The 221717-nt window shown below is 45.8% G+C and overlaps 3 protein-coding genes and 3 long non-coding RNA genes across 11 annotated transcripts; 4 read left to right on the plus strand and 2 right to left on the minus strand.

Annotated features, from left to right (window-relative positions):
- The first annotated feature begins 6924 nt into the window (after positions 1 to 6924).
- On the plus strand, positions 6925 to 12515 carry LOC116283998 (uncharacterized). Its single transcript, XR_004193753.2, has 3 exons — positions 6925 to 7140; positions 11504 to 11698; positions 12164 to 12515. It is a non-coding gene; the product is annotated as an uncharacterized lncRNA (long non-coding RNA).
- Positions 12516 to 28039: 15524 nt separating this feature from the next.
- On the plus strand, positions 28040 to 54491 carry LGI2 (leucine rich repeat LGI family member 2). The gene is made up of 8 exons (XM_006207011.3): positions 28040 to 28347; positions 30272 to 30343; positions 31936 to 32007; positions 34006 to 34077; positions 39107 to 39178; positions 39886 to 40055; positions 46227 to 46391; positions 53284 to 54491. The coding sequence occupies exons 1-8, from the start codon at positions 28142 to 28144 to the stop codon at positions 54099 to 54101; spliced, it is 1647 nt and encodes a 548-aa protein (XP_006207073.2). The 5' UTR covers positions 28040 to 28141; the 3' UTR covers positions 54102 to 54491.
- Positions 54492 to 114270: 59779 nt separating this feature from the next.
- CCDC149 (coiled-coil domain containing 149) lies at positions 114271 to 210761 on the plus strand. 5 transcript variants are annotated; one of them, XM_072945639.1, is made up of 12 exons: positions 114271 to 114536; positions 147198 to 147359; positions 149183 to 149221; positions 162826 to 162933; positions 178015 to 178131; positions 178944 to 179116; positions 179822 to 179894; positions 181325 to 181409; positions 183565 to 183709; positions 192647 to 192723; positions 198706 to 198822; positions 205596 to 206227. In XM_072945639.1, exons 1-12 carry the CDS (start codon positions 114498 to 114500, stop codon positions 206027 to 206029), a joined length of 1569 nt encoding a protein of 522 aa, XP_072801740.1. In that variant the 5' UTR covers positions 114271 to 114497; the 3' UTR covers positions 206030 to 206227. The 5 variants fall into 5 exon arrangements, with proteins under 5 accessions (XP_072801740.1, XP_072801733.1, XP_072801741.1 ...); XM_072945632.1 differs by having other exon boundaries at positions 114273 to 114545; XM_072945640.1 differs by lacking the exon at positions 114271 to 114536 and adding an exon at positions 122998 to 123084.
- LOC140687799 (uncharacterized) lies at positions 121919 to 124122 on the minus strand. The gene is made up of 3 exons (XR_012062363.1): positions 124015 to 124122; positions 123407 to 123488; positions 121919 to 122247 (listed from the first exon to the last, which is right to left on the minus strand). It is a non-coding gene; the product is annotated as an uncharacterized lncRNA (long non-coding RNA).
- On the plus strand, positions 133111 to 136847 carry LOC140700542 (uncharacterized). Its single transcript, XR_012078955.1, has 2 exons — positions 133111 to 133181; positions 136644 to 136847. It is a non-coding gene; the product is annotated as an uncharacterized lncRNA (long non-coding RNA).
- A 3580-nt stretch (positions 210762 to 214341) lies between the features above and the next one.
- Positions 214342 to 219641, minus strand: SOD3 (superoxide dismutase 3). 2 transcript variants are annotated; one of them, XM_072945667.1, is made up of 3 exons: positions 219512 to 219641; positions 217880 to 218021; positions 214342 to 215894 (listed from the first exon to the last, which is right to left on the minus strand). In XM_072945667.1, the coding sequence occupies exon 3, from the start codon at positions 215876 to 215878 to the stop codon at positions 215147 to 215149; it is 732 nt and encodes a 243-aa protein (XP_072801768.1). In that variant the 5' UTR covers positions 215879 to 215894; positions 217880 to 218021; positions 219512 to 219641; the 3' UTR covers positions 214342 to 215146. The 2 variants fall into 2 exon arrangements, with proteins under 2 accessions (XP_072801768.1, XP_072801774.1); XM_072945673.1 differs by lacking the exon at positions 217880 to 218021 and having other exon boundaries at positions 219512 to 219631.
- Between the last annotated feature and the right edge of the window lie 2076 nt (positions 219642 to 221717).

Below are 221717 nucleotides of genomic sequence, written 5' to 3' on the forward strand. Positions count from 1 at the left end.
TGTAGGGCTGCGAGCTGTGTCTGGTAATAAGGCCCTGGGTTTATAAGGTTAATTCTTCCATCAGCCGAAGAGGCTACCTTCTCAGGCATGTCGGAGAGAGGAGAATTTATTCCCCCAGGCACTGCTGTCACTGGGCATGCTGGTAAATAACCGCATTGCCAGTGTGCTGTGAAGGGGACACGCCTCCGTTCAGAGCGGTGCAGAGGAGAACGCAAGGCTTGGGAAACAGGGCGGAGGAAAGACCACCCAGCTTATGTGTTTGGATATTTCTCATCTGGGGACACTGTCACAGTCACTTGGGGAGACAAGATAAGCAGCCCTGGTTAAACCTGGGAAACAGAGCTGGTCACACATTTTGGAGTCAGTTTCCAAACTGCACTGTCATTCTTACTGAGGCATTTAAACAAGCGCAGCCTGGTGACAGAGGGGTTTAAAATGCCAAGAGGGTGAGCACTGAGTAAAATCTGCCGATTAAGCTCCATGACCCCTATTACCCACTGGTTTCTCAGAATTAGGTCCTAAGCCCAGATGAAGTTTGGATCCTACGCTATAGGCTCATAGTCTGTGGTGACAATGAACATTCGGGGCTCAAGCCTCTCCCAGGGAAAGCTGGGGAAATATCTTTTCTTAGCTTGTGTTCCATTGTCCCTCCCTAAATGCCATCTTTGGGGACCTCATCCTGCAGCTTCATCTTGTGGGCTCCCCACACATTTTTAGGGTAAATACTAAACTATTGCAACGGAACCAAAAAGAACAGAGCCTCAGACAAGACTGACATTTATTTCTCTCTCATAGAATACTTTAGTTGCAGGAAGATGGTGCAGGTTGGGTGAACAACTCTGTTCCGTTGAGACCAGGTCCTCAGGATCCAGATTGCTTCTCTCCTGAAGTCAACCATCCTTTTGATTAGGAACCAACAAATGTTTTCTGGGCTGGACAATAAATGTTTCCAGTTTTGTGAGCCAAGTGGCCCTTGTGACGACTGGACTCTGCCATTGTAGCACTTAAGCAGCTAGAGACCATACAAAACAAATGGACGCGGTTGCATGCCAATAAAACTTTATTTACAAAAGCAGATGACTGGTAGGATTTAGCTTGTGGGCTGTAATTTTGCTCACCTCTGCTCTGGAGCAGTGCTGTCCAATGGAAGTGTACAGTGAGCCACATATGTAATTTTAAATTTTCTCATACACCATTTAAAAAATTCCAATGAAATAGATGAGAATGAATTTTAACATTACATCATTTTTAATATATATCTAAAATGTTATCATTTCCGCATGTCATCAAAATAAATATTAATGAGGTATTTTACAGTCTTTTTGGTACTGAGTCTTTGGAATCCAGTGCTACATCCTTACAGCACATCTCAATTTCAAGGGCTTAGTAGCACACATGGCCAGTGCAGTTGTATGAGTGCTGTCCTAGAGGGTTGCTCTTGTCTGCCTGGTTACAGTGGCTCATTGGTACCATGTTTGCATTCCAGCCCTTAAGTAGAGAGGGAATGGGGGCACCTGCCCAATTGTGCTAGTGTCAGGACTCCAGAGTTGCATATATCACTTTCCTTAACTTAACATTGGTAAGATTACAGTCACATGGACATGTTCAGCTGCAAAGGAGAGTGGGAAATGCAGTCTCTAGCTGGATGGCCATGTGCCCAGCTAATACTTGTCAGGGGCAGCTTTACTACTAACAGGAGAAAGGGAAGAAAAGGTATTGGTAGGCAGCAATTTTTGCCATACCATTGAACATTTATTTAATTGTTCAACAATCTTCTCTCTGATTCTGAAATCACAGCCTGGCCCAGGGTGGAAGTCAGTCTGTTGAGATGGGTGAGATAGGGGTCCCTGATTCAGACCTTATCTTCCTCTCCTTGAAGCCACCCATTCCTATGCCATTCTTCTGTCCCTCTCCATCACCTGCTCCAACTGCCATCTGTCTTAGTTTCTTAGCGCTGCTGTAACAAATGACCACAAACCTGGTGGCTTAAACAACAGAAATATATTCTCTCACCAAAATCCAGGTGCCAGCAAGGCCATGTGCCCTTCCAGAGTCCTAGGCGAGCATCCTTCCTGGCTTCTTCTTACCTCTGTCCCAGCTCCTGGCCTTCCTTGGCTTGCAGACCCATCACTCCAAATTCTGCCTCCATCTTCACATTATCTTCTTTGTGTTTCTCTGTTTCTTTTCCTTGTTTTACAAAGACACAAATCATGGATTGTGGGGCCCAAATCCAATCCAGGATGGTTTCATTTAACTATTTATACCTGCAAAGATCCTCTTTCCAAATAAGCTCACATTCCGAGGTTTCATGTGGATGTGAATTCAGGGGACACTATTCAATCCGTTACATTACCTTACCAGGACTCTAAATCATGGCTAGAAGTTTTCCAGCTACCTTCTCCCCATGGTCCTGAATTTCTGCTGCTCAAAGGCCTTTGCATGTAGGAAACCCTTTGCCAGAGAAGAGCTCAGGGAGTTTCTTGAGGACCTCTTATATGGCAGGAGGGCTCAGAAAAGACTGGAGATGGCGGTGCAGAGCAGAAGGCCCCTCCACACTGAGGGTGGCAGTAGGGAGTGGGGGACAGAGAGCATAGAAGTAAAAATGATGCTTCTCACACCTGCACCAGGGACAAATAAGTAACCCACAACACCCCATAGAGGGAAGAAATGTAAAACACTTTGCATTCGTTGATAAAATAACAGCAAAAGAAAACAACAAAACAACGAGATCACTCTATCTAGTTCTAGTACCCAAAATAAATGAGTCCTTGAGTATTTCCTGACAGTTGCTGATTACCTCGCAAAATGCCTTTATCCCTGACTCGTGTGACACTTATGCCTGCAGATGTGGAGATGCTAATTACGCCTGAAAACGGCTGTTATTCCACCATGAACAGATGACTGAAAACTTGGTAACCTTGGTAGTTTCGCAGGGTTTTTTTGTTTGGTTGGTTTAAATATCAATTGTGTTTTTATTTTCTGGCTTCCTTGCAATACTTAGCAAATTGACTTCTTGCTTCTGTCTCTGAGTCCTCCTCGCATGGGTTTTTGTAGTTGTCAAGGGGTAAGGATGATGACAGACTGGGATGAGATCTTCTCTTCCTCTCTGCAGGTCTTGTTGATTTTGTCTCCTATCTCTTCATTCTGTCCCCTTCTTCCCACCACCACTCCACCCTCCTGCTCCAAGTGTTGCTGGGACTATTGTGACAGTTCTAATTGGCCAGCCCACAGCTTCTGGCCTCTCTACAGCCCATCTTCTACACAAAGGCTAGAGTGACCTTTTTGAAATCCAAACCTGATGATGTCACCTTCTTGCTGCTAAGCTGCTCTGTCTCGCTGTTGCTCTTAGAATCATAGCAAATATGCATATGGTGCCAAACGTGTGCCATGCACTATTCTAGAAAGTTTTACACACACCCTGTTCATTAATTTAATCCTCCCATTAATAGTCTCATATTTCACATGAGCAAACAGAGGGATTAAGTAACACAGCTAATAAGGGGTTGAGTGGGGACTTGAACCCAAGAAAACAGTCTCCAGAATCCAAACTCTTACCTGCTGTTCTGGACAATGGCTTAGTGACCTTGGAAACCCTCCAGGATGCCCCTGCCATCTTGCTAGCTTCCTCACTCTCTGCCCTTCAGTGACACTGGCCTGCTTCCACTTCCTTGTACTCATCCTGCTCTCACTCACCACAGGGCCTTTGCACACACTCTGCTTTGCTGAACATGCTCTTCTTTCCTCTCAGAGAGACAGTAACTCTTCCCAGAACTTGGTTCAGGAATGCCATCCAAGATCTCCTCTAGTAGATCCAATCCCCCTAGACGGGCTTTCAGGGCACTGTGAACCTCTCCCACAGAGCACATGCCAACTTCTAGCTTTTTGTTGGTTTGAGTGATTACTTGATAATATCCCTGCCTCCCTTCCCCAACCCATGGGTGAGCTACATGAGGACAGAGTTCTGCTCCCTCCTATTCTTCCAGGACACAGCCTGGGGTCTGGCTCACAATATTTGCAGAATAAAGAGAGGGATGGTGGGGGGCAGTGGATGAATCAATGATGCCTGATATCAGGTTTAAAAAAAAATTCTCATTATGCAGATTACTGAAAAGCTAACCAGAGACAGAGAGGACTCAACATGTGGTTTTATTGTATAGTCGTGGTGCTAGTTCTAGTTCTCAGTGTTACCCGCTGCTCTTGGTCCTGATGCACAGATCAGGGAGTGAGCAGGCTGTCGTGGAGAGAGCCTGGATCTTTGGACCAGAAAGACTTTGATCCAAAGCCCTTCCTCCGGGCTGATGTTCTGTCATATTTCAGAGGCTCTTTTTTCCCCTTCAAATTTTAATGTTTTTGAAAGCACAATTGATCTTACAACAGAGCTGTACATTTAATGAAGTGGGTTTTTTTGTGGTTCCCTGTAAAGCAGTTATGAAATCAATGGTGAGTCCCATGGTCAATGGCATTTTGGAATTGAGATAATTCCATTTGTGGCCTTGGGTAAAGTCTTTGCTTTTCTGAGTCCTCATTTCCTTATCTATAAAATGGCAGGGTTGTCGTAAATATTGGAGATGGATATCATGGCCTCAGAACAGCGGCTCATAGCTTTAATTCATCAACAGGAAGTCTACTAGAAGTTTCATAGAATATGTGTTGGATTAGTGTTTGGCTACAATGACCCCTATCCTTGCATGCTCAGTCTCATATTTGGCTACTCACAAATTTAAAAGGGAAATAAGAGAGAACATTTTAAGGGCTCTTTCTTCTTTACATTATAATTAATGCTGTACAAAAGCTCTTTCTAGTCCCCTGCTAGTATTTTACTGGTCAGGTTTCCCAGGCACCAGCCACGGGGAGAAAAGCACTGCTGAACCGGTCACTAGGGTGCGCTCTTAAAGCTTGGTTTTCCCCTCTCCTCCGCTTTCTAAAGACTCTACAAATATTCTCCATCGGACCTTGCTTCTTCCTTACATTAAAAATTATATGAAATTTGACTCATCTACGAAGCATATCTTTTTTTTAAACTCAGGGCAATTACTTGTTCCATTTCTACATCTAATGCTCTTTCTAGTTTATTCTTGGTGAGCATTAGTCAGTGCAGCTCATATTTTGGCAAAGGATTCTATTTGCTCCAAGCCAGTAACTGGAGTATAATCTCAGTAAAGTCATCTAAAATCTTCATTTACATCACTGTTTGTCATTCAGCAACTTGAGCCTGGACACAAGCAATGACATAAATTAAGCTTTCAGATGATTGTGTGGAAAATGATGTCTTTATGAAGGACCTCCCTTTACCCTTAAAAATAGTCAGAGGACCGATAAATAGCTGTCTTAACCATATTTAACTTGGCAGATGAATGTGTGCTAAGAATAAACGAGAAAACAGACATTTGGACTAAAAAACAGAAAAAGCAACTGCTGAGTGAAGGCAGAGAAGAATGTGAAAAGTCTTAGTCTACTTGTCAAGTCCAGAGACCCAAATCTCTCTTCTGCTGATTGGGGAACTCAGCCGCAGTGAAAGGCGGAGGTCAAAGCAGACCTCTTCCATTGACCAACTTTTGCAGAAGCCTGCAAATCATTTTCCCTCTCTATTTATGCTGCTAGGATAAGGTTTTGCATTATTTATTATTAACACATTGCTTATCTTTCAGGAGTTGAATTAATTTTTGGAAACAGCAAAGAACACTGAGAGCTGAGTGGGGTGAATAAAGCTGATGACCAAGTAGGGTAATGAATGTGTTTGTATGATTTTCCTAATTGAATATAAAGCAATGAAACTAGTTGTAGTGAGTTGAATGATGTCCCCATCCCACCCCCCCAAAGAGGTATGTGTATGTCCTAATCTGAGGAAACTGAATGTGACCTTATTTAGAAGGGTCTTCGAAGAGGTAAGTAAGTTTCTCAACGTAAGAGCATCCATAAATATCCTGGTAGGCTGTGAATCCAATGACAAATATCTCACAAGAGGGAGATCTGAGGCAGCAAAGAGGAGCCCATGTGAACACAGAGGCAAAGATTACAGTGATGCAGCCATGAGCCGAGGAACGCCAGGAGCCCGTAGAAGCTGAGGCAAACAAAGGATTCGCTCCTTTTCTAAAAAATTTAATTAATTAATTTATTTTTATTGAAGTACAATCAATTACAATGTGTCAATTTCTGGTGTACAGCACAATGTCCCAGTCACGCATATACATACATATATTCGTTTTCATATTTAGGATTTGCTCTTAATTCTTTCAGATGGCGCACTGCCTTGCTGACACCTTGATTTCAGATTTCTGGCCTACAGAACTAAGACAATATATTTATTTTCTTTGAAGCCACCATGTTTGTGGGAATTTGTTACGGCAGCCCCCCAAAATTAATACTCTGGTCCTATGCGGGGGCTTGAAAACTTGGTTTTAAGACAACTGCCAAAGAGAAAGGAATTTCAGAACTCATTTGAGCAGCGACGGTATCATTGAAAGAAGTGTCTCTTTTCCCCCAAAGTCTGCTTAAAAGAATTCCTCCGCATCTGTATCAATAGGGGACCAACTAGGGAATCAGAAATCACTTGCGGTTTTTATAGAGAGGGAAAGTAAGGCAGGAATTTGTTACACCACTGGGGGAGAAGCCAAGAAGGCCAAAGGAAGCAGAGAGGGAATCCCGAGATTAGCAGCTGCAGGAAGCTATGCTCGCCGCTGGGGGCAGGTCAGGCTCCCCGGGGTGACGCGGGAACCGTGCCGGGCTCTGCGGGGAGGGGCTGCGGCTGCGGGAGACGCGGCTGGGGAGGTCGAGAGGGAGGGAGGAAATAGCCCCGCCTCCCCCTTGCTCCACCCTCCCAACCCTTTCAGTCCCCCTCATTGGCTGAACTCAGTCAGCCGCTCCCTGACGTAGTGGGAGCCGGGAAACTGCCTCTAGACCGCAGAGCAGGGGAAAGACGAGGAACGGATTGAGGACAAAGCTGCCCAGGACCCGGAGCCTGTCATGGAGATGCGCTTCAAGAAAAATGTTCTAGCGGATGGGACGGCATTCTACTTATTTCCTAGAAGATCTGGAATCATCCCTCTCTCTTCTTTTCCTCTCTGTGGCAGCTGGGATAATGGTTCCCCAAAGACGTCCACATTTGGCGACACATCCTAATCCCTGGAACCTGTCAAAAAGGTACCTCATTTGACACAAGGGACTTTCTCGACGTGATTAAATTAAGGGTTTTGAGATGAGGGGGTTTTTCTGGATCATCCGGATGGGCCCAGTAATCACAAGGGGCCTTATAAGAGGGAGATGGGAGAGTCAGAGACTAACACAGGAGATGCGATGTTGGAAGCAGAGGTTGGAGTGATGTGCTTTGAAGATGGAGGCAGAGGCCACCAGCCAAGGAATGTAGGCAGCCTCTAGAGGCTGAAAAAGGCAAGGGACTCCCCTCTGGATCCTCCAGAAAGGAACAGAGCCCTGCCAGCACTTCCTTCAGCCTAGTGAAACAGCTTCTGAACTCCAGAACTGTCAGGTATTAAATTTATGTCCTTTTAAGCCACAAAATTATGATCATTTCTTACAGAAGCAAAAAAAAATTAATTTTTTAACTTCCTTTTTCAAACGGTAAGATGAAACCATCCAATGTATTCTCTCTTCAGCTGACACAGCAGGTCGAACTGACCCACTGTATTTTTTCACTCATTTCTCAAAATACCTCTCACCGTAAAAGCTCAGTGCAAAGTCAAAAGGCCAAGAAAATAATTGCAGTGATTTCATGCAGTCCAAAGGAGTACAAGTCATAGTTTTTTGTAGTAAATGATGTTACAATTATTTTGTGTCAAAGTTGGCTTTCCATCTATAGGGTGGAATTTAATCCAATACCTGTACTCAACAGGTAATCATGCTGCATTCTGACAAATGCCCTTTAGAATACTTAGAAGCAATCTCTTTGCTTTGGGAGTTGGTTAGCATCACTTGGTGATCTTTATTAGAGAAATAAAATATCGAATGCTATGACTTTAGTGTCTTCATTAAATTAAGCAGGCTTGATTCAGATCAGTTAAGTGGGAAAGGAGATTCTCTAAAATGGGAGCTCATGCATTTGCAAGAGTTTTTACAACCTAATTAACGGCAGAGCTTTCTTTCTGCATTCTAGGGACGGGTAGGGGAAGAGAAAGAAAAAGGAAAAGATAAGGAGGAAGATTCTTTTCAGACCGAGTGATACACTAATAATAACAGTGGCAATAGCAATACTGATATAATTTAACCATACAGAATCCAGGAGGGAGTGATCAGCTCTCTCAACCTAATGAAAGCAGTACAATCAGCCACATTTCACAGCTGAAGCAGTTGAGTCTCGGTGGATCAAGGTCGTCCAGGTGGTTAGGCATCCAAACTGGAACTCCTGAGTCAAAGTTTTTAAGTGCTGTATTCAGGTTTTTAATTCCCCACTCCTACCCCCCAGCTTAGCTTTCTGTTATTTGGGAAGGGGAGAAGGCCTCAACTCAACAGTAATTTATACATGACATGCATTTGTTAAATATTTATCACATTCGTGTTCGAATAAATGAATGAAAATTGTCCACCCAGCCACTACACACCTCCAGGCAAGTTACGTGCTAAGTCTGTGCCTGAGCAATGTATTTTAAAAAAGGCAAGCCTGCCTCTGGTTTGGAACAGAATGAATGGCTTGACTTTGTGCGTTCATTCATTCATTCTTTCCCCCATTGAACAGATAGCACTGAAGGCTTCCCAGGAGCCAGGCTGTGTGCTGGTCGGTAGGAGATACAGGAAAGAAGACAGTTCCTTCTCTTAGGGATGTTCAGTGACCTCTCTATTGGGCCAAGAACCCCCGCCGACTCTGATAACATGGACAACACCACTGACTCACGAAGCCTAGACCAGAAAGGGTCCTGGGAGGGCATCTTCATGTGGGAGAGGAATCAGCTGACCAGCTGGACTGTAGCCGAGGGTCAGATAGGCCTGGGTTCAAACCCTGGGTCTGTCACGTACCAGCTGTCACTTACCAGCTCGTTAGCTGCACTTGCTCACTTGCGGATACTAGTGCAGTCGTCCCTTGATATCTTCAGGGGAATTGGTTCCAGGGCTTCATGGGGATACCGAAATGCCATGATGCTCAAGTCCCTTGTAGAAAATGGCACAGTATTTGTACATAACTGATACACATCCTCCCGTATCCTTCAAATCATCTCTTTCTTACTTATAATACCTAATACAATGTAAATGCTAAACAGTTGCCAACACACAGCCAATCCAAGTTTTACTTTTTGGAACTTTTGGGAATTCAAGAAATACACATGGCTGAACCTGTGGATGCAGAACCCACAGGTACAGAGGGCCAACCGCACATACCCCGGAGGCAGGAGGTGAAGCATGTGAGATGCTTAGCTCAGGAGAGGAGGCACTCAATACCTGTTTAAACTCTTATGGCACTGTCTCCACCATGCTTTGGGTCTGACCTCACTCCCTGCTGCCATTAATAAATGTTTAATGTTCATGTGTCATATCCACTGATCTATATTCTAAGTGCCTTCGAAATTGGTTAAACAACAGGTGAATATAAAATGCTGAGACTGAGTACTTTGGTAACTATTTAAAATAGAGATTCCAGACCACAAACCTAGTACTGTGACTTGTCCAAGTCCCCATCACGTCCTATAGGGACCCTTCTACAGCCTGCTCCCCTTCTCACTTGCAATGTGTACTCTCTGCTTTACGGGCCAAATCTGGTCGCTCTCCTGCCTTCCAGGGACTTCCCATGGCACTGAAAATGAACCCATCTTCCTACCGTGGGCTGGGAGGCCCCTGTTGACTTGTCTGCTGTCAAGCCAGCCCACTCCCACTTTGATCTCTCTGTGCTGGCAACCTGACCTCCTTTCTGTTCCTTGAACATACTAAGCCCTTTTCTGTGCCAAGCCCTTTGCCTTCTGATCTCTCTGCTTAGAATGACCTTCCCAACCATTCCTCAAATGACCCCGCCTTATTAAACGCCTCTCCTAAAAGGCAGCACTCCCTTCTTGACTCTCCAGCCCTTGCCTGGTTGTATTTCCTTCCTGCTGCTCATCCCCACGCATTTACTTACATATCATCTGTCTCCCACACCAGAGCAGGGAAGCTCCAAGAACGTGCACTGCCTCATTCACTGCCGAATCCGCCCCCCCCCCCCGGCCTAGGATGCAGCCTGGCATTTAGCAGATGTTCAGTAAATATCTGTTGGAATGAATGAATAGACCCCTGTCAAGAGTGTTTTTTCCAATTTGGGAGAACAAACTTCTGTAATTCACAAATTATGGTATTTTGTAATTAACAAATTGTCGCTACCTAAATGTTGTGCGTGCTTGGGTTGTGGCTGCTGAACAACAACAACAAAAGTAAGAGATACTTCCTGTCCCCCCCCCCCCACAGCCCTGTGGACTGCACTGGACAGAGTAGCAAGAAGATATGTGTTTATACATAATATTCTCAATATACCAGAGACGAGAGCGTGTCCTTAAGGCCTGTGATTGCCTGTGAAAAGTCCGGGCGGTTAGACCAAACCAGTGCTGAGGAGATTACACTGCAAGCCAGAGAGGACAGATTCTATAACTTTAAAAAGAGGTGTGGTTTGTGTCACATTCAACAAGCAAAAGGACGTAGCTCAGCGATCTTCCAGTCTGCTCCCATGTTTCCTGGACCCTTGAAGAACGTGACTTGGGAAACAAGTGATCTGTTCATCAGGTTCTCAGCACTGATGGTTTGCTTTGGAAATAGATGCCACTGAAACTTTGATTCAATGGCTGATACAGAAAGATGATATAAGATGCTACAGATCACAGATTCTCAGTGTGAAAGTTGGTTCTTGGGTGATAAAATTTGTTTTTTTAATGTATAAAGCACAGATATAAATACACATTAAATGATGGGGGCATGATTAGGGGGAAAACTAAGTGTTAAGTATAATTCACCTGACAGCCCCTGTGGGGTTGGGACTATTGTTTGACCACTTTAGAGGTGAAGACACTGATTCTCTGATAGAGAGAATGGTGAGCTCAGGTTCACCCAGCCATAAATGGGAGAGCAGCTACAGCAAGCCCCAAAGTGCCATGTTGTTCTGAGAAAAAAACAGTTCTCCTAAAAACCCTGGAAGGTGCTTAGGTTGACTCAGTGTGCTGGAATACTCAGTTAACAGAGCAGTAAACAAAACTGGGAGCTGGGTGTCCTTCCAACTTCCCGTCATGAAGCTTTCTGACGTCTCCAGGGCTCCAGAGCCCTCCATCGGGGACTGGGTTGTAAACACATCTGAGACTTGTTAGTGTTCACAGGTCTTTCAATGAGAACACAAGGTGGTGAGGCCTGGAGAAGTTAGAATGACAAAACGAAGCACTAAGGGAAGAGAGAAAGGAAAGCAAGGAAGAAATTCAAAAAGAAACACCAATAGGCTTCACAGATTTCTGAGCTTCTGAAGGACAGTGAAGCCCAGCTCTGCCCCACTGTGTGCTGTGTGACCCGGGCAAGTTACTTAACCTCTCTGAGCCTCGCTTTCCCCATCCAGGAGAAGGGTGTGAGGACTAGTGAGATCTTCTGTGAGAACAACCTCCCAGTCTCTGCTTGAGAGGAGGCTATGTCTCCTGGCCTGGTCTGCCATCCTCCAGGATGAACAGTTTCCTTTCCTCAGAGTCCCTCCACTTCACTCCGATGCTCCCAAATGATTCACCGAGCTGGAGGACGAACCCCACTGAACCCCACTGTAAGTTTTCTAATGGATCCATCTCCTGTGGGCTTCACAAAGGGCCACTGGCAACTGCAAAACTGCTAGTCGGGTAAAGAGCAAATCCAGGGAGAAAGCTAAAATCATGTAAAACCTTAAATTGTCTTTACTACTCTCCAATACTTTCAGGGCCCCTGTGTACATGCACTTGACACAATAATTTCTAATTATTCCTCCCAACTCATGAAAGCACATTTAAAAAAAATTTGGGGGGTAGTTAATTAGATTTATTTATTTATTTATTTAATTTTTTTTTTAATGGAGGGAGTGGGGATTGAACCCAGGACCTCATGCATGCTACGCATGTGCTCTAGCACTGAGCTATATTTTCATTTAAAAAATGAAAACACATTTTTTAAAGAGTCTTTACTTAGCCTCCCCTTTTTAGTTCTCACCTCCGCTTATGTACATGAATGCAATTAATTTCCAATTTCTGATGCACAGGAAATAAGAAACTCCCTGTTACACTTTGTGCTTTGGCGTTGTCATTCTGCACCTTGATTCACCGTTCTCTTGCCTTTCCTACTTCGTCTGGCTCTCATGTGTCCTGCGCTTAGGAGGTGATGTGGACTGTGAGAAATGTCACCTGCATTTGGAGTCAGAAAGGAATGGAGGTGAACCTAGTGTTGCCACTTCCTGGCTGGACGAACTTGGGAACGTTACTTAAGTTCTTTCAACCTCAGACTCCTGTGGAATGGAAACGGTAATTCCTGACGTGAGAATTTAATGAGATCTTGTTTGCTATGATAGTCTGCATTCTTAGTAGCAAGTGACAGAAAACTCAGCTCAAATTGGCAAAAAAAAAAAAAAAAAAAGGATTGGCTCATGGAACAAAAAAACCCAAGGGTGTGTAATGTCACAGACAGGACTGATAATGGCAGCAAGGGACGCCCCCCACACACAGCAGGACAGAAAGGAGGGGCCGTGACCCATCTGGATTATTAGAACCTTCACTGCTCATTACAGATTCCTTCAGGATCAAAGACCCACTGGTTGCCTACCCTCTGCAAATATCAAAGGAAAATGAGTCTTTTGGTATTCATTCCAGCTATTAGAAAACTTTAAAATGTGTTTTGAAAAATCTGGATATGTGAATCTGCTTTTTCAACTGGAAATTTTATGAACTCTAAGTACAGATGAAGTATTTTGAGTGAAAATTCAGTTTTATCCGTATAAACTATGCCACTGTATGCTATATTCATCACTAAATGTCAAAGTCTCAATATGAGGAAAAGTAGAAATATCTCAATAAATTTTATGTCGATTACATGATGAAATGGTATTTTAAATATTTTGATGTTATAGGTTGAATTGTGTCCCCCAAGAGGGCCATGTTGAAGTCCTAGTCCTCATTACCTCAGAATGCGACTTTGTATGGAAATAGAGTCATTGCAGATGTCATTAGTTAAGATGAGGTCATACTGAAGCAGGGGGTGTCCCTAATCCATGATGACTGGAGTCCTTATCAAAAGAATACCACACAAAGATAAAGAGACGCGTAAAGCAGGAAGACAGTGTGAAGACTCAAGGGAGATGTCATCTATAAGCCAAGGAATGCCAGAGATTTCCAGCAAACCGCCAGGAGCTAGGAGACAGGCACGGAACAGACATTTCCCTCATGTTACCCAGAAGGAACCTACCTGGCTGACACCTTGATTTCAGACATCCAGCCTCCAGAAGTATGAGAAAATGCCCCCCAGTTTGTGCTGCTTTGTTATGGCAGCCCTAGGAAACTGGTACACTCGGGTTGAGTAAAATACATTATTAGTGTTAATTTCACCTTGTTTGCTTTTTTACTTTTAAAAAATGTGGTTCTTAGAAAGTTAAACATTATACAGGTAGCTTGCATAGCCTTTCTATTGGACAGCACTTCTCTAGAAGAAAAGCACAGGTGTTATGAGCATATAAGACAGGGAGTCCTGACCTACTGAGGGAGTTCAGGAATATCTTCCCTGAAGAAGCCATGTTTGGACTGAGAGCTAGCGGATCATTAGGGCTTAATGAAATGAGAGAGTGGGCAAGTGGGAGGTGGAAGGGCAGACAGCTCCAGGCAGAGGGAATGGGTTTTGCAAACACTCAGGCAAAAAAAAAAAAAAAAAAAAAAGCTCAGCTCTTTCGTGAAACCTCCCCAGTTACAATATGTCAAAAGTCACCCAAAGGAAACATTCCCTTGGCACACGATCATTCAATGCCTATGGGGTAAGCTGCTCTCTGCAATCCCACGCCTGGCCGCTGAAGGGAGCTGCAGAACAAAACCGTGGACAGGGAATAAAGAAGACGAATCCAAAGAAAGTTAGCAGTTTATGGGGGAACGGTGCGTATAAATGAAAGCACAGCATAAATACTTCGTCTAATAAACACGGATGTAAACAATTCAGGCACACTTGGAAGATGAGATGAGCCTGTTACCTGATTTAATGGTTTCAAGTTACTAAAACATTCGCTAGTCACCATCAAATGAAACGGCGCCGTTGTACCCTTTGACACCCCTTTCGTGGCAGGCAGTGGGGCCAGGTTTTACTGGGTTATCAGAGATGGCAATCCCAACACCTCCATGAGGATTATGTTGAGTAGAAGCCAAGCAAGACCCACGAGATTCCAACCTCTGTGCTCAGAAGAGGCACCTGCCTCCATTCAGACACAGGATATGAACCAACACCCTGAGCTGAGATCGTGGATGAGCTGAGAACTTGACTCAAGGAAATGGTAGAATGAAAGGAAAGGGGGAGAGAAGCAGGTTCGCATATTGATTTCCAAGCTCAGCCCTGCTGCTTTTAAATATACCTGATTTCTTAACTTGTCGGGAAGTTTGCTCTATACTTTTGAAAAATAGGAATGTTGATGAACTCTCGAAGAACGTCTTTGAGATGATCTAATTTGCCATGTGATCTAATTTGCCATGTGATCTAATTCTCCTCTACCTCCATGCTCCACTGAAAGTTCCCACAGCATAATGTTATCATTCATTCATTCATCCAAGTAACAATTTATGAAGCCCAGAATTGTTAGGCAGTTAAGGTCACATAGCCAGTTACTGACAGAGTCGTCATTTGGGGCTGAAGCATCACTCTATGATGAAAATAAAACTTGAGAAGCCAACCTTCACACTCTGTGTCAGGAATCTCCTCCTCCCAGACCAGACATCCAAGTGACTCCAGGGGTTTAGAGCATATTTGGTGCCTGACTTCTCCTGGTATAGCTGTTCCTATTCACTGGTACCCATTCCGGGTGCTCCAAATCCCAGTACTGTTCAGGACACTTCCTCAGTCACACTACAGGGCTGCTGGAACGGACATTGGTCCTTCCTTCCTTCTTTTATTTATTCACCAACAAATATTTCAGAGTATATGATGTACCAGGGGCTGCACTGGGCAATGGGACTGGCACGGAAAACGAAACAAGATGCTCTCTGCCCTAGGGCTCCCCCAGAAACGTCCTGCCTCAATGCCATCCATGCATCCACCCATTCTCCAGTATATATCCAGAGACTATTCACTGCCAAGAGCTCTTCTAGGCCTCCCAGAGGTAGCAGAGAACAGGACAGGCAAGGTCTCTGCCTTCACGGAGGCCACATTCTGATGAGAAAAACAATATTAAACAAATAAACTAGCCGATGAAGATATACTACGCCAAGCAATGGGAACTGCTTACAAAGAAAAAGCTGTGTGAACTGATGGAGGGTGATGGAGGGTCCATTTTCGATGAGGTGGGGGCAGGGAAGAGCTTGCTGAAGACAAGACATCTGAAAAAATATCTGAATGAAGGGACGGGTGAGCCTCTGCTGAGTGAACAGAAGTAATGGGTCACTGGTCTCCCCAAGGGCAGAACTGACAGTGTCGGTAGCATCTGAGTGGGGGAGGGGCTTACCAGCGCAGCGGGGGGCCTTCCCTTGGTCTGCCCCTCTGGGCTCATGAATTTGTGTCTGAAGGTGCCCAGTGTCCTCTTTGGCTGGAGACAGTGCGGCCAGGGGACTGTGGGGAGCCCGCTGGGATGGTCAAAGTCAGAGGGACGGAAAGGAGACTCAGCACGAAGTCGCAGCCCTCCTGCCTCCTGGGATGCTTTCATCCGTTTCAGAGGGGAAGCGTCACTCCCCGGAGCTGCTTGATCAGAACCTAATTATCCCTGGAGCCATGAGTTTGAGCAGTGGGGGTTTTGTCACCTGGCGCTGGGAAATGGGTCAGCGGCCAGGACAGAATGTGCCGCCCTCCCCAAGTGGGCAGCCTTGCCAAGCACGCACGTCAGGGACAGAGGCATTTACCCAGCTGAGCACACCTATGCTCGGCACTTTTTTAAAAAAAGGAGTCAAAGACACTTAACCTCCTAGACAGGAGAAGGGCGATCTGGCCCTACCACTTACCCTCCCAGAGGCCTGGCCCCTCAGCACACCCATGGGTGACTCTAAGTCCATGACCTTCTCAGTCTCCATGCCTGACAGCACCGGAAACTGCCCCCTGGAACCCCCACCTTTTCATACGGGACACGCAGCTCTTCCTGGTGTACCTACCTTCCTGCCCAGCCTCCCCAAGCATCAGCCCTTGAGATGCTCTAGGGGTCACGGGGTCTGGGGCTCTCATATGGGGACAAGAAATCCAGGGGTGCTCAGCTGATTTCTTCAACCCCCAACAATCGGTGTGGGGCAGAGCCAAGCCCCTCGTCCTGTCTGTTCAACGTTGCTCCCGCCTCCCTCTGTTCTGCCCTTTGCTTCCCCTTCACTGGATTTGGTCTCCACTGCAGCTTCTTCAGTGGTGGCTGAAGTTCCCTCCCTACCCTGTTTTCTCTCAGCCACGGCCCCCCTGCTCCGTGGAGAACCTGACAGATTTGACTTGAATCCCCAGCCCATGAAAGGCCAGAGCCCCACCCATGATTTCTGCAAACTCCTGGCGTTTGGCTTTTCCGGGTGCCACCTCCTTGGGCCTCTGCTCTAAGCACACAGGCTCTGTCGGACTCAGTGTGGGCCTGACATGAAAGGCTTTCTCTCTCTCTCTCTGTCTCACACACACACACCCCACTTATCCTGAGCATGTGTGCTTTTGGTATTTCTCCTAAAGACTGGGGAGTCACAATGAGGGGCTCAAAGCTAGCAGAGACTTCCTCATCTCTCTGTGTCTGTCCCTCCTTCTCTCTCCCTGTTTTTCTAGCCCACTCTCACATCCAGCAAAACATACCCTGCTCCTCTTCTCACAAGGTACTTAGACATATTTTGGAGTCTCCTACTGGCACATTTTCCAAGCAGACCCCCTGCTCCCCTTGGTGAATAAACAGGTTTTCACCTCCTAACACAGCAATGACCTCTCCCAGTGTCTCTCCCAAACCCTCTTCCAACTCCAGTCTCTTGTCTGCATTTCAGGTGCAAATCTCTACCTGGCTCCTGGGCACATCCACCCAGATGTTCCACAGACAACGCAGGGCTGGACCCACTGTTCTTCCCAAAACCCAGCATCCTTCTCGTCCTTATTCTGCTAGGAACCCTCCCTGACCAGTGGTGTCATCAGTCTCAAATCCACCCACGTTAGGGGACAGCGTGGGGTTGGGAACGGACTTGCTGGTCAGACGACTCAACTTGGACTCTTGCATCAGCTACTGCCTTTGCAGCCTAGGGCAAATTACTTAACCTCTCTGAGCTTCAGACTCTTCTGTATATTGGGGATATAAACACATTGGCTGAGATATTTCCAGTTTTATGTAAGATAAACTTATACAAAGGGCCTAACCCAAACAGGCATTAGAGATGTGTTAGCTACTATTCTTGCTGTCCTTCGTAACTGGGGGCTTTTCTCCTCTTCCCTCCATGCAGTCTCCCTCTCCTTGTATCTGTCTGTTCAGATTCCACCCATCCACCATGGCCCAGCTCCAGTGAGAGCAGGCCTGGCACGCCGTACAAGCCAGAAGAAATCACTCCGTCTTCTGTGCATTCATGGTCCTCTGTGTTATTAACTCCTGTTAAACAGTGAATTTATAAGATGAAATTGCTGCTAATAGTCTCCTGGGTCCAGAAAGACCTGAAGATCTTCTGTGATGCCTTCTACTAATTTCTTCTCAGTTTTTGTCAACTAACCAAGCTCCAAATGGCTTTCTTTTCAATAGCAATTATAGGATTTCTTGCATTTCCTTCAGTTATTTATCTGCTGCTTAAGTGCCAGCTCTTTGGGGGCAGGGCTTAAGCTTCAGAAATCTGAAGCCTCACTCAGGATGCCACCTTCAGGGATCGCAATAGATAAATTTTTAAAGTGCTCAATAGATGCTTATTGGATCAACCCATGAGCTACGAATGAATGGAATTCAATAAGTAGCAGTTATCAGCTCCTGTCAAACAGTAAATTTCTCAGAAGAAATCACTGCTAATATTCTCTTGGGTTCAGGAAGGCCTGGAGACCTTCTCTAACAGCTTTTACCAAGTTTCTCTCAGGCCATGTCAACTGGCAAAGCCCAGATGTCTTTTGCACCTTTACAGCAGACCTGGAGAATCACGGCTCAGATGTCTCGCCGTGAAAGGTGGCTCCCCAGCGGCCAGGTGTGCGCTTAGCTGACGGTCTCCAGCTGCCAGCTCCTTCCAGGTCCTCTCCAAATTGCACCCAAGGTCACTCTTCTCCCAGGGAAACCCGGCCTGGGTCTGAGCAAGGCAGTGGTATAAGGGCTGGCCACTTCTGAAGGGTGTTGGGCCCCAGGCAGCAGGGCTGGCCGACCTTGGTAGGGTCTGCATTGCAACCTGATGGCTCTCCTGCCCTGAACTGCTTCTCCCTGTTTTCTATTACAGGTGTTCCTCCCTAAAAAAGCTTTGTTTCTTTTGGGGCGGGGGAGAGGTGGTTAGGAGGGAGGTAATTAAGTTTATTTTTTTAAGTTTGCTTTTTTTCTACTTGAGGTACTGAGGATTGAACCCAGGACTTCATGCATGCTAAGCATGCACCCTACCACTGACTTATGCCCTCTCCCCGCTCCCTAAGAAGGCCTTTTGCAATTTCAACTCCAACTCAGCCTCTGTTTCCCCCACATCCCAAATAGCTCAACACTGTGGACCAGTGTCCCAACAGAGCCTAGAAAGAGCCAGAAGAAAGACTGACCTCATTTTCCAGGAGTGACACACATTTATGGCAGGTGGGGAAATCCAGAACATTGAGTTGATCAGACAGCACCAATTTTGGCCAGACTCTGGCCACGAGAAGCCTTTTCCAAGGGTCTGTCCATATACCACAAAGGACACCGATGGTCCTTCAGCTTCCATGGGGAAATCCTACTATAATTACATTGTCCAAAATATTGTAGTGAAATAGATTAGAGAGAATGCTGTTCTCATGGAAAATTTTCTGATTTCCCAAATGAGTCTAAAAACAAGACGTTATTGATGAATTCTATTATTCCTCTCAGAGGATAAAAGACAAAAATAAACCACGCTGTCTGCACTGTACACCCTAGAGAACTGCCTCAGCTTGTCGTGGGATGGAGATGGGTGTGGAGTGTGGCTGGGGGCCGTTTTTCCCAGCCAGCTCTTTTTTGGTCTGGAGGCTCCAGGATTATTCGTGATCTGCAAGGGTGACTATGCCTTCTTCTCTTTCTGCCCTTGTCACCCTTCAGCAACTCTCTCCTAGCTCCTGGGGATTCTTGCCTCAAGCCAGGCCTCGCGTGCAGCAAGGGGAACTTTGTAGACAGCCTTCATTCTGCCACTCACTCTTCCACACTCAGCTAGTGCCTCCTGAGATACTTGGACACGTTCATCTTGAAGGTCACGTAAGCCTGAAAATTGTCTCGATCATCCCCTGATGACTTGAGGAATGGTCATACCTAACATTGCTTTTGGACAATAGTCCAACACAGAGATATGACACTTAGGTGGTTTCCAAATCTTGGCTATTATGAATAATGCTGCAGTGAACATGGGATGGCATGTGTCTCTTCAAGGTCCTCATTTCTTCCTTCCTTCCTTCCTTCCTTCCTTCCTTCCTTCCTTCCTTCCTTCCTTCCCTCCCCCCCCCCTTTCTTTCTTTTTTGGCTATATACCCAATAATGGGATCATATGGTAGTTCTATTTTAAGTTTTTGAAGAACCTCCATATCATTTTCCATAACGGCTGCACCAATTTATATTCCCATCAACAGTGCAGGAGGGGGTAAAAACCAATATACTTTCAAATAACTTGGAGCAAGATAAAGGAAGGAATGTCAGGGCTTCTGCTTTCTAGAATCTTGTGAAAAGCATTGACATTTTTTTCCCCCACCTTCCAACACCCTCCAGCAGGATTATGATGGAATAAGACAGCTCGGCCCACTGCACTCTTGGACACTCTGACATTGGCTGCCTGACCTTGGTCAGGACATGTAACCTGTCCATGCCTCAGTTTCTTCCTCTGAAAATGCCTTCTGTTCCAAGGTTACTGTGAGGCTGCAATTGAGATAATGGGGGTTAAGCGGCTTTGTAAGCTGCAAAACTGCTGTATGGCTGTCAGATCCTATCACCACACCCTTAAGAGGTACTCGACTTTTCCTGCTGCGGAAGGTAAGTATCCCTACACAGGGATGTCTGAGATAGAAACACTTCTGGAACTTTTTTTCAACAAAGGATAAACCTTTATCTGACATGAGCTAAGACGGCCTGCCGAGGACAAACTCAGGATTTATAACTGCCCTCTTCCTGAAATGACTGCTCCTGTGGGTTAGCGTTTGGGCCAGTGGACACACCTCCTTGCCTTCCTTAAATGATGGCTCAATCACTCTCCTACTGAATTAGCAGTCTTCAGGAGCCACATAAATTCCAAGATCCAATGTCATCCTAATGATTGAGAACGAAGAGTCATGAGGTTTGTTTAAGGAATGAAAATTTATCTCAGTGCAGTGGCAGGTCTGGTCTTGCTGTGGTCTTACCCCAACGTAAGGAGAGTGTGTGTGTGTGCGCGCGTGTGTGTGTGTGTGGGGGCGCTCCTGTGCGCTGAACCCACCACCATCTCGCCCTCTGGCCAGGCTCCTGAGATGCCGCTCAGTTGCCTGGCGGCTGCTAACCCAAGCACACAGGATGTCCTCCTGAATTTACTGCATGCGCAGGGCCAGCCGAGGGCAGGGAATCCACAGCTGGATCACATCCGCCTTGTCCACCACGGTATTCCCAGAGTCTAGCACAGTCTATGGCCTAGAAGAGTTGCTCAATAAATATTTGTTGGTTAATTAAGCTAATCTTCCTGGCTTTCGGATAACGCAGAGATTTTGTCTCTTGGGCTGCGGATAGAAATTGACGGGAAAGAATGAAGACACTTTTAAGTACCAGCAGGCTGTTTTGACAAAGAGAAGTCTTATTTCCTTGGGTACATTCTAAGCTCCCCAAAGAGAATATATTTGTATCTTAATCTTTATCTATCCATACCTCTATCATTATTCAATCCATATCTACATCTATTTCTACAGTGATTTGTGGCTCTCAGTGAACAGCTAAAGACCAACCAGCTAACTGTGTAATTAACTAGCTTGTACTGCTTGTAAAGAATCTTTGTATTCTTCAATGGATTCCATCCTTCAAGCAACCCAGAGTGATGGGCACTGTCCTCTCCCCATCTGCAGAAGAGATTAAGGCCCTTTGAAGATGAGACCTGCTCGGGTTTCTCTGGTAATAAATGGTCAATCTGGGATTCCTATCAGCCCTCTGACAACACCATTCTATGAAGCTCCCACTGCCCCTGTGTTCCTTGATATCCATCTCTAAAGAGCTCAGAAAGGGAGGCATGAGGGAAGACTCTGAAGATAAGTTCCAAATCCTTGTCTTCAGAGCAACTCTTCCTATAAGACAAGGGTGGGTTGAAGAGGGGAGACCCATAGCCAGGTCTGTAGGTAGCAGTAGCAGTCTTAGTCTGTCTTCTGGTTTCAGGGGGTCTGTCTGAAATTCTTCCCTTGGTGTCACGTTTACTCCTGAGAACTATGTTCAAACACAAACAACCCTGGGAAGGGCTAGCCAGTGAATTGACAGCCACTGGGATTAATATAAATGTATTTCAGATACTTCCTTCATAACATATTTTGATGTGGGTTGGGGTGGGTTGAACAGAAGGCATAAGATCACAGAATAACTCAGATGTCATAGAATGAAAAAAATTAAAAGCCCCAAAAGTCTTTAATTTAGTCTTGTTTAAAAGTAAGTTGAGACCAGAGGCCACAGGCTTCAATAGCAAGGAACCTGCGATTGGCAGAGGTCTTATGACCTTTGAAAATGCAAAGGACTGAATAGCCATGGTTTATGGATTAGAGAAGAGCTTAGAGGACATTTAAAGATCCAATAGTATAAATTTAAGTTAAACCTGTACTCATTTGGTAACTTGCTTTCCTAAAGTAGAATTTCTAAGTCTGTTTGTTAAGAAGAGTGAAGAGATTTCCCATAAAATTATTATATTGATTTATAAATTTGAGACTGTGAAAGTCAAGTGCCCTTGTCTTAGAAGACTGACTTCACTCATAGACCCACTGTCTGGGACTCACAGATGTACTTCTAACCAACTCAACCCAACCAAAAGAGCAGGCACATTCTCCGAGAACTAGGAATATATCTAAAGTCATTCTGATATCAGTATAAATAAAATGATGTATTAGTCAGGGTTCCCCAGAAAAACAGAGCCAATGAGATACACATATGAGAAGATTTATTATAAGGATTGGCTGGAGCAGTGATGGAGACTGAGGAGTCCCATGATCTGCTGTCTGTGAACTGGAGACCCAGGAAAACTGATAGCGTACTTCGGTCCAAAGGCCTGAGAACTGGGATGGGGGTGGGTGGCTAGGGCACCAGGGCAATGGTGTTAAGTCCTGGTTTGCATCCAAAAACTTGAGAAACAGAAGGACCAGTGTCTGACAGCAGGAGAAGACAGATGCCTCAGCTCAAGCAGAGATGGCAAATTCACCCTTGATCTACATTTTTGTTTTGTCAGGCCCTCAACAGATTGGATAATGCCCACCCACCTGCACTGGTGAGGCTGGTGAGGGTAATCTTTCCCTGGTCTACCAATTCAAAACCTAACCTTTTCCTGAAACACTCTCACAGACACACCCAGAAATCACGTTTTGCCAGCTTTCTGGGCATCCCGTAGCCCAGTCAGGTTGACACAGAAAATTACCCATCACAGGTGACTCTTAAAGTGTAAATTAACATCCCTCTAATTAACATTTTTTTAAGTGCAAAATTTCAGAATAATTAGTAGAAAATAGATGATAAAGATTAACATACAGTAGTGAAATAAGAAACAAAGATCAAACAGAAAAAAATCAACAAAGGCATAACTTGGTTTCTTGAGAAAATTAATAAAAATAGATAAAATTCTGGCAGTATTAATCAAGAGAAGAAGAAAAATGACCCAAAAAAGTATAGAATTTCAAAATTTCCCTGACAAAGGGGAGGGAAAAGACATCACAAAATTGGGGAAAGAGGGAAACTGGCACTGAGAGGCAAAGTTGGGGACACTAACTGAGTTTTAGCTGCTTCTCAGTTTCATCTTGAAGTTGCTGGGTATGACCTCTGATGTCTGAATGGATTAGTTAGGATTCCTTTGGATACAATAAACCAAAACTCATATTCTGGCTAGTTAGGCAAACAAGGAAATTTATTGTCTCACAAAACTGAAGAGTTTAATGGGTGACTTGATCTGAGGTCCAGACAATGCCATCAAGATCCTCTCTTGCGGGGGAGGAGTTAAACTTCTCAGGGCCCTAGATGGGTTCTCAGGCTCACATCACTACAACTCCTTGGCCAGTGGAAAAGTGAGACTGCTTCCCCAGATTTAAAGCATAAGTCCTGTCAAGCAGTTCTGTTAGCCCTGATTGTTCCACTTAGATGATATATTCATCATGAAACCAGTCACTGTGGCTGGGAGAATGGGATGTTCTGAAATGCTCTAGTCTAGATGCCACATGCACTAGGAAATGGAAGGGGCCCCATATAGATTTAACACTAAGAACAAATCATTCCCTCCAAAGCATAATTATGTCTCAATGTCATCAGAAGGGGTGGCTGATGCTGAGTAACAAATATCCCACAGCTGTCCATTACACTGATGGTGGGGAGGAGGTGGCAAAGATCACCAGATACCATGGCCAGCGTCTTGAGGGCCTTTCAGCTGATTTAGGAAACCACATGAAATATCCACAGGCAGTTCTTCAAGAACACAATCAAATTCAAGAGGCCAATCTGGGGCAGATTCAGAATGAATTCCAGACTTGTGACACCCACTGAGTTTATGCAGAAAGGAAATGATGAGAAGCTATAATGGCATCTACATTTGACCAGCAGCCAACCACAAGAGTGGCATATTAGGGTGATGTGGTGAAAGAGGATAAGAAAACTCAATTAGGAAAAAAAAAAAAAGACTGTTTTGGTTTCACTCCCCACCCTGCAGAGAATCCAATTTGTAGCCATTCAAACCAAGTGCCTTTGAGGTTTGGGTGAATAATTTTTCTCTGGTTGTTACAGTAAGCATCAGAGCCAGAGTCAGATGTTAGTCAAGGCTTTCCAAAGCTTATAGTTCTGGCGAGAACACTGCTGGCAAGATGGGGGTAGGGGCAGTGTCATGGTGGAGGTTAGCTGGAAAACAGGGGAGGGGGTTGGAAGCATGATGAGGTCCTTGAGAGTCTTACAAGATTTACAGTTTGCTTTAGAACTTGAAGATTATGTTTGGTTTAAAAATAGAACACCAAACTGCAGTATTCTTAGATCCACACTCTTCTCTAAGATTTCTGTTTTTCCTGTTTTCTGATTGCACCTGATAGCTATTTTCTCTTTAATGTCTGTATGTACAAAATTCATTCGTTCATTCCCTCATTCATTCAATCAACCAACATTATATTGAAGGCTTACTCAGGGAGAATCAAGGTTTCATGTAGGGTCTGAAGTTTTCCCATCCAACGTCCCACAGTTCCTCCTTCCCATCCCCACTGGTCATCTAGCTGCCAACCTGGCATCAGCACATGGGTGGCTCATGGACATTTCAGAGTCAACATCTCCAATATCAAACCCTTGATATCTCTCTCCCAGCCAAACCCTCTCCTCTTCTAGGCTTTTTCATCTCAAGACACGGCGCCTCCATCTACCCACTGGCTCCGGCTAAAACCTGGGAGGAAGCATTCTTGACATTTCCTCCACTTGATGCCGACATCCGTTCAACTTAGCACCTAGTAGGCTCTCAATCAATATTGACTGAATCACAGGTGATTGAATGAGAGATGAATGACTGAGCAATGCTTTGAGTTGCCTCCACACGCCACTCCAGCCTGTGCCATTTCATCCCCATAGGAATGTGTGCTCCTGACACGGGGATGCAGCTTGAGTAAGTGGACAGCTGAGCAAGGATTTTTACATTTCGAAAAACTCTTGCTATTTCCTGGAAACAGATTGTGTCTCTCCAATTGTCTATGAAGTTTTTTTTTAAACTACTGAAGATCTTGGAATCAAACCAAAGTCATCTGCATTTCCATTTTTATATCTTTATTTATAAACTGCACCTTATAATTTACAAGCATTCACTTAGTGTCTCTAACAGAGCCGAAACAAATACCAACCCTGCCAGCTATGCTACCCAAGTCTTCTCTCTGCACCCTTCCTATCAGGAACTTTCTAGTTTTTCAGGTTGGAGGGAATGGGCTGGAGTTAGACCTAGCTAGGGGAGGGTAAGGATAGGAATAATGACTATATGTCTCCTTTATTTAGGGGAGAAAGAAGAAGGTCTCATTGTGCCCATTTTCTAGATGAGAAAATAGAGGCTGGAGATGAGCGTGACATGACCAAGAAGGTTTGCTTATGAGTGGTGAAGCCAGGCCTCGAATCTGCATCTCTGGAATTCCTCACACCAAGGGTCTTTCTAGGTTACTGGATGGGGATCTCTCCACCTCAGCACCAGTGGTATTTTGGGCTGGATCATGCTTTGTTGTGCATTACAGGATGTTTAACAGAATCCCTGACCTCTACCCATTACATGCCAGTAGCACCCACCCCACTGTGATAAGCCAAACTACATTGCTAAGTGTCACCCCTGATTGAGAACCATCGTGCTAGACTGCCCTTGTCCCTGAATAAAAGGTAGGAACAAAGGTTAGGAAGATTCTTCTCCTTTCACAGCCTCTCATCCCCAACCCCCTCCCTGTTTCCCCCTATCCCAGGGTTTACCTGAGAACTGCCCCGCCCACAATATCACACAAACCTCTGAACCTAGTACCTAGTACCTATTACCTAGTACCTCCTGGGTGGCATTGGGGACTTTACAGACTTAACAATATTCAATCCCAAAGGTGCACACAACTATCTCCCATTTTACAGGGGAGGAAGCTGAGGCATTGAGAGGTCATAACTTGCCCACAGTTACAGTTAGTAAGTGGCTGGCTGGGCTGCAAACCCACACCTGTCTAGCTCTGAGGACAGAGGGTTTACCTTCCTCCTTGCTCCACTTCCACACAGCTGAGAACCAGAAGGCACTGAATCAGAGGAGCCTCACCCTCTCCTCTCTATAAAGCAGTAGCCAGTCTCTCTGAAGGCAGACATCTCTCAGGCATGCAGGACACATACTCATGATTGTGGGTCCACGTGCCTGTCGCCCTCTCCAGACCGTGGTCTTCGCCCTCATCCCCAGCATGGGGCCTTGCTGAGTAAGGCATTTGGGGAATGCGTGTTAGCACAGCAGTGAGGGCTAAGCATGGAATCCTGCTCCTCTTGAGTAGGATTCTCCTGGCTGTGTCCTGTGTGACCTTGGGTAAGAGAAAAACATCTCTGAGCCCAATTTGCCCATGTACAAAATTGGAAGACCTATTTCTCAGGGCAGATGGGAATTAAGTGGTGATAAATGTAGACTGTTTCCCAATGATGCTAAGTGCTGGCTGAATGGTGACCTGTAATGAAAGACAACTCCCTCCATGAAGTTACTTGCAACAAACTGACTTTCAATTCCTGAGCCCCTTTTGGTCTGCCTGTGACCCCCATGTAGCCATGTGGAGTTACTTCTTCAGTGCTATCTGCCCAGCTAGATTTCAAGCTCCCTGAGGATACAGCCTGTCCCTTTGTCCACCTCCCACAGTGGCTAGCCAGGTGTGCCCAAAATAATTGCCGAAGAAGCCGCAGTATTGGTAATTCCTATAGTAAAAACCTTTTGCTGTGGGTACTGCTTTTCTGGGTCTATCTTAATATGGAAATGGTCTTCCTTGGTTAGTAGCCTGATGATGGTGTCTTTGAGTCCCCAGTCTGAGCGGTCCTGGCTTTTAGCCATTTTGATTCTGTTCTGGCCGTTTTCTTTGATTTCTCCAGTTCACATTACCTTGTGGTAAGATTCAAGCTCAGTGTCTCAAATGTGGGGAGAGAAGAGGGGCTCAGTAGCGCCTGGTTACCAATCCCTACCCCAAGCTCCAGTCCCCATCTCTGCCCAGCCATCTACTCCTTGACCGCCAGCCAGTCACTGATTCTTTCTGTGCCTCCGGAGGACCTGCCTCGAAGGGCTAGAAGATTAAACATACAGAGCCTAGAATATATCACACCCTCAATCTCTATTAACAATTGTCCCCAGTCCTTTTGTCCTTTAATTGGTGTGGGTGGGGTGCAAGTGAACTGCTGGGTGACAGAGAAATTTCATAGGCTTTTTAGCTCTGTAGCAAGCAGCAGGCAGGCCCCAGAGCAGGAGGGGTGCGCACTGCTGTAGCAGCTTTTCCTGCCTACCTGCCTTCAGGAGGGAAAGGTGGCTGGCTTCAGGAAGCCCAGGGTGCGCGGGGAACAGGAGCCCGACCCCACAGCCTCACCGCAAAAGACAGGCAAAGCCATCCCTCAACGGCATTCACTTCTTTTTAAAAATTGATAAAAGCTACTCAAAATTCTGTACTCTCCAAAGACCCAGGACAAAGTCTCCCTTCCTGGTATCAAGCCAGTTCCCCCAAATTATTTCGAGCCGGTGGAGAGACTGCAGGCATCCGATCGCGTACCGCTTGGCCAGGTCCCTAGGGAGTCCCCGTCCCGGCCAGCCCCTCCCGCAAGGTCACCCAACTTTTTCCTGTGTCCGCAGCTCCCGGAGAGGGTCCCGGAGGGTCCGAGGGGGCGGCGGCCGGGCGGGTCCCGAGGCCCCGGGGGCCGGCGGGGCGCGGCGGGGGCGGCGCGAGGCCCCCTCCCCCGCGGGGCGCGCATTATTCATTGGTCAGAGCGGGCTGCGGGCGCGGGTGCTGATGTCAGGCGGGCGCGGGTGCGGCGGGCGCAGCGGCGGCGGCCGCCCAGCAGCCCGGGCGCGGGTGGGGGGGCGCCGAGTGGGGGCGGCGGCCAGCATGCTGCTCGGCTGCGGCTCGGCCTCCCACACCCGCGGCGCCCCAGTCCTCGCCAGCAGCGGCGGCGGCGGCGGAGCAGCGAGCGGCGCCCGCGTCTGCAGCGGCGCAGGGTCCGAGCGCGCGGCGCGGCGGCGGCGGCGGCGGGGGTCGCGGCCGGGGCGGGGACCGGGGACCCGGCATGGCGCTGCGGAGGGGCGGCGGCGGCGGTGCTCCGGGGCGGCTGCTGCTGCTGCTGCTGCTGGGCGCCGCGTGCCTGATCCCGCCGAGCGCGCAGGTGAGGCGGCTGGCGCGCTGCCCCGCCACTTGCAGCTGTACCAAGGAGTCCATCATCTGCGTGGGCTCTTCCTGGGTGCCCAGGATCGTGCCGGGCGACATCAGCTCCTTGTGAGTGAGTGGGACCCCGGCAGCTCCCGCCGCGTCCTGCCCCACCCTGCGCTCGCCGCCGTCTGGGAGTTGCCTCTGGAGCTGGGACGGCGCGACCCTGACCCCCACTTCCCGGCCCCGTTTCTTTGCGTTTGGGTTGGGGAGCGCTTTGGGACGTGGGTGGAGTCTCGGGCCCTGGGGAGGATGAGGGGAACCCGAGACCCGGAGTCTGGGAATCCAGAACAGTCCCTGTGGCACTGTTTCTCAAAGTCTGGCCCACGGGCCACCTACATCCGATCCACCTGGAGGAGCTTGTGCCAATGCAGGTTCCGGGGCCCGTGCTGAATGATGCAGGGTCTCTGGACTGGAGCCTTGGAGCCCGCATGTGGCATCCCCAGATGATTCTGGGGTGCATTAAAGTTTGACAGGATGTGTACGGAGGGGGAGGTGGTTGTGTAGGGGCATATATGTGCAGCTGAGCATGACTGGAGTGATTGCAGACAGGGGAGGAATAAGGCCTCACTGTCCCACCTGAGGTCTGGGGCTGTGGTTTACACCACGGCCTCCTCTAGACGTGTCCACACTGCAGGTTGGGGAGAACCTGGGAAAAGGCATGTAGCCTCTGGAAGTGGAGATGCCGCCCCATGTGGCCTGGAAGAGGGAAGCAGGAGGACTTGGCTGAGCGTTGGGGCATGTGGGGCATCCAGCCCAAGTGGCCAAGTGCTGGAAATCAGCCTGACTTCTTGCCCTGAGTTCATATGGGCTTCTCACCCCACTCCCCACGACATGTTATGTTGGCTGTTTACTCAGCGCTGGAGGAATGCACAGGAAAGGGCTTCACATTATTTATGCACCTGCTAAGGGATGCTTTCAACCTGGCCTCACACAGCCACTCAAGCCACATGACCAGCTCTCATAATGGCTGTGGAAGGGGCTAGTGCGCTATATCATTACTGCGGGGAAATGCTTCCTGCTGAAACAATCCCTTGTTCCAGGCCAAGGTGCTGGGGTGATGCCACTCCATCATAGAGGCAGGGAATCCCCGGGGAGGAGGGGGAGTTGCTCACACTCAGGGCACTTTCTCTTGCGCTGTCTTCCACCCCAGGCAGGGCTCTGGGGCCTGGACCCAGGAGTGAAGGGGATCCTGTTTGCATTTACAGGAATTCAGGGGAGTCTGGCTGGGCAAGAACAGAGGGACTGTTTGATTCCAAATATTGCTATGTCGGGTGACATGGAGGATTCCAGAAATGAGAATCCCCCTGGTTAAATCCTTTAGACCAGCAGCTGTTTAACTGATCTGCATATTAACTGAAATAAAGTACTGAGGTCCTACTGTGGCCAGAGAGGATCAGGGACCTGGTGGCTAAAACAATCAAGCTCCTTGTTCTGATTGACCATTAAACCTGGCAGCTGGCATTGCCTCCTACCACACATTCAAGTTTAGGTGTCTCTGAGTTTTCTCCCCAAGGCTTTCATGGTGCATTTAATCAGAAGTGCTCTGAGTGACTTTCAGAGATGTGCTCCCAAGGGAAATGCTTAATCCTACCCTGGAGTTTCGTCGGCCAACATTAATGCTGTGTCTACACAAACAGAATCATGGGCAGAGGTGAAATAATTATCCATCTTCAGCTAGGGCCTCCCATAGTTAAAGGAAAGGAAGGGAGGGGATTGATTTAAACTGGCTGAGATCTCATCTATGGAGAGAGCTAGACTGATGGTAAAGGTTTCTGTTATTTAGACCAGTTTTCATACTGATCCAGTTCACTGAATAATTGCTGGACTCATCTCATTCTTACCCCCTGAGAAGCCCCTGGCAGACTGTTTGAAACCTCATTCCCGAGTGGAGGAGTTTGAAGTACAGGTGAAGGGTAGGGCCACTTGCCCATCCTGCCCGGCACTTCCAGAAAGCGACCTAGTCCTCATTTTGTTCCTCTCTTGCCTCTAGGAGCCTGGTAAATGGCACGTTCTCGGAAATCAAAGACCGGATGTTTTCCCACCTGCCTTCCCTGCAGCTGCTGTGAGTATGAGAAGTTCTCTCTGGAAATGGGGTTCCTGGAGGTACGGTTTTGGGAAGAGCCATCTCTGCCTCTTTGGTATCAGTCCTTCCTAAGATAGCCAAGCTCCATGAGGGAACTGTGGCTGGCTTTTCCTGTTAACTTGCCCCATCCTGTCCCCACCGAGCCTGAGTTCCAAGGCTCTTTGCTGAGTATCCTTTCCTCCTTTCAGCACGTTTCCCTCACGGAGTTTATTGTAGATGCCACCGCCCATATCCAGCAACTGGAGACTTGACATGGTTACATCAAATCATGACCTGAATTTCACCCAAATGAGCCATTTCCCAAACACTTCACTTTAAAAGAGAACCTGTATTTTAAACTCTTAATGTTATCATGGAAATAGGAGTATTTCTACGTGACTGAGTATGTAAACTGTTGGGCAGCATACTATGCATTTATGTGCAAAATTTTATTTAATCATATCTTCCCTACGAGTAGGGTATTTTTCTTATAGATGAGAAAACAGGCTCAGGGAAGTTAAGTAACTTGCTCAAAGTCACAGCCAGAACTCTAACCCAGGGCTCAAAGCCCACACTTTGAGAGTAGCATCCCAGCTACTCTCGCCAAGTGTCCGTGTCATGCCTTGTAGCCTAGGTCAGTTACTGTTTCTTGATAAAAGACAAAGTCCAAAATGTAGTTTTCAAAAGCAAACCAGTGACAGGCAAAGTCACGAGTACTTAGCTCATTCTCTTTATTTGTATCAGTTTCTTAAATTTGAATGAGATCAAAATGAAAACAAGCCACGTACTTGGAACATACAGAGAGACATGGAGACGTGGGCCATGTTTGACCACTATTCATCCTACACCAACTTAATGTTGATATTTTTGTCCTTGAAATGTTACTCATAATGTTATCCTTAGCATTTTAAAATCTGTAATTTCTTAGAAATTATGGTTCTATTAAAATATATTTTTCATATGCTAGGAATGAAATTTTAGGTATTTTACCAAATACCATACCTGGTGACTATATAGGTTGTATAAACTTTTACCAAATGGACTTAAATGATCTCTTTAAAAAACTATGTGGTGATAAAGAGTCTTCTCAAGGTTCTTTTTATTATTTCCCATGGGGGTGTGTAATGGAAAGGGGTTTTGTTTTCTTTGTTTTGGGGTTTTTTTAATTTGTCTCAGCTTTGTGACTTTGATCAAGTCACTTAACTTCTCTGAACTCAAATTTCTCTAAAACTAGACTTGGATTAGATCTTTTAGATCCCTCATCTCACGATTGCTTGTGCATCATAGAGCACTCACTGGCTGTCGAGTTTTGCTGAGCATCAGGATGTTTTGAAATAACAGCTGTGAGGTCATATTTGCTAAGACCCACAGGGAAGAAAGAATGGAGTAATGCAGGTGAACAGAAAATCTGGCCAAAGGGAACCGACTTGCCATTGTCCATCAGTGTCCGTGAGTCAGGTTGTGCACTGGATGGGACAGTTTAAGGCTGAGAAGAACCCAAGTTGGCAACAGAAGAAGACAAAAGAAACAGTAGCTTCACTATGTGACTCAAATTTTATACTTCTATACTGAATTCTGTCCTTTATTTTCAGATTGCTGAATTCTAACTCATTCACAGTCATCCGGGATGATGCTTTTGCTGGACTTTTCCACCTCGAATACCTGTAAGTTTGGTGCTTTGTCTATTTGCTGAGCATCTGGTATGTCAATGGAATGGCTATATCGCTCTGCAAGTTGGAACAGCATCTCTTAGAGAGCTCAAGGGTGGAGAAAATGCAGAAAACCCCATTCTCTTTTCAGTGCTGACCTTTCATGGTTTACTTGTGTATAAACATGCTGGGACAGGAGGAGGTTGGAGACAAAGGGAGGAAAGGAAACAAAGAAGGAAAGATAGTCATTCATTCTCTGCTGACATTTAATTTGTAATGACGTAAGCACAATTGGAAATTGCGTTGGATATTTTTACCTCTCAAAACTAGGCATGGATTTGCTGATCAACCAGAAATAAGGCTGAAGGATTCTGAGGGTTATTTATTTTTAAGAAAGTCTCCTTATTTGGGGACACAACTTTGTGGTTTTAATTCGGCTGTCCTATATCTCATTTGCAGTATCTCCTATGAGCTGCTGCTGAAGGTCTAATTTTTTTTCTCCTTTAAAAATAAAGGTTATTTTTCCCTTCTCAGATGTGCAGCTTCCCCCCCCACCCCACCCCCGCCCAGCAATTAGCTCTGTCCTGGCTCTGATTTCTGCCTCTTCCCACTTTCTTATAGTCTTCCCCCACCGCGAGGTTCTTCCATCCTTGTCTTTTGTAACTTTGTAATAATATTAATCCTGCTATCAGATGGGATTCCCTTACTTAGCATTCAGAGGGATTTTTAAAGCCTACCTCCGCTTTCTTATCTGAGGTTAACAGGTAGATGTTTGAATTCTAAACACGCCCTGGGTCTAAGAAAGCTCTCTGCTGACTTTATGTCCTCAGGAAAGATGTATCTGAAGGAATTCTTTCTCCAGAGGACACATAATACTTGTACTGTCATAACACTGGGTAGTATAGGCACCCTGGGTAGGGTGCTAGGGCTGAAGGGCTGAGTCTAACTAGGTTCCACCAAAGCGCGTAAACAGCCGACGGAGGTGGTGAACGCAGAGCTGCCCATTCCCTCTTTCGAGCAGTTCACCTTCCTGTCAAAGTTATTGAGGAGAAAGTTCACTTATCAGTTTATACTGAAGTCTGTTGCTGAATAGACCCCCAATTAAAAAAATAAAACAGGGAGCAGATAATTCTCAGTGTTAAGAATCAAGGACTGTTTAACCAGCCTATAACATTCTGTTACAAAGCATCTCCATTCGACTGTCTCATCCGAGACCCTCTTACATTTGGTGAAATGTGATGCCGTAAACTAAAATTCAGTTCTCTGAGGCCCTACAGAAGAGTCATAGTGCACTCACTTCACATATTTCCCATGTCACATATTTAAAGCACGGCCAGAGTTATTATTGCCAGGTCCTGTGTGCAAGCCCTAAGACACAGAGGAAGAAGTCTGGCCCATGCTCAACTCCTTATACTTTCTATTTCTTAGTGGCCCGGACATCTTGAGAGCATCTCTGTCTGGTCATCCATTTGTTCACAGATGACACTGTGTAGAACATGATGAACTCCAGCTTGCCAGGAACCAACAGAATTAATGGAATTCTCCCTGGGCAGAGACTTTAATATGGAGATGTAAAACTGTGGGCTCCCCTCGAGGGACTGTGATATGAACAGAAGTATTAATAGCCAGGCAGTGGGAAACGTAAGAAGCTTGGAGCGGGGAAGATGTCTGGAAGCCTTCCAGTCTTGCGGAATTTGAGAATTTCTCGCCGTGGCGTAGTGCTTTCTTACTTTTATTTTTCCCTCAAGATGTTTTTACCCGTGCTGCCAACTCTGACTCTGAAGACTTCCATGCTGCTTCTGGAAGGGGTGTGGAGTGTACACTGTGCACGTGCATCCTCGCACACACCCCACTTCCACTTGGAATCAGGTGTAGCGGGACCTAGCCTTCAGAGATGAACTTCTGAAATTCATGCATGCTTTTAGATTTTATTCTGAAAGCACCTCGGTATCAGTTTTTTCAGAGATATTAAGCAGAGAAAATTCAGTTTCATCGTGTTTCTGTTTTCCCTAGGTTCATTGAAGGGAACAAAATAGAAACCATTTCCAGAAATGCCTTTCGTGGCCTTCGTGACCTGACTCACCTGTAAGTCCTATGAAAAGTGTTGTAAGTCCTTTAATGTGTAGAGCAGGGGTCACTTCCTGGTGCCTCTCTCATTCTTGACTGTTTTGTCCATTTGTAACATTCTCTGAGGGAAACTCATTTACAGGTTGCCTAGAAGATTTCTATATTGTTGATCAGACACCAGCCCATAGTGATTACTCACACACTTGGCTGTATTATCTTTTCCATCCTCCCAAATCACCATATGGCCCTCATGACTGCACATGAAGTAAGCTGAGAGGGGCCTCTGTCCAGTGATGGACGAGGTGAGAAAGAAACAAACATGGATCACACACCTACTGTATGCCCGGCCCCGAGCTGAGTGCTTAGTGAGTCTTCTTTATCTTTCATGCTAATCTGTGAGTCCCCATTTTACAGATATGGGAAGTGAGGCTTCATGACTTATTGAAGAATGTTGAATCAGGATCAAAATTAGGATGAAGTAGAATAGAGACATTTTTGTGGTTCCTCTAATTTGAATGCAAATAGCTTTTTCTTTTATGTTGGATTAATCTTCGGCTTAAGCTAAGCTCTCTGGGTTCTTTAATAGCTTTCTGGAGAAAAAAATTAAACAAATGGATTTGAATTGACATGTCGAATGAAGTAAGCACACACACACACTTAGAAAATTTAGAAAACTGGAAAAAGTAGTGCCTGTGTTTATGAAAATGTGAACATAGTCATTGTCTCGGTAGGAGCAATTTATTAGCCAGGAACCAAGTTCCATTTGCGTGACGGATATTTTGTGTTTGAGTAGGAAAACGTATCTCATCTCCATAGTCAGCTTGTCTGTGGTAAAAGGAAAATTGGGGAAATTGGAGAGCTTTGGATGGGAGTGTTGGGCGGGGTGGAGGGGTAGAACCTCCAGTGTGTGTAACCTTGACTTATACAGCATCTAAAGAGATAATCATTCACACCAGTCCCTGAGAGAGGCAAAGGTGTCTGTCCACAGGCTCAGCGAGCACTTGATTCTGGAATCCTACCAATGGGAAGTCCTGCCTGAGTTACAGCTTGTAGAGTAAGGAGATGAGGGAGCGGAAGTGGGGGTGCAAACCTCTGTATCAGCACGGGGGTCCTGGAGAGCGGCTCACTCTTGTCGGCACTATTCCTCCAGGTTTTCTTTCTCTCCAGTAAAAGCCTTGACTGCTTTTTTCAGATTCAACCTAGATGCCAAATCCCCATCTTCTCGTAAAGGGCTTTGAGTCGCACAGACTTCGGTTCAAATCTCAAAGCCGCTATTGGTTAATATTATTTAGCCTTTTTTGAGCCTCCCTTTTCTCATCCTTAAAAATGGAGATGGTTATACTGACCTCATAAAATTGCTGCACGTGGTGGGTTAATGCTTGTTTGCAACGCATCCAGCCCGCTATCCAGGGTAGATGATCAAGGTCTGGTTGGCATTGTTGTCATTGCAGTTGTTCACAACAGCAGCGTCACTCCCTCCCTCCCTCCTGCAGACGTCTCAGTTTTCTCTAAGGGCTGCCGCATAGCCTTGGCAGTTCGGGTGGCTAGACAGGGTGTGCTAGCAAGACAGCTGCGGGTGTCTGGAGAGGAACAACTGTGGCCAGACAAATCCGGCTCCCAGAAGTCAGGAATGAGGGGCTTTGTTTTTGAGCAAAGACTCTGGGCAGATTATGAACCTAAAGCAAAGCTCCTGTGACTGGCTGAGTTTACCCAGATATCTGCTTTCATTTGACCGCTCGGCTGTGGGTCCCTGGTCTGAGAACAGGTGTGAACATGCAGGTGTTGTGCATGTCTGTTTGCATATCTTTGTACACGTGGGCCCTCGGGTGCATGGACTTCTCTACATGTGTGTGCGTAACGCTTTGTGTGTGCGTGTTTGTGTATTTGCACATACAACCACATGCTGTGTATTACCCATATGTGTGCTTAAGTGTAAGAGGTACCTCCTTGTCTGTGTGACACTCAGGGGGCACAGAGGGAACAAAGGAGTCCTCTGCTTGGGCCCAGAGCACATCTGACACGTTAGAGGCGATCTAGGTCCGTCCAGCTTGCATTTCCATCCCATAGTCAAGCCTACGGGGCCCTCTCTCTCCAGCTCTCCAGCCTCATTTCCCTGCATGTCCTCACAACACTGGGCTCGCAGTGGGCCCCGAGCTCACCCACTTCATCCTGTTTCCGGTCCTTTCCGGTCCTTTCCCTTGCCCGGGATACGGTCTCCCCATGATCTCCTGGAATCTGCCTTTTCCTTCATAGTCCAGATTAAGTTCTATCTTCTCCCTGGAGACACTCCTGGTCTCCCCTCCGTCCATCTAGCAGCCTTCCCAGTTGACTCCACACAACCTTTGCTGTAGGCCCTGGCCATATTGGCTGGGGTTTCACGGATGTTAGCTTTATCTCCCCAGCTGTGTTGAAAGCCCCTGAGGGCAGGGCCCATGCGGATCTTCCATTAGGTCTGCTCTTACCCCATCATCTCGCTCAGGGCTAAGCCGGCTCGACATTCTTTCTGATTCATTGGCTGTCTGATGGGGTTCATAAGCTGGATTTCCCACATATACTCTTCTTCAGGACAAGTCTTGAGGCTTTTAAAGTTGACTCCTCTAGGCCGGAGATGTACGGAGTAATGAAAGCATTTAATACACTGTTTAAAGAGTGAATTGATCCTCCCACCCCACCCCATCCCCCCTTTTGTAAATTGCTAAGCAAAGAGAACACATCACCTCTCAAAGTTCATGCCATTGCTCAAAGGAGTCGCTGTCTGGAATTTGCTTGTTTAAGTATCTGATTTTTGTCTCTTTATGAACTTTTCCAACACCTACAGACTCGCATTCATATGTAAAGAAACATAGATCAGGTTTCAGAGCTCTGAAGGAGCAGTGCCAATCTGTAACTAAAATCTAGGGCATTTGTTTTCCAGCAGTCTCGTAAAACCCAAGGGACAGGTTGCTGTTAAGCAGTTTTAGAAATGAAGTAAGTGCCGTGAATTTGTAGACAAAAATGAAGTGGAAAGTGAGATGTTATACATTGAGTGTGAGGGCGGTGGATAGTCCATCTAAATAATTCAGCTTTCTGAAATCCAAATGGAACACTTGGAACAGTTGCTACATATTCTGCTTTTTTTGGCCTTGACCATTCCGTGTATGCTTATCATTTCAATAGAATAGATTAAAATTCACTAAAAAATTTAGCTAAACTGTTAACCTTTAATTAGCTAAAAATTATACTTTACTTTCCAGAACGAGTAACCATCAACCAGAAAAAAAAAATCAAAACAAACATCTCCTTTTTAAATTTCAAAAAGCTACTTCTAGAGAATGTTCAATCTGATTACAATCTGTAATCTATAATCTGCAGTCTGTAGTTATGATTTCAATCTATAGTCTGTTCAGCCTGTTTTCCAACATCTTTAAAAACTGACCAATTTGGGAAAGAAAGATAAAAACAATACATAAAATTATACTTTAATCCATTTGTGGTTACCTGGATGAGAAGGGATTTAATTCAGAAACTATAGTTCCTCCTCATATTCTGTTGGTATCATGCAGCAAGAATGTTTGGATTAAAAATGGGCACAAAGCTTTCTCCCCTAGCTGACTCTACAGAGGAACTCCCCTTCATTCCTGCTTCTGGGATGGGTCATTATAATGCTACAAAAGACTAATTCTATATATATTTTTAAAGAGGTTGGTGCTGAATTGTCTACATGTTGATTATCATTTATAGGTTTTGTTGTTTGTACTCAAATGTGTAAAAAACAAAAGTCAGCATCAGGTTTTTGGCCGACTCACCTCAGGGCATGGCACGCAGGGGAAATCAGATTTGATGTACGGGGTTTCAATGCCTACCCTCTTTCTGCATCAACAGCCTAGCACGGTGGACATGCATCTTCAGCAGGATGATGACAGGGCACTGCATGATCCTGAATCATCAGAGAAAGACTTGATGATGTTCATTCAAGTCTGCTTCCTGGAGATGGGGAGTAGATTAGGATATTTTAGACAAATCTTTAACACCAAGAGCAAAAATGCAAAATGGTTTCTGGTCAACCTTCATTAATGAGAAAATGAAATTGGTCACAATCAATCATTCCCTAAACATGGTTGTTCACTGAGATTATATATTATCATTAGGGTTAGAGCTGAGATTCTTTATGAAAGAGTATTCACTGAGTCCTTTTTTATACTCCTAAGTAATAAAATTCACTTAGATGGACCATTAGAGAACTTCTTCGGACAAGACTATACATCTGCCTTTTATCATCCTCATTTTAGTGCTTAAATCATTCATTCAGAAAGACTGACTAAGTACCCACTACGTGCCAAGCACTGCTCTAGACGCAAGGGATACAGATATGGACAAAAATCTCTGTCCTCATGTTGCTTACAAATAGGGAGAATACACAGCCAGTAAACAAATAGGTCGTGAGTGTATACTGTATGCTAAGTGACAGTGGTACAATGAAGAGCAACAGAGTAAGGAAGGGAGTTGTGTAGAGGTGAGGGAAGGTGGTGAAAGTTGAGGGCAGATCTAAAGGAGGTGATGGATGAACCACGGGGATATCTAGAATGCAAGAGCATTCAGGCAGATGAACACCAAGTTCAGAGACCTTGAGCTGGGAGTGTGCCTAGCCTGTCAGTGGAACAGCAGAGGAACCCATGGGGCACTCTTAGCAGTCAGAGATTCCGTCCCACAGTGGGGATGGAGGTAACTAAACAATGGAGGTCTTGGGTGCCATCAAAGGGATTTTGACTTTCATTCCGAGAAAGGTGAGATGCCATCTGAGGTTTAATAAATGTATATCAAGCACTTAATAAATGCTTATTTTAAAAAACAGAACAAAAACATACATTGTGCACTCCAGCATCTATCATGTTATTTTTGTATAACTCAATTCGTTTGTCTCAGCATCGATGACCAAAACCAGAAATTGAAATTCCTTGTGCTGAAGAAGTTTAGAGTTCTGTTTTAAATCACTTAATTTATTTAAGGGACTTCAGAGTGATAGGGCATGAAGATAATAACCACATTAAAATGTGACTTCTTGTTTTAGTTCTTTGGCCAATAACCACATAAAAGCACTCCCGAGGGATGTCTTCAGTGATTTAGACTCTCTGATTGAACTGTAAGTAATGAAAACTAAGTTTATGTGTCCTTGTCTTCACATCCCTTCTCCTCCTGTACTGCATTTTTCTTTAACATTGCAGCTAGAAACCTATGACAACATAGAAAATACTGGGAAACAGCATATAGTTTGTCCTGTGTTCGATTTTGCCATTTTGGAATATACTTATTAGCATCAGGCCAACGGTAATTTGGCACGCTTGAGGGGGAGGTCTCCTTTCTCCCAGAGACCAATAGTGTGTCCAGCTGTTTTACCTTTCAGCGTTTGTCATTTCTTCCTGGGCAAAGTTTAACAAGATCTTAACGTTTCAGTTGTGTTCTTCGTCAAAGCTCTCTTCCTGTAATGTCCTGTCTTTACTTGTGAGAACCTATGCTGGGGTGGGGGGTGCCACCTTCTGCCGCCCCTCCCCCATTTCCAGCACGGCATGTTGACAATTTCAAGAGGATCTGGAGAAATGCTGCTGTGTCAACACCAAGCACTCTCTGTGTGCTATACGGTTAAAATCGTGGTCACTGAAAAGCGTTAGATAAAGTCAGTGATAAGTGCAAGACGTCAAATGTGTTAAATACAATTTTTAAAAAATTCCATTTGGAGGCATTATTAAATATGTCAGGATGTTAAGAATTCTGGAGTTTCATGTTACTGTCAAAATGTTTCTGACATGTCTTTTTTTCTGTGTATGTGTTTGTTTTGTTTTGTTTTCTTAGAGATTTAAGGGGCAATAAGTTCGAATGTGACTGCAAAGCCAAGTGGTTGTATCTGTGGTTGAAGATGACAAATTCCACTGTGTCTGATGTCCTGTGTATCGGTCCACCGGAATATCAGGAAAAGAAGCTGAATGACGTGACCAGCTTTGACTATGAATGCACAACTACAGGTATTCAGAACCTCTAGCATTGAAGTCTGATATTTAGAATAATCCCAGGGGCTTGGGGTATAGCTCAGTGGTAGAGCTTGAGGTAGAGCATGCTTGAGGTCCTGGGTTCAATCCCCAATACCTCCATAAAAAAAAAAAAAAACCTTTGTTTTTTTTTAGATTGTCAACGACATGAGGGTAAAAGTTGTGTATAAAAATTATTTTAGGGGAAATTTAATTGATGTGGCGAGGAAAATTTCTCAATGGTTTGGGAAGATTTTTGTTAACAGCACTGGCTTTAACTTTGATTCTTTTTGATTCGTTACAAAATTCAAATTTCTCTGAAGATTTTTTTTTTAAAGACCAAAAGTATAAACTAGTGAGTTTGGCATGAGAACATTTTCATGTCATCCTGGGCTTCATGGAAAGACAGTGAGGAGAAACCTAAATCATTGTTCTCTTGAATGAATAATATGAAAGTTATTGAACATTTAACTGATAACTTGTTGAACATTTAACTAATAATTTAAAATCTATAAATTGCTTTTGTAGTTCCATGTAACATGAGAAAGCTAGGTAAGTCACAACAAATGACAAAGTAGAAATACAAGTTAACAACTAGTTATCAAAAGGGAAAACTTACATGGGGGAAAAAAATGTAAAGAAAGTTTGATTTTGTTTTCCACAGCCTGCCTCAGGCTTCAGTTTATACATTTTTCAGGTTATAAGATAAAATTATAATGCTAACTGCCTCTGATGTCAGATCTTGTAGAGAGCAGGTGAGTGTCTCCATGTGAAAGGCTTAGGTGGAGTTCCTGCAGCTTCTCAGGCCAGATTTTAAAGGAGAGTGGATCAATCCACAGTATGAAACCTGCTTACCAGACAGAAAAATAAACATTCAGGCTGAGAGCTGATATCTACAAAGCCTCAGGGCACGTCAGTGGAAGCCACAGGAATGAGAACTCAGAAAATAGTTACAGAAACTCAAAAGACAAAAAAACTCCAAGAACAAAATATCACATTTAGGCTAGTTCCACTGCTACCCCCAGAACAAATAAACATCCACAAAGTAAAGATTATTTCTAGGGATCTCTGGTAAATGAGGGTAAAATGGTAAAAAGTTCTGCTCTTTTCTGGGAGGAAACCTGCGGTCTTACGGACATGCCCTTGTCTTTCATCCCTGGACAGGGACTTACTCAGCTGTGTAATTGGCAGGTGCCCTTTAACCAGCTGAGGCCACTGAGGGGTTATGTATTGTACTGTAGAGCAGTGCAATAAATCAGAGGTCATGGTCAATGACGTTTGCGCCAAAAGATGGCATTCAAAGCCGCGCTGTATGAAATGCGAAACCACAGCTCGCTGGGGCTCCTCTCTGCCTCTTCTCGTTTTTCTGGAGAGTTCCCCAAAGCCCAGACTGAAGTGAGCAGCTTTTCCTTTGTTCTATTCAGACCTGGCCTTAGTGTGTGAAAACTTTGCCAATCTCAGAGAAAAATGGCTTGGGCTCTAAGGGCCCTTGGGAGGTAGGAACCTGTCCTAAGCCCAGAACCTCTGAGGCAGCGTGAGCCCCTCAGCACATTCCCCTCTGGGCATTCTCTTCTACGTAACTTACCTTTGCTAACAAGCTTCCTGCTAAAATTTACAAAGTCAGCACCTCTCCCTGGTAACAGGGAGATGATGATTCTGGCTTTGCTATTGTTTTATCCCTGTAAGACAAATGAGCTCTTGCTCACAGTTTCTTCCATCATGAAAAAATGGTGCCACCAAGTTGTGACCCACCCCCAAATATTGTCCCTGCCTTGTAAGAACTAGGTCAATAAATTGTGAGTTTGGGGTGTTCCTGCCTTCTGCTCAAATCAAACTTCATCCTCTGGTGCTTTATTTAAGGCCGGGAGGGAAATGTGTGAGGATGGATGGAAGTTGGAAAGCCAAGTCTGAGAGTCATTGTACCATGACCGAGTCCTCACGCGAGATTTGGGAAGGAGCACATTTTCTTAGCTCAGGGTTTTAGGAAAAGAGTACATTCTTCAGGTAGAATGTACTACCTTCTCACCTTGTTCTTCCCAGGGCGAAGGAGGTACTATTACCATCCTGCTCCTCAGTGCAGGGGTGTAATTAACACCACAAAGCCACCCCTGGACGGTTTCAGCACTCCAGATTAATCACAGCCCTTCCATAACCCACTGCTTCAAGTCTATTTTTAACCACCTCAGAAATCCCTGTTACCCACTCATGATTCCCCATGTTAGGTGGATAATTCACTAAATTCCTCAGAGGGAGTGAATTTTGCATCCTAATTGTCCCGTTAGCTTCCCTGTTTCAGGGCTGATGAAAATGCAAAGAGAAATAATGCATTAATGTGCAGTTTCTCTCCCAATAGGATCAGCATCATGTATAATTTATTTTCTGCAAGTGCTATAAATAGCTATGTAAAAATCTGTTGATTCCAGCGGGAGCAAGGCCTAAATTGTAAGAGTCCCACTGACATCATGAACTTAATCCAATGTGAATGGAGGTGGCAGGGCTTTTCTGTGGAGAAGGCCATTAATACTTTAACACTAGTAAATTGATGTCATATCAATATGTGCATTGTCTGAGATCTTTCCACAGTGAATGTGCTTTGGCCGTTTGTGAAAGATAACTTACAACGGGGCTGGGGGAAGATGTTTAATTTCCTTGAGTCCCTGCCCCAACTCACACAAACACACATTCATCAATCATATTGTTTCTTCTTTCCCTTCTTTTCTTCCTCCCTACTCTTCCTCCTCCCTTTTTTGGGGGCGAGAGGGGGTAGGCAAGGGAGGTGAAGGGTCTCCTATTAAGAATTAGGTTTATCATTTAAATGATTTAACAGTCTGTGCTGTGCCAGATAGTCAGTATATAGAGAATATTATGAAGCCAACGTTTGGGGGAAATAAATGAAAATAGCACCATTAAAGGCAAGATCTGTAAAATGCTCTCTGTCTGGGCAGCTCTCTTTCATTCTGGGATTTTTAAATACAAAACAGAAACTTTTTGGCCTGCACTTTAAACGACCTACGTTTTTAAGCTAAGGAATGTTTGTGTTCGTGAGAATTCAAAGTGCAGCCGGAGACTAGTGAGAACCAGCAGATGGGGTCGCAGACATCCCAGGAGTGTTTGGAACCTTGGGAGACTTGGATGAGACAAGGCCGCTGGAGATGTGGGAGGGGTTTATAGCCTTCTTGGCTATAACTGGAAGAACACAGCTGTATTCTCTGGTCCTCGCCCGTTGCAGAAAAGGAAGGAGACAGTGCCTGCTCGCATTTCCCTTTTTCCATTTCCCTACACGTGAACATGGAAACCTCTCGTCCCCCGAGTGCATTCTGAGTTCCACACTAGGGCTGCCAGTGCCTGCAGGAGTGAACTAAGCGGGGGGGGGGGGGTGTTCAACTTTCAGTCTTTGATTCAGCCACGGAGGATTCGGGGGGGGGAGGGTACTTGATGGAGGAGGGGGAGCGGGGAGCCATTCTGACTCTCCCCTAAGTCTTCAGGCAGGCAGCCTCATACTGTCATTGTTAGGGAGTAGGTCAGGCTCCAGAGGGATGAGCCTAGATGAGGCTGTGCAGCAACACTTAACCCGCACTCTTACTTAGTCTCGGCAGCAACCTTCTGAGATAGACGTTACCCGTATCCGTTTACTCCTGGGGACCCCGAGGCTCAAGTGTCTTGCCTGCGGTCCTGGAGCTGCAGGTGCCGGGAGGGTAGCAGCCAGTCTTTCTCACCCGCCCCCGCTCTTCAGGCGGCACCGCCCCCGCAGTGGGGGGAGGGGACCTCCTCCACTCTTGCCGCCTGTCCCTGCTGTCCTTGGCCACGTCTTGCTGTCGGGTGCAGAGGCAGCCTCCTCTTTGCTTCTCCCTCTTCTCCCTGCACCTGCCAGCCTCATTCATTCAGCCCCCGTCCTCCCCCCACCCACCCCCACTCTTTAGAGTGGGCCGAGGGCGCGGCCAGCCCTGCCCCTGCCGCGCACGTCAAGCCAGCAAGGATTTACGAAGCAGCTCCTGTCCACTCAGCCTGAGAGGGCACCTCCGAAAGGAGCACGTACTGAGCATGCGCCTTGTGCTGGGCACCGCTCCACATGAGTATGAGTCATGATCTATGACAAGGAAACTGAGGCAGAGAGAGAGTTTGGGTAAACTTTCCAAGGTCACTCAGCAGAAAGGCAGAGTCAAAGCTTCAGCATTTTCTCTCAGATGCCATTAAAATGGACACTCCCTCAAGAGACGGCCCGGTGATGGCGAGGACAGCGGAGGGGACTGTCCTTTCTTGGATCTTAATAACATGCTTATCAAGTGCCTGCTGTGTGCTGAACCCTGAGGTTGGCACGTCCACCAACATGACCCAGTCTGTCCCCGCCGTCGAGCTTGGGTGGTAGGTATCGTTGCCCCAAGTTGTGGACAAGTGAACGGAGGCCCTGTCAGAGCAAGTGCACAGCACCCAGGGTCACCAGCACAGGAAGTGGTCACAGGTGGTCTGACTCCAGGCGCAGCGTTCTTTCCAGTGCCTCACCCGCCCTCCCTCCTCAGCCCTGCCCCCTCTCCTGCCCCCTGACCGTCACCTGCTCTTCCCACGCCGGCGCCTTGCCTCCCACCTCAGCACCTGCTCAGTTGCTCTGCCCCCTTTCTTGCCTCTAGTCCTTTTGCACTGGCCCTCCTTACTCACTACCTGGTGGCCTCACTACCCTTTAATGCCTTTCTCATTTAACATCTTTTATGAGTCTTCTGAGTCCGTTATTTCTTGAGTGGTTGCTGTGGGCTTGTGTCATGGGGTGTCTGAGAAGTGTAGGACCCAGGCCCTTCCTTAGGAAGCCCTGGGTTCAGGAGACATACCATACTGGCTGTGTGGCTATGGCCGGGCATGCACCCTCTCTGAGATCCAGCTTCTGGCTCTGTAAAATGACTCTGGGCTCTAAGACATCGCCCCCATTTCTCCAGATCTGACTCTGATGCGGCTGTGTTGGAGATTCAATCATTGTGAATAATCAGATGTAAACAACAGAGCCTGGTTATGAGTCCAGTGAGTTAGGAGGAGTGCCGTGATTGGACCAGCCAGGGAAGTTCTGCAGAGGAGATGGGGCTCGAGAGGGCACGGATAAGGATTGGGTGGCGAAGAGGTGGGCAAAGCCAGGATTTTCTCATAGGAACAACTTTCCTAAGCTAGATATCAGCCATCATTTTACCCTGGGTGCCTTTAGCCTGCCAAGAAGCTGTGCATACTGAAAGATCTCTGGCCAAAGAAATAACTTACCTTAAACTTTTTTAGTGTTATGTTTCTTTTTGTTTTTTTAAACTTCTTTCTTTATTGGTTCTCCAGCTATCCCACACACTAACTAGTCTTGCGTCCAAGGGCATGCTAACCCTGTTCCTTGGTAAAATTGTATGTTCCTTCCGAAGACATCATACAGTGAGTCACTGTAGCTCAGGGGAGCAATACGGATGGCAAGTATCTACTTACCACTAAATGTAAGAGCAGGATGCATGCTCAAATAGGACGGCTTCTAGGTTGCCTGAAAATCTAATAGATCTCTTGTAACTGCTTGTTTAGCTGCAGAACTCTGGCCCGATCCCAGGCACAGCCAGTACTTAGTGCTGCTATGAGTCCAGGAACCAGTAAACATATTTAGGTTAACTGTCCTGCACTGTGGGCTTTATAAACCTCTGAGACCTTATCAGAGAGTTTGATGTGGTTTGCAAAAGTGCCGCGTGCCCTTTGGGGAGTTTATTTTTAGTTTTCTTTACTCCTGGGGCTATTCTGAGACAGCTAAAAATACAGCGTTTCTCCAAGGAATTTGACCATCGCAGCCCTGTTTCACAGAGTAATTTTCATGCTAGTTTCAGGAATGTCACTCTGCAGCATCTTTCTGTCCTGTCTTTTTGAAAGCCAGGTCTCACCAAATTTGTTTAAAACTTTGAGATCCTCTAGCCAAACTTGTGAACTATTTATCTCAAAGAAGCTATATTGGCAGCTGTGCATTCAGTCTGCAAATGCCATGCAAGCCAAACCCTCTGGAATCTCCCAGAGTGAGACGTACTGTGATGTGTGTTGCTTCTCTCCTGTCCTCCCCCCGCTCCAGTCCTCTTTGGAACTGATGAGAGGGGAGGTAGAAGGGGAATGATGGGCCGTAATTCCCACAAGAGATCTCACCGAGATTTGTTTTTTTCAAACACCCATTCCCAGATTTTGTTGTTCATCAGACTTTGCCCTACCAGTCGGTTTCGGTGGATACGTTCAACTCCAAGAATGATGTGTACGTGGCCATCGCTCAGCCCAGCATGGAGAACTGCATGGTGCTGGAGTGGGACCACATCGAGATGAATTTCCGGAGCTATGACAATATTACAGGTGTGTTGTGGCTTTGATTGGTTGTACTGACTTCACATCAGCGTGGCCTAAAGCCTGGGAGTGAAGAACGTTCTCCGTCATACTGGGAGGGAGCTTGGCTCTCTGGCTTGGTCCGATTTGGGAACACATTCCAACCCACCCTCATCTCTTCAACTTTTTCTGGACATGGTCAGTTATTGGTGAGAACGGAAGCCTCGGGTGGTGATTCTGTTTGTCGTAGGTGATCCTTTTGTAAAGAGGGTGATGGATGGCCTGTGGTGGGAAGTGTTTTCCCACTGAGTGTTAAGAAGTCTCCCCAAGAATCCCTGGATCTTGAGTAGTTATGGTAGTCTAAGACTGCACCAGCTTTTCAGCAGCTAAATGATTCCTTTGACTTTTGCTAAGCTGTTAACTAATGTGCTAATATGCATATGGGCTCATGTACACACATGCACACACACATGGATACACATGCACACACACACATTCTGTAGCTGTTTCTACTGCCCCCTTGCCAGGTCCTGTGATCGCTGCTTCCTCTTAATAAGTACACACAAAATAACACTTCTTTCAGTGCTATCAGGGGATCCCACTGTCTTATCTCTTCTAAAAAGGGACTGTCTACTTGCTTCTTAAATAAGTGGATAAAGTCAGAATAATCTTTCAAAGACTCCCCATTTATTGAAATGCCATCTGATTATAATACTGACTTTGCAGACAGCGTCACGTGGCCTGTTACCCCATGAGGGTTTCCTTCAGTAATTGCTGGACCTGTTCGAGCAGCATCTTGCTGCCGCAGCAAGAAGTGTATCTGGGTAGAATTCCCAAATCTGGAGGCTCCTAGGAACCTCTCAAGCACAAAGCAGAGCTGTGAATGGGCCTGGCCTTGCAGCATGGAGAGGTCTCTGAGATGTACGTGAGAGAGGGACTCTCTGTCCACGTGTATTTTTGCTGCGCTCTTTTCTCTGACTTTGAAGATGGATGAGGGCGGGGTGAGCCGACCCCTGAGCTGCCTTTCCTCCCCTCCATGGGAGGAGGCAAGGCACTGGTTAGTCTCACGGAACTCACAACAGCTGTTCGAGGTGTTACTCCAGGCTCCCTGCCTATAGGTAGAGGACAGATGCCCTCTGTTCAAGCGAGAGGTGGTGTCTAGACTATAAAGAGCTCAGGTTGTGAAAACCTGTGAAAGTGGATTCTACTCCTAACTTCGCCATCTGCTAGGAAAGTAGCTGCGGCCTTTGAGACTCGGTTTTTCTGTCTGTAAAATAGGTAGGAGATGTACCTCCCATGGATGTTGCGAGGACTATAGGAGGGCCAGGCACAGAGCAGGCAGTTCTTAATGTTGCTTCCTTCTCATCTTTACAAATGAAGAGACGGAGGCTCGAACGTGTTGAATCACTCCACTGTGATTCCAAGGTGGAGCTCATGGTCCGTCACGGCTGCATCCCACCCCCTCCCTCTCCTAGGTTGACCTTGGTAGGAGAGAACAGTACTGCCCTCCGCCTGCCCTTGCCACACACTGCAGCTGGTCACAACCCCAGATTCATCAAGTCATTCATTCATTCATTCATTCACTGAGATTCATGAGCACTCACCCTGAGCCAGACACAGTCTAGGCCCTGAGGTCAGCAGTGAACAAGCCTGATAAAAACCTCCATTTTCAAGGAGTTTATATTATGATGGGAGAGAGAGAAAGACAATCAAAAGACAGATAATTGTAATACACAGAGTACATTAGAAAGTAGCGTGTTTAGAAGGGAAAGGAAGATGGGGAAGGAAGATTGGAAGTGCTGGGCAGGGGAGGATTGAAATATTAGGCAGAGTGTCTGGTGAAGGCTGCATCAAGAAGGTGTTGTTTGAATAAAACCTGTGGGACATGAGGGCTTGATGCACATGGAGAGCGGGCGGGAAGAGCGTTCCAGACAGAGGGAAGAGTGAGTACAGAGGTCCAGAGGCAGGAGGGTATTGTTCCTGTTTGATGAATATCCAGGTGGGTGGTTGGCTTGGACAGAATGATCCAGGGGGAGCTGCAGGAGACAAAGTCAGAGAGGCAAGAGGGCTGATCATGGGGGCCTGGCGGGTCTCACCAAGGGCTTGGGCTCTTACCTGAGTCACAGAGGGTTTGGGAGAGAGGTCAGCCAGGCTGCCCAAAAGATGCAGGTTGTGTCTGGCTGCTGGGTTGGGAGTGGGCTGTGTGTGAGGAGAGGACAAATGTGCAATCAGAACAAGTAGCTGAATGGCTATTGCAAGAATTCAGGCGAGGGCTGGCGGCCTGGACCTGGCGGAGGCTGCAGAGGTGGTGGGGAGGAAGTGGTCAGTGAGGCCAGACTGGGAGTGGCTGGAGCCAAAGCCAGGCTGGACCTTGTTGGTTTCCATGGATTCCTCAGCCTCTCAGTCCTGAAGTCCAAATCTTCTGAGAAGTGGGCAGCTGGACATGAAATCTACTGGGCTCCCCTTCACAGCCAAGCCCCAGAAATGAGCTACAGAAGTGTGGTAGTTAAGCTTATGAATGCCAGCGTCACACTGGTTTTTCATAAAACTGGCTCTAGATGTTTCTAGCTGGTGACCTTGGACAGGTTTTTTTGTTTTGTTTTTTTAATGGCGGTACTGGGGATTGAACCCAGGACCTCGTGCATGCTAGGCACATGCTCTGCCACTGAGCTATACCCCTTCCCCACAACCTTGAACAAGTTTCAATTTTCATGAGCCCCTGTCATTGGTAAAATGGGAATTTCATGAATATTGGGCCCATGGGAATTTAACCGAGCAGAGTGTGTAACACTTACCATGGTGCCTGGCATATAGTAAACACTCAGCAAGTGTTGGGGTATCAGTTTGGGATAAAAACATATATTTGATTATCATTCCTTGCTACCACCATTAAGGAAATCCCTCAACTTCAGATCCTTTACTCTTCTTAATTCATGAAAACACACAGCACCCTGTCTCAGGGTCCCAGCACACCTTGCCAAATATATATTGTCAAGTTCCTGTCACTTACTGATTTTTTTTTATCACATCTTACAATTCAACCAGCTCACTTTCTTTTATTTCTCCCTTCACCTGAGTCTCCAGGCTCAAATGCGGTCTCCTCCAGGAAGCATTCCTTGATGACCTGATTGGAATGAAATATCTGTCTGCTGCCTTAATACATGAATTTCTGTTAAATACAAATCACGTTTGCTGCCACAAAAGTTTCCACTTAGGGAAAGGCAAGTCACATTTATGTACTCAGTAATTTACAAGCCACTTCTTATGTCAACCTCACAACAACCTCATAACATGTGTACTATTGTCTCTATTTTATGTTGAAAGAAATAGGAGCATCTCCTCTTCCCCCATAGACCATAACCCTTTGACGTCAATGAAAACTTCTGCACAACCTTCATAGGCATAGGAATGCCAGGAGCAGCAGGGACTGGCCTGTGGGAGGCAGGGGAAGAAGTTGGGAGAATGGCTGGAAGGAGTGGGACCAGCTGGAATTCAGCCTGGTGTGAAGGAATGCCCCACAGCTCAGGTGCTGGGCAGATGACAGATGGATAAGCAAGGGCCCAGCCTTGAACCAGACCAAGATAGATGTGGACCGCTCCCCACTCACAGGGCCATGCTTGCCTCGTTTATCATCTTGTCTGATCACAGGGCGATCCCAGAGTCAGCAAGGGCTGGGCAGGATTTGCTCCATCCTTGCCCAGCATGTCGGGGGCTCCAAGGAATGAGAGAGGCACCTGTTTCCTCTTTGGTGGCCCTGCTGAGGATCGTACAAAAGGGTCATCCATTTTCTAGTGGGAGAGGGGCACCCAGGGTCGTAATCACCCCAAAGATTTGCTCCTCACATCTTCTCCTTTTTTCTCTCTCTGTCTCCTCTCAGCTTTCCTAATTTTGGTTAATTATGTTTGCCTTTTGATTTCTGCTCACTAAGTATGTTACAGCATCTCTCTTTCTAGATTAAAGCACACTCAGACACAGACACACACACAAGAAGATTCTTACTGCTACTGCCAACTCTGTTGATTAAAGGTGTTTACCTGGACAGAGGTGTTCCAGAACATCTCCAGGAAAGAAATTCCTTCTGTCTCACACGTTCCCTCGGCTGAGATAAGCAGAGCTGGAGGACACTTTTGAGTAGCAGGGACCTCCACAGCCAGGGACTCGGGAAGGGGATGAGGATCATGCACCTCAGTGAGTGTTGGCAGGTGGAAGTCAGTGCAGTTTCTGGAGAGCAGTTAGATAGTTTAAACCCAGAAGAAGCCTTAAAAATGTGTACAACATCTGCCCTGCAATCTCTATGTTTAAGAACACTGCCAGATGGTTTTCAAAAAAAGATTTCTCTACAGGGAAGCATATTACTTACAATAATGAAAAACTGGAAATAACTGCAATGTCCAACAGTAGGGGATTAGTTAAATAAAATATGGTGCATCCATGCAATGGAACCACGTAGTGTTAAAAAGTCAAGTTGTAGAAGATACAGTAGTATGGGGAAATGTTCACAACACAGTGGTCAAGGGAAAAGAGTGGGTTATAAAAATCCCATGTATACTATAAGCCCAAATCTATTTTTAAAATGCATTTAAGTATGTGCAGAAATTGGCAATTTAAAAAATCAGAACATTATGTTACTTTAGCATTTGAAGTTCAAGTGGTTTTTATTTTCTTCTCTGTACTTTTTTGTACATTTGTGGTGGAGTGTAGACTGGAGCTAGATTACCTGGACTTGGATCCCAGGTTTCATCACACTGTAGCTGTGTGACCCTGTATAAGTTACTTAACTTCTCTGTGCCTCAGCTTTACCCTTTATAAAATGGGGATCATGATGATGTTAATAATAGTACCAGCCCCATAAGGTTGTTGTAAGGATTCAGTGACTAAATGCATGTAAGATGCTTAATATAGGGACTTTATAAGTGTTACTTATTATTATTTTAAAATTTTGCTTTGATTAACATTGAAAACTTTTATACGCAGAAGAAAAATCGCAATAATTAGTTTTAAACAAAGGAGAGGAAACAGGTTCTTGCAAGAAAGCCAAAGTAGTGAAAAAGAAAAGTAAATCCCACCCTAAAAACCACCCACCTTCCGTCTGTTCCACACCCTCCACCGCCCACGCCCAGTTCACACCAAGGACAGAAACTGGGTAATTACCCTTGTAATTTACAGACCAAATTCACTTTGGTCCAAATTGCCTAGAAAATTAGGTGAAAGAAAGAACTTTTAATCGAATAACCTACATGGAGGGTCAATGCGCTGAGAGGTGGGTGGCCCTATTGCTTGCTGGCTGGAATAGGGGGGGTTAGCGGAGGGTCTGGAGGTCTGGGTGCAGACGGAGAGGATGGTGAGAGGTGGCCCAAACAGGAGAGTCATACCTGGAAACGTTTCCCCTTTCCCTGCAAAGTTCTGGTTTTGTGCTGCCGGAGCTAGATCATTCAGGTCATTGCTCATCTACAGGTACTCCCACAGCGACTGCTATGGGCCATCGCTAAAGGGCTGGGGCTTTTGATTATCAAGACAGTTGCTTCAATTATCCAATGATGATAGCTACTAATTATTGACCACTTCCTGTGTGTGCAAGCTCTGTACTAAAAGCACTGACCGTGGAATTTCTCCCTTAGTCTGTACAGTGGCTCTGTAAGGCCAGTGCTGGCAGCATCTTCAGTCTCATTTAATAGTGCAGGAGCCTGAGCACAGAGAGCCAAGATCACCAGCACAGGGTCAGAAAACTTGTAAGTCCATGGGGTCTAGAGTCACAGGGTTTAACACTCATCTATTCGGCCTCCACTCAGCTTTTGGCTCCAGAAATCAGAAAAGATCTTATGTCATCGAGGGCCCTCATTACATTTTTTTTGTTCCTGCCTCTGAGCCCCAACTCCTAGCTTCTTACCCCACAAGAGAAGAAACCCATTTAAGTGCCTCATTCTGCCCTCTGGACTTGGGAATAGCGTGCAGACATTCACTTGATGTGTTGGTGAATTTACTGAATTCTGAGTCTCCCTCTAAAGACACCAGAGGCCCATGTGACCAACACTTACCTATTTCGATGGAGGTACATTTAAAACTTTTTTTAAATTTTTTAATTTAATTTAATTTGTAAGTTATTTTTTAATATTTTTATTGAAGTATGGTCAGTTTAAACTGTTGTGTCAATGTCTGTTGTACAGCACAATGCTTCAGTCACACAGGAACAGACATACATTTGCTTTCATATTCTTTTTCACCATAAGTTACCAAAAGATATTGAATATAGTTCCCTGTGCTATTAAAACTGTTTTTTAAATTGTGGGGAAACATACATAACATAAATTTACCATCTTAAGTACATTTAAGTGTACAGCTCAGTACATGTACATTGCCCTACAACCAATCTCTAGAATTCTTCATCTTGAAAAGCCAAAATTCTGTACCCATTAAACTCTAACCCCCATTCTCCCCTCCTCTCCAGCCCTGGCAACCACCCCTCTACTGTCTATCTCTATGAATCTGACTCCTCCAGGTACCTCTTATAAGTGGCATCATACACTATTTGTCTTTTGTGACTGGCTTATTTCACTTAGCATAATGTCTTCAACATTCACCCAGGATGCAGCATGTGTCAGAATGTCCTTCCTTTTTAAGGCTGAACAGTATTCCACTGTGTGTATTTACCCCATTGTGTATCCATTCATTCGTCAACGGACTCAGGTTGTTTCTACCTTTTGGCTTTTGTGAATAATGCTGCTATCAATGCAGTGTACAAATACCCCCTCAAGAGCCTACTCTCAGTGGTTTGGGTATAGACCAGAAGCGGAATTGCTGGATGGTGCAGTCATCCCGTGGTTCACTTTCTGGAGGACCGGCACACTGTTCTTCCAGTTTCACGCTGGGCGAGCGTTTTTCACGGTGGCAGCCCTAACCCCCTCTCCTTTCTTTTGGAGCACAGGTCAGTCCATCGTGGGCTGTAAGGCCATCCTCATCGACGACCAGGTCTTCGTGGTGGTGGCCCAGCTCTTTGGTGGCTCTCACATTTACAGATACGATGAGAGCTGGACCAAGTTTGTCAAATTCCAAGACATAGAAGTCTCCCGCATCTCCAAGCCCAACGACATCGAGCTGTTTCAGATCGAGGACGAGACGTTCTTTGTCATAGCCGACAGCTCCAAAGCCGGCCTGTCCACTGTTTATAAGTGGAACAGCAAAGGCTTCTACTCGTACCAGTCGCTGCACGAGTGGTTCCGGGACACGGATGCAGAGTTTGTGGACATAGATGGAAAGTCACACCTGATCCTATCCAGCCGCTCCCAGGTCCCCATCATCCTCCAGTGGAATAAGAGCTCTAAGAAGTTTGTCCCCCACAGTGACATCCCCAACATGGAGGACGTGTTGGCCGTGAAGAGCTTTAGGATGCAGAACACCCTCTACCTTTCCCTCACCCGCTTCATCGGGGACTCCAGGGTCATGAGGTGGAACAGTAAACAGTTTGTGGAGATCCAGGCTCTTCCGTCCCGGGGGGCCATGACCCTGCAGCCCTTTTCCTTTAAAGATAATCACTACCTGGCCCTGGGGAGTGACTATACATTCTCCCAGATCTACCAGTGGGATAAAGAGAAACAGCTCTTCAAAAAATTTAAGGAGATTTATGTGCAGGCGCCTCGTTCCTTCACAGCCGTCTCCACTGATAGGAGAGATTTCTTTTTCGCATCCAGTTTCAAAGGGAAGACAAAGATTTTTGAACACATAGTGGTTGACTTAAGTTTGTGAAGGTGTGATCGGTGAATTTAAAAGACACGTAGCTTTACCTTTTAAAAGAGAGGACAGAGATGGGGTGGGGAGGGGTAGGGGGAGAAAAAGAAGCCAGGTTCACAGTGCTGACGTTAAAAATGCACTGGGGAAGTAGTTAGAGGTTTTCAAACTTTAGAACTCATATTTTAATCAGGGATTGCATTTATTGACTAACTGCATGACACATCCATTCTGCCACGTAAAAAGTCATCTTAAAGCCTGTAATTGCTAAGAGCACAGCATTAACTCTTACCATCTAGGGAAGTAACGTGCTTTTATTTTTTTTTCTTTTAATGAAGAAGAAGAAAATTGGATAAGATAGGATAGCTCTTATGATGAAATGATAGTAATAAAAAAAGACCAAACATACTATGGGCCCTTCTCATTCCGTTTTAGTAGTCTTTTTAATAAGAACTCTTAAAGCCAAAGTCAGCTGAAAAGATTTGCTGCTGATTACTTTAAAAATCTGCTAATACTCAGCAATGCTATTTTGAGCCATCCCAGATTCCCGAATCCCCCCTAAGAGCCCAGCCTCAGCTATTTCACCGGCTCATATGGATGTCCATCCCGGGTGTGTTAACAAAATAACTTCTGACATTGCTTCCTTCGCTACAAAGAAAAGGTTCTGCTGACACATGTCTAGGCCCGGGGCTGGGCTGTGGGCCAGGAGTGAGACAGAGTCATCCTCTCCTCTTGTGGTTGAAAGCTGACCCCCACGGTGGCCGGAGCAACAGTGCTTGTTTGATGCTCTGTGCGACTCATCGGCTTCACTGGACCTGTCCTTTGAGTCTGTGGGTAACCAGCAGACAGGCCAAAGACAGAGCGGTGCTTTTTATTCTGTCCTTTAGAGCAACAGAACAGGTATTTCCATCTGATGAGCATTCAGTAGAGTTTTTGAAGTAGGATTTTGTGGAGTCAAAGAGGACTTTACACAAGTCCTGATGTTCTTTGAAACCTAGAGACAGCTCGTTGATTGATGCATGTCTTTGCCCTCTGGGAAACTTAATATTTCAAGTAATTGAATATCAGCCTGCCCACCTAGCCACCTGCCCACCTGCCTACCTCCCTCCTTGTGTCACAGTCCTGCTTTGTTGACTGGCTGACATTGCTGCTGCCAGTGCAGTCCTTCCAAAGGTGCTGCAGCCCCGAATTGCAGAACCCAGGGTCCTCATGACGGCAGTGCACCTCCTCCTCCCGGCACGCTAGCAGAGGAAACCCACACCCTCTCAAGGGGTCATGTGCGCAGGGCGCTCGTCCTGTACAGGCTGGGGCAGGGGGTGTGGGCAGGAGGCTCCAGCTCTTCTGGAGGGACCAGATTTGGAGCCGGACAGGCGGAGTCCCCCGGACCACATCTGCACTCGGGAGACCAGATGGCCTCTCTGGTGTGGCCCACTGGGAAGCTCACAGGGTCTGGTTTTGTGGAAGGTTCCAGGTGGATGTTCTGCCTGGTTAGCTGGTTCGCTTCAGAGACTATGAAATGAGTGACTCTCAATCAGAGTAATCCAGCGCTTCTCCTGGCCGTGAAAGTGGCACAGTCATCTTGTATTGTATTGCTGTTTTTTAATGATTGCTTGCCAAGTCGTGAGTAGGTAGATGTTTTGTCACAAATATGAATGTGTTTGTTGTTTCCAGACTTTAAGCAATGCAGATTGAGGCAATAAATAGCACTTAGAGAACCACGCGCCAATGTCACAACAGCACTCTTGGGTACATTCTGGGACTGCAGGCACAGGGCTTCCAGCCTTGGGCCCCAGGGATGGTAATGAACTAACTCACCCACACGTGGTAGCGCTGCCGTTTGAAACTTTCCTACTAAGCGTGGAGCAAACAGGAAAAAGGAGGTTTGTTTTCATTTTTTAAGCACAAATCACTCTTTTCTCCATGTTCTTTTGCCTTCCTGGTTTATTTGAATTGACTGCAAATGCCCCGCATCGGAGGCTAAAAGTGGGACAGCTCTGCTGGTCCTCCAGCTGTCAGGACCAGCAAGCTCTTCTTTCTGGTGCCTGGAACCCCTCAGATAAGGCTGGGTTGACAACAGGCACTTGGCCAGGAGTGTAGGGGACATTTAGACGGTCCTACGTCAAAATGATGTTCTGGATTCCAGCCGCTGGTGGAGGAGGCAATGGGTGCATCTTTTCACAGTGCTGCCTCCATGGAGCAGGGACCACCTTCCCAGCCTCAGCTCTGAGGGTGGGGTTAGGGGCCACCAGCTGCACTCACCACACAGGTAACCATTGCCCAGGATCTGGAAAACTTGGAGCACAGGGTGCTGGTCTGGGGCTGGGGGCTTGTGCTGAGTCCAGGTGAGACTCTGGGTGGGGGTGAAAGAAAGATCTAAAGCAATTGGGAAGGGGAAGAGAACATAGCTCGGTGGTAGACTGCATGCTTAGCATGCATGAGGTCCTGGGTTCCATCCCCAGTATCTCTGTTAAAAATAAATAAATAAATGCCACCACTACCACCCCCCAAAAAACTTAACTAAAATAAAGCAATTGGGGATGGGGAGGGTGTTGGGGATGAGAGTGAGAGGGTGGGTAATCCACTCAGCTGCAATCAGGCTTTCTCTTTGAAAAGAATCATAGACAAGACTCTACAGAGTCCCCGTGCTGAGGGAGGAGATATTTGTTCTGGCCGAGTTACCCAAGCAGCGTAGATGTTCTTGGCACGAGGCTGTGGGAGCTTTGCTTCATTAATCTTACTGCTCCAGCCCGAGAATCCCAAGAAACAGTTTCTGCCAGAAGCTTTCTTCCAGTAATAATGGAAGACCAAAAAAACTCAAACAAGAACAACAACAAAAACGCAAAGCAGGGAGACACGTGGGACCGTCCCCCGTGGACCTCGCCCTGGGGGAGGCTGCTCTCGCTTCTCGATTCCTTCCCATCACCCGTCGGTTGATCATCTTCTCCTGCTGTTTCTTCTTTGTAATCTCGGTGTCTAAGCTCCCAGACGAGTCCCTCCATATGGGACTTGTCCCCAAACTCCATGGGGCCAGGAACAGGTCTCTTAGGAAGACTCTAAAAACAAGTCTTAGGTGTGAATAGCACTGTGTTCTTGGGCACTGGATAAATAAGACTGCCTGCCATTTGGCAAAACTTCACATTTTTCCAATGCACGTTGGTGTTCATCTCATTTGTTCATAAATAGTTCTTCAAAACCCTAAAGTCAGTCGTCCACTCGAGATTGTCCAGGGATGAGTGGCAAAACTAGAGCCTCCCCTCCGAACAGCAGGCTTTGCATTTTCTTTCTGTGACCCTGCCGTTCCCTCCGAGTAAAGACTTTCTATCATGGTTTTGAATATAGCAGCACCATGAGATAAAATTAAAAATGCAGCAAAATAGGCAGAAGGAAAATCGTGCTGAACAGACCCCGTTCAATCAACCAGTCCATTTAACCATGAAACACCACAGAACTGCTATTTACATGCAAGACCCTCTTAAAAGTCTGCCAGAAGTTACAGATAATTTTCTGCTTTAAGGAGGGTGTTTAGCTAGCACGGTGGTTTCTCCCCCAACATGTTAGCTACAGGAGGGATGTTAAAGTTGAGACACATCTGGTTCTTGTCAAAATGTCCACAAGATAAACAAGAAGAGCTCTGGGAGGGAAAAGCTGAAACCCCTAATGCACAAGTGATGATGAATTGCTCCTGGGCTGGAGTCAGCCTTTGGGGAACATGCTGGAAATGGCAGTGTTGCATTTTTCTTCCCTATGGAGTGAGAGGCTGGGTATTTTTAGGAAAGAAATCAGTGTGGGATGCTGGAGGTTTGGCTGCTGGAACACTCACGATGGAAATTTCTCTGACCTGGGGTATAATGAAAAAGAGATGAAGGTCTGCAGGAGGGGAGTCTATCTGCATGTCCTCTGAAGAAAATCTCTTTAGCCAGCTTCCCGATTCTTCTGCAGAGGTATGAGCCCCTCGCTCACAGTTTTGAAATTTCTTTAATTAGGCAGTGGTCAAAGATTCTGTTGTATAATCTGGATGTTGACACAGTGAGCATGGTGGCCCAGACTTTGGGGACAATGTAAAGGAAATGGGCAGAAAGGCAAGGCAGATGGCTGTGGAGAGAACTCTTTGGGGAGAGTAGAATCAATTGGAAGAAAAGAAAAAGTAATAATGATTTCCTTTGCCTCAGCCAGGCAAGTAGATGATGGAAGCCCCACGCAGATTTAACAGCATCCCAATTATTAGTGGAGAGAACCAATTGTGATGCTGATTAAAATAAGAATTACATTGCAAAGCTACTGAGATCTAAACTGGGCCACTCCTATCCTTGTGTTATTCCATCGCTTGCATCAAAAATTCAGGGTTGTTTTTTTCTTCCTGGTAGGAAACTCTCCATTCCCTGTCAATCCCTTTGACTATCAGGAATGTATGACCTGTGATAAAATCAGCCAATATACCATTTGGTACTATTTCTATGTATTTTAAATGCACAACTTAAGGAAAAGAAGAATACTTTCTATGTATATGAAAGCAAATTTTACAATCTTCAATGCAAGCTACAATGGATGAAATTTAAGGCTGTGTACATATTTAGCTCTTTTTGTTAAATAGACTTAACAAATGATATGTCTCTTAATTCAATGTATTCTGTAAACCTATGAATAAAAAGTAGCCCGTGCCTAACATGGCTTTGATCTCTGGTCTGCCTGAATATGGGTATGTCCACGTGAGTCATAGAGTGAAAGGGCCGCCCACGATGGGCTACTGAGGAAGGGCAGAGTGCCCATGTGTCTTGGTGGCTCCCTTTCCCATTTAAATGGAAGGTGGGCTCAGCGGGGACCTCTTGCTGCTTCTACTTGCAAGCTAAACAATCACTGAAGAACTTTTACAGGCACACCTTGGCCTGATCTGCGGGCTCATAATCTTGACTAATTGACAAAGCACTCTAGGGATCTCTGAGTGTTTGATTCCACTGGTAAGAAGATGAGACAACAAGATCCTATTGGCTGGGTTGAACCATGATCGACTTGAGAGCCAGACTTTTGATTTGTTCTCTGCGTGTCTGAGAGCTAACCTGGTACCTAGTAGGTGTGCAGTAAAAGTTCTCCACATGTCTCTATGTGTTTAATCTAAGACCCATTTGGTTTAGTTGAACAAATGAAGGATCAAAAGCTCAAATCACATATGACTGTGTACCTACTGTGTGTCAGGAGGTACTTTGATATGCTTTGGGTTTGTTTTTTTTTTTTTTTTTTTGGCCACATGGGTTTTTTTTTTTTTAAAAGTTCTAGAACACAGTTCTTGCCCTCATGGGACTTACAGTCTAGCTGAGAGGAAAAGTCATAACCACATGAAGCTATGGTTACAGCACAAGGTCTAGGGAATATTCTGCATGACAAAGTGATGTGTGACTAATTGTGCAATGAATGAGACACATAGGGGTGACAACCAAATATTTAACTATTGGTGTGTGTGGCCTGAATTAGTTTAACAAATGACCACACATATAGTGACTTAAAGCAAAACACATTCATTGGCTTATAGTTCCCGTGGGTCAGGAGTCCTGGCATGGGTCCCAGGGTCCTCTACTCAGGGTGTCACAAGGCTGTAATCAATGTGTTGGCCAGGCCACGTTCTCATTTGGTGACTTAAATGGGAAAGATCTGACCTCAAGTTCATTTAGGTTGTTGGTAGATTTCATTTCCTTGTGATTATGGGACTGAGGGCTGTTTTCTTTCTGGCTGTGATTGGGGGCACTTTCAGCCCCTTGGGGCCGCCCACAGCTCCATGCTGCTGGCCTTCTCCACGGTCTCCTCACAGCACAAACTGTTGGTTTCTTCATGGGCATTAGGAGTCATAGGCCTGGCATCCTATCACTTTTGTTCTATTCTGTTGTTTGGAGCAGGTCCCAAGTCCTGCCCTCCCTCGTCAGGAGGGGATTATAAAGAACACGACTCCTGGGGAGGGATCACCCTGGAGTGTGTCCACAACAAGCACCACCCAACAGAATGGAATGGATGCGCCATTGATCAGAATGGACAGTGGTCATAAACAGCCTGGGCCCAGGGCATCTGGTGGCATATGAGCTGTGAAGACAGATAATAAATTCATAGGAGAAAAGGTCACTTTGGGCCAGGACAACTCTTTTGACCAGGATCAAGGGGAGAGGGGCCTGGTTCCTTTTCATTATAGTCTGGCATTTGTGGAGAAGTGAGGAAAGAACCAAATTTCTCCAAACCTGCAAGTCAGAAGCTCATTCACCCCAATCTCTCAGTGCGTTTCATCTCGAAACTCAAACTCTCTGTGCAGATTTCCTGGTCCCGGCTATGCGCCCGTTAGCCAGGCAGGAACACTTATTCTTTCTGTTTCTCAGAGAGCTGATTGAGGGAGGCTAACTGTCGAAGAAGAATTGGAGGCATGAGTCATGTGTCACTTTCATTGATCACCTGTTCTTGCAACTAGTTTCCCTGCCTCCCAGACAGGATAACCCTTTACTAACCAGCACCTAATGGGCACAAATGACTTTTCCCAACACATTGGTAGCAGAGCTGAGACTAAAGGCTTTGGATGAACCCCACCTCTTGGCCTCTGCTCCAGGCTGCCTCTTCATAAACCTGAACTTCTCCTGCCTTCAGCCAGACAGCAAACCAAGACAACACAGGGAGAGGGGCCCACAGTATGGAGGCGCTGCCCCAGAATCCCCGGCACCTTCTGAAATTGTATGTGATCCCTGGAGAACATTTTCCTGCGTACATCTCCAGGTTCTGCTCCAGGAAGTCTACTAGAAACCAAGAGAAAAGGCACAGTTACACTCCATCATCTTGCAGGAAACAATCGTTAGGGCAGAGAGAAACCTGCTCAGCCCTCCAAGTGCCCCCTCACCCCAACCATCATCCCCAGAAATGACCCAGGGCCCTGATCAGCATGTCCAGCAGCAGGGCTGCAAGATTCTGGGTTGGGTCGGCAGCCCGGTTAGCTCTGTCATCTCTCTGTTTGCTCTCCAGGGCAGTAGGGGCTAGAAAGCATAAGAAAGTAAGATTGAGGCCTCAGGAAAAAAGAGCAATCTTGGCACTTGTCCTGGCCCCAGGCTCAACTCTGCTCACCCCTGCAGTGATTCACTTCTCATCTCTTGCCTCTGCTTCTCCTGACCCATCTGAGAATTCTGGACACATCGCAACTCCGAGGTATTTTTATTTCAAGTTTATGTTGTTCCTCTGTCCTTTTGGATTACAGCATTTTAGTTCATAAATAATGTGAAAATTCAAATGGACTTTTTCACTTGATTCTTTTCAACTAATATTGAGTATCCATGACTTGAACAGTGCTGTGCTAGGGACTGAGGATACAGAAGTCTTTAGAGAGAGGCAAATGCACTTAAGAAACTTTAAAAATAGTGTTTCCTTGCCATTTTACATTTATGGTGGAAATTCTCAGGGAATGTGAATGTAACCCGAGCAAATAATGAGACCCACGTGATCCAGTTTCACCGCAGTGTAGCATTTAATAAAACAGCCCCGAACCAAAGAGCTCATAGAAGCGATTCTGATCTCTCCTTGTGTCCCTGCGAGAAGAGGGAAGTCTGTTCATAACCTTCCACACACCACTTCTTAAATCCAGCCTCCCCCAAGCCTCCCGCTCTCCAACATCTCCCATCAGCAGCAGCCCCAGTCCTGTTTCAAGACCCTTTGTTTCAAAAGCCTCCCCTACATCACCACGTCATCCACTCCCTGGCCCCCTTTCCCGTTTCTTCACCTCAGTTTTCCTGGGATGGCAGTAGGGGGAAAAAAGCTCTACTGCTCAAATGGTAATGTATTTTATTCTTGCTGTAGTAAGTTCAGAACATTTTCAGATTCTTGTGCATTTGCTTTTCTTTTTCTGCACCGTGTTATTTGCGGTGGTTTTAAAATAAGTGCACAAGTTCTTTGACTCCCACCCCCACCCACCCCGGGGGTGGAGCCCCATCTCCCTCTCTGTGAGTGCAGGTTGTAGTTAGTGACTGGCTTCTAAGGAACAGAATGTGGCAGGAGTTCAGTGTGTAACTTCTGAGAATAGGTCTTGAAAGGTATGTGGCTTCCTTCTTGCTGGCTCTCGGATTGCTGCCGCTGAGAAGCGGGTCACCGTGCTGTGAGGACACTCAAGCAGCCTGCAAGAGGCCCCCACGGGAGGAACTGAGGCCTCCTGCCGACACCAGCACCGGGTGAGGGAAACACCCTGCAGGAGGATCTGTCACCCCCAGGCAAGCCTTCAGATAACCGCAGACCTGGCCAACATCTTGACTCCAGCCTCTAGAGAAATCCTGTGTCACTAAGCCACTCTTGGATTTCTGACCCCTGAAACTGAGATAATAAGCGTTTATCATTTTAAGCTGCTGAGTAGTGGAGTTTTTGTTACACAGTAATGAATAAATAATATTCTATTTTGATTGGCTTATAGGAATGAGATTGTTGCCAGATGAATCCAGTTAAAGTTTAGGAGCCAATATATACACATGCCACATCACACACAGACACACACACACACACACACACACATATACGTTACACAAACCACACCACACATGCAGCACACTGTCCCCCCCCACACATCGTGTCACATCAGACACACACACAAACACATGCCACGCATACTACCCTCCCCACCCCCAACAGCACATACACACGTACATTGTTAAAGGGACAGTGCCATTTCCACAAATATCTTGTGCTTAGGTTGGTATATGCCTCCTAAGTAAACAGCTAAATTAAAATTAAAAGGAAATAATGTTCAATTTAGCTAAAAAAATCAGGGGAGTTTACCTGAAGCATTTAAACAGACTCCTGACTGGGGATTGAATTTGGAAGAGGAATGCAATTGCCTTAACCTCCTTAACCACTTCCAAGAATTCTCAGTGACAGAGAGGCTTGTGGGTTGTGGCTGAGCTAGAGAAAGACAGTGGTGCTCTGAAGACCATCCAGGATACCTCAGGGACATCTTTGTCAGCTCTTGGGCTTTGAGGTAACTCTGTCACTAACTGCTATGGACTGAATGTTTGTTTCCCCCTAAAGTTTGTATGATGAAGCCTAACCCCCAATGTGGTGGTAATTGGAGGTGGGGCCTTTAAGAGATGATTAGGTCATGAGGGTGGAGCCCTCATGAAAGGCATTAGTGCCCTTAAAAAAAAAGGAGGAGACACAGGATGGCTCCTTCTGTCACTTGAAGATGTAAAATAGGAGGCAGCCATCTGCAAGCCAGGAAGCCGGTCCTCACCAGACACGGAATCTGCCAGCACCTTGATCATAGGCTTCCAGCCTCCAGAACCGTGAGAAGTAAGTGTGATTTAACCTCCCAGTCTCTGGTGTACTGCTGTAGCAGCCTGAACAGACTAAGGCACAAACCCCCGTTCTCTGCCTTAAAACTGTACCCATTGACAAATAGGAAAATGCCAGAATAGCACCTCCATTACTGGTGCCTTGAGACTGTGACTTATTTTCTGCAGGCAGGTGTGTTCCCTAACACTGATAGCTGAAGCAGACTGGCGTACCTAGTCACAGACCTACACTGTGGAGGAGCAAGAGGCACGCTTGCTCTGGGCAGGTGGAGCAGGAGGGAGGGGGTGAGAGTGGGTTTAGCCATCCAATTCCTCGTCCTAAGTCACCAATCACACTAAGGCATCCCCTGTCACCCGGGGTGGAGAGAGTGAAGCCAGCAGGTTGGTGCCTTGAGTTTTGATGCTCCCGGGCTCCCTCCATGAGGAGAGAAACCTCAGGGGATGGAAAGGAGCCTCTTCTCCAGTAACATCAACAGCTCAGGACAAGGCAATGCTTCGTGGTCCTTGAGCTGATCTGGGGAGCTTGGGCTTCCTGTTCCCTGACTGTTTGCAAGTCATCCACAGAGACCAGGGGAATATATTTTTAACCACTTGAAAAAGATCTTTTAGTGTAAAATACACTGGAAGAAAAGGGAAATTTGCCAGCATTAGGGGAGGAGCCTTTCTGCAGGTGATGGGAGAGGATACAGCTCAGTAATCTGCTGTTCTCCCCACAATCTCTTTCTAATTTTTTATTCTCTATTTTATCATCTTTCCCCACTGCATAGCACCCAATATAGTGAAATACAATGTCATTCCGGGGTCCTGAAAGAAGCAGGTCAACTTTAAATGTCTTTCAGTAATATAGAAAGTCAGGAGAATTTTCTGGCATTTCATATTTTCAGCAAAGTGGAGTATCTGCTCTACTTACTAAAAATGACACTCTCCCCACCGTTTCCATCTGCATTCACGTCCTGCACGCACTGCTGAGGTCGCTTTTTCGCCTTATGTTTACTGCCAATCCATTTGCATTTTCTGTCACAATAAATAACCTCCAATGAGTAGGTTCCAGCCCTGGCTCTTTCTAAGCATGGAATCACAGGCAATGATTTATAGTCATTATGGCCCAGAGGAAGGGATAAGTGGACATTTGTAGAGGCAAAATAAGTGAATTCAAACAAAAGCTCAATGGCTGTTAGGAAGTTAAAGACGCGAAACTTCCATAACCATTAAAGTTGTGGGTGGAGAAGGAGCCATGGCGGGAGGAGGCTCTCACTGGTGTCTGCGTGGGTCACCACTGTTTTCCCAGCACCCAGTACGTTGCCTCGTCAAGAAGGAGTCTCCGTGCATATTTGCTGAAAGAATGCTGACTGAATAAGTGGTTGACGGCTGCTGAATGCTGGATACTAGGCAGAGCGCATTACACGCCTTACTTCACTGCTTCTCACGTCACCACAGTTCTATGAAGCAGGCACTCTCATATCCCCACTTCACAGACCAGAAAATGGAGGCACAAAGAGTTTGAGGGCTTCCCTGGGTCACACTGCTAAAGAGTGGCAAAGGTAGGTAACTCGCTCCAGTTTGTGCAGCAATTAAGACCTAGGAAAGGATAGGGTTCACCTCCAGGATAGGGTTAAAAACACACAATGCCCAGTTAAATTTGAATTTCAGATAACAATAGATTTTTCTAGTGTAAGGATATCCCAAATATTACATGGGATACACTTATGCTAAAAAATTAGTCCTTGTTTTTCTGAAATTCAAATTGAATGGATATAACAAAATTTTAGCAAATTTTGTTTGCTAAATCTGGCAGCCCTAATCCAGAATCCACACTTTTAACCCCTGCACTGCACTGTCTTCAAGACGCTCCAAGTGCAGCTGGAGAGAAGCACCCCCACTCTCACTTTAGTTTGTATGTCTGGATAGTTTACATCATGTATACAGTTTTGCATCTCATCCTCATAGCCAGTGGGCTGGGTCAATACTATGAAGAAGCTGAGACCCAAACAGCTCATGTCATTTGCCCCAAATCACACAGAAAATGCTCATTACACCTAACCCTTAAGGCACTTGCTCAGTGCCAGGTGCTATTCAGAAAACTTTATGGCTATTTTCTCTCTTAAATTGTGTAAAACCAGTCCAGTCATTATTCCCATTTCATAGATGGAGCAACAGAGGCACAGAAAGGTTAAAGAACTTGTCTGAAGTCACACAGCCAGCAGGTGGAAAAGCGTGGCTTTAAACCCAGGAAAATATGACATCAAAGAATGCTCTCTCCACTGTGCTACTTTCCTGCTTTAATTCACAAATATGAAAGAGCTGTGGCTTTGTAGGTCCCAACTGCTGATCGACAGTGTTTGGCTCCAAAGTCCATGTTTCTTCTGTAACTCCATTCTAAGTAAAGCCTGCATGTGTAGGTTTGGAGTCGGGGCACACAAAGGGTGCTGTGTGGGTGATGTGACAGTTTGGAGAAGTCATCCTGGTCCCCAGTCCTCCCCGCAGCAAGGACTCCCCAGGATCAGCTTTTCCTGCTGTTCACTGTGGGATCTCTTGCATCTCACTTACCCATCAAAGCCGCAGACGTGGGCCCCTGTCCTGTGCTGCCTGCTAGTCAGCCTTCTGGTCTGCATCCACAGACATGGTTCACGTGGGCTGAAATCCTTAGGGGGCCTCTTAATCCAACAGCCTTGTGTTTTAGATGGGAAGTGCAGTCCAGAGAAATAGAATAGATAGCTCGATAGATAGACTTATTATAAGAAATTGGCTCAGTTGATTATGAAGGCTGGAAACGCCCAAGAACTGAAGCCCTAAGAACCAGGAGAGTTGTTGGTGTAAATTCCGGTCCAAGTCTGAAGGCTGGAGAAGACCCAAGACCATCAGGCGGAGAGAGTGAATTCTCTCTGGCTCAGTCCCTCTCCCTAGCCAGGCCTTCAGTGGGCAGGACGGGCCCCCACCCCCAAAGACCTGCTTTACTCAGTCTAGTTCATCACGTGTTAATCTCACTCGGCAACACCTCCAGATAATATCTAACCATCCATCTGGGCACCCTCTGGCCCAGGCGCATTGATACAACATAAAGTTAACCATTACAGCTTGTCCTGCCCAAAGGTTGTAGACCCAGTGCTTTCCTGCTGTGCTTTGTCTTTGGGGTAGAAGATTATGAGCATGGCAGCCCTGTGGAATTTGCAGCTTAAACCAGGTAATTAGGATGACAAAGTCCACGGCCTTGTGATTTACTGAAGCACAACCAGGAGGCCAGGGAGGCTGTGGAACCTCGGGCTGGGGGTCGCTGGTGGTGCCGGTGCCTCCATCTCTCCCTGATGCTCTTGTTCTCAGCCTCACATAGTAGGAGCTTGAAAGCAAAAGCTGGCATCTGCATGGACGGTTGCACACAGGCTTGGCTTGTTGGCAGACTCTGTGTTATTTCTTACACAATGTACATTTTTGCAGTTTGTTGGGGAAGTTCATTCATCCATTCAGCAAGTGTTTGTTAAGGACCTGCTGTGGGTCGGACTCGGTGTTAAGCACTGGGTGATTCACAGTCTAACAAAATACAGTGCCCGCTAGTGTGGAGCTCTTTGCTGTAATGATGCTCAGAAATAAAGTGGTTCCTAGAGGCCTGTGGTCATATCCCAAATGTGACAGGACTACACATGTGCTTTGTAATCTTTTGGGGAGTCAACTTTGGATAAGCTGTATGAAGTTATGAATCTTCTCAGCAGGAAAAAATAAAAGCACATTCCCATTTCAAAATCTGCCCGGTGTCTGACCACATCTGCCCTGCTTCACGCCACTGCTGTCCCTTGCCTTGATGATTGCAACAGCCACCTCCCTGGTCCCCGCTGCTGCTTCACTGACTCCCCCTAGTCTGTTCTCCACATAGTGGCTGGAGGGATCCTGTTAAAATGTAAGTCAGATCAGGTGGCTCCAAGAAAAGTCAGGGCTTGCTATCATTCAGAGAGCAAAAGCCACGTCCCCACAATGGCCTGCAAGACCCTAAACCCTTCTCTCCACCCTGTCTCCCACTGTCTCTCTCTCTCTCACACACAACCTCCCTGACCTCCTCTTCTACCTTATGCTGCTTGCTCTCTTGGCTCCAGCCACTCCTAGAATATTCCTTAGGGATGAGGATCAAAGGCTGGAGAGAACCAGGATCCTGAATGGTCCCATCAGCCTCCAGACTGTTAACAGGGGAAATGGGTTCTGTCTTACCCAAGACTCTGTGTCTTGGGGTCTCTTTGCTATCGGGGAGCCTATGTTCTTACCCAGGGGCCAGCAAGCTAAGACTTTTGGGCCAAATCTGGCTCTCTGTCTGATTTTACGAATTAAGTTTTATTAGAGCTCAGCCACACTCACCATTTACATGTCACCCGTGGCTGCTCTGCTGCTTCAGTCCCAGAGTTGAATAGTTGCAACAGAGAATCCACGACCTGAAAAGCCTAAAACAGTTACTCTCTGGCCTTTTATAGAAAATGTTTGCTGGCCTCTGGTCTGAACAATATACACTGTGATCATCACTTTACGTGTGAAGAAACTGAAGCTCTGGTGGGTTAAGGAAGTTGTGCAAAGTCAAATAGCTAATGAGTAGCTCAGCTGGAGATCAGACCTGGAACTGTCTGGCTCTCAAGTTCAGACCAAATAGCACCTTTGATAGGCCAGGCTAAGAATTGAAGTTAAGTTGTAAGTTGACTTGCATGCCACTCAAATAAGCAAAAAGATAAGCTAATGTATTTTCCCTCTAATTGACCTAATATTTTTTTTAATGGATCCCATCCCACTGGGTAAGGAGTAGACTAAATGTAGGCCAATCTGGTAAACTCAGTCTAATCCAGCAGTTTAACTAGTCTCATATTTAAAGTGACCTTGGGCAAATTCCCTCATCTACAGAATGGGATCCTAATAAAAGATCCGTGGCCTCTTTGTCTTCCTGGCAGGCCGCTCTGCCAGCCCGCTCAGCTTCTGCAGCTCTGCTCACGAGGGTGTGTAAATGTTGAGATCCCACAGGTTTAGAAGCTGCCCCTGCAGGGTTTCTGTCCCTCCCCTCACGCCGTGTTGGGAGAAGGGGAGAAGTCGCTGGAGGGGAGTAGGGGGGATGGAGGGGCTTCTCTCAGGCCTGCAGCTTCCACGGGGACACGTGGGGAAGTGAGTCACTGGCTTTGCTGCGTTCTTGGCCCTGACCTTGATCTCTGCCACACACCTCCCTCATCCAGGACCTTGGCTGGTCCTTCTGCTTCCCTTGTCTCCCTCCTCTCCCTCCCACAGCCTCCTGAGGTAGAAGAAATGCACTTCCCATTTTCTCGGCCTCATACCATGGCTTCCTTCTCCTTTGTCTCCCTGTACAACTCTGTTCTAGTCAGCCAAGCTCCACTATATAATAAAACTAGAGGAATTTAGAAAATCCTTTTCTTTTGACAGTGCCTGGCTGTGAAGACAATCAGCTTGCTAAAGAGGTCAAGGAAGAAGGCAGCTCAGAGACTCAAGCTGATGAATGGCCTCTTTCTCCCAGATAGCTCCTGTTCTCCCCTTCCCCGGGGCAACTGAGAGTTGTTATTGTCCCCGCCGGAGAAGCACTCCGGCAGGCCCACTAGGTGGAGATGTTGTCGAAGGGAAACGAGCCCGGATGTCCGTTTGGCCTGTGCGTCCTCCAGGGTCCTTCCTAGCGGGGGGCACCTGGGATGGGGGTTTTGTTATGCCCTCAGGTACAGTGCAAGCCCAGACTGGGGGCTTCCCACAGCCGCTCTGCCCTCCTGAGAACCTACATCAGGGACCGCTTTACAAGGTTTTGAGACACACACTCCCTGTCTGCTCACCACACTCATGCTTCCCCAGACTTGACCCATGGAACCAGCCACCAGGACCAGCAAAGGTGGGATGAAGGAAAATCTATGAAAATAAATCAATGTTTCTATCCACTAAGGCACCATGAGAAAACGTCTAATTGAAGAGTCGTAAAATGTGGGCCGAGTATTTGGAAAAGCGTGTCTTATAATCTATGTGGGTATTATGTATGTTGCAGGGAGGGGGTCCTCAAAGGAACAGACAGATGTCCTCCAGAGGGGCTCAAACAGTCCTCCACAGAAGCCTGGGTGAAGACCAGTTGGAGAAAACTGCAGTGTAAATTAAAACGACATAGATGCAGAAAGCAAGCTACAGTTTCAATGATGAGCCACAAATTAAAATTCAATTATACAGGAGACATAGGCTGTATTTTCCAGATTTGGCCCCAGGAATAACTTCCATTCCAGTGTTTGAATCTGGGTGGGCTTCTGGCTCACTTGTACCTAATGAAATGCAGCAGAAGTGGTGCTGGGACTTCCAAGGCTGGATCATAAAAGATGGGTTAAGTTTCTGTGTTACATAATAAATTGCCACAAATGTAGTGGCTTATCACAACATTCATTATTGTCTCACACTCTCTGTGGATCAAAAGTCCAGACACAGCTTAGCTAGATTCTCTGCTCAGGGTCTTGCAAGAATGGAATCAAGGCATTGGCTGGGCTGTGTTCTTGTCTGGAAGCTCAGTTAGGGAAGGAGCTACTTCCAAGCTCCTTCGGGATTTTGGCAGAATTTATTTCCTTGTGACTGTGCAATTCATGGCAGGTGACTTCATTAAGGCAAGTGTATTAGTTTGCTAAGGTTGTCATAACAAAGCACCACTGATCAGTGGATTAAACAACACAAATTATTTCTTCATAGTTCTGGAGGCTGGAAGTCCAAGATCGAGGTGTTGGCCAGTTTGTTTTCTTCTGAGGTTTGGGTCCTCTCTTTGGCTAGGGGATGGCTGCCTTCTTGCTATGTTATCACATGGTCCTTTCTCCGTATATGTGCATTCTGGGTGTCTCTTTGTGTGTCCTAATTTCCTCTTCCCATAAGGTCATTGATTGGATTGAATTAGGGACCATTCTCATGATCTCGTTTTAACTTAATCCCTTATTTATAGGCCCTATCTTCAAATAGTCACATTCTGAGATATGGGGAGTGGGGTAGGGGTGGGGGTGGGGGTTTAGGGCTTCAACATATGAATTTAGAGAGAACTCAGTTCAGCCCATATCAGCAAGAAATGGGCAGAGAGAGTCTCTGCTTTGGGGAGTCTCTTACTTTCAGATGGTCTAGACCTTCTTTTAGAGGGTTCGTGTGATTAAGTCAGGAGCATTCAGGAGCATCTCCTTTTCTATTAACTCAAAGTCAACTGATTAGGGGCCTTAATTGCATTCAAAGAATCCTTACATTTTTGCATATAATGTAACCTAATCATTGGGTTGACAGTCCGTTGCATTGGCCACATTCTATAGGTTAGAATCAGGTCACAGTTCCCACTACCTAAAGGAGAGAGTATTACACAGAGTACAGACAATAGGGCACAACAATCACGGGGGCCCCCCTAGGGGAAGTCTACCCTAAAAGTTGTTACAATGTCTATCTGGTTTGCTGGGACCCCCAGTGCCATCATATGAGGGGTCTGATTGCACTGAGGCCTCCATGCTGTGAGGAAGCTCAAACTGTCTCAGACAGAGAGACCCTCTGGAGAAACTCTGAGCCTCCGAAGACAGACAGATGTCCACATGGCTCTCAGCTGCTCCAGCCCCCATCTGACTGCACTGCAGGAGAGACTCCAAGCCCAGATCACCTGGCTGTGCACTTCCCAAATTCCTAGACAACAGAAAACATGCAAGATGATGAAATAATTATTGTTTTAAGCCACTACATTTTGGGCCCTTTCTTTATGCAGCATTAGTAACTGGAGCAGCAGGCATTCCAAATGCGAGCCGTTTCCAGGAGACCTGGTCCTCGCAGATGACTCTGGGATGAGTGTCGTGAGGAGTTTATTTATTGGCAACCCTCCCTTGCCTCCTAACCCCCACATTCTCTAACCCTACAGCTGCTTTATGTTTCTCCGTTGCTCTTACTATCAGGCACGCTCCGTGTTTAGTTGCTTACTTGCTGCCTATTTCCCACCCCCATCCCCATCTCCCCCCAAAATGTAAATTTCACAATGGCAGAATCTGTCTCTTCTGTCAGTGCCTGGCAGATCTGGATCCTCAGTACTGACTTTACTATTTCAACTCTCAGTGGCTGATCTAACAGTGGGAGGAAGGCCAGGCAAGAAAACAAGTGTTCAGAAAAGGTCGGGAGATCAGAAGACTGTATAGAAATAGAGCAGAAGTGGTCCTTAACGAGCACACAGTTCAACGCCACATTTCACCCTTGAGGAAACGGATGCCCTGAGGACTCGAATGACACAGGAGGTTAATGGCAGAGCTGACTCCCAGAACCAGGCCCCCGACCCTCCTTCTCAGTTTTTCCCACCAGGTCACGTTCATGGTGAATCCATGTGAAGGGGCCAGATCCACCCTGCTGCCTTGGTCTTCTAGTAGAGTTTTGCCTGAACACATACAAATTGAAAGCCATTTTATTTTATTTTTGATTACTTCCTTTTATTTCTCCATTAAAATACAGTTAGAGCATCATATATATATACTTTTTAAAATATGTGTGGAGGTAAGTTATTATGAAAAGATTTCATTTCAGGAGAGTCACGGGGATTGTCTTAGCCTGGGTCCCCAGAGAGCAGAGCCTGAGACAGAAGCTTTGTTGCGGGGACATTGTGACCCTGGCAGCAGGAGGAGAAGACAAGTTGCCTGATTCTATGGAGGCTGCTACTGGGTCCCACTAGGAACATCTAAGTGGCCGTGTGAACTGTATTTCAGAGCTGCCTGCCGAGGGGATGGAAGGGAAGCATTTATCCATCAGCTGCCATCCCCCATTGGCTAAGGGTAGCCTTGTAGGCATTCCCTGTTGCCCGCTTCTGGGTTGGGCAGCCTCTGGGGGTGCCCCAGATGACGGCATCGGAATGTATGTCCTCCCAAGGCTGATCCCACACAATGCGTCCTGTTGCCCCTGGGCAAAGCTGGTCAGGGTCTGCTTGGAACTGGTCACTATAGAAGCAGCTGGAACAAGAGGGTAGATCCAGAGAGCTTTAAGGAGCATTCAGGAGGGGTCTGGTCCCCGAACCTCAGTTCTTTCTTGCACAGATGGGTGCCAGCCATCCAGAAGAGGAAGGCAGCTCAGAGCGTCTGCTATGAGCCAGTGGTGTTTCTGGCTAATCACATGGCTTAGATTTCTCATCGTGGAGTTCTCTAGGAAATTCCATCTGCAGCATCAAAGTCATAGAAGTTCAATGTGCCCTTACATTTGGAAAGAACTGAAACAAAATCCTACCTGTGGGAATTTTTGGTTGCCTAAGGTTTCCCACTTCCTTGATGCTGCAGTGGCTGTCAGATTTGTCTCCACATGGGCCCTGACTCTATGGAGGTGAGCCGGGGAGTGGCTTAGCCTGCCAGGGAAGATGCTGCAAGACAATTAACCTGCACCGACACGGAATAGTTTTCATTTGCTGAGAACATGCTATTTCCAGGCACTCAGCTAAGCACATAAGAGCTGTTTTCTCATTTAATTCTCACAGCAAACCTTTGAGGTTAATACTATTCCCATTTTATAAAGTAGCAGGACTAACTACATCATTTGCAAAGTCCAGTGCAAAATAAAAATACTGAGCCCTTTGTTCAAAATTGGGAATTTCAAGATGGCAACAGCCAAGTATGGAACAAAGTGGGGGCCCTTCCAAGCAGAGGGGGTCCTGTGTGACCACAGGTTGTGCGCTCAAGAGACTGGTTCTGTAGAAGAGGAAACCAAAGCTCAGAGAGGTTAAGTGACCTGCCTAAGGTCACACAGCAGGGTAAGTGATTGTTAAAATGATTTGAATCCACATTGTCAAACTCTATATATATTTTCTTAGGCTGAAGGCAGAGGGCTGAGCTAGAAGGCACACTTCATTTGGATCAGAAGACTGAAGTTTGACAACTCCTCACTTGTCATGTTTCCCTACACAGGCTTGGTTTTTGCCTTAGTTTCCTCATCATTAACTTCAACTCAAAAAGCCCAGCATCGTGGTGGCCTCTGGCAATGAGATGGGTGGAGATGCTAAGTTGTCTTGCATTTTGTCCATGTCACAGAGGTCCAAAGGAAGCATCTGATCTCAGAGCAGCCACTCCTGCTGAGGAGTCCAGGGCTCATGTGTCTTTTCTTGGAGAACTGGAGTTTAATACGAGACTCTGGAGAAGCAGCACCATCACCAAGTCACAGCTACTGGAGCACAATACATAGACCCACCCTCTTCAGTTTCTCTGAATTGAAGTCTCCCTTACATCAGTCTGACTGCAAGAGCCTCATGCTGGGAGGGGCCTGAGCATTTGTGTGTTGAATTCTGCCTTGGGGAAGCCCATCTCTTAACTTCAGAATTTCCTCAAACATAACAAGGATGCTCCAACATTAGGAACAGACTGAAAATGTGATAACTATCTACTGTATTGACTCCAAAATGTGATAATGATAATCAGTTAGGCTCATGTTCAGCTCATGTAGCAGAAACCCAGCTGCACGGGCCTGTCCAAAAGAAGTGTCTGGTTTGCTCACATCACAAAAAGTCCAGGGGTGGGCAGTGCTGGGCTGGTGATGCTGCTCAAGGAACCATTCTCTTTCTTAGAGTGTGTCTGTCAACCTCATGGGTCCAAGAAAGCTGCTCTACCTCCAGACATTGTGTCTGCATTCCAGGCAGGAAAAGAGGGGGAAGAGCATTGGAGAGTAGGCACATATCAGCTAAGTCCTCTTTTTCTCTGGCTAATAATAGCTTTCCCAGATGTCCCATCTGGTAGAGTCCCATTTGTACCTTTTACACAAGAACTGGGTTACATGGGAAGCTAAGGAAAAGAGCATTTTAACACAAGGCCATTCTAAGCACAATCAGGATATTGTTGGTACAGAGGAAATAGAACACAGATACCAGCTGGGCTGGCATAGCAGTGTCTGCCCCAGCAGCTCTGACACCAGGATGGCTCAAAATCCCACCACAACATCCCAATCCAAACCAGCAGAGCCCAAAACAAATATAACACAAACCACAAATACGTTACTTCAACATTTTCTAGCAGCCACATTAAAAAAAAAAAACAGCTGAAATGAATTTAAATATTTTATTTCACCCAATATATCCAAGATATTATCATTTCATAATATAATCAATATTTTAAAAATTCATGAGATCTTCAGGAATTTTTCCCAGGCCAAGTCTTCAAAATCCAGTGTGTATGATTTTGCACTCACAGCACATCTCAATTTGAATGAGCTTCATTTCAGGCACCGCATAGTCACATGTGGCTGGGAGCTTCCGACCTGGGCAGTACATGCCTACGCTTCAGCAAACAGGTTCTCAACTGGATATTTTAAGAAGTGCAGGAGGTTGGACTGTCATAGGACTGAAGACGCACTAGCCATATATGGTGGGCAGGGAGACTGAGGGTCCTGCAAGAATCTTGACAATCACACAATGTCCAGGACGGTCCCAAAGAGGAGGAAGAACTGTCCTGCCCAAGTACCAAGAATTCTCCTCCTAAGAACCCCTGCTGTAAAGCATGGAAAGTGCTCGGAGCATTGCCTGACTCATAGTAAGCACTCAATGCAAGTTTGTCATCATCATTATTATTATTAGGCAATCAAGTCCAGACTTCATCTCCTGGCATATAAAACCCTCTATAATCTGATCCCAATTACCAAGAAACTACACACACATACACACGTGCACACACAATACCCACAATAATCTATGTGGGTAGTTGTCATATCTACTGTGCCGATTATATGTGTGTATCTACCTTAATCTCTATCTGTGTATGTCTACATCTAGCTATCTCCAGGCTCTGCACATTTCTTTCCATTGTTCCTCAAATCTGCCTTGGGAATAGGAGAGTAAGTATTATTATCCCATTGTACAGATGAGAAAGCTAAGGCCAGAGAAATTAAGCTGCTTGCTTCAGTTCACACAGCTGATGAGGGCAGAGTCACAACTCTAACCCTCGTCGTGAGCGATTATCCATAAGTCTGGAAGCCAGACCTCAAGACCAAGGCTCCAGGCATCACAGCTGAAGCCAGTCCATCTTTCACTTCCAACGATCTTCCCAGCCCTTCCCTGGGCGACACACCGGAAGAACTCTCCACCCCGGTCTCAGGCTCCCCACACAGTTTCTCTCCTGTCCTAGAAACCAGCTTGGAGCAGGCGACTAAGGGAAGCTTCCCAGCGCAATTGCAGCCCCAACAATGACAACTGATGAGGCACAATAGCAGGATCTGGCCTGTAATCAGCCTCCAGCGATACTCAGCTATTTAGGCGTCCATTCTGCTCGCTCCAGAGACAGCGTGGGGAGAGGCACGTGCCCCCCAACTGCAGCTCCGTGCACGTCGTTGCGCACACCATTGCAGAGAAAGGACCCCTTTGTGACGGCTCTGCAAATTACAGCCCCAGCAATCTGGAGTCTCAGCTAGAGCTGATTCTCCTCTTCCCTAAAAGAAAAATCTGTCTTAAGCTTAATTATAGTCTATCATTGCCCGCAATCTTACAATGATCCAAAGTCCCTAGCAAAATGATAATAATAATAAAGAGAGAGGGAAAGAGAGAGAAACAATTCAAATATGAGTTGAAAAGATCCAGACAAGTGTGGGGAAGGGAGGTGATGGTGGCATTCTTCATAAACAATTGTGAAGTGGGGATCAGAGCTTTAGAACGGTAAATAGTTATTCTGGCACAGTTGTCGGTTTCCCAGGCCAAGGGCTCAGTGTTAACTTTACCCTTTCTGAATCTTTAATCTCGTTGCTCCAAAATTCACCCTGTAAAATGTAAGGGCACTTCCCAAGATAAACTGATGTCCAAAATCAAATGACCTAGATTTAACAGGACAATGCTTCTCCAATCCCAGGAGGATGAGCTGAATGGACTGACAGTATCCAGCGATTATTCTTGGCATGTTAGCAAGAAGATGCTGAGTTTTATCGGAAGACACCTTAATCAAGTTTTCTTTGTCAGTTTCCATGGACTGGACTGCAATTTCCTTTCAGGCACAGAGGATCTTTGGGTGCTCCCCCTTGTGGCCTTATCAGGAATGGAACTGTATCTTTTCTCAACGGCCCACTCACCCTTAAAGGCAAAACCGAGAGGAGGAACTGACTGACCCAAGCTGGTGGGTCCAGGATTGGATACTAGAGATAGGATATTAGTAGATACTGGATACAGGTTTTTGGGGAGCCTCAGGTATTATGCTAAATCTTCCTGGAGCCCAGATGTCCTCCCACATCTGTGAATCTTTGTGAAATGATGTGAATTTCAAGAGAAATTTCTTTCTTTTCCTAACTTCTTCCTTAGTTATTTTTCATAAATTATTTGTGGAAATAAATATTTTATACTGTATATAAATAACTCCTTAGTTATTTTCCATTTATTGTTCTGTAAGAATTCCTGAAGCACCAAAGAAACCTTTTAAGCCTTTGTGCTTAAAAGCAAAATTCTTGATGTGAATTCAGTTTTCTGGAACAAGCAGCAATGCACTGGACGTGGGATTCAGTTTGGAATATGAGCTGACTGTGTTGAGAGAGAGTTCATGAGTTCCCCAGTGTGATCTTCATCACTGGAATGGCTGCTGGGTCACAAGAGAATGTGGACACCACCTCAGGCAGCTCCTCATTCACTTACAATTGTACTCTGATCTCAGGAAGGAAATGATGGCATAACTTACCCATCAGCCCTGGTTTTGAAATCATAGGGAGTCTTCTCTGTTGCAGGAACAAAGTTAGGAAAGAAATGAATGAAGAATCAATATGTTGCAAATAACATAAAACTTAACTCAAAGCAGCTTAAACAGTATGTGGAATTTACTGGTGTAGGTAAATGAGAAGCCTAGATGTCAGCTTCAGGTAAGGCTTGATCCAGCAAATCAGAACCATCATCAAGGATTTTACTTGTCTTCATTTCTCTTCCTTGTCTTCTAAAGTGTAACAAGCACTGTACTCTGCCCATTTCCCCTTAGCCTTTCTGCCTGAGGCATTTACTATTCCCCTCAGAGTGTACTCAACAAACTAGAAATATCAGAGTTAATATTGCACAATTGACCCTCAAAATCAAGGTAAAAGTTAGTGAGTAAGTATCCCAGCTTATCCCTAGTTGGACCACTGTGAGATGTGATCCGCACCATTTCTCAGTGTCCCCCACAGAAATGAGCCCCATTGCCTATGGTGGTCTTATCAATCCACCCTTTACTGGCTTTCATCTTTCCCCTGTCTCACATCCCTACTCTCTCGCAGTAATTTTTTGGGATTTCCTCCCCTCAAACTCACTTGCACCCAAATCCTTGCCTTGGGATCTCTTTTTGGAGGGTAACCCAGACTAAGAACAGAGCACACAGCTTCCAGAAGAGGGGCATGGACACCGGACAGCAGACCCCAGATGTCAGCCTTTCAAGAAACCCTGAAGACACGCCCAAGTCAGAGAAGGCAGAGGTGCTCCCTTCTGGATGAGGAGTGTTTCGGGGAAGGAAACCAGGGTGAAGGAGTAGATCAGAATCTGCAGCAAGACTGCCAGTGTTTCCACTGTGATCAGCATGTGAGGATGCTGAATCCATTTCATTCTGTGGAGGGTGATGAGTGAGCAATGGCTGAAGACAAGACGAGACGAGAAAAGGAAAGACAGTTTATTTTATTCACAGGGAAATTAGAGACAACAATCAAAGGAGACTGCTTACAATGCCAACCTACCCCCACCCCATCACCTGATTTGAGGTTTGTCTGATTTTCCTGACTACTCCAGACGTCTCTGACCTCCCCACACTAACACACCATTGCTCACAATTTAGACCAGTGTTGTCTAATAGAAAGAAAATTCAAGCCCCAGCTCCTAAGCTGGGTCCAGCTGTCTGTCAGGGACCCTGTCAGACCTGCCCCCGCTGCCGAGCCCCTGTCCAGCCCCACTCTGACTGCTCTGTCCCCACCCCTGGCCCTGGGAGCCAGGGCCTTCCAGCGAGCTGCCCTTGCCAGGCAACTGCACTTCCCATGGGGAGTGAACTCCCAAGTCTGAAGGGCTTTCTCCTCTCACCCCTACTTTCATTCATTCATTTATTCAGTCATTCATTCAGCAGCCCTGGATGAAGCTTGATTATACGCCAGCACCATTCTCAGCACCAGGCATAAGATTCAAACAAAATAGACAAATGTTTCGTGTTTAGGAGAGAGAGAGAGACAGACGAGAAACACACACAAGGGAACAAGATGATCTCCGAGGTTGATCAGTTTGGTGAGGTAGAGGGAGGGAGTGTCCCCCTTGGGTAGGGAGGACCAGGGAGGACCAGGGAGGCCTCTCCGAGGAGGCAGCCACCGAGTTGAGCCCTGAATGAGAGAAGGAGCCAGCCTCACCCAAAGCCAGGGCTGGAATAGTCCAGACTGAGGAAATGGTGGAGGCAGAAAAAACTCTGTGTGTTTGAGGAACAGTGAGGAGGGCGGTGCTGCCCGAATGCCCGGACGACAGTGTCTGCAGGGTGAGGCCAGTTCATGAGGGCTCTCGTGATGGCATGAGGAGTTTGAGCTTTTTCTAAAAGGCAAGGAAAACTACTAGAAGGTTCTATGCTGGGGACTGGTGTGATCAGGGTCACATCCATGGGCCCTGCACACTGAGGTTCGTGTTGTCTGTTTGAGGCCCCAGTCCTGACCTCACCTAGGCCTCAGTGAGGCCAACACAAATGGAGATCCCAAAGCCTCAGAGAAGCTTCCTGCCAACTCCAAGTGGATCAGCTGAAATGGAGACCCTCAGAATCAGGGAGGCTCAGAGCCCCACAGAGTGGCCCCAGCTGAGGTTGGACAGTGACAATGGGAAGATGTGACTCAGTCCTACGCTGGTTCAACAGACGTTTACTGAGCACCTACTGTGTGCAGGCATTGGTGCGGGGTGTAGAGGGGACCAGGACGTGCTCGCCCCACCCGCCCTCACCACACGTATACTTAAGGAGCTCAGAATCTAGTGACGAGGAAAGAGGAAAGTCCAGTTGCTGGAGCACTTCCTAAGAGCTGAGGCATTATACCATTAAATCCTCAGGATAAGATAGCTGGGAAGACACGAAATTCCAGTTATTTCTGGGTGCCACAGAGGAGCTGCGAGTCAAGGTCAAGTCTGCCTGCCTCCACAGTGGTCACCATGCCTTCTAGACCAGCGCACTTGCCACTGGAAAAGACCACAGCTCCTGGAACTGCTGACAGACAAAGCAGTGAGGGGTCCTGTGGTGGAACTCAAGGGATTATCAGGCCTCTGGGTTCTAGGGCGAGGCGGGGTTAAACCCTCTTGGAAGTAGGGGGCACGGAGCTGATGGCATCCAGGTTTCACCCAGGCCTGAGCATCTCAAGCCACAGATGGCTGCTTGGGAGGGGAAAGGAGCGGGCACCTGCGGGTCACCTTGGGGAACAGGCTGTCAAAAGCAGTTGTGCCTGAGGCTGACCTAGTTTGACAATGAGCCGCACGCAGACACTTTCCTTTACAGGATTTGTTCCAGGCATTTGTTTATTTGCAAACCCCTCTATTTGCCACTAAAAATACTCCTTCAAAGCAGATGCGCAACTGACCGTGACCCTCCGCCCAACAGCCCAATGCGCAAGCACTGAAGCCTCACACTCAGGCCTCCGTGCTCAGGGACCACGGAGGAGCAGGGCACAGCCTTCCCGCCTGAAGACATGCAGAACTGGTCACTCCATATCCCCCAAACGAATCCCTCCCTGAGATAGGTGCCGATTAAGAGGGGCCTCTCAGTCGACTGTGGGCAGTGTTGTATGGAATTCCTCAGTTGCAACAGAGAAAACTCAACTCAGGCTAAGTTAATCTCATGCACAAACACACACACACACACACACACACACACACACACAGAGAGAGATATGAGGTCTCAATAAACAAAAATGTCAGGGGCAGTTTCAGGCACAGCTGGATCCAGGGGCTCAGTGGATCACCAGCCTCTGGTCTTCTTCTGGCCTTCTTTCAAGTTCCATTTTCCTGTGGGTTGGCTTCACTCTCAAGCAGATTTTCTCCTCACCATGTTAAGATGGCTGCCAGTTGCCTCAGGCTCACCTACTCTGATCCAAGTTGAACCAAAAGAGAGCTTCTTTTCCTTGCTAATTTTAATGGGTCTATTGAGGCATAATTAATATACAGTAAACTGCTTGTTTTTAAAGTGTACAGTCTGATAAATTTGGACATGTGTAGGCACCTCAGAAACCATCACCGCAATCAAGATCATGAATATATCTGTGACCCAAAAGTCTCCTTGACTTTTGGAATCTCCGTTCTTACTCCTTTTCCCCCATCCTCAGGTAACTCCTCATCTGCTTTCTTTCTATTAGTCACTTTAGATTAGTTTGCATATTCTAGAGTTTGAGGTAAATGGAATCACACAGAGTGTACTGCTTGTGAGGGGAGGTCCTGGATTACTCTGAGTTTAATTGGTTCTTGGTTTTTAGTTTATTAAGGTGGAGGCTGAGATCATTGATCTGAGACCTTTCTTCTTGTCTAACATAAATTTCTCCCTAAGGGCTGCTTTAGTGAAGCCCCACAAATTCCAACAGGTTGTGTTTTCAGTTTCCTTTCGTTCAAAATACTTCCTAATTTAACTGTTACTTTCTTCTTTGATCCACGTTATTTGGACATGTGCAGTTTCATTTAAAACATCTGGGAATTTTCCAGAAATACTTCGGTTACGGATTTCAAGTTTATTGCCACTGTCGTCAGAGAATGTACTTGAATCTTCAGCCTTGACTTAAATCTTTCCACAGATTTTTTTTGGTGGTTGTTCCAGGTATCACAATGTACTAGACGTCTGAGCAAGGACAGACTTCGGCTGATATCTACAGGCTGAGTCATGGGTTCACTTGGCTGTTTTATGTCTCTTCTGCAGTGGACGCTCTTTGGTGAACTTGAATGTACTATTCAAAGTTACTGCACTTTCTGTCCACCATCATGGGTCCACCTACATGCCTCTTCCAGACCTTTCTGTCCCCTGTCTCACAGTCTTGCTCCTTCCTCTTCTCAACCACAGAAGTCAAGAATCAGCCAACACTCTCTGTAAAGGGCCAGAGAGTAAACATTTCAGCCCTTGCAATATGACAAGGACTCAACTCTCCCATCATAGTGAGAATGCAACCACAAACAACACGGAAATGAATAGGTGTGGCTGTGTTCCAATAAAACTTTATTTACATAAACAGACAGGGAGAGGAATTCGGCTGCGGTAGCCAAGTCACTCACCATTGCCCACAGTACATGTATTCCCTTGACTCAATCTCTTATTGCTCCGTACAAAGGGGTTGCCCAGATGAGGTGCCCCAAGAGAAGATGTCTCTCACCGCTGTCTTCCAGGGCCACTGAGGAGTGGGGCAGTTCTGTGGTGATGGTCCACTTTAGGCCCACAGCTGTATGTCAAGTCAGTGAATCAGTGGACTGAGCTGAGGCTAGTTCCTCCTCCTTCAGAGAGTTGTAGGGACTCCCTCATGGGATCTGAGGTGTGAGAAACACTGACAGGTGACATGAGAATCTGGGCTACTTGTTTGGGAAGCTTCCTTGTAAATACCTTCTGCCTGCTTGCGTCTGAACCCAGAGGTACCATTTCTTGTTACAATGTATTGCCACCTGGTCTACCTTGTATTGCTTAGTTGGTTTGACAGCTCCTGGCTTAGGGCAGTGCCTGCTGCACGGTCACCTGATGTCCCGTGGTCAGATATCCAGTTTCTATCAGAGCCCAGCTATGTGCCGGGAGCTGTGTTGTGAGTGATGTATAGTTCTCTTCTGTAGACTTCATGGCCTTGTTCCAGACCTTCTGCATTGGGACCAGAACTTCCAAGCCTCGTCTTTCTCTTGCACAGATACTTCTAGTACTGTGGGGTTTCTTGGTTATGTACCACAAACAAGGATGCTCACATGACAGCCTAGTTCTACTACAGAGCCTTTTCATGTGCTCAGAGCTAGAAACTTTCCAGGCCACCTGATGAATCAGATCGTATCAGTTTTCTCAGGTGAAACGGGTGCTGCCTCCAGGACTCAGAGGCCCATCAGGTCTGCGCTTCCTGCTCAGTGATAGGAGGGCCAAGGTAGACTTGACTTTGGATGGAGTATCCCAGCCTGCCTCAGACCACTGAACATCTGTAAAGTTCAGCAATGTGGCAAGCCTCTGATTCTGCAGGGTTTACCTCCTGTTCCCCGCAGTGTCCTACTCAGGAATCCACAGTGCTTCTCACTCACTGGGTCCAATTCATATGGTATCACTGGTATGATGGACCAATGCATGGTTCTCCAGGATGTCCACATAGCCTAGGTCCCTTCAAACGACATTAGGATGGAAATCAGGGTAGCTCTGGGGCAAACCTTGTGTATAGACCCAGAGCAAAACTGTGACTCTGTGCTATTGTCCACCTCACGCAAAAGCAAACTGCTTCTGGCCAACCTCCTTGATGAGTGTGGGAAAAAACCACATTCACCATATTTATAGCCACATACCAGGTTCCCAAAATTGTGTTAATTTGCTCTAGTAAATATACCATCTATGGCACATTAGCTGAAATCAGGGCTATTACTCGACTGAGTTTGTGGTAGTCCTTTTCCCTTCACCACACTCTATGATTTTCACAGGGGCCAGACTGGTAAATTAAACGGGAACGTGATGGGGACTGGCACCTCTGCATCCTTTGAAGATGGTACTAATCTTTCCATACTCCTCCCTCAGGACCAGATAGATAGAGAGATGGATAGATTTGTATTTGTAAAAATCCATACAAAATGCGTATTTCTTTTACTATCATGTCTTGGCAGGGGTAGCGGAATCTGAAATTTTAGGAGCTTCCACTTGGTGTTTGCTTTACAGACAAGAAACTAATGTGAGATCTCTGTCAGTTGCTAAGTATGTCTATTCACATTTGGAAACCAGAGAAATTCCCAGCGGGTAGTTTCACGGACCCAGTGGCTCACTGGGAAACAGACTTGCCCCAGGACTTCATTTATCACCTGACCCCATATATCTACACCAACAGTGCTGCTTTGTGCCTCTGGGTTTTGATGTCAAGTTAGACACTGTAACTAAAAGCCTTTGAAATCTCTGGGATCCCCCTTCCCCAGGTTACCTGAATTAATGGACGTAGACCCTTGAGGAGGGACTGACGCCTGCTCAGCTGCTGCAGGATTTGACTTCACTTTCAGTCAGTAGGTTCTGGGTCTGAGAAGTGGCTTGGATCCGGAATCTGGCAAAGGATCATGACTTTCTAGAGAGGTGGCTGACCTCAGTCTTCTCCCTCACTCGATTTTCCATATGATACAGTACCCCTGTTGGCTGCCCCTCCAACACCACGTTCTGTGAGCTGGAAGGAGATGGTGAGGGTCTGGAGCAGCTGGGGGAATGTGTGAGCGTGGGGTGTGTGCTGGGGAGAACTCAGGTAACGGATCACTAGAGTGATGTTCATGAGCAGCCTGAGGTTGCCTAGATCTGGTTCAGTCCTCCCAGGATGGCAATGCAGCAAATTTACAATTTCAGCTGGATGATGGAGCCAGAAGGCTGTCAGCAGCCTCCAAACAAACAGGACAGCTTTAGAAGTCACTTTGAAAGTCTTTACATATGTTAATAGAGGGTCACCAAGAGGGTGCCTTGGGATCGTCAGGCTGGGGACAAGTTCAGAAAAATCCTTGTTATGGGGTCAGCTCGGGTTAACTAGGTTTTCCGTCATCTCACAAGAACCACTTTGGCTTCTACCTCAGCACAGGGAGAAATGACTCAGCACAGATCTAATTAATTGGGCAGAAGACACAGGAAAACCTTGAGGTTTGTATTTTTGCCTCTTAATATTCTAACGACTGTTCCCAATTTTTTTGGAACCACCTCCAGGGTCTAATACATACATTGAGTTTCCTGCCACCTTCTTGAGTGAAGATTAAAGCAAAGGTTGTTTTCCTCTATTTTGAGTGGGGGCAGGTGCCATTTAACCAACGTCCCTAGAACAGTATCTCTATTCAAAAAGCCTCCTTCAAATGCAGCTTAGGAAAGACACTCTCCCCCTTTTCTTTCCACCAGGGGACGCTGGTCTTACTGCCTCTCATGCCTAGAAGGAGTTCTCTTGGCCTGCACGGAGCCTTCGAGGGCTGACGACAGCCTGGAACAGCTCCTTAGGGATCTAGGCAGTGGAGAGGAGGTTGGAGCCCGGGATGCCAGTCAGCCTCAGCGCCGACGGAGCCCCCACCAGACGCGACAGAGGTGGTCTTCACTCCTTTCCCAGTCGGCCCCTACTTGCCTGTCCTCTCCAGACCAAATAGACAGTGGGTGACAACGGAAGGGGAGCAGGTTCTGTCACGGGGGGATGAATACTTGACTGGGGGGTCAGCTGGAGCTCACGGAGCTGTAGAAGTATCAGCTTTGTCTCCAGGAACATCGTGACCATCTCCTAACAGAAATCCTCAGCTCCAACCCTCTTCTCAAAAGTTATTTACCAGAAGACAAATACTCTATGATTCCACTTACATAGTCAGGGTCATAGAAATAAAGTAGAATGGTGGTTCCCGGAGGCTTGAGGGTAGAAGAGATGAGGAATTATTGTTTAATGGGTACAGAGTTTCAGCTTAAAAGATGAAAAAATTCTGGGGAGGTGGAGGAGGGGTTAATAAGCAAATAAGAGGATTTGGGAGTTAGTGAACATGCTCTGTATGATAGCATATTAATTGACACATCATCATTTATTTGTCCAAACCCATAGAATGTACACCACCAAGAGTGAACAGTGATGGAAACTATGGATCCTGGGGGATCATGACGTGTCAGTATAGGTTCATCAACTGTAAAAAATGTACTACTTTGGTGAGGGATTTTGACAACGAGGGAGGCCAAATATGTGTGAGGCTGGGGATATATGGAAATGCCTATATCTTCCCCTGAATTTTATTGCCAACCTAAAGCTACTCTAGAAAATTGTCTTAATATGAAAACGAATATATGTATGTATATATGACTGGGATATTGTGCTGTACGCCAGAGACAGACACACTGTAATTGACTGTACTTCAATAAAAATATGTAAGTAAGTAAGTAAATAAATAAATAAATAACCTAGAAAATTGTCTTAATTTTTAAAAATCCCTCATCAAAAAGTTCTGTAGATCTGTTTCACAGCAATGTGGATACATTTAACACACTACCGTTCACTTAAAAATGCTTCTGATGGTAAATTTTATGTTATGCATTTTTACCACAATAAAGAAATATTTTAAAAAGTCATGTAAACTTCAGCTATTTCTGGGGAGAGGGTATAGCTCAGTAGGACAGTGCATGTCTAGCGTGCTTGAGGCCATGGGTTCAATCCCCAGCACCTCCACCAAAAAATCTTAAGCTGTTTCCGAACTCAGGTGACCCCAAACAGTTAATTACAGATATGCATAGTGATATGTACGAATAAAGCTAATGTTCAAGGTGTGTCCATTGGTACACATTACACATGGATGTGCACATTTTGTCCCATATCAGGAGAGTGAGTTGTGAGCGCCCCAAAGCTAAATGAAAGGTAATTGTTTGGGACACCGGGAATCTGTGCTCCTGTGTTCGGAGCATTGAGAGCCAGGCAGTCCAGCTGAGGTCAGGGACTGAAGCAGAGGAAGGTGGGACCCACTAGAAGAGGATCGCAAAGGGAGAAAGGAAGAGACTTGACTTTCTCGGGAACTCTTCGTCCTCTAGGATCCAAGGAGCCACGTTTATTTCCAGGGCTGACCCTCGGCAGAGCTTTGGAGAATACATCTGCAGTGTGGGCTTTTGTGAAGACTTAGATTATTAAGATGCAAATTAATGATCATAATTCTTGGCCCTTAAATGGCACCTCTTCCTGAGAGGCCTCAAAGAGCTTTACTATTTACTGTTCCCCACAAAATGTTGCTTTCTCTAATAACACTGTGAGGTATAAACAACCACAAAGCAATAGCAAAAGGAAACATTTTAAATACAGTCACCATCTCAGGTGCACTTGGGATGGGAAATGTATTTGGTCGTATAAATTGTTATCAGCTAGATTTTCCCTTCTTTTTTCCCTTTTTAAGCCACCGTAAAAACCCAGAGTAAGTTACTGTGAAAAGCTATAATAATGCTAATTTTGTTCCCATTTCCTGGCTTTTTCCATCAAACTTGAGGCTTTTTAATATGACTTGAAAAATGTTTTTTTCCATTAATAATACCCTTTCTTTGGGGCTCTGCTCTTTTGAAATTGTATTATTACTTCCCTCTGTGACTGACTGCGGCATATTTGCTGTTTAACGTCAACTCCTAATGCATGAAAGCACATTCCCAAGGGCCACGCTGTCCACCCTGAAGTTTAAAAGCTTCCCCAAATGAGCGGGGACGCAGCATTCTGCATGGAAACATTCAGGGCAGCTTGCCCCGAGACCTCCTTGGGCACAGGCAGATCTGGAGCACAGGGCACATGTAAATGAGGAGGCGGGCATCTCATCTGCCACTTGCTGCCTGGTAACCGCCCTAGTAACCGCTCAGGCACAAGCGGTACCCACACATGGGGAAATCATCCACTGCGAGCAGCAACTTCCTGCCTATCCCCACCCATGGCCCCTGTCCCCCTCCCCAGCATGGAAACAGCTGCTTTTTCTCCAGAAGGGGTCTCTGAGGGAACACGCATGCTGCTGAGTTCTGTGGTCTTGAGGGAATCTGAGTCCCTGAGAAACGTGGGGAGCATCTAACCCCAAAGTGAGAATTGTGTCAACTCCTTATGGCAACTGTGGCTTGGTCCTGCTCATCGCAGGCCCTGCAAGACTGTTACATGTGCCTCGGGCCCATCCCCAAATTGAGAAACAAGTTTGTTACCTTAATAAACACATCTAGCTTGGTGGTAAAAAAAAAAAAACAACTATTTATTGAATAAATGAATGATTAAGCAGATGGAAAATAAAGGCACGATTTGCATTAAGCCCCACCACAATCCTCAGAGGGAAACACTATCAGTATGCCCATTTCATAGATGAGAACAGTAAAGATCTGGGAGGGTAAGCTCTTGCCGAAATCATGGAGCTGGCTCACCACAGAGCCAAGATTCCAATTTTCGTCTTATTCTGGGAATCTCCACTTTCCTTTCCAAACTTGTGTTCATACTCATTGGCCAAATTCCCACCTCCAAGTCCACTTGACTTGGGGACCATCTTAAAGTATTTTTACGACTTGGCCATTGGTAAGTGAGAACAGTCAGGTGGCACTGAGTAATAATAATTAACGTTTGTATAGCACTAACAGTGTGGGCACTGTTCTAAGTGCTTTGCATATATTAATTACTTCTTCACAACCCTCCTCTGAGGTAGGGGTAGAATCCACCTTTCTGGGTGCAGAGACTGAAGAGAATAAATGGCTTGTTAGCAAGAGGCAGACTGGTTTGGGAGCCCCGCAGCTGGGCTTCGTGGGCACAGACTTTGCACAGTCAGCTCTGATGGAGGTAAGAGCTCCTGCAGATTCCTCTGTGTGGCTGAGGAAGGTGAGGGCCATTCCTGCCTCTTCCCAGCAGGATGAATGCTCTCCCTCCTCACTTCTGCAGATGAGGAGCAATCTCAGCACAGGAACTGCCCTGACGTGCACACGGGGCTGTCAGCCATGTGCCCCCAGCCAGAGCCTGGTTCTCTGGTCCTCAGCACAGCCCCGGGACTCCGCAGCCCCTCGTTCTATTCACAGTCACCTCTGCCACCCCCTCTAGGGACCTGTAGGTTTCTAAAGCAACCATCCACCTCAGTCAAGAACCCTGGGGAGTCCATACCCAAATTCCTGACAGCATCTTGGGGAAAAATCTTCATCCGTCTCATCCTTCTGCCTCTGCCCTCTTCTCTCAGAGGGAGTTGGGTCCTAACCACACGATTTGCTGTTCTTGCTTAGAGGTGGCGCCTCCCTTCGGCCTCAGGGGACTTTCTCAGCTCCAGTGCAGGCAAGGATGAGAATCTGAATCTTTAGTATTTGGTTTGTGTGTTTTCAGAATGTGTGTGAGCCCCGCGAGACCAGGCATTGCGCCCTGTTTATCTCTTAACTTCAGAACCTAGCACAGAATCTGCCTCACTGTGTTCCATTGATGACAGCTGAATAAATGAATAAAGGAATATAGGAGCTCAGTCTATTTTTGATTACTTTGAATAAGGGTGCCCCCAACCCCAGCCTCTCTCCAAGTGATGACTTGGAAAGAAACATCTCGGAAGTTTCTTCCTGCAGGAGACAGAGTCCCGTTAGGCACATGAGGTGGGGTACACCATGTGCAGGGCCACAGTGCCCTACCCAGCTACAGTCAGAGTAGCTCCTCTCTCATCTGCTGTGCCAAAGAAGGGTCTCCGTGCATCAGTCCTGGCAGGAAAGAGACATCACATTTCTATGGGGGGCAACTGAGGAGAACTTACTGAAGAAGTTATTTACAAAGGTTTGGGAAGGGTTAAAGGAGACCCATAAGGGATGGTGAACAACAGCAGTAGCTCCCCATGTCGGAAGGCATAAGGATGAGGGATGGTTCTGGAACCCAGAGGGAGAGGTGTAGCTGAAGAAGGGGGAGGAACACAGGCAGGAATACAGCCATTGCCAACCAGTGGTGTGGAGGGGAGAGTGCTGGGGGGATAAACACCTTGATCTCTCTCTTCTCCCATCCTTCAATATCCTGCTCATTCCTCCTACTGGGTGGACCTGAGTGGAAGCAAGGGGATCTGATGATGTGGTCCTCAGCACCCCAGAGCTCAGGGCAGGGTGAAGAAGGCTGGTGTCTTAGTTCCTACGAGCTGCTGTAACAAAAAGCCCCATTGACTGAGGGGCTTAAAAAGCAAACATTTATTTCTCACAGTTCTAGAGGCTGGGAAGCCTAAGATCGAAGTGCTGGCAGATTTGGTGTGTGGTGAGAGCCCGCTTCCTGGCTTGCAGGTGGCTACCTCTCCTTCTGTCCTCAGATGGTAGAGAACAGAAACAGAAATCCCCTGTCTCCTCTTTTTATAAGGGCACTAAACACATCATGAGGATTCCTAAAGACCTAACCACCTCCCAAAGGCCCGACCTCCAAATACCATCACAATAAGGATTAGGTCTCAACATATGAACTTTGAAGGACCACAAACGTTCAGTCTGTAGCAGCTGGAGTCTGGTTCTGGAGAGCAAGTCAAACAGCACATAAGATAAATTCATTGGTTAAAAAAAAAAAAAAACTCCTACTACTAAAAAGATGAAACAAAGCCAAGCCTTGAAAACCATTATGCTGATCCATTTCCCTTGTTTCACAAGTGAGGAAATTGTGGTAGAAGATCGAGACCCACATCACAAACCTAGAACCCTAGCCACCTGATTGCTAACTCCTAACTTGTCCTCAAGGATATCCTTCTAGCTTTTTCTTAGGGACGTACTTCAGTGTCACATGCTTCTCTAAGCATTGGTGTTTGCAGTCACTTGCTGATTTCTCGTGATAGGTCTCTTAAATCACCCGCTGTAACCCACAGCCTGGCCACTCCGATGCCTCTGAATTTACAGTTCCAGTTAAAGTCACATCCATGAAGGGGGAGGGAATGGACCGCTCTCCCACCCCTTCCAGCCCCCAAATTGATTTGGCACTCGAAGTCACTGTTATATTTTATACTGAGTCTTCTGAATCAGTTCATTGAATTTTAGCTGTAGCTATATAAAATCCTCTCCAGTGAAATTATTTGGCCATATTGCAGATGGTCCTGCCATGATCTATCAATGCCACTAACTATCAGCAATAAAGAAAAAAAAGATCAGCTTTCTTCTCTTTCCATTGTAATGAATTTTCTAAACTCAGATTGAACCTTGGAAGGTACTTTACTGGCTTTTTAATTTTTTAAATGTAGCATTTTGTATTTTTATATGAAACACGCAAGACAGGTGGTGGCAAATTTTGAAGATTTCCTTCAAGGAAAGGTTGCCAAGGAGATTCAGGAAAGCTTGGCTTAGATATCTTGGGAGGAACGGATGGGCATGGGGAAGGCTCACTGCAGTCCAGGGTGACTTGAACACCTGTGATTTAGTGCAAGGTAGGAGGGAGGTACTTGATAAGCAAAGAGCAGGCACAGAAACCCAGCTAAGATTGTTTTAATGTATTAGTGTGTTGATAAAGGAGAAAAGTTGGCATAATGTATCCAATGGTTCCAAAACTATATGTTATTGTCCTGAATAGGAACCTAAATTCCAGGTCAGAGAAGAAGCTATTGAAGACGACTTTAGAATGTATTTCAGAGCAGCTTAGGTGGAGGAAGCAGATAGCATCATGAAGAGGAGATGATTCACAGTTCAGGGAGGAAAAGCTGTGAGTACATACGAATACATAGACACCCCAAATAATTGTGTATCAAAATTAAGTCTTAAACTCTAAGAGTGTATCTGGAGTTAACATAGATGAAAGTTTTAAGACAAATCTTAAGGCTGATAACGAAGCTGGAGTTAATATTAACTTACCCAAAAACGTGACAGAGAGGAAACTCCCACTCTTTACTAGGATAAAGTGGCCACATGCTCTTTGCAGACAGCCGTCTAATATATATGTTCCATCCTCAGGGGAAAGCCCTTAAGTTAACTGAGATTTTACCCTCTCACTATCTATATAATGGAATATACAAATGGCATTTTGACCAATGGAAAATCCAGTAAAAAGACTTTTAAAAAACTTTAGAAATGTTGCATTACTTTTGTAATTACAGGGGAAAATCCAAACTCTTTTAACTGAACAAATGTTATGTTCTAGAAAATAAATGTATGGTTACCAGGGAGGAAAGGGAGTGGAGAGGGATAAATTGGGAGTTTGGGATTTGCAGATACTAACTACTACATATAAAATAGATAAACAACAAGGTGCTACTGTATAGCACAGGGAACTATATTCAATATCTTGTAATAGCCTTTAATGAAAAAGAATGTGAAAAGGAATATACATACATATATACATATATATTTGTATAACTGAATCACTATGCTGTACACAAGAAATTAATGCAACACTGTAAATCAACTATACTTCAATAAGAAAAGTTATGTTTGAATGATAGGGAATTTGATGTAAAAAATTAAGTCCTTATTCCTCCTCAACCCAGCTAAGTGTAGAGCACTTCAAGGACACATATGGAAACAACAGATACTCTGTATTAGTTTACATTATTTGGATGCAAGCAACAGAAACTGACTTGATAATTTAACTGAAAAGAGTTTACTAGAAGAATATGGGGACCCACAGAATCTCCAGGAGGCTGGAGAACTGGCTTAAAATGGGCAGGATTCATCTGGAGAGCTACACAACCAAATCACAGCACCATCTCGTACAGGTGTCTGGTCCCTGCACTGGGAAGAGTAAGTGTTGTATGTTTGTTCCTGTATCTCTTGTTTACAATCCAAAGTCCAAGAAAAGAGTGTGGCCAAGCATAGTCCATGTGCCCAGCTCTGACTGTATGAGGTCAGGGACAAAAAGGACTCAGCTTCAGAGTAAAAACTCCTGGAATGACCATTTCAGTGGGCAATTCCCCCAAAAGCAATACAAGATGATTTGGGGCAACCCCACCTGTCCACTACAGAATCCAAAAGAAAACAAAAAGAGTTAGAATGTCCCTTTTCTCAAAAAGATTTTATCACCCAAATGCTTCTACATTTTCCTGTGGAAAGGTACTTGACTTTCTTTCCTTTTTCCCTAGAACAGTAATTCTCAAGTTGTGGTCCCCAGACGAACAGCGTCAGCACCACTTGGTGTGTCCGTTTCCTAGGGCTGCTGTAACAAATTACCACAAACTGAGGGGGCTTAAAAAACAGAAATTTATTCTCTCATGGCTCTGCAAGCTGGAGTCTGAAGTCAAGTTCTTGCCAGAACCAGGCCCCTGCTGAAGGCTCTACAGAAGAATCCTTCCTCTTCTCTTCCTGGTTTCTGATGGTTGCCAGCAGTCAGTGTTCCTTGGGATGTAGATGTATCACTCTAATCTCCACCTCCATCATCACAGGGCTTCCTCCCTATGTGTCTCTGTGTCCCTTCTCTTCTTATATGGACACCAGTCATTTTTAGGACCCACCCTAATCCAGTATAACTAATTACATCATAACTAATTACATTTGCAAAGATCCTACTTCCAAATAAGGTCAGTTCTGAGGTTCTGGGTGGCTGTGAATTGGTGGTGGTAGGACAGACTATTTGACTCTGAACACCTAGGAAATGCAAATTACCCGAAACGCAAATTCCTAGGCTTCGCCCTAGAATGACTGAGTCATAAATTTTGGGAGTGGAGCCCAGCAATCTGTCCTCCAGGGAATTAGAAGCCATTTAAAAAATGTGAAGTCCATTGTCCTGGAAGGAGCTGCACCTGCATCTCCCAACTTCAGTCCACACAGAAAACACATGGAGAGTTATCATTTTAAGGAGAAGGGAGGGGTCTGATGGGAGGAAGAATGTGGTTATGAGGTAACAGGGGAGTAGGAATGAGGAGCTGGACTTTGAAGCAAGAGTGGACCTGCGCTTGAACTCTGATGACATTGCCAATAGTTGTAGGCTACTGTGTATTTATCCTACCAAAAATAACCACCATCAAAGTCATCATTATCATCATCCCTCCATGTGATTTACATGTGGCAGAAAACAAAAGTCATCACATAAAAGCTCTCAAAATTTATTAGAGTCAAAGGATGGTCCTTCTTCCTTGGCAATAGATTTCCCTTCTTTAAACTATATTTTTAGTCCTTAATATTGTTTGTTTCTTCCAAAGAAGTAAAGGCTCTTTTTTTAATAGCCAAAAAGAAAAGAAATAATATTCCCTCTTAAGATTTCTGAACTTAAGATTCCTCCTGATTAGGGCTCTCTGTCGTTTCTCTTCAGTGCCAATAATTGATGTGTGGTACAGATTCATTCTCGGGCTGGCTGAATTGAATTTATTCAATGTGGAGATCTTAGCTATTTCACTGTGATTAAACTTTTATGCCACATATCAATCAATCTATCAGTCAGAAAGAAATTTCAAGCATATTCTCTGTGCTCCAACACTGTGTTAAGTGTTTTTGGAGAGGAATAAGAAGGCACATACAAAAATATAAAATACGCTCCTACGCACCCTCCCGTCTGCCCCTCCACACACAGCTATAATCCTTAAGGAGGCAGCGTAGTATTTACGAAAGGGTGTGAATTTGGTGTCTGAACACTTGGATGTAGTGCTAACCTCCATCTTCCTGCGGCAGGGACATTTACTGCTCACCGTCGAATGCTATGTGCGTCTCCATATGTCCCGCCCTCTTATAGTTAAGCAGAGTCACGTGACTAATTCTGGCCAATCAGTGTGAGCAGAAGTGACATGCATCATTTCCAGGATAGAGCATTTAAGAGCCAGTGTGTGACCCTCCAGCTTTTTTCTTCCTCTTCTACAGCAAGCTTTGAAGCCATATATGGAGACAGTGTAACCAGTACAACCTCTATCAGCCTGAGTCTCTGAGTGACCTAGTGGAAGAGAGCCTCCTGCTTACTTACAAAGACTGAACAAGAAATAAGCCATTGTTGGTTAAATCACTGAGATATGGGTTTTTGATATGCTATTGCAGCGTGGCTCAGTCTACCCTGACCAACAGACCACTGATCTAAATTTAATCAATAGGTTACTCTCCCAGAACTTTGAGTCTTGAGTGAGTGCATTCATACATGAATTGTGCTTGGAGAACATTCATGATGTGTTCATCAGACTATTCCTGCTACAAAACTGATACCACAGCACCCCGTCCATTGATCCAGGGTTCCATTTACTCCAGCCCATCTCTCAGCCAGGCTTTCTAGATTTTTGTCAGTTCTGTGGGTCTTTTGATATCCCTCCAATAAATTCACCTTTGCTTCATTTAGCAAAGGTCTGTTTCTTTTGGCCTTGGAAAGGCTCTTCTCCTTGGGTTTGGAACCACTGACAATGAGACTTAAAAGAAGCCCACCTGTGCCCTTGCTGAGACTGTGAGTAGTGTTGACCATCACCAAAAGTTACCTCGGAGCCCAAGCCCAAGAAGGAATCTGTAATTAGAACTAATTATCCTTCACCCCTAGGAGACCATCAGGACCCACCTCGTCACCTCAGACACCACAAAAGAGTGCCAGCCTCCCAGGCCGTTCCTCACTGATCTACTTCCCACACAGCTCTGGTTAGTTCTTGATGTGACTTAAGCAGCCAGCCCTTCCCACCCTCCAGGTTCTTTTAGCGTGCCTCTAAAACTCCTGCTTGATCAGCAGCAAAATCCCACTATGTTCAGCCTCTTTTCTTATTAAACCTACCACCCCCTGAGAATGCGGTTCCCCTAAATCGCTCTGCAGTCATCGCTGGCTTTCTCCTGGAGCCATGGGGTGTCCCCTCACTTCTCCCTCCAGACCATGGCTTCCCATCCTGCCTCTGCCTCCCTCTCCTGCAGAACTGTCAGCTCACTGGAAGCCCATACACCTACTACTTTCCCAGTGTGTTTACCCACCAGGCTCCTGATGTGGAGACCTCCCTCCTCGTGCAGTGAAGGGCTAAACGAGCTTGGCTCATTGCGTTTTCTCTCCACCACTACCCTTCATCCTTCTCAGAGGATGTTGCATAGTTATGTAGGTAGGTTATGTGTTACGTACTCACGTAGACAGCTCATCCAACAATCTAGCCTCTCTCTTCTTATCTTCCAATTGTCTTTTTTCTCATCCCATCTCAGCTACCCATTCCCAGAATCATGCTGCAGATCTTGTCATGATCTCCACCCCCTCCAAAATCTCTCCTTCAAGAGGCAGCCCACTCTCAATGACCTCCTCTCATCTTTCCAACTCATTCCCTCTACTACCCTAACTTCAACCAACACTTTCATTTCCACTGGCCCTACAAACTCTTCACTGCCTATCACTTGCCCTGCATCTCTACTTCCCTCCCGAGCATCCCTACTGCCCCTCTCCTGTGCAGATCCTCTAGAGGAGCACTGCAGGGGTGAGCAGCACAGGCTCAGGGCCAGGCTGCCAAGTTCAAATCCTGGCTCCATCACTTACTGGCTGTGTGCCTTTAGACAAGTTCCTTAATCCTCTTTGCCTCATCTTTAAAATGGGGAGAAATAATAGTATATTTCTCATAAGGTTGTTATAAAGATCCCAGTGGCTTACTGTACAGTGCTTAGAAGGGTTTCTGGCACATAGAAGCCACTATATAAGTGCATGTTAAATACATTTTTTTAAACTTCTCAATCATTTTGGAGAAAAAAAGTATCTTACTCCCTCCCTTTTATTCACCTGGCAAAAAGCAAACACTTGGATAAACCCAATTCTCCATTTACCTCATACATGTACCTTAGTAGGTAAAAATGACTACAGAAAAATACACAACCATCATTTTGCTTTAAATTTATTAATTTATGACCACATACTTCATGAGGGCCCAGAATCCTACCCCATTCTCTAATCAATAAATTATTCCACTCTAATTTTAAAGCTTTCTCCTCTCTCCATAAATCTCTACCTAACCCTTAGCTGATTGTCTTTTTTCTCCTTTCACTGAGAAACCAAAACGGCCACCATCATCTCTCACCTGGATGACTGAGGAAGGCTCCCAGCTGGTCTCCCTTCTTCCATCTATACGCCTTTCCGCTAATCCATTTCCCACAAAGCAGCCAATGGACTCCTGATACATACACCATTTCATGTTACTCTTCCATGAGAGCTGTTTATATATTTAGAATAAACTATGAAGACATAACCATGAACTTCAAAGCCCCTGGTAATCTGACTGCATCTCTGTCTCCATCAATTGCATACTTAACCTGTTGCTCAGTCTTCTTTTGCTACATTACCAGCATCTTTGACCTCTTTGACCTTTTTATTAATCCTCAGACACACTAAGTATATCCCATTTCAAGGCCTTTGTCCTCATGGTTCCCTCTGTCTAGAGACCACCACTCCACTCTATGGTTCAGTCTCTCTCTTCATTCAGGTCTTTGCTCTAACGTCATTTCCTGAGATCATTCTATCTAACACAGGCTGCTCCCCACACTCCAGTCAATTTCAGTACTAGGCAGTTTCCAAGGATGGCTGCCATTGATTCTGCCCATCGGACGGTGGAGTCTATTTCCCCACCCTTGAGTCTGGGCTGATCTTGTGACCTGCTTTGACCAATAGAACATGGAAGAGGTGGCTGAGTGCCCATTCCAGGACAAGCCTTTAAGAGGCCTGGAAGCGTCTACTTTTGTTTTCTCTGGGGAGGCCAGCTGCCATGCTGTAAAGAAGATCAAACTGGACTACAGAATGATGGGATAACCATGTAGAGAGAGCACATATGGAAGAGCAGTGAGGCAACAAACACAGGAATACATCCTTGGGCCTTTCAGCCTAGTCCACTGCCAACTGAATGTGACCAAGTGATTAACCCCAGCTGATGCTACATGGAGCAGGAAACCAGCCACCTGAGCCCTTCCCGCATTTCTAACCCACAGAATCATAGAAAATAAAAAGTGATTGTTTAAGGCAACTAAATTTTGGTATAGTTGGTTATAAGCTAATAGATAACTGAAATACTTTCTAATTCCTCACTCTGCTATAGATTGAATGTGTGTGTCCTCCCAAAATCCATATGTTGAAACCTATTCCCCTGTGTGATGGTATTGGGAGGTAGGGCATCTGGAAGGTGATTAGGTCATGAGGGCAGAGCTCCCACAAATGGCATTGGAACCCATTTAAAGAGACCCCAGAGAGCTCTCTTGTTCCCTTTCCACCATGTAGGGACACAGGGGAGAGGTGGCCATCTGTAAGCTAGGAAGTGGGCTCTCACCAGGCACCAAATCTGCCAGCACTTTGATCCTAGACTCCCCAGCCTCCAAACTGTGCGAATTCAATTGTGTTGTTTTAAGCCACCCAGTCTCCAGCATTTTGTTATACCAGATTTTTATGATATTTTATTACAGGAGCCTGAACAGACTAAGATACTTTTTATTTTCGTCATTGCAATTATTTCAGTAAGAAATTACACAATTATTACTTTATCTGTCTTCTGTTTATGATCTGACTCTCCCTCCAGCATATAAATTCTATGAGGAAAAGGACTTTGCTTTGTTCACCACAGCACTCCCAGTGCTTGGAACAATCCCTGGCCCATTTCAAGACTCAGCAAGTATATACCAAATAAATGAATATATCCAAAACCTGACTACAGTGTAAACTCTGACAGTTGGTGGGGATTTTAAGACATTTTTGTAATGCAAGTGCCTGACTTAAGCTCTGATTGCCAAGGCATCCACTTCAAAGAGGCAGGCACTTCACAGATGGTGACCTCCAATAACACACCACCAGTGACAAGCCTAGATAAAGAGCCAGGCTGCCCCGCCCCATCACCGAGTCTCCTTTGTCTTAGGGAGCTTGGTTGGTTTCCTTAACTGACCATTTGGGCCACTTGCTCTCCCCCTTCCCACGCTTTAAATTCTCATTCTTACGTTTCAGGTTCACCAATATACAGTGAGCGTTCAAAACGCTAGGCCAGCGCACTTGACCCCCGTATAAAGGCAGAACCTGAGACTAGTGCTCTCTGTCTGTCTTTACCCCTGACCTTGCTGTGCAGCCCCAGGTGTGCTGTGTAATTTCTAGATCCTGTAAGTAATAAATCTCTATTTTTCTGAAGTTTCCTGGTAGTTATTGTTGAAGAATGTCTTGTAATTATAATAAAACCTCAAGGGCTATTCCAAACACAACATTGGTAATAAATAGGTTGAGATGGACACAAAATGCTGATACGTCAGCCTTACTTTTCTACAAAAATCACATCCATCTTCATGGAGACATTTTCCTTTAAATCCCGACATCCAATTCCAATTGCCTTTTAAACCAGGCATCCCTAACATGTTACTAGTAAAACATAAGGAATTTTTTTTCAGTCCAGAAAATACTTTGGGTCATGGTCTATGGTGCATTTTAAGATGGCCTGGGCCTTATTACCATTCACTGGATAGTGCAGAACAATCCTGGGGGTAGACTAATGACAAAGTACCACTTAGTCCCCTATCTTTTCAGCATAGACTTCTTGTGCTGCCCAGCCCCTCCCATTTAAATACATACAAGTCCCCAGTTTCAGGATAAAACATCCAAGCAGGGGCTGATAGTTCCTTATTAATTCCTGAGATCCCACCAATTTTTCCATCAGGGAAACACGAGAATAGCCCCTTTTTGTTAGTCATCGAAGATCTTTTTTCTAGTGAATTTGCTCCCTGACTCGCTGGCCCTCACCATGCATAAGACATCAGACACAGCCACATTGGGGAATGCCTTCCTCTGAAATAGGTTTTACTGAGATTTCTTTCATGCCTGGTTGGAACACACAGTCGTAATTAGAACGAGGCTCTTCTCCAAGATCATTGCTCTGATGCTTCTAAATTGGTTTGCACAATCCTATTTCTTTCTAAATGAACAAGATCTCTGGCTTTCTGATGGTAGACATGTGAGATTGACCAAGGGTCCCTGTCACTTCCCTCTGATGAACACTTTCCCCGGGGTTTTCAGGTCCTCTGCCCTATACGTTTCATTTGGGGAGCCGCATCCCTTGGCTGTAATTTAATTTTTCTAAATTTAGTTTGTAGAAGACTCACGGCTGGGGGAAGGGGATTAGGGTTTACCAGAAATCCACATTTAAGCAAAGGAAAGTCCTCTCTGGGGATCTGGATTTATTTACAGAGTTTGGGGACTCAAATGAAGGACCAAATAAGCTGAAGGGCCGCACTTTCCTGCTGCAATTTAACAGTCTCTTAAGCACAAAATCAAACACAATATAAATAAAGGTGCTTGAGTGTTGCCTGAGCATCTTCCTTTAACTTCTGCTGCCTTCTGTCTTGCTGTCCCCTAGATGTCCCCAAAGACCCCCTTCTATCTTCTTGAGGACCTGTAGCTTTTTAAGGAGAAACAATTGCATGTCTTAAAGTGCTTCCTGATACCTGAGATGCAATCCAGTGATGCAGAAAGTGGGACTACTAAAAGAGCAGACCTGCTGGCGACCTCGATCAGAAAAGCTACTAGCTGTGTGCAGTATGCCCCGAAGACCTTTCATGTGCCTGAACCTATACTTGGCATCATGGGAAATAAAGAGATGAATCAGGTTTGTATCTTCCTGCTACAAAGATGTTCAAAAGACAAGTCATAAGATGGTAGAGTAGTTCAGAGCGTGTGCTGTGGAAGTACGCTGGCTGGGCTGGACTCCTGTTATAACACTCAGCCTTTCTGTGCCTCAATTTCCTCATCTGTAGGTCGGAGACAATAAGAGCAGCTACCTCATAGGCGTATTATTAGGATTTAAATGAGTTAAGAAATGTCGACAGGAGAGTGTAGTAAGTGATTTCTATTTTATATAAATACAGGTATGGATATATATTTGTGTGTGTATATATATATGTATCTCCATTCAACCTCCATACAATACGTATTACAAGGAAGGGGCATATATAGTGCTATTCAGAATTCAGAGGCAGGAGACACTGGTTGCAGATGGAGAGAACCTGGGAGGCTCCCTGGAAGAATGACAAAGACACTGATACTCACTAAATATGACATTTGCTTTGTCTACTTCCCTGTTTTTTTTGTCAGAGTCACGTGACACATTCTGGCCAATAGGACGTGTGTGAAAGTGCGGGGCTCGTTTGGTCTCTCCTCTCCTGTTGCAGCGAAAGAGGAGCCCACGCATCCCAGAAGCTGCAGCTACAAATGGGAGAAAGGCTGTCAGCCTGGGTATCTGAGGGGTGGTGTGGAGTAGGGGTACCGCCTCCAATGCAAGCGTTCACGTGCAACCCCACAATGGGTCAGGAGCACGAGCGAGATGTAACCCTCTTATATGCTAAGCCATTGGGACTTCAGGTTGATTTGTCACTGTAGTGCAGCCTAATCTGTCTTGACTAGGGTTTTACATACACATACATATATACCTCCTTATGTAACACATACAGATATTTATTAACCTTATACATATGATGGTGCTGAGCCCAAGAAAAAGAACCGAAGCAGGGCAAAGTACAGCATATTGGACAGATACTTGTTTGACTGGAAAGAAAAACTAGGGTCAGATCATGGAAGGCCTAAAATTCCAGACTGAAGAGTTTAGACTTTAAGCCATAAAGCAAGAGGGAACAAAGAAGTGTTTCCTGGGGTAACTACACTGGCCCTAAGAAGCCAGTGCCTGACCACGTGAGCACTGTGGAGCCCACAGATGAAATATTGTGGACCACCCCCACCCCGAACAGAAGGGTGAGAAGCCAGAGCGGCGGGCCATGGCCCAGCCAGCACCCACAACATAACAGGGTCTTCTCGACAGTTGGATCTGGAGTCTGGATGTTGCTCTAGAAAAATCTTTTATAAAATCTTTTTAAAAGGCAAGAAAAGAAAAAGCAGCAGCACTGTCAGCGAGAGCACTTTGGAGAGTAAGAGGCTTCCCTGAAGTCCGACAGCTGCGGGTAGGCCCCGCTTGGGCCAGAGGGCCCTCCCGTTCCCAAACCTGTCAGAACTCTAGAAGTTTGTCCTGTGAATCAGTGCCAAGAAGAATTGCGTTTATGATCGCTAAGACAGAAAATTTTTTATCATAATTCCTAACCCATCTCCATAAACTCTCCCTGCCTGCAGCTGCAGGGACATCCTCTGCATTTGCTATCAGACCTGGAACAGAGCCTCAGTATGGCAGCTTCTAGGAAGAGCAACCCCAAACCGTCATGCCCCCCTTGCCCTGGGGGGCACTGCCCAGTTAGCGTGTATCTGGAAATGGAATGGTCTTTAAAACACTTCCACAACAAAACTTAAAACTTGAAAGGAGAAATATTTGTGCGCAAAGTGGGAAACCAAGTTGCTTAAGTACACCAAGAGTCATGATTTTCGCACTTTTTTTTCTGGAAACACTAAAACCTGTTATATTGGTTAAGGTAATCCTAGTTACTGTCACAAATAAACCCCTAATTGTGTGATGGCTCGAACGTGGTAGACATTTATTTCTGACACGAAATCCCAAAATGGTGTTTCTGATTGGTAAGAGCCTTCTCTCCAAGTGATGATTCAAGAAGCCAGGCTCCTTCTAACCTGTGGCTTTGTCATCTTCCAGCCACGGTTTCCAAGGTCACTGTGCTAATCTGCATCAAGCTGGCAGAAGGAGAAAGAGAATGGAGGGTCAGGCGTGGAGGTTTGATGGGCCAGGTCTAGAAGTTGTGCACATCCTTTCTGCTCACATTCCATCGACCAGAACTTGGTCATAGGGTTTCTCTCTTAACTAACATGTCTATTTAAAAATGAACTAGTCAATTTCTGGTTTCTCATTCTTTCAACAAACATTTATGAAGCACCTACTCTGTTCAAAGCACATGCTTTGTGGCTTGGACAAAGGGGATACAACAGAAAGTGTCCCTCAAGGAGTTAATAATCTAGTAGATGGAGAAAAACTGTCTGTCTGTCTGTCTGTCTATCTATCTATCTGTCTATGGCAGGCAATGACAAAATCTCCAAGACAGGTACAGATAAGGCTTTTTCGAAGTTCAGAAGGGGTGACAGATGGAGGATTCTGTGATGGGAGTGGTGTGTCGAAAGCAAAACATAAGCAGAGTCCCAGAGGCAGGTAATCAGGGAGTCTTTATGGGAAGAAGTCAGAGATTCAATTCGACTGGAGTGAATGGTGTAAGAAGACGAGAGAGCAAGTTTCAGTTGGAAAAGTTTTCGGGGGTCCCATGACCTCAAGTTCTTACTAATCACATTCGATGCCATGCATTTCTGAGAGAGGCTATTCAGTCACCTACCTTCACAGTTTCTATTTTTTTCTCCCTTCTGTTTTTCATTACGCAGGTACCTTGCTCCCTTTCCACTTCAAATAATTATAAAGATGATTATGGAAATGATAGTAGTGGTGCTAATGATGAGGAGGCAGAAGAGATTTTGTAAAATTTCCTAATCTACCCAGAAATCCTTCTGCCTCACCCCGAGAAGTCTCCTTGAGATCATCACGAGGTGCTGTGGGCCAATTTCCACTCCCTGGGAGCCCACACGAGAAAAAGTTCAGCAGATGATGGGCTGCTTTTGCGAATCAGCAGAGTGGGGCTGTTTGGCAATCAGTTTGGAGAACACAGAAGTCACAAAACAGCGCACTCAGGCCAGCTCCAAGAGCTGGAGTCCTAGGCTGTTCAGGATGCTTGTTCTTCGTTTCAGGTAGGCAGGCAGACCAGCTAAGCAGATGACACTGTAGCCACCTGGCAGATGAAGTTCAGCAATAATTCAAGATAGTTTCAGTGGAACACAAATGTCACCCAACAAAGGGTGCCTGCTGCCCAGCCTGTAATGTGGAGAGCAATCCACTCTTCTTGTTCTTTGCCTTCTTTACGTTCTGGACTCAGTTCAGCTCCCGGACATATTAGGGAAGGACAGGAAAGCATCTCTATCCTGTGAAGACCATGATACGTCTGTATTAGTTTCCTAGAGTGGACACAACCAAGTACCGCTAAGTGGGGACTGAAAACCACAGCAATTGTCCCTCTCACAGTGTTGGAAGAGCATTCAAAGCAGGAGGAACAATGATTGCCAAGGCACTGAGGTGGGAGCGTGCCTGGCCCGTGTGATTGGAGCAGAGGGAGCGGAGGTGAGAGCCCTGGGTCACCCAGTGGTGGTCAGGCCCTCACACAGGCACTGATACGGAGTCAGGGAATTCATTAAGAAAGAGAGAAATTCAGGACAACAAGGCCAAGCCTTCTTCTTTTATGCATATCATCCACTCTGTTGGAATTCCTAAGAATCCTTCCAAACCAGCTTGTGCTCATCTCCCCTGATTCCGCCTCCCCCTTTCTCTTCTGTCACCTCCTCCTCACTGGGCATCTGCCCCATCTCCACACAGCACACATCTTACCTCTCTTATGCCAACCCATCCAAGGCACGTATGTCTAGAAAAGCACCTAGCATGCTGCTTTGTACACAGTAAGCCCTGAGTGGTGTTTTCCTTCGTTAGTTCTTAAAATTCTTACCACAATTGTAGGGGTTTTCACTGCAAATCAAATTGGAGCTGAGTTTTCAGAGAAGACCTAGTTTATGTGCAAAGACATAAAGATGTAATAGAATCCTTTCAAAGAGCTCTCTTGCTAATGCTAAATCTTAGGGAACAATGCATTCCTGACATTTGCAGATTCCCAGACCAGAGATAGAATATGATCCAGAGGGGAAAGGGGTGAGCAGTTTTATAAGGTTCTTTGGTCCCAGTCTTCTTCCAGACGAAATCTTTATTCATGGGCCAAAAGGAAGGAATTCACATAGAGTAAAAGTAGACTTCATGGATGTCCACAGGGGTATGTGCCCTGACTTTGTCCAAGCCAAGTCTTAGCTACAGAGAATATACTTGTTCTGTAAAGGAGCTAAGAACTCTAAAGGACTCCAAGGGGGTACAGGGAAGTTTGTGTATGTTTGTGTGTGTGAGTGTGTGCACATGGAGAGAGAGAGAAGGAGAGGGACTAAGTTCATGTGTTTTGGAGATGGGGGGGTTTGGATCAAGTTAGCATAAGAAAGTTTAACAGGCGTTTGACTGCATAGACAAATACAGAAGCAGCACGCAGAGAATGACAATATTATATGGAAGGGGATTTTTTGTATGTGCAACACTTCAGACAAGGAGAAGGTTTCAGCACCTGCTTTAATCAACCTTACAACTCTTTTTATGAAGATTTACACTTACAGAAGTTTGAGTAGTTTTCTCAAGTTCCTTCCTTTTGCTTATAGTTTGGAATTTTTCCATGTTTTTGGACGCAAATAAATGCAGCTGTTTGCTCTGCAAGAGCTATGGAAAACATATATTTATGCTGCATTTGTGATATAGAGAATGTTCAATTGAGACTGAATTTGGCGTCTTGCCTTATGTTTCAACTTTTCTTTTAAATAACATAAGGACCTTCATTCATGCAAATAATGCTATTGACTCATCAGCGTGGCACAGCAAAAGAATAGGGGTCTGGGCTGAAAAACCCAATTTCAGTTCTGCTTCACTCGTAATGGGTGATTTTATTGGGGCAGATTTTATTTTCCAAAGATGGCCTCAAACTTCTCACATTGTGCATACTCTTTTGCAATGTGACCTCGACACTCTCCCATCAAAAGGAAGAGTCTATGTCCCTTCCTTTAGAATCCAAATGGGCTGTGACTTTCTGACAACCAATGGAATGTGGCGGAGGTGGCCGTACATGACTTCTGAGGCTGAGTCATAAAAGGCAATGTGGCTTCTGCCTTGTCCACCTGAACACTGGCACTTGGGGCCATGCTGATGTGTAAAACGGTTCACTATCCCATGGCAGCCACACTTCACTTTAATCCTAATAGACCCTTCTAGGGCTCCCAGTGCTTGTGTGACAAATTCCAACTTCCAAAGTTTGCAGTTTAGGCTTGTGGCCAGAGAAGCAAGCAAAAGATGAACCTGCCCATATGGGTATCAAACTATGACCTTGGCTTCATAGTTAATATGCTCCCGAATCAGCTGAGCTCACCCCACCAGGCTGTGAGTTTGCTCTCTACAAGCCATCTTGAGTGTCGTCAGGGACACTTCTGATAATAGAATCTCTCTCTTTAAACAATTGGTTTATGGATGAAAAAGTGCCAAGTATATAGGATGCTGAGTTTAGCAGAATCTGTATGTAAATTGGTATTTTGCTGGTGATCAATCTTGTGCTAAAAATGGAAAATCAATAATAAAAAAAGAAAATCTAAGGGGAAAAATCAGTTGTAGACATTTTTGGTCCAACGAGTTTCCAAGTCCGAAGACACTGCATCTGAGACCAAGGTTATGTATGGTCTGTTTCAATGGAAGGTACGAAAGCAAACCAGATGACCATCTCATGGACACAGAATAGAGCGGAAGCTCCCAGTGAGAGGAACGTTCCAAATAGCACTTCTTGGGAAAGGCCTCTTCAGTATCTCCTTGAGACCAAGAAGGGGTTCATCATATGTGAACAGCAGTTCCAGGATCTCTCAAGTTGCTGAGTTCACTGAACTGCTGAAGGGACAAAGGTTGACTTCAACTCCCCGTGTTGATTGCAGAAAAAGCAGTGAGCTTAAGGACACTAACATAGCATGAAGAAGAATAAATATGAATAAAGAACACCTTGTCTCATATTACTCAGACATAAAAAAGAGTGAAATAATGCCATTTGCAGCAACATGGATGGACCTAGAGATTATTATACTAAGTGAAGTGAGTCAGAGAAAGACAAATATCATATGATGGCACTTGTATATAGAATCTAAAAAAAAAAAAAGATACAAATGTTATTTACAAACCAGAAATAGACTCATGAACATAGATAACGAACTGTGGTTACCAGAAGGGGAAGTGGGGGGAGGGATCGATTAAGAATTTGAGATTAATAGATACACATTATTATATATAACTTAGATAAACAACAAAGACCTACTGAATACCACAGGGAACTATATTCAATTTCTTGTAATGAGCTATAATGGAAAAGAAACTGAAAAAATATATGTATGTATATGAATAACTGAATCACTTTGCTATACATATGAAAGTAGCATTGTAAGTCAACTACACGTCACTGAAAAATAAGAATTTTAAAAAAAAGAACAACTCATCTCAAGGCCTGCAGCTGGACAGCAATATTGATGGGCACAATAGAAAGATATGGACTGCATGGCATGGGGTTGGAGGGGCAAATGTGGCTGAGTCAGTAACAGTTCAGACTATCTCTGATTGAGGTAAAGGGGGCTTTGGCAATGGTTAAGCATTAACTGGGCAGCTGGTAGACCTATACATTCTCCAGCTAGTCCTATACTTTCTCCAGATAATTTATGTAGACACCTAATTAACTTTGTTATACACAGAGATGGGGAAGTCTCATTGAAAAAAAAATTGTCCCCCCCAAATTCATATGTGAAGTCTTAACCCCCAGTACTTCAGAATGTGGCTTCATTTGGAAATAGGGTCATCAAGGCTGTAATTAGTTAAGATAGGGTCCCACTGGAGTAGGGTGGGGCCCGAATCCAATATGACTGGTATCCTACGAAAAGGAGAATCTGGGACACAGAGACGGACAGGCACAGAAGGAAGACAGCGTGAAAGACTGAGGGAGAAGACGTCCGTCTAAAGCCAGGGAGAGAAGCCTGCAACACATCCTTCCCTCGTGGCCCTCAGGAAAGACCAGCACAGCCCATTTTGACTTCACACTTCTAGCCTCCAGGACTGTGAGACAACAAATCTCTGTCGTTCTAACCACTCGGTCTGTGGTTCACTAATATCACAGCTTAGCACAATAGCAGAGTGCACGGAGCTCAGAGGTTTAGTCCCGGGTCCCCCCTCACCAGCTATGTGACTTCGGTCAAGTCATTGAAAAATTATTTAAAATTCGCAGCTTCCTTTTCTATCAAATGAAGATAATCAGGAGTGGTCTTCAAAATATTTGATAGCCCATCAGGCACCCTGCAGAGGCTGCCAGCCCCACAAGTGGCCACAGGAGAGTGACTACAAGCACATGAGTTCTTAAAAGTTCATTCTAGTCTTGGATGGCTAGACTGGCACCAAGCACTTATCTCCTGAGGTTCCAGGACCAGTACCAGCAGCACTGCCAGGTACTGTCCACCCCTCCTGTCTGCCCCTTCAGCATGCAGTCAGCTCAGAACGGGGGACACATGCGGACGGGAGCCATGGAGGGGGAAGCACCTAGGGCTTCAGACATGATGGGGGCTCCTTGGCTGTGCCCACTCGGGTCTCTCTTGGGCTGGCATGTTCGGTGGGGAAGAGGTGTGAGGGCTAGGGATTCATTCCAGGGGAACAGAGCAGCTGTTATTTATCAGCCTGTACGGAAGTACTTTACAATTTCAACAACCAATCCAGACTTCCTGCCTTTTACCTGCTGAATATCAGGTCTGGGATGATTACAGATAATTACAGAGCTTTGTGAAGATCAGATGAGATGACACATGTCAAGTGCTTAGCAAAGTGCCTGGCATATGGCAAGTGCTCAATAAATGCTAGTTTATGTTAGTTTTGAGAAGCATGGTACTTAGATAGAGATGAAGACATGATTATTAAGCACCTTCTATGGTTTGTTGCATAGCAAGCAACAGAAGACCAGAACTCTGCTCTTCATGAATCTCAGATATTCTCAGAGCATTGTGAGGGAGCCAGGGCATGGGAAGTGGAAGTTCTGGACTCTGGCCACAGCTCTGTCCCTAACAGGCTCTGTGACCTTGGGCACAGTGCTTTACCACTCTGTGCCTCTATTTCTTCTCTTGTACAATAAGGGGTCCAGCTACCTAAGATTCCTCATCTTTGGAACACTTTATGGTGCTGCAATCTTACTTAGTGATATTAATAGCACCCTCACTAACCTTCTGTTCAGAGTTCCACCCAAATGTAACATTCGGCTTAATTTCATGGAGTCATGACCTTCAAGGTCACCTGGCCGCATCTGCTCATGTATTGTTGAGAACACTAAGTCACAGAGAGGTCATGGGAGCCACAGCTCCCATGCTCACTGCTTTAACCCACTGCTCCCTTTCCAAAGGTTTTGTCCAATTACAACTTTCCTTCACCTTGGAAAACAGTCCTTGCTTCTTCTTTTTCAAATGTTCTGGGATTTGATGAGTAAACCTGCCAACTCAAGCTTTCTGTGTCTTTGTCATCTTCTGTCCACTCCGAGCTTTCCAAATGGCCCTGGTTTTTCTTATTTGTGTTTTTAAATTTTTTCAAGGTGAAAAAAACCTTTTTTATTATGGTAAAAAAATATATAACACAAAATTTGCCATTTTAACCATTACAAGTGTACCAAATGGATCTAGTTTTCATGGTTCATTCGCAGTTCCTGAAGAGGCTGACTGTATGACATCTCACAGTTGAAGAGTCCAGTTCTGGGCAATCTCTCTGTGTTTCTGCAGTGTTCAGCTGCTTGGGGAACTCAGTTACTAGACTAAAAGCCTCGAGGACAGAGGATCAGGTCTTAGCCTCACTGTCATCCCCACTGCCTTGCTCAGCATATAGGACACGCTTAAGAAATATTTGTCGAGGGAATGAATGACCCTGTGTGTTAAAGGCGACCTTTCTCAAACGCCTTATATCACCTTAAGATTATTTTTTCCTGTCTCAGGGGAACAAACGGTGTTAATAAATGACAGCCACCGTGTCACATGTGTGCACGTAAGGGGCGTAAACGTGCCTCTTTCCCCAAAGGTAAGCTACTCAGTGGAACAGCAGGGTCATGATAGGCTTGTAAATACCCTTGTTGACAGTCTCTCTTTAGAAATCATGTTTACTTGCTACATTGTGTTCCCGTTAGAGAACAAAGAGAAATTTGCCCTTTGGTGACTGAATGAGGTCAAAGCATTATAATCAGTGTTACCAAAGGCTGACAATTTCTGCCCCACAGATATAATACAAGCGCAGACCACTGCCATCCTTGGAAACATTTGCTCAAATACGCCCACAAACCACGGCTGTGGGCTGCAGGCAAACACCTCTGTCTGCCGCCGGACCAGGTGCGCCACGGCAGCTCAGGGCCCCACCTCTGTCTGGACACGGAAAGGAATCGCGGCTTCGGCGGAAAGAAAGAACCGGTGCCAGTAATCTTCCTAATGGCAATGAAGGGGCAGTAACACCCTGCAGTCTGGCTTTGTCTCTGGGTCTCTGGAATCTCCCGTCTCACTGCAATTGGAAGCTGCAGAGCAAGGCCTGGCTCAGAGAAGCTATTCCCGAACTGTGAAAGGTTCTCTTGGCTGTCACAGTCATCGCAAGGATGTAGAGGCTGTGACCAACCGGGAGAAGCACATCATTAGATAAATGCCACGACCTGGTATGAGGGGGGAAGAAAGAAAGAAACACCCAGGGCTCCGAAGGACAGCCCAAGGGGCAATAAATGTTTGACCAGCCCCGGCCATTTGTGCAGAATGCTACCTTTTCACCCTCTCTATCAAATTGTTTTCTTGGTTCCTTCCCCACCCCCAGTTCCATGATTCTTTTACTGCACAGGAGGAAAAACGACATTTTTGTCGCTTCGCTAGCGAGTTCTGTGCCCGCAGGAGATCCTGGAAAATGTTAATTCTCTTCTTTTTCTCTCCCTTTCATTGAAAAAAGCCTGCCCATCTCTACTGGGTAAAAATCGTCCCCCTACCCTAAGACAAGCATCGGACAAGAGGACAACGTAGGGGATCCTATTTTAGGCAGTCATCAGACTTTTCTATAGAAAAAAAAGCCTTGCAGAGCGACAGGATCAGTCCCTCTGCTGGCCTGTAGGAGAGGCCAGTGGCCCCAAGTCAGACGTTTCTATTTTCGGCTCCCCAAGTCCGGAGAGCGGTAACCTCCGCCTGGGCGAGGGCCACGCAGCTCACCCGCCAGCGCCTCGGGCCTGCAGCCTCTCTCTGCATTTCTATTTCCATAAATTTACATGAAATTTGTGCTGAGTCATATCCCCCCCACGCAGAAGAAATGAAATACATTATCAATAAGAACAACAAATTTGAATAATCTGAGAGCTGAGTGACTTCCCGTCTCTTTTCCATTTAACCCTTTCCTTGAACCACAGGCTCACTCTGCTCTCCGCACGGGCCAGGGCTGGATTTACCCCCACCTATTCCTGTACTCAAGGTTTCCCGCTCTTCTCTCCTCTTATCTGGAGCCCCGGGTCCCGCATCTCCCTCTGTCTCTCCTTTCCTTCCCCTCAGTCTCCAGTTCATTGCCTTTTCCTCCTGACATCTTGGTCCCCCTTATGGGAACCCTTCTATCAGCAGAAGCAGCTGCCCCACTGCCTCGACCTCGGCCCCTCCTCCCGTCCCTGCAATGCACCAATCACGCCCATGCCTGCGCCCCTTCAGGTTGGTAACCGCAGGTCCCCGGCCTGTCAGGCCATCATCAGCCCCACTCAGTCATTTTGAGCACCTCGTGGAGATGCAGCAGGGGCTGGAACTTGCTTCCACCCCCTGCTGCCTGGCTGATTGGCAGCCAGCAGGGCCAGGGGTGGGGGGCAGCGGGCAACTGATTGTTTGCTGCTGGGCAGGGAGGGCTTAGTGGGGGCCAAGAAAGGGCCCAGGAGCTCAGGGGGCTAAGAGACAGAGGATGCCCTGAGTCAAGGACCCGGCCAGAATCCCCTGTCTGTCTGTCTCATGTCTGACTGCTGGCCCTGGTAGGGAAATGACGGATGAAGCCCTCTGCAGAGTATCCCAGGTAGAGGGAAGAGAGGCTTATTTTTTACAGAATTGAGGCCAGCAGCCCAGAGGACCTCAGGTCTCAGGGCTCTGCAGGTGCCTGACTGCAGTACGCATTGGGACCTGCAGTCCCCTGCCCCTGGTAAAGTCAAGAACAAAGGAAGGCAGTTAGCAACCAGGTTATGGGCATTACTGTCTAAATGGTCCTCCCTTGACAAGAGCAAGAATTGGGGACCTTGGCTTATACAGAGCTAATTAATATATACATTTTGTGTGTATGTGTGTGTGTCTCTGTCCCTATAACCACAGTCATTAACAATCATCTTCTTCCCAGGCTCGTCAAATTGGGTTTCCTAATTCAGGAAAAAAATGACTGGGGATAGGAGTGGCCATGAAAATTGCCCCAGTTGTATATTTCAGAGAAAAGCCAAGCCAAAACTCTCTACTGCAATTTTGCTTAGTTTCTTTTAATGAGAACGCTGATATTTTTGCTTGGGCAGCCAGAATCTGAACTGAAAATACTGTCTAGAGAAGTTGTATCAAAAGCTGGAGGGCTTTCCTGTATGTCCGGGGCTGTTGGGACTTGGCCAAAGTCATCTTGCAAGTCAGTAGAGAACCCACAGTGAGAGGCTAGGTTTCTAACAATAAGTTCAAGTCGTCCTTTCTTGCCCAGTATCTCCAGAGATTTGTTTTGTTTTGTTTTCATCAGCATCTGCCTGTTCAATTTCTTAGATTGAGCTGTTTTGGAGTTTCCACATCTAAAACCCTCTCCAACTTTTGAACGTTTAGAGCATTGCTCAAAAGCATCGAAGCACTTTTCTTCTAACTATACGTGCATATAAATAAATAACTAGAACTAGCCCTGGGGCTATGAAAATATACGGAAAAATTGGGTCCCTAGAGATTTTCCAGAGTTAAGGGGATGTGAAAAATAGAGGCTAAAGACAATGGGTCAATACTTAGTGCCAGGGTGGCAAATTTAAGATGAGGGCACCGGGTTTTGAATGGATCCCGTGCAAATGGACTGTGCGATGGAACTTTTAATGTACTGCTTTGATCACTGGTGAGGACAGTCGATGAGTGGTTTTAGTTTTTTCTTTGAAAAAACTTAACCGCAATATAATTAGCTTTGTATTTGTCAGCCCGGGTTGCTGTTGACGTGGTGTCTGGAGGCCTTCTGGTATAGGTGCCTAAAAGCTTAAACTGCGTTTAATTATTATTATTACTCAATGTCAGGCTACATAAATGAAAAGAGATAAAAAAGAATCGCTCCCGGCTACATTGCCTTGGTTTGTGATTTCATCACATCTCACGAGCTAAGCAGGTTCGAGCTGGCACTTGGGGCATGAAACCTCTAAGGGAAACCCAGGCAACTGGAGATGCCATTTCAACTGAGTTGAAAGTTTCTCCACGTGGTGAGGAGGGTAGAGGCTTGCCACTCTTTGATTTTCCTCCCCAGTTTTATTTTTAAACACCTTAATAACTGGCTGACTTACTTCAGAGAAGAAAAGCAAATAGGAGCAATAGAGTCACACAGAGAGTTGTCTTAAAGATACATGATCTGTAATATGAAGATTCCTTGGTTCCCAACAGCTTGCATGCTGATGGTCCCACTGCCTGAAATAACCAGGGAAGGCGCCAAAGCTGCAGCAGTACTTGAAAGCCTCAGCTAAATGTGGTATCGGAAAGGGGCCGGCTGCTTTCCCACCTGAATGCTAGCTGAGAGCAAGGCACAGGCCAGGAGTCGGAGGAAGGCAGATGGACTAAGTTATGCCCACTCTATTAGCCTACAGTCTATTTCATTGACAAGTTGGAACGAAACCAGATGGTTTGCCAGAGGGCAATATATTGGCAGACAGTACCTTTCTTCTTAGCATGAGACATTGATCGGGCTGTTAGGAACAAGTGTTTGGCGCTGAGTTAACCCTAGACATTCAGTTCAGGGATGGCGTTCTTTCCACCCTTTTGGATTACAAAGAATGGAGTAGGTGGCCCAAGTGGTCAGAAGACCAGAAGCCTTAGCTGTATTGTAGCCCCTTTGTTTTCTCTTGTTCCCTAGAGCATTTGTTTGCAAAACTTGGATGGTAAGGCTTGCAAACCTTCCAGTACAGGGACCGTGGTCTGCAACGTTGTTGAATGTGTCCAGAATGGGTATGGAATTTGTAGGCAATAGGCACTGAATCAAAGTGCTGCCTACTGTCTCATTCTCATAGGCCCTGGCCAGCCAGAATCTGCTGTAGAATCCTCTTTAGATGAGGACCCAACAGGTCATGGTGCCAGGGCTGCCAGGGAGAGTTCCGGCCATCCAGGCTCCTCTGCAGTGGTGAAACCATTTATATCAGTTATCTGTTGATACATAGCAAACCACACCAAACCTCAGTGGCTTAAAACAATGGTTTGTTTAGCCCATGATCTGTAGGTCAGCAAAGTGGGCAAGTTTCAGCTGGGTAGTTCTTCTGCTGAATTCAGCTGGGCTCATGCAGGCATCTGTGGCAGCTGGGGGTCAATGGCTTCACTTGCATATGTGGCAGCTGGCTGGTTGGTGGCCTTTAGTCCTGCATCATTCAGCAAGATATTCTGGGCTTATTTCTGCGGCAATGATCACAGGTTCCTAAGGGCATAAGCAAGGATAAGCCTTACTTCACAGGTCCTTTACAAGCCTTTTGGTGTTGCACATTTGCAAACACTGCATTAGCCAGAGCAAGTCACACGGCTAAGCTTAGAGTCAAAGTTACAGACAGTGGCTGGGACACAGGCAGGGGATTATTGACACCATTCTGCAAACAATCTTCCACGCCAACAAAACAAGGCCAAGAACAGAATGCAGTATTTCCATCTCCCAGGGGTGATACTTCATTTTCAGGTTTCCAAGATGCTGAAGAGGGTCTCTGGGAGCTAGAAGTCCTAGTTGAGACACTGTTTCGCCACTTTTCCTGACAAATGGACATAATATCCATCTTGCAGGGTTGATCCAAGATTAACAGGTGCTGAAACATTAAATAAATAATGGCTTTCACAACAGTAAAATGGGTTCAGAACCTCTCAGTCTACCTGCTCATCTCCACAGGAAGCATTTCTGCAAGTACGGAAAGCTCACTACTGGTGTTGGTTCAGGACAGGATTTTAGGTGACATGGGAAAACCACCTTGAATAGCATGGACTCGAGTGAAGATTCCCCTGCCCTCTGTAATTCTCTTTCAGTCCATCCTCTTAGAAGAACGTCTCAGTTTGATGCCAATGTCTTCAACACCTCTCTCCACACGTGCTAAGCATCACACTCGGAGCTTTGGTTCTATTTAGAATTCATTACTGTTTTATTTTCAATGTTTTCATTTGTTGTCTATTTATGACAGTTGATAATTTAAGAAATAAACAGAAATACATATGAGTAGCTTAAAAAATCATGTTAAATATATAACAACATGCGGTTCATTCACTCATAGGTTCAACAGATAATTGTAGAGCAACTACTATGTGCCAGGCCTTGTACCCAATGTTCGTCAGAGGAGGAAGCAACCCTCTGCCCGAGTGGGGCTTGCATTCTAGCGGTGGGAGCCGCGTTGGTGTTCAGGGAATGGCTGGATTTGGGGATTTGCTTCTTGCGGGGGACACAAGAGGTGCCCACCAAGCCCGCCTCCCACCGGGAGAGCGATAATCCTGTCGTCATAAGTTACCTGCCACTATGACCCAGAAGGAGGCCCAGAGCCGGGTCCAGGGTCTGCGCGGGGTCCCAGGCTGCGCACAGGGGGCGGGGTACACGGGGTCCCGGGACTGTGCAGGGTCAGGGGGCCACGCGGGGTCGGGGGGCTGCGCGGGATCAGGGGGCTGCGCGGGGTCCGGGGACTGTGCAGGGTCCCAGGCTGCACGGGGCGGGCCAGGGCCCGCTCGGCGGTGGCTGTGGCCCGGGCGGGCCGCGGCTCCTCCTCCCCTTCCTCCCGCGGAGGCTGACGTTGAGTCAACAGCGCGGGCGGCCGCAGGAGGCGGCGGTGCGGCGGCTCGGAGGCGCCGGGCCCTCTCGGGGCCGCGCGGGGCCCAGGTGGCTGCGAGCGCAGCGGCGCGGCAGGAGGAGGAGGCGGCGGCGGCGGCGGCGGAGGGCGGCGTCCATGAAGCCGCCCCGCGCCCGGAGGAGAAGGCCATGAACGGCGACCGGACCGAGAGCGACTGGCAGGGGCTGGTGAGCGAGGTGAGGCCGAGACGCCGGCCAGGCGGGGTGGGCCGGGCCGAGCAGCCGCCAGCCCCGAGCCCGCGCCCCCCTCCCCCGGAGGCCGAGCCCGGGCGGCGACTCGCGGGGGACGCGCACCCCGCGGCCTTGGCTCGCTGCCCCCGCGCGCCCGGCCAGGTGCGCCGTTCCTCCCGCACTTTCCGGTCGGCGGGCGCCACTTTCTTCCACGCCAGCCGGTGCCAGCCTTTGGGGAGGGGCCTTCCCTCCGGGCAGGGTTTGGCCCTGGATTGGAGAGAGAAGCGCGGGGATCCGGGAGTAGGAGCCAAGCCCCACCTGCCTTCTCGGTTACCACTGTTCTGGAGCCAAGCGATTGGTCGCCCGCGGCTGAAGCGGAAAGGTGGTGCCAGGGGGAAATCCGGGTCCCGAGGCAGCACCCGGGCCAGGTGGAATCGCCTGCAGCGGAGGTTGGGGCGGGAGCAGTTCGGGGTCCTCCAAAGGCTTTGTTCATTCACTCATTCAATTCAGTCAACACAACGCTGGTGCAAAAGTCATTCGACTTGTGAAAGCAGAGAATACCACACCCCCAAACTATTTTGTCATAAATACCCCTGGGGTCCGACTCCCACGCCGTTCCCTCTTCAGTCACCTTAAGGGTGTTTTGGCCTGGGAGGGGCTGCGACTTCTCCAGGTGAGAGGGGGTGCTGATGCCTTTCTCTCGCGTTAAGTTGCTTGTCCTGATGTCCCACCGTTCCTGACGGCACTCAGCCATGTTACCCAGACACGCTGACTATTCCCCCGGACACCCCCATCCCCAAGGCCACCTTGGGTCTTCTTTTTCACTGTCCTTTGCACACAGTGCAGGATGTAGTGATTTTCTCTTCCTTCCCATGTTGGGTGTTGGAAGTGAAACCTACTGTCTTTCTCCTTTAATCATTTTTTTTGGGTCTCCAGGTCAGTCTGATAACTATTTAATGTTCACTGTGTGCAAAGCATTGTATTTCTGAAGAGGAATGTACTGTCATAGCTTCTCCCCAAGTTTCGTGTATTCACTCTCGGTCTGTACAAAATAACTATACAGTACTAGGGTACATTGTCCCCATCTCCTCTGTCAGGCTTTATGGCAAAGGAAAGATCCTCGGGGATCTTTCTTCTTGGCCCATCAAGAATCATTCCCAGTAGTCAAGGAAGCTGGAGGCGATTCTTCATAGAAGTCCAGTGCTGGGCTCTGAAATAGCAGAATGTTTACTACTCCAACAAACACTTGCTGAATGCCTATTAGGATTCAGATACATCGCTAGGTATTTGGGATGTAGTGGCCAAGAAGACAGACAGCCCTTTCTGCCATCATAGAACCCCTGAAGCACATGGTATGGTTTGGGAGGAGAGTCACACAGTAAACACTAAGAGTATACTAAAGGGTGGATGTGAAGGATGAGAAACCAAAGAAGGCAGTGCTCACTTGCATGGCTGTCCCTGGAGCAAGCACATCTCTGCCTTGCACTGACCACGTGGAATTGTGGCCTCATGGTCTCCCCACTAGGCTGGGAGTTTTTATTTGGCTCTTTGTTCCAAGTGCCCATTCACGGAGCTCCATATACAGCAGCTGCTCAGAAAATACTTCTAGAATAAGTCAAGTTCTGGAAATGGGTCTTTTAGGAGTTGTCTTGTCTACCCCAGCTGCGTTTCTCCAGAGTAATGCCTTCTTGCCTTCAGATAATTCATTAAAGCTTAGGATGCTGTGGGGATGTGAAAATGAACACAGCATGCTTCCTGCCTTCACAATAGCTTATGGCCATCTCTTGAGTCCATCCCTGATGTTCAGCATTTCTCATGGCCTCGTTCTCATAATGGTATAAGGTAGGAGTTATTTCATATTTTACAGAGGAGAAAACTGGCTCAGACCAGCAAAGGAACTTGCCCAGAGTCTCACAGCTGGAGGGGGCAGAATCTGAACCCTGGTCCGCCTTGACTCCAGGGCTCGGTTCCCTAGGCCACGCTTTATATTTTAATCTCCGGTTCATCTGTGTCTTCCCCTAGGCAGCAGGTTCCCCAAGGGAGGGAGCTACGTCTTATTCTTCTTTAAATCCTCAGCAACGGGATGGGATCAGTGTTTCTAGAATATGATGTACAGATCACCTACATCAGAGTCATTTTGTGAGCAAAAAATACAGTGAGTCACTTGGAATTTTGGGGAAAAATGCAAATTTCTGGGTCCCTCCCCAAATCTACTGTAGTGGATTGAATCATGTTCTTTCCCCCATGGAAACATCTAAGTCCTAACATCCCAGTAACTTATTTGGAAATAAGACCTTATTTGGAAACAGGCTCTTTGTATGTATAATCAAGCTAAGGATCTTTAAATGATCCTGGATTTAGGAGGGGCCCTAAATCTAATGACTTGTGTTCTTATAAGAGAAAGCAAAGATAGATTTGAGACACAGAGATACAAGGGAGGAGGCTATGGGAAAGCGGGGATGCACAGAGAGGAGGTCCATATGAAGACAGAGACAGACATTGGAGTTAGGCAGCGACAGCCAAGGGATGCCAAAGGTGGCCGGCAGCCATCAGAAACGGGGTGAGGCTTGGAATAGATTCTGCCTCATAGCCTCCAGAAGGAACCAATCCTGCCGACAGTGTGCTCTTGGACTTCTAGCCTCCACAACTGTGAGAGGATAAATTTCTATGTTTTAAGCCACCCAGTTTGTAGCGATTTGTTATGGCAACCACAGGAAACTAATGACCTTATCTGCATGAAAGTGCTTAGGGGTGTGGCCCCCAAATCTGCTTTTCTCACCAGCGGGGCTCCCCAAGTAATTCCCCTACCTACTCAAGTTCCGCTGACCTGGCTTCCCTGGGTGTGGACCGGGTCTGGTGTGGAGAAATCATCTGGGGCTCAGGAAAGTAGGATTCAAGGAAGAGTATGGTCAGTGGCTAGTGGTCTTTGAAAGTGATTTTGGAAGCCGACGGAAGGAGCTGGGGAAGGCATCACCAGACATCTGACCTGGGTCAGATGGGCTTCTGACAGCTCATGCCTATTTCTGCAGAAGTCCTGGGTTCTGCCTCCCGCCTCGTGTCCGCACGCCATCGCCCTTCCTGCCCAGAGCCCTGTGCTCTCTTTCAATCAGTTTGCTTCCTCGGCTGGCCTCCAGGAAACATTTTTTATGGAAATGATGTTATAGAGATCAGTTTTGTTTTCAGAGTTTTAGTGTAACAAGGTGAAATCACAGCCGTCTCTCAGGCCCTGAAGTAAACACGGCCACACATGTGAAAGAAGCGTGGCTGGTGTTCTCTTCTGGAAATTAACCGTCTGAGGAGGGGGAAGTGTGTTCCTCTTCACCACCTGAGGTGATCTTTTCAAATCAGGGGGAAATCTTGAAATGCAGTCGTGCAGACAGTCAATAACTTTATTTCTAAGATAAAAGTCCTGGTCATCTCTTAGCCTGCTGCCCTGTGATAAACCATGCCCAATTCAATTTCACTATTTGAATTTTGGTTAATTAATTAGATAGCAATCAATCCTATATTCCTTGAGCATGTTGTATGCAGTGGCTGTGAGGCAGATATAGAAGATGGTTCACCCTGGGCCTCTGCCCAAGGTAGAGCGGCTGACACTTGGGAGAGAGGCTGAACAAGCTTGCAGTCTGACCCTGCGGTTAAGGGCGCAGCTTTGGGTCTCATTTGTTGACTGAGATTGGAGGGGAAGTCTTGGCTCTATTTCTTTCTTGGTGCAAATGGTCACAAACCCAAACCAAGGAGGTTCAGCTCAGAGGGAAGTTATTGACTGATATTGTGGGTTGAGTTGTGTCCTCCCCAAAATACATTCAAGTCCCAAACACCCCCAGACCTGTGATTGAGACCCAGTTTGGAAACTGGATCTTTGCAGATGTAATCAGGTTAAGATGAGGTCACTTGAATGGGCTTCTAATCCAATGACCAGTGTCCTTAAGAGAAGAGGGAAATTTGGGTGCAGAGATGCACAAAGGGAAGACAACGTGAAGACACAGAGGAAGGAAGGCCATGTGATGCCAGAAGCAGAGATTGGAGTTACGTTGCCCCAAGCCAAGGGCCCAGCCATGGATTGCTGGCAGCTACCGGGAACTAGGAAGAGGGAAGGAAGTATCTTCCCCTAAAGCCTTATTAGGGAGCTACCAACGCCTTGGTTTTTAGACTCCTAACCTCCATGACTATCAGAGAATTAATTTCTGTTGTTTTAAGTCACCCAGTTCCTGCAATTTGTTGCAACAGCCTCTAGCAAACGAATATAGCCGACATGACTAATAATTCCCTGATGGGGGTGGCTTTGGGCACTGCTGGATTCAGCACACAAACAGATGTTTTTCTCTCCATTTTGGGGGTTGCTTGCTGCCTGGCTTCAGTCTCAGCCTCCCACCTTCTCAAGTTCAAGACCAGAAGGGAAGACAGAAAGTCTTATGCAGGAGATTCTGTAAAACTCCAGGAGTCACTCCATTGGAACTCACCTGGGTCTCTCACCTGCCCTGGAGGAAATTGCTCAGGAGTGTAGTGATCTGACTGCCTCAGGCCTGCAGTTGTGCGGGAGGCCTGGCCCAGGCCACGTGGACTGTGAGTGGGCTGGGGCTGTCAGTACTATCTGCCAGAAGAAGAGGAATGGTTGCTGAGAGAATCACCACACCGTGCGACTTCTCTGAGCCTCCTTTTTCTCATCTGTAAACAGGATAACGTGGTACCTACTGCACAGGTGCGATGATTGTGAGGATCCGATGAAGTAATTCTTGTTAGCTCTTTGCTCTTTGCCCAGCAAGCAGAAGTGTTCAACAAACGTTAGTACAATGAGGGTGAACCCCAGGACTCAAACTCAGGTGTTCACGAAATGAAAGCTTCTTTATTTTGCTATAACACTTGAATCATGATTATAAACTCCCATGGTAAGGGTGGTGGGAACGTAACCTGGATTGGAGTCACCCTTCTGCCTGAACTTGTATTTGAGTTCAAGGGGCTATAAGTAGTACTCAGCCACTGGTGGGCATGATGGGATGGGGGGCACACACCTGGGCTGGGCTATTTGTGTTCAGCCACATCCTCCTCATTTCAGTCTAGGATCTGGTTACTGGTCACTGTCGGTCACTGTTGTGTCCTTGTTTCCCTCTCGGGCCTCTTCTGGCCCCTGTCACACCCATGCTGCTTTGGGTGAATGGAGAACAAGGTGATGGATTCCTCCTCTGCTGCTCTGGGCATGGGGGACTTTGCTCCCTTGCCCACGGTGGGGGGCCTCAGTCATGTTCTGCTGTCCCTGAGTCACTCCTGAGCTGAGGGAAACTTTGGGAAACTATGGTGCAGTTTTCTGCATAGATGTACCACACCTCACCAGGCTGGGTCCAGGAAACTGAGGATTATTTTTCACTTCCTAAGAAAGAAGGGTATATTCGTTAAAGTCTAAGCCACTTAACAAAGATACCTACTCCCCAAAATATATTGTTTTAAATAAGGTAGACATTTAGATCTCTTTTGTGCCATAGTGGAAGTGGTTCAGGCTGGGAAGACAGCCCCACTCTGTGAGTCAGTTAAGAACCCAGGTTTCTCCCATCTTGTTTCTCTACTGTTTCTTAGGGGATGATCGTCTGTATAAGTGTGTAATAAAAGCTGAGTTCCTGCCATGTTTTGTCCCAGCCCATAGGAAGGGGAAAGAGAGAGAGAGAAAGAGGAAGTCCAAGTCAAGGGCCTTTTTTTTTTTTTAAATTAGGGATGACTAGAAAGCTGTACATATCCCTTCTCACATCCCATTGGTCTGAGCATGGTCATATGGCCACACCTAGCTGCAAGGGAAGCTAGGAAATACCCACTTCAGCTAGATGTGCCCAACTTAAATTTGGGAGGGTTCTATTAAAAAGTTAGAAAAGTAGGACACGAAAAACACAAACCATAAAAGGAAAAAAAGGATAAGTTGGACTTTACCAAGACTAAAAATTTCTGCTCTTTGAAAGTCTCTGTTAGGAAAATGAAAAGACAAGCCAGACTAGGAGAAATTTTGTGTGGAACCCATATCTGATATCCAGAATATATAAACAACTCTCACAACACAATAATGAGTAAACAGCCTAATTTTAAAAATGGGCAAAAGAGTTAAATAGACACTGCACTGAAGAAGAGATTCCAATGGCAGACAAGCACACGAGCTCAGCATCATCGGTCATTAGGATAATGTAAAATAAAACCACAATAAGATGCCACAACGCGTCTATTAGAATGGAAAAACAAACTCACAAGTCAAAAATGGAAAAATCAAGTGCTGACTAGGCTGCAGAGCAACTGGAAGACTCCTATATTGCCGGGGGAATATAAAATGGTACAGCCGCTTTTGGAAACAGTTTTACAGGTTCTCATAAAGTCAAATACGCACTTAACCCAACAAGCTAGCATTCCCACTCCCAGTTGTTGACCTGAGAGAAATGAAGACACACGTCCACACAAAATCCTGTATGTGAATGTTTATAGCAGTTTTATTTATAATTGCCGAAGATGGGAAACAAGCAGTGTTCACTAACAGGCAGGTGGATAACTTGCTACATCCATGTCACGGAATCCTGCTTAGCGATAAGGTAGAGCAGACCACAGATCGATGCAAAAACGTGGATGAGTCCTAAAAATATTTGGCACCTGCACAGACTAGAAGATTCTGCTTATGTGAAACTCTTGAAAAGGCACAACTAAAAGGACAGAAAAACAGCTCAGTGGTGGCCATAGCCTGGAGTGGGTGAGCAGACTGACTGCAGAGGCACACGAGGAGCCTTTCTGGAGTGATGGGCAGAGTCTACACCTCGACTGTGTCGATGGCTACATGACTACATAAGTTTGTTAAATCCATAGATCTGTACACCTCAAAAGGATGAGTTTTCCTTTATGTAAATTATACCTCAATAAACCTAATTTTTTAAAAGGGAGGAAATGGATATTCAAGACAGCCATTGCTATAGAGAGCTTTACTCTTTATCTCTCTGATTCCCCAGCTCATCAGCTCCCCATCTCCTGCCCTTGAACAACTAGCCATGCCCCTGGTACCTCATTCCCATGGTCCTTACTTCTTTCTCCCCACCCCACATCAGGGTGATTAATCTTCATTCTTAGAAACTCACCGATAACCAAGCTCTCCTTCCGTGCACTCAGTCTGCCTTTTTCTCAACTTTGTTGATCTTTCTAGACTTTTGGAGGGTGGAGGGGGAAGGAACTCCTGGGGGGCTCTTCTTTGTCCTGATGTCTTAAGGCCCAGGCTTTCAAAACTGAAAAGCCAGTCACTTTGTGACCAGTGTTCCGCTGAGCTCTCTTTCCCTTGGAATACAAAGGCAGAATGTCTAGCTTTTGAAAGGAAGAGGGATATATGAGGAGGAACAGGGTAGGAGTTACAGGAATTTGAGTCGAGGTAGATAGAGTATCATTTAATATTTCAAAGCATTATTCATATTAATAATATTATTAAATGAAAAAACTGCACAATAATGAACAATTCTTACACACATATACACACAATCAGCGAGGCTTGAAGAAGTGAGGAAAACTTCTTAGGACAAGTAGAACTGGGTCCCTCCCCTTTGGTTGAAGGGGGCGTGGGCGATGGTGACAGGAAGCAGGCCTGAACACTAGGCCGGTGGCTGGCCTTTGAGGAGATGCTCCGGATAGAGGCTGAAACTAGTAGGTGGAGGTACAGCAGAAACTGAGCTTGGGTGGCCAAGGCAGACCAGATGGTGAGTAACTTCAAAAGCAAGACAGAAAGGTGCGTTCTCATGTAGCTGGTAATAACCACTGAATGCTTTTTTAGCTAGAGTATAAGCTGATGGAAATACCTGGAAGACATTTGTGTCCACTGAACTCAATAACCACTGAGCCTCTGTCATTCACAAGGCACCGTGCCAGGCAGTAGGGACAGACAGACAAATTCGGTAGCTCTCCCAGGAGTCAGGGAAAGACAAGTGAAGATGAGCTACCAGTAATCTAGTATTTTCTGTCACCATCCGTATTCCCAATTACCCCTATGGCACCTAAGTCATATCACTTATCATGTAGTTTTTTAACTAACCCTTGACCACTTGTCTGTCCTTCCACTGGACCCAGAAGATCTTGGACTCCTTGAGGGTAGGAACCGTATGTTATTAACTTGTGACCTTAGCACTTAGCACTGTACCTTGCCCTTCATGGGTACTCAGTAAATGGGGAGTATGTGAATGCTTGGACATCTGAGTAAGTCAGGTGCTAAGGGGATGCAGCATCAGTGGGGAGACATGAAAAGGGATGACTATGAGAAAGATTTTCAAAGGAAGACATGTACAGGATTTCATAGCCAATGGGATTGAGAAGATAGACTAGAACGAGTCCAAGATGACCCTTGAGGTGTGGCTAGAGAGTGGTGGTGCTGGATATGACTGAGGGCTGGGAGGGGACTGCGTCTGGGGAGAAGAGGACAGGTTCCATTTAGAACTCTGCATTGTTGAGAGTTTCCTGGGAGTATCTGAACTCTTACGAGGCAAACTCCATGCTTCCCGGGAACATTTTTGATGAGCAGCTATCTTCATAGTGGCGGGCTAATTTCAGAGTAAGTTTATTAAAATTAGCATGTGGGGGAAAGCGAGCAGAACTGCTATTTTTACCTAATGGGATCATGTTCTCTCCTGTGCAGGGAGATTCACATATGTGCTTCTAAAATTGACAATTTCTACTCTTATTCTGTTAAAAAAAATTCATTTAGCGACTTTCATGTTGAATAAAATACATTGGCTGAAGATGAGAAGAGGACTTTGGCTAGTCCCTGAATGAAAATGACCAGAGTGAGCAATATTTCTTAGCCACTGCCTGGTTTTCCACCAATAAAACTATACTGAGGCTCTGGGTGCCTCCTGGCAGAGGACTTGGCTTACCTGGGAGCCTGCATCTCTCTCTGGTCCTTCAGGTAAGATAGTGCCAGTGGTAGAGGACACCTGGTCCCCAAGAAACACGGACCTTAAGCAGATTTTTTAGAAGTGTTTCCATTTTCATTTCACATCTTCTAGCTGACCCTGTTTCTTTTATCTTACGGTATTTCATTGTAACAAACATCTTAAGTTTGTTCAAAATATCAGACTTCTTTAAGCCAATCTACCATTTTACAACTAGCTTATTAAGCAATCTTAAAAAAAAAAAAAAGAAAAATAAGAAGAAAACAGCACTTCACCAGGTCCTCTCACTCAGAAGCCTTCAATAGCTCCCCGTTACTGGGTATTCAAGACCCTCCTCAAGCTGATCTTGACTTGTCTTTCTAGCCATCTGTCTCATTGTTCTCCTCATAAACTGGCTGTTCCAGCTGAACCGGTCTGTTCTGCATTCTGGCTCCTCCCTTATTCTCCCACCCTGACCTCATCTGGTGGGCCTTCCACTTCTTCCCTGACCACAGCCTTTACCAGCCCTTCAAGGTGGAATAGACACCCACAGCCCTCATAAAAGTCGTCCGTGACCACCCCAGCGTAAAGTGAGCTCTTCGACCTGTCACCTTATGTGATGTAGGTTCCAAGCCACTCGTGGAACCCTTCCATGCTCTCTGAGCAAGGAAAGGACCTTCTCTGTGTGTGGATCTTAACTGCTATACAGGTTAGTGATCTCCTGAGGAAAGGGGCCATGACCACCCGGGTTGGGGCAGAAGACAGGAATTCTAGAATGATAAGGCTTTATGCTGTGGCTCAAGAGGTGTGGTCCTGCACCTGAGTGAGGATGCTGATAGAGCATCCTCGTAATGACTTAGTTCTGGCCCATTTGCAGGGCTTCTGCTTTGATTTCACATTCTCATTTGTGGGAAGAGGCTCACAGACATGCCTGCCCACCTGCAGTTTATTAGTGACAGACCTACAGGTAGGGGGTCAGTGACGTCAGAATGGATCCATCCCTGTGTTGGGTTGGTGGGTTGGCATGAAAGAAGAATGAAACATAGGCCAGGGTATTTCAGTGGGACAGATGGTTAGCAAAGTAGGAGGTCAGCACGCAGCATACTAGGGACGTAATGAGCACTGCTATGTGCGAAGCCTTGTGTGTGAGACAGTGCTCCCGAGGGGTTTACAGTCTAGTGGTGATGGAGAACAGGGGCATGCATTGTGGTAAGTGCTCTGTGGGTTAAGGGGAAGATCATTTGGATTGGTGAATTAAGGAGGTTCTTGATGAGGGTGGCACTTGGGCCAGGAAGTTTGGCAGGATTTCTGCCAGAGGAAATGCAGAGGAAGGGTGTTCGAGGCAGAGGGAATGGAGATAGCAAAGGCACAGAGGTGGCAAAACGCAGGCTTGCTTGGGAAATCCCAGATGTCTTCCTCTGCTTGAGACACATAGTGGGACATCAGGTGCTGTTTGTTAAGCTGACCTTGAGTGCCCGGATAGCTACAGAGATTCCTGGGGCTCTGAATGGCCTCCATTCTGGAGGCAACTCAAAGGGCATGAGTAAGAGGTTGCCTAGGGATGAGGGTTGAGCAGAACATAGGAGGTCACCTGCCCCTGTCCCTGTCCCTCTGTCTCCTTGCTCTTATCCACTCTCAACCCACCTGGGTCTGCCTTCCACCTCTGCTTTTCTCCTGAAAATGCTCCTGTCAAGGCCTCCCAAAGACCAGCCTCCTATTTGCCACACCTTGTGGTCTTTCTTCTGGCCTCAACCTGCCTGATACTCCACGCTTCTTCCCCTGCACGCAGGGCTTTGCCTCCCTCCATGGGGCCGCTGGAGGTGTCCTCCAGACCCTCGTGCTCAGTGCGCCCTAAATTGAGTTCACCTTCCCTCTGCCTCCCGCCCTTCCCACCTCTTCCCCTCTTCTATCCCATCTCAGTTAATGGCATCACTATGGAAGCGTCCTTGATTGTTCTTCCCAAATTCCACCCCCCATCTAATTGTTTATGAAGGCCCATCTTTTCTGCTTTAGAACAAGTCCTCAAATCAGGGCTCTGTGTCACCTTTCTTACTATCCCACCACCACCCAGGTTCTCATCCACTCTTCCCAGCATATTTGCAACACCCTCTAAGATCTTTCCACGTTGGTACTAGAGTTGTCATTCCCAGCACTGACATGATTCACCACTCCTTTGCCTAAAGTTCTCTGATGGCTTTCCAGAGCCTGCAGAGGGAGAGCCATTCCTCAGGTGTCCTCCAACGGCCTGCCCTCACCTCACCTTCAGTAACTGCTCTGTGCCTCTAATGCCACCGCCTCCCCCAACCCTGCCATAGAACTGCTACCAGATCATTCCATACCCTGAGGCATCTCTAGGTCTTGGCTTATGTCCATAGACCACCTCCTACTCACATTTTAAAGCTCAGCTCAAATGTCATAACCTCCACTTGGTTTCCTACCTCAAGAGATTGGGAAGTGGGTGGTAAATTTCAGTTAGGAAGGTGGTATGGGGGATTGCGATCAGGATGAGAAGGTAAGGGAATGGGTCCCTGAGGAAGAGGTGGGTGGTTACCAACGTCTCGCACAGCGCCAGGCACATGATACTGGGCAGGTACTTGGAGAGGAAAGGGAGGGAGGGATGGAAGGAATGAAGGGAAGGGAAGACAGTTTTCCTTGCCATTTCCAACATTCTCTGTGAAACCAGCCCTGCTCACCTGATGGGGTGCCCCACTTCCAACCTCTCCCCAAGCTGAGCATGGCTGTGAAGGAGATGAGAGTGAGTTCCACATGGCCCAGCATATGCCTGGTGTCCTGGCCAGCTTCCTGTCTCAGGCTGCAGTGGGTTACATAAGTCACCAAACCCTACCACTGGGTAGCTCGTGGTCTCGGGCAAATGTCCTGACTTTTCCAGACTTCAGTTTCTCTGGACTTTATACAATGAGAGTAACAGTACCTGCCTTGCGTCCCTCACCTAAGATGAGGATAAAGTGAGATGAGGTACGTGAAAGTGTGTTTTAATGGCCCCAACCGTCTGCAGCCGAGGTGGTGGTCCCGTCCTTGCCCGAGCTTTAGGAAAACCCTTCCCGGGACTTTGGAGATGCTTCAGCAGAGGGAGGTGATGGGTCAGCTGCTGGCTGTCAACGTGATGCCATTGAGAATTCATATCGATGGGGCGCAGATTGACGTACCTGCTTGCTCTGCCATCTGCAGACCCCATGACCAAGGCAATATTGGAGGTGGCAGCAATGGGACTCCCTTTTTTTTTTTTTTAGCCAGGTCCAATTTGCCTTTTAATTTGCTCCAGACTGGCGAGTGCTGTCGGGGTCAATCTGTAACCTTTTCTGCTTTTCCGACTGTCTCCAGCTTTGCCAGAACTTCCAGCGCATTTGCAGGCTGCTCGATCAATCATCTCCTGGGCAGCTTCCATCACATGGCCTCTTCTGCTCTCCCCTTATTCACCTCCTGACCCTGGACCCTTCTCACTCCCCCTCAGTCTGGTCTCCTGCTGACCACTCTGTATTTGTCATCGTTTGTTGGGGGTTTGAATGAGCCTCACAGTCAGCTGATTTCAGTGCTCAAGACACAGCACTTGCTCACAAAGAACTAGCATTCACCTCCCTCCTCAATTCTTGCAGGTGCTTCCCCATCAGCCTCCCTGCCTCCTGCATCTCTTTCTGCCTTTCCATCCCATCCATCACTGCCTGGTCGGGGGTCTGGAGGCACAGCTGTGATCCTGACCCTTTCTAGCTCAGAAACCTCCAAGGTCCTATTGGCCCTCACCTGGGCTCAGACTCTGTTGTCATTTAAGGCCTTTCTTTTGTCCAGACAAAACAAAAATGCCTTATTTCGCATTTCTCCTTTTCACAAGTCCTGTGCTCCTGGCAAACAGAACCCCCTGGGGTTTTTGCTTCCCTGCACCTGGCCTTGCTCAGTCCATGCTCCTGCCTAGAACTCCTGTTCCCTTCCTTCTCCTCACTCCTCTTTCAAGGTTTGGTCATGACCACCTTGATCCCCACCTGAAAGGTCTTTTGCCTTCTGCAATCCCAAGCATCTTGACACACCTCCGTGACCAGCAGCTCCCTGGTGCCACACAATGGAATTGTTTCTGTCCATGCCTTGCCTCCAGTCTGGAATTCCTCAGCGCAGGATGGGCGGATTCATTTTTCAATTTCCCATTGTGCCTGGAACCATGTCCTGCATGTAGTGAACAAATCTAAAAGAGACGACAAACCCAGTGGCTTCTCAGCTACCGCTTGAACTGGAAAACTACTGAATTAAAACAAGGGTGTCCTTTTTGTTTGTCAGAATAGCATGTTTACTTGTTCCTCTCTCCCAGGTCCCCTTCCCTCCATTTGATGTCACAGGCCTTCTGACTCTCAAAATATAGATGGTGATTAAGGTAATAAGTCATATCTCCTTTTAATAAGCTCTAAGTGGTTTCTGAATTTACTAGAAGTCGGTTCCTCCCTCCCACTCTCCCTCCCACCATTCCTTCTCCTTCCTTTCTTCCAGACTGGAATTTTATTCCATCAGATCTATTACTTGAAAAGCGTCAGGCAGAAGCTGCGGGTGGGAAATCATTTGATTATAAAGAGCCACTTTCTATTATGGATTCTGACCTGTGTTAGAGTGTGTCTGAACATCTTTAACTCTGCTCTGGACTAGAATTTAAGTTTGTTTCAAGGTTATTTGCCACCCACAATTGCCTCTCATGCAAAGAAACGCAGTTTGGGGGGTCCGTATGGCCATTTTCTTATCATGAGAAGTAATAAAAATAACTCCTTAAGTCTGTCTTTCTTCCTCTGGTATTTAAGAGGATTAGGTCCCAGGCACTTTGCTAAAAGTTGGGGTGCAAAACCCAACAGGGTGTCATCACCATCCTTTGTGTTCCGTAATCTAATTCTTGTAGCCACTTTATCAGTTAGAATGAGCAGGGGGAAGTGTCCTTATTTTATAGACGAAGAAACGGAAATTCAGAGTGTTTACGAAATATTAAAAAATACAGAGTCCTTTTTTTATGATCACTCAGCAAGAAGCAAGCATGTGGAGCTAAGCCTTTACACTTGAGGGTCAGAAGGTTTTCTCTCTGGGAGCCTTGGGTTCAGATCTCTGCACACTCAGCTCAGCTGACCCAGCTCTCCACCTAAGAACTTAAGCTGAAAAAGAGACCTTTGGGGTCTGGTTGCAGACTCCTGCCAAGACTTCAGTTTAGGTTGGAAGTCGAGTAAAAGTGGTGTCAGAAGACCTGCAGCTGCGACCACATCCTGAAAGATGGTCAGGACGCCCCCTGCGTGTTGTGGGCTGAAGGCAGGTGTGCCAGGTGGCCCAGCCCTGTGTGAGCCCCGGCTCCGCAGAAGTGAGGGCCTCTAACCTCCCACGCCCACCTGTTCACCCCCATCACAGAGGGTCCTTGCAGCAGCGGGGCCCTGCCCTTGATGTCCTGAATCTGTGAACAAGGAAAGGTCGGGGAAGAAAACTAAGTGGCTGAAGGTGTTACCTAGAGATGATAAGACCTCGGGTCATGATGGATTTATCTTTAAATTTCCAAGTAATGTGAATTCACTGCCCCCTCCAATTTAGAAAATATAGGTATGTTTCAAAGGAAAAACCATAATTCCACTAGCCAGAGTTGACTGCTATTGACATTCTAGTGTATAAACTTTCAGACATTGCCCCATACCTTTATTTCTAAAACTGAGTTTACATCATATGCTATTTGATTTTTCCCTTTGTATTGAGGCTAACGTTCGTACCGTGAATGCACACAGTGGATGCTGGATGCATTTTTACACACCTGTGTGACCGCCGCCCAGATCGGGATGCAGAGCGGCCCCAGGCTCCCAGACGGTTCGCGTGCCCTCTCCCAGTCAGCATCCTCCCCCAGCCAGGAAACCACTGTTCTGACCTGGGTCATTCCAGGCTGGTTTTATAACTTGTTCTTTTTTCTGCTCCTCAATAAGTAGTGAGTAGGTCCTTAACTCGTCATCAGCATCCGCATCTGTCTTAAAGGCAGCACAGGACGTGCAGTATTGACAAGTCAGACATCTGCTGTACTTCGAGGCTCTGTTTTAGGAATACTTATTGCAGCGTCTCCCACTATCAGAAAGCCCAGATGTCTGACATCCGGGATTCTGTTTAGCTCCAGCAACTTCAAGATCTTCCTGTGGTGTTTGTAAGGCCAGCTTGTGCCTTCCCTGGCTCACTTAGTTGCTTTGAACACGTGTGTGTTATGCGAAACGTCCTAATTACCAGCCCGTGTGTGTTGGAAAGGGCACCTCAAGTTGCAGGTAGCACGTGGTATAAAGGTGTGCACGGGAGAGCGAATTCCAGGGTGTTCATCCATCTCATTCTGCAACTTCTTTTTAAAAAAATTCCTCTATAAAAGAGGAGGGGAATTCATTGGACAATTTAGACACTTGGGTTTAGAGAGAGATGCTTTTAAGGTGACATTGGTGAGCAAGGGAAATCGCTGTTTTCTTTGGTGGAATCATCCATGAAGACACTGACAAGGAGAAAAATGCCACTTGTCTCCCAGAAACACTCTCCTACCCAGTGCCACGCAGTTCAGTCTCCACTGTGTGGCCTCGGACCATGCACGTTTGGGAACCTCCGATTTCACCCTCTCTGGGTTTAGCTTTTAATTATTTTACTGCCACGGTTACCGTGATCCCTCTGCTGCTGTGCCTCTTGGTATCAGCATTATTACCGTTAGCAGGAAAGTTGTACTTAAATTGTTTCCATTTTTTAGGCACTTGTTGTGTGCCAGGCACCACATGGCAGAAGTGCCAGATGACCCAGCCCTGTCTGAGCCCCGGCTCCACAGAAGTGAGGGACTCTAAGCTCATGAAGTGTTTTTTGTTTAACATTCAGTTCAGGCACATACTTAAAGGAAAAAGGAAACATGTTTTTGAGCCCTTTTGAATGAGCAGGATGTTTTAGTTTTGCATTGTCGTTTATTCCTCACAACAGCCTCGGGAGGCAGCTGGAGTTGCCACCGTTTTACAGCTGTGGTCCCCAGGACTGAGATGATGCGTGAACGTGAGGGAAGATGCGAGTAAGGCAGGAGCTGGGATTTGAACCCCAGGTTTTCCTGATCCCAAAGCCTGCATTTCTCCCACTCTACCACAGCCTCACCAGATGAACGAGGGAGTAAATGAATGAATGAATGAATGAACAAACTAACCTGCTAGAGTGGAGTGATCATTTTTAGGAAGTATGTATTTTGAATTATGGAGTTGGAAGGGAAATGTTCTTTCATTTAAACTCTATTTAGTACCTTGATATAGTCCTTATACACTTTTGTGTTATGGATACCCAGTGTCACCTCTCAGTGGTGACATAGGGTTCTATTATGAACTCAGTCACATATCTTACATTATAAGGTGATACATTTCCTCAATATCAGTTGCTTGGTCATTTAGATATATTATTTAGGATTTTTTTTTACTTGAATATACAAAGAAGTTTGATTCATATTAGGCAAAATAATGGAAACCATCCCAATGTCTATTGCTTGATGACTGGATAAACAAATTGTGTTACATCCATGTGATGGAGTACTACTCACTAATAAAAAGGAATGAATTAATATATGTGACAATATAGATGATTTTTTTTACCTTTTACCCATGTCTCCAGTTTCTTTTTTTCTTCCAGTTTTATTGAGATAAAATTGACATACTGTATAAGTTTAATGTATACAGTGTAATGATTTGACTTACATACATCATGAAATGTTTAGCTCAGTAAGTTTAGTGAACATCCATCATCTCATATAGGTACAAAATTAAATAGAAAAATTTTTTTTCTTGTGATGGGAACTCTTAGGTTTTACTCTCTTAACAACTTTCATATGTAACAGACAGCAGTGTTAATTATATTTATCATGTTGTACATTACAACTCCAGTACTTATTTATCTTTAACTGAACGTTTGTGCCTTTTGTCCACCTTCATTCAATTCCGCCTCCCCCTACACCCCTCCTGCCTGGCAACCACCTGTTCTCTCTATCTGTAACTCTATTTCTGTTTTGTTCTGTTTGTTAACTTGTTTTGTTTTTTCAGATTCCACATATAAGTGAAATCATACACTATTTGTCTTTCTCTGTCTGACTTATTTCACTTAGCATAATACCCTCTAGGTCCATCCATGTTTTCACCAGTGGCAAGATTTCATTCCTTTTTATGGCTGAGTAATATTCCATTGTATATATATGTACCACATCCTTTTTACCCACTCATCTCTTGATGGGCACTTGGGTTGTTTCTGTATCTTGACTATTGTAAATAATGCTGTAACGAACATGGGGTGCATATATCTTTTCTAATTGGTGTTTTTATTTTCTTCTGATAAATGCCTAGGAGTAAAATTACTGGATCATATGGTAGTTCTATTTTTAACTTTTTGAGGAGTCTTTATACTGTTTTCTATAGTGACTGCAACAATTTGTATTCCCACCAGCAGTGCACGAGGGTTCCCTTTTCTCTCCATCCTCACCAACACTTGTTGACTGTTGTCTTTTTGATAATAGCCATTCTGACAGGTGTGAGGTCATATCTCATTGTGGTTTTGATTTGCATTTCCCTGATAATTAGTAATATTGAGTATCTTTTCATGTACCTGTTGACCATTTGTATGTCTTCTTAGGAAAAATGTCTATTCATATCCTCTGCCTATTTTTCTAATTTATTGTTTGTGTTTTTTGATGGTGAGTTGTATGAGTTCTTTGTATATTGTGGATATTAACCCCTTAAATGATATGTCATTTGCAAATACCTTCTCCCTTTCAGTAAGTAGCCTGTTTGTTTCATTGATAGTTTCCTTTGATATGCAAAAGCTTTTTATTTTGATGTCCCATTTGTTTATTTTTGCTTTTATTTTCCTTGCCTGAGGAGACATATCTAAAAAAAATTACTGAAACTAATGTCAAAGAGAGTACTGTCTATGCTTCTTTCTAGAAGTTTTGTGGCATCAGCCTTTAATCCATTTTGAATTTATTTTTGCATATAGTGTGAGAGAGTATTCCAGTTTGATTCTTTTGCATGTAGCTGTCTAGTTTTTCCAACACCATGTATTGAACAGGCTGTCTCTTCTCTATTGTATGGTCTTGCCTCCTTTGTCATAGATTAATTCCCCCTGTAAGTGTGGGTTCATTCCTGGATTGTCTATTCTATTCCATTGATTTATATGTCTGTTTTTGTGCTAATACCATACAGTTTGATGACTGTAGCTTTGTAGTATAGTTTGAAATCAGGGCACATAATACCTCCAGCTGTGTTCTTCTTTCTCAAAATTGTTTTGACTACTCAGAGTCTTTTGTGTTTCTATACAAATTTTGGAATTATTTGTTTTAATTCTATGAAGAATGCCACTGGTATTTTTATAGAGCTTGCTTTGAATCTGTAGATTGCCTTGGATAGTATGGTCATTTTAACAATGTTAATTCTTCCAGTCTGTGAACATGATGTAACTTTCCATCTGTTTGCATCATCTTCAGTTCCTTTCATCATTGTCTTATAGTTTTTCAAGTACAGTTTTTTTACTTCCTTAGATAGATTTATTCCTAATTTTATTCTTTTTGATGCAGTTGTATTCTTAATTTCTCTTTCTGAAATTTGCTCAGAATCAGTTGTTTGGGCATATCTGTATATTACTTGGGGTTACTTTTAATTTAATACCAGAAATAACAGTGATTTAAATAAGATAGAATTATCTGTATTTCTAGTTCGTGTTGTTGGAGGACAGAGGGAAAGAAAAGTGCCCACTGAACTAAGAAGGCATCTTGAGACTGAAAAATGAGGTAGGCAGCTCTATATAATCAATAGGTCAGTTTATTATGGGGTGATTTACTCACAGAGTGGGATCGGGGACAATGGTCCGGAAGCATTCACAGATACAGTCTGCACCACTGAGGGGCCATTGGGACAATTTTATAGTTAACTTAGAGTGTGGGGGTAGGTGCTTGGAAACAGGATGTACGTGCCTAAGTCAAGATTCATGAATGGGTAACTAGTCTCATGGGCACCGAAAACACGTCAGGGAAGGTTTTCATCATTGTTTGGGAACTAACAGAGCGTAGAGGCCACCTGATCCTAGTGATTATTAAACAATTTCTATTAACTACAAAGCCTTTGACGACAGAGAAGTGATTTACTGCACACTATTGTCCTGGGTAAGGTCAGCAAAAGGACAGAAGAAACTATAAGCGCCCAAGATGGCGTCAGTTATGCTAACAACCAGCACATGTACAGTACATCTGGAGGTGGGCAGTTTGGGTGGATGTGGTGGCTCACCTTTTGTCGGGGATCCAGGTACCTTCCATTTCTCCACTCTACCACTCTGTTCCAAGAGTGAGGTTTTCCGTTTTGTGGACCAATATATTACAGGACTGGGGAAGATGGACAAAGGAGTGTATCCCCCCACCCCCTTAAGGAAACATCCCTGAAATCCCAAAGGACACTTCTGTTTCCATCTTATTGACCAGCAGTGTATATGAATATAGGAGATCATAGTGGTACCTACCTCACAGAGGACATGGTGAGGACAAATGAGCTAATGTGTGTGAAGTGCCCAGAGCACTGCCTGGTACACAGTCACTGGTAGAGGAGGGTCCCATCTGTGTTTTGAGGGATGTTTCCATGAGCATATCTGGGTCTCAAGCTCAAGGTCTTACTCAGGATATCCACTGCCCTCTGTAGCCTTTTAGGCCTGTCTGCCTCTGAAATTTCATCTTCTTTTGGAGTGGTCAGACTGATCATATATTCAGCAATTTGCAATCTGATGCTACTGTCTGTAGTTATCCTGAATTATCACTGAATTTTCTTTGCTGAAAGAGAAATGCCCGAACCTTGACATTACCTGCATCAGTGATGTCTGTGTGTCCTTCCCCAAGGAATTTTTTAAGTGTCACGTCTTAATTCTGTACTTGCAGAAGAGTAGACTGGAGCAACACATTTTATTGTCATTCAAATGCTACCCTGATGAACGGAGATGACAGAGGTAGTGGGTTAGTGAACAGACTGACTGTCAGGAAAGCAAATAAAATTATCTCCAACATTACCTTGTGGTCAGTTGGTGATTTGTAGCCAGTGAGGATTTTGCCATCTTTCTTGAAAGCCATAATTAATTCTGGTCACCCACGGGCATCTTCCACTGACATAATCCGCTCATTTGCACAGTTATCAGCCGGAGAAACAGACCTGGACAGAGTCCTCGCCTTAAGAAGTATTTACAATTTAGTCTGGTCTCTGAAATCTCTGGTGATTTGAATCACTGGGGTTGCACACCCACCCATGTTCCAGAATAAACCTCCTAACTTTTTGCTGTGGGGCTGAGTTCTGGACTGACAGTTCCTGTGGAGAAAAATTTCTCACTAATCAGTACTGCCTAGAGTTGGTGGAAAGACAGTAAGAATGACGAAGATAAAGTTAATTTGAAGTGGTACATTAACAGTGCTCAGAAAAATGTGAGTGAGGAATAGAGAGAGGGGAAAAAAACAGCTTCCAGCCACAAGTTTCAGCTGGGGACACCTTCATCCTGTAGGCGGAAGTTGAGGCCCAAGTGGCCCTTTAGTGATAACTCCGTGGTTCTCATCCAGAGAGAACCACTGGGGGAGCTTAATGATTGCGGTTGGTTGAAACCTTGCCAGATGGTGGGAAGAGCTCTATTTACTTGGATAATTAAAATGGTGACGGATTTGCATGGCTGATTTCAAGATCTCTAGGCTGCAGATGACTGCCTTTGGGGGCAGACTGGGATGAACACCTCCTTGCTTTAGAGTATCTGCACCTGACTCAAGTATCAGAGAGATGGGAGCCAGGGACTATTCCCACAAAATGCTCCATCTTGAGTTGAATCTTCATCCCGAGCGCTCTGACCCTCATACGGAACAGTTCATCCCAGCAGGGAGATGACATTTCTCAGAAAGGCAAGGTCTGCTGACAAACTTAGGATTAGAGATTGTTTTCTTTCTTTGAATAGGACAGACACTCTTCTTTTGATTCTTTTGATACCATGATAATTAATAAGATTGGTGCCTTTAGACTTTATTGAGTGCTTTTTAAAAATACACATTGTCTCATAAAATCCTTAGATTCTTCTGTGACAGAAGCAGGGCACTGCAGCAGAGAGGGCAGGGGGAAGCACTGAGTTCAAATCTCACCTTTGCCACATGCAAGATGCATGCTTTTTTTTTTTAACCCTTTAGAGCCTCAGCTTCTTTATCTATAAAAGGGGGTAATGGTGTCTACCTTTTGGAGTTGTGATAAAGATTAATGATTTATATTCATGAAATGATGAATCATCTTTGGGCACGGAGTAGTTTCCAAAATGATGATGGTTGTTCATAGCATCCTTTGTAAAACGAGGAAACTGAAGCTCAGAATGGGTGAGTGGATTCTCATGGCCCAGTGGTAGGTGATGGCAGTGAAACCCACTTTTCTCTAAATCCTAGGTGCCATCTTGCTTCTATTAATGACACTATTGTCTCTTTAACTCCCCAATTCCCTCTTGTTAAAGGATGGTCCAGGAATCAATTCTAGTTGAGCCAGTGCCACCCTTAATCCTCTCAATACCTCACCTATAAAGTGCAGGCACTGCCACAGGTCCCTCTGCCCATGGTGTTTGGGAGCTGATCTGAAAGGCTCAGAGCTGACAGATATGCAGTGGGGCTGTATCAGGGAGTGCTGGGTCTTTTATAATTTCTTTTCTGAGACAAGGGGAAGTAGAGCCAGAGCATTTTCACACCTATTAAAGAATGCTGGACCAAAATGTGGTCCATACTCTGCTGGCTTCTTACTGCTTACTACTACTACTCCGCCCACAGGCGGAGCCCTCTGCAACTGAATCGAATTATTATCCTATAATGAATAGCCAGTGAATCCATCATCGTATTCCACATATGACTGTCATATGTTTTAATTTGTCATTGCATATGTGAGGGTTGGTGACATGGGCTGTCACCTGTATCCAGCATATCCCAGGCTCTTGGCAACCTGAATGGAAAGGAAGAGGCTCAGATGCCTGGTTAATTTCAGTGTTCTGTCCTGAAACAAACCAGAGTTGCACGCCCCACCTTCAGCATCTCGGCCCCAGGCAAGGTCGGATCAGCCTAGCTCGGAGGAGAGAGCAAATTCACTCTAGGCAAGCAATGATTTTTAAAAATACATGCTCTCTTCAGTGAATGCGAGGGGGTTTCCTAGCCCATGTATGGCCAACTAGGAGGCAAGCCAGTCATTTCCCTTGTGTTTTCTCATCTTTATAGGCCTGACAGCGGGACACTCTTTGGAGAGTGAGAAGATGGGGAGAAGGAGGAAAAGAGAAATAAATAACAGGAGTGAAAGAATTGAAATAGATATTCAGGCCAGCCTTCGTTATTCAAAACTTCAGTTAACCAAGACTGTCAGTGAATTTCACATACCCCCCAGCTACTGTGGTTCACATTATAAACTCTTTCAATTACCTGAAATCTCACTTAACTTAAATTTCAGCACATCCCCTGGGGCAGTCAAATAATCAAAGTTTGCCTGTCGAAAGTAATACCAGAGAGGGGGAACCGCCCTGGTGACTCCAAGAAGGATAGATCATAGAAAAAAAAAAAAGTCATCTTAGAGAATGGCATTAGAATCATTAGGTTACAAACTTGAAATTGCTGAAATGTTATCTAAAAATTACAGAGGCGAGCACAGATTTTTAAAAAGGCTGTGGAAATGCACAGGGAGCTGTATGGTTGGAGACGAGGGTGTGGCTATGGACAGGAAAGACTCCCACGAAGGTTAGCAGTCCTGCCAGGACTGTCGCGGGCTGGAGGACTTCAGCGAGATAAGCATCAGTGTGTGGTCAGCGCCACGTGGCACTTACCCTGCAGATGCCCACACTCGATCTGGCGAAGTTGTGAGTATACACCTATCTCCAGGTGACAGTCCAGGATGCTTACCTGGAGCAGTGATTCTGCAAGATTTTAAAGGATACAGCTGGTGAATGGACATATGCCCAGATGATATAGGAAAGTGCTCATTTTAAGTGATAAGAATGAGGTTAAATACAAATATCATTCTGATGATTCTGTGGGAGCTATCCTGTGACCTCTCTATATACATCGAGTTTATGTAACTGAACTTCTTTTTTTCCCTAAACGTGATGCTAAAATGGGATTTACAGATGTAGGCTTAATAATAAATTGATGGCTATCTTACTAAAATATATATTATGAATATCATATATAAATAAATATATATATAATACATTTTTTTTCTGCTTCGTGTTAACTGAAATCATTTATTTCTCAAATATTTTTTGAGCACTCTGGGTCAGGAGCTGCGCTTAACTCTGGAGATGCAAAGGTGAATGAGTCAGGCTCTGGCTGCAAAGAGGCCTCCGTCTGTGGGGAGACAGGCGGGTGGTATGTGGTTGTGAGGCTCTAAACAAGGTGCACCCTGAATGCCGTGTGGTCACCAGGAGTCAGCTCTTACTCTGTCCGGGAGTGGCAAAGGGCTTCCCAGTCAGGGGCTTGTGAGCTGGGTCCAGGGGAGGACAAGAAAGGAGAGAGGTGATGGAGAGTGAGCATGGGGTAGCAATAGGTGGCACCTGATAGACACAACACATGGCGAGTAGGAAGAGTCATGGAGGTGGATTGCAGCCAGATATTGAAAGGCTCTTGTTTGCCACTCTTCTTAAAGGCGACATTTTTAAAGAAGAGTGGCAGGACCTGATTTATGATTTTTCAAAGGACCTGGTACCTAGACTAGACCTGGTGGCCACGTTGGTCCCAACTCGAGATTATGGGGCAGTGCAAAGGTGGGGTTCCAGGAATGGAGGGAGCAGCTTATTTGAGGTTAGAGAGATTTTGCTGATTGTTGGAAACTGTTTACCTGGTGCTGCCGATTGGATGGGAATGAGGTATTCCTGGGTGGAGGAGGGAGGGGAGGGGAGGAAGAGAGCAGTAACACAATAGAAAGTAGAGGGGGACCCGGGGAGGAAATAGCTCTAAGAAAGAGTGAGTATGCTGTGGAGAAGTTTCTAAATTATTCCTGAACTTGAACTCTTCAGCCACATGTGTTTATCTTCGTCTGAGAAGCCTTTCTGGATTAGCAAACCTTGTTCTTGCAGCAGCTAATAAAGTCTAGCCTGATCCCATCAGTAAAAGTCACTGTCATTGCTTGACAGAGAGGGTCCCTTAGCGGAGAGGTCCCCTCCCTGACACCCTGGCTACCTTCATCTCTCTCTGCAGTTATCTGGTTGTAAAGCCATCCAGATAGTAATGTGGTGTGTTAGATAGTCATTTAACTATTATGACCTTCATTGTAGCAATTATGACTTGCTTTATTGCAGATAATAGTGAATGGGTAGATAAAAGCCACTCAGTGGTGAAAGCAGTAGGTTTGAGTTCTTAAGGTGAGAAACCCAAGGCCACCTTCGTGGTGTTGGCGTGTGGGCATGAATTAACATCAACAAATGAGCTATGAGCTCTGCTTTAAAAAATACAATTGAAATGCAGTTCAAAAGAAATCTATTTTTGAGAAGATAATGAAAGCATTTCATGGTATCTAGTATACATGCCAGAAACTGGGCCTATTTTACCCAGTTTATCCATCCATGTTTCACTGATTACCCAGTACACTTGGTTTGTGGTTTCTCCTTTCTCCATTTGGTAGGTGTCTGTGCCACACTGCGGCCACGTAAACTTCACCACTGTATATGTGCTTCTGTGTATGATTAGTGGAGGCTCAGAGGTTAGTTCAAATAAAAGAAATTGTTATTAAATGCCCCCCCTTATTCATGAAGCATTAGAAGGGGAACCTTAGCAAGGTTGAGAAATAAGCTCAGTAGAATGGACCTACCTGGGCTCACGTGGTGAACATTTGCTGTTTCTCACTTCCCAGTGTTCATTTCTCTTTCTCAACAGCACCCCAATTTGGAGGATATTACCACTGGATGTAATCTGGAGGGACAGTTTGGAGGGATACAGTCCGGGTGTCCTGTACGCCCCCCGGCAAAGCATGGCACACAATTAGCTTTAGGCCAGTTGGCGACACATTTGAGCAGGGAGACAGAGCCTGAAACATAACAGAGTTCACTTTTACCGGGTTTGGTAGCCTCTGACTCAAACTTTTTTGCACTGAGACCTGGTGATTCCTGGTGCTGCCTCCAGACTTGCTGCCTACCTGTTTCCAAGTTTACTTCTCTGTCTTCCTGCCAATTCTATGATTTCCAATATTTTTCCAACAGATTCCTTTGTCAGTTACTGTTGCCTACAACCAAAGGATCCTAACCAGATATATGCAGAGAGCAGTATGGCTGTACTGGTTATTACCTTCATGATGAAGGATAAATTGACCTCTTAGAGCAGCAGTGTACTCATCTCTAAAATGGGGCTAATCAAACAACCTATTTCACAGGGTAAAATGAGATCTTTCAAGTAGAGCACTTTGCACAATTTGGAAATAGTAATGTTCACTAAACAGTGGCTGCCACACTTACCCTTATAATCAAATAAAGGTCTTCTTATTATTGTTACTCCTAACAGTGCCTGGCACATAGCAGACATTCAAAAAATACTAATTTGTTTCCTCCTTTCCTGAAAACAAAACCTCCTTTTACGAGGTGGGGAGGAGAGCAATTATCCCTGATCCCTATACTACACACGAACTTGACAAGCAGAATTACACCTTGACTGAAGGGCGAAAATGGAGGGGCCTAAGGAGAATCCAGTGTGTGTCCCTTGGCCCCACCCGAGTGGCCAGAAAGTGGGGTGTTTGCCTGTGCCCTGCTCAGCTCAGCCCTCTGCAGTGGGGTCGGGCGACCACGTGACCCACTTACCCACTTTTGTGATTCTGATACCAGCTGCGAGGGCTGAGGCCAGACCCATGTGTGCCTCTGGTTGCCTGGGTAGCACCCTGCCTGTCAAGAGTGCCTTCAACAAGGTGATAACAGACCCCACGTGAAGAAACAGCAACGCCAGTGTGTTCTTTGTCGGCCTGATTTTGAGCCTAAGTCACATCTTAGGGCCTGAGTCACAACTTAGACAATTATGAGTTGAAAGGCACTTTGAAAAATAAAGTAACTCATGCTCACAGTTGAGCTGGTGAAGACCCCAGTCATCCGACACGTGGCTAGCCAGAGCTTTTGGGGACGTGGAGCTGGCTGGCCACTGAGCAGGACTGTAGGTGGCCTCTCTAACCTCAGCCATGCCCTGTGGAGTAAGACTGAAGAGTCCCCAGGAGGGCCGCCTGTCTTCCAGGTAGGGTCTCAAAATACTGTAAATGAAGATGCGTTGCTTTCAGGGACACGGTTATCTCTGAGAGTGTCTTGTTAAAAATATGGTTGAACCCAAGAGAAGTAATTTGTGGAATTGCTAATAATTTGTTTGTTACCAATATAGACTACTAACAAGAGCCTGGAATTTGTCGTTAAGAGCCCTAGTTTAAGCTGATAGTTGTTAGTTATGTGATGCTGGGAAAGACCATTAATCTCACCTATCTTGTCTGTAAACTGGGGAAGACTGTTTTTGTCCCACTTGCCATATAGTGTCACCTATCAAATGAGAAAGTCTCTGGGAAAATGTTCTGTAAGTTTTAAATGCTGTAAAACAAATGCCTTTAATTTTAAGAAAGTCTACAAAGCCAAATTTTAACATAGTACCTTTCATTTCAAGCTCACAGTAATAGTGAGGTGAGCAGGGCAAGTGTTAATTAATCCGAGTGATGCCTCAATCCCAAAGAACTGGTTAATTATTTCTGTTACATAATGGCCTTTATTCGGGCACCTTTTTTACCCACGCATCTCTCAAAACTCTTTTCAAGCATCATTTCTTCTGTGCAACTTTCCTTTCCTGCCCAGCACCCACCCCCCAGCCCCACTCTTGCCTTTCACTAAAATATCTATTCAATGAATGAATAAATGTGCAGAGTGGCTTATTATAGAAGAACAGTTTCAAACTTTTAAAATGGCAATCCACAATAAATGTGTGAAAACGGGCACATATGTGTGTTCATTCCTACACACATATTCAAAAAGAGAAGTTTCATGAAACCACACTTACCTTCATTGCATGGAATTCATGCTGTTTTCTGTTCTGTTCTGTTCTGCTTTTTTTTTATTTTTAAGAAAATGAGGGTTGCAATTGAATTGATTTCACTCCGCAGACTAATGTATCGTGACCCACAACTTGGAAGACGTCGTTATGGAAGATGCTGGCCCCTGGGAACCTTGTTCTTTGCAACTGGGCGGGTCACTTGGGTTATCTGGAAGGTTTGTCCCTGCTCCAGCATTCATGCTGATTCTCAAGAATGAAGAAGTTACAAGGCTAGGGGAATAGGCACTAATGTAAGCATTATGGCAGCTTGCACATTGATTGTATGTAACATGCTTTTAGTGTTTTTCTGGCATACACAGAGAAGTCAAAAATCTAATGCATTCTTAGGTTCTGGACAATTACCGTTGGAGAAAGATTTGATTTTAGTCACACATGTGTCCGAGAGACTATGTAGAGATTTGCAAGGGTGATTTTCAAATAAAAATCAAGTTCCCCATTCAAAATCCTCAGGCTCCAGATGGGTTTCGGATGCAGGAGTCTTCGGCATCTGAAAGGAAATGCAGTAAGCGTACGGTGTATTCTGTACCGTCCCCCGTAGAGTTGTGGGCAGCAGCTGGTAATCAAACACATTGATTTGTCTTCAGCAAATGCACGGATATTCACAGTCTGTGGCATAAAGACTGGTAAAAATCCTCATCTCACCTGAGGTCACTAACGCGAAGTGAACGCATTTTTAATTTTCAAAACTTTGAGGGTTTCAGAAAAACCCATAAGGAATTGTGGAAATAACGTTTTTGTTATCCAGATATCGTGTTTTCCACTTCAGAATCCCTAGGACCATTTATCTGTTTAGGAGACCAAATGCTTGGCTCAGTGCCTAACACATGGAGGGCACCCAGAAAATATTTGTTGAATGAATGATCGAGACCGACTACAGCTTATAGAAAACTCTTGTTACGATCAAGCTGCTTTTGCAAAAACAGCCTCTAGTTTTACCCCATTTCTTTTAAGTGGATGGAAAGCCTATTGCCTCTACTTGTCCCTTAGGAGGAGTAGAGGGGAGATGCTTGTGGATTCTTTGGTTTCTTTCCTTCTTCCTTCAGGCCTTGCTCTGAGAAAAGAAGAGGCAGATCCACTAGTTTTAGAAGAGGATGGTTAAAGAAATTCTAGGTATAAAAAGTAGACAAATTCAAAATTCCCCTTTCTTAGCTTCCTTATGCTGAAAATACCAACTGGATGTAGTAACTAAGTCCAGGAATATTCTGATTTTTTTTTCCCTCACAGAAGGCTTCGTTTGTCAGGAATTGGGGTTCCAAGGCTTGGCTGTACCAAACTCTGTGTTCAAATTCTGGCTCTGCCAAACCCTTGGCATGTTATATATAAACTCTTCAATTTAAGCATCATTTTCTCATGTAGAAAATGTCCATGATAATAACACAGTAACCTCCTTGTGTTGCTGTGAGGATTAAAGGAGCTCATAGATGGAAAGCATTTGCCACTCACCTTTGGTTTTTTTTTTGTTGTTACTAGTAATAATAATGGTGATGATGTTAATCTTCTTCATCATGGTGGCAACTGAGCAGAAGCACAGAGCAGGGGCAGATACGGTCTCCACCAGTGTCCCTATCCTCACATTCTTTGCTATGGATTGTATTAGTCAGGATAGGCTAAGTTATGGTCTGGTAACAAACACCCCCTAAGTCTTTGTACCTTACCAAAGGTACCTTTGCACCTGTACAAAATTTTATTTCTGAATCATGCAAATTTCTCTGTGGATCCAAATGACTCTTCAGGGCAACTGTCTGTCATGTCAACTCTACACTCCGGGCTGTTTTGTTCTTACTGCACCTCCATAGCAACACATGCCTCCCCAGATGTTGTAGTAGGAGAGGAGAAAGCTTGGCAATTCATACCTTGACTCCTAGGAGCTTCTATCCCAGAAGTGACTCACATCCCTTCCAGTCCCCTTTTACTGGATAGTGCAAGTCACATGGCTCTGCCTTACTCCAAAGCAATGGGGAGGGATAGTCCTACCAAGTGCCTGGAAGGAAAGGAGACCTGGAAATACTGAGGAGAGGCACTAATGTTGACCACACAGACATTTAACCTTTTCTTACTCTGTTGTAAATGGTCATTGCAAACACAGCCTCAGCCCTAGCACCCTTTCCAACCAGGTGGCTGTCCTGAAGCCATCGCTGTCTGGAAATTCTGAACTGCCACTGCTGCAGGTGACCTTTGGAAATCATTGAGCCGGCTCTACCCTAGACCAGGCAGAGGAAGCAATTTCTGGGTGCTCGAAGTGACTCATACCTCCCTCACTGGAGCCCCTCCCCCTAGCATTTTCCCCGGCACCCAGAATCCCAGTGATATTGGATGGGATGTTAAAATCGTGGGTTCCTCAAGCTGGAGGGCTCTCCGGGAACCCACTCATTTTCCAAGTGTGTAATCTGAGGTCCAGGCAGTGTTTTGTTCTTTGCATCCCGTGGCTTTCCCAGGGTTCCGCCAGTTCATGATGAGCCCATGGCTAGCCCTGCATCTGGACGGAGGCCTCCTGACTCTGCTTGGTGATTTTCTGCTGCCCGCCTACTCCATCGTCTGCACTTACTCATCCTCCTCTAGAAGCAGAAACACCCCAAGCACAGTGACTTGGCTTGTCTCACTTTCTGTTCTATTTCTGGTCCCTCCTAAGGCTGAGGCTGGTCCAGGCACTCGCTGGTTGTTCAGAGCTGCCAATGGAGGAGGCTCTTCAGCACCTTTTTCTTTCCTTCGAGTTTTTTTTGTTGTTGTTGTTTGTTACCAATTGGAGCGATAGGAAGTGGGACAGTTGAACAGTTGCCACCACAGGGACTTAACTACCACTATTTTAGAATAAGAACAAGAAATTCCATCCTGTTCCCCAGTTACGCACATGTACACCTCCCAGAGTTTCCTACTGATATTTTAATGAGACTGCGTATGTAGGATCTTTAGCCAGATGGTAAAATATAGTCGGGGCTTGTACATGTTCAGAACCCCTCCTGCTACAAAAAGTGGCACAGACAACCCTGGACTGGCTCTGAGACTGAGCCAGGCCCTGAACCTCTAGGCTGCTGCTGGCCTCTCAGTCCCTCCAGATTATTTTAGTTGTTTCTAACTTTTAAGACTCTCTGAAGCTGGAGGCCTCCAGAGCCTGCATTTTCAAAGTATAGATGGGGTAAGAATGACCTCTGCCCTGTGCTAACAGTGCAGAATTCGGAGCCAGCCACCAGAGACTGATGGTTCAGGCAGTGTGTGGGCTGGGGGTGAGCAGTCTGAGCTGGGGCCCAAGAATCTGCATTTTCACAAACAAGCGGGGTTTCCAGGGTGATGTAGAGCAGGGTTCCTGGTTGATGCCGCCACACCAGAGTGGCAGGACCGTATAGGAGGTGTCCCGCCTTTAGCCAGAACAGCACCACTTTGAGCTGTTTTATAAATGAGGTTTCAGCCTAAGGTGTGTTCCACTGATAAAAATAAATGACATGGAATAACGCATTTGAAATTCCCTGTTCTAGACCGTAGTAAGCAGAAGAAAGCACAGCCCAGCAGTGACTCTCTGAAGACCACCCTTTTTTTGGTGTAGCTTTATCTTCTTTACAGAATGAGTTTCTTATCCTTTGAGGCAGCTTCTCGTTGTCCCGTTTTCCATGCCCCAAGGAGAACTGAACAGCAACATTTCTCTTCCCCAAAGCCCAGGTCCCCGGGTCTTAGCAGAGTCTTCTCTGCCTGTTTTCTACCAGGAATCTTAGACCCAAAGGGAATGGAGGCCCGTTACTGACCTTTTCACAGCTTCCAAGGCCCTATTTGGACCTGCTATCAGAGAAAAATGGGTTCTCTCTTGGACCCTAACAGATTTCAGTTCAAGGTCAGGGAACTTGAAATTCCACTCTGCCAGTACGTGGTGGCTCTTACCTGTCCCCCTCTAGTAGACTGGAGGTGACTCTGATCTTGCCGGCCCCACTTTACAACGTCTCCACATGACTGCAATTTTCTTCCCTGAAGTCGGAAGACACGGAATATCTTTGGGGCCTCAGATATCGATCTGATAAATTGAAGGGACAAAAGTGTCCGTCTTTGCGCCACCCATACCAATAGCCCTGCTGACCGAGGTGGATCATGGGCAAAGACCTGGAGGTACAAGGGCAGATCTGTTAAACTGTGTGTAAATGGCATTTTTTCCTGTGAAGTCTCAATACTTCCCTTAGGACATTGCAGTTCAGATTTTTGAGCTACTTTCCTCTGATATTTACTCACTGGGGATTTTACTCTTGAGAAATCACTGTGGCAACAGAACCGTTTTCCTCCATGAAGACTGTGTCAGAGTCTTAAAATCCAGGACGTTTTGAGGCAAGATTCCAACCTCATTACTGCCAGGAATAAAATTCATGCAAGGTGGAAGTGTCCTCTCTTAGAACTCAAATCCGTCTCAGAATGGCTTTTTCTTTCTCCTTTGTTTTTGAAGCTAAGCAATTACTTTTTTTTTAAGAAAAAAAATTGTGCTAATGCACAAAACTCTTTTTTCTCCTTTCATTTATTTAAAATTGAACTTAACAAAGTCAGTTCCAAGCAAGCACTATATATGAGTAATGCTTTTTGTCCATAAAAGAGCATTGACTCGAATGGTATGGGAGTGCTGATCCTGTCTCTGCTTTGTGTGAGCGTCCATAATGACAAAGTGCTCATGTCAGAGTGGATAATGAAACTATAAATTGTTTTCATGAATGCTCTGAATTTGGTCTTTTACGGGGCAAATTCAAAAGGTATTTAGTGCCACATTTCACATATGTGAATAACACCAGACGGTGCAATAGATCCAATAAAAGTACAGAGTCCCAGTCGTGCTCACGCTGACCCACATGATGGGTGATTGTCAGGGGAGGGTGGGTCACACTGGGGGCAGGGGCGGTGGGAAGAAGGAGGGACGAAGATATCCTGTTGACTCTGAGGAAGAGTTGCAGCAAGGTACACCCGACTTTGGGGGGATAATTCAGAGTGTGGCTAAAATACTTAGCTCAGAAAATTGGTCTCTGGTGGTGGGTGTCTTCATTGGAATCACAGAAGATGTACACATCTTGACCGAGTTTAGTGGATAAAAATTCTCAAGTGAGAAAATGTCTGCTAGGTTGCATGGGTAGGTGCAACCTATAGCAGTGATTTATGGCTCAGTTAAATTACTTTTTATTACATGGTTGGTATATATATTTTTAAGTTATAGAAGCCACCATAGACTTATTCTAAAAAATTTAGAAAACACAGACAAGTATAAAACATTAAAAAAAATGCAAATAATTTTGCTACCAAGAGGTAACTGTTAGTAATATACAAAATGTTTATTAAATCTTTCTGCATCGTATCGTTTGATAAAAATTTAACAGAATTTTATGTAATCTTATCTGGATGTATAGATCCTTTTTTAAACAAAATTTGGGGTCTATCAGTTTATTTCTTTATCTCTGTAATTGTTTAAAAGGATTCTGCTTTTTAACTTATTCATCAATTCAGGTATTTTCCCTTTCCCAGTTGGCCAAAGTTCATGAACATCCAAGGTCTTGGTTCTGTCATATGATGAGTATACCAGATACTGTAGCAGCCTTTGGGCTCGTATGTCATTGAGTGACAAATGCCTCTGGGTATGTGACCTCTGAAAATGAAAAAGGCAATAAAATGAAACAAAACCAGCCCTGCTGGCTATGTGAACTCCAGCGCGTGTGAAACAGAGGGGACCTGTTGACATTTCTGAGCCGTCGCGTGCATCTGTTTGTCCTGCAGTACCTGGTGTGCAAAAGGAAGCTGGAGAGTAAGAAGGAAGCCCTGCTGATCCTCTCCAAGGAGCTGGACACATGCCAGCAGGAAAGGGACCAGTACAAGCTCATGGCCAATCAGCTTCGGGAGCGCCACCAGTCCCTGAAGAAGAAGTACCGCGAGCTGATCGTATGTACGATGTCATGGTGACACCCCTGTTCCCTCCGCCAGATAGAAGGAGGAGCCTTGTTCATGCGGCTTCTTCAAAAGAGGATTGGTTTAGAACAGTTCCAAAGCGGAAAAATTTAGAAGTGAAAATCCTCACCCTTGTTTCCTCCACAATCCAACCCACTCTCTAGTTGATAGGCTGCTTGCTCTGGTGCCTGTGAACATACACACGTATCCGGATGTGTTTGTATGCCTGTTGACTTGTTAATGAATTATACGGAGTTTTTAGAGAGGATTTGTATTCTAAATCCGCGCTAGTACAGAAGCCACTAGCTGCATGCGGTTATTTAAATTTCATTTTAAATTAATTAGAATTAAATAAAACTGAACACTCAGTCTCACTTATTCACTCAGTCGCCATAGATGGCTGGTGGCAACCATCTGGGGTTGTGTTGATAACAGAGCATTTCCACGGCGGCTGCTATGTTGGACACTTAGCTGCAGGACATTCCCCTCATTGCAGACAGTTCTGTTGGACAGCATTATATAAATGTTGTTCTACAACTTGCTCTTTTCACTCGGCACTTTGTTTTGGACATCTCCCCAGGCCGTACATACAGATTTAACTCAATTTAAAAAGCAGTTACAGAGTAATATTTCCATAATTTTTAAACCTTTCCCCTTCCTGGGCAATTCGATTTTCTCTAGTTTTCAGATGGCAAGATCTTTAAGGATGCAAATTATACTGGAGGATCCCAACTGCCTGGTGCTATTTTGCGTTCTTGCTTCTTTTTTCCTCACGGATGCTGCCTCTTGTTTAAGTGCTGACACTACTGCTTACGTTTAACTGTCTGTGCTGGGGTCACTGAATTGTCCTGGAATAGAACTCCAGTAGAAGATTCCTCAGGTTAAAATCGTGCTGACATACGGATGCCGTCAGATAGAGGAGCACTCAGTTTCTGAGCGTTTATCATCCGCCTGAGGTATTTATGTATTCCCAGGTGGCACACGATGGAGAGGAACTGAATCTTTTAAGACAAAAACTCCGATAGGACTAGCAGCTCTCAGTTAATTTTCCTTAATTTTGAGCACATCTTATCCCTACCCCATCCCAAAATTGTTCTGTGCATAGGGAAACCTCAAGTGTATGTGTGTGCGTTTGTGTGTGGGTGTGTGTCCGCTTGTGTGTGGATGTGTGTGTGTTTGTGTGAGGGGTTGTGTGTGTGTGGGTGTGTCTGCTTGTGTGTGGGTGTGTGTACGCTTGTGTTTGGGTGTGTGCTTGTGTGTGAGGGTGTGTTTGTGTGTGGGTGGGTGTGTGTGGATGTGTGTACGCTTGTGTTTGGGTGTGTGCTTGTGTGTGAGTGTGTGTTTGTGTGTGGGTGTGTGTGTGTGGATGTGTGTCTGCTTGTATGTGGGTGTATGTGTGTTTGTGTGTGTGTGTGGGTGTATGTTTGTGTGGGGGGGTGTGTCCAGTAGTATTCCTTTGGATCTAACTATTAAAAAGAGGAACCCAACTCAAACCAAATGAAATATTATTTCAGCTTAGGCTGTGCTCAAAAGTAATTTTGATATATCTAGTTTATTTATTTATTTGGCTCACATAGTTTTAGAAAATACATAGATTTGGTCCTAACTGGAAATTGATTCCTTAGAGGTTTTCCCAAAATAACTCTGGTTCAGTTTAGAGTTAAAATGTTTTCAAGTATATTAGAGTTTGGTTCAACACATTACTAGCTGCAGGGGGTGCGGGAGGGTAGGGTCTAAATTTAATTCATAGTTTGGTTCCATTCTTTGAATCTAAGCACACCTAATTTTTTTTTAATGTAACATTGATTTCTTTGTAGGATGGCGATCCATCGCTTCCCCCTGAAAAGAGGAAACAGGTAAGACTTATTTCTGATCTTTGAGAGCTCTGAGGATGTTTGTATTGATGCCTTACAACAACTGGGGAATCAGGAAACCCCAAAATGGGTAGAGAAATCTTTTAATTTCCCAGAATCCTTTTGTATTACTTGGGGGAGTGGATGGTAGAGAAATGGGATGGGCTGGGATGAAGGGAACCCAGTGAAGTCCAACACAGCGGAGGAGGGCACACCGCTTGACTGTGTTCCCTTTTTTGTTGGGAATCCTGTGGGGAAACCACAAGCTGAGAGCTCGAGGCTGTAGGACTTCAGCTTACCGTTTCGTGGGTGGACACTGTTCTGCCAGTCACTTCTGCCACTTCAGACTTTTAAAAGCCATCTTACCAGCAAAACTCCTAAGCCATTTATGTCTTTTCTCCTAAATGGTAACCAGCATTGCTTATTGATGAATTCATTTTCTCCTCACAGATTTTAGATGCCCACTTTTATCAATGAACACACACTCATATGTGTGTGTGTATATATATGTATATGAATCTGTTTCTGGACTTTTTGTTCTGTCTACTGAGCTCCCTGTTTCGTCCTATGATTGTACCACATTATTCTGCTTTTACTTTATAATACTTTTAATACCTGTTTGAGCTAGACTCCTTCCCCTTGCTCTTTCTTTTCAGATGTTCTTATTACTTTTTTCAGATATAACTAACAAATATTTTATCAAGTCTTCCCCTGATCCCACTCCCTGCAAAAAAAAAAAAAAAAAAAAAAAACCAACCTGTTGATATTTTGATTGGGGTTCTGTTAAATTTATAGATTAATTTTAGAACAGTAAACATTTCCATAACATTACATCCAGGAATATTGTACGTTAAATTTTTTTAATCCAGTTGCATGCATATATACATATACATATATACACACACATATATATAATTGCTTTTTCCAAAGGTACCTTTGTTGCAGCTTTCCTTAACTTCACAGTTGTTCTATACTGATGTAGCTTGTAGACTTTTAGGGGTTGAAGGGGGCCTGGAAGATGGTGATGTCAGCCCTGCGCGTTCCATGTTGTGGAAAAGCCTCTGCACCAGAGCAGGGCTTCAATACTGGTAGATACAGGAATTGTTGCTGGCTTCATAGCTGTAATGGCTAACTCAACATCCTGTTTTTGTTCATTGATCACATACTTGGCACAGCATATAAACTCCTTAGATTCATTACCTTGTGATTTTTGATGCTGAGTAAACTATGTCCCAGATACACACACACACACAACATTTACCCTTAAACAGCAACTTGGTCCTGTGGGTACCCTTTCAGTCATTCAGTTCTGCTCACTCCCACATTCCCTTCCTATTCCGTTTGATTATTGTGTTATGCTGGAGTTTTGATCTAAAGTCAAATTTTTCTGTGGAACTAATCGATGGTCTTCTTCCGAACAAAGTGACATGGAAATTTATCATAAATGTTTAACAATTGGGATCCTTCATCTGGAATTGCTAGCTGTTTTTGTTTTTTTGGTGGCTCTGTGCCGTCATCTTTGCTGTGATTTTAGAGTTTGTTAGTATTCATGAAGGAGTTTTACAGTGTAAGTGAATTCACTTTCCGTGACTTTCTAATAAAAAATTTACATTGACTGAAGAGAATCTGATGAATTCCAGTAAGTCTGTCAAGCTGCATTTTTACAGCTCTAAAAAAAAAAAAAAAAAAAAAAACAAGTTCAATGTCCTAAGCACTGGCTTTGTAGCTTTCAATACGGCATTTAGTTTCTGTCCCTTTAGGATTTAGTGTGGTGATGTGAGCTGGGGCTCTGCATCCTTCCTGCCTGGGTTAGAGCCAGTGCCTTGCTGCGTGACATAGGAAGAAATGGGGTGCAAGTGATAGACGTTCGAAACTTCTTAAACAATAAAGGGATCGATGCCCTCGCATAACCAGAAGCTGAGAGGTGGTGCGGGCCTTAGATGCTGTACAGCCATCATGACTTGTTCCTTCCCCTCTGTACCACACTTAGCAAATAAAAATACAGGATACCCCGGTGAATTTGAATTTCAGGTAGACAGTGAATACTTTTTAAGTATAAGAGTATGCCCCATGCAATATTCAGTGCATACTTATGCTTAAGCATTAATGGTTATTTATCTACAATTCAGATGGAACTGGGAAGCCTATATTTTATCTGACAACTCTATCGCTGTGCCAATTTTAACGTCAGCTTCCTCTTGAACTTAACATCAGCTTTCTTCTAAAGGCTGGTTCCCCTAAGCAGAAGAGGCAAAAAACCCAGCCATGGAATATAAGTCCTTCCCTCCGGTCTGATTGGGCCAGTATAGGACGTGCTTCCCTTTCTGGCTTACTAACATTCACCGGGGGGTACTATACATTAACTGTCTTAATCACCAGGATAGAAGGGATTCGGGAGTGAGCAGTGACACCCACCAAACTAATTGTGTGGCCTTGGGAAGAGTCTTTTGGGTGTGTGAGTCTCAGCATTCTCATCCACAAAGTGGGAGTAAACATGGTGCCCACCATATAGTGTGGCTGTAAGGAACAAATGAGATAATGCAGGTAGAGTCTTCAGCACTGGGACCCTTTTTATTTATGCTCGGCAGCTTGAAATAGTTGGGGCCAAAGGGGAAGTTCTTGGCTCAAAAGGCCTCAGAAAGGTTGGTTGAATAGCCACCCGGGGGACAGAATTGCAGCCAGACCTCAGGACCAGCTACCACCAGGGCTCAGGTGCCCCCAGGTCTCTCTTCTGCCCTCAGCATTCTCTGTGTCAGCTGTAATTTCTTTTTGTGGACCTGCCTTCTCTTTGGAATGGGAAGTGTGGCTGCTGACCACATGAGAGCTGCAGATGCCACATCTTGTACCACTAGAAGAAAGCTGCTCCCTGGTCCCAGAGGAGAGTTCCCCCAGGCCAGGCTCAGGCCAGGGGCCCATTTCAGGGTCAGACGGGGGTGGCCAGGCATCCTATAGATGCCAGGCAGCTTCTGATGTTGTCATGTTGAAGAGATGGATAGACCAAGTCTTAGCCATCTGCTCTGGACACCTTCTTAAGACAGTCTTGGGGTGACAAGTAATAACCATAGCAGCCAGTAGTTTTGAGTGCACATTCTTGAGTGTCGGCCCTTGTGCCCAGCATCACACTGTGGACTATCCCATTGAGTCTTCACACAGCCATGGGAGGTGGGGGCCATCAGACAAGTGAGGAAATTGAGGCCTGTGGCGGGCAAGTCAATTACACAAGGGGAATAACGTAATTGTTGACAGAGCCAGAGTTCAAAGTCCTGCAGTCCACTCAGAGCTCATGCTGGGAGCCAGCATGACTCAGTAAATATCGAACACCTCACGGGTGTCCTGTGCTAATTAGACACTAGGGACATAGGGTGGAAAAAGTCAGACCCAGATCCCTGAGGGTGTGGACCTTGCATTGCAGTTTGGGTGACCAGACTTTGTTCCTCAGGGTCGGTTTCGCCTCTTGTCCCGGCGTAGTTTGTTTTAGTGCTCCTTTCGCTCTCCAGATTGCCTTGGTTTGGACGATTAATAGTATAGTCATCTTAATTCTGGTAGGGGTGCTCTGAGCAGACAATAAGCAGAGCGATTAAAGTATATAGGATGTTAAGTGGTAATAGGTGCTATGGCGAGGAAAACTAGAGGCCAAAGTCAAGGGAGGAATTCTGCCGAGCAGTGGAAGAAATGTCTTGATAAACAGTGAGGGAAAATAGCTCCCGTATTTGGAAAAATAATCTTACCTGTTTAAAAGACATGTTTTCGAATGTTATTTACCTTTAGTTATTTATAAAGGCTTGTGATGGTTTTTGGATGGGGGCAGGTGCTAAGATGCCCTCTTCATTAGCTCAGTGTGGGGAAGAAAATGCACCCTTAAATTTGCATGCACTGGTTACAGTGCAACTTTCCGTCTGGCCAGAAGCAGACTGCTTTGGTATCCATGTGCCAGTACTGGAAGGGAGAGGCGCAGTTACCTTCTTCACTTGTTCATCAGCAGAAAGAGAGGGTAGAAGCGTGCACCCTGACCTAGTATCGCCTTACATCACGTGTTTATCCCAAAGGCAAAACAGTAGGTGAAGTATTTACCCCTCCAGCTGCAAAGTGAATGTACCTTGTGTGAGCAGAAGGCATGAAACGGGAACCAGCTGCCGGGGTAACAGATGGTACACGGGGGTCAGAGGATCCACATATTGGAAGAGGAGAAGATGCCGCATTGAGCACTGCGTTGCCCGTCGGCCTTGGAGCTGTGGCTCCCGTTTCTTGACCTGAAGGAGGAATTTCTACAGACTCTTTCCCTGTTCATGATCAGCTCAGAAGGAGAGATTACTGTGTTATGGACAGAATGTTTATGTCCCCCTAAATTCGTATGTTGAAACCCTACTCCTTAAGGTGATGGTATGAGGAGGTAGGGCTTCTGGGAGGTAGTTTGTGTGGGATGAGGTCATGAGGGTGGACTCTTCATGACAGGCTTCAGGGCCCTTGTAAGAGTCATGAGGAACTTGGCTTCTCTGTTCTGCTCTCCGTCATGTGAGGAAACAAGAGACGTGCGGCCTGGAAGAGGGCCCTCCCCAGAGCCTGACTGTGCCAGTGCCCTGATCTCAGATGTCCAGCCTCTGGAACTATGGGAAATAAATGTCTGTTGTTTCTAAGCCCCCCGGTCTCTGGCATTTTGTTGTAGTTGCTCAAGCTGACTGTAAATGCATTGAGGGTTCTTCTCAAATATAAGTAGAAATACCCCGTCTTCAGTCGTTACGATGTTTTGTACTTTTCAGAGACCACACGTGGACGTGTGCGTGAATGTAGGTGTCTGTGCACGTGTATCACCCCCCGGCTGTCTTCTAAGGTCACACTGGCAAGTTAGGTCTCTCATAAAGTCTCAAGGCAGCGTCATGGTTGGCAGTAGATAAAAGCTTGGGTTCTGACATCCAATTGTATGGATTCAGAGTTAACACTTCCACTTACTGGCTGGCTGACCTTGGGCAAGTTGTGTAACCTTTCTGAGACTCAATTTCCTCCTTTCCAAAATGAACATAATAATGAGGTACATTCATAAAGTTTTTATGAGGAATTGGTGTGATGATGCTTCTAACGCTTGTTGCCTTGTACTCGGTGAGTGCTCAGTGGGTGTTGGCTATTTTTTTTTACTTTTCCTGTGACTTGTCCAAGGTCACACAGCAGGTTAATAGAGTAGGACTGAAAAACCCAGATCTGTTGACTTGTTGTTCAATGTTCTAGTTCAGGGTTTTGTTCCAGATTTGACTCCTAGGCTGATTGAGCAAGGAAAAAACATAGACAACATTTAATCCAACCCATTTTGGAAGCTCAGAGATGAAGTGCTTTATCGAAAGTCCTCTGCTTAGAAGTGGCTGAAAACCAGAAACTGAGCTAGGAGTCTTTATCTGTTAAGCCGGGGTTCTCTCTCATGACACCCAATATCTGGCCATAATATCTTCCTCCTTTATTGTCTCCTCCTCACAGGACAGACCAGAACTTTCGTGTCTGTAGTTCTAGAAATAATGGTTGTTGAGGCTCTCTTTTAGAACTTAGAATCCTTTTTAAAACAACTCAATTTCCAATGGCAAATCATCCGTTAAAAAAGCTGTGAAGAAATCGTGACAACAGTGATTTCGCTAATAGCTTCTCATGGGATATTGAAATGAAAATTTCTTCTTGATACTCCAGGCAGAACTGTACACAGAGCACCTCTCTACAGTGCAGTGCGAGATCACCGAAAGATCTCAGACGACCCTTCAAATATTTTTCTTTTGCTAAACAAGCAGTTCCTCCAAAGGAGATAAAGGGGAATTTAAATTATCTTGGGTTAATATTTTTCTAAGACGGGATTCTTTGGGGTCACAGCAACGCATTTTCCCCCTTGCAAACTCTTCCTTGAATAAGCAATCAAACACATCTTTGTCTTCCCCTGTTTTGATTTCAAGTCAGTGTACTGCGGGAGGTATTCCTCCTGGTCCAGGAGGGAGCCTTTGCTTTTTTCCCTTAAAAAGTGATGGCTTATTTAGATGGTGACATGTGCCAGGATGACAACCCTGGAGAAATCAGAGCACAGAGTGGCCCTCTGTGGGATGGGAGGCAGCCTTTTACTTCAGGAGAAACGTTTTCTTGGTCAATCTTATTATTGTCCCCAGTGACCACAACTCAGAGCAACTTTGTACATGCGTCCTGGTTTGATGCTCAGAACCCAAAACTTCCTTCAAAGATCTCGAGTGCTTTGAGATGTTTCTTTTTATAACACTTTGAACAATATGATTTTACTGTTACACCAGGGAAACTGGGAAGAAATCCAGGGTTCAGCCTGCAGGAACCACCCCCCCCCCCCAAATCATAATAACAGTAACTTCATTCTGAGCACTCTTGCCTCCTGCTTATAAGCGCTTCGGATCCTTGCAATGATGTTTGCCGGGAAGGTGAGAGCACCCCCCAATTTATAGATGAAGACATTTAGGCTCAAGAAGTCAGAACCTGGGAGCTATTAAGGGAGCCACTAATGGCCCCTTAGTGGGGCCAGCTGCAGCTGCAGAAGCATAATGGCCAAGATTAAGCAAACATTTATTTAAATAGTAACCTCCCAGACTTATTGAAGAGTGTTTGCCTGTGAGCCCGGAAATGCCTTCATTCGCAAATGTGTTCTGAGATTATGAGGTGGGAGTAGGCTGCAGCAGCCAAAAAATGCATGTGGTCTAGGCGCTTGGGTGGTTGTTTTTTGTAAATAAGAAAACTGTCACTGTGACAGAGGTCATCACTTTGGCAGTCGCTATGAATAGGGAGCCTTTGCTCAGCAAAGCAAGTTTCACTCTATTAACACAGGAGTCGCCGTAGACCAAAGCAGCAGAGTAGAAATTGCAATTAAATTTGCTATCAATCACACCGTTCAAGCACTCTTGACATTTCATCAGACTTTTTTTTTCAACATATTCTTGCTTAATCGAGTACTTTACCCTACCGAAGGTGCGGGTTTAAAGGGTTCAGGGGTCAACACCATGTAGTTGAGCAGCAGTTTCTAAATCTTGTCTCTCTCTTTTTCACACTTTTTTTTAATAACGCTTCGTGAGGAAGTGCCTGGGCCAAGGTTTTACCTGTCTCTCTCATTCTTTTTTCCTACCTCTCATTTTTGAGTTCCAGTTTTGATATGTCAGCAAATTGAGAAGTAAATTATAGGATTTTCTAATATGCATCATTTTTACATTATGATGGAGGATGACTTTTCCACAGCTAAGTTACTGAAGTGGTGTGTATCTAGTAAACTACAAAGATTTCGGGATGACTTGAGGGACTGTAACTGGAATGTTGCCTTTCTCCCCTCCTGGTGGCTGGGCTGAGTTATTTAAGGACTACGGAAAATGTGTGACCTTCTGCATTTTACTGCCCTCCCTGGTGTCTGGATAGCGCAAGACTGAAGGATTAATCTTAAACTTTTCATCGCTTTCTTTCATTTCATTTTTATCTTTTGGAGAGGAAAATCTTTTCCTCTACCCTCTTAGGTTCAGTGCATGGGGACCTGCAAATTTAACTGACAAACAATGGATTAATGGGAAAGAAAAAGCATACAATTTCATGAGCATTTTATGTGCACAGATGTGCACAAAGAAGAAGTGAAACTCAAAGAAAGGCTTAGACTCAGGGGCTTATCTACCATTTCAATAAAAGAAAGGGGGTTTTGACATCAAGGGATGATAACCTTGTGGGAGAGTGATGAGGAAGTATATGGGGAAACTAATGGAAGACAGGGTTATTTTAGTAAGGTTTGTTTCTGCAGACTCATCATGGTAACGACTCTCTGTGTCTAGATCAGTTGCTCTTCTCTTCCAGGTACGGGAGAGGATGGGACATCCTCACGATGGGGAATTTATACCCTGTTTTTAGGCTGAATAGGGGAGAGAAGAGTATTCTCTGTATCTATTGATTCTCAGTTTCTTTCAGATCAAAATAATCCTCCTGGAGAAGGAGCATATTTGGGGGGTAGCATATTCTGAGCCCCTCGTACCCAACTTTTCATTTCTTACATCAGGGGAAGAATGGATTAGACTGGATCCTTTTCCCCCTATCTAAAAGATGTTGGGCTGTTTCTTACAACTGGTACCCTGAACTGCCTTCCTGATAAACCAGTATTGGTTATTTGATCATTGAAAATCAGGTTCCTTCACAGTGATTGTCATTGCCAAATGTGATATAGCATTTTAAAAATCTCCCGTCCTGTCTTATAAGTTAAAAAAATGTATTGCATCTATAGTGTAAACTTTGACATATTTTGTGGCGTTCATAGGGAAATTCAAACAGTGGTGGAGGCAGGACCTAGAGTTGAAGATGCAGTAGGACTTGACTTGAAGAAACGTAGAGGAACAGCTCCCCTTGCCTGGGTGACCAGCCCATCTGCCGCAGTGAGAATTTCTGCAAAAAGGCAGAGAGGTTGGGGCAAGAGGCATGCAGCTCTCTCAGCTCCCAGATCTCTGCCTTTGCAACAGCTGTCAGGATCTGTAGTCTCCATCTCTGTGCAGAGAGCATGTCTGTGAGCATCACTGTCCCCACAGTAGGGGCTGGCCTTGGCGGGATGCTTCTGCAGACATCAGTTGTAATTGGAGTTTGAGTTGTTCCTTGACAAAGGAAGATGTGTCTGAATGGAGGGCTATAATGTCCTTTCGGCCTCGGATCTCCCGGTATGTTTTCATCAAATCTCTTTTCTCTCCCATCCCCATCACAATTTTAATAGATAAACTCTTAGCTAGAAAAAGTGACTTTTATGCATATAGATTCTACAGTATACTGTGCTGTATTCAGCATTCCACTATTATCAGAGCTAAAATGTCAACCTTTGAACGTCAGCCCTGGCTAGATCTGAATATTTAAAAAGAGGCTTCTTTTGAAACCTTTTCATGTTTTTACTATTTATGCTACTCCCAGCCCCAGAGATTTAGAGGAAATAATCTCTCGATTTCGTTTTCCTTCCCTATGAAGTTCTTTCCAGTGTTAGACGGTCTGACACTTTTTCCCTGACATTTCCTTTCCATAGTGCTGCTATTCTAAACTGATGGTCACAGAGTCCTTCTCAATAACACAGAGACAAAACGCTCTGCATAGCTGATAAATTATAAGCAGGCGCCGCGTGTTAGCTTGATGGATTGTTATAGTGAATGTGTGTGAGTCATGGGTGTTATTTTTGGTCAAAAGAATCGTGTGAACTTTTCTCCTCTATTTTGAGTGCTTTGAAATGTACTACATTATTTCTTTCTGTCTTTTTCCTTTTTGTTCCTTAAGGTATATGTCAAGGAATTAGGCACCATATCAGAATAGTCATTTTCTAGTTTTCAAAGTTATTGTTTGAGAGTTGAGGAGGTGGAAGGACTGAATAGAAAAGAACTGTGTGTTGACAAGCCAGCCTGTGAAATGTGAAAGAAAATTACAGTCACCTGCTTTAAAATGGGAGTCTCCCCCACCCTACCCTACCCCAGGGGTCAGTTTGAAAGCTGGGGTACATTTACTGTGAATTCCCTTGGAGGTGATGTGTTTCCAATTAGCCATGGTTTTGCAGCCACTGGAGAAATGCTTGACTTAATTTTGGTAGATTTCTTTTCAACCAGGCTGCAGAGTAAATAATGTTTGACAGTCACATCACTGGGTCTCTGAATCGCTGTCTCCTAAAGCAGCCCTGTCCCCAGCTTCATGTATCACTGGAACCTTTGATATATAACTGGGTGCCTGCCTTGCTCTAACATCCACATACCTGGGAGCATCACCGGGCTCAGTGCCAGGCTGCGAGCTGCTGTTTCTGGTCCAAGACAAGTGCAGACATTGAGAATAAGCATTCAGAAACTTTTCATAGCAGTCTGACAGCATGATTTTATGTCAGCTGAATCTAACAAACACTTGGGACCTTGATGTGTTCTTCAATTCTTTTTTTCCTAGTAATTGATTTCTGTCGTATTTTGCACAAGCAGTCATCTGTGACGGACTGGAGGTGGACGCCTTTCACCACGGACAGTTCGGGTTGTACTGGTTTACTGTTGTGCTCACACCGATGAGCGAACGTCAGGGTCTTTCTACTCACCTGAGGCTCAAGCCAACCATTATTGATTCAAAAAGGGAAGGTCAGGGCTGTTGCAGATTTTTTTTTTAATCTTTCATTAACTTTTCACTGATGCTCTTACAAACACTTCCTTCCGAACATCTCTTTCACTGTTTAAGAAAAGGCAGCTCCTGTGCAGGTGGATTTTGCTGTGTCTCTGGCAGATGGGGTGCTGAGATGCCATGTGCAAGCCAGCTGTCCCTGCCACGCCTCCAGGCCAGCCCCTCCAGCCAGCCAGGGGGGCCTGTCCCTGCATCTGCTGGGGAGGGGTTATGCTTGCTGAGCTGGTGTCTGGGAAGTGTTCCGGTGTTCCCTGGAGAGGCGGCCCACTTGTGATACCTTGTGCTGGAGAAGGAGAGGTGGAGGATGGAGGGGAGGAACCAGGAGAAGAAAATCAAGACTTGAACCATCTCTCCACTTCACTGCAGTCCCTGGGGGTCAGCCTGCTCCAGTGGCCTTGAAGGGCTTTCCAAAATGGAAGGCTTGCGATGGGAAGGGGAGAGGGAGAGAAAGAAGCCAGTTGGTTGCCTTTGCCCCCACCTGGAACTTGCCCTGGGATATCCCCAAGGCTCACGCTCACTCTCTCTCCTTTTTCAAGTCTTGGTTTGCATGTGGCCTCCCCAGTGATGCCTTCTATGGCCTCTACCCCGGCACACGCTCACTGCTTTGCCTGCTTTAGTTTCTCCATAGCACTTATTACCCAACTCCTGGGTCATTGTTCATTTTATTATAATGTAATGTAATGAACATAATATCATCTATTAGAATGTGAGTTTACTAAGGCAAGAGGCTTTGTCTGTATTGCTCACTGCTGTATCTCCAGAGTCTAAAACAGTGCCTGACATGTAACAGGCACCCAATAAATATTTGTGGTTTAAGTGAAAGGATGAATAAGCAAAGGGCAGGATGGCAAGGAGCTGGCTGTGTCCAAGGAGCCGTGCGGCCAGTCACTGTCCAATGAGTGACTGAGTTGAAGCTCCTGGAAGGGCAGAGTCAAGGGGAGGTGACCAGCCTTTAACTAGTGCCTGCTGCATACCAAGCACTGTGGTAGGTGTCTGTCCTGTGTTCATTATGCAACTGAAGTGTCAAATCACCACATGAAGTGTGTATGATTAGCTTCATTTAACAGGTGGGGAAACTCAAGAAGTTAAGAAACTCACCCAAGCTCACCCAGCCCAGGAAGAGGCAGAATGGGATCCACCTTAGTCTTCTGACTCCAGCTTAGTCTGTCTGGTTCCAACTTAGTCTATCTGATTCCTTTGGGAGAAACTGCCAAAATAGTCAGTTGATCACAGTGTCTCTTGTCTCTTTGCTTTCCTGCCTATAAAATGGGGATTAGCTTTCCTCATCCTTCACCAAATTTGTATCTGTGAGAATGGAAATCTAGGAGAATTAGAACACAGCTATTACAAGATATGAGCTTTGCAAATAAGTGGCTGAGAATTGGATCACGTTACTGAGTAACATTCAGAAGTAAGTGAGTGGGAATCAGGCGCGGTTAAATTCAGCTAACAGAGATGAGTGGGGTTTCTATGCAAGGCTGTGTGTCAGGCACTCGTTTCAGTATTTTATTATTTCAGATACTGCCCTAGTTTGAGACCACAGCTCCCAGACTCAGCATATTATGCTTCATTTAAGAAATACTTATGGAGTATCCACTAGGTGCTTGAGGTAGACCGTAGAGAGAACAAAGTTCCTCACCCTTCATGGAACTTCCGTCTTAGTAAGAAGAGAGAGGGGAGATAAACAGTAAGCAATAAACATATGTAAACATATGGCAATAAACCATAAAGTAAATCACATAGTGTGTGAAAAGATGGCAAGTTCTATGGAAATAAAAAGTAGGGTAGGGGAAGGGGGCTGGGAGTTCAGAGGGGAGGTGGGCAGGTTGCAGTAGGAGACAGAGTGGCCCAGGTGAGCCCCTTTCAAACGGTGAGCTTTGAACAAAGACCTGGAAAAGGCAAGGGAGTGAGCCAAGAGGTGTTCTGCAGAGAGAGCGTTCCAATTCTGGAGGGGGAGAACAGTGAGAGAGAGCAGCGTTGAGACGGGCTCACGCCTGGTGTATGTGGGGAACAGCCGGGCTTGGGGGGAGCTGAATGGGGGGGGCTGCCTAGACCGTGGAGACACTGAGTATCCCGGTGGATGGGACGTGGGAGATGAGATAAAGCGAGGAGTCAAGGATAAGCCAAGGTATAACCTTTATATTCTTTCGCTTGTATTCCCCTTGATCACCTAACATGACTGAGTATTCCTGAAGGCATTAGCATTGAAGTCTTTGGAGGTTTAGCCCCTCCAGCTGCACTTGTCTGTAATGCCTCTGGATTTGGGTTTCTTCAGCTATTACATGAAGGGAGTCTAAAAGATGACTTCAGAATTCCCCCGTAGGACTGTTTCTGAAAGTTTCCTTTTCAGGAGTCAGATTCCAGTTGCTTGCTGGCTTCCCTCCCTGCTTCCTTCCTTCACTTATTCATCTTGAGTCTTTAAAACAGTTGCTGGAACATGAGCACTTCCTGGAGCAGTGTACGCAGGTGCTGAGGAGGGAGGAGAAAGCATCTCTGCCTGAAGGACATTTCTTCATGCTGAGGTTAGATAAGAGCACAATAAGCAAGGGAAGAATTAGAGCAAATAAGCAGAATTCAGGTAGTATGGAAAAGACGCCATGGGAGGTGAAGTGGAATAGTAAGCTACAGGCTTGAGTGGATCAAAGCATGTCTACAGTTTGGCAGCATAAGCAAATTCAGGTTCAGGGAACCCGAGAAGGGGTGGGAGGGTGGTAAAGGGTGCTCACGTGCTCTGGGGAGACGGCCGTGATGTGTAGGTGAAGCTGGACTGAGGTGGGGGCATTGCCTGGTGGGTAACTGCCCACATGGGCCAGGGGATGTGGTCTGAGCAGAAGGAGATCTTAAGAAAGGGATGACACCATGAAGATGGGACTGGAAGGTGCTCACCCTGCTCGTTCGGTACTATGGGAACTAGAACAGGGGAAGAAGGAGGTGAGAAAACCAGCCCAGGAGACTGTTGAATTCCCTCTGGATCCTGATTCCTGAAGTCCTGACACCTCACTGGTCTCTTCTCTGGCTGCCTCCTCTGTGATCAAAATTCTGGACATTGGGGTGGCAAAGACACATTCATGAAACAAGATCTATTTGAAGGAAAAAAAACACACAAACAGGAAAATGAAACCTTTCCTATATTATTGGCCCAAATGTTAGAATTGAACTCTGTGTCCACTTTCAAGAGTTTAAGTGAAGAGCCCTTAATTTTTTTTTTTTAAGTTGAATATGATCAACTCCTCCATCACCTGTCTGTGATTCATTCTGGAAACAAAAACATCCCCAAACTGAAGTTCATGGCCAACTCTGTTTCTCGCCATGCAGTTGTAGTGGTGTGATTTGCACACTTGCTGTTCATATATGCACATACTCTAATGGGCTTTATGTGGTTCAGCTGGACTTGGATGCCAGCCGCCATGAGCCTGATAAAGCCACACATTTCTCTACTCCTCGGTTTCTGATTGTATTTCAAAATGTGTTGATATTTCCAGGCTAATCTTGCACAACTATTGAGAGATTCTCAAGACCGAAATAAACATCTGGGAGAAGAAATTAAAGAACTTCAGCAAAGGCTTGGAGAAGTCCAGGGCGACAATAAGGTACCGTGAATATTTAAAAGCAAAAAGCTCTCCTGAATAATTTTGTGCCAGAGGTTTATGTGTGGCGCATCAGAAAAAAATGTAATGCAGCATTTGCTGAAAATTTTGTTATAGATTTTTACATTTGCAATGAAAATTCAGTTTAGCATTTCTTATCTTTATTGCATTCCCTTTGTGTGTGTGTGTGCGCAGGCGTCTGTGTGTGTTTCTGGGTTGCTCTAAAATATTGTCACAACCCATTGTAGACGTTTCATTATGTTCAGCTTGGTGGTGAATAACATTGTGGTTGAGGGCAAAATAAAACCCAAGTGCTATACTTTCTCCCTTCTATACAAATAATGGATTTGTGGCTCAGATGATTTGGAATTATTCACATTCGGTTTTGAATTTTAAGTAGTCATCCTACTAATTATGTTCACATAACCAATTTATTTTATTGCTAAATTTGGCAATTTGTATGGAACATTGCTCAAAATCCACTGCTTGGTATTAATCAAACTCCCCTGTTGGCAACGTTAATTATAAAATATGAACTCATAAACTCCAAACTAAATGTGTGCACTCTCTCTCCCAGCTGAAGCTGTGAACAAAAGTACAATCGAGAAGAATAACTACCGAAGTTTAGTTCCGCCCCCCTCCCCAAATAATTTCTCATTTTGCCAAGTTAGATTCAATTTCAACTTCTTGCCAGAGGCACTTTTCTCAACAGGGATGGCCGTTGAAGTTTGACTCAAGAAAACTACATGGCAGGGAGGAGGTGCTTTCTTGGGAGATGTCTTTTGAATGGCACCGAATTCTTTGACAAATGATGGGGTCATTCGTTGTTTCTGGGAGTTGTTGGTTATTGGAAGGCGCCATTTTGAAAGATGCTCACTCTTAAAAAAAAAAAAGTGCATGGAAGTGTCTGGTTTATCCAGAGAACTCCTCCATGACAAAGCACAGAGAGGGGTATGTTCTTACTGCTGGCTTAAGAGGCTCGATCTGGGGGCATACTGGGAAGTTCTTTTTTAATGTGCCTCTTCTACACTTAGTCTGCTTTAAATTAAGAAAAAAAAAAACCCTCTTGGATTTAACATAATATATTTAAAAAATTAGGCTCTACTGTTCTCAGTCATGAATTAGGGGGTGGGCAAGAATGCCAAAGAAAGGTGCTAATTAACGCTGGACACGCTAATCGGGCCTCTCATGTGGTTTTATGCATCGTTAAAAGGATTTGAGCTCTGTAACCTAGGTATCCGGTCAGTAATTAAAGGACAGGCCTTCTTAGTCACTTTCTCAAGTGATCACAACAGGGCAAGTTTTTCTAGAGAATAAAATGAAGTATGTGTAGTTATTTCCTTTAAACCCATAAAGATGCTGCAGGAATTTTGGAGATGATATAAATCCACAAAATACTGAAAACATTTTGAAATGTGATTTTTGGATTCATGGGGGTCTTCGTCACTGACTGATGTTTTTTCATTCTTTTCTTTTTTTTTTGTTTTCTGAGCCACCACACCCCCCTGCCCCATCTCCAACTTTCCTAAACATATCTCTGCTGTGTCTTTGGGTCACTTTTAATTGTATCGCCTTTTAGGCATGAGATATTTTAGGAATTGACATTTGCAACTGATATTCCAAGGCAAGATGGGGAGGGCGTGTGTGCATGTGTGTTTGTGAGTGTATGTGTAGCACTAAGCACAGGTCTGGGGCTGTTTTTGCATTGGCACTGTCGGAACTTCATGATTTGCTTGCGCCGTGGGTCTTTATTCCAGTAGCTGGACGCATTTATCAAACTTGGTTTTCTCACCCAAGGTTTAAAATTTAGTGACTCATGTTCATGGCCTGTGAAGTAATTTGCCTGCCAAAAGGTGCAGGGAAGATGTTATAATATTCAACAGACCCTGTATCTCAATCTCAGCCTCTCCTCCTCCAAAAAGACCAACTGCCGTGAGCCCCAGAGATTCCATTTATTCTCATTTGCATCTAAAGTCATAGGGCTGGTTTATTTTCAGCCCCCTATGAGTCACGGTCATCCTCCCCCCACCCGCACCCCCAGTCATCAACATTAAGGCCAGATTACTCATTCGATAATGACACCAGCCTTCTTGAGAAACTCAGAGGCTCTGTTCAAGGGTGGCTGTGACTGAGTGGTGGAGAATGGGTTAACCCTCCATTTGCTTTTTTATTCATCGTGACCCTCGCAGCTCCAACCTTTCCATTGCCTTCTGAATCTCACCCCCACCTCCTTGCCATGGTGTGCTAGGCCCTACATTATGTGGCCCTCCTAATTTCTCCAGCCACATCTCTTGCCATTAGTCACCTCACACTGCAGTCCTGCAGTGCTAATTTCAGCCCCTTTGTGAACCATACTGCCTTATGCCTCAGGGCCTTTGCACCTGCTGTCTGCTGCCTGGAACACTCTTCCCCTTTACTTCTCCTGCAAACTCCTGGTCTCCTTTCAGGTCATAGGTAAAATGTAGCCTTCTCCAACTCATAGGGGCAGGTCCTTCACACACCTACAGTGCCCTACTCTTTCCCAACTTCTTCTACTTGTGTGGCACCCCACCCCAAGGGCAAACTCTTTGTAGGCTGAATTCCTGTATCTGTAGGAATTAGCATTCTTAGTTCATGATATATAGACATTAATTAATGGATCTTTATTGAAGGAATGGAATAGAATCAACAAACGAATGAGTGAATGAATAAAATGAATGTAAAAAAGAGCAAAAAAGTTCAAGAAAGAGGAAAAGAAAAAGGAAAGGGAAGAATAAAAGAAAATAGCAGACAGACTGCCTCTCTGGTTGTCATCAGTAACTCTCTTTGTGGGGTAAGGAGTCGTTTAGAAATCTGGAGAAAGGAGCAAGCAGAGCAAACCATTCCATCCAAGAGAAAACAGAACAAAACCAAACCGAAGGTGTGAGAACTTGGCAGCCGCTGTGGCGAGGTCAGGATATCTGATGCTGAGCACTGGTGGACGTTGGGGAAGGGTCTGGCTCATAGGCTGACTCAAGCCCCTTAAATTCAGAAATACTTAATAATTGATGTTGTTGGTTTCCTAACTCCCCCTATTCCAAACAGAAGGGCTGATGGCATGATTTTATGAGCAACTATTAAAGTGGAAGTTTCTTTTTCATCTCCAAGTTGCCATTTTAACTGATGACCCTTAGCCGTATTTGGGGAAGTCCAGATTCTAGGTGTTAAGTACATTTAAGAAACAAGGTGATAGGAAATTACTTGCCTTGGGTACTTTAAGGTAGACTAATTTTTCCATTTGTTCAGCTAGAGCCTTGTCACCTTATGTGCCATAAAGCATTTTCCAACAGCTTCTTGAAGGATTTGTTGCCACCCTGGCTTACAAGCAGCTTAGCACTCACACGGGGTTGAAGGTGGAGGGTGGGATTCCATGATCACCATCACCTATTATCTCCCCCAACAGTGCCCGAGCACTTCTCAGGGCTCCCGGACAGACATAAAGCCCCAGTCCAAGCCAGACGAGAGGTGTGAAACGGGAAACCTAGCCAGCACGCTCCCCTTCCCTGGTGATTATGGCTCTGGAAGGTTAACGAGGGAAGAGAAGGCCTGTGGGGGAGGGAGGACTCATCTGCACAAATCACCCAGGGAAAAGCTCTTCACTAGCGTGGATTACCTGGGGTTCTCAGGCCGGGAGAAGTAAGGACCAATTACTCGGAAAGACCCAGACAGTGCTGGGGCCCCAGGTCTGGAAAGCAGCCCCCAGAGAGAACTGCAGCCCTGCTGTCTGCCCCTGAGGTATGCCGGCTTCCTCTTCTGGGCATTAAGAGAAGAATGCTTCCGGGAAAGGGGACCAGGAGGAGGAAGGAGGTCTCTGAGAATTTAAGGTTCAGTAAGAGGCAATCAGCAAAACTAGCAGCCCACACTTGAATTACAGACATCCAGAGGTGAGCTGGGGAACGAGCTCTTTTGAAGAAGAAGCCTGGCCGGTAGACCTTTGCCCATTTCCATGGTATAAATACTGAAGCCGTGACATTTAAATATCAGGCTAGCAAAGTGAAGTCACTAAACTGGGAGTTAGAAAGCTTAGCACTCCAGAAGAAGCCAGCTCCAGCCTCCCACTGCCAAGTGATGTAGTCTAGACTGGTCCAGGAGGTCCACCTTTGGAAACTGCTAGACCCAGGTGTATAGTCTGGCTCTGCCAGTTATTATCCGTGTGACCTTGAGCAAGTCATGTGTCTCTCGAGACCTCAGTTTCCTCATCTGTAAAATGGGAGTAATAATCCCTCACATAGAATTGCTGTCAGATGTCATCGTTTATATATCAGTACGTAACTGGGGACTTACTGTGTGCTGATGAATGTTCTAGGAGGTGTGGCTACATCAAGGAATGAAAAAGACAGGTTACCCATTCTCACAGAGTTTATAGTCTAGTCGGGGAGGCAGAGAGTAAGCAAATAAAATACTTGAATAAGATCATCAAACAGTGGTTAGTGCTGGGAAGACAAGAAAGCTGATGATGAGATTTAATGATTGAGGGGTGTGTGTGTGTGTGCGCGTGTGAAATATGATGTTTATAAGACGTGTAGCACAGTGCCTGGCACCCAGTAAGCACTCCATAAAGGGTAAACACTGCTGGTATATTTAGCACAACCTGGGCCCAGATTGGCTTAGAGTCCTCTTGTGCCGGAATCCCACCAGGAATCTCAAGGTCTCCCTTTCTGTTGATAGACTGTTTCCAGTGAGCCAGGTGGATATATACCTCCCCGTAGAGACAGAGATTGGGGTGAGAAGTCTAGTACCTGGCAAACGGATCCCCCAAACTCAGCCATCCTTATCACCACCCCAAACATTATTACTTTGGTGCTGAACTCCCAGAAGCTTCCTGGCATTTTGTGTGGCCCTTGTGGAATAATCGTCTAAATCGGGTGCATCAGCAGCGGCATCTCATGTTCCCATCCCAAATGGTTTTCTTGTCCATTTGCTTGTATCTTTCTTCATTTTACAGATTATGGCGCTTTAAGGGCAGAAGAAAATAATGCAATGAGAGTACTTACAAGCGAGGAACTTCGGGGGCACAAGTGCTCCTAACAGGGTCAGGCAGTCACAGTTCCTGGGCCCCTGCTGGCCAATTTAAATGTAACTGCCTGTGATAGTGCATAAACACGGGGTTTGCCCTTGATGGCGATCTTTATGTTACACCAGCTGACGGTCTTTATCGGATGTTGGCACCGTAAAATGATAGACCCCTTCTATGAATGTACCTCTATTGACAGGGAACTTTGGAATGGATTCAGTGAAAAGCTCTCACCTTGAGGCGTTATGGAAATTAATTGCAAAGCATTAAAATGAGCGATAAGGGCCCTTCACCCACTCCATCAGATCTTACTCTAACTGGGATCTCGGTGGTGAACCTAGGTGATACAGCTAGTTCAACAAGCAGCCAGACCAGTTGAGCATTTCCTCACGTTTTATTGTCAGATGAATTAAACAAATTCATGTGGTCTCAGAGACCATATTTGAGCCTGTTCTGGCTTATGTGAACTGATTGCCCGGGTGGACCATGCAACCAAAACAGTGTGGTCTTGGACATTCATCCCCTAGACCACGTGTTGTAATTACACTTTGTAGAGAACTGATTCTGAAAGATAGCTCTGCCCAAGACTTATTTTATGGTACACCGTACCCAAATCATACTAAAATAAAAACAAATTGAAGCAGCTTTAAAACTGCTTGGTGCGACTCTGTAAAGGTTGTCTCTCTGGAAGCCATGTGTTCTGAACTGTCTGAAGTTAATTCAGGGGCTTCTTCAGACAGTGTGTGATCTTGGACCAGATGCTTGACTTCTCTGTGTCTCAGCTGTTCTCATCTCTACAATGAGATAACAGTAGTACTTGCCTCATGGAGGGTGGTTCGGTTCAATTCATTTCAACACATCTTTACTGAAGACCTGACCCTATGGTCTGGGAACAGGATAGTAAACAAAACCAATGAGTCCCTGCTCTCGTGGGGCTTCTATTCTAGTGGGGACAGATGGGCAGTAAGCAAATAGACAAATCAATATATCTTATTTCGCAGATTCTGCAAAGCACAGTTTTTCACATTTGAACATCTCTGATCACGGTGTCATGGTGTCTAGGCTCTGGTATCATGTATGTTTGGTACTTTTTGGTCTTTTTAGAGGTGCATAATGGTGGATCCTAGAGTTGATAGAGTCTTACATTTGATGAAATACGGAATAATATATCAGAAGGTGTTAAGTGCTAAGTAAACAAGCGACAGCAGACCAGGGGGCTGAGGAGCGCAGTCAGGCCAGCTGGCAGGGACTACTTACATTGGGTGGTCAGGGAAGGCATTGCTGTTCACGTGTCTTTCTCTCAGAGGCATGAAGGCATTGAGGTGGGAGGCAGTCAAATAGCTGGGGGATGAGGTGCAGAGACCCTGAGCAAGGGAGCCTGGGGTGACAGAGGCACGACACGGGGGCCAGTGCACCCGCCTTCAGTGAGGATTCGATGCGGGGAGTTACATACAGCACGTAATGCAGAACACACTCCATAGGGGAGCGCCAGGCAGTGAGTGCTGTCCTGGTGTGGAGGGAGGCAGCGGGACAACAGCTGCAGAACTGTCACCAGCCCTGCCAGGGTAAGGTCGGTGACGTGGGCCTTTACCTCTCCATGTCTCAGTCTCTCATCTGACAACGGGGATCATAACAGGGTGCTGATTGGTCTTACTGGGTTAATGTGTGTAAGCACCTAGGACAGATGTGCCTGCTCTGCAGGTTAAGGGCGAGGAGACACTGCAGTCTCAGATCTCAGCCTGAGCACAGGGCACAGAGACATGGCTTCAGACCCCTGCGTCTGCCTCTCCGAGGGCTACCCCCATGAAGAGGGCAGGGCAGTGTCTGCCTCCCACAGTGGTGGGAAGCAGCAAACGAGAGGCTTCCTGTATTTAAGATGTATATGAGGGCTCCCTACAGCTAGCCAGACGCTCCCATGGGTGCTGGTGTGTTTCAGTGCACGTGACGCGCGAGGTTCCTGCAGTATTGCTGACCTCGGGGAGGGGAGGAACAGATGAACGAGGTGATTTCCATAAGTATGATGAAGAGTGGGGCACTTGAAGGTAAACAGCTTCAGCGATGGTTTCCAGGGAAGACTTCGCAGAGGAGGTGACATTTGACTTGAGAGCTGAAAGAGACAAAAGAAGTGGGTTCTGGACAGACCTGTGGGCAGAGCAAGTACAAAGGCTGAGAGGCTGGCAGGAGCAACGTGTGCTCGAGGCACTGAAGAGGAGCCAGCGTGGCCAGGAATCAAGGGAGGAGGTTGGAGGTGGTGGGGTCAGGAGGCTGGTGGGGCAGCTCATGCATGAGCTCTCATAAGGGCTTTGCTATTTATTCCAAATTTACTCCAGTGTAGTGAAAATCCACTGGGGTTATCATGTGTAAGAAAAGCTTCTAGCATGTTGTTTGGCCCAAACTGGGTTCTTGTTAACTGGGAAACACTGATACACATTCTAATGAGTGTGTGCATCGTGATCTCCAGAGCCTGGGAAGAAGAGAATGAAAACTGCTGTTTTTGTTTTGTTTTGTTTTGTTTTGTTTTAAGTAAATTCTTTTGCTTAAAGCTGGAACTGGATTTGTCATACAGGTCTAGGAATTTGACCTTTGGTATATGCAATAGAGTTGCCTACTTGGAGCCTTTTTAAGCTCTTTTGTCTAATTTTATCAAGGGTATTTCAAAAGGTCAGGGGACAGTTGGAGAGGATGTGGAGAAAGCCAACAGGAAGAGTAAAGAAAAGATAGGCAGGACCTTGTTTATTAAGTCTCGCAGCACAACACTGGTCCAGATGAATGTTTAATAAATGATTCTTGGTGCTGACCTCTCCCTCCACATGCTGTTTGCATCAGTACGCAAGGACTGGGGGCAAGGAACGGCTAGCATCCCCTTCCTATTAATTCTTCCATCTGATCCTCCCAGAACTCTGGCCAATAGCGAGTCACTGTTTAAGAATTGTAACCATACCAACTATCACTGGGGATTGTACTTTTAAAGCTCTTCAGAGAGTTATATCAACAGTGATCATTGTACTGTATCTTCACATTGTGAGGACAGAGACCCCTAGAATTGGAGTTGTGCAGTGCGTGGGCTGGGCAACCATTCATAGCTGACCTGTCTACAAGATAATTTTTTATTTTTATTATAGACTGAATGTGATCCCCCAAAATTTGTATGTTGAAACCTAATCTGAAATGTGATGATATTAGCAGGTTGGGGCCTTTGGGAGGTGATTAGGTCATGAGGGTGGAGCCTTCATCAAGGGGACTACTGCCTTCATAAAAGAGACCCCAGTAAGTTCTTTTGCCCCCTCTGCCCTATGAGGACACAGTGAGAAGACAGCTGACTATGAACCAGGAATTGGGCCCTTATGGACAATAAATCTGCTAACACCTTGCTCTTAAATTTCCCAGCCTCCAGAATTGTGAGAACTAAATGCTTGTTTATAAGCTACTCTGTGGTATTCTGTTATGGCAGCCTAAACAGACTAAGACAGGAATTGATACTGAGGAGTGGGATGCTGCTATGACAAGTACCTAAAAATGTGGAAGCAGCTTTGGAACTGGGTAGGGGGTGGAGGCTGGGAGAGTTTTGAGGTGTGTGCGGGAAAAAGCCAGTGGTCCTTCACAACACTGCTGTGACGGGACTTTTAAAGGCAGTTCTGGTGAGCGCTCAGGAAGCAAAGAGGAGAGCTGTAGAGAAAGCCTCCATCTCCTTGGAGAATCCGTAAGTCATCCTGAACGGAATGTTGGTAACAATACAGACGATAAGGGCCATTCTGATGAGGCCTCAGATGGAAACGTGTAATGGACACTGGGGCAAAGGTCATCGTTGTTCTAAAGTGGCAAAGAACTTGGCTGAAGTGTGTTCAAGTTCTATGGTTTTATGGAAGGTAGAGTTTGTGAGCAATGAAAATGGGTATGTAGCTGAGGAAATTTCTAAGCAAAGGATTGAGGGAGCAGCCTGGTTTTTCTTGACTGCTTCTAAAATGAGAGAAGAGAGATGACTTGAAGATGGAGTTGTTCAGCAAAAATGAATGAGAATTTAAAGATTTGGAAAATTCTCAGCCTGTCTGTATTGCAAAAACTTGAGAACACTGTGGGTATTGGTCAAATGGCCACTTGATAAGGAGGTCAGTGTGGCTCAGACACATGTTCTTCAGGACCAGGGAAGAACAACCCTGAAGGTAATTCAGAGATGAACTAGGCTGCCAGTCCCACTGCAGGCCTGGTGTGAGCCCTGCGGGACAGGCTGCCTCCCCCTGGATTACAGAGGAGGGGGCCTTCTAAAGCCGTAGGCCTGAGACCCCAGCCCAGCAGAGCTGCAGGGCCCCAGGACAGAGCCACTGCAGGGCTGTCCTGCCAGGTCTTGGGGGTGATGTTGCCAGTGGGCCTGGAAGGCAGAGCATCGAGCCAGAGAGGATTAGTCTTGAGCTCCGTTAGGTTTGGCGCTGACGAGACCTGTCGCCCCTTCCTTTCCTAGCTCCCTTTTGGAATGAGATGGCCTATCCTATGTGTCTCCCACCTTTGCAGTTTGGAAGCACATCACTTGCTCAGTTTCAAAGGTTCACAGCTGGAGAGGAGTTTGCCTCGGGGTGCGTCTCACCTCGAGTCTCACCCATGCCTGATTTAGATAATATTTAAATGGGGCTTTGGACTGTAGACTTTAGAGTTGATGCTGGAATCAGTTCATCTTCAGGGGTGGTGGAGATAGAGTAAGTGTATTTTGCATGTGAGGAGAACATGAATTTGGGGGAGGAGGTCAAGGGTGGAATGCCTTAGACTGAATGTGTCCCCCCCAAATTCATATTTTGACACCTCAGCCCCAGTGTAATGGTATTAGGAGGTGGGCCTCTGGGAGGTGATTAGGTCATGAGGGTGGAGCCCTCATCAGTGGCATTAGTGCCCTTATACAAAAGAGACCCTCTTCCCTTCCACCATGTGAGGGTACAGCAAAATGATGGCCCTCTAGGAACCAGGAAGCAGGCTCTCAGCAATCTGCAAGCACCTTGACCTTGGACTCCCAGCCTCTAGAACTCTGAGAAATAAATGTTTGTTGTCTGTCAGCCACCCAGTCTATGGCAGTCTGTTATAGCAGCCTGAATGGACTAAGACAATCCCCACTTCCAAAAAAGCTGGTATCACCTGGAGTTCAGTGAAGTGACTGTGATCAGCAGATGCAGGATCTGAACCCTGGTAACACCTGGAGAATAACAGCTGTTCCTGCCCCCAGCTGCCTCCCTCCCACTGCCATTTGGGGAAAACGGATTCAAGCAAATGAAAATAAGAAGAGGGGGAGACTGTTGAGGGCTGTGAGGTCTGGAAGCTTGAGCAGAGATCAAGGAAGGAGCGAGTCATTCCCACTGGGGAGCCGGGGGGTTGGGGGGACCAGCGTTTGAGCAGGGCCGTGGTAGGGGGAATCAGATTTCATCAGCAGGGTGGCGGAAGGGTGCCCGAGAGCTGTTTGCCACATCGTTTTGCGACCACATCCCTCAGCCACTTCCCAGCTGCAGCTGCACCTCATCCATAAGCAGACGGCTCACACCCATAATTCATTCATAAACGTTTATTTCCATCTAAATCAGCAAATGAATGCATCTATTGGTGGCAGTGCACGTGCCTCTTGGGGCACTGATCCACCTCGAGGGTTGGCACAGGGAGGCTGGCTGTGGAGTTTTGACGGCCCCATTGGAGGAAATTAAGTGCTCGGAGCAGTTGCTTCAGAGCCACTTCCAAGGTCGGAAATCAACGTCATCACCTGCAGTCTGCAGATAAGATTGGCTTGGGAGCTCCGCTTCCTTCAGCTGAGAAGGAAGATCGGACTTCCCCAGTGGGCATCTGTGTAGGGGAGCGCACATGGAGGGTGACATTGATGATCTTCACAGCCACGATCATGATAGCAGCTAACATTTACCAGGCACTTTCTATGTTTCAGGGGCTGTGCGAAGTGTGGGAGAGAAATCCCACATTCTCTGACTTAGGACCAGGTTATGAGGTCAGCATGTAAGAGGCAAAAACTCATGTCTATCCAAAATTCACCTTGATGGTCCCTTAAACTGTCCATAAAGTTGAGAGCATGTAGTCATGCATGCTCTGAACAAGAGTCTTATGTATAAATAAGAACATTATGATTTTGCCTAAACTTATCAGTCCCTCTCCCACCGCGCTCTCAGTCTGAGACATTGAAAGCAGAAATGGGTGGAGTCGTCCATCTAAAAAATTTTCACTTCTCTCTCATCCCCTCTTCTCCATCTCTCTCTTCCTTCCCTTGATTCTCCCCCTTATCTTTTTGCCAAACACATACATATGAATTTCTGTAAGTTAATTGCTCGTTTAATGCAACTTCGCTCTCTGTTACTTTATGCGTAACGTTGGGGAGGGGAAATTTCCCCCTCTACCCATCTAGAGTTCTTGCAACTGGACTAATAATAAAACTGACACAAGACAAATTAACATGAGAAAAAGAAACGCATTTTAATTCATGGTGGTCTCATGGACATGGGACCTAAGAAGAGAACAGATCAGGCAGCTGTAATACTTTTTAGACATAGGAATATAAATTTGGGAGGAATTGACAGGACAAAGAAACTTAGATTTTGGGTGCTGAGTTAATGGAGAATCTAAACAGAGTTTGAGCTTTGGGTAGTGAATTAAGGAAGTAACAAGGTTTGTTTATATTGGCTTCTTGGACTAAATTCCCTCTCTCTGGCAATAAGAGGGTCCTTCCTTGAGGTGCCTTTCACAGGAGATATTTCTTTCCTGCTTGCAGTTTGTCTGAAAGGCGGATCAGAGTGTCCCTCTGGTGTTGGTCATTTCTTAAGTAACTTTAATTCCAAATAATTAATATGCCACCAAGGTACATTTTGGGGTGGCCTACTCTGGGCCCCAAAGTTACAGCAACCCTGGACAGTAAAAATCTGTTTACTATCGTATTCTTACACTGAAAGATACTAAGGCTCAGAGAAGTTCAGGCAAATGTCTGAGGGTGCACAGCTCTCAGACTTGGTCCCAGGACACTAATCCCCAGGCAGGCGGACTCCAGAGCCAGTGAGCTGCCAGCTGTTGTGATGGCCTCCTTGGGCCCCTTCAGCTGATGGAACTTGAGTGTCAGACCCAACCAGTGATCCGGCTATTACCAACTTGGGCCTCACTTTTAAAAATAAATGTTTCAACCAGTCCAGCCCTGAGATTTAATAGCCGATATCGTATGCACATTAAACAGCAAATGATTGTTAACATGTTTATTGAAGCTTAACAGGCATCCAGTATATAAAAGATGACTCTCTTATATGGCTGTCAGACCTCAATAAACATGTTTAATAATTAATTGGCATTAAGCAAACATAATTGTGTGATTCTAAATTAAGTGTTCGGTGAAGCGTACTGTGAATGGAAAACCACAGTGGTATTTTATTACTTAAAGTTCAGGCTGTCAATCTGACTTTTCACGTATGAAGAAAAGCATCCTATTTTCAAAGCCAGGTCGCAGGCCTCCTGTCACCTCATGCCAAAGGAGGCACAGGCTTTCTTGTTCCTAGACCCTTTGATCTGAGAAATGTTTCTTAGTTAGTTAGCTGTTTGTATTTCTTTGTATCCACTTGGGGTTCTGAAAACCCTCAGTCAAGAAACTGTAACGTGAAAGATGTTTTCACATAGTGGCTTTCAGGTGAATGAACCAGTTCCGCCCAATACAGCAGATTCTTGTTGTTGACTGCAGTTATCTTCTCTAAATCTGCTGCGGACACCAGGTTAGGGGATGCTGAACCATCGCTCCTAGGGGAAGTGTGCAATTAGGTTCCTCTGTGCCTCTGGTCATAATATTTTTGTCACCTAATAAATGTATAACTTTGTTTTCTATGTGTTTCTGTGTAAAGTCACTGTATTTAATTTATATTGGTTGATTCTGTAACACCGAACTCATGGCCAATAGCACTGTAATTTGTGCCTGAATGAAGCCTATCCAACACATGTGTATGGCACATCACGGCCTTCTTGTGCTTAGGAACATGGATAGCACTCCAGCCCTGCCCGGGGTGGGAGGCCATCTTAAACAGCAAAATACCAACAAAAAGCACAAAAATGTGGGGGGAAAAAAACCCAACAAGAAATGCGGCATGAAAGAGACCAAGAGAAGGACACTTGTTTCCAGTACGAACTGAAACAGGAAAGCAAAACATTGCCTTGTTCTAGCTCAGCTGGGAACGTTCCTGTGGGACGTTTCCCACTGTTCACAACGCTGCATTTATCTGCGCATGTTCACCCATGACACAAAAGCACTGTGAATGCTGATTTTGAGGCTGCAGATAAATTTGCAGTAGGCAGATTTACAATGACAGAATCCTTGGGTGTTGGAATGAGGATTCCATGAAGCACGGCCATCTGCATACCTAAGTGCCGTGTGTCTGTTCCACCTGCCTCAGTTGTTGTCTGCTGATTCTAACGATGCTCTCGCTCATAGTAGGTGCACAGTGAATATTTGTCCAGTGCAGTTGAGTAGTTTTCAAACACGGACCCCAAGTAGCTGTCATTTGAAAATGCTTTTTACTTTTCAATAGTCATCATGTCTTTCCAAGTTCATTGCTGTATTTTCTTATTTCAATCTAATTAATAGTCTGCCTTGGCTTTTAACTTTCTCATCTGCCCCTACGTTCTTTAGACACTTGAAAATAAAGCCATTTTCTCTATTGGCAACAAATCTCTTAAGATTCACGCAGGAACAAGGAAGAGCCTGCCCCAGTAGGTACTCCTGGATGGGTCAGATCTATGTGGCAGCAAAAAACTGTGCCCAGGGTTTCATCTGTATATGAAGTCCATCCTCACACACCCTACGGGGAGGTAGAGGAACCAGGCTTACGATCTCTTTAGAAGAAGCATCAGGAAGCAGTGCCCTGACTTTAAAAAGTCACTCAAATGGCAACCTGCTTGGTACTGATGGGCATATAGGGGGTGCTCTGGGACCACTGGCTCTTCCTGGGGTCTCTAACAGTTTCCATCATGGCCCTACTGGAAGGTTTGGAGCTACATGTGGAGACTGGCCCCAGAGTCTGGAAAGCCATGGGTTCTTCAGGGATCCTTTGGAAAATTACAATTTGAGGACTAGAATTTAATTCCTAGAGATTTAAAAACGATTTCAAAAGTATGTTATGAAAGTCATGCATATTTATTTAATTAATTTATTTATTCAAATGGAGGTCCTGGGGATTGAACCCAGGACCCAGTGCATGCTAAGCATGCACTCTACTACTTGAGCTACACTTTCCCCACTGTACTTTAAAAAATAAGAGAAGCAAAGAACAGATAGCATACACAGTCTCAAATCACCTAAACATACACATTTTAAAAGTTTAGTGTATTTGGTAATTTTTTTTCATATATGGGTTCTTAGAATAAATTTCAATCATACTGTATATAAAAGTTAGTCTGTGGTCTTGCATAGTTCACATCACCCTCATTCTAAACAGCTGTAAAGTAGCCCATTGACTGACTACATTATCCTTTGCTAGCCATTCTACTTTTGTTAGACAGTGTTTCTAGTTTCTTTTTACTCTTTCTATAAATAACAGCACAATCGACTTTTTTTTTCTTTTTTCCTAAAGCTCGTCCACGTCTGGGATTTTTCTTAGCCCAGATGGTCAGAAGCAGAGTTACTGGATCATTGGGTAGGGACATTTTTAAGGCTCTTGATAACATAGCCTAATTATTAAGACTGTGGGAGCATGCCCATTTTAGCAAAACCTTAATTTTTGCCAAGTTTAAAAGAGACCCAGAGTTTTTCCCTCACTATGGTGGAGCTACACAGGACACCCACCTTCGGATTCCCAGGCCTGTGTTCCCCTTAGCTTTATGCAGTGTATGCATGCACACGTGTGTCTGTGCGTGCATGTACAGAATACAATATGGATTTTTTTTTATTTTAATGTGTGATATTGGCAAGAAATTTCTTTGTCTTGTATCTTTCCCCAGTATTTCTTGGAAAAGCTTATCTTCCAGAGCTTTCTGCCTAGTGTGCTTGGAATTTTATTCATGTCTATTCATCTCTCTCTCTCTCTCTCTCCTTTTTCTACCAATGGAAAATGCAGTTGTTGAGGATGACAATTGCCAAACAGAGGCTTGGAGACGAAGAAATTGGCGTGCGGCACTTTGCAGCCCATGAGCGTGAGGATTTGGTCCAGCAGCTGGAGAGAGCAAAAGAACAGGTTATCGCCAACACCTGTTAAGAGTGGGGGAGCTGTTTGCACAGCTGGGCACAACACAGAGGAGAGTGGACTGTGCCCCGTTTCTCTGAAAGTGTGGGGTGCCTGGGATGCAATCAGGGGAGGAAGGGAGATACAGTTTGAATACACTTACTCCCTCTGTGCTTTGCTTGGTTCCCAAGTGGCCTCTTCCGTTTCTGGCTTCCAGCAGGTCTGTACTCTTACTTTGGGTACCATTGTTCTGAACACAAGAAACACCCTCCCTGCCCAAGACAGACAGGGAGAGGACAGAACGTGACAAACTGGCCTTGATTTGCAAGGTTCCGCTGAAATGCTGAGAGATGCTGTTCAGGCACAATCTCAACGGGTACCAAGCCCTAGTCAGGGAACAGCTCAGAGAGCATAGATGTCGATTTTCTTCTCCTACTGATTGGTTTCGAAGAGCAGAACAAGATTTCTGGGTTTAGAGTGGTTTGGGAAAATATCTGTAAGACACTGGCTGTTGTTCCCAGTGTCTGGATTTGCCCTCTCCGAGCCTCTGGCTTTAGGCCGTGCTGCAGCAGGTAAGCGATTGGGTCTATGTTTCCAAGCTCCTGCCCACTTCCCACCTTAGATATTATAAGTGTCTGGCCAGAAGTCATCCCCTTGCTTTTTGCTTTTGTACTATTACAGTGTGTGGCGCTGATGGCTTTATAGCATGCAGGTGGTCTGGAAAAGTTCTCTGAAAGCCAGGCAGCCCAGCAGAAGGCTCTGTCTTAGCCATAAAGCCGGCGTCTGAAGAGTGTCTTGAGTGAGGGCGCCTCCTTTGGTTTCAGATTGAATCTCTGGAGCATGACCTGCAGGCCTCTGTGGATGAGCTTCAGGATGTTAAAGAAGAGCGGTCTTCCTACCAGGACAAAGTCGAGAGGCTCAACCAGGAGCTAAACCACATCCTGAGCGGGCACGAGAACCGTATCATTGACGTGGATGCCCTGTGTATGGAGAACAGGCAAGTGGCCAGGCTCAGGGAGAATGCGGGCTCTCCACGCACCTGCAGGCTGGGAGCTACCGCAGCCCTATTTACATTTGAGAAATTGCCTTACAGTGAAAGGAAAATCCCAACCCTGTAACAATGGTATTAATGCCCCACATTAGTGGTAAAAGTAAGAAAAGAAAAACCACAAGCCTACACGCCTCCATGCGTGCTCTGTTCCCCCCCCCACCCTCCCTCTTCCCCAGTTGGGTGGGGAGTCAGTGGAAGCTGCTTGTGATTGCTATCAAGAAGATGGAAAAGAATAAGAAAATAAATTGAGAAATTCCCTTAGCTGTTTCTTTTCCCTGAGGCAGACTTCAGTGTGTGTATGTGACTAACTTAATGCTGTGTCTGGTGTCGCCTCTTCCTGACTTGCTCCCCAGTGGAATTGTCTTAATGAGAATTATGTGAAAACTGTGTTGCTATCCCGTAGGGGATCTCTGCAGAGGGCTGCTCTAAAGTGAGCTTTCTGTGATTTCGGTGTATTTGACCTTGATCGTATTCATTCAAGAAGAGGTCACAAAGATGCGCTTTTCTCTTCCTCCTTCTGGTGGTGAGAAGACGCTGTATGTAAAAGATGGCTCTTTGAGTGGGTGGTTTTCTTTGTTTCCTCTCCTCCTTGAGTGTAGGTTTTTTTATGTGGCCCCCAAACTCTTCCTAGTTGTATATATTCTTTTCCAGGTACCTTCAGGAGAGATTAAAGCAACTTCACGAAGAGGTCAACCTCTTGAAATCTAACATTGCCAAGTACAAGGTAGAAAATCATGATGATGACAGTGATGATTCACTATTGTACATCTAAATGTCATTCTATTTTAATTCTCTTTTATGTGCCAAAGGTATTCCAGTGCTTGCCTGCCCTCCCTGACAGAGTCCAATAAGAGCTTTAACTGAGGAACCAGGAAGAATTAAACCCAAAACAGCAAACACAACAAAAACAGCTTCTGCAAAAGCTCCTTCTATTCATTGCTGTTATCTGGGCAGGGTACGCTGAGATCCCCCCAGAATCTGGACATGGCCACTTTACAGCCTCAGTCCGTATTCAATTAGGTTTCTTATCTGGCTTTTTTAATAAAATGTTCTGTCGTCAGATGCTCTTTGTCTCCTAATCATCATCATAAGAAAATGATTTCTGAGAGAGGAAGAAGCAAAGACTGGGAAATCACAATCGAAATGATAATGTCCACGTCACACTGAAAGGACAGAATGTTGGAATTCGCCCCACTGTTACTGAGTCGAATTCCAGCGCCATTAGTTAGATAATATCTATTTCTGCAGATGTTAGCTTTAAGTGTTATAATTAGAAAAGCCTCCTGAGTTTCTCGCTTTGAAAATAGATTGATTTCTCTTCCTGAGGGTGAAGTTTTGCAGCAGTCTCGATGCTGGGGAGAGCCGTCTCATTTTCCTCGCTTTTGAGGTTTGCTTTTTTCTCAGGAGTCTCCGTGCTGTTCTGCCTTTCCATTCTGTGGGGGCCACGCTTGAGTTTACACCAGTCTATATATATACAGGCAGCCAAAGAAGAATACCGCTTTTAAAGTTGTATAATTAATACATAATTTTTAAAATGTATGTATGCATTCACTTACCAACATTTATTCAGATCTTCTATGTGCCAAGCGCTGGCTATACCGCACGTATCAATTTTAATGTAACAGTCAGTTCCATGAATGACACACACATACTTCCTTAATCTTGTGTCCACAGCAGATTTCATTAATCACTCACAGCTCTTTTTCCAGTCCAACCACAGAATCCTTCCAAACACCACTAATGATCTTTTGGCATCGGTCCATGCAAGAAAACCTCTTCTCCGTCTCATGTCTATTCAGAAGGAGTTTCTAAAACTAGTGACTTCACACATTAGACTGAGTTCTTGCTTCAGATTTGATTTAATTTAATGAATATACATTGAGTGTCTTCTATATATAGGCAGATGTAATTGCTGTAATTCTACTGGGTACTAACTTTAAAAAAAACAAAAACAAAAACAAAAAAACCTCTTTACCAGGTCCATAAAAATCATAATTCTTTGGTGGGGACTCTGAATTTGAAAAGTTGCGCCAGCATTTGGAGTTTGCAAAGAGTTCTTGTGTGCCGGATAGGAGGCATCTGCTGTAATTAGGTCTTCTTTCTAATATTGGCTTTTCTGACAGAGCTTTTTGTTTTCTCCCCATGCTGCTTTAGAATGCTCTTGAGAGACGGAAAAACTCGAAAGGCCAAGGTAAATCCAGCAGCAGTGCTCTGACTGGAGTCCTGTCTGCAAAGCAAGGTAGGGTCCATGCTCTGGGACGGACCATTTATGATCACAGAATTCTAGAGCCATGTTTTTACTCCATCAGCACATTGCTTTTATGTCCATGAAATGGGAATAAATAACATTTTTCAGGTTTTTTTTTCCAAGTCTCAAATGAGCTAGCCAGTATGAGTGTTCTGAAAGTGTAAAATACTGGACAAATGCAAAAGATGATTATTCTTTTAAAACACAACACCTCTGGTTTTGTGGATTAGGAACAGAGGTGATCCTTAGAATGGTCACCACCACCCCCAACTTCTGCCTGCATCAGGATTGCCTGGAGGGCTTATTAAAACAGATTACTGGGCCCCACCTCAGTTTCTGATTTAATAGGTCTGAGTTGAGCCCGGAGAATATGCATTTCTAAAAAGTTCCCAGGGGATGCAGATGCTGGTTTGGGAACCCTGCTCTGAGAGCTGCTGCATTAGAGTTTCTCAAAAACTAGACCCCTAACTACGCTCTCCTTTCCGGAATGTTTTCCCTTCTCTAATCACAGGGAGGTTAGCATCTCCCAGCGTTTGTGCCAGCCTCGTCAAGTTTCCGCTTTTCCCGGCCTTTATGATCAGACTAGAAAAGTCTCATAGCTGCTGGAATCATTTTCTCGTGGCACACGTGCCTTTTTCAAAGAAGCTTTTATTGATTGCAATTTTATTCCTCCTTCTTGTCGATTCCGATGAAAAATAATGATCGTCCAGGAACAGTCAGGGGAATAAATAGCAGAGAGCTTGCTTCTGACACTTAATTTTTGGGAATTCAGTTCTAAACATAAGCCTCAAGTGGACCATGCTGGGCTGGCCCACTTTGGGCTTGTTGGCGATGCGGGCCAGCAAGGATCACGTGACAGCCCTCATCAGAGCTACAGCGGATTAAAAAAAAGTGCTGAATCTCCAGCCTACCTAATAACCAATACACTTTTCCAAGCAACCTCTCTTTTCTCACTCAACACAAAAAGGACACCTTAGAATTCTTTTTGAAAAGAAAACTACAGTACTCTATAGAGATGTGAGGTAGCCCATCCAAGTACACCTCTGGGCGCCCTTGATAGCCAGACGTCCGTGAATGTTGAGGCCCAGTCCTGTTACCGACATGGGGAACGCCAGCTACACTCCAACACCATGGCTGAACGGTCAACCGGCACAACTTTTCTAGAAAACCATTTGGCACCCTGTTATGAAAAACCTTAAAAACCCTTTGAGCCAGCAAGAAATAAGTGCAGACATATGCAAGCACTTTGCTTCAAGAAAGTTCTTCCTACATTAGTTATAATTAAAAAAAACAAAAAATGGAAGCAACACAAATGTCCAGCAGTCATTAAATAAATTACTGTAGCTCTAAGCAGCTGTTACATTTTACATTTTAGTGGATATTCATGATGAGGCATAAGGTAAAGAGGAAAAAGCAGAGCTTTTTCCCAGTTTTGAAGAGAAACGGATGAATTTGGGGGTCTATGTATAGGCATAGAAGAAATGATTTTCAGAGGTATAAGGAGAGATTTATATATATATTTTTCTGTCTGGTAAGGGTACAAATAGTTGTTGTCTTTTGGGGTTATCTCTTCATTTCTAAAAATGTGCATATATAAAATATTTTATATTTTGTATTTTATATTCTAAATAATCTCCTGTATTATCTTGCCACCCACCAAGCATACCACATGGGAAGCTGATATTTAAAGCAAGGAGCTCAGGACTGGAGTCACAGTCATTTCCATGGCTGGGTGACCTTCAGCTAATGTTTTTACTCCATCAGCACATTGCTTTTATGTCCATGAAATGGGAATAAATAACATTTTTCAGGGGTTTTTTTTCCAAGTCTCAAATGAGCTAGCCAGTATGAGTGTTCTGAAAGTGTAAAATACTGGACAAATGCAAAAGATGATTATTCTTTTAAAACACATGTTGTTAAAAGTCCATGAGGGCTTCCTCCTTTTTGTTTAAACCTCACCCCTCACACTGAATTTTGTTTTATATTACCTTCGACACTTGAAATGGACCCTTCAATTACGATATAGTCGCATATAGAAGCCGGGAACAGATGGCAGCTTCACTGTTCAGGAAGATCTGACCTCGGCTTGCATTCTGACATTCCAGAAGGATTTAAGACTGAGTTGTAAATTTTATATCCTGCCTAGTTCAAGATCTGTTGTCTGAGGATCACGGGTGCAGTCTCCCAGCTACTCCGCAGTCCATTTCTGACCTGAAATCTCTGGCAACGGCCCTGTTGGAGACGATCCATGAGAAAAACATGATCATCCAGCACCAGAGACAGACCAACAAGTAGGTGGCTGGGCCCCTGGGCTGGGGGCGGGTGGGAGATGTGTGGGAGGAGGGCCAGCAGCAGTGGGTGGCAACCAGGTGGGACTAAAACCTTAAGGGAAGGAGGGATGAGCCCCCAAATCTGGAAGGAAACTTACTCAACTGCAGCTATGCTTCGGAATAATGACAGCATCCTGGCTCTCAGGGGAACCAGCTGAAAGTAATGCTGATTATCGTGTATTGAATGCCTACCCTGAGCCACGCCCTGCGTAATGCATATTGCCTGGCTGATTCTGATAGTGTTCCTGCCTGGGTAACTGAACCTGCTCTCCTCCAGGTCCCCTTGAGGGAAGGCACCTCCTCGGTGCCATTTTAACCTTACAGCATGGTTCCCTGGGGCTCTGAATAGCAGCTGGGCCTCAAAGGGAATCTCACGCCACTTTTCCAGATCAACAACAAAATGGTGAAAAGGAACAATAATTAAAACAGAATCTCTTATCCGGTGACTATAAACATGTGGACTATGTTGGGCAAAATCACACAAGTTAAAGTAGCAGTTAGAGACAACAGGAGCAAAAATTAAAGTGTTCAGAGAATGGCGACTAAACAACAAATTAAAGCAACAAATGTTGCAAATAGGGCCGGCAACCCACAGTCACACACCACCCAGTATTCAGGAGGTCCCTGCACTTGGTCTCATGCTCCAAGGTCACCATCTTGAAATTTTTTTTTTTTAACAAGGGGGCCCCGAGTTTTCATTTTGCACTGAGCCCTGCAAATTCCATAGCTGGTCTTGCTTATAAGACCTACCAGGGGAACCAAAATGAAATACAGGCACCAAAAGGCTGGGTTCCCAGCAAGAAGAAGAGGGGTTGGGGAATCGGGAGCCCCAGCGAGGCGGGGGCACAGGAAGATAGGCAGCCAGAAAATGATGGAGGGTATTGTAAAAACAAAATAGCAAAAAGAGAGGCCGGGAGTGAAGGGAAGATCATGCCGGAGATGAAAATATATATAAAAGAAGACAGAGAGCAGTGGAGGGAGTCTGGGCAATCTTAAAGGAATGACAAGGGTAATTTATTGACAGAAGTTTTAAAAATTCTCTTAAAAGAAATCTTAACCAAGGACTGAAATGGCCAGGTGCTAAAACGGAAATACTCCTCAGGGGAGGAAGGAGAAATGGGAATCTCCCCAGAATAGGTACGAGATCTATTTTATTCAGACAGAAATCCCCTGCCGGCGCAGCGTTCCCAGGAGCCTTCTTGTCCTCACCAGCTCCCTGCAAAGCACTCACTGGGGCTCCTGCAAACCTTCTCAGGTCTTCTAAACCCTAGTTAGTTCTCAGCAGGTGGCCTCAGCCCCTCTTTTACTGAGAAAACAAAGCCTGCCTATTGTCAGCCCACAACTTACTGCTCCCCTGAAACCCACATCTGCCATCCTCTCCCTCTGGTCTCTGGGAAACACACGGACCCGCCATCCCCACTGTCTTCCCTTCTCTGGGCCTGACTCTCCTGTGACCTCCTTTTGCAGCCTCTTCAGTTCGGTCCCGCCTCCTACTTCTGCATCTTCACCAGGAAGCCTCACAGATCTTCCTGAACCCACCCAAAAGGGTTCCCATGAATTCCAGTCACCTCAGATCTTTGTGAACAGGAAATCACCTCTACTTCTTTAACAGACACTCCATCAAAGTGTGTTCTGGAGGGGCACCTATGTTGGAGTTTTTAGAGGGGGTGCTTGTTTAGAAATGTGGATTTGGAGGGTGTCCTGGAGGAAACGTCAGGATTCTGGATTTTAGCAAGCGCCTGGTGACGCCTTGGGCAGGAACAGAAGAGCACCTCAGCTTTAACACCTCCCAAGACCTCTTCTGAATTTTCCATAACAGTCTTCTGCTGAAGGTCACCAGGACCCCTACACCCCACTTTCTGAATCTCTCTTTTCTATAATTTCTCTACATCCCAATTCCCATCTTTTTGGATTCCTCCGACTTTCTCCACTGCCTTATTCCCTTCTCCCTCCTTCTCTCTTTCCCCCTCCTGCCCACCCCAGGCCGCCTCCTCCTCCTCTTGCATTTAGTCCTCCATCTTCTTACCCCCCCCAGGGGACCTCGTTCCCTCTGTCTTTGCTTCCATTCTCTGCCAACTCTTCGTAGCACTCCTGTCCCCACCTCACCATCAAGAGCAAGACCCACATTTCCCACTGCTAGGTTGACAGTTTCCCCTGATACTTTTTCAGTTCCTCAAATGTGATGAGTCTAGAATCTGGAGCATGCATTCCTTAGTACGTTTTAAGACACTTCAAAATGCTTGTGCCCTTTCACACAGAGGGTCTGCTTCTAGGAATGTAGCATAAAGAAAAAAAATCAGAATGAAGCCCTAAGATTTATACATAAAGTGGTTCACTGTGAATTCATTTATAAGAGTGGGGAAAAAAATGGAAACAACCCAAATATTTTAAAATTGAAGAATGATTAAGATTACAGGAAATCCATGAGGCAGAATATTATTCAGCCACTTAAAGCGTCATTTGAGGAATATTTAATGTGCTTTGCCAACCATCCAAATAACTAGGTTTGACATCACTCGGGTTGAAGCTGTCCCAAGGCCAGAATGTTGGTCTATTTTGGTCTCTCTTTTCTCCCAATACGTAGGAAAGGGCTGGGCCCACAGCGGGTGCTCATTGTTTGATGAATGGACGATTGAATCGTCTTCAAACTCTTTGTTCCCGCCCTAATAATCATATGCGGTGGCCATTTAGCTTTATGGTTTTCATGCATTCATGTATTCAATATATATTTCCTGAGTGCTTGCCATGGTCCTTCAAGGTACATCTTCTAAATGCCCCCTCTGCTTTCTTTCTACCGGACCATCACCTCGTCCTTGGGAAGATTCTCCCATCAGTCCTCCATCCTCAGACCCCAGCCCCACCTCTTCCAATGCTTACCTGGACACTCTCATAGCCACTTGACAGCTACAGTTCCAATCACGACACAAGCCTCCACTGAAGAGCTAGGCCGAGTCCCACTGCCTACCAAGCTCAGCATCCCCACGCGGTTGGCCTGACCCTCTTGCCCCTTACGACAGATTGATTTCCTGATGTGTTCCTCCCATCCCCCACTGCAACACACATCCCCAGGTTCCACGGGCTCCCACCCTCTGTTGAGAAAGATAGACATTTTCATTTTGCTAGGCTTATTTTTTAAAGTACCTTTTCATTATTAAATTATTATTTAATAATTTTGAACCACCTGATGGTTCCCATTTTAAAAAGCTAAACAGTAGATCTCCAAACTACAGCTGTCTCTCAGCCACCCAATTCCCCCTCCTGGAAGAAACCACCATTCATCACTTTTTATGTATCCTCTCCAAGGATGCATATATAAGCAAATGCATAATACATTTATATAGACACACATAAGTGCTCATATGTATTTATACAGATACAGATTTTCTTTTTTCTTTTCTTTTCTTTTTTACAAATTGCAGCTAGTGTTCGTCAAAAAAAGTTTTCTTCACCATCTCCAACCTTCCTTTTTTTCTCTAGTAACAATAGATCTTGAAGATTTTTCCCTATCAGTACATAAAGTCCCTAATGTGCCTTTTTTTTTTTAATACTTTGAGGGTCTTAAGTTTTCATACTTTTCAATAAATGTTTTATTTGTGGTATGGAAAGAAACAAATTATACAACAGATGGAGTGGGGGCTCAGAATAAAATTTAAATTTGATCTGCTTGCTGTTATCCCCAATGGTTTAGTAATTAAAATAGTAAAATAGCTCTGTCTGGGTGTAGCATTAGAAACAATACAGGTGTTCTGTTCTGTAAGTGTGTGCTCCCCCTACCGGCACCCCCCTGCCTAGCAGTTACCCCTCTACTACCCCCACCACCCACCCACCGCCCGCCCCCAAGGCCCAGTGGTCAATGGGACATCTTGAAGAATTGATGAGTGAACCCAGGACTTTATATTTTGAGAGGATGTTCTGTTAATAAGCATTTTGCTTGAAGTACTCGTTGCCAGAGTTTGCAGTTGTCTAGCTACTGTGAAAGAAGGGATGTGGTTCTTGTGTCTTATGGTGGCAGAGCAGCAATGGAAGAGGCAGATGTTAAAGAGGACTATCTTACAGAACACATCTGGCTCTCCAGCCCTTCCCAGCCAGCCGTCACTTGGCAGGTGGGGTGGCAGCGGTGGTGGTCAGGACATGAGGCCATGCTGCCCTTTCACCAGCCTCTGTGCTGTGCCTCAAACTGGTACCTGCTCTCTCCCTTCTCCGGCCAATGGTGAGTCGCTTGGAATTTCAAGACCGTGGAAGCAGCAGAAGCTGTCACGGATCAGAGCAGAGACTCAAAAGAAGGTCTCCTAGCGTGGAGGTGGGGAGCAGGGCCCTCTGTGTGGGGCCACGGCTCTTCTCCTCTTTGGGTCCCAGCTCCGCCCAGGACCCTCATGCAGAGATTCCTGCTCTCTGTGTTGTCCAGAGAGCAGAGACAGAGGCACAGTGGTGGCCAGTTCCTGAGTTAGTTCCGTCTTGCAGGTCCCCTGTGACATTGTTATCATCAGAAACTACCCCTGCAAATCCATCCAGAGGCCTGGTGTCCCGGGGATGTTCCTGGACTACTAGGTGGACGTGTGCTAAAACCTCCCCTGTCCTAAAACAAGCCATAGCGAGCTAAAAACTTTATTTTAAAATTGCCCCCATCCTACCGAAAAAAAAAAAAAAAACCCTCTCTCAAGCCTGTTTATGCCTCAAGCTGCGGCCCTGGCTGTCTCCTTGGATTCCCTGCTAAACTACTTGAAGAGTCATCTATATACACCGCTTCAACTTTCTCACAGTCTGCTTTTCTCAACCCTATCACTTGGATTCTGGATTCCACCCTTCCCCTGTCTTGTAACAGCTCTCTCAAGGGCCAGGCACATCTTACTGACCTTTTTCATCCTGTGTGACTGCTTTCTAGACTAAGGCAATACCGCACACTGCCCCACCTGGAACTCTCTCTCCCCCTGGCTTCGGGGCCCCATGTGGCCCAGCCTCTCCTCTTTCCTCTCCCCTTGTGTGTCTCCAGCCCTTTCCTGCCTGCACAGGTGTGCTCCGGTTGCCTGTCCTGACCTCTCCCACTCTGGTGGCAAGTAGACCCACCCCCCAGCGCACTCTCATCTTTGCCCTAGCAGATCTTTCCCGTCTCCCACGTGGCCAGCTGTCTGCCCGGATGTCGCGTGGGCATCTCAAACTCCTCATCTGCCTCCTTGTCACGACTCCATTCTTCTGGCTTCCCTGCATCCACTGGCTTGTTGCGGCCATCATTGTCACCGCCCTGGGCCGTACTCTCCGAACTGCTCTTCCTGCTTCACCTCACACTCCTTCCGGTTCATTCTCAACCCCACGTCAGGAACGGTTTCCCTGAACTTCATTATGCTGCTTCTCTGCCTCAAAGCCTTTAGTCTCCCTCTGCGGCCAATGAGTAAAAGTCTCAACATTCTCAATATGGCCACAAGATCATTCATGATCTGGGTCCCTACTGGCTGCCCTGGGCTCATCTTTCATTTAATCTTCGCTTCTGCACCGCAGTTCCCCTGAAACACTTGTGTATTTCCAGGCCCAGGTTTTGATTCTGGCCCCTCTGTCTGCCAGCTGTGTCACCCAGGACAACTTGGTTGGCCTCTGAGTCTCAGCTCCCTTATCTGCAAAATAAGCATAATTAAGAGCTACCGCACTGATTGTCGCAAGGGTCTAAGTGAGATCATATCTGTGAGCATGTGATTAGTAAACAGCCACCGTTATTAAGGCCTCCCACTGGCAGAGTACGCGTGTGCGTCTATGCACACGCCTGTCCATCTGTCTCCCACCAGATGGAGTCCCTCAAATATGGGGACGGGCTCTGCTTCTCTTCATTGTCCCCTACAGCCTCAATGTTTTATATATATATATATTTTTTTAAATATAGTCAGTTTACAATGTGTCAATTTCTGGTGTACAGCACAATGCTTCAATCACACATGAACATACAGATACTCGTTTTCATATTCGTTGTCACCATAAGTTACAAGATATTGAATATAGTTCCCTGTGCTATACAGCATGAACCAGTTGTTTACCTATTTTATATATATTAGTTTGTATCTACAAATCTTGAGCTCCCAATTTATCCCTTCCCACCCCCTTCCCCCCTGGTAACCATAACTTTGTTTTCTATGTCTGTGAGTCTATTTCTGTTTTGTAAATAAGTTTATCTTTTTTTTTTAGAGTTTACATATAAGTGATTTCATATGTTATTTTTCTTTCTCTTTGTGGCTTACTTCACTCAGAATGACAATCTCCAGGTCCATCCATGTTGTTGCAAATGGCATTATATTGTTACTCAATAATTGTTGAATTGGTTGAACTACATTGAACGGATCCTGTTTCTACTTCTACTGTCTCCATCTGTGAATACTGCCAGCTGTTAAGACTCAGATGGCCCTCTTCTCTCCCTGGGCTGTGTCCCAGCACGTTCAGTGGCCCAGCTGGCGTTCTGTTTGGTGTAAAGCCAACCAGGAAGACACTCTGTCACTTGAAGCATCTTGGGCTATATTCTGCAAGCCAGCTGTGGCTGCATTGGTGTTTCAGTTTCGAAGGGTTCTTAAAGAGAACTTGCCTTAGGCATGACAACGCTGGTTTTACAGGGCCCTTGTGGGATTCTCGGTTAAGAGCATGCACTTCGGAGCCAAACTGAGGTGCAGGTAAAAAGCCAGACACTCACCACCAGCTGAGTCCTGCATGTGGTGGGGTTAAGTTAACTAACTTCCATACCTCTGTTTCTTAATGGGAGGAGTAGAGTGTGGTGGGTGAGAACACTGGGGGTTAGGAAAAGACATGCTTTGAGATGAACTGTGTGTCCTTGAGCAACTTGCTTAACCTCTCTGTTTGTTAGGGTCCACATGTGTAAAAGGAGAATTTTTTAAAATGCAGAGTTTTTGTCAGGTCAGATGAAAAAAACTGCACATTCAGTATGTGTTCAGCAGGGGCTCTGACTCATGCCTGAGGCTCAGGAAAGATTAGTTGCTGTTTTGTGTTAACCACAGTGCAGTTGTCATTGGTGGCTTTGGTGTTACTATTGCCACTACCACAACTTCCACTGGATCCATTTTACTACCTCCAGCCCTGCATCAGATGCCTGTGTCAGGCTAAAGATAAAAGCAGTCAGCACTGACAAACTTCCGCAGAGTCCCTGAGAATAGATTATTGGGGACACCAGCAAATTCACCTCAGACCTTTTCTGGGAGACACGGCTGTCTTATCCAGGAACATCAGAAAAAATACAACTGAATGTCTCTTCACCACGCCTTTGAACATTGATCCTTCAGTGTACACAGAAGAGTTAAGCCTTATCTTTTGTTTCCAAGAGGCAGCCACATACAGATGATCTGATCTCGTTAAGAAACAGGCACCAACTTGAACACTGCTGTGATTGCATCTCAAATCCATCAGCTGGTGAAAAGGGAGGTTGGATCAGAAGGTCTGAGCAAAATATTGAAAGTGAGATTACGAAGAATGGTGTTTATTGAAGGGTCAAAGAAATGAAAGCAAAATAGACCCAACAAATAGAGTGAAAATTGAAAGTAATTGATAAAGACTATGCAGAATTTAAGACTTAAGGAAAAGAAAAGGGAAAAGCTCTAAGTATCTAGATGAACAAAACCACATATAGTAACGTCAAAGAGTTCCCTGTGAACTCGAAGGGAATATTAATTAAGATGCTGCAAGTCAATTCAGGTAAAATAAGGATGCATCCAAAGCCATATATATATGTGCAGATATATGCATATTCATGTCTTGGTATGTATGTGGGTGTGTGCAGCTATCTCTGGAATATAAAGAGAGGTAGGAGAACAATTCTGGCATTCTCGTCTCTCCTGCTGAAAGGATTTGAAACTTCACTATTAAGGTGATTTCCGCATCATTTTAGCACAGCAGTGCCAAGAAAATCCCCCAAAGATAAAGACTGGCTGTTCAATTTCCAAGCCAATGGAAAGTGATTGAAGTTTTAGATGACTATCAAATCATTTCCCAAGTATATTTAATTTTGTGTAGAGTGACAAAGGGGAAATATATGCCCACATTTATGTCTTTCCATGCATATAGACAACATTTGCCTTCCAAGTAAACAGAGTGATCTTTTCAGATATACATTCCAGAGCTTAAACATCATGGAGGAGTCAAGATGGTCACCTTGGAAAGCAATATAATTGTTCTAGTGATTCTGTAACTGCCGAAAGTACTTCTGAAATGCCTGTTTTTTAAAATTCTCTCCAGAGATAATTACAAGCCATGAAAAAAAGGAAAGCATTTATTTCATCACATGTTTCTATTGAACGCCTGCCGTCCACCGTGCATTGTGCTAGCGATCAGGGCTATGGCTATCCTTAAGACGTAGGTTAGGGCTCAGACGGTGGATCTTACTACTTTATTGACTCAAAGTAACATTACGAAGCATGTTCATCCATCTTACTTGTTCTCTTGGTTGTTTCAAAACTCAGACCCACCCTCAAAGAATCAAGATGTGATACTACTAAGAGTATTTAAAGTTAAATGTCATCTTTAGCAATGAGCAATTCCCAGACAGAAATGATGTCAGATGTTGGGCAGTGGTGGACTCGTTTGGCTTCCCAGCTGTCTTTGTGGGAGAAGATTCACTTGAATGGCAACATTTTAGTAATTTTTAAAATCATTTTTAATCATTCACTTATATTTTCATACATACTTCAGTAGACTACGTGTCTGCGCACATATGTATACATACATACACACATATATACACACGTATATATTCTACACACACACGCACACACTCTGTTTTTAGCATATGTCTTAAATCTCAAAACATTCCTCTATTAGGGCACTAGCAGGCTTCCCAAGTTGCCTGCCCACAACCCTAAGAGCTAATGAGGCAGATGTTCGCTGATCTGTCTGCCGCCTTTTTCTCCCCTTTTCCAGAATCCTCGGAAATCGGGTGGCTGAACTGGAGAAAAAATTAAGAACCCTGGAAGTTTCTGGTTTGTGGAGCCTTCCAGGTAAGCAGAACTTTGTGAAAATTGTCTTACTTTTTTTTTTTAAAAGGATGCTCTCACATAATTTGCAAAGCAGGTTTTGCCTTTTTAATGTTCTTTTATTTGAAGATCATTGCTGAGAAATGTTTTAAACTTAGAAACCATTTTAGAGGAAATCAGAAAAAAATTAATAAATATGCAAGTTCTCATCTGTGGACCTATGAAGTTTTGCTAACCTAAATTCTGAAATTGTCAGTGTGTATGTCTGTATATGTTTTATTTTTAACTTTCGTGGATATGGTAAATTGCTTCATTTTTCACCCGTAGGTGTCTTATAAAGATTTGTTCAATTTAATCATCACCCCTTAAAAATGCATATAAGAACTTACAAAAAAAAGTATTTAATCATCAGTTCTAAAAATGAATGTACAAACTTACAAAAACTTGTTCAATTTACTCATCAGTCCTAAAACTGAACATAAGAACCAACAATTGCTTTAACCCAAATTGCACTTTATAACCTCCTCTCTTCCTCACCCCATTTTTACATATCTTGAAAATCAAAATTTCCATCAGAGGTTTTTTTCCCAGTTGTGCAGGGTGTAAAGAAACTGATGTTTCACTTTAATTAGCTATATTTATCCTGTTTGTCTTGGAAAAACAGCTCCCGTCATGAGACCCTCGTCAGCCATCCCCCTTTTTCTTTACTTCTCCCAGAAACTTGTATTTATCATTTTCTACCACCTCCTCTTTCCCTGGAAGCAACTGTGTACATATATTTTTAGCTACTTAACCTTTCCATACAAACTCTTCTCTCCCCTTGAATCCTATCGGTTGCTTCCTTGTAACATATGAGAAATGAAAACTGCACAGGGACGTGGACAAAACCACATGTTTTCTTAATGTAAATTTGAATAGCCGCCTTAGGTTGCCTGGAAGTGTGTTTCATAAATTGGAATTTTTAGCGGAGATCCCTTGAACTTGATGTCAAAAGACCTAACAGACCTAATTAGTGGCAAGTGCCATCCTGGGGATTTGAATGATCCATTTTGCACAAGAACCTTTTGATGCAGTTAAAACCTTATCCTCTTTGAAGGTCTTTCTTTTATTGCATTGAATTTCAACTCAGTCAGGCAAATTTATCATTTATTTGTGCAGTCAGATTGCTATTTCTGTGCATGTACTGGAGTTTGGGTTTTTTTTTTTTCTCTCCAAATGACTTAGTGAGATTCCACAATGTTTTATTTCTACAACTTATGTAAAAAGATGGGAGTTGAATGAATGAAAGAATGCTGGGAATTTTCTATCTCTGCTGTTGTTTGGTCTAGGTTAGAATGGCTATTATGCAATAACAATTGTTTCTTTCCTTTCCTTTTTTTTTTTTTTTTTTTTTTTGCTGCCTGAAGGCCTGAGCTACAATGTTTCAGTAGGATTTGGGAGTATGTTCTATTTGAAATATCTATGTTTGTGGCTAAATAACAGTGCATTAATATCATCCCTGCATGTAAATAAATAGAAATGTATTCTCTGTGTCTTTATCTTTGCACTTCTCTGATTAGGAAAGACCATTGAAATAGAGAATTCAATTAGTACAAAGTAAATATTAAGCGGTAAAATTAGTTTTCAGGGTGGTGGCTGAATGGATTTTATGCCATCGTCGTGTTTGTTCTAATCTCTGGCCTCTACATAGTTACAAAGTAGGAGGACAGAAAAAAGAGTGGCAATTCCCCCGATCTGACACAGCTTATGTAAAGGCAGTAGCATTGCCCTGGTGCAGTGATGAAGGATGTTGTAATGAGGCATCACCTAATGATCATTTTCAAACCATGGGTGGGGGAGGGGAGGCCTCTTTCAGGGCAGATCAGACCAGTCCCCTCTATCCATTATTGTTCTCAGGTTTCCATTTAATTTCCTGAAGGGCGGAGCAAGAGGAAGTATGCTCTTTTCCTCCTCCTCCTCCTTCTCTTCTGCCTCTTTTTCCTCTTCCTCTTCCACCTTTTCCTCCTCTTCTTCCTCTTCCTCTTCCCCCAAGTAAGAGCCAAATCATAGTATTTCAGCCAGCTGGAGGGGACTGAGTTCCAGTGGTTTCAGAAAATTGTTTGCGCTCTCTTATTTACCAGCATCCTGAAAAGATCAGTGTCTTCTCTAATAAATCAGCCCATAATATGTTGTTACCTTTTTGAGCATCAACTTTTGTGAATTCAACTCTGTACCAAGCATTGCAGACCTACCTCTTGCCCCCTCTGAGAATCAACAGTCCCACTAGGGAAGTAAGATGAATATACATCAAATAGTGAGAGGAAAGCACAAAATGGTACATGATTAAGTATTAACTAAGTGATAAAGATGTTAATGTGTGAGGGAATAATGTGATGAGTCATCAGATGCTAGACCGTGAAGGATGGCTGAGAGCAAAAAGTTCAAGGATGGCAAATACTCGGTATACATTACACAACACCATTCCCATGCCAGTGGCAGACATTGCTAATCCATCACATCACTCTTCCTTGCTGATCTCTCATGTTAGCCCTCAAAACAGTCTTCCATGTTGGCTTTCCAGGCAGCTACCTCCTGGTCAGAGTTGACATGTGAGAGAAAATATTTTTGCCTTTCCTGATCTAGTGTAATCCCCTCATTTTACATAAGGAAACAGAAGCTCAGGAAATTAGATGATACCTGAGGCCACAGAAGCAGGTATTAGAATTCAGGTGTTCAGATCTTCACTTCCATGCTCCACCTGTACTGGGGAATTACAATTCAGAGGAGAGAGACAGCGGATAGATCAGATTAGCTAGGGACTTGTTCTCAAAGCAAGTTGGATTGGAGAAGAGTTCAAAGCTGGAACAATCTCTTCTGAGACTCTCATGGACCATGGTGAACTTGGAGCATGCTGGGCTTGCAGGGTGCCATGGTTTTTCTTTGACTCTATTCTTTCTCCCTCGCCCTCTCTGCCAACAATATATAGCTCTTGACGTTGTTTGATAGAGTTGGGGCAACTGTGTGATCTTGCTGGGAACTAGACAAGTCTAACAGATGTCAAAGCCACATAGAGAGATCACCTGGATAGCAAAGTGTCCTCCAGACTATTTAGCAAGTCTCTGAGAGGTATGAAAGGAATGGGGCTATTTTGAGGAATCCACAGGGCAGGCTGATAGGCCACACGCTTCAGGAAGGAACGACCCTCCGTCCTCCCCAGCTCCCTACATATCGTCCTCATTCTCCCAGCCGTTTCCTGGCGTCTGCAGGTGAGGATGGTGTTTGGGGGGCCTGAGGGGCAGTTTCCTGCATGTACGCATACTCTGAGAAGAAACACTGAGAGCCACAGAAAAATCTGGCAAGAGCAGAGCCTGGCTCTTGAAGCTTTTCAATTTAATTCTCTGTTCTCCACTCTCAGCATCAGCCTGAGAAGGAAAATGTGTATTTTGAAAGTAGCTGATACATTTTGGAGAAGGAGATGAGCGATGCTGTGTTATGGGGAATCCAGTAGGGCTTCCAAAAACTCAGACACCAGTTGAAGGGAAGGGCCTGTGTGACTTATGTTGGTTGTGGTTTGAATCTAGTTTGTGTATCACCCTCATGTCACTCCTCATCCCCACCCCGCCCCGCCCCGTCCCAAGGACCAAAATGGAACTAGGAGACAGCAGACCGTCAGATTAGAGCTCAATTTAGTCAACACAGATAGAACCTGGGTTTAGTCAGAAACAATAAACTGAGAGCCTTCTAAGGAAGGTCTTTGAATTCTTCAAATATGTTACAAAAACCCAATCTTGACATTTTACCAAATGATAAAATGGTCTCTGCAGGCAGGGATTTCAGAAGGTATTTCTTTTCTCTTCAACCCCCGCCTTGATTGGACATGGATGAGGAGTGGCTTCTGCTTCCCTTCTCGGCACGCCTGGTGCTCAGATTCTTAGAGGAGTTTAATGTGCTGGTACCAGCGTTCTTGAGGAATCACTGATGATGCCCTGTAGCTGGAGGGACCACGGAGACATTCAGCCCTAGAGAGTCCCTCACAATATGAGGACTGAGGCTCTCTCTCTCCGGCTGTCGTCATCACCCAGCTGCAGCCAGCTCCCAACTCTGCCCATAACTCTGACTCTTTGGCCACCAGCACAGAGGGGACTTGGAAGGTTGGATGCAACACAGAGGGCAGAGTGTGCCTCTTACTGAGTCCCTGTAAGGATAGAGAGTTTCCAGCCTACTTGCTAGAGAAAGATGGGTCAGGAATTGCCATCCTGTCCCTGACTTGGGGAGAGTAACTTGCCCTGGTGGAGAGAAAGAAAAGAAGTCAAACTGAGGCATCTGCTATGGGTTCATAACAGCCATTAGTCCCTCGAGGTGTTTCTAAATTGTATCTTTGCTGCACAAGGGGAGACCTGATTGGGTTGACTTCATTGTGAGAACCTCTTAACAATATCCCAAGCTGCAGCTCAATGGTCCTCTTTGGGAAGCCTCTCCAGACCTCCTGAAGATTTCTGGATTTTTTCCACATGAGACTTCAGGGTCAGCTCCTATCAGATGTCTCTTCTCCTGGGATGACCCTCAGATAGCAGAAGCCAGAGAGTGCTGGCTGCTCATAGCACTCTCCATCAGCCTGAGGCAGCTGCGAGCCCCATGCTTACCAAGACGTCAGGATTCCCAAGAACGCATCAGCTGTGTATTCAAACAGCCATCTGCTATTTATGAAGCACCTAGTGTATATCCAAGTCTCTACTACGGAACTGGAAATCGAGTTAATAGGACATGGCCTACGGGAGGGTAGTATTTAAACAAGTGGAGGGCTCAGAGGTGCAGTCTGCGATTTGCCTGGCTCTCCAAGAGTGAACATCTTTACCCAAATACCATTCTGTGCTCTGGCAACCCTGAAACCGAGCAGACTCATAGAACTTTAGAGCTTCTGATCTGAGCCCCAGAGACATTCAGTGACTTGGCTTCAGATAAGGTCTCACCCAAAGTCAGACAGCTGAGCCTGGAGCGTGGGCTGGGCCACGGCCCCTGGGCTTTTCGCTGTTGGCATGGTGGTTCCCACTGAGAGAATGCCCGGGGCTCGTTGGCAGGGGTTTGGGATCAAATCCTGCGTGTGGGGCCCTCCTGACCACTGGGGCAGCATCACCTCATGTGCTCGTGTTTTGTGTCTGTGTGTCTGTGTTCGCCAAGCTCACGCTTCAAAGCCACACCTCCCTGCTCCTCACCTCCATGACTCGCCATGGCCTTGAAAACAGAGTTGTGATGGTTTTCCTTTTCCTTCTCTTTGCCTCAAACGGTCTCTCTCCCCTTTGGGAGTTCATATGAATCGATAAAAGCGTTTGCCTGGTGTGCACCTCTGTGTTCTAAGTAGAGTTTCGCTGTTATCATTTGGGGAATCTGATACTACCTGCTTTATGACAGTTATTACTCAGTTTAAGTGACCACATGGAATTAAATCAGACCTGCTGTGTACGGCAGTTCTGTCTACACTCTAAAGTAGTCATTTCAACACGTGACATCTATTGAGTGCTGACGTGATGTCTCCGAGCTTTATGTGGACCCGTTCACTTTCTCACCGCCCTCCCGCGTAGTGGGCGCTGTTATTCCTCATTTTACAGACGAGGGCTCTGAGGCTCAGAGTGACTTGCCGGAGGCCACCCAGCTAGCAAGCGATGGGGTCCAGAACCCAAACAGGACAGCATGGCCCTCGAAGCTCCACTGCTGTTGGGATTGCTATTGTCACACCCAAATCAGAGCCACCCAAATTTCAGCAGACATAGCAGGCGGCCCCTTACTGGTGGCACTTGTGGGCAGCCATGTCCTGAGCGGACTCTAGGATTCACAGACAGCTGGCCCTGGACCTCACTGCCCTGACCTCACCCTGCAGAAAGGGCCTGCCAGCTGTTTCCCTTCCCCAGCACTCCCTATGTTTGAGGAAGGTGCCCTGTCACCCAGACAGCCAGCCTCTTGTGTAGGGGTGAATGTGACCACGATTCCACTGGTGACATAATATTTCCATTTTCCCCTTTTCTGTAACAGGGGGCAAGGACACCATACTGTTCGGCGACCCCACTTTTCCCACCATGCAGAGGTCGAGATCCCCGCTGCTGAAGTTCGTGGAGCAGCCCGCTGAGAACAAAGCGAGTCCCAAGGACGGTAAGCAGACCTTGATTTCTCGCTCTTTGGCTGGACTGTGCCTGGCACAGGGGCTCAGCGGACATCAGTCCTTCCCCTTCCCACGGCTTCTGCGGTACCTCATGTTTCCCCTTATTGCGTACATGGGTTTGTCTTGCTTGGAGCTTCTGGCAGAAGAACATGGGCCCCTGCACTCTCGGTGTGGTGGCACAGAGGTTACAAGTGAGGGCTTAGACCCTCCTGCACTGTTAGTGGGAATATAATTTGGTGCACCCACTATGGAAAACAGTATGGAGGTTCCTAAGAAAACTAAAAATAGACTTACCCTATGATCCAGCAATCCCACTCCTGAGCATATATCCAGGGAAAACTCCAATTCGAAAAGATACATGCATCCCAATGTTCATAGTGGTACTATTTACAATAGCTAAGACATGGAAGCAACCTAGATGTCCAGCGACAGATGACTGGATAAAGAAGATGTGGTATATATATGCAATGGAGTACTACTCAGCCACAAAAAAGAATGACATAATGCCATGTGCAGCAACATGAATGGACCTAGAGTTTATCATACTAAGTGAAGTCAGACAGAGAAAGAAAAATACTATATGATATCGCTTATATGTGGAATCTGAAGAAAAAATAACACAAATGAACTTATTTAAAAAACAGAAAGAGAGGAGAGGGTTTAGCTCAATGGAAGAGTGCATGCCCAGCATGCATGGGGTCCTGGGTTCAATCCTCAGTACCTCCATTAATAAATAAATTTACCTCCCCCCAAAATAAAAAAGTAAAAAATAATTTTTAAAAAAATCTGAGTTTAAAAAAAAAAAAAAGAAAGAAACAGAAAGAGACTCACAGACACAGAAAACAAACTTATGGTTACCAAAAAGGAAAGAGGTGGGAGGATAAATTGGGAGTTTGGGATTAGCAGATACAAACTACTATATACAGAATAGACAAACAACAAAGTCCTACTATATAGCACAGGGACCTGTATTTAATATATTGTAATAACCAACAATGAAAAAGAATATGAAAAAAGAATATATATACATATATGTATAACTGAATCACTGTGCTATACACCAGACACTAACACAACGGTGTAAATCAACTATACTTAAAGAAAAGAGCAAGGGCTCAGGATTTGAACCACTGGGTTCATATTCCAGCCCCACGTCATACTGGCTGTGAGAACTTGGACTAGTAAACTTAGCTCAGTTTCCTTACCTACAAGATGGTGAGGTGATGGTGCCAACCACAGGGAAGTCTTGACACATTGCCTGGCACATGGTAAGTGGTCCAGGACTCAGTTGACTGGAGGGAAAAAGCTTCTCTGGCAGGCACACTTTCTGGAGGCAGTGTGTTTTGAAGGGGATCAAGGCCCCATTTAGGGTGCCAGATGAAACAACAGGGGGAAGAACCAGATCTCCTCCTAGGTGGCAGCCTTGTTTCCCCCACTAAACTGTCCTTCACATCTTGGTTTTGCTCGCCTTCCTTCTCCACCCACAGTGTGGTTGTCAGCTCCCAAGATGGCCCCAAATGAGCTCCACTTCCTGGTATTTGTGCCCTGGTGTCATCCTCTCCCACCTTGTATCAGGGTTGGTCTGGGCGATGAATAGATTATGGCAGAAGTGATGGTGTGTGACTTCTGAGCTAGGTTATAAAAGACGTGGCATCTGCCTTGCTCTGTCCTGGATCACTCTGGAGGAAGCTGGCTGCCATGTCTTGAAGGGACTTGAGCAGCCCTACGTGCTCTTCACGTGGTCCGGAGCTGAGGCCTCCAGCCATCAGCCACGTGAGTGAGCCATGTTGGAGGCAGATTCTCCAGCCCCAGTCAAGCCTTCAGATGATGACTACACTGGTTAACATTTTAATGACAACCACATTAGAGACCACCAGCAAGAACCACCCAGATAAACTGCTCCCAGGCTCCTGGGTCTTAAGCTGCTAAGTTTCGAGGTTTTCCTGCCTCCCAGAATCTCCAGGCTTCATCCTATCTTCATCCTGCTGCTGCAGGGCGAAGCTCCTAGAGTGCAGCTTTCCATCATGCTTGTGCTCTGCTCACAAATCTCTGGTGGCTTCCATCTGTCTCTTGTTAGCAATTATGTAACAAATCACCCCCAAACTTAGAACTTAAGGCAACAGCTATGTATTATTTATCATGAGGCTTTGAATCAGACTGCTAGTCTGAGCTGGGTTCAGCAAGGCTCACTCATGCTGCGGTACAGCTGTGTTTTGAAACCTATCCAGATCACACAGATTAGTGCACAGAATGGTAAGAGGAGAAGCCAGGACAAGTCTGGGATTTCACCAGAGAGGTTCCCCAAGAACACACGAGGAGAATTCCTGGAGAGAGCTCCTGACTCGGTGCTTTCCACACTGGCCGGAAGATCAGGCTGGGCCTTTCCAGCCAGTAGCATGTGGCTGACTGCGAGGCTGGCCTGTAACGCGCCATGGCCCGCTGTGCAGTCTGGGACATGACTTGGCTGGTGTTCATCCCCTGCAAACATCCAGTGTCCCCGTGGAGATCCAAAGCCCTCTGCCTTCTCTGGGCTCACTGAGTCCCCGGAGGTCCCGCGCCTTCTAACGTGACATGGAATCTGAGCCTGGCTTGATTTTCACAAGGGTGGCGTAAGTAATGGCCTGATTCAAAATGATAGCTTCCAGAGTTCCATCATTAGCTCTCATTGTTCCAACCCCATCCTTCGCCAGCTCGGGTGGCAACAAGGAAGCACTTATGTAGCTGCTGTCGGTATCTAGGGTGGCCTCATCACCGCTGCGTCTCTGATTAATTCCGACTGAAATCAGCTCACACTCGGGAGGACAAAGCCGTCAGAGACCAGTTAAGATGAATGTGCCCTTTGGGCCAGTGGGTGGGGGAGGACCCATTTTTAGGAGACTAGCAATCTTTTCTACGAAGAGCTACTGTTTCTTCATCTTCTAGAGAAAATGTCTTTCCTTTCCGCACTGTTTGTGTGCTAATGCATTTGTACTGGCTGATTGCTTCATCATTATTGATGTGTGTATTGTTATTAATAAGTATTAATGATACTAATTCTGTTTGCTAAAACAGCACAGAATAATTACTATTGGGGGTAATAATGTTTTCCTGTTCTGAGCTAATTCAGAAATCTTTCTTTTTGGAAATAGCAATACTATGCGTCTGTTCTCAAAGGAAAAATAAAACTCCCACAGCTTAAGAGTCAACAGAATCAGAGAGTTAAAGTAAAATTTTGCTCCCACAGCAAGTATCCAGAGGTCCTAGTTCCAAGAGCAACAGTCAAAGTATCTTCAGTAACTTTTCTTTGTTGTCTGAGAGTGACTTGAATATACTGTTTAGATATCTTCTGGATAAACAAAAGGGAGAAGAAGATTGGTAAATCCTGGTGTTGACCCGTAATCCAGTCTCAGCCTGGCCCCTACAGCTTTGTAGCCTTGAGACTGAAAATCTAGGCTTTCTCAGAGAAAACCCAGATAGGACCAAACAAGAGAGTTACAGCCCTGTCCATCCTCTTACGGCAGCTGTGTCTGCACTTATGATGATGACAGTGGTGTTGCTCTCCCCCCAACCCCCAAAAAGTTGAGAAGTTCTCGCTGGTAATCTCAGAGGTTTGCCATTTTAAAAAAGATTCATGCGTCTGGACATGAGCGGAATGTCATCTAAAGAAATGGCACAAGGCAAAGGACTGGCGACCAAAAGGCCCTGGTGTAATGAGACCACCTTCCCTTAGATGTAAATTAAGGTACAGAAGATTGACCTGACCCACAGTGAAAACACTGCAAATGGTTTAGGGGTTAGGTTGTTACGGATAAGGTTAATTAATTTTTCAGGGGCACCAGAATATACTATTAAGTGTCCTGGAAGAAGTAATTTCATAAGAGTAATTTCCAGAAGGAGTTTATTCATCTCACGTTGGTGAAAAATTCAGCCACGGAAAGGACCATAATTTACTCCTTTTGAATAAAGCTTCTTGCACGATGCCGGAAACTTGCTCATTTTGACTCGGTGCTTCCCATGTCTCCTGCACAACCACTATAACATTTGTCATTTGTTAGCATGAAAATGATGTGATTGTTTCTCTGTGTGACCTCAGATGTAGCTAAACGTTTGTGTGAGTTAGAAATCTCTTTTTTTCTGCAAGTGCCATTTTAAGAACTTTTAGGGTAGCAACCTGAATGCAACCTGGAGCAAACGAATTCGAGGATCGCTTCCATTTATTAATGGGTGATATTTAAATATATGTACTCCTATATTCATTTATTCACGCATCCATGTGTATGTCTGTAGATTCAAACATTTAATAAGCTACTTATTGCACCCCCCACCATAAAACACTGGCAACGTTAACAAATTAATCAGATGAGATTTTATACTTCAGGTGGTTTTTATAAGCTAATTATACATAAGTAACAATGGAAAGGTAAAAAAGTAAAAAGTATGAAGTTCCCTTAGAGTTCCAGACACAACCTTGTGGGGATTCAGACAGTGGGGAGAGTACTTCCCGGCAGATTAAATCAAATAGGCTTCATGAAGGAAGATCAAGCTCACTTTTGAGGTTGGTCATCTGGATGCATCAAGGAATGAGAGTCATGGAAGAATCAGCCACCAAAGCAAAGGTGCAGAAGGCAGGGCTGCATGCCCTGGAGGGTTCAGTGTGGCTGGAGTGTAGGGATGGAAGGGGAGTTGGCGTGGCAGGTAGATGGATGTTGGGTCACTGAAAGCCTCGACTGTCAGGAGAAGAGCTTGGGCTTTGTTGCTAGGGCAGGGGCAGCCTTTGAAGGTTTTAGAGCCAAGGAGGGGAGCGCGTGGCTGGACGTGTTTCAGTGCTAGTGCTTCTTGCACCGTAATGTGCACCCGCGTCACCTGAGATCTTATCAAAATGCATCTTCTGAGCCAGTAGGTCTGGGGTAGGGCCCAAGACCCTGCCTGTCTAATGGGCTCCCAGATGAGGCTGCCAATGGTGGTCCTCGGACCCTACTTTGAGTAGCAAAGCTTTAGGGAAGGCCCCTCTCCTGACAGGTTGGATGACAGCAAGAGGAGACTATCAGCAAAGGAACCTGTCAGGAACCAGCCCACGTTATCCTGGCTGAACAGATCTGAACGGTTATTTTTTTAAAAATCAAGGCTTGCTTTATTCACTCATTTATACATTCACAAATGTCACTGTAAACATGAGTAATGGTCTTATTTTCAGGTGTGACACTTACTGAGGCCAGCGAGTTCTTAGGAGAGTAATAACATAGTTGTCCGTGACTAAACACAGGCTTTCAAGTGTATAAAAGATTGGGTCGAATTTCTGTCCCTGGGGAATTTCTATGGTCATCAAAAAGGCTAAAGAGAAAGAAAACAGCTTCTTTTGAATGTGAGAAGCAAAAAGATATCAGAAGAACTAGAGGACTGGGGTGTGAGGGTCAAGTTCTGCCTGGCTGAGCTCCCGCGGTCCCCTTCCCCAGTGACCAGCCTGTCGGTTGTCACACCCACCACTCTGTCTACAAGCGTCTTCTCTTCCTTCATTGCTGTCCACCCCTTCTTCATCTTAGCTGTTTCATTTCAGTCTCATGATCCATCTGATCTCACTCATATCTCATGTCTTCTAGAGTTTCTCAGAGTTTTTGCCAGGGTTCAGCCTTGTTTAAGTTTCTTAAGGCTTTTAAACACTTGATTAGGTAAACAAATGCTTTAAAATGCATCCAGTTATTTAATTTAATAAATGGATGCATGGTCAGAACAGATCAACTTCCTTCCAAACCTTCTACAGTTATCCATTAGCCCCCCTGCCCAGTCCCAGCTTTTGGCCTGAAAGCACACCTGCATGTATCTGATACAGGCCTGATGGCAGTGGGTTCTACCCTGGTTCCGTCGGAGGAACCAGGAAGTGTTCCCGGGCCCCCTCACCCCTGGAGCCCCTCACCCAGGCTGAAATCAGCCCAGCAAGACTCTTCCACACATTTCTTCACTGTTCGGCCTAAGGACTAAGAAAATCTTGGGAACCTTAGGTCTGGTGCTGAATGCGCTAAGGATTCACTCCCCGAATACCTCCCAGTTGTGCAGAACCACTGTTGCTTATTAGGTCTGGAAGGGACATCAGACAGCCCTGTCTCTCATTTTGTATCTGAGGAAAGGAGGCCAGGCAGGTCCTCCTGATCACAAAGCAAGAAAATAGGAAAATGGGGGCTAGATTCTGGCTCTGAGGGCCCCGCATCCTCTCCCATCCCCTCCAGTTACAGCTGAAGAATTTCTCTTATACACATTTAGAAAGAACAACTTAGTGGGGAGGGGGAGAGGGCTTGAAGCTGCTTTTGCATGTGACATTTTATTGAAACTGAGGAAGCACCAGCAGTCTGCATCATAGAATGAGGTGCTGATGGAGATTGGGAGGTGGGGCACTCAGTCCCTCCCAAACTGCTCCTTCTGTTCCCTGCACTGAAAGCAGCCAGAACCTCTTTTCATTACTAAAGGTCTCCCCTGAGCTACAGAACCTATGAAACCTTTGTCCTCAGTTTAAATACTTAATGGGCACGAGCCATCATCAGGGAGCGAAGGAGGAGATAACCAGGTGCCCGCAAAGGATGGGTTATGGACATGGCCCACATACTCCCCTTCCCTCCATTAATGACACAGTAATCACCAGAGTGGCTACTTTCTTTTCTGTGGGTCCTGTGTTCCCTTCAACAGCATTTTCTATCCCAGAGGCCCCGCGACAGTGGGCCAGAGGTTGGATGGAGATGGGAGGTGAGGGCTGGCTTCCAGCAGAAGGTTTGATGCTGTCCCCGGTCTGTTTCAGGGGAGGTTTGGAAGCAAGAACAAGACAAAAGTCACGTGACTGCCGAGGTGTCGACAGCGTGGGAGGATGCTGGGAGGCCCGCTCTCAGCTCCCCAGCAAATCAGAGCCCCAGGAACCAACGCAAACACTTTCTTGCCTCATTAGCCCAGCTACCTTCTGAGGGAGAACAAGTAAACAGGCCTGGAGGGGAAATTGTGAAACTGACAGAGGAGCAGGAGCCTACAGGACCAGCAGGGGTTGGAAGAGAGAGCCCCCTGCAGGGTCAGAGGGACGAGATGGGGCCACCTCTGCCTGGCTTAGCTGCCAACGGGGCATGCCCCAAATCTTGCCACAACTCCTCTGAGTCCAGCCAGCCAGTCGCCGAAGCGTCCCCCCCGGAAGATGGCAAGGAGACCCCAGAGGTTGGAAGCACAAGGAACACCACGAAAACATGAAGGGGAAAGAGATCGGGCGTGATGACACGTTGACAGCACTGGGGACGGTAAAGAACTAAACCTCAGAACAGTTCACCGAAGTCTCTTTCTCCTAAAACACCCCCAAGCCTGCAAGTGAGGAGGACACAGATCCTGTCGCAAACTGCGAATATTCTGATGATGCCACCACAGTCTGATTTATTAAATGCGGGTCCTCAAGCTTCTCAGTGTCATCTCTTTCTGCTGAAGATGCGCTGCTGTGAACATGGCCAGGCACGGAATAGGGTCGGCCATATGGCTGGTTTTTGGCATCCATCTTTCTGTCAGCATTTGTTTTATTAGACATAAGCTGTTTTTCTATTAGCATTTAAAGTTGTCGATCAAAATTATAGGAAGAGCTTGAAAGGGATGGGGTTTTTAATCAGATCCCTGTCTTTGTAATGTAGAGAAAGGTGTAATTGAGCATAATGGGTCCAGAGGGCGCCCCGCTCCACTCCATCATGTCAGGGCCAGTTGGGCCTCCCAGCGTGGGTGTTCTTGTCAGCCTGCCTGCAGCACTGTCTGTCGTGGCAGCGACTGGCAGGTGGAAAGGGGCTTAAGTGGGCTCAGAAGGTTAGGCTTCCGGTTTGAAATCCACAGCCCCTGTGGAGACCCGTTTGCTGACTGCGAGAGCTGAGTTTTCCAGCCTGTAATTCTAGAGGATTAATCGACCTGGAGTGATGGGGGCGTTGTGGATAAGCAGGGAGGATGGGGACTCCAGTGGTGTTTGATTTTTTGTTTCTGAGATGAGAGCAGAACCTGGAAGTGCTGGTTCTCTCCGCTCAGCCTGGGCTGGTATAGGATTCTATGGTCATGTGGGGTTGAAGCCAATCCAGCTGCTTAGGGCCAAGCCAGTTTCCCCCACCACCCATCACTCTGACAGAGCACTGTGGCTGCCTCCTCTGGAGCACCAGGTACTGGGGTTTTAAAGACAAGGCACTGGGGAGGCTGTAGCTCAGCAGTAGAGCTCATGCTTAGCATGCACGAGGTCCTGGTTTCAATCCCCAGAATCTCCATTAAAAAAAAAAAACTTGAAAAAAAAAAGGCATTACCAAAAATTAAATAAATAAATAAATAAACAAACAAACAAACAAACAAACAAACAAACAAACAAATAAATAAAGACAGAGCTCATGGCCCTAGAGTGGAAAGAAAGGAGAAAACAAAGTAACCTCGTCAGCCTGGGGAGGGGACTGTGGAACCAAGTTCAAGCTCCAAGAGCAGGAAAGCAAAGAGTGGTCACCCCTACCTGCTTCTTTTCTTGGGGATAAAATTAGCTTTTCTAGGCAGCATCTGGCACTGCAGTACATTGAAGGCTCATCAAACGACTGACCTTTCTTTGTGCTGAACTCAGTTCATTTCCCCAGAAAGAACTAATATCAGATCCCAAAGTTTGAAACGCCCCTGAGAACCAGAATCACTCCTTTGAGAGACTCTCCTGCAGGGAAAAGAGAAGCTCCCGAGGTGGGAGAGGTAGAAAATTCAGCAATTCATCCTAAAAATTGGCTGTTTAGACTAGGCTTGTGATCTCAGGTGTGAATCCCACATGCAGGTGGCCAGCCACCCCCCCCCCACCACTTCCCTGCCACATGTCATCTCCTGGCATCGCTCTGACAGCAGGGCAGGACCTGTCACACCTGCTGTCTCGCTCTGAAGGAGGGCAAGGTGCAGACCAGAAGGTCCCATGCCTTGCCAGAAGCACCCTGGGTGGACCTCCAGCTGATTTCTTCCCGCTCACTAGAGGTCACCCCCACTGGCGGAACGTGGGCACACCCGCGTCTGTGCACTCTGGCCCCTGGTGAGCTGGACACACATCGGCCCCTGCCCGCCAGGCCCCAGTGCCCCATTCATCCCTCTGTGCTCCAGCCTCTCCCCTTCCCCAGACCCAAGAAGGTCGCTTCTGTCCAGGAAGGTCACTTCTGCAGCTGCAAAGCTTGCCCCGGCCAGCAGCCATGGAAATAATTTTCCTGCTGCACCAGGCCTAAATTCTCTGCAAATGTTCAGCACTACTGCATACGATGCCAGAGCCACCAAAGGCAAACACAGCCAGATTGAATACAATAATAATAAAAAGAAAAATCTCTCCCTACAGAAGCCTTGGTTTTGACACATAGTTGGCCAGGTGTCCGTCTTGAGGGCCCATTCAACACCTTCTGGAAAGCAGGGCTTGTAGTAAACTTCAACACATTCCATCATGGGCAAGAAAACTGCAGGAAGTCCCAGAGCCTGGGGCTTAGGGCAGGGGGTCATAGGGAGCGATAACCTAAATTCTGTGTGTTCAGTCAGCCTGGGAGGGGGAGGTCTTCTGTTATTAGGTGGAATTGGAGCCAATAAGTTGATCCAGTCACATTTGTAACCTTGACCACGCCCCATACACAGATCTGACACTGTCCCACCTCTGCTATCCTAACCCAACATGATTCTTCTGTTCCACAGACATTAAAAAGAGTTTCAGCAATTACTTATGGTTGTCATTTGTCTTTTTAAGAGTCATTGTGGAAGTGTGCTTTATTCTGTCCCCTACTCTACCAGATAACTCTCAAAAGTAGGGCATTCCAGGGCTGGTTCATTCAAGTAAGTTATCAAGGATCTGGTCTTCCTGCTCTGCTGCCTCAGTGTCAGCTATTCTCTCGTGCTAACAAGTTGGCTGCAACAGCTCCAGCCATCACCTGTTCACACATCTTGTCCACAGGCAGAAGGAAGTTTCTCACCGTGTATGTGTGTGTGTGTGTTTGTGTGTATTTTAAAAGCAGGTAACCCAGTTCTTGTCACATTTCATTGATCAGAATTGCCACATGCCTATGTGACCATGTCACACGCCTGTGTCTAAAACAATCCTTAGTAAGGAAGATGGAATTGTTACTGTTATGGGTTTACGTTCATCAAGATCACCCTCTGAACTGGGCAGGGGTCCTGTCCCTGGAGATGCAGACTCTAAAAGGGTGAACACTAAAACAAAGTCAGGTCTTTGTGTGTAGGGAGTTGGGAGTAGGTTTGAGAAGGCCACCAACAGCATTGTCTCCGCCCCCCACATGTCTGTTCTTGTTTTGTTTTCTTGTTTCTTTGAAAAGTCAGAATATCATGCTACTGAGGAGAGTGGAGTTGGAGGGAGGGGCAATTGTTGTTTGTTGTTTGTTAAGAAAAATACCATCTCATCTCTCCATTTCCCTGGCTTCTTTAGCATCCATCCTGTTTTGTAGCTGGAGTATTCCCTCCTGTGTTTACCTCTTCAAGTGGGTCGGTCCTTCCATTACTTTTCCAGCTCAGTTGCCAGCAGAATGCAGAACAGTCAGGATAAATGAAACAGAGCTGACAGGTCTCTTAATGAAAGCTTGTTTGCACACACTGCACTTCTTGTGATCGCTCTGTACCTGAGAGCCTGTAGGTGTGGATTTTTACATATGAGTGTTTGTCGTTCTTTTAATTAAGGCTGGTGGAAATGGACTGGTTTCTGTAAAGCAGGCATTTCTCGTCCCTAACTCTTCTTGCTGTGCCTCCTCTACCTGCCTTCCTCTCCCCCTCCCCCTTTCTTCTCCTGGAACAGTGATTCCTGAAGCCTCTCTAGCTAGGAGGTCCCAGGTGGCGTTCAGCTCAGTCCCTCCTGGAACCTCCTCCCCGTTAGCAATCTTAAATAGGCTAAATCTGTTTTCCTGTCATTGTTCCTCTTTCTGTGCCCCCATTCCCAAACACACGCCATCATCACGAAGTGAAGTTCTAAAAAAAGGGTTCTGGTACCAGTCATTCATGTGTCGGAGTGAATTTTGGGGTGTGTTATTCCTCCTGGAACCTTTGCACCCCAGTTCGCCATGTGAATTGTTCCAGAAAGAGGTCCAGTCTTCTCCTGAAAGAATTTCGAAGACCAGCTACTTCGTCACTGGGGTTATCTTTTCTGTCCCTTTCGAATTACAGCAAGCCTTTGCTTCTCTCGGTTTTCTGCTCCTCCAAAAGGCTGCAGCTCTTTCCTGGCTGGATCTTGGTACTTTATTTCTCCTTGAAAAAGATCTCTATGTGAGCACCTTCCCTCTCTGCCCTCTGCTTTCACTCTGGAAGCCTCCATTTGAGACAATCTCCCTCCTTAATAATACTGAGGGTAACTTCCCTTCACACGGCTCAGTTAGGATGTCAAAAAGCCAAAGGATGCCCCTCAACTCACTACTTTAATACATTCTTTGTTTTCCAGATGTCGTTCTGAACAGAGAAGAATTTGCAGATCAGAGAGATGCGGTAGAGAGCTCAGCAGTGAATCTAATTAGAAACGAGAAGCAGAAAAGTAAGGAGGCCCCGTCTCCCGATGTTACAGTTGCTCACGAATACAAAGCCGAACAAGTTGATAAAGCATGAAGGCAATTTAAAATGATAGATAGAGATGTGCTGCCTTACGTTTCATATCACCTCTCTACTAAACGAGGCCCTTTTGTTTTTTTTGGATGCGTAGGGAAAGTTTGCATAATACTGGCAAGCATGACTTTCTGGAATCTATATGAACCCAGGAATATATTTTGGGATCTTAGTGGAGGCCAGAGATAGCCTATTAAATTTAAAACAATTGACTTTGGGGGAAAAAAAAGCAAACGACTGCTGTTTTATAGTTTGATTTAAAAAAAGAAGTAACTTCTACTCAGTTGTAGACCTTGCTTTACTGGAGTATAAGACCATCACGTATCATAACTATACCTTTTCTGTTCCCTGAAATTAAAATGTAATTTTCCTGATATAGATGATGAATTCTCTTTATTATTTGCATCATTCCCTCCTCCCCCCTCACCGAAGGCCAAGCCCAGGCTGAGCGTAGCTTCTAGCATATTGTAGCAACTTATCACTTGCAATCTGTCACCTAAAATTATTAGATCATATGGTAGTCATGAAAAAGACGGAGAATGTAAAGGTTTTATGCATTCAGTCAAAAGCGCCAGATCTCAAATCAGTGGGTTTATTTCCTGCAGGCTTTCAAGTTGACCAAAGCACTCACTGATTTGCTCTATTTTCTTACGTTTTTAGTATTTCTGTATATATATGCACTGAAAAGCCCTATTTGGAAAAAAAAATTGACTGCAATTCTGAGAAAAAGCTTATCCTAAACATCTAAAGATAGCATTTCTAATTATTGTCTACATTGTGTTTAAACTATGCAAACTTGAGCATTATTCTCACTTTACCAGCTGTGTCTAGGTAGAGTCATTACATCAAACGCTTCTAATTTTACAAAAAGAAATCAAAACAAGCGTGTGTTTAAGTCTCAGTGACAAATGCAAACCCTGTGAGTCAAACAGGCAAACTGATTAGCAAGCTGGCTGGGAAGTCAAAACAGCAAATATAAGGAGATTAACAAAATAGATCTGGAAAAGGCGAGGAGTAAAAATAGCCTCCAGGGGCCGAGTGGGGTCCCGTGGGCGGGTTGGGTGGCACATATCCGGTTCTGTGCCAAGAACCAGATGCCTGCCCTTAAGGCTGACAGTCTTTCCTTCATCTTGGATCCCCTCCCCGCAAGAGCTGGCATCACAGAATTCATCTCAGCTGGCCTCTTAATGGATGCAGAAATCCTCCTTCCAATCCGGCTTCCTAAGAGGTAGCAGCCTTGCTTTTCCTTGAATCCTTCTGGTTACACAGCCCTCACTACCTTACAAGGTCATCCAATCCATTACTGGGTAGCTATTTTTCTGACTTTTAGCCATTGCTGTTAGGCATGCATCAGATCCTTAGGTCTTCATGGAATGTTACACACTGCTCATGAGTAACACTTGATTTAGTCATCACAACAACCAGATGTGACAGCCTTGTTTTACAGATGAGAGAAGTCAGGCTCAGAGAGATGAAGTGACTTGCTCAGGTCACACAGCTTGTAAATGTGGCTGAGAGAGGGTTCCAAACAGGCCTTTCCACCTGAGCCTGAGCTGTCAACCACCATGCTAATTACATTCCTTGCCCTTACAGTGAACTGTCATTTGTCCTCCTTTTATTTCCTCTCTTTGTTTCTTGGCTCTGAAGCCCCATAGAAGAGTTTATCAGTCCCATTCCCATGCATGGACAGAACAGAAACGGAACGGATCTGTGAGGGTATCTCTTCAATCTGGGGGGTCAAGGGTAGGGAAGAGAGAAACTAAAAACAGAAGGTGCTATGATCTGAATGTTTGTGTTCCCCCCAAATTCACATGTTGAAATCCTAACCCCCAAATATGATAGTATTAGAAGGTGGGACCTTTGGCAGAGGGTCCCAAAGTCATGAAGGGGGAGCCCTCGTAAGTCAGATTAGTGCCTTTAAAAAGGCTTGAAAGAAATCGCTCACCTCTTCTAACATGTGAGAACACAGCAAAAAGGTACGGGCTATGAGTCCCAAAGAGGGCTCTCACCTGACCATGCTGGTACCCTGATCTTGGACTCCCAGCCTCCAGAACTGTGAGAAATAAATTTCTATTGTTTGTAAGCCACCTGGTCTGCAGCATTTTGGGATAGCAGCTCGAACGGACCTAGATAGTAGATAAGTGATGAGAAGCACCAGCCTCTTTCTGAAACATAAGCCCCACTTCCCTTGATGACCCTAAACTACCCTGTAACCTGGGCAGCAGAGCTGAAGATGGGGTGTTCGGCCTGTTCTCCCTCTCCGTCGTGTGTTTCGATGTAATTGCTGCCTCGTTTTCGCAATTTATAATTGTGGGGATAGGCAAATGCGTTTATTTGCAATCAGGATATTTAAACACTTGGTTTGCTAATTCCTTCTCAGTGCTGACCTGTACAGTTTCAAGTTAATATCTCAAACTGTTACCAAATCAAACGAGTCTACTTGGCTGAGGGCGGTAAAGCCAATCTACTGACACCAGGTTGTGGCAAAGAAAAGTGCAGCGTTTACTGCAAGGTGCCCAATGTGGGGCAAGGCAAGGAGAACGGGCAGCTCATCTTCAAAAGATCCCAACTCCTTGATGGCTTTCAGGGGAAGATTTTTACAGTTAAGGTGAGGAAGGGGGGTCACGGGGTGAGTGGTCATCTCATGTACATACTTCTGGTAGGTTGATAGTGAGGTGATAGGGTGATGTGGAAATCTCCATCATCAACCTTCTGGTTCCAAATGGTCCAGGGTCTACATGCTTGAGGTCAGCATGCTGTTAACTTTTTTCACCTGGCGGGGGCTTAGTATCTGCAAAACAACTCAAAGAATATTATCTATAGCCCCTGAGGAGGAACTAAAGGTCCTTAATTTTGTTTGATGACTGAAGTATTATTATTTTGTCTTGCTTGGCTCTTTTCCTTCGTTTCTGCACCTTCTCACTTCTCTGATTAAATTTGCTCTTTGGAACTTGAGGAACATCTAGGAGGCTAATGGTTTTCCATAAACCAGAGGATGGGAACACGAGGGGTCCACGAAGAAGGCCCCACAGAGTCCTGCTCAGTTTCAAAACCATTGAGAACCAGTTGGTGGAGCAAATTCACCAGGCAATAGCCTTTCTTCTCAGTTGTCACTTGGGTTCAAGGGAAGGTTTTTAAATAACACATTAGTCCTGTAAAAGGTAAAAATAACCACTGGGGATGGGTTTCTGGCTAAGGTTCAGTTTGACTCACTGCCTTAAAAGTCTGAGGAACCAGGGTGGCAAAACCTGGAGAGGCTGGAAAGTGAGTCTGCCCCAGGTGACTGAAAAGCTCTCATGGGCACTTCTAGTCAGTATATAAAAGCGAACACACAAGACTGCTCTAGTCTGTGAATAGAGAATAATTTTCAAAAAGAGAGGCAGAACCTTCATTTAGCCTTAATCAAAACCAACCTGCCTTTGGACCCCACTGCTTCCAACTCACTTTCATGCCAAGAAGTCAAGAAGAGCATTGCCCTGGTTGTGGAGATACCAACCCCTGTAACTTGCCCAGGGACACTGCCTCACTGGCCCTGTCTCTGCCATTCGGGAAGTGGGCCCAGAGGCTTCGCACAGAGGCCGATGTGGGAGGCCACGGGACCCCAGGGAGTTGGTGCTCACCTCGTGCCTGGCCAGTGGCTCCAGCCTTAGAATTACTGGGAAGCTTGTTGCAAACAGATTCTCTCCTCTCCCTTTGGATTTCACAGCTCTGGGATATAGCCCAGGAAGCTGTTTGTTTTGTTTTTTTTTCTTTTCACTTCCCTGGGTGATCCTGGTTTCCTCCACCTTGCAAGCCACACCCAAGGGCATGACAGTGACTAAACATTTCAGCCAGTGGAGCTGGGGAGGAGAGAAGGAGAGATCTGGTAGGAATTTGGGAAATACCTTCATCATTTGCAAAATTGCTGAGCAGGGAGACAAGCCTCAAACCAGCCAAAAAAGTAACCAAAGCCCCCATGCAGTACTGAATTGCTGAGCTTTTAATGTGCAACACGAAGACTGTCAAACAGCCCCCAAAGGAGCAGCTCTCCGGGGCAGGGGTGGGGGGAATAGCTGGAGACACTGGGCAGGGGCTCCTAAGTGCAGGCTGCACATGCTGGGGGTGGGAGTGCTGGGCAAGCCCAGGAGGGGGTCTCCGAGCGGGAGTGGGGGTGGGGGGTGTCAGGGTGGAAAGGGACCCCAGGGAGTCTGGAAGACCCTCAGGGTAAATGGGAGTATTTCAGTATCTCTGGGGGTCCTCAGAACTCAGGGTGCCCTCAGGATGAAAGAGGCTGTCTCAGCACATGGTTGGAGACCTCAAGGTGGAAGGGATTTGGGGGGATCTCAGCCATGGCAGAAGTGGTACCTCTGATGGAGAGTGTCTCTGGCAGCAGGAGAAAAATCAAGATGGGGGTGGGGAGGGGGACTTGGGTCACATGGAGGGGATCTTGGACTCTTGCAGAGGTGTCAGGGTGTAGAGGGTCAGGGGGTTTTTGGAGTGGTATCAAGGCATAGAGGGATCCTGGGACAGACAGAGGAGGTCCTGGGTCACACGGAGGGCATCTCGGGCGCTTGGAGGGGTGCCAGGGTGTGGAGGGGATTCCAGAGAGCACGGAGGGGTCTCAGGTGCTTGCGGGCCGTCAGGGCACAGAAGGGATCCTGGGGTCCCTAGAGAAGGGCCTGGGGCACATGGAGGGGATCCCGGATGCCTGGAGGGGTGCCGGGGCTTGGAGGGGGTCCCGGGGCAGGTGGAGGGGGCTCTGCGGCCGCGGCGGGAGGGCGCTCAGCTGGCCTTGCACTCGCTCTCGCGCCGCCGCTTCTTGTGCTCGGCGTGCTCCTGCGCCTGGCGCGCCCAGGGCCCGGGCCCGCACAGCCCCACCACGCAGCAGGCCAGCCGGCGGCCCGCGTTGCCGTTCTCCACGCTGGCCTGGTTGCCGCCGCGGCCCAGGTCATCCTCGCCCTCGTGGACCACCACGGCGCGGCCCACGATGGCGTGCGGCCCGCAGAGCGAGGCGTTCAGGCCGGAGCGGTACTTCCAGAGCTGGCCGTCGCGCACGGCGAAGTTGCCGAAGTCGCCCGGGTGCTGCGGGTGCGGCACCCCCAGCGGGTTGTAGTGCGGCCCGGTGGCGTCGCAGCCCTGGGTCAAGTCCCCGAACTGGTGCACGTGGATGGCGCGGCTGGTGACGTTGGGCTCGGTCGGGAAGCCCTCCAGGTGGAAGAAGGCCTCGAGCAGGGCGCCGGGCCGGAGCTGCCGGAAGAGCACGAGGCCCCTCACCCGGGGCTGCGCCGCGGCCAGCGCGGCCGACGGCAGCACGCGGCAGGCGGCGTGCAGCGCAGCATCTTGGCCACCCGCCGCCCGCCGCTGCTTCATCTCCTGCCAGATCTCCGTCACTTTGGCGTGCATGTCGCGGATCTGCTCCTCCATGCCGAAGCCGGGCTCCTGCGGGTCTGGGTTGGTCCAGGCTTCCGAGGCGTGTGTCGCCATGAGCAGGTAGGCACACAGCAGCGCCAGCATGGCTGGAGTCGGGCACCTGCGGGCACCCGAAGGGGGTGGGGGCAGAGCGAGACTTAGTCACTGGAAACCTGAAATCCCAGGGACCCTGGTGTCCTTGAATCCAACCTCCCCTCTCCCCACCAGGGGGCTTCCTTGCCCAGCGTGCTTTTGTTCTTTCGGCCCCTGTCTCTCCAGGGCCTGCTGTGTTCCAGGAACTGTATTCGTTGCTGTGGTGGTAAAGATAAATGAGACATAATCCCAGAAAATTCACAGGAGTCTTCCTGAGCCACAGATCTGAGCAAGGACCTCCCAAGCCCCATCTCCGTAGCATGGGGATTCTCAGGACAGTTTGCCCAGGGGTAGGGCTTGTCTCCAGATACATGAGGGAGGCTCTCATGGCCCTTCCAGATCTCCCTCTCCTCGTCTCTGCCCCTCATCTCTGCCCCCCTCCCTCTGCATCCTCTCTTGCAGGCATGGGTGAGGCTTGCTGCCCCTGCCTACTTGCATTTCTTGTGCCTCTTCTCTAAAGTGCCCTACCCCTCTTCCCTGTCATGCTCTGTAAACTTGAAGCCAGAAACTAAGTTTTATTCATCAGTATCCCCAGCATCTGGGCTTGCATCTGGCAGCAGGAGACATTTAATATGTAAATGTTGAATGAGGAGTTCACTGAGAGACAGACATGTCATCAAATCATTCCAGTGCCATCCTGTGATTGAAGATGGAGCGTTGTACTAGGAAAGGACAGAGTAAGTAGTGCCCATCTCCCTGGGAGACTCCAGGAGGGCTTCCCAGAGGAGGTGACTTTTGAGGGTCTCACAAGACAAGTAGCAGTTTTTCAGCCAAGCCAGGTCAGAAGCCCATTTCAGGCAAGAGTCACAACTGGCTGTGAAAGGACACAGTTCATTTTGTGGGTGGGGGAAATTCAGTGTGGCTGGAACATGGCCTGTGCCTCCAGGGAGGACTCAAGGCTGAAGAGAAAACTTTGAGCCAGGGATTGAGGAGCTGGGTTTGCTGTGCTAAGGTGTGTGGCTATTAGCCAGAAGGCTAGTGCTGGTGGAAGTTTCTAAGCAGAAGAGTGAGTGTTGAGATAGTTTTTAGTTTATTAACTCTGGAGAAAGTTTGAGCTGGACTTCAGGGATGGAGAGGACAGTGAGAAGGAGTGGGAATAGCCTAGGGAGAAATAGAGACACAGAGGAGAAATACAGGCAAAAGGAGGTACTTTAAGAGGCAGTAGCAACAGTTCAGACCAAAAAAGATGAAGGCTTTTCCTGAGATGGAAGAAAAGATAGAGGAGGGCATGGGTTCAGGAGACATCTTGGCTAGCACTGGCAGCAGGGAAGAGGAACTGAGGATGACTGAGTTCCCAGCAAGAGAGACTGGCTGGCTGGATGGTGGTACCAGGCCCCGAGAAGAAGGGAGAGAGGGCGAATTCGGCCTGAGCCTGCAGAGGACAAGATGCTGGTGACTGCCCAGGTGAGATGTTCAGCAGATGGCTGGAAACAAGGGTTCTGGTGCTTGGAAGGAGCAGTGGCTGGAAGGGGTTCTCAGTGTTGGCTGCACATCAGATTCTGGTTCTTACAAATCAGGCACCCAGGCCTCACCCTAAGGGATTCTGATTCAGTGGGCATGAATTGTTTTGTTTTGTTTTTTTAAAGCTCCATCAAAGATTCTGGGACCCAACCATAGAATCAGTCACATAAACTGACTGTAACATCATGGGGGAAGTTACTGACTCTCTCTTGGCTGTAAAACAAGGCTGATAATACCACCGAGGGCCACTGGGAGGATTAAATGAGATATGATACGCTAGGCTATTTTCCCATTTTAAAGTCTGTCCACAGGGATCAACACTGCCTCCAAGGGACTGGTTTAAGGATCAATTGCACTTTCAAAGGCCTTCTCCAGTCCCAAAGCAGGTGCTATTTTAAAATTAGATTCTGAGGTTGAGTGTTTATTCTTTCCATAACCATTACAGAAAGGCAGTCTAGTATGGTGATTAAGAGAATGGAATCCGAAACTTACTGGCTGGATCTGAAGCCTGACTGCCACTCAGTCTCTAAGGGTTAGCTGAATTGCTATTTTCACTTCAGAGCAGCAGAGAAAACGCTGGACTGCAGACTCAAGTTGGGCTCTCTCCCTCCTCTCTGGGCCTCAGTTTTCTTACCTGCAAATAGAGGTAACAATACTTCCCTTAGAGACTTGCTGTGAGGCTTAAAAGACACAATTAGAATTGCTGATATTCGGTGAAGACAAGGGCAGGCACTATTAAAAGCACTTTGCATATGTTAATTCATGTAAGCCTCACAAAAACCCTATAGGATGGGTGTTACCTTTATCCCCATTCTATTGTGTGGGAAACTGAGGCACCGAGATGAGGGGCAAGACCCTAGGCAAGGGTCTTGCCCGAGAGCTTATATATTCAATAATGGCTGAGGGCAAGATTTGAAAGTGTGTGGTCTGTTTACCTAAGGCACTTAGCCCAGAGCCTGGTATGTAGAAAATTCTCAGTTAATGGCTGCTCTTAGTAAGAAACTGCTGATAGATTTCAGGACCTGAAAGCTGAAAGATGCTGTTGAAGCCGTGGGAGGAGGACGTAGCCAGGAAAGGCTCCGGAAAGGAGTGACAGGTAGGGGGAGAAGTCTAGAAAGTGACCTCAAAGGAACCACCTCTGATGTAGCCTGGTTACTATGGTGAAGCCCCAAGGAGTGGGTGCAGGAAGAAGGGGACCAACCCTGAGGCCAGACCTTGGCCTCAAGCTCTCCATCATCATCAAGTGACCATCCCCCTCCTTCTGAGCTGGTCCTGCCCTTCAGGAGGGCTCTGCCAATTGGAAGATTTTTTTCTTAAAAACATAGAGCAAAAACAGATTGTTTTGGATGTGGCCATTCTTTTGAAGAGTGATTGGGTATTAATTAACACTTGAAGGAGAAATTGTCCTCTTAACAAAAAGCAAATTCTTCTTGGATCCCGAACCAGGGGAAGTCCTGACTCCTTGGGTCTTAAACTTTCCCTTCGCGTCCTGGAGGCCAGCCTGCAGAAGGCTCACCCTTCCCACACAGTCTCCCACTTAGTTTGAGCTGTGCATGGCCAAGTGGCTTTTTTGAAGGCTTCACTGGTCCGGAGGTGGGGAGGCCAAGGTTATCACAGCACAAAGACAATGCAAGCCACCAAGCCGGTGCCTCCTTCCTGGGTCTGGGTTTGGGAAGACTGCACACCCCTGAAGGCTCTGGGAGGTTCTAATGCCAGGGCTCTCTCTGAGAAGGGCCCTGACTGCAACCCTAAGTCAGCCAGCCCCACCCCCCACCCCCGTGTGCCTCTCCTAAACAGGTGGCTTTTCCAAGCCACCCACGCCAAGCAACATCCAGAGAAGCCTCCTTCCTCACTCTTATCTCTAACCTGAGGACACCAGAGTCCTCTCGGACTGGCCTTGTTAGATCCCAGAACAGTCACTTTCTCCCCGGTTGCCTGCCTCACCTCTCTCCCTACCTCCCCACTCCTCCCCTTCAGAGCAGCTGGGCCCGGTCATGAAGTGTGTTTCTCTCCCCAGAAGATGAACAAATACTCTTCCAAGAAGAGGTCGGATGCCCCGCCCCAGGAGCAGACTCAGTAAGCAGGCTCTGAGAAGCATGAAATGAACCTCGACTTGGCACCCACCTTTCCAGCTCTTCCAAGAGAGCTTTTCCTCCTGAGAAATGGGGAGCAGCACCCTGCCGCAGGTCGCAGGAATGTGGGCAGACTCCCGGCTGTTTGTGGCCGCGCAGGGAAGCAGCGGGAGGAGTGGTCACCGCGAGGAAAGAAGGTCATTGGGCCGGCTTAGGGAGGGGAGCAGGCCGGGCGGGCCTTGCTGAATTGCCTCACCTCTTCCAGCTCTGCCCCCTCCTCCCCCCACCTCAGTTCCCTGGCCCAGTATTCCTTTTCGTGACTTCACTGATTCGTGCAGACGTAGCAAGTGACCTTCAGGGTGCAGCAAGGGAATAAAAAGTCGACAAAAAATAGCCTGTTTGGAGAGGTGTACAATGGCCTCTTTTCTTGAGAGGCCTTTTGCTCTCCCCTGATTTCCTCAGCTACTGATTTATTTTTGCTGGATGCTTCTAAGGTGGAAATGGACACCCTGCAAATGTGTGTGATGTTTTCTCCAGAATTCTGCTGCTGCACCTGTGAGAGGTGAGAGGCAGGTGGGGTAGTGGTCACACTGTCATGCTGCAGAATCCCGGCTGCGTTTCTTCCTTAGGATGTGCTCCTGGACCAGCTCCCTTTGCCTCTGTTTCATCATCTGTAAAATAGGGATATGAGGCTAACCCGGTGTCCGGCACGTAATCACACTCATCCTTTGTTCTCACTTCCTTATTCAAGTGATGGAGGAGTCTTTTAAAAGAGTGTGTGGTCTGGGAGTACCATGAGTCTTTCCCTCCCCCAGGGGCCTTTCTTGCTTTGCTACCATGATCTTTCTTCAATCACAGAAGCTCTTTCCAGAAATAGAAGCTCTCCCCTCCCCTAGAAAAGCCCACATGGGAAAAGGCAGCTTGCCCGCCTGCCTGTCTGCCCTCCAGTCTTCCTTCAATAAATGCCTAGTGGGTGCTCACTCCACTGTGTGCCAGTACCCAAAGCTGCTTGCGTCCCTGCCCTCTGGGGTTCATGCTCTGGGGAGGGTGCAGCAGTGTCAACAGATCCCTCCAGTACAGAGTGGGAACAACAGCTGGGATGAGGGATGGACAGGGTCCCTAGACACCCAAACACTGGTCCTGGCCGCAGGAAAGCTTGTTCAAAACACTAGACTTCTGGGCCCCATCCCAGGCTGAGGGAATCAGTTGCCAGCAGGGCTTCCTGGAATCATCTTTTTAAAAGCTGGTTATTCTAGGGGACAACCAGGCTTGGGAACCTCCACTTGGCAGGAAGAACTCAAATTAAAGATCTTTGTCCTGGGGCAGCCATTTCGCAAGACAAGATTTCTGGGAACTCAGAGCCTCCAGCCCTTTGCCCTGACACCAGTCCTTCTGGCTCACCGAGACCCGAAGCATCATCAGCGCAATCCTTGCCTTTCCGCGGTCTGTTGATGGGCATGGGTGCTCTTGACAATGACTTTTCAGAGTTCCAGATGCTACCAGCCACTCTTCCCCACCCCAAAACATTCTGGTTTCTCATTGTGAACCTTTCATCCAACTTAAAAAAAAAAATCTGTGTTTCATTCAGTTCTTGAAGTAATAAGTATACAATTGCATAACTATTATATCAGGTGGCACTCTCTTGACTTAACCTAATTTTGTTTCTTTTAAAGGCCGAGAAAGATTTCCTCCGTTACAGTAGGCTAGGATTGGTGTTGAAAGTTTATATTCACTTTCCGTTTTATGGAATTCTACAGGAAATGGGCCCTTTTTTCCCACCCAACCCTGGCAACATCCATTCCTCTTTCCTTTGGCAACAGCACCCCAATTTCCTGCTTGGGAACCACTGTGTTTTCAGTCCGTGCACGAGTATTGCTCCAGAGGTGGGCTCCTGACCAGTCATAACATTGCATTGGTTCCGGGATAATCTATTCAGAGCCAATGAGATGCAATGACATTTCTGCTGGGACTGTGTTGTAAGAGAGCCATCTTCTCTTTCCCAGCAGACTTAAAACTGGAGGAGAAGGAGTGGCGTTATTGCCCCGACTAAGGGAGAACCTGTCTGAGGATGGGGCGGTGGGGAGAAGTGGAATAAAAATAGTGAAACTTGGATCCAGTGCTCTGTTTGAGCCCCCAGATCCAGCTCTGTCTAAAACTCTCTTTTCATTATGTGAGTCAAATACGTTCTCGTTTTGCTTAAGTTGTTTGGGTTGAGTTTTCTGCATCTGCAACTGAACACTTAACAAAACACTTTCTTG

The sequence above is a fragment of the Vicugna pacos genome, chromosome 2 (assembly GCF_048564905.1).
Source record: "Vicugna pacos chromosome 2, VicPac4, whole genome shotgun sequence".
NCBI lineage: Eukaryota > Metazoa > Chordata > Mammalia > Artiodactyla > Camelidae > Vicugna > Vicugna pacos.

Excerpts from the sequence above, each read along its gene's own strand:
- LGI2 (XM_006207011.3), top strand. The coding sequence starts at position 28,142 with ATGGCGCTGCGGAGGGGCGGCGGCGGCGGTGCTCCGGGGCGGCTGCTG. Across the intron at positions 28,348-30,271 it reads CCGGGCGACATCAGCTCCTT|GAGCCTGGTAAATGGCACGT; the intron begins GTGAGTGAGTGG and ends TCTTGCCTCTAG. Across the intron at positions 40,056-46,226 it reads CTATGAATGCACAACTACAG|ATTTTGTTGTTCATCAGACT; the intron begins GTATTCAGAACC and ends ACCCATTCCCAG.
- SOD3 (XM_072945667.1), bottom strand. The coding sequence starts at position 215,878 with ATGCTGGCGCTGCTGTGTGCCTACCTGCTCATGGCGACACACGCCTCG.
- CCDC149 (XM_072945626.1), top strand. The coding sequence starts at position 124,056 with ATGCTCTCTGAGCAAGGAAAGGACCTTCTCTGTGTGTGGATCTTAACT. Across the intron at positions 149,222-162,825 it reads CCCCTGAAAAGAGGAAACAG|GCTAATCTTGCACAACTATT; the intron begins GTAAGACTTATT and ends TGATATTTCCAG. Across the intron at positions 179,895-181,324 it reads CTAACATTGCCAAGTACAAG|AATGCTCTTGAGAGACGGAA; the intron begins GTAGAAAATCAT and ends ATGCTGCTTTAG.